At 39.4% G+C, this 236,237-nt stretch overlaps 4 protein-coding genes and 1 long non-coding RNA gene across 10 annotated transcripts; 2 read left to right on the top strand and 3 right to left on the bottom strand.

Moving 5' to 3' along the window:
• Window positions 1-21,533: 21,533 nt before the first annotated feature.
• On the bottom strand, window positions 21,534-25,470 carry LOC137048286 (uncharacterized). Of its 2 annotated transcripts, XR_010899359.1 has the most exons (6): window positions 25,412-25,470; window positions 24,718-24,787; window positions 24,566-24,591; window positions 24,191-24,328; window positions 23,837-23,921; window positions 21,534-22,697 (listed from the first exon to the last, which is right to left on the bottom strand). It is a non-coding gene; the product is annotated as an uncharacterized lncRNA (long non-coding RNA). The 2 variants fall into 2 exon arrangements; XR_010899358.1 differs by lacking the exon at window positions 25,412-25,470 and having other exon boundaries at window positions 24,718-25,225.
• A 36,281-nt stretch (window positions 25,471-61,751) lies between these two features.
• cckb (cholecystokinin b) lies at window positions 61,752-64,771 on the top strand. Its single transcript, XM_067425454.1, has 3 exons — window positions 61,752-61,840; window positions 62,464-62,714; window positions 64,338-64,771. The coding sequence occupies exons 2-3, from the start codon at window positions 62,465-62,467 to the stop codon at window positions 64,466-64,468; spliced, it is 381 nt and encodes a 126-aa protein (XP_067281555.1). The 5' UTR covers window positions 61,752-61,840; window position 62,464; the 3' UTR covers window positions 64,469-64,771.
• An 11,095-nt stretch (window positions 64,772-75,866) lies between these two features.
• Window positions 75,867-106,298, bottom strand: trak1b (trafficking protein, kinesin binding 1b). Of its 2 annotated transcripts, XM_067425197.1 has the most exons (16): window positions 106,134-106,298; window positions 105,855-106,049; window positions 89,903-89,979; window positions 87,852-87,968; window positions 87,483-87,580; window positions 87,136-87,244; window positions 84,125-84,203; window positions 83,910-84,040; window positions 83,724-83,798; window positions 82,930-83,067; window positions 82,042-82,118; window positions 81,700-81,909; window positions 79,574-79,827; window positions 78,384-78,671; window positions 77,092-77,194; window positions 75,867-77,017 (listed from the first exon to the last, which is right to left on the bottom strand). In XM_067425197.1, the coding sequence occupies exons 3-16, from the start codon at window positions 89,951-89,953 to the stop codon at window positions 76,240-76,242; spliced, it is 2,508 nt and encodes an 835-aa protein (XP_067281298.1). In that variant the 5' UTR covers window positions 89,954-89,979; window positions 105,855-106,049; window positions 106,134-106,298; the 3' UTR covers window positions 75,867-76,239. The 2 variants fall into 2 exon arrangements, with proteins under 2 accessions (XP_067281298.1, XP_067281297.1); XM_067425196.1 differs by lacking the exons at window positions 105,855-106,049; window positions 106,134-106,298 and adding an exon at window positions 91,020-91,188.
• Window positions 106,299-109,394: 3,096 nt separating this feature from the next.
• LOC137048506 (cilia- and flagella-associated protein 44) lies at window positions 109,395-154,227 on the bottom strand. Of its 3 annotated transcripts, none has more exons than XM_067426737.1 (33): window positions 154,170-154,227; window positions 153,677-153,836; window positions 152,421-152,583; window positions 151,070-151,172; window positions 150,722-150,938; window positions 149,001-149,115; window positions 148,727-148,891; window positions 148,426-148,581; window positions 148,257-148,304; window positions 147,125-147,224; window positions 146,932-147,026; window positions 143,044-143,253; window positions 142,249-142,359; window positions 141,606-141,758; window positions 141,104-141,346; window positions 138,442-138,584; window positions 138,002-138,281; window positions 137,861-137,916; window positions 135,450-135,612; window positions 135,222-135,352; window positions 126,004-126,209; window positions 125,751-125,913; window positions 125,501-125,678; window positions 121,815-122,279; window positions 121,536-121,739; window positions 121,261-121,456; window positions 114,403-114,525; window positions 114,111-114,241; window positions 113,900-114,016; window positions 113,567-113,768; window positions 113,254-113,414; window positions 112,580-112,714; window positions 109,395-109,771 (listed from the first exon to the last, which is right to left on the bottom strand). In XM_067426737.1, the coding sequence occupies exons 1-33, from the start codon at window positions 154,210-154,212 to the stop codon at window positions 109,517-109,519; spliced, it is 5,391 nt and encodes a 1,796-aa protein (XP_067282838.1). In that variant the 5' UTR covers window positions 154,213-154,227; the 3' UTR covers window positions 109,395-109,516. The 3 variants fall into 3 exon arrangements, with proteins under 3 accessions (XP_067282838.1, XP_067282837.1, XP_067282839.1); XM_067426736.1 differs by having other exon boundaries at window positions 125,751-125,916; XM_067426738.1 differs by lacking the exons at window positions 149,001-149,115; window positions 151,070-151,172; window positions 152,421-152,583; window positions 153,677-153,836; window positions 154,170-154,227 and having other exon boundaries at window positions 125,751-125,916; window positions 150,722-150,736.
• Window positions 154,228-165,394: 11,167 nt separating this feature from the next.
• LOC137048507 (catenin beta-1-like) lies at window positions 165,395-198,162 on the top strand. 2 transcript variants are annotated; one of them, XM_067426740.1, is made up of 16 exons: window positions 165,395-165,558; window positions 192,425-192,474; window positions 192,865-193,089; window positions 193,222-193,475; window positions 193,948-194,186; window positions 194,343-194,544; window positions 194,641-194,785; window positions 194,891-194,994; window positions 195,080-195,418; window positions 195,512-195,670; window positions 195,768-195,887; window positions 196,021-196,171; window positions 197,058-197,179; window positions 197,268-197,328; window positions 197,438-197,670; window positions 197,748-198,162. In XM_067426740.1, exons 2-15 carry the CDS (start codon window positions 192,462-192,464, stop codon window positions 197,641-197,643), a joined length of 2,340 nt encoding a protein of 779 aa, XP_067282841.1. In that variant the 5' UTR covers window positions 165,395-165,558; window positions 192,425-192,461; the 3' UTR covers window positions 197,644-197,670; window positions 197,748-198,162. The 2 variants fall into 2 exon arrangements, with proteins under 2 accessions (XP_067282841.1, XP_067282840.1); XM_067426739.1 differs by lacking the exon at window positions 165,395-165,558 and adding an exon at window positions 182,503-182,681.
• Window positions 198,163-236,237: the final 38,075 nt, after the last annotated feature.

Genomic DNA, 236,237 nt, shown 5'->3' on the forward strand with positions numbered 1-236,237 from the left:
GTGATTAAAAATAAATGTCCTGCCTTTCAAAACTGTTATTGCACTATAAATAGATTATGGAAAATGGATGAATACGTCTGAAAAATTAACATCACTAATGATATAAATTTTACATTACCAGAACTTTTCAGTCACAATAATGTTCAATGTTCAAGACACACAAATCTAATTTTGTTCAGAATCTATTAGAAGAGGTGAACAGGAACATGGTAACAAACCTTGACACACAAACACAATCACACAGACTAGCAGGGCTTTCTGACCCTCAGTGTAGGAATATAAATCATTCAAGTATCAAAGACCGGAAGCATATTGATTCGGCAAGAGCTCCAGATGTATAATTCAGTGAAATACTGAAAGAGTAATTGAGTCTCTCTTCTTCATGGCATTATCTGACTGGGTCAATTTGCACTCCGCCTGATCAGGTCAGTACTCAGGGCAGATGAGACTTCAGCCATGCCTTCCACACTGGAACTAAGATCAGCTCAAGTGTGCGTAATGTATAGACCACAGTCTATAAATTACATCTGACTTAACAAGATGGTAGGAGAGCTGTCTGCATAAACTCTCACAAAGTAACAGCAAAATTGCAGCTATTTAAATGTACAGATTTGGCTCCTAACATGCTCTTTTTTTCTGAACAAGATTTTGCTTTGGATTCAAATAGAAAGTCTGTAATTATAAAAGCATTACTACTTGAACTCTTGAAACAATATGCCTATGCAGCCAAGAGGTATTCAGACCGTAGATATTAACCTTATAAGGTTGGTGGAAAAAAGTATATAAAACTGTCTTTTTTTTCTTTCCTTAAGGAAACAGTTCTCCATCAATTGTCTGTTCCCACTCGGACTGTAAGTTCCAGTGCCTCAGGCTAAATAGGTTGGCTTCCTGCATCTAGCTTCCCTTATTCAGTGTTATTTTGTATTTTGTATTTTTTTTTTAAACCAAGCTATCATTGACATTTTCACTAGGTAACTTCCTGCAAGTCAAGTCACCTTTATTTATATAGAGCTTCTACAATGCAGATTGTTTTAAAGCAGCTTCACAATGGTAACAGGAAAATAATGCAACAGAATTTGATTCATCTGCACAGCTGCTCTGGAGAAAACGGTGATACAGTTATCCAGATCAGTTCAATTATCATATAGTATCAATGTAGGCAGATCAGCGATATAGTTGAATATTTAGTGTCCTCACCTGAGCAAGCCAAAGGCAACAGAGGTGACAGTGACAAGGAACCCAAACTCCATCAGGTGACAAAATGGAGAAAAAAAAACGGCTTAGTCGGGGTGCCAGTTCTCCTCAGGCCAACAAACAAAGTGTATGATTATTCAGGCAAACATTATACATCAGAAGTCAGATTAGATCGGAACATTCAGAATATTTGTCCAGTTCCATCTGGTTGAAGATCAGAGTCATCAGGCCGAAGATGGGTTTGTTGAGGATGTCACGTATTCTCAGGGGAGAGGCAATGCATCCCAAACAATGCTAGGAAGACTGTTCCAGAATTTAGGTGCTAAATAGGAAAACGACTACCTGCAGTTGATTATGATATTCTAGGTATTATCGGCTGGCCAAAATTTTGAGAGTGCAAAAGACATGAGGGAGTAAGAGCTGCTTTTTAGGTAATAAGCAAGATTTTAAAATTGATACAATGTTTAATAGGGAGCAAATGCAGTGCTGACAGACTGTTCAATAGTTAGACAGTATTCTAGGTTACTACTTGCAGAGGTTTTGAGTCCAATGGTTAGAATCTCATTTCCTTTTTTAGAATTTAGTAGAAGGAAATAGTCATCCAATTTTTTTTTTATATCAGCTATGCATTTCATTAATCTTATGAATTGGTAAGTTTCGTCTGGGTGCAAAGAAACATAAAACTGAGAATCATCAGCATAACAGAGAAAATGAATGCCATGCATCCTAATGATATCTCAAAAGGGTAGCATGTACAGGGTGAAACGCAACGGTCCTAGCACTGAGCTTTTTGGTACTCCATACTGAACTTGTCATTGGTATGACTTCTCTTCATTTATTGCTACAAACTGATTGCCATTCCAATGCAATTCCACAAATGCCAACATAATTTTTAAGTCTCTTTAGAAGAATGTTGTGGTTGAAAGTATCAAATGCAGCACTAAGATCCAATAATACTAATAGAGAGATACAACCATGATCAGGGGCGTGGGACTGGGGGGATAAAGGGTACTGAGTAACCAGGGCCCAAGGCAGGGAAGTCCGTTTTCTATACATACACATACATGGTACGGGGGCCCAGCAAGATGGTTTGTACCCAGGGCCCAAAATTTGGTGCTACGCCCCTGACCATGATCGAATGATTAGCAAATCATCTGTAACTCTAACGAGAGCAGTCTCAGTACTGTGATACGGTCTAAATCCTGACTTGAAATCCTCATAGAAACCATTTTTTTCTAAGAAGGAACATAGTTGTGAGGATAATGCCTTTTCTAGTATGTTTGACAGAAAGGGTCGATTTGAGATTAGCCTATTGACTAATTCTCTAGGATCAAGTTGTTTTTTTTTTTAAAAAAAGACCATTTTTTGGGGAAAGGGGGAGGGGGAGTAACCCTCTGGTGCTCGTTGGTCATTTCTGTTTTGAAATTTAAAAGATCACTGCTTCATCGGAATGATATGAAACGTGGTTACTTTTCTAGCATTAGGTATGTTAACACACAAAAAAATTGGGTCATTATTTGAGCATGCTAATTGGTTGTAAAAAAAAAAAAAAAAAAACGTAGCGTTCATTGTCTTTACCATAGGAAATGAATGGGAAATCGGTAAAAACACACAAAAAAATCTCAGAATATGTGTGTGTACAAATCAGCCACAATCTTGAAAAAAGTACACAGCAGTAAAGTAGTGACACTCTAAAACATCAAGAGTGTAAAATTGACACATCCACTCACACATACACATGCACACACGCACACTTATACACAAACACATACCTATGAAAAAAATTACCTATGAACCACATTTTGAATTTTTAAAAATCACAGCTTCATAAGAATTATATTAAACTTGGTGACTTTTCTAGCATTAGGTATGTAAACACACACAAAAAATTGAGGGCATGATTTGAGCATGCTAAGTGACCTTCGGTCAAAAATGACCACCATGAAATGAATGGGAAATCTGCAAAAACACAAAAATGTAATATTTCTAACAACAACAAAAAAGTAAAAGTCTTCGAGATTTTTATATTAAAATCCATTACAAAAAATGATTAAGGCATTTCTGTATGCAATCAGCTCTCTTTCCACAAAACCTTAGTTTTGTTTTCTTCCAGCTGTGCATTGTACAATGGCGATTAACTATTTTCTTTAATCTTCTTTAAGCACAGAGGAGCAAGTTTGTCTAAAGTGCTGAAAAAGAGAGTGTCAATAGTTTCTATTGCAACATCAAGTTCTTCTAAGTTATCTGGGATACTTAGGAGATTAAACTGATCAGGAAGATTATTTATAAAGCAATCTGTAGTGGTAGGCATAATAGTTCTACTGCATTTGCAACAGCCTTGGCTAAATGGAAAATACACAAGATTAGATGATGATCTGAGCTCTGCTGTTGAAGATCTAAAGCCACTTAGATTTAGATTAGATCTACATTAGATATCTAAAGTATAAGTTTAGAATGACTCTAAATGCCAATCCCAATGTCTTTTTCATAGTCTACATGGATATTAAATTCTCCAACAATTAGGACTTTATCTGCAGCCAGTTCTAACTCTGTGTTATGAATACTGCTCCGAGACACAAAGGTTGAGAATCAAAATGCAGCTTTAATGAAGGTTAATGAATTGATGAATTGACTACAATTGTAGTCAACAGTAAAGGCAAGGTCAAAACCCAGGTAGGCAGTCCAAACAAACAAACAAATAAATAAATAAACTAGAGGACAGAGGCAAAAGGGTAATCCAGGAAACTTCGCAGTGAATGACAGTGTTAACATGGTATAAATAGGGAGAGGTAATGAGGTAAAGAGACACAGGTGTAGACAGTGAGTGCTAATGAGTCTGGGCAAAGGATTATGGGTAATGTAATATAACAAAATGACAGTCCGGGTTGGAGTACCCTCTATTGGTGATCACAGGCACTCACACTGGTGAATTGTGACACTCTGATAGAAAATCAGCAAATTATTTGATAAAGTCTGTATGCCAGCACAAAAGTCATATAAGATTTATTATTTACACTAGATAATGTTACATTATGCACTAGCACTTTGAATAAATTATATTTGAAACTAGACTTCTTAGTAATACTGAAGATATGATTATAAATTACTGCAACCCCATAGAATGACAGTTGGTTGGAGTGCACTCTGGTGGTGATCACGGTCTGCCCCAAAAGGTTTTCTAATTGTCTATGAACCCTATGTTATTCTGTGGACAACACTTAGACAACCAGCCATTGAGTGATGATAGTCTGCTAAGTATCTCATCACCCCGCCTAACGGGGAGGGGGCCAGAACAAAAAACTTTAGCTGATATCGTACTTGCAAGTTCACACACCTCTTTAATATTAATTTTAGTGATCTCCGACTAGTGAAGTCAAACATCAGTAGTGCGGATGTGAATAATAATCTTTACGTTTAGCATTAGCCAGCATATATTTGCAATCCGTGTAAGAATCGCCAATAACTAGGGCACTTTCAACAGGATTGGTCACTGAGTGGGGGGAACCTGGTTGATGTTCTAATCATAATGGAAGAGTAGTGTTTTGTCCTGCGACTTTATGCCCCCAGTTGTGCTGCTGCTCGAGCTCTATTGCCAGAACCAAACATTGTACAGAGTTTATCACGTGTATTCCTCCCCGCTGACAGATAGGCTATACATATGACAGGCAGTGCAAGTGACAATAACAGGAGCTATGGCAATATAATGGCCAAACAGGAACCCACTGTGCAACAGTGAATATGACCTGTCCCGAAACAACAGCTGCAGAACCAGAAACAATGGCCAGTTAAGTGCTTGCTTATGTTCTTTATAGCTTCAGCACCCTTGTTCTAGATGAGGGCTGTAAAGAAAAGCAGAGGGATAATTAGAATGCTTTATAAATATAACAGTAATAATTCAATGCACAACACACTCACATTTCACATATGGCATGGTTTTTATAAAACCTTCATATCAGTGGCGTGGACTTAACAAAAAAAGTGGCATACTATTGGAAAACACACTCTTTGGCTGCATCGGAAATCGCATACTTCCCTACTATATAGACAAAAAATAGACGTTTGTCCGATTTCACAGTACTCACAAAAAAGTAGGCAAAAAGAACCTGGATGACTTACTACCGGCAAGATAATTCATATACGCATTCAATCATGCATGCCTATAGAATAAACACATAATATGCATGTGCATGCCATCCCCATTTTCACACATTCACATTTTTTTAAGTTTACATGGGATGATAATATGTTTTTTTTTTGTTTTGTTTTTTAAACATGCACTTTGAAAAACGTGTTTAAAGTTTGCAACACTATTGTCATGTAAATGAATGGCAATACCTTGTCTGTTTTAGTTGAAAATGTTGTTGTGTAAATGCCCCCTTAATTAATAATGATTTTTAGAACTGAAATGAATTAAAGCTTACTTAAACTGCACAATGATTTTCTTATAGACCTGCTGTACAGCCAAAACAATCTTTGTAGCATTAATTTCCTGTTATCACTGTAAAGCTGTTTGAAACAGGTACTATATAAACAAAGATGACTTGACTTGACTTTTACTAATTTTTACCTGGCATTGCCTGGCAGTGTGGCAGTCACTGCATGTCTCTTCGACACATGTTATGCCGTAAATTGTTATGGGTGGGGACAGGGAGAATGACAGAAGTGATATATGCACCAATTAGCCTACAACAAAGAATCACAAGTTCCCTTTCAGTTGGTCACGCTCCATGTCCAACGTACGTCTCCATTCACTCCTTCAGGGAACGAGGGTTACATATGTAATTGAGACGTTTCATAAAACATCATAGGAAACAGTTAATGGTGAAGCTAGCATGACCATAGATTATGGATTTCTGAAGCAGTGAAATGTGTACCAAGGGTATACTTAAATATTGATCCTCAGAGGTTGTTACTCACACCAACATCCCATGGGGGGTGGGGGGGGATGAGCATATGCAAAAAAACAACTACTGATAAAAAAAAAAAAAACTTTTTCTTTAAGTTAAGGAACAGTGTTTGCACTATTTTCTGGTCAGATTTTTTATATACTATACTATACTACATATATTTATAATTAAAAAAAAAAAAACTGTTTTAGAGTAGAGAACATGAGGGGCCAGCATATGAAGAACACACAGAAGTCAAGCATTTGCCATAACTGTTCATAAATGTGGATAAAGGGTAGATTTTAAACTTGCATTTTTATTGATGTTGTTAAAGTGTCTACTTGGGATTTAAAATGTATTCAAAACTGGGTTTTAAAGGTTTTTTACATTTATTTACTGTATCAACACTATGAGTTTCAGGCCAGTTGATGGAGCTATGTGCCAATTTGGTCTAGTGCTTCTTCCATTCCAATGTTTCGTTGGTCATTATGACTCATAGGCTACATGTGTTTTATGCCATGCAAATCTTTGTATTGAATATTGTTGTTGAGCCTTTAATTTAGATGTCCCCAATGTTATCTATCTGGCGAGGTTTTGTTGAAATAGTGAGAATCACTTGTGAAATCGTGGAATTAAATTATAAGCCTAGGTGAAAATGTATGAACATTACATTTGCAATGAATACATGTATAAATGAATACATGTATATATTATGGGAAAATAACTTTTAAAACTATTTTATATATTTTTCTAAATACAATATATACATTTCTCACACACACACACACACACACACACACACACACACGCGCGCGCGCGCACACACACACACACACACACACACACACACACACACACACACACACACACACACACACACACACACACACACACACACACACACACACACACACACACACACACACACACACACACACACACGTTGGTCTATGTGGTTTACAGGGACTCTCCATAGGCGTAATGGTTCTTATACTGTGCAAACCGTATTTTCTATCCCCTTACACTGCCCCTGCCCCTAAACCACAGAAAACATGCTGCATTTTTACTTTCTCAAAAAAAAACATAATTTAGTATGTTTTTAAGGCCATTTGAGTTATGAGGACATTTGATATGTCCTCATAAACCACATTTATAGTGTAATACCAGTGTAATACCCATGTAGTTATACAAATTTGTGTCCTCATAAACCACATAAACAGGCTCACATACACACACACACACACACACACACACACACACACACACACACACACACACACACACACACACACACACACACACACACACACACACACACACACACACACACACACACACACAATGAAACTTTACATTCAAAACAATGTTATTTCTTCTCAAAATGGGATTTTGTTTTCAAATGACACACACAAACCATCATATGTATTGACATTTATAAGAACCAGCTGAACACTGATGTGCTCAACGGAAAACACTATGATGAATGGAAAACACTTCTCCATTCTTCATAATGACTTAGGGCTTTTTTTGGTTCAGTGTTACACTTACTACGACAGTACAAACATAAGTGTGTTGTAAAATAGTTGAGAATATTGTTTTTATACTCAGAACACACCAAATACACGATAAAATGTTATTTTATTTTTCCTGCAAAAACAATGTACACAATGTACATCCCATTCCCAACCAACACAAAGTTGCACATACACTACATACAAAACAACAGAATAATTTACTGTACAGTTACAGTAATTTTTACAAATACCTATGCTGCCCCTGTTGCCCTTTTATGCTAAAGCTCTGATTGCTAATTGTAAAACTGTGTGACGGGTGTTTGCTTTTGTGATGAGTCATTGTGCATATTTGAATGGCAGTGTGTTCCTTGTGAAAACAAGATATTTTCTGCATGAAAATTGTGCCAAAAGCAGAGAATTGTGTGTAGTGTTTTGAAAAAAGTGTGTTTTAGAACTGCAATTTGAGTGTAAAGCAGGAACTGTGCTTGTAGTTTAGCAGAATTGGTTCAGGGGGTCAGTGAATGAGTTACATGTTGTGGTCATTGTGTCTCAAGTACCAGAATTTGTGTGTAAACAATTGAGAAAAACTGTAAAAGGATTTGCCCACGTTAACATGGATTTGTCCACCAAGTTGCTTTAAGTAGCCGAGCAGACAGAATGATGATTTTGAGAGAGGACAAGTCTAGAAGTGCATTTTAAAAGAGTATGAGAGAACAGGTAATACACCTCAGTTTCTCGAAAAAGCTCCGCTTTTTTCAACAACAAGGTCGATATGGAGGAATCTGCTTTGCAAATGTGTCCCAGCAAGTGTTTACTGTGGTGTTGAACCCCACGGCAGTAACAAACCGAAGAAAACAGCCTCAGGGTTGAAAACAATTCCTGTTGAGATCAGCAAGTTCCCAACTCTCTGCCCCATCAGTCACAGAATCCACACAGTGCAGATGGACAGGCACTGGGCTATTTTCTGTTCTCTTACTTTTGGTGTCATTTCAGTAATGTAGGTTTATACCAAGTCCTTCAAATGCTCCTTTTGAGAGCTTAACATTTTACTTCTTTTTTTAAGATGGCAAAAGAATGTTGTAAGAATGGTTGCAGGTACTACTAAGGTAAGCAGTTATTTCTAAGTGGAGATTGTAGCTTGTTATCAAAAAAGAGATTGTTAGACCTCTTCAGCCTAGTAGCTTTGTGCTTTTCACACTACACTGACACCTGGGATGCCATCTTTTGAAGCCATCTTTTGAAACCTGAGCAAAGCTCAGCTTTCTCTGAGATGTGAGACTTAACCCTGCATTTAAAGGTGGGGTAAGTGCTATCTGGTAACCGTTGTTGATATTTCAAATAACCAAAACAAACACGACCCAACCCCCAAAAAGGGTCTCGCCCCTATTTTGATAGTTCCGCCCCACACATACGTAACTCAGGCAACGACTATGGCAGAATTTGTGTGTAACTAATCCAGGTCGAATATTCAAAGAAAAAGTCACCCCTTCCATCACAAAAACACAAACCGTTCTCATGAACAACTCGATAGAACACAAGCCGACAGTCCAGCTAACGACATATTACAATTATGACAAGATTAGAGTTATATAGCGATCACAAAACACAAACAGTTCTCATGAACAACTCGATAACGTTAGTATACTATGCTCGATAGTCCAGCTAACGACATATTACAATTATGACCGGATGGGTTATATAGATGAAAAGAGGAAACAAACATATAGGAGTATAGTATCTTACCTGTTGGACACATTTTGTGAGCTAACACTTGAAACCTTGAAACACTGAGGGGTTTTAGATGTGGAACCATACGGTGTGGAAATGAACGGGTCTTAATCATCGCTGAAGTGAGCGACAATACAATCACAAATGGACAAACAAGCGAACATGACACACGAGCATATTCAAGCAAAAGCAGCATATATTAGTTCTTTCTTGGCTAATGTCCATCCTGTGTGACTCGTGTGTTTTGAATAATGACGTGCAATGAGCCTCACTTCTCACCACACCCCATACCTGCTGATTGGCTACAAGTTTGTTATTCCACTCAGCCGGAGTCCTTTTTCTAAAACGGTTTTGAAATAACACTTACCCCACCTTTAACCATGCAAAACTATTCAGTATGTTTAGCAACATAAACTAAACTCTTGCCTCATTACACAGTAACATAATAAAAATCATGGATAAAAAGCTTTTTAAGTTTAAATTAAAATAAATGTTATTCTTTAAAATGTTACCCTTTAAACTTAAATTCCAGCATTATGGCATTTATTAATTACACTATACGCCATACGTTAATTATGCCAAAAGTAATACCTTGATATTTTTGTATACCCCTAATTTTTTTTGGTTTTAGTTTTTTTGTATTTTTCAGAATTTCATAATCATTTAATATAATAATTATAATATATATAATGCTATGCTTGCTTAACACACTGATTAAAAGGATGTAACTTTATAATGATTCACACAAACAGTTTTAGACAGCATGAAAAAAATAATGTTTTACAAAAGTAAGTTTATTTTTATTATTTTTATTTATTTGTATATATATTTATATATATAATTATTTTATTTATTTATTTATTTTATTTTTTTAAGAAGAAGAAGAAGAAGAAGGTTAAGTGTTAGGATGAGGGTTTGGTTTGATTGCATGTAATTATGCAGGCCTATAATTTATAGATATTACAATAGTAACTACATGTAACGTGTAACAAGGACACTGTGAAATAACATAAGACCTTATTGTAAAATGCTAGGCCCTGATCAGACAGAACACACTTTTCTGGTTTGAAAACACGAAGTGCACTGCACTGCCTTTTTTTGGTTAACGTTTTTTTTTTTTTTTTTCATTTAGAAAGAGCAGCATGCTGTGTTTTTTTTTTTATGTTGCTATACAACCCCTAATTGGCAACCCCTAACCCCAGTCTAATCAAGGGGTGCGTCTCAATCAGCTCCCTAGTTCAGTAGTCAGGGCACTAATCAGGGAGTCAGCCCAATGAATTATGCCCTGATCAGTGGCATGTTTGAGATGGAACCAAGGTAACTGTCACTAAAACAGAAAACCCATCTCTACATTCATTCAAATTGGACAATAATATTTTTTTTCCTTCAGGTACTTCAGGTGCTCAGAACGCTAAAAACACAAGGTGTAGCACATGGCTAAAATGCGAGGTGCCTGGGGTCAAAGATGGGCATAAATACATGGAAATGTATTTACAGTTTTTCTCGATTGCTTAAACACTATAACCAGACTTTTGAACTAAAATTTCAAAACCATAACGCCATTTATCAAAAAGCACACCCATTTCACTAAACTATAAACACTATTCCCTGTTTTGACACATGAGTCAGATTTGTTGAACTGTCACTGCAAAACTCTACACACAAATCCCTTGATTTCTCATTGCCTAGACCATGTGGTCATTTAGAAAGCACTAGCATTCAATATTGTTCACTCAAGTCAGCATAGTTTCAGCTCAATTAACACACAATTACCCAGGTGAAAACACTAAGAGTCAAAATTTAACACACATCAATCAGAACTTTCAAGATACATAAAAGTGCCAGAGTCAGTTCATTTGAGCTTTGGAACAATGGATCCACAAAGAAATGAAGGAAGCGGTCGAGGAGGAAGAGGAAGAGGACGTGGGTGGTGAAGGAGGAGGAAGAGGACATGGTGAAGGAGGAGGGAGAGGAAGAGGACATGGTGAAGGAGGAGGGAGAGGAAGAGGATGTGGTGAAGGAGGAGGAGGAGGAGGAGGAGGAGGAGGAGGAGGAGGAGGAGGAGGAGGAGGAGGAGGAGGAGGAAGACAAGCAGTCTCGGATGAAATTAGAGCCAGTTTAGTTGATCATACGAGAGAAGTGCCAATCATATGCATATTCCACATTTTATCATAAGTGTGGGGACATGCACTGGTCTTGGTCTTGACTCGGTCTCGGCCTGTCTTGGTCTTGGTCTTGGTCTTGGTCTTGACTCGGTCTCGGCCTGTCTTGGTCTTGGTCTTGGTCTTGGTCTTGACTCGGTCTTGGTCTCTGCCCTTCAAAGTCTTGGACTTGTCTTGGTCTCGGCCCTTCAAAGTCTTGGTCTTGTCTTGGTCTCGGTTTAGGTGGTCTTGACTACAACACTAGTGGAAAGTGTATGATCGATAACCTTATATGCTTGTTCACCTCGTCCAGGCCATGTGTCAGTAGATGCGTGCCAGGGGTGGATCAGGCATGCAAGAGGATTTTACCCCCGCTGCCAGGCTAGGGCTAATATAGCCTGTGATGTGGATGAGATTCTCTGGCCTGACCCAGACCAAAGACGGGAGGCTGAGGCGGAATACATTTTTTTGTTTTTGTTTTTTTTGTACTGTATAGTATGAATGAATGAATAAAAATGTGCCAATGTATCCATTGGTTGTGTCTTTTGTTCATCATGTGAAAAGGTTTGTGAGGAGGGGAACCCTAAGTAACATAACTTACCAGTTTTGGAAATGTTGTTTTGAATTTATTTCACCAGTGTGTTAGACTATGTTGTAGTGTGTGTGCTTTTGAGGGCTTGTGTGTCTTGTCTGAGGGCAAAGTTTGGTTTTTCAGCAAGAGTGAATGGTTTTGAGTGTAGAGCTTCATTTTGACCTGAAAATAGGTTGTTTGGGAAACTGGGTGAGACGTTATGGATTTGTGTTTATAGTTTTGAGAATATGAGGCATTGTTTCAAGAAATGTGTTTAAGCAATCGAGAAAAACTGTAAAATACAAATACAAAATACTGTGAGGAAAAATGTATTTAAATACAAATACAAAATACTGTGTGGAAAAATGTATTTAAATACAAATACAGTATTTTGTATTTTGAAAATACACCAAATACATGTGAAATCTATCTGGGCCTATTCTGAATGGCAAAAAAAAAAAAAAAAGCTAAAGAGAAAGCGGCAACTGTGTGCTGATTCCACCGCTTGCCACGTTAAAAAGGCCTTTAAGTCAAAAGTGTAGGCCTATTTGTAAGCGTTCCACTCCCAGAGCGCGCACACAAATGAACTGCCTGCCATTGTGCAAGTGTGAATTTGAATTTCCTTTCACGGCAGGTATAATAACACAAATTACATCAATAACTCATTCGTCCTCACTTCTTTCTCCACTCCAACATTCCAGTTATTCCTGCCCACTAAAAACTGCAGTATGTGCAGTATATACAATATGTGCTTACCACGATAGACCTATCTATGTAAACGATTTAGAAAAAGTTCCATCGATTCACATTTTACATCACTGCTACGAATCTACGATATGTATTGTCATATGATATCACCCATCCCTAACATGTAGTAATGTCAGTACACATTTAACAAGCAACTTTAATCAAATAGTATTTTGTATTTCAAATACGTATTTTAAATACATGTATCTGAAATACTGCCCATCTCTGCCTGGGGTTAATAAACAGCGTGCAAAGCGCTCACCGTCAATAAAAAACTATTTAAAAAATGTGCCTCTGACTGCAAAAAAACACATTGTGTCTGACCAGGTCCTAAGTTATTTAAAGGGTTACTTCAGTAATTAGCATATGGCTTTGTATCAGTATAAACCCTGGAGTATATTCAAATGATTGTGCTTCTCCCCTTATATCCCCGTGAGATAAGAGATTTATGCATTTTATTTCTGGAAAAATTCCTCCCATGACGCAAATTGACCATATTTGTGTCATCTTTGGAATGTTTGGCCAAAGGCTAAAGACTACAGCCAGCAGAGGGAGCTATTTCCTGATGTTTTACACCCGTGCATGGGGGATGGGAGATCGCATTCTCAGCGCAGCTGCAGGCATTCGTGGAAACTGAACTATGCTGAGAGCAATGTAAGTGTTTTAACTTCTCAAATTAATTTTTATGAAAGTTAAGCTTCCAAAGGCATGAACTGAAAATGCGCCAGACTGAACACACATTGTGACTGTATGCCGCGAGTGTGGTCTCAATTACCTCAGCTCTCATCAGGAGACCTCATCAGCTCATTTATGATGTTAAATGTAATCTGACTCCTGCAGCTCACTCGGTGACTCGATCATTATATTGAACAGACATGTTCAGTATTTAATTGTAGTGTCTGTTCTCTCAGTCACTGTAATCCAGTAGGTGGCTTTGGGAATGGCCTCACAGGGCAGCGAAGCATTCTGGGAATTGTAGTATTTCACCCCCATGAGAAAAAACACATTTTCTGTATTTTCTCAGTCTAGAAGGCACTAAATTCAAAAATAATTTCACAAGTACTCCTTTAATGGTAAGTTCCCACTCTGACAACACTTCTGCCAACTAACCAACACTTCTACCACTTACACAACACTTGTGCCAATCAAGATGATCATGATCAAACTTTTGTTAGTCATAGACCTTATTTTCTGCAATAGTTCCAGGTTGGCCTACAAATATTCATATCACTGGAGCGCTCTGTTGGAGCATGTACTCACAATTTCAACACATGTTAAATTAAATATTTTTTCTGCATAATAACAGGAAGCTTTACCAGGACTTTCAAAAGCACTACAGTAAAACTATTTTAAACAACTAGCCCTGATTTCAACCAAATATTCTAAAGAATATTAATAAGCATTTGCTAAAAACTGAAATTTTAACAGTGTACGACTAAGTGTCTCCTCAACACTTATGTACTCATGTACACACATGGGGCCACATAAGAACATCATGAATGTAGCCTGTTTTTTTTTTTTTTAAATACGCTTATACTGCAGGTCACATCGGTTGTCCATCACTTACCCCCCTTAGTGTCTGTGAAAGAATGTCTTGGACAAACCCAGGGACGAAAACATCAAATATTTACAAAGAGCGACATTAAAAATGTATCAGCTTAAACAACCATATGTCTCTCCTCTTGTATTCTTCAGAGTGAAATCCTTGCAAGTCTCATCCCCAATCCCTTCACAGAAATCAGCACCGATTTATGTCAAACACTTTCAAACTGTTAAAATACTTATACTCCCAAAGCGTCAAAATCCGAAGCATGGTCAAATGCCTTCTGCGTCACAATGAAGACGCTAAAGGTGCCCTAGGCGTCATTTTTCGACACGCTGGGTGCTCCATTCATTTCAATACGAAACCTTTGGCGTCATACACATACGCAATGGGTATGGGAATATTATCGTCATGGTGATTTTTTTTATTTTTATTATTTATTTTATTTTATTTTTAACATGTAACCCAACCCCACCCATCCCATCAAGACTTGGAATGCAACATGAGTTAATACTTTTATACTTTTTTGGTCAGTTTTTGCAATAAATACTTGTGACTGTACATTTATTTGCCTGTTATGTGTTTTATATTGTTTAGATGTGGGTAGGAGTTGGGTTAGTTGCTCTAAAATATAAAAGTAGCCTTTAAATATTAATAAAATCATGCTGCTTTTACAAACTACATAGAATTAAATGCGTCTGTGTATGACGTCAAAGGTTTCTTATTGAAATGAATGGAGCACCCAATGCGTCAAAAAATTACACCTAGGGGCACCTTTAGCGTCTTCATTGTGACGCGGAAGGCACTTGACCATTCTTCGGATTTTGACGCCTTGGGAGTGAGAATGGGTTGAATATAAGCCTAATCAATAATCATTTTGCTGTCCACTGCTGGAAAGGGAGGAACATTTCTAGGTTTCAATGCAAAATGAATATTCATTGAATATAAAAGCAATCATAAAAATACTAATCAGCATTATGAACATAATTCCTTACAGGTGCAGCATCCACATCTCCAATATAAATTAGGCAACAATGGAGCTGTATGTGAAGGGGTGACGTTTGTAACATTTGAAATGCAAATATTGGCCTCCCTCAGGCTTCTACAGAAGTTCTGAATGAAGACCCTAATTAAAGCCTGAGGGACACATGGCAACACCAACTCTCTCCTGGTGACACGTCAAACTCGAGAATTATGAATAAATTACCATGAGAAGATGAAAAAAGAGTCGGCACTTGTTTGGGGCCAGATAACAAAAAGAATACAGACTTTTGATGTAGGAGGGACACTTTTTTGAAGATTGGATAAAGTTTATAGCAATGGGTTTTTTATTTCCATTCTTATTTCGAATTTTGGGCAGTTTGTGATGACCTAATGATGTTTAACACTCAGATCTCTGTTATACAATATTAATGGTGAGTTATTATGTACGTTAATGGACAAAACGGAGAGCCACGCCCTCATGCACATCATATGTTCACTCCTCAAACCAAACTCTCATCCATTTCCTCTAGTCCGTGCTTGTTAAGTGATGTTTAAATAGTGAGAAAGAGCATTAAGAGGTCCACAGCATGAGTGCGAGAACTGATGTCTCAGAAGCCAGTATAGTAATTAGCCTTCTTCTACACAGACATCAAGAATCCACTGAGAAGACTGCCATTCAGCCTCCTACACACTAATATTCCAATATTCACCACAGAAATAACCATTATTAATGTTTCAAACTTTTCAAGGCATCACCCTGTGAAGTCTTTGCTCTTGTGGGCTCATTTTATAGCTGCCCTGAGATGAAGTTTCACTAGAGGAACAGTAAAAAGAGGGTCTAAATATGTCAAGTTGATGTGTGTTAAAGTGCAAATAGTAAACTTTTCATCTGTTGCTGTGTCTTTCTTTCTTTCTGCCACTTTTCTTTTTATACACTGCAGCAGTGTCTTAGATGTCTTTGTTTAGGGATAAAAGTCAAATCTTTGAGCAAAGATGAAAGAATGTGGGCGATACTTTCTTTGGAATAATATTAATGGGGGAAAAAACCTCCAGACGTTATGGACCAAACTATGGTACAGAGAAACATTCAATATTTCAGACATCCAGTCATTGTCATCTACCCATGTTTACTTCTTTCTGTCTTCCATTCATCATCCATCATTTATCCATCTATTTAATATATGGAAGTGTCAAGAGCTCAGTGTGATATTTTAGATGATATTACAGTAGAATATATGGCAACCCGATCACATCATGTAAATGCGTATAAATAGTACGAGTGTGCAATGTCGTGGAATGTATATGCCAAAACTCATTTTGGCGTGCATATATGATACGCTGTTTTTCGCGTGCATATGATACGCACTATATGCTGTGTATATGACACGCTCTTGAGGATTAGGGTGGTGGGTTCAATGGAAACCAAGGCTACACTCTTAGAAGAGAAGGTTAAGGTTCTATCAGGCGCTATGTATTTGTAACCCCTAAAAGATTCTATATAGAACCATTTTTAAGGGTTCAATCAAAAGAACCCTTTGCACTGTAAAAATAAAATTGTTGGTTTTTGTTGGTTTAACTTAAAAAAGTAAGTAACCTGGTTGCCTTAAAATTTTGAGTTTATTGAAATAAAAAATTTGAGTTGATACAATGAAGGAAATTTGTTTAATAAATAGAAACTCAAAATATTATTGTATCTGAACCAAATAAAACAATTGATAAATCAGGTTGTCGCGTTCACGTATTTATTGACGGGGTGGGGGGGACATGGAGACATGGGGGAGAAAATTCTCGTTGAGCCCCTCTCAGCACTTTGTGCCCGCGCAGCGCGTGATACGCGTAGTGGGAGTGGCGGCACTAGTGCCAATGAGAAGAAACCAATAATATTGTTGAATATTAAGTGTCCCCAACTATGCAAGCCAAAAGCCAAAGGCGACAGAGGTGATGGTGGCAAGGAACCCAACCTCCATCAGGTGGCAGGATGGAGCGAAACCAGGCTCAGTCGGGGTGCCAGTTCTCCTCTGGCCAACGAACAAGCAGTCTATGATTATGATTCAGGCAACATTACAGGTCAGGAGTCAGTCTAAATCTGAACATTTAGAACATTTTTCCAGTTCCATCTGATTGAAGATCAGAGTCATCACACTGGGGGAGGGCTTGTTGAGGATCAGTGCCACTGACTGTCGTGTCGACTAGGCCTTCACAGGGGAGAGCCTGGTTGACACAATCTCCACTCTGGCACTTCAGGGCTGCGTTGTGGTTTTGTCTATGTGCAGGTCCACCATCTGATCTGGATACAGCCCGGATCCAGCTGACTACAGTAAACCTCAGGATAAACAGAGAGACTAATATTAGTGTAAATGCCATTCTTCTTATGATATAACAAGTACATTGGGTGAGATGTGTTTTTAGTCTTGATTTAAACTGACAGAGTGTGTCTGCTTCCAGAACAATGCTAGGAAGACTTCCAAAGCTCCAAATGATTTTGATATTCTAGGTACTGCTGGCCAGAATTTTGAGATCTCTATAGATGCGAGGGAGTATAATCCATTTAGATGTCACTTAAGTACTGTGGAGCTAAACCATTTAGTGCTTAGTAAGTAATTAGCAATATTTAAAAAGTATACAACATTAGCTTTTGTGTGTGTGTGTGTGTGTGTGTGTGTGTGTGTGTGTGTGTGTGTGTGTGTGTGTGTGTGTGTGTGTGTGTGTGTGTGTGTGTGTGTGTGTGTGTGTGTGAAATAGCAGTGGAAGTTTTTCATAGTTTATTTATTTATGTATTATATTTATTTAACTAGCCCCGGTCATATGTGTCAGTGATTATTATGACCAGCTGCTCACTGCTGTATAACGAAGTACCAAGCAAATCATTGTTATCATTTTTCCAAGTAACTTTAATCTTACGAACAGAACAACGAGGTGTTCTCACATCTGTTACTAATACTGAAATGTCACCATGTACTAATGAATTACGTGTTCATTCATGTCTTCCTGTTTCCTGTGTGTTTAGTGATTATTCGGTTAACCCACCCTCTGTGTATTACAGATGATTAATGACTAATAGCTATTTCACATGTTGACTTTAACTGATAGGCTTGAGTTTTTACACCGGCGTGAAAACATCATCTTCAAACTACGATCAATACTGTTCAATGACAGAAGCTCCTGTGGAACAGTTCGCTTACTGAGCCAATCAGAATCCACTTGTCCTCTGAATCTGATAACCAAATGTGAGTCAATCTGGGACTGCTTATTGATTATTACATTTCTTTGTTTGCCTTTCTGATCATTAATCTAATTTGTTGATAAAGTGTGGAAAGGAAGATGGTGGTGATGGAAAAGAGAACATTCCTCTGAAAATGCTGAAAGATGGAAAGATTAAGGGAATTTCAGATGCTCCAGGCATGGCTTAATTAAATATGTGTGGTGAGGGTACAGGTGCACATTAAGAAGGCAAGAGACAAGCCATCTGCTGCTTCTCAAGACATGCCAGGGATGAAATATTCATAAGCACACAAACAGACACACACACACACACAAACACCCATGCACTTTAATATGGGTAGACAGTCTCACATCCACTTACATGCTTAAACACAGCATAGTGTACGATATTGCACACACTCACAATTGACATTACAAAGCCTCAAACCAATTGGTGTCTTGAGCAAAGTGTTTTGAGTGTGTGTGTGTGTGTGTGTGTGTGTGTGTGTGTGTGTGTGTGTGTGTGTGTGTGAGAGAGACATATGAGGACACAAATGTGTTGACATGGGTATGACATAGGTATTACAAGGAGAGGGTGAAATATGAGGACATTGACCATGTCCTCACCTTTCAAAATGCTTATAAATCACGCATGATGAGTTTTTTTTTTTTTTTTTAAAGAAAAATTGCAGAATGTTTCCTGTAGGTTTAGGGGCGGGGCGGTGTAAGGAGATAGAAAATACAGTTTGTACAGTATAAAAACCATTACGCCTATGAAATGTCCCCATGTCACAAAAACAAACGTGTGTGTGTGTGTGTGTGTGTGTCTGTTTGTGTGTTTATATGCACTTCAACATAAGTCCTTTGTGTGGCCAGAGCTTTATCTCATTTACATTTTAGTCGACAACCAAGAATATCTGCCTCATAGCCTCTTTCAGTTACACTCCAGTTGTGACTTCAATAAGTTGACAGGTGACTGAACCTGAAGCTGCACCTGAAATTAATTCAGAGGGAAAACCTTGTCAGTACTGAAATGGATGCTTCCTTGTTTCCTTGTTGCTATGTCCTCCAGCCTGTGACCCTTGAAGAACATCTCAATTTATCTAATTGCACAGCAAGGAGCCGAGGAACAAGGAGTTAGAAATCTTCCAGAGGAGCTAAGATGCAGTTGCACATATAAATTCTCCTCTCCTTTCACATCTGTCACAATAACTTAAATTTATGGGTTACCTTTTCAGTTTGAACAAACCTTACATCTCAAATATTTAAACAGGGATTTGTTAATATTTATTATGGATTTCTAAAATAACCCAACTTTAACAAGGCAGATCTCTTGAGCGCAGCTGATGACGCTGTAATGTGATGCTTGAATGGATCGAGAATATTACAACAAATAAGCTCCTTCGATTCCTCCATCCTCATTTTCTTTGCTTACATTGTAAGGGGCATGGAGATCGAAAGCAAGAAAAGAAAGCAAGGATGCACAACACAATTTTCTTTTAATTCATAATAAAATGAGACGTACTCCATGACTTACATTATATAAGTTTTAAAAAAAACAAGTATAAACTTATTGGCTATGTCTTGAACATTCCACCTAGAATTCCTAAAGGGATGTGTAGAAGATTCCTTTTGGAATTTACAGTATATCAATTAAGAGCTAATCCTTGTAAGGTTTATGGACTAGGCCACTATAGTCCCTAATTGTGTTTCATTTCTTATTTTCAGCATTGTGTTATTGTTCTCACCTGTGCCTCGATTCGTGTGAGTGTAAAGTTGCTCTGTTCTTTGCACAGTGTTTATGTTGAGACCAAGCTCTCCAGTATGTTTTTTTTTTTTGTGTGTGGATATTTTTGATTTACAATTTTGGGAAACACTCATTTACCTTTTGATGTTTCTCTACTCTCTTTTGGATTTTTGTATTGACTTCTTGGAACAATTTGGATATTTTGTTTGGAATTTATCATTTTTGTATTGACTCTTTGGAAAGTTTAGGAGTTTCAGTTTGGAGTCACTTTCTGAATAGTTTTGGAAATACTTGCTGGACTAATTAAAAGACATGCTCTGATTTCTGCAACTGGGTTCTCCACCATCTCATACACTCTTGGTGCTTAACCCAAATGGGAGGTTTCTCGTGAGATTTCAACATAAGACAAAACTAAAAATACATCTTTTAGAAGTGTAATATGTATTAGGCTAATCTAGAACATGAAAATTAATTTCAAGAAAATTCTGTAGGATTCTCCTACAGCTCCTAAGCTTTATTTCCATTTTACTGTCCACACTCTAAACCCGGATAAGTTGAGTTTACTTAAAAAAATTGAGGAAACTGGTTGCCCTAAAAAATTTAAGTAATGTTTACTTGATAAACTTGAGTTAAATGTACTTAATGATATTAGCTGTTCTAATAATTATTTCAAGTTGAATAGACTAAATACTTTAATTTTAAGTAGCCTAATACCTGTTTAATTACTCTACTCATCTTTTTAATTGCATTACATTATATACAAAAGCAATCAGACAACAAAATATTTCTCTCTTTTTTTTTTATTTCAAACTGCAAAAATACAGTGAAGACTTTAAAATAAGTTTAAAACAATTTTGCCCTCAAGTTTTAGAGGTTCCAACTTTTCACTCTCATAAAGAGAGTGCATCTAACAAGTAGTTTTGTGCAATACCCCTGAGAACATGAAAGCTTGTTTTAACATTTGCACATAAAGAATTAATTCACCCCAAAATTAAAATTTCCTGATAATTTACTCACCCTAATGCCATCCAATATGTTCATGTCTTTCTTTCTTCAGAGGAAAATAAATAAATAAAAAAAATATTATTTTTTTGTGTGGATATTTTCAACCAGTAGTTGAACGTCTATATCACTGCAGTTTCAAAGGGCTCTGAAGTGCTTCGAATGGTATGGTGCGATCCCAGCTGTGGAATAGGGTCTTATCTAGCTAAATTATTGGTAATTTTCTATAATAAAAATCGATATACTTTTTAACCACAATTGATCATCTTGTGCTAGTCTGTGATGAGCCAGGCATGACGTAATCACGTTGAAAGGTCACACCGAAAGTGGTCAGAAGTACCACTCCATTGTTAATGCTCTAAGACTAATAGAAACGCTTTTAACAAAAACGGTAAAACAATAATAAATATGTGAGTCAAAATACAATACAATTTAAATGATCCCTCCACACTTTGTAAACAATGGGGCGGTACTTCCGCTCAAGTTTGGTGTGACCTTTTCAACCTGATTATGTCATGCCTGAAACATCGTAGACCAGCATAAGACGATCAATTGTGGTTCAAAAGTATATAGATTTATTTTATTTTTTAGAAAATGAGAAATCGTTCCGCTAGATAAGACCCTATTCCTCAGCTGGGATCGCACGGTACCATTTTAAGCACTTTAGAGCCCTTTGGAACTGCATTGATGTGGACGTTCAACTATTGGTTGCAATTGAAGTCCACTGTTGGCAGAAAACGCCTAAAATGTTTTCCTCAAAAAAACGTTTGTTTTCCATTTAAGAAAGAAAGACATGAACATCTTGGATGGCATTGGGAGTAAATTATCAGGAAATTTACATTTTGGGGTGAACTAATACTTTAAGCAAATGAGCATACTGTACAAATATAAAATCAACCTGTTTTTCTTTCACACCTCAGTTCAGAAAATTGACATTGTGCAGCTTTGTTTGACATTTGTCCAGTTCTGTAAGTGCTGTGGCATGCAGTATATCAATAATTTTGATTGTCATGTTAAGCTGCTTTAATTCTACAAAAAACAATTCTTATTGTAAAAAAAAAAAAAAAATTGAATTATTTTTTTCACAGAACACAAAAAAAAAATATATATATATATATTGTGTAGGACACCATTTTACACTAACTGCAAGCTGATTTTTCAAGGATTGAATTTTCGGTGCCAGGTCCACCTTTCCAAGGTTAAGAAATACCTGCTGGATGAAATGGAAAGTGTTTTTCATACACTTTGGATAGTCCAAGTGAAGGCCATAAATGAGTCCAAAAAGAAGACAGAAGGACTGAGGCAGGTTGTCTGGTTTCATAACCGAATTCCCTTCCAAGATGATGCACACTTGGGAAGGGTTAACCCTTGGGACTTTCTGCATCAACACATAGGATTCCTACGGTAATTTGGTGGTACGAGTCCTCATCAGTAACATCCTAACAAAGAAAGAAACAAGATAATTGCAGTTATATAATGTGTTGACGACTAAAACCTATTTCCAACTATAAAATCAAGCATGTGTAATCTCCACAGAAATGCAAAAAAGCAATCAATACCAGTCATAAAGTCATGCACTAAACAGGACAAATGTTCTCCTTTGATGTCATGCCACATTATGGCAGTTTTGCAACCTGGCCATGTATAAATTATGATAGCACTGTCCTTTAAAATCAAAATATATTGGGCAAGTTTTTTTATACATACAAGTTGGTTTACCCAAAAATGAATTTAATTTAAAAGGTCATTAATTACTTTAATCATTAAAGTAATTCATGGGACTCCAGTGAAAAAGAAGTTAGTAGCAGACAAATCTTCGTTAAAGGGTTAGTTCACCCAAAAATGAAATTTGTCATTAATTACTCACCCTCATGTCATTCGACACCCGTAACACAAGTGAAGATATTTTTGTTGAAAGCTGATTCTGAGAAAGGCTTCAGATAGGCCTTCATTGGCAGTCAGTACATTTACACTCACAAGACCCATAAAGGCACTAAGGACGCCGATACAAAGTCCATCTCACTACAGTGGCTGTACAATCATTTTACGAAGCAATGAGAATAGTTTTTGTGCACAAAAAAAAAAAAAAAAATTCGAAATAACGACTTTATCCTCCAATTTATTGTCTTCCGTGTAGGTCTCGGACGTGAACTCACAGATAGCGGCGCTCCTCCGCGTTTCTGGTGTCATGTATCCGAACGGCGGATCTGCGTCATATTTTCGCACATGCGTCGAGTTCACGTCAATAACTTGGTGGATAAAGTTTTTGTACGCAAAAAAATATTATAACAGCCACTGTAGTGAGATGGACTTTGTAACAATGTGTTTAGTGCCTTTTATGGTTCTTGTGAGTGTGAATGTACTGAATGCCAACGGAGGCCTATCTGAAGCCTTTCTCAGCCATCAGCTTTTAAAAAAATATCTTCATTTGTGGTCCGAAGATGAACGAAGGTGTTACGGGTGTCGAACGACATGAGGGTGAGTAATTAATGACATCATTTTCATTTTGGGGTGAACTAACCCTTTAATGGATTAAAATGTAACTGCAAAATTTACAAACAAACGTTTTACAACTTACGGAGCAGGTCTTAAAGAAGGTTGAAGGATCATCACCCAAAATGACAGGCAGTCCACGAAGGCAAAGGGACCTAACATCTGTTGGTCTGGAAGATATTGCAGATATTGTACAGCAGTTTGGTTGGAATACACACATGCCACTTTAATTACTTTTTCAAGAGTTTTGGGAAATAAAGAACAGGACAAGAGATGACAAACATAAAAGGAGAGAGGAGAGTAAAGGGAGATCATCAAAAAGTAAGAACAACAAGACAGGGAAAGAAAGTAAAAAAAGAGGACAGACAGTAAAGAATACAAAGAAGGGATGACAAAAATCAGGAGGAAAAGGTAGACTGATGTAGACAAATAAACCCACCCTTGTCTGACGTAAAAGCTCCGCCAAAAGCTGACCAGCAAGGCCTTTCTTCTTCCTGAGATGTCCATTAGATTTGTAGAGTTGGTCAAGAGCATCAAAGAAGCTCTCTCTGAGATTTCGGCTGAACTCGTAATAAACCTAAAATATAAAACATGGCAAACTATATTAAGGCATGGTCAGTGAAACATGATGTTTGTCTCAGTGCTGAAAACCCCCAAATGGCCATAAATACCCATTGTCATTAACTATTTGTGTAGTTAATTCTAGCTTTTAAAAAAAATCCTTCATACTGCTCATTTCTAGCATAACTACCATGTTTCAGTCTATAATGTTTAAATAACTGATCTTTTTTCACATTGTTAAAAGAATACTTACACTTCCAGTGCATGTCTTCCTGCCACCTGAAACACAATAAACACATGCATTGTTAGAGAGCATTTGTGTTTGCATCTAAACATTCATTCAACTTTTATTTAATACAATGACTATCAAAATAAAGCTTGGCTTTTAAAGCTTAATTCACTCACCAGATTTATTAAACTGGTCGTCCTGTTGAACTTCAAGCTCCACTGGAAACACAAGGGATTAAACAGACTGCTGCAAGACAGTGGCAAAAGCAACTAAATGATATTGAAAATCCCATGGTATTTAATAAAGCATGTTTTCTTCGCTTGCAAATAGTCCCTCGGTGAAATAGGAGAAAATGCACAGACGAAAACGGGCTGCGGAATCTCTCATCACGGGAGTTTAGGCATTGCGCGGTGCGTGTTGAACTCGCAAGGGTTAAATGCGTGTCGGAACATGCCCAAGCGCGTAAAAATGATTAGCAAATACTACAACCTGTTTAACGATTTTTTTTCAGTGCTCAAAAATAGCTCCTCGGCAATAAAAGGGAATAATAAACGGACCATAAAATGCCGTGGAAAGCGCCATACAGATAACGTAATTTAAGTGACTAGTGTTCACTGCGCGGGAGTGATAATCTAGTTGGCCAGCGAAATTCCTTAAATTGTTAAAAGAAAGATGTGTTTTTCATTACTCACACAATGAATCAGAAGAATGGGGAAAAGACAGACTCACAGCAAATGCCATGAATACGCCTGTCGTGTGTTCAAACAGAAATGTTACTTAAAACAGTGTCTTAACGTTACTCAAAACAGCCTCTCAGCGAAAAGATAAAACAAAAAACTGGATTAAAACAATTATATTTAAACAACTCACCATCAACTTTACGTAACCACATGCAGCAGCTGCCACATTAAAATGGCGTCGTCTAAAACTTCGCAACAGCTAACCAGGTGGGTGTGGTCAGTCTAAACTTTTTTAATGTAATCCATTACACTTAAAGTTATTCACACATTCAACTACGTGTACTGAAGTAGTAGAATTTACTGACATTTTTACAGTATTGCTCTAAGTCTTGAAAAAATTAAGTGTGTTGCAATTAAACTGTTTAATTAAATATGAAATCTGGGCTAACAGTGCAGTTGCAAACAATTATTTCAATATAATACAAGTAAGCCTACATTCTGAAGAAAATCCCACAATATCAAATAGAACTAAACATAATTTAACATATTAGAGTTTAATATCATAACTTTAATATCAAGAATTCTGATATAATACCATTAAGATCCTTTAGGATTAGTCCCAAATATTTTTGTACAGAGGTTACATAAAGGCAATACAGAAATGTCCAGAGGACATCATCACATATAATGTGCCTTCTGTCGAAAAGTTTATATGACCACCCTCTAAATACAGTAAATACAACTCCCCAAAGGATGACACTTCCCAATCAACTTCTGTCCCAACCACAAACCTCTAAGACATTGCACTCTGAGAGCACCATTAGAGGATCCATACAAGCAGATCCTATATATGCTGCTTGAGAAAAGTACCTTGGGTAATTAGAGACAGAGAAGAATCTGAAAACCATCTGTAAAGGATTTGACTACATTATAGGGTAAATTTAAAATGATATTATATTTCAACTCTAACACAAATTCAATTCTGTTCGTTTTTTTAAATGTCGTTTGCATAGTGTGAAGTTTATCTTGTGTCCATGAGCTTATTTGATTATACACTATAGTACCTTGATCCACTTTATGTTCAGTAAATTGCTGTTCCATTCCATAACAAGACAAAACATGTCTTTTTTGTGCTGCCTCAACTCCATATTTGAACAGAAATATCCTAGGAAGTTATAATGAACAGACATGTGTCTAGGGGGATTTGAAAATGACATTTTGAATGTGCCTCATTCCAACAACAGAAAAATACTGTCTTTTATTACCTTATTCCCAGCAGATATAACATGATTCCTATCATTCCAGGGCATGCTAGGATTTTTCTTATTAGACAGTGTGTATGTTCATTTATCGATTTGAATAATGGTGTTTCAAACACTTAGATTTGTTGATTAGACATTCCCCTGATAGCTTTTTTTTTGGGTAAAGGTTTGTATGCACAAAGATAACTTTGAAGATGCTGCAAGAGTGTATGGCTCTTTACGGTCTGATTATAATTATACGATTGCTGCTGAGAGATTTATGCTTTGGTGTGACAGCAACTGGCAGATTCTCAAAGTCTGACTAATAAAACTTACAAAGAATCTCTGTAAAATAAGTTCAACATTTGGAATGGTCTGCAACAAGCATACTATGGGAGATGGGAAAGGATGCAAAGAAAATCACAGAATAAGCTTTGGTTATGCATAATAACACACTTCCGTATTATTCAAACAGGTTGCATTGATTGTTTCCGGTTCAGGTCTTTTGTATGTGCTTTGTCTCTTTTTCTCAAGACGCTTTCAAAGGAAGTACTAAATATGAGCATAACCAATCGCATACGTGGATTAATATATATGGCCTGGTTTCACAGAGAGGGCATAGATTAAGCCAGGATTAGTGCTTAGTTCAATTGGGACATTTAACTTTATTAACATGCCACAGCGAAAAGCGTTACTTGTGTGCATCTTGAGACAAAACAATGTCTCTGACATATATTAAAATATATACTGTATCAGTGCAAGTTTCAGTTAAAACAGTTCAAACATGCATTTGCTGTGATAGGCTTAAGCCTTGTCAGTTTTTTTTTTTTGGTTACAATTTATTTTAAAGTGTCATTGTTATAGTGTAATTAATATTTTATATATAAGTACAGCATAATCTTGATTGACTTCATGTACTGTAAGTTAAGGGTAGGATTAGGATTCGGTTAAGGGTTAGTTGCATTTAATTACGCTTGATTTTGATGATATGGTAAATACATGTTAACAAAGACACTGTAAAAGTGTTTTTTTATTTTATTTTTTTATTCTTCTCACTAACATTCTGGTATTAAAGCTGAATAAAACACAAACATTAAAAATAATTAGCTAGGTTAGCTGATTACCTTAAGTCCATGGCTATAACTGTCCATTTGCCAACTGCCATTAACACTTTCTCCGTCAAGCAGATAGCGAGACCTGTTTTCCTGTTTGTTTGTTCATGTGGCATTTGACATAAACACATATTTCATCTTAATATGCAATGTTTTGAGCTGTATGCATCTAAGCTACAATGTGAATATGACTGGCTCTATGATTAACGTTTTACAATTTGAATTGCATTGTCAATTTTATTTTATTCAACAGTCATCATAAAAAAATATCACAGCAATAGAAAATAAACAACCCACGAGTTGTGAATTTACATGTACATGTTTATTATTTTTAAAAAAGGCTGTACAGTCAAATAATGACAAGAAAAGTATTTGTTGAGTTTGTGTAATTTCATTTACCAACAAATGACTCCATGAACCAATTATTTTTATTGAATCAAAACCATAGTCTGATTCTCAAATGAATGATAAATCCTTCACAGAATGAGAGTCTGACTCACTTAATGAAATGAACCATCTGTACATTCATCAGAAACACCCTCACACCTTCATCTTTTTGACTGTTTTTTATTTCCTTTATTATTATTATTTATTTATTTATTATTTTTTAGAAGTTGAATTTGAACAAAATTCATTTGGTTTAAAATGACCATATTCCCTGCCACCCCCCTTTTTAAAGGAATATCAGATTCATTATTCAAATTCAGATCCAAGGTTCATTCATAATTCAGCATATGCACGTTGTATCTTCCTCACGTATCTGAATTGCTCTCCCCTAACAGATCCCCTGGATTGCAGCCCTTACCCTGATGACATTTACACCAGGGGTGCATGGGGGTTTCCTTCAAACAGATCAATACACCTTGGAGAATGTAAGTCTTTAAGTGTATTAAGTGTGTATAAAGGTAAATTAAACATTTTGATGAATGCGGAGACATTGATCACTGCATAAATGCCTAAAATGCATCAAAATAATGGAATGCCTTATACCTGAACTTCTTTCTGAACCAACCGTTTATAGACAGCTGAGCTGAGGTAAATGAGTTTTCTCACCTTGTGTTTCGCTCTTGAGATCCCTTTTAGCTGCTTGTGGACAGATATTAGCAAGAGAATTTGTCATGATTTGATCCACTTCACATCCTCCTCTTGAGTTTTCACTCAAGCGTTTCTTTTGTGTATAAAGCAGCATCCCTTTATTATTATATCAAAAGCCTGATTAATTGAAGGCCCTTTGGAAACTCAAACACAATTGACTGTCATTTATTTGAATAAAAACAAGCACCAGCCTTTGATTGTTGCCAAATCCTATGCAGGCCCTTTAGCTGCCTGTCAGGTCAAACTTATTCAAGTTGGGGGGTAATTCATCATAATGACACCGTGATTGTGATTTGGCAATCAACCTATTCACTGTTGGTAATGGGAAGATGAAGTACAGCAGAGGCATTAGCATGTAGTATCCCGAAACTGTACTATTACACAGAACTCCTGTCTGAAACATCTATAGACTTTTAATGCTGTTAAATGTTAGTTGACAGGATTATACACATGAATGATTGACTTCAGAGCCAAAAGCATTTCTATTAAATTGCTCCTGTTCTTTTTGCGCAGTTATCCCCCAAATGTACAGCTATTTCTTGGGCTCTAGGTCTCCGCCCATGCAGATTAAATGAGTTCATCTACTCATCTGAAGTTACAGAAGATAATACAAGATGCAAGTTTAAGTTATCATTTGTAATAAGAAGCCAATGAAATAAGCTTTTGAATTAGTTTCATTTGTAATTAATGTGGATTCTATTGTTGTGTGGAAAGGAGTATCTGAACAAAGACATATATTTACCTCTGTGATGAATTACAAAGACCATATATTCTTATTTGTTTTATATATACATTGGAATATATACATTGGATGGTTATCCTGATGGTGTATCTTTCAATAAATTACCAGTCTTCAGGGAATCTTTCTGTTTATGAAATTACTGGGGGAGCTACACATTACATAAAGAAAAAAAGTAAAAAGCTTAAGAAACCTTACATTTCTTTACCTATTGTGTAGCTCCCCCAGTAATTTCATGTATGAATACACTGCCTTTGCTACATCCCAAAATCCCAAAACTGTTTGATCACAGCTCAGTTATAGCCATTCCTCTCCACTGGTGATACTTGCTCATGATAATATTTTATGAGTAATATTGACATAGGACTACTTCGTGGGTGAATTGCTGGATGTTTCACATTCATTGACCCTTGGATTGAGACCTTTGACTTCCTTGCCACGTCGCAATAGCTTTTACTGCTCTTATCCAAATCAGAAAACTTAAGTTGATCAAGCAATGATCTTTCTTCATTTGTTTGGGTATGAACCTGTGCTTTCCAAAGCATTGGGACTTCGAACTCCCCCAGCTCCCAGGATGTATAATCAGCTGGGTTCTCTTCAGTTTTCACTTATCCGCTTGGTCGTGACGTAAGGAACGCCGTTTCTGGGTCCAAGCCTCAACTCGTTTCACTTGAGAATGCCATCGACGCCCGTTTATGAGCGCTATTTATTCATATTAAACATCAAATGTTTAAAAAAGTTTAACATTTTAAATACTTACAGTCTACACAACAGTCTCTGTGCTCACAGCGTCACATACATTCATATTTTAATGATTTTAAAAAGATGAATCACTGTCTGGCCATCTGGAATTTTGGTATGGAGAGAAAGGTTATGATTATAGATTTTTTTTGTAGTATTACACCACATTGTGTGTGTATATTAGCACCATTTGTAGTTTTTCTTGTGGTATAAGATAGAGCGCTTGGACCCGGAAGCGCTGCCGGGTGACGTCAGTCTTAACAACCGGATAACCAGAGGCGGACAGTAGTGGAGTATTTTTACTTTCTACTCAAGTACATTTTTCAAGTATATATTTTATCAGTGTTTTACATTGGAGAACTTTTACTTCACTACATTTAATGTCACTAACATTTCACTACATACTCCTTACTGCACTATATTTCATAAATAAAAGTAGTTTTTTTCTTTAATTCTTAATTACATTAAACATATAGTACTTTCTTACTTGTACTCAAGTAAAATTTGAATTACTTTTACTTGAGTAAAAGTATACAGTACTACATTTTTATAGCAATTAAGTATTAAATGATATTCAATATAAAAATGCAGTGCAGTAAAAAGTATAATATTATGTTTTGGAATGTTGTGAAGTAAAAGTTTTCCAAAGAAGAACACATAATTTATAACACGATAAAATCAACAGAGATTTTTTTAATTCACTGAATATGATTGGCCACAAAGACATGGAATCTTCTGGGATCATTATTAATGTACACAAAGACAGTCTTTGAGTCTGTCCAGAAGTACTCATCTTGGTGGTCTACCTTTATTTATTTTCTGAGCAAGTTGCTGCTGACAGCTACAGTCTTGGTACAGTAGTAACCACTGTAGGAGCAACTCTGGCTTTGCCCATAACTAAGGAACAGTGAACCTTTCCTGATGTGTCAATGGCTCTGAGATGTGTGCATTCTCCATATCCTGAATGCACTAGCATCAGAGAAATGGTGAACCTCATAACGCTGAACTTCCTTAAAGGTTGACATGAAGTAACATCAATGAATCTCCATTTTGGCCACAAGTCATCTTTAATTGGTTCATCCAAACCAACCTTATCTTGACACATCTGCTATAGTATTTGCCTATGAACAAAGATGAAGGGTGCTGCAAAGCAGAGTATAGGTCATTTATGGAAGGCACTGTGGACAGGAATCCTCTTCTAGTGAGTAGTTGTTCCTTAATAAATACTCTGAAATGAAAAATGTCATATTTGATGCACCATTTCAAGCCGAGTGCCCTCTCCATGAGAAGCTCACCAAAAGCCAAGTCACGATTGTTGGAAATGTTCTTCTTGCAAAAGTCATTTCCCAAAGATCATTTGATTTCAGAAAGGCTTTATTTCAAATCAACAAGGCCGAGTCTCTCCTGGAGGAGACAACTCCCGTTCTTTGCTTTACCTAGCATATATACATAGCTGCTTCCACAAAATGGTAGTTAACCTCACGTCACCACATTCCAAGTTCTTTTTTTGTCGATAATACATCTTTTGTGTGTCATTTTGGAGGACGTTGTCAATGTCCACATACATTTAATACATGGCAAACACAAACTCAGCATACATCTGATATCTAATAGTCTTATATACAGCTATTTTACATTAAATGCAATAATAAATTGTCTCCATGATCTACAGCACTCTTTCTTCACATTCACATTTACATCACATTCTTCCTAAAGAATTGACACTTTTCACAAACTTATTTTCACAAATTTAAGCTTTTCTGTGCTACAGAGTTCTCTTGCTTTCTTTATCAGCTTGATAGGGTCACCCTAACCCTAACATCTGAGGCTGGTTGGGTCTGTCTTCCTTGAAAGGCAATTGCATTTCGGAATGATCATCTTCTTTTTCATCTTTGACATAAAACTTAGGTCTTCTTGAGAAATAGCTATCATCTGCTGTTTTCTCATTAAAGTCAGACTCAAGAGCGTTGATGAGATTTGGTGGAGTGATTACTTTGTTGATCTGTCTGAACTTCATTCATAAGATTGAGAGAAGATGGCAGACTTGGCATCACTTGCTTTCACTATGATGCAAATGCTTACTCCAATAGAATCACCAGAAACAATTTATTTGGTAATTTCATTTTATTTTATAAGGTGAGCTTGAGGACAATGTTGTAACCAATTAGAATGCCATTATCACAAACTTGTTGAGGAGGCCAGGCCACACTTTTGCAATTTTGGGTGTAGGAATGTGAGTTCTGTTTGTAGGGATGACCTCTCTTAAGTAGGTTACTAGCAAATAGATCTTCTTATCTGATTAAAATCCTCTCAACTTCTGGCATGGAACAACTGTACTCTTGGATATCTTTGTTGAGAGTTTCAGCTGCACAGATTCCATTTTTGTGTCGAGAGCTTGAGCCATCTCTTCAAGGGTGAAGGTAAAATCACTCTGGGGGTTAAGAAGTTCGTAAACCTGAACTTCATGATTTGGTTCAAACTGCACAGGCAGTTGAGACCCATACTGGTACCATTGTAGAGGTATGGGTATTATTCACATTTTGCATTACTCCGTTTACCAACATTTCTCATTCTATCTTCACCGTTTCTTTGAGCGATGACCAGGCTTCAAACATCCAAAATATAACTTAATTTGAACAAATTTGATTTGCTCTGTAACATTGATTTCTATAACTTATTGTGAATGACATGCCCTGGTCTGTCAGAAATGCACATTTTGCAGCATCTTTTTTTTCACTGGACTGTACTGTTAACACCTTTTCTCTTGATTTCTTGATACTTTTCCTTTTCCAACCTTATTAGACTTCAGAACATTAAGGAATGTCACTGGGTTGCAATATTAGCTTCTAGTGTTAGAAACTCCACAACCTGACTTTCTCCTTCAAATTCTATTATCTGACAATTCCACCTCTAAGGCTAACCAATCAGGAAGTTTGGAAAGGATCTTCTGTTTTTTGTTACAGTCATTGAGGACTTCAAGGCTTTTAATCTGAGCTGCTTCACAGGCTCTGAGGAAGTCAGTAAATTCCTAGGTTCCTGGAGTCTAGCTTCATTCTCTTCTCTTTCTAGTTGTCACTTTATAAGCTTCAGCTTCTTGTTCTGCTATTATCTTTTTATCTTCAATGACTCCAGTTTGGTGGTGCTCTTTAGTAGATGCCATCAGTGTGGGGGGTCATTGACACCAAAAAATAACATAAGTTAGCCCCATATGTTATATGCCCTGTCTTGTGTGTTTTGATTAAAGGCTGAAACATACTCTGCAAGAACTGAGAAAAAAGTTCTCGCTCCCAGGGCTGCGAGAACAAAATTACGCCATTTTATTCTTGCAGCACAGGTTTGGGAGTTCTCGCAGCTTGTTCTCGACACATCGCCTAAGCAGAACTTTTTTCTTGTGGGTGTCCGAGAACTATTGTGTGATTGGTCAGACATTTAATGTGGGAGTGGTAAATGCAGAAAAACGCAGATGATCGGCACCTGCTTTTCTCGTGAAGTACGGAATGTACTGCCCGAATGAATTTTGTTCTTGCCTCCTCAAGAAAACAAACAAATTTATTTGTTCTTGCAGAGCATGTTCCAAGCTTAAGTGTCTGTTACTCTAGCTGTGTCTCATTTCGTTAAATTTTGAAGGCTGCGTCCTTCGGAGGACACGTCCTGTGTAGGATGCAGTATACGGAGTGTCCTCAATCAGAATTAAACGAGACGTCCTTCGTAGGACACACAGGCAGGAAGTATCACGTTGCTATGCCAACACATTCAGCCTCGTTGCGCTCTCACGCCAGTTTATATGAATGAAAATTATTTATAACTTGAAAATTACTGTAAAATGTTTCTTGTCTTGACAGCAATGTACTGTTCTAAACCTTTAAAAAGCACTTTTGTAATCCTGTTTACCACAACTGTCTGTTTGAGGTAATAGAGCTTAAAAATAAAAACAAGCTTGAACTTACATTTTAAACACCACACCTACGCTTGCATGTATATCTGGCAGTGGTGCAGTTTTTTCATATAATATAAAAAATATATATATGACGGTTGTTAACGGTGACACAAAGAATTATGGGTTATCTCCAGCCGTGAAGGCTACACCTCATGCACACTCCAAAATCCTGTGAAAGAAGGACACATTCGAAGGTCGCGTTTGAAGTGTCCTATACTCACTTTTTTTAAATGAGACGGCCTTCTGACGTATGCACCCTTCGAATGCGACCTCCGGAGGACGCAGCCTTCTGAAATGAGACACAGCTTCTGTATTTCCCAGTTTGGTTAATTAGTCATGTTAGTCACCTGTGCCTCGTCAATCACCTGCAACTTGTTATCCTCATTTGCTTTGTGTATATAAGCCCTTAGTTCTCCCCTAGTGGTTTTTGTTTTTTGTTTCATGTTGTATGTGTTTCCACCGCAGGAACTTTCTCCAACTAGGAACTTTGGGGTGGTACTTGGGTTTCAACCGCAGGAACTTCAGAGGTCTAAATGAAGTTCTGGGTAAATATTTCCCCCTCTAAAGAGCCCTGCTTGCAAGGTAGTACTTTTGAGGGTGAGAATTGGGTGCTGAACATGCTTAATTGGTTTAGCTCATGCAGCATTTTATTTCAACTGGCATTTTCAACTGGTCTTTTGTGAGGTTTGTTTAGCTTTCAGTAAATATTAGTATTGCTCTTTGTGTCTGATGGTGTGCGTTTCTCTCAACCATCTCACGGTCAATGTCTGTGATAGCTGATAATAACAAATCTAGCCTTACAAGCTTTCAGAATGTGCTTTATCTGCCAATAACTTGGTGGATAAAGTCATTATTTAGATTTTTTTTTTCGCACAAACTATTCTCGTCACTTTATTATTATATTTATTATTGGACTTTGTAATGATGTCTTTAGTGCCTTTTATGGGTCTTGTGAGTGGGTCAGAAATGTACTGAATGCCAATGGAGGCCTTTCTCAACCATCAGCTTTCAACAAAAATATCTTCATTTGTGTTCCGAAGATGTCTAGATTTTAACCTGCTTCCCGGACAATGCTAGTAAGTCCCTTTCAGAGTTTAGGGGCTAAATATGAAAAGGATCGACCATCTGAAGTTGTTTTTGATATTCTAGGTATATATTATCAACTGGCCAGAGTTTTCATACTGTGATAGATGTGATGGCGTATAATGTGTTAAGAGCTCACTCAAGTACTGGGGAGCTAAACCATTTAGTGCTTTATAAGTAATAAGTAAGATTTTAAAATGTATGCAATGTTTAATAGGGAGCCAGTGCAGTGTTGAGAGAACTGGGCTAATATGATCATACTTCCTGGTTCTAGTAAGAACTCGAGCTGCTGCGTTTTAGACCAGCTGGAGTTTGTTTATTAAGTGAGCAGGGCAACCACCCAGTAGAGCATTACAATAATCTAGCCTTGAACTCATGAACACATAAACTAACTGTTCAGCATTTTGCATTGAATGCATGTGCCGTAATTTAGATATATTTTTAAGATGGAAGAATGCAGTTTTACATAGGCTAGAAACGTGGCTTTCAAATGAAAGATTGGTATCAAAGAGCACACCCAGGTTCCTCACTGACAACGAGGGCTTGACAGAGCACTCATCAAGTGTTAGACAGTATTCTAGGTTACTACTTGTGGAGTTTTTTTTGGACCAATAATAAAAAAAATCATTTTCTTTTCTAAATTAAGCTGTAGGGAATTACTATTCATCCAATTTTTTATATCAGCTATGCATTTCAATCATCTTTTGAATTGGTAAGTTTCATCCGGGAGTGAAGAAATGTAGAGCTGAATATCATCATCATAACAATGAAAACTAATGCCATGCTTCCTAATGATATCTCCCAGTGGTAGCATATACAGGGTGAAGAGCAACGGTCCTAACACTGAGCCTTGCGGTACCCTATACTGCACTTGTGATCGGTGTGACATCTCTTCATTTACTGCTACAAACTAATAACGGTTAGATAAGTACAACTTAAAGCTACACTGATATTTTCCCCCATCTAGCGGTGAAAAGGTATATGACCATCCAGGGAATAATATTTTCTGTTCCTCTTAATTCTGATTTCGTTTTAACTCCTACGGTGGCCGATTTAGTCCAATATTAACATGGCAATCCCCCTCTTCAACACGGTGCCATCGAGTGTTAAAACGCGAAAGGCGAAGCGTGAATTTATGGTTATGTCCCTCTTTGGCTAATGTACTTTCAAGATGGAGGAGCAACATGGCGACCATCATTCGAACCCCTCACCCGTATGTATTTTCAATGGCATATTATAAACTTACGAGAATACTTTATTACTTGAAAGAAGTAAATGTACATTAATGAGCACATATAGTTTTGAAAGAACTAAGTGTTTTTAGCTAAGCATAAACTAAAAAAGTTACACAGTGTAGCTTTAAACCATGCCAATGTAATTCCGCTAACGCCAGAAACAAAGAATGTTGTGATCGAATGCAGTGCTAAGATCAAGTAACACTAATAGAGAGATACATCCACGATTGTCAGTAGCTCTGCCTCTAATTGGCTGCAGGCATTGATCAACACAAACTGATTAGTCACAGACCAATTGAAGAGACATTTGAATTCCACTAAGACTCAACTCATATTTTCTTGCATTGTATTTTAAGTGTGCTGTTGGTTTAATAAAGATGTGTGTGTACGATTGTAACACGATTCTTCTCTGCCAGTGTAAACTTATTAAACATATTTACACTTAAATCACAAGTAAAGTAGGTCTTATACTGTCACAAGTTCAGTCTTCGTCTCCTGTGTTTTCCTCATGTTCTTCCTGGTTTTGGTTTTGTCACATGTTCCTTTGTTCTAGTTTTCCCGCCACAGTCAGTCCCAGCGTGTATTAAGTATTGTCAGCTGTGTCTCGTCATCTGTGTCACCTGTTCCCCCTCGTTAGTATGTCATCAGTGTTTGTATTTAAGTTCCTAGTTTTCACCATGTCTTCGTCCGGTCTTGATGTTAACACCTTAGATGGCCTTCTGTGTTTACGGTTTTAAGGAAGAATGTTTCTTGTAAAGACAAGTTTTTGGGAATAAAGATCCTTTGAGTTTTTGGAAGTCTTGGAACCTTCTTCAGCTATACTTCTACACGTAACAGAAGACTGGACCATTACTAACAAGACTCCCACGATCAAGATGGCAAGTATTCGGTGCTCGGTGGCAGAGGAATTCCTTCTCTCCCTCCGGCAGGGTGGGCGCCCGCTGGAGAGGTATGTGGAGGACTTTCTGAAACATTTCGCTCGGGTGAGCTGGAAAGGTCTGATGGTGACTGTGTGCTTCCAGATGGACTGGATGATGACCTGTTCGTGCAATTATCGCCTGAGGTTTGCGATACGTCTGTAAAAGACTTCATTATGTTCTTCTTCTAAGCAAGTCTGATTTCTGTGTTGATTCTGTTGGTAAGAGCAGTTCAGGTCGTGATCATCCAGTTCATCCCCGCCAAACAGAGGACTTTCCAGTTCACCTAATTCCGGGGCCCTCCGCATGCCTCTCCACGGTGGCCGCTTCTGCCCGGGGGTCTCTGCCACCGGGAAGCCAGCACAGGAGGGCTGGCTCATAGACTTTTGGCAAGAGCCTGTTCTGCTCCTCCACGGTCCCTCTCCAGGCCTCCCGGCTTCCCCGAGCCCCCGGCTTCCCAGAGCCCCCGCCTCCTGGCTTTCGAGAGACAGAATTTTTTTGACAGAAACGGTAGATTTGAGATTGGCCTGTAATTGACTAATTCTGTAGGATCAAGTTGCATTTTTTTTAATTATAGCCAACTTAAAAGTTTTTGGTACATATCCTAATGTCAAGGATGAATTACAGACATTAAGCAGATGATCTATGACCTCTGGAAGTATCTCTTTTAATAGCCTAGTTGTTATATAGGGTCAAGCATACATGTTGTTGATTTTGATGATTTAACAAGTTTAGCTAATTCTTCTCCTCCTAATGTAGTGAATGAGTGTAATTGTTCCTCAGTGACACTACAATGCTCTTTTTGAAGTGATACTGTTGTAGACGGCTGCATGGTTATAATTTTATTCCTAATAATCTTACTAGTAAAGAAGTTAATAAAGTCATTACTGCTGTGCTGTTTACAAACATCAGAAGTTAAAGCTTTATTTTTGGTTAATATAAAGCTTATTTTTGGTTAATATGACTAAATACCTATGTTGTGTTTGTTTTCTTCCAAGAGAGTCGAGAAATAAGATTATCTAGCAGTTTTCATTGCCTTTCTGCATGCAATCATGTTCTTTCCACAAATTGCGGGAAACTTACGGGTAATTTTTTTTTTTAAGTTACACGTGACGGACCGAGCGGCAATGTGTCTGGAAACTGGACCATTTTTTTTTACCTCTGTCGCTCCTTTTCTCTTTTCTTGTCTGTCCATACCGCTGAGACTGACCCCAGCCTGCGAGGGGAGATGAGGATTTTTGAAAAGCAGGAGTAAGGAAAATAAACACATTATTTATACTGTAAGTACTTTTTAATTAAGGGCTAATAATCTGTGTGGTTACAGGGTAAGTTGAAGTTGTTTTTCTAAGAAACATTTCAGAGTAATTTAAAGTTGTGTATGTGTTTTTATTGTACTTACCTTGTAACTACAATAAAAAAAAACTACGATTGGAACAAGAACCCCTTTAATTTACAGCCCGCATAATCACACTTACCCTGTAACTACACGGATATTACCCTTTAATTAAAAAATACTTATAGAATAAATCATTACATTATCCCGATAGCTAACCCTTTATTCCCCAAATATTACATATTGTTTCCTCACACCTACATGTACTATAGTTACAATTACCGAAAGTCAGGCTGTAAATTTGTTTTAATAATACAGTACTTTCTGGGCCGAAATCTAAAGCATTACCTACATTTGTTATGCTATGTTTATGCTGGCCTCACACCTAGTGCAATCCCTTTTATTAGCTGGAGGCTTCAGTCAATATCATTGACCTCTGCACCTTTAAAGATGACAACACCCTTAACACATTGTAGTAAAAAAAATTAATTAGTGCTACTTTCAGGCAACATCCTATTAATATACAAACTATACAGGCAAAGGGATAAAGAAAAATATTCAAGAAAGAATTGCAGAAAGAGGAAACCCTGTAATGTGTTTTGTTTGGGTTGTGAAGTTCAGCATTATTAAATATTCATAGATTGATAGATAGGGATACTTTATGAATCCCCTAAGGCAAACTCGTGCAGCCTCTCAGCTGGCAAGGGAACAAAAAAAGTAATTTTCATTGCAGAGGTTTTGTCATTGCACTTAACTCATAGAAACTAGAACAAATTGTGAATATGGTGTCCATATGAAAATAAAATAAAACCCTGTAAAAGGCCAGTAAACAGAATTTATTTTAAAGTTTTTTTGAGATGGTCCAAAATAGAGTCATATAAAGTATGTATGCTAGAATGGTGTGGGAAAATGCTTGTAATTTATATAAAAAAATGTGTTTCAAATAAAGGTTATGTAAAATGATATCCCTGCAGAGTGAATACTCTGCTTACCAAAAATACAGCAGATATATTCAAGCAGCCTTGCAGGGACCCGATTTGATAATTGTCAATCTATCCTCTCGTTACCTCGCTCTTTGCAATGCCGATGAGGAGGACAGGTGCCTCTTTTAGCACAACCCAGCTGGTACTTCAGTCCTAATTCATCCTGCTTCAAGTGTTATTGGCCAAGCTATAAATCATACAATCAAACACTGCAAAATAGGATGCCATTTCTTATTCGGCACCCAACACAAAGATAATTACAGTAGCATCATTGTAATACTGGGGCATTCCCATTGGATCAAACTGGTGATTGGAGACAAAAGTGAACTAAATTAGTTTGTTCCCCTAAACAATGCAGATTTCATTGTCAACAGCTTTAAACATTTTAAAAGTCATATCTGTACAAAGCTTAGCTGTCATCCCAGCTAACAAAAATATGTTTTGCTAACATTCCTATTAAGCTTCCTATTAAACTCCCGACCACTAGCGGGCTCTAGGAGTGCAGTAAAGTTAGTTTTCCTTGCCATTGCTCTACAGATTCGCCAGTCTTACAAAGATATAAACACTTAAAGGAAGTGTATGTAAGATTGTGGACAAAACTGCTTCTGCTATCACTATGCCCTCTCCCTCTCCCTCCTGACTCGAGGTTGTCACTATAGTCTGCAGGATCTAGCAGGAACGTTTGTAGCCGCAGATGTGCTTACTGGGCCGAAACACTACTGATTTTGTAATTGGTAGATAGGTGGAGGGTGGAGCTTCAGGCCAAAACACAACATGTCAACATCAGTTGAGGGCTGCAACAACAACTTTTAAATGACAATATCCTGGCCGGACTACTGTTCTCAGTGATATAAGTGTTTGAAATTAACATGATTTCTTAATGTCTAGTGACATATCAGGGCAATTTTATGATTAATTGAAATATATTTCTTACATACAGTTCCTTTAACAATGGTTACGGATATAGCCATTGTATATCGACATGAAATATCAATTAAAAATCACCTATGAATTAGCTGCATATAATAATACTAGTGAACGCTTTTACTCTAACACAGTGCTTGATGCCCAAGGGAACGTCTGCCAATTCTGCCATGTAGTTGCAACATATATTTTGTATTAAATAAAATTACTTTTAACATTTAAAAACACACATGTTAAAGGTCCACAGCTTGGTTGTATTGGTAAAAATGACTCAGTAATGCACAACGTTGGAATTTGAACGTTAAAAGTAATTTTAATTCATACAAATTATACACTTCAACCAATTGGTGGAATTGGCAGATGTTCCCTTAGGCACCATGCGCTATGGGTAAAAGCATTCTCGAGTATAAATATGCAGCTATAATGCATGTAGGTGATTTTTAATTGCTATTTCATGTTGGTATACAATGGTCATACACCTAAAACTGATCGGAGTGTTTATATCTTTGTAAGACTGGCGAATCTATAGAATAATTGCAAGGAAAACTAACTTTACCGCACACCGAGATCCCATACAACTTGCATTCATTGTTTGTTCTGGAAATTCTGTTGCATTATTTTCCTGTTAACACTGTAAAGCTGCTTTGAAACAATCATCCTTGTAAAAAGGCCACATAAATCCAGTTGACTTGACTTTGTTCCCGATGCATGTCTTGTGACTTCATGTTCTCTTCTCTTCAATTCTCTTTAATAATAAAACAAGTAGTAACATTAAGAAAAACAAAAATGTTAGATGAACATCCAACTAAAACATTCTAAAAATATGTTCATATGATAACATTCATTGAGTACAAATTACAGTGAGTACGTAAAGTATTCAGACCCCTTAATTTTTTCACTCTGTTATATTGCAGCCATTTGCTAAAATCATTTAAGTTAATTGTTTCTCATTAATGTACACACAGCAGCCCATATTGACAGAAAAACACAAAATTGTTGACATTTTAGCATCTTTTAAAATCATTTAGTTGATCTTCTGATCATCCCTGAGATGGTTCTACAACTTCTTTTGAGTCCAGCTGTGTTTGATTATACTGATTGGACTGGATTAAGAAAGCCACACACCTGTTTATATAAGACCTTACAGCTCACAGTGCATGTCAGAGCAAATGAGAATTATCAGGTCAAAGGAACTGCCTGAAGAGTTCAGAGACAGAATTTTGGCAAGGCACAGATCTGGCCACGATTACCGAAACAAATCTGCTGCCCTTAAGGTTCCTAAGAGCTCAGTGGCCTCCATGATCCTTAAATGGAAGACGTTTGGGATGACCAGAACCCAGAGCTGGCTGTCTGACCAAACTGAGCTATCTGGGGAGAAGAGCCTTGGTGAGAGAGGTAAAGGAAAAACCCAAATATCACTGTGGATGAGTTCCAGAGATGCAGTCGGGATAGGAGAAAGTTGTAGAAGGTCAACCATCTCTGCAGCCCTCCACCATTTGGGGCTTTATGGCAGAGTGTTCTGACGGAAGCCTCTCCCAAGTGTAAGACACATGAAAGTTTGCTAAAAAAAAAGTCTCTGAAGGACTTCAAGATGGTGAGAAATAAGATGTTCTGGTCTGATGAAACCAAGATAAAACTTTTTGGCCCTAATTCTAAGCGGTATGTGTAGAAAAAAATATCACCTGTCCAATACAGTACCAGCTGTGAAGCACGGTGGTGGCAGCATCATGCTGTGTTTTTTTTTTTTTTCAGCTGCAGGGACAGGGCAACTGGTTGCAATAGAGGGAAAGATGAATACGGCCAAGTACAGGGATATCCTGGATGAAAAACTTCTCCAGAGTGCTCAAAACCTTAGACTGGGCCAAAGGTTCACCTTCCAACAAGAGAATGACGCTGAGCACACAGCTAAATTAACAAAGGAGTGGCTTCAAAACAACTCTGTGACTGTTCTTGAATGGCCCAGCCAGAGCCCTGACTTAAACCCAATTGAGCATCTCTGGAGAGACCTGAAAATGGCTGTCCACCAACGTTTACCATCCAACCTGACAGAACTGGAGAGGATCTGCAAGGAGGAATGGCAGAGGATCCCCAAATCCAGGTGTGAAAAACTTGTTGCATCTTTCCCAAAAAGACTCATGGCTGTATTAGATCAAAAGGGTGCTTCTACTAAACTGAGCAAAGGGTGTGTATTCTCAGGACCATGTAATGTTTCAGTTTTTCTTTTTTAATAAATCTGCAGAAATGTAAACAATTCTGTTTTTTTTATGCTATGTGTACAACCGGCCTTCTAAAGTCGGTCCGTCCCAGCAGCCTGTAGGGCCCTCTGTGCATGAGATTTTTTTTAACTTAAACGATTTAAGCAAATGGCTGAAGTATAACAGAGTGAAACATTTAAGGGGGTCTGAATACTTTCCATACCCACTGTACATCATAAGGACATTCTATAAACATTGTACTCATAACGTTTAATGAAAACATTATAAAAACATTCAGGACATTACTTTTTTTTTTCTATGAATGTTTTCTCTCAACATTATGAGAACATTTACAAATAATGTAATAAGGACCTTCCAACAATGTTGTTCTAAAAACTTTTATGAGAACATTACAAGCTTAAAAACTATTAACGTTAAAGAACATTCCATAAACATTATTTTAAGAACATTTTGTCCTAACATTTACATATCTTTTAAAGAATGTTAGTGAAATGGGAACATTCCCTGTTAGCTGGGATGAAATATCATTACAATTAGAAAATCTGCAGGGTCCGTGAACAAAATGTGATGTGATTTTTTTTTCCTCATGCAAATCACAGTGGTATTGTAAAGGTGACAGAGACTTGCACATAAAAACATGCATTCGTTTAGTTGTGAATTATTTAGTGTTTACCAAAGGACATTGTATATGGTTTATCATTGTGACATCTGGCAGTGTGTGAGTTTTATTGTCACACTGTTCACTTTTTACCTTGCTTCTTCAGCTACTTGAGAGTTGCTGTAGATGAAATACACTATATTGCCAAAAGTTTTGGGACGCTTGCCTTTACATGCACATGAACTTTAATGATCCCATTCTTAATCCATAGGGTTTAATATGGGATATACATTGCACTTAGTGATTTAAAGGCTTGGATGCAGCTGCTCGGCCATATACCCATTCCATGAAGCTTTATATACGCACTGTTCTTGAGCTAATCTGAAGGCCACACCAAGTTTGGAGGTCTGTAGCTACTGACTGCAGAAAGTTGGCGACTCCTGCGCCCCAGCATCACAAATTGACTTATTTCACAGTTGGCAACCTACTATCATGGTACTACGCTTTAATTCACTGAGCTCCTGGGAGCGACCCATTCTTTCACAAATGTTAGTAGAAGCAGCCTACATGCCTAGGTGCTTGATTTTATACACCTATGGAAGTGATGGAAACATCTAAATTCAGTTTGGAGGGGTGTCCCAATAATTTTGGCAATAGTGTAGTTGAATGTGGAACTTGCAATGCCTAGGGTAAGGAATCGATTCCCAGCAATCACACAAACTAATCTATACCAAAATGCAATGTACAGTTTCGGATAAAATCCTCTACTGAGTGAATAACATCTCAGGTTACGACTGTAACCTTGGTTCCCTGAGAACAGGGAACGAGACGCTGCATCAGCTGACGCTACGGGGAACGCCTTCAGCGTGACAGGTGTCTGAAATCGCTATCAAATCACAATCCCACAGACCGGCGGCAGCCAGTGACATCATCACCATGCGACCAGGAAGTATAAAAGGGCGGCGTGCAAACATGACACTATCCACTTCGTCTGAAGGGACTGTCGGCAGGCAAGCCTTGAAGCATGGCATCCTGACGCAGCCTCTCGTTCCCTGTTCTCAAAGGACCAAGGTTACAGTCGTAACCTGATACGTTCCCTTTTGAAAGGGAACTCGCGCTGCGTCAGCTGACGCTACGGGGAACGATATAGCCATGCCGCCATGCTGAGGGGAGTGCCTGCCCCTTACTAGCAGTGATAACATCCCGGACAAGAGTTCGAATGAAAGCCTGAACCACTCCCCCTCTGGTCACACTAGGCTGTCAGTGGCAGCATTCTCTACAGTCATGGCCCAAGCTCTATGCCTAAGAGAGGACCTATTAACTTTTTACCTGAGGTCTCTACCCTCGGCTCGCTCAAAGGCCTGGGACCAACTACTTCACTAGAAGGGGTACCTTTAAGGGAATGTGGCTAGGGGACCCGAGGGCGCTCCAGCCAGCCACTATTCGGGAACTCCTTCAACGAATACCACCAGGGAGGCCTGACGTGGCATCACTTATGTGGGACACTCCAGCTTGGCCAACCCTGTCTGTTTAGAAACAGAGCCTCCGGACTTACGCTTACTATGAGCATCCAGACTGAGGGACTGCAGACTGGCAGTGTCCTCCTCAAACCGGAACTCGGAGATGGAAATCCTGGAGAGCAGTTCTCAGCATAGTGCTTTCTAACCCTTGCCAGCGAGGGCAGGCCCTCAGGGAGGTCCGTCCCTCCACCTAACTGCAGTTAACAGAATGACGGGTACTCCAGTTACCCGAGCGCCCAAGAGCAGGGAATACCTGCGGGGAGGCCTGTTGAGGCTTACCCAGTGGCGCCTATTCAGGGAGGCCTAGTCAGGCCTACTACCTGGACTGCAGTTACTGCCTGCTGCCGGAGCGTGCTGGTCCAGAAGCCCGCCTCCTTCTAAAGTCGGTCCGTCCCAGCGGCCTGTAGGGCCCTCTGTGCGACGGTGCAGTCTCCCAGGCAGCGCATACTAGCTTGGACCTAAAAAACACATTGCCAACAGCGGTGTACTCAGCAAAAACACTTTGAACCCTCTAAAGCGAGAGGAATACAACTTATGTCACCTGCCTCGAGGGTTACCATCTGTTCAGCCAGTGGCCCGCCGTCCGTGCAAGGGCGTCAGTCATGGCAGTGTTCCGGCTCCAGGGGAGCATCCGACCAACCCACGCGAAGCAGCTGGTTGTGAAGTACAGCTGGACCTGAGCCCTAAAAAAGGTCGGGCAGAAAACCAAACGGCCGTCCCTCCAGCACAAGGTCAGGGGCCGCCTACCAAATGGCGGCCACACTAAGCTCCGGGGTTGGCAAAGCTAGTCTAACTGCACACAAGTTGCACAAGACGCCTACCCCGTCCCACGGCCACTGGCAAAGTCACAATCCATTCTGCTACACACCACTCTGCATTAATAACAGCCCTCAAATGCAGAGAAAAAAAAGGGGGGAGGGGATTGGCCGGACAACCCTGAACTTAGGGGAGGCCGGATAGGGATACAAGCTCCTGCAGAAATACAAATAGGAGCCCAGGGCAGCTTGCTACTGCAAAACGCCACCGCCATCCCACCAGCAGCCTAGGCCAGCCTGATGCAGCGCCCTGATGAGGGCCAGCCAACATCAATCTGATAACCCAACAACTAAGGCCCTAAAAAGGGCTGGGACTGACCTTACTGCAGTTCATGCGCTAGCCTGACCTCATACACTCATCTAGATATTTCACTAGCAGAGGTGCTAACGCTACCCAGAGGTGGCTATAGGCCTAACAGTTCGACTAGGAGAACGCACATGAGTCTATATCTACACTACATGCCCGCGGGCATGCACGGTGGCCTCAACTGCTCATATTCACATATCCAGATGAGAAACTGCCTACCACAGACCACAGTGTTGCACTAGCAAAACATACAGCCTAAAATAAACACACAGTGTTTATCACAAACATCGTTCTAGACACCCTACTGGGGAACTACAGGCCCAATCTTCTCTGTAGAAATTGTTTACACATCCACAAAAAAACTCTCAGGGAAGCATAGAGTCCAAACATACGGTAAAGAAAAAATGTTTGCCCTGTAAAGTGGACTCACCCGCTGTCTTCCTGTGCCTCATTGCTTCCATGTAACCTGCATGCTTCGGCACACCAAACCTGAGGGGGGCCTTCTCTTTCGCCCCGATGTCTGTCAGGTTCAACCACAGATGCCTCTCCATGGCCACCATAGCCGCCATCGACCGCCCGATGGCAACTGCTGTCTGTTTTGGCTGCTATCTGTGGTGCGGTGCAATTTGGCCATCGCATCAGGGGGTAGGCCCTCCCCCTGATCGAGGTCCCTCAGCAGGTCGGCCTGATAAGCCTGCAGCACCAACATAGTGTGCAAAGCCGGCGCCGCCTGACCCGCCGATGTGTACGCCCTGCCATTAAGACACAAAGTTGTCTTTAGTGGCTTCGATGGTAGGGCAGGAGCTCTCAGTGTTGATGGCCTCCCTGACGCGAGATAGTTCACAAACATCTCGTCTATGGACGGCATCGACACATACCGAAATAAAATAGCGAAATTAAATCGCTGATGTCGACGAATTCGCGCAGAGTAGGGCTTCTTCCATGCCCCCACGACCTGCTTGTGAAGGTCGAGGAGGAATGGAAGGCTCCCGGGAGCTGGGCGCTATGGTTGGGGAGGAACCGTTCGCCCAACCTATCCGGGCGAGCGGCCCCTCCCCTAGCGCTCTGCCACGGCAACGGAAGTCCCATGACTTCCAGCAGCTCCCCGTACACGGTGCAAGATGGCTGAGAGGATTCGGCCTCAGCCTTATCATCCTCCTCATCCAAAGCCATCCTTTGTTCCACTGGAAGAACAGCGGCTGATGAAAAGGAGGAGTCTCCATCTGACTGCTCCAGCCTAGGATTGTTATTTGATAGCGATTTCAGACACCTGTCAAGCTGAAGGCATGCCTTGTAGCGCCAGCTGACACAGCGCGAGTTCCCTTTCGAAAGGGAACTTTATTTTTGTTTACTGATTTCTCCACAGTCCATTGAATAAAAAAGGAGCTAGTTTTATTTCCTGGGATATCAAAGGGCTTGTCATAAACTAAAGCTAAAAGCTTTTTCATTTAACAGTCAATGACATTATTTGCTAATTGCTAATGCTATTTAGAAGTAGATTGTATTGAGAGAGGGACTTTCCCTCTTTGATTGGAGTATTTGATTGGGCAGATTTATTGAGAGTGGAGTAGTCACCAATATTTTGGTAAATATCTGCTAAAAAAGGCAAGACTGTACATGTTAAAGGGTCATGAAACCCCAAAACACTTTTTTTGAAATGTAAACAGATATGTATAGACTGCACATCATTGAAAACACTAAGGGTACTCATTAATGGTATTCATATGTGAAAATAGTTATTTTTGCATTTTTCAGAGCGATTTCTGTCTTCCGGTTTGAAAAGTTTAGTCGGAGCAACGTCACAAATGCTGACGTCAGCGCGGCCTTTTCGGTCCATGTATGGGCTGGTGGGCACATGCTGACGTCGACCGCTCCGAGCGATTCTCGATATATATTCATGACATAAAGCTCATTCAGTCCAATCCCTGCGCTGTAGTATGCATACAAGATAATTCAGTTATTATGCATGAGACAGTCACTTCTGTCAGGCTCGTCTTACATCATTATTGTAGAGATATGGTGGGGAAGTTTTGGAAGCAGCGTGCGGAAAAGTCAAGGAGGAAAGCTAGGCGTTGTGCTGATACGAAGTAACGTAATGGGCGCCGAGCGAGCTGTAACCGGCGCCGTCTGTGGAAGCCTTTGCTACAAAGGCTCGGTAAAGTAAAATTACCTTGAGCAATCGCATGCCGAACCTGCAAAGAGTTGACTATCTAATTTTTGTCAGGAGTGCAAAATAACCAATCTGTAATCTGTTGGATAATGAACAAAAGCCACGTCCTCTCAGTTTTATTTGTGGTCACAGCCATGCACTAAACCGCATTTGTTCGGGCTCTTAGTGAAACAGTGTGCATATTTGGACAAATATAGATTTAGCTGCCGAGTGATAGACAGCGCGGATCGTCACGGCAACCCAGCGCGCGTCGCTCTGTGCTTCAGATGCGCGGTCGAGACTAGCCTCAAACCCCTTTGCTTTTACCCCGATCTAGAATTACACATCTCTATCACATCGCATGTTGGGTGGTTCACGTTCTCTTATCACGTCGGCGCGTTGTTCATCTTCCCAAACAGCGTGCATATTTGGACAAATATAGTTTTATCACGTTTGCTAAATATTTCGTCATGCACAATAACATTTATTTTTATTTCTCACTGAATTATGCTGGTTTGAAGAGCTGAATGATTTGCGATCTCTGCTGCACGCCACTCATAGCTCTCTCATTCGCTGTACTCATCCCTCATTTAATCTCACTGTGGTAAACTATGCCAACGTGAACCAAGAACATGTCTCAGAACCGCTGTAACTGCTGCTATTGGTATCTCTAATCTTAATGCACCTACTGACACTCCCCTATTTATGCAAACCATTCCTTCTTTCCACACAATACCATCCCACCTTTTCACAGTCGACCACTCCCCTTTTAACAAGCCTTTTCAAATCGAAGGTGTGAAAAAACACCGCTGCAGCAGGGGGGTTTCATGACCCTTTAAATCTGATCAGATAGAAGTTCATTTAAATTTTAGAAGTACACTACACTACACTACATGTTCTTAAAGCTAACAGCTTTTTTATTATTATAATTATTTCATAAAGTCTAGCACAAGACATAAGTCTGCCAGTTATGCTTGGTCTCCTCCCTTTCCACCTAACATCTGGAAGTAACATAGACATTTTACTTGGTCTTTTCTGGACTGAAATGTGGTAATTAAGTGTCATTAATTGACATGTCCCCAGCATGTAATTACAGACAGAGAGAGGGGCAGCAGCAAAAAGAGAAACAGCTTTAAATGACTCATTCATGTGTGCAGTGAAAAGTTTAGCCGTCTTGTAAGAAGCATAGATTTACATAGGTCATTCTCAATTACTCTGGAATGATCTTTGGTAATGGCGCTGGTTTCATTTCTTTCCAGAAGACTGTGAGGTGAGCACAATTACATCTGCCATTTAACCTCCTAGCCCTCGATTTAGAGTTGACCCTGTCATGACAGACACCAATCAGAATAAAAAACGATGAGCATCAGTTAATGTGACAGGCAGAATTTCTGCAAGGACTGCGGGTAATTGTTTGAACCCAGACTATTTGGAGTGAGATTGAAGTAATGATTTGCAAAGCAGTTGGTTTGACATGATTGATCATGGCAAAACTTTTTGGCAAGTTTTTTTGACATTTATTTATTTGTACAAATATACACTAAAAGTTTGACTCTTTTCTATTTTAATATCTTTTGTAATGTGAGTAATTTATTTAGTGACATTTTAATTATTACTCCAGTTTTACATTTTACATTTAAATTTAATAATTTAGCAGATGCTTTTATCCAAAGCGACTTACAAAAAGGGGAGAGCAATAGAAGCAACGAAACAAACAAGGCCAACAACCTGTAAGAGCTGTAAGAAGTCTCAATTAATTAGCACAGTACACCATTTTTTCTTTTTCTTTTTTCTTTTTTTTTTATAGCCATCTACAATAGCCATCTACAATAGCCACCTACAACAAAAACTCACGTACGCAAAATACCGAACACTGGATTTTGATAGCCATGATAACAACCCATTAGGACTACGGCTGTTGCCCCAACTGTTGTCGTTAAGCAGATTCATTGGCCCAATGGGTTGGTTTTGTATGGCATTCTAGCTAAACGTGCAGCAATAGCCATCTACAACAAAAACTCACGTACGCAAAATACAGAACACTATATTTTGATAGCCATAATAACATGATAACAACCCATTAGGACTAAGGCTGTTGCCCCAACTGTTGTCGTTAATGCAGATTCATTGGCCCAATGGGTTGGTTTTGTATGGCATTCTAGCTAAACATGCAGCAATAGCCATCTACAACAAAAACTCACGTACGCAAAATACAGTACACCGGATTATGATAGCTATGATAACTATGTAACACACCCGCCTGAAAGCACAAATCCGGATGAGAGACGCAGATATGATCCAGGAGTGTGCACTTTTTGGTCGTTGCTGTGGTGATCAGTAAGTGCTATTCTGTATTGGTCAGGTGCAATTGGAAAAGATGTGTCTTAAGATGTTTTTTTAAAAATGGCTACAGACTCGGCAGCACGAATTGAGATCGGCAGGTCATTCCACCAGGTGGGAACGGTCCAGGAAAATGTCTGTGAGAGTGATTTCATGCCTCTTTGGGATGGAACCACGAGGCGCCGCTCACTCGCAGAACGCAGGCTTCTGGAGGGTTTCAATGTCTTGGGTCCTCCATTCTAAAATGCTGGTTTACTGCTCAAGAAACAGTCCTTATTATTGTGTTTTTGTGCTGCTTAACATTTTGGGAGGGATTCTTTGATAAAGAGAAAGTTCAAAAGAAAATTATTTATTTTAAACAAAAATATTTTTTTTAGATTGTAAATTCAATCACTCAATCAACTTTATTTATATAGCGCTTTTACAATGACGATTGTTTTCAATTGATTTCAAAGCAGCTTCACGGTGTTGAACAGGACAATATTGCAACAAAATTTGATTTGGTTGTACAGTCGTTCTGGAGATGTTATAGCTTATTTTAATTTGTCATATAGCGACAATGTTGGCAGATCAGTATTATAGTTTATTGAATTAAATAAGACCTAATTAATTACTTTTATTTGTATATTTTTAGATTGTATATATATTATATTTGGGAGAAACCAGACTCAGTCAGGCTACCAGTTCTCCTCTGGCCTTTTATCAAACAGTGTATGATTATTATTCTGGCAACCTTACAGGTCAGAAACCATATTAGATCGGAATATTCAAAATTTATGGGTATCGGGCAAGAGACGGTTTATTTAGGATGGTGCGTCGATTACACAAGAAAATGAATACTTAGATAATAGATCATTATTGCACGATCTGAGTTATTGTTATTGAGTTATTGCACCGGAGACGGGTTTATTGAGGATTACATGCCGGTGAGGCAAATTCAGAGGAGACACCAATTGACACAGACTCAGCAGACACTCCAGGATGTGTTGGTCATGTCCAGACGCATGTCCACCATCCGATCCCGACAGGGCCTGTATCTGGCTGACTGCAGTAAACCTCGGGATAAACAGAGAGACTAACATCAGTGTAGATGCCACTCTTTTTATGATTTAACGAGTACATCTGGTGTTATGGGATATGTTCCCGTCTGGCTGACCTAGTTAAGGCAGAATATTGGAATAATGAAAGTTACTAAATGTTCTATGTGTATGCCATAGTAAAAAGATGCATTTTTAGTCTAGATTTAAACTGACAGAGTGTGTCTGCTTCCCAAACAAGGCTAGGAAGAATTTAGGTGCTAAATAGGAAAAGGATCGACCGCCTGCAGTTGATTTAGATATTCTAGGTATTTTCAACTGGCCAGAGTTTTGAGACCGCAATAGACGTGATGGAGTATAATGTGTTAAAAGCTTGCTTAAGTACTGGGGAGCTAAATCATTTAGTGCTTTGTAAGTAAGCAAATTTTTTAAATGTATGAAATGTTTAATAGGAAGCCAGTGCAGTGTTGACAGAACTGGGCTAATATGATCATACTTCCTGGTTCTAGTAAGAACTCGAGCTGCTGCATTTTGGACCAGCTGGAGTTTGTTGATTAAGCGAGCAGGGCAACCACCCAGTAGAGCATTACATCTAGCCCTGAGCTCATAAATGTATGTGTTAACTGTTCAGCAAAATTTGCATTGAAAGCATGTGCCGTAATTTAGATATATTTTTAAGATGGTAGAATGCAGTTTTACAGATGCTAGAAACGTGGCTTTCAAATGAAAGATTGGTATCAAAGAGCACACCCAGGTTCCTCACTGATGACGAGGGCTTGACAGAGCAGTTATCAAGTATTAGACAGTATTCTCGGTTACTACTTGTGTTGCTTTTCTGTCCAATAATTAAAAATTCAGTTTTATCTGAATTAAGTTGCCGGTAATCTTGTGAATTGGAAAGTTTCGTCAGGGCATGAAGAAATATAGAGCTGAGTATTATCAGCATTACAATGAAAACTTGAACATCTCTTCATGTACTGCTAAAAACTGATAACAGTCAGATAAGTACGATTTAAACCATGCCAATGCAGTTCCACTAATGCCAACAGTCTCTTTATAAAAGTATATTGTGATCGAGAGTGTTGAATGCAGCGCTAAGATCGAGTAACACTAATAGAGAGATACACCCATGATCAGATGATAAGAGTAAATCATTTGTAACTCTAATTAGAGCAGTCTCAGTACTATGATACGGTCTAAATCATGACTGGAAATCCTCACATATACCATTTCTTTCTAAAAAGGAACATAATTGTGAAGATACAGCCTTTTCTGGTAATTTTGATAGAAATGGTAGATTCGCAATTGACTAATTCTTTAGGATCAAGTTTCGTTTTTTTTTTTTTAATAAGTGGTTTAATTATAGCCAACTAAAAAGTTTAAGGTACATATCCTAATGTCAAGGATGAATAAATATTATTAAGCAGAGAATCTATAACCTCTGGAAGAATCTCTTAATAGCCTAGTCCGTATAGGGTCAAGCATACATGTTGTTGATTTTGATGATTTAACAAGTTTAGCCAATTCTTCTCCTCCTATAGCAGTGAATGAGTGGGTTTTTTTCCTCAGTGACACTATACTGCTCTGTCTGAAGTAATACTGACGGCTGCATGGTTATAATTTTATTCCTAATATTATCAATCTTACTAGTAAAGAAGTTAATAAAATCATTACTGCTGTGCTGTTTACAAATGTCAGAAGTTAAAGCTTTATCTTTTGTTAATGTAGCCACTGTATCGAATAAATATCTAGGGTTGTGCTTGTTTTCTTCTAAATGAGTTAAGAAATAAGCAGATCTAGCAGTTTTAATGGCCTATCGGTATGCAATCATGCTCTCTTTCCACAAATTGCGAAAAACCTCCAGTTTAGTTTTCTTCCGGTTGGCCTCCTTTTTTTGGCTGCTGTTTTAAGGACCGGAGTGTGGTCGTTGTACCACAGTGTACCACTTTAATCTTCTTTAAGATACAGGGAGCACTTTTTTGGTCTAAAGTGCCAGTAAAGAGAGAGCCAATAGTTTCTGTTGCAACATCTAGTTCCACTAGGCTATCGGTAACGCTGAGGAGATGGAACTGATGAGGAAGATTATGTACACATCAATCTTTAGTCGCAGTTGTTATCGTCCTGCCATATTTGAAGTGAGGGGATGGCTTTGCAGCCTTAGCTAAATGAAGTATACATGATACTAGGTAAAGATCTGAGATCTGCAAGCTCTGCTGCAGAATTTCAACGGTATCAACATTTATTCCATGTGACATCTTTACCTTTCAGACGTGGCTCGTATTTATAACAATAATCTTGGTGGTGCACTCATTTAAAGTAATGTAGTCGTCAGGTTTTAGCCAGGTTTCTGTCAAACACAGCACTTCTAGGTTATGATCTATAATCATATAATTAACAATAAATGCTTTTGGCGAAAGGGATCGAATATTCATTAACCCAAGCTTTATCATTTGTTCATCTGTATTATAGCTGTTGTTTATTTGTTGGACATCAATTACAGTTTTACTGTTGAATGGTTTTGATGGCTTTTTGTATTTACTAATTTGGGGAACAAACACAGTCTCTATGTGATAATATCTAGGTGAAAGAGTCTCTCTATGTGCTGGGATTTAGCTGACTCTGGTGACGTGAGACAACTAGCAGACGGTTGGTTTAGCCAGTTTGTCTAAGACTACAGGTCCTTCTAAAAAAATTAGCATATGTGATAAAAGTTAATTATTTTCCATAATGTAATGATAAAAATTAAACTTTCATATAATTAAGATTCATTGCACACCAACCGAAATATTACAGGTCTTTTATTGTTTTAATACTGATGATTTTGGCATACAGCTCATGAAAACCCAAAATTCCTATCTCATAAAATTAGCATATCATGAAAAGGTTCTCTAAACGAGCTATCAACCTAATCATCTGAATCAACTAATTAACTCTAAACACCTGCAAAAGATTCCTGAGGCATTTAAAAACTCCCAGCCTGGTTCATTACTCCGCAATCGCAATCATGGGTAAGACTGCCGACCCGACCCTGTCCAGAAGGCCATCATTGACACCCTCAAGCAAGAGGGTAAGACACAGAAAGAAATTTCTAAACGAATAGGCTGTTCCCAGAGTGCTGTATCAAGGCACCTCAGTGGGAAGTCTGTGGGAAGGAAAAAGGGTGGCAAAAAACGCTGAACAACGAGAAGGTGACCGGACCCTGAGGAAGATAAAAAACCTGAAATATTTCAGTTGGTGTGCAATGAATCTAAAATATATGAAAGTTTAATTTTTAATTTTTATGGAAAATAATGAACTTTTATCACATATGCAAAAAAATGTTAAAGGACCTGTATGTGCCCAATTACTAGAGAGAAGAGCAGCAGCAGTCCAGGAGGGATGAATGCCGTCTATCTTCAACAGGTCAGGTCTGCCCCAAAAACTTTTCCGATTGTCTATAAACCCCATGTTATTTTGTGGAAATTAATGGCATATTATTAGTTTCAAAACTTTTGATCATGATCAATTCTGTTGACTAAAGTAATCTCTTTAATATAATTCTTAGCCCAAATCTTTTGAATGGTATGCTTGGAATCGAAATTATTGAACCACCCTGACCCACAAGACATTCTAGTTTTGTGACCATAAACACTTAGAAAGTTTATAAATTTATTGAATTGATTTTGTAATTCTGAGAAAGTCGAGTTCTGAGTTCAAATTTAAAAAAAAATAATAATAAAACAAAACAAAAACAAAAAAATGAAATATTCAGTAACACTTTTGTTTAGGGTCAAATTCTCACTATTAGGTAGTTGCTTATTACAATGCATATCACTAGAATATTGCCTGTTTATTTAAAAAGCACATATTAATGCCTTATTCTTCATGACTATATTCTACATCCAGTTTCTTCCTAATAGCTAAACATAACTACCTTACTAACTATTAATAAGCAGTAATTAGTTTAATGAGGCAAATTCATAGTTTAGTGAGAACTGAAACCTAATCTAAAGTGTGACCAAAAAAATCCTTGTAGATAATCCTTTACTCTTTATAACCTCAAATAAACGTGTCCTGCAAGTGCTTACAAGCTTCTAACACTGTCTACTGGATAAAACCTACAGCTCTCTGATATTCTTTAGTTTCTGTGCTGCCTTACCAGAGTCTTACCAAAGGTCTTACCAAAGATGTTGATATTGGAGGACCATCACAATAAAGTGTTTACAGATATTAAGCAGACAGTCTACTAATACATAATGAGAGTTAGTTGATATTTAGTTGCAAAGTTACTTATCGTCAACTGAATGTTCAAAAGGGACCATCAAAATAAACTTACAGTAAAGGAGACTAAGCAGGCCATTCAAGATTCCAGGACCAATCCCTGAACCAATTTGGATGCATTTTTGGGATCATTGTCCTGCTGGAAAGTCTAATGATCCAGTAAAGCTTCGGTTTTTGGAATGAAAGCATCACTATCTTTGCAAGAATGTCCCGACAATTCAAAAAATGAATGACGATGGTCAAAATGTACCCTTCCAGCTGCAGCAAAGCACCCCTATAACAAAACTGACTCCCCTCCAAGATTGACCCTGTATAGTGTTCTTGCATTTTTAGGCAGTATTCACAAAACATCTTAAAGTAAAAGTAGCTTCTAACTTGCCAATTTAGGAGAAAATCTTAAAGGGTTACTTCAGTGATTAGCATATGGCTTTGTATCAGTAGAAACCCTGGAGTATATTCAAATGATTGTGCTGCCGCGAGCATAGCCGTAAGCATAGCCGTAATACCCGAGGCAACCCGTAACGTAAGCATAGCCGCATACCCGGGCAAGCATAGCCGTAAGCTCCGGGTCAGACTCGGGCAACGCTGTCACACCCAAAGGGGGCAACTCAGCCGAGTCTTCATCCTCGGAGCCCATTAGCTCGTCCCCCGATGCAGCAACCGAAATCTCATCGTCCGCCGGAGCCCCGAAAGTGACGGCTGCCACTCCACGCGAGAGGTCAGCACGCCCTCCGGAAACTCCACTGGCGCAGTGGAGGGGGGAGGGGCCCGAGGAGCCATCTGACCCGTCGAGATTGCCCTGACAGTCACCCTCAGGTCCCCACCAAGGTCATCAGCCAAAGTAGCGGCCCTCTGCGTTGCAGCTGGAGGACCGCTAGATCGGGGGATGCAAAATTTTAATGAAAAAATTGAACAGGTGTTCCTAATAATCCTTTAGGTGAGTTTATATTACAAAAGTAACAAATTTATACTCATGTAGGCTATGTAATGTATTATGCACGTTATCATCTCTAACAGAGAGCCTGTTGAAGCCTCTCAGGCCATTTTTTCCCCCGTTCTCAGAAAGCAATGACACATTCAAAATAATATGGATTTGAAAACAGATGGATTGCAAGGTTAGCCTGCAAGTATTCCGTGTAGTGATTTACTTCCATTAGTGTGGTATCACAATGTTTTTAATTCTGATATTCCAACTGACAGCCAGCCTAGGTTTCTGACAGATGTGATAATGTGCTTGAGGGGTAAACTATGGGCGAATTCAAAATGGCATTTTGTATCCTTGAAGAACACTTCAGTTGTTGAATTGTTGGGCATCCAAACAAAAGATATAAACTGAATCCCTTCATGAACGGCCCTTCCACAAGTCTGTTAGTGAAGGGAACATTTGATGGTCACTTCAAGGAAGTAATTTAATCATTTATGGTCATGTAGTGACCATGGTCATGTAGTCCCCACGAAATATTTAACTATATTACTTTCTATTAAATTATGTTGCATTATTTTCCTGTTAATACTGTAAAGCTGCTCTGAAACAATCTGCATTGTAAAAAGCGCTATATAAATAAAGGTGGCTTGACTTGACTAGTGACCCAGCGTGGCGTATCCATTCATTTTAAATCTAGATATGAGGTTAGAGTTGAAGTAAAATATAAACATAATAATAGTTTCTGTTCCTCTCAATTCTGATTTCGTTTTAACTCCTACGGTGGCCGATTAAGTCCCAGATTAACATGGAAATCCCCCTCTTCACATTCGACACGGTGCCATTGAGTGTTAAAACGTGAAATGCGAAGCTTGAATTTATGGGTATGTCCCTCTTTGGCTAAAGTACTTACAAGATGGAGGGGCAACATGGCGACCAGCATTCGAACCCCTCACCCGTATTTTCAATGGCATATTATAAACTTACGAGAATACTTTATTACTTGAAAGAAGTTAATTTACATTAATAAGCACATATATTTTTGAAAGAACTAAGTGTTTTTAGCTAAGAATAAACAAAAAAAGTTACACAGTGTAGCTTTAACATAAAGGTGAGAGCAGATTAGGTGTAGAATAATAATGTATTCTTGTTGCTGCCTAGCTTTGAAGTGGTAAAAATCGTGCAAAGCTTTTGAGGACATTAGTCTTTCATTGCTCCCTTTGCCAAATGAGTTCCAAACAGCTTCATTATGACAAACAAGTCAAGTGCCCTGTTCCATCCAAAGTCCCCATTCCAAGGGCTCTCCCATTCAGAGTGAGTAGGAATGCTCACTTCAAATTTTGGGGTTATAAATAAATGTTTGAAATGTTTTTGTGCAAAGTTTATTATACTTATTTTATAGAATAAAGTTTATTTTGTGGCTTAAATAAATTATTTTACACAGAGACCAACAGGTTTGGCTTGTCAGCTGTCATAAATTCATTGACATTTGAAAATCAAGTTTAAAAAAATTCCAGGAAAGGAGTGCTTTTGAGTACAATTGTTTTTACTTTCTGATACAACAAAATATTGTATTTAAACCTATGAAAATTAAGATCCTGTTGTAAAAAAATAGTGCAAAATCACTTTTTTAAAACTGTTGTTCCCTTATCACCCCTTTGATACTGTATACAATCAGGCTTAAAGGGTTACTTCAGTGATTAGCATATGGCTTTCTATCAGTAGAAACCCTATTCGAATGATCGTGCTTTTCTCAGTCTAGAAAGCACCAAATTCAAAAATAATTTCACATTTCTACTACATTAATGGCCCAGTTTAAATACAGATTAATCTTCCCAGCGCTGAAGTACCCCTTTAATATTGCGTTGATCCCCCTTTTTCACCTGTCGAGGCATGGAATCCACTAGACCCCTGAAGGTGTGCTGTGGTATCTGGCACCAATATGTTAGCAAAAGATCCTTTAAGTCCTGTAAGTTGTGAGGTGGGACCTCCATTGAGCGGACTTGTTTGTTTAGTACAAAGAGATCTGGGGAATTTGGAGGCAAAGTCAACACCTCAAACTCATTGTTGTGCTCCTCAAACCAATGGTCTGCAGCAATGCTTAGTTAAGTGGTATGTGTCAAAGTAACATCCACATGGATGGCAGGACCCAAGGTTTCCCAGCAGAACATTGCCCAAAGCATCACACTGCATCCGCCAACTTGCCGCCTTCCCATAATGCATCCTGGTGCCATGTGTTCCCCAGGTAAGTGACACACATGCACCAGGCCATCCACATGACGCAAGAGAAAGCGTGATTCATCAGACCAGGTCACCTTCTTCCATTACTCCGTGGTCCATGCTCACATGCCCGTTGGCACTTTCGGCAGTGGACAGGGGTCAGCATGGGCACCCTGACTGGTCTGCGGCTATGCAGCCCCATATGCAACAAACTGCGATGCACTGTGTATTCTGTAAAAAGTAATTAATTACTAGTTACTATGATTACATCTTCAATAGTGTAATTAGATCAATATACAAATTACTCTCTCCAAAGAGTATTTAATTACTTATTACTAATTACTTTCCAAATCCTATATCAACCTCGAGTTAAGCGATTCAAGGATGGATATGAAACGGCTTTTTTAATTCATTCAAATACATAATATAAAACTACATCAATTATTCTTATTAACTGACCAAAGTATTACAAAAGAAGGATACATAAAAATATGCATTTTAAATTTGAATGTTAATTCCACTAATATATATATATATATATATATATATATATATATATATATATATATATATATATATATATATATATATATATATATATGGGACGAGCGCTGTGTGAACAAAAGCCAAATAATGCCGCAACGTGTACGTAGTTATCGTGCGACTCCTAGAGCTTGTTTTTTTCAATAATACAACCCTGCAGTGCCAGAAGAGCTCGTCGGTGTTTTAAACGCAGAGAGTGTTCGTATACAAAAGAAACTAAAATTAAAAAAGCAGAAATGTGCGCAAACTGGACACAAGTCGAGACCACGGAGCTCCTTACTATCCGCGCTGAAGCTGAGATCGCTCGCCATTATACGTCACATCCGGATGTCAGGTGTCAACTCGATCCGGGACCGTTACGGGTTGTGTGTGTGAAAGCGCACATATTCTGAGCCACAGTAGCTCATCTGTTTGATCGGGCCTCATGGGCCAGCGTTTACTCCCCACGTGCATTAATGAGCCTTGGCCTCCCATGATGACCCTGTCGCCGGTTCACCAATGTTCCTTCCTTGAACCACTTTTGATAGATACTGACCACTGCAGACCGGGAACACCCCACAAGAGCTGCAGTTTTGAAGATGACCCAGTCGTCTAGCCATCACAATTTGGCCCTTGTCAAACTCGCTCAAATACTTACGCTTGCCCATTTTTTCTTGTTTAATACATCAACTTTGAGGAAATTTTTTCACTTGCTGCCTAATATATCCCACCCACTAACATGTGCCACGATGAAGAGATAATGAGTGTTATTCACTTCACCTGTCAGTAGTCATAGTGTTATGCCTGATCGGTGCATATTTAAGTGACAGTGGATCTTTAGTGGATCAGTAGTCTTGATGAACTCACACCTGGAGTACAGAAGTCAAGCTAATTAAAGTGCAGGTTGCCTTCACACTAGGACAGACTCCAATCACACAAACACCTCCCACACGCTAGCCAATCAATTTTCATGCCTCACAGCACCTCCCACACAAGTGTTCCCACACCAACCACGCAAATGTTGCACCCTGATAACCGTAAGAGGGAGAGATAAACGGAGAAAGAATGAGAGAGAGGCAGGTGGACAGTCACAGTTTTATTTATTTACAGCTGTTTTCTGTGAAAACAAATGAAAGTACCCTATGGAAACTTAAATTGTCAAGTCTTTAGGATGTCAAATGAAAAAAAAAGATAGAAGAAGTCTTTTTTGCCACACTCTTATATAATGAAAGTACTGGGGCTATCAACCTCCAAAATTACAAATCACCGTAAAGTATAATTTTATGGCGTTAGTAATTTTGGAACTCAACAGCTTGATTCACATAAATCCTAAATCCAGGATATTCTTCAGAAAGGAACAACATGAGGATGAGTAGATAGTTACACTATATCTCTCTCTATATATTATATATATATTAGGTGAACTATCCCTTGAAGGAAATAGAGCTCTACAGACTGTGATAACTCCTGTACCTTGTGTCTTATCTTCCCATTACTGTGCAAATGAAGGGATCAATTGATATTGTTTAAGGTTGATTGACCTGGATATCTCAAAATGAATCTGCTTGACTTTCTTGTCCAACATCACAGTCTCTATTCTAAGGGTTTATAGAAGGCAGTGTGACGGCAGAAGATAAAGAAAGAAGTCATAGAACAATGACAATGAGAGGAGAAAGAGAAACAAACACAGCGAACTAAAAAGAAAATGGCCTTGGGACAGGTATTGGTACATAGTGTTTACAACATAATCCTTTAAAAGTACTGGTGCTGAAAAAAGTCCAGAAAGTTATATGAAGCTGCAAGTTATATAAAGAGTTATATAAAGTCTTGCTAAAGACACCAGCAGCAGTTTTTATCGACGACTCACAAAACTTTCTGCCAACAATTACATCCAGACTCACACGTGTTTGATTCACATCTGGACACCCAAAGAGTACAGGTGCATGGGCTGATGCTATAACGGCGTCCACACACACTCACACAGGAACTACGAGGCCTGAAATGGGCAGCATCTCTCACTGTCTTTGTCTGTGCAATTGACTTTACATGAATGCATCCCCAAATTCGGATTGAATGTCAGTTAAAAAGTTCAAATAGAATAATTGAATAATTAAAATAACATAAAAAAACAACCTATTGCCATCCTTTTTTGTAGAACAATTTCTGTAATTCTAAGAACAAGCATGCTCAAAAATAGTTTGTAGTATATATGTATGGGCTTAAACACTTTCCATGTGCGTGCATGTCTTTGTGTGTGAATGCATTTGTGTGCGTGTGTGTGTGCACGTCACAGCTGGGTATATAAGAGCCTCTCTCCCTCCTTCCTGAGAATACCCACTTTCATTCTCCTCCAAGCTCACAAAACAGAATAAGGTAAGAGATCTATCTATCTATCTATCTATCTATCTATCTATCTATCTATCTATCTATCTATCTATCTATCTATCTATCTAGCTATCTATCTATCTATCTATCTATCCTCTCACAAGGATTTGACATTCTATTAATGTTTTCCGATGAAAATATAAATATTTATAGAAATATAAAATATTAGACTAACAGTTGGCAACAATCGTAAAACAGTGCTTGATAACTATTGTCTTTTTTCCTTTACGTTAAGAATAGCTACAATAGCAATTTGTTACATTCAAAACTACATTTTCTCTGTTATGTTCTGTTACAGACTAATGAATTTGATTATTGATAACTGAATCAAATTTAAGGATACATTTGATTATACTTCTAGAAAAACAAAAGGCATAAAATAAACAACTGAAGTTAAATAAAAATGTAATTTAATAATAATAACTAAAAATATAAAGAAAATAAATAAAGTATAGCAATAAGAATAAGCATATACAGTTAATATTAACAATAATAAATAAATAATACATCAAAATTATGTATGTTCTGTAATATGAACAACATATGAAGTCTTACTAAAGAGATTTCTTTTAACATGATTGCCTCTCTCCTCCTCTCGTTCACATGTGCAGGATGAACAGCGGGGTGTGCATGTGTGTGATCCTGGCTGCGCTTTCTGCCTCCTGTTTGGGTCGGCCCCGCTCCTCGTCCTCTGAGACTGATGACAGCCCTCTCCCCTCGCAGGTGGATGCCAGTTTAAGCGGGCACCACCGGGTCGTCCGCTCCAGCAGCCTCACCCTCAAACAGCAGCCAGCAGGCGACACAGACCCAGACACCCGTGCCAACCTCAGCGAACTGCTGGCCAAACTCATCTCTAAAAAAGGTGAGACACTTCAACTGCCAAATACACACCAAACAATGTTCCTCGATGACAGAATGCAATTATCTTAACGGGCCCCCCCAAAAAAATGCTTCAACAAATGTTTAATGTTCTGCGTAGTCCAGGGCAGAGACATGCAATGAGTAATTCTGCAGAACAAAAAAAAAGCTGTAAGGAGAGAAAGCAGACAAACTTTGTATATTTCCTTCTCTTGTGCTCTCCCTTTCCTATATCTCTTTTGTGCTTTTTATTCATCTCAATATATATGCTTGTGTATGAATCGTTTAAAAAAAAAAGCGCCTTCATTCAGGAGATTTGGAAACTAGCCGTGAATTCAGATTTTTCTTAGTCCTTTTCCAGTATGTAAGTGTTTAACAATGTAAAAATAAAGATTGGAGTCTTCTTCGACACGTAAACAACATTCTTTTAAAAAGTGTGATACACACATAAGGCATGTTCAACAACAAGAAGGAAAAATAACAAACAAGCAGATAAAATCATTACATGAAATTACAGGTTTTCAGGTTATGAAAGCAAAACCTTTGTCACGCACTATACAGTAGCTCGGGGTTAGCGTTGCTTGGCATTGATAAATATAAACACGGCCGAGTGAAGCATATTTATGCCCGAGGTGTACAAGGGGCGGACATTTTTGGGTCAGGTGTGCACCATTAAATTGCATAACCCCTCATTAGGGTGTAACCTCTTCAAAGGGTATAACTATTACCCTTCCTAATCGCAGGAACAGGGAATTGCACCTCTGAACATATAGAGCAGTGTGGTTTTTTTTAATAAACATTTAATTGTTAACAGCTACTGTTGTGTGTTCGTATGTCAATCAGATATTTTGTAAAGTGGCCAAATGTCCCCATAAAAGCCTGAAATTACAATATGGGGTGCATTCAATTAATATAATTTAAAGGTAAGGTAAGGGTTTTAATATCAGATCATATCATATTAGCCAAGTATACAAAAATGGAAAGTCTGACTCACGATGTGCATGTGTGATCAAAACAATGGTATTCAGTGTGATTTGATCCTATTATAACAGCCCTAGTTTCTCAGTTCACTAAGTTTCTCAATAAGGTCATCTCTCTCTCTCTCTCTCTCTCTCTCTCTCTCTCTCTCTCTCTCTCTCTCTCTCTCTCTCTCTCTCTCAATAATTGTGAGTAGGAGGTGCAAGTTTCACACGTCAGCATGTCAAAACAAGTCTACAACTTGTACAAATTTCAACAAAATTATAGTTTGTAGTTTGTTAAAAGACTCCCATCTGTTGCAAACAGAATCACACCCTTAACAACAGATGCCGTATGTAGCTGACACACACAATAGCATGCCACTCTGGAATTTTTTTTTCTAATCACTATTAAAATGAACTGTTGCTCTGCAAGTGTTACAATGCATAGCAGGCCAAGAGGATATTGACTCTATAAATACCACTTTGACACATCTACCAAAAAGGTTCCCATCTTTTTTGATACAGCACTGAACTAGATCCAGACATGGATGACAAAACAGTAACTGTATATATACTTGTTTTCTTTAACTCGTCTTGATGTACCATGTCACTTTACTGGTTATATATTTAAGATGTTAAGAGACATCCTATCTTTCTTTGTATCCTAGGCTCTGTTCGTCGCAACTCCTCCATGAACAACAGAGCAAACAGCATTAACCACCGGATAAAAGATCGAGATTATGTGGGATGGATGGATTTTGGCCGCCGGAGCGCTGAGGAATATGAATACTCATCATAAAATCCATATATACCACCTGGTTCTTCATCTACAAATAAAGAGTATATTTATTACTACTATTGTTATTATTATTCTAATGTACATTTGTTAAGAAACCAGTATACTACAGAATAGACGTATGCCGGATTTTGCTAAAAAAAAAAGACAAAAAAAGTCTCAAAGTATTGTTTTTAAATCTTGTCATTTTATTTGTCACGGTGGTTTTGCATAAATGAGAACCATTGAGCAAATGTGTTTGTCAGATTCATGAAACCACAGTTTTCAATAAATCAGGTCAGCATTCAACTTTGGCCTTAAATCTTACAGACTCTGGCGGTTTGTCCATCAAAACAACTCACAACCACAAGAACTTGCTTGTAATGGAAGGAAGTGCTCGAAAAGGGCTTAACAAGTATTTGCGGCTCACACTGCAGTCTCATGAAGCCGCTTCCCTTGAAAAGAAAGTGAAGAATCAATAAATGAGTAAAAGAATTAATGGACGAAAAGCTTTAAAGGAACATTAAGAGGAGAGAGTGGGACAATTTCTGGTAAGAAAAGACCATCTGAATTATTCAGATGCTCCCAGACAAAGACAAAGAAAGTAGAAAGAGAGAGTTGAAAGTTTCTTCAAGGAAGACTCGGGGGACTTATTGAGCTTGATGCGCTGTCCTAGGGTAAAGATTTTCATTTGACAGGCATACAGAGACAGAAATAGACTGGAAGACAGACAGATGCAATGGACCTCTCTATATAATAACATCCCATGCGGTGGATATGGCATATGTCTTCAGACTGGTCAGCCACCACGCACGTCACTGTCTACAATAATTAGGCAATATTTAAACGCCCGAGAGCAGGACAAAACTGTCATATTGAAAACATCATCCTTTTCCTCCACTGACCCTTAATTAAAGTGAAATCCTACTGAGCTGTAATCAAATACAGGCCAATAAGAACGGAAATTAATCGCATTAAACCCTCAATTATAGATCCAATGCAATATCGAAGACATATTACATCACATTAGACCACCACTGGATTACATTCAGCTTGCAGTCATGTTTAGTCAAATGAGTTATCGGAGTCAGGGCTGTTGCTGGGCAGGAACACTGAACACCTGGGGACCAAATATTTTCCGTGATTGAAAAAAAAAGTTTAGAGCAGTATAGCAGTGATGGAAAAATCTGAAGACCGTCTGTTAGTTTGACAGATTACACTCAGGGTGATCTTAACTTGTAGCACCCGACGCATGTGGTATTGAGCGCACATTAATTAGACATTTGGGATCAGACGTCACAATTACATCCCTTACAGCTGCGTGCGTACTGGGATAACAGTAAACATCTGTAACAAGTGGATGAAAATGGGCAAAATTCATGGATTAGTAGAAAAATGTGTTGTTGTACCTCGGTGCCATATGTCAGAATCAGAATGCAAAAAAGTCTTTATTTTTAGAGGATCCTGTCATTGAAGACGCCCTTTGAAGCTAAATGCTGATGGTTGCTAGCCATAAAACGGACAGACTAGACTGATGAAACCTGCAATGCTAAGTCTACTATTAAAGCATGGATTTGATGTAAACAACAGGCCTACTTACTCCATGAAGTAATATTTAAACCCATAACATCTTAGGTAACATTTAAACATTTGTATCTCCCAATTCGGACATTATAACTTTGCTTATAACAATTGCAATTTATATCATAATTCTGGAATTGCAGGATATAAACTCGCAAGTCTGTATTTTTTTCTCCCTCTGAATTATCCGCACACAAAACGCGTCATCGCTGTTTGCAAACACCCAAATGGTCAATTATCTATATTGTCTCATCTTTGATCTCAAGCCAAGTTACCTTTATTTATATAGCTCTTATTACAAGTCCAATTGTTTTAAAGCAGCTTCAGTGTTAACAGGAAAATAATGCAACCGAATTTGGATCAGCTGTAAAGTCGCTCTGGAGAAAACAGCGATGTTATCAGCTCATTTCAATTATCATATATCTTCAGTTTTCACATATCTCAGATCTCAGTGTAGGACCTGTGGCTTTAGTCACCGCTGCATACAATTGCAAAAATGTCACGGCAGCTGAATGTGAAAAGTTTCTTCAAACAAGCAAATAGTTGTGATGTTGATAAAAGAGGTGAAAAAAAGAGGGACTGAAGCAGATGCGATGAAGGACAAACAAGGAAAACGTTTATCAATCAACGCTCACCCAGGAGGAAGGTTTGAGTTCAGGCAGATATAGAAAGTTGATTGCGCAGAGGTGTATAGAGTACAGTACATTTCAGTAAAAGTACAGATACTTCACAGAAACAACAACAAAACAAAAAAGCCACCAATTCCTAAACTTGTAAGTCTGGTTTCATAGACAAGCCTACTCCCAGACTAAAATGCTGGTTTAAGCGGTTTTAACTGAAAGCAACTTGCACTGATATATCTTAAAATATGTCATTGCCATTGTTTTGTCTTACACCACAATGTTTTTTTTTCTAAGGCATGTTTATAAAAGCTACTTAAATGCCTAATCCTGGCTTAATCTAAGCCCTGTCAATGAAACCGGTAGCCTGACAAGCCAGAAGCACGCAAGAGACATGCACACTGGAAAACAAGAAACGGTTGATTTGTGAGGGGCATTGTTGGGGGTAATGCATTACAAGTAACGAGTTACGTAATCAGATTACTTTTTCAAGTAACTATAAAGTAACGCATTGCTTTTCAAATTTACAACAAAATATTGGAGTTACTTTTTCAAAAAAGTAATGCAAGTCACTTTTTCATATTTATTTGACTGACAGCTCTCCAGTCCCCATGTTTACAAAAATGGTGCAAGGCGTTGTGTGAACAAGTTATTGTAGTTCTAGACTAAATCTGAGCGTTTATTCATCTCACTTGCAAAATTAAAATATAAAATCAGTCAAATGCAAAATCAGAATACTATGCAAACCTCCAATAATTAAATGTTAAATAAAACTAATATTTTTATGCATTCAATCCCAGTTTATTGACCGATATCTTGCTGCTGACCTTTAATGATTCAGTTAAACATGAGCAAAAATTACTAGATTTTTGGTTTTTATTGTTAAAATCTGATTCCATTCTTCCAATATCCAGAATGGCAGCACAGCAGAGCTGCACCCTCTAATGTTCATGCGTCAATTTGCATTTTTGGCTTATTATCTTTACCTTTGCTGCACAAATATAGAACTTTTTGTTATAAAAAACAAGCCCAACCCAGGTAGGAAAAAGTAACGTAACGCATTACTTTTCGTAAAAAGTAACTAAGTAACTCAATTAGTCACTTTTTAAGGGAGTAACGCAATATTGTAATGCATTACTTTTCAAAGTAACTTTCCCCAACACTGGTGAGGAGAGCTAGCCTGGATGCCAGCCGAACTTAGCCCCGTCCACAACATTTTTAGGTTGTGCGGTTCGGTCTGGACTTGATCCATAGAGGAGTAATTATCCCCGAACAGAAACTGTTCGGACCAATGAAATCATCAGGGCGGGCTTTAGACGATGATGGACAGATGATCAACAGTAACGTAATCATGCACGTCATCAAAGGGGCTTGGATTATATTTGTTTGAATCCTAAACGGAGAGCTTGTTTGTATATGCATTCACCTTCACAATTTCTCTCAGAAATTATGATCATGTTGGGTAAGTACTCTGTGTATCATTAAATTCTTTTATTTTTTTACAACACCGGCAAAGATCGTGTATTCCAGCCTGATTTCAGCACGCGTGCAGACAGGGTTGCCAAGTTTTTACAACAAAACGTGCCAACTACTAGACCAAAAAAAAAAGCTTCACGGGGGGTTCTCCGGGGAAAGAAATGGTGTTTGAGGGGTAAAATGTGTTATTTTGGGAAGGTAGCCTGCTAAAATTCACACACATGGGTCTATATATCAATCAATCAATCAATCAACTTTATTTATATAGCGCTTTTACAATCACGATTGTGTCAAAGCAGCTTCACAGTGTCAAACAGGATAATATTGCAACAAAATTAGATTTGTCTGTACAGTCGTTCTGGAGAAAACAGTGATGTTATCAGCTTATTTTAATTTATCATACAGCGACAATGTTGGCATATCAGTATTATAGTTTATAGAAATAAAAAATCTAATACATAAATTTTATTTGTATAATTAGTTGAATAACTTTAATCATAATTTTAGTGTCCCCAACTGAGCAAGCCAAGCCAAAGGCTACAGTGGCAAGGAACCAAAACTCCATCAGGGCATGATGGAGAAAAATAAACCTTGGGAGAAACCAGACTCAGTCGGGGTGCCAGTTCTTCTCTGGCCTATATCACATAATAGTCACAACCCGCGGACATAGAAAACAACCGGAGGAAAAAATGCGGACCTGGCAACACAGTGCAGTTGAGCTCTGTTGACATTAAAGCGTAATGCGTCGCTCCATTGCTCTGATTGGTTGTAGGTTTATCCAACTGAGGTCTTTCCTGGTTCGGTTGAAACACGCCCCATCATCACAGACCAATGGGGCAGTATCAGACTCATATTCTGACTAGAGTTGAGTATGACCACATCAGGCTAGAGGAGAGCAATCACATGTTTATATTCTAAAATTAAAATGAACACCTCAAAATGGAAATAAATCAAGGTCAACAGCCTTTTAAACTCAAGTCTCAGTTAAGCTCAATTGCTCAAAAAGGGCATAAGTAACGATACCTTTCAAAAAGGTCTCTTCAGTATAATGGATGAATAAAACAGTGTAAAGCACTGAAAGCAGTGGTTTCTGCTGCTTCATCTCATATTTTAAGATGAAAAAAAGGCGTAAAGTAGCCCTGTTGATAAATTTGGTTAAGGGCAAAATGCACAAAATAGTACCTTTAATGCTTTGTATACAGCAATAACACTTTCTGTATTGTAGCAGAAATAAACTGCTTCACAAAACGTGCCATGCAAAATGTAATTGCATTACTCATTACAAATGTATTGGAGTAAAGTATACTTATTTAAAAAGGTAGTCAAGTAGAGAGTAAAAGTTGCTAATATCTTTGATACCCAATAAAACAAAGTAACCATAACGATACTTAAGTACAGTAAATAATAACATTTACTCAAAAACTTTACAGCACTGCAATTGTGTTCAGTTAATTTTAGTGACTGAACTGCGGAAAACATTGCGTAGTGCTGAACATGAAAAGTTACGCACATTTCTCTTCAACTGTTCTCTTCATAAATCAATATATGCATTATCTTTAATTAAAATAAATCCTGTAAATTCAGTTAAAATTAGGATAAACTGGAGCCATCGGTTACATTCTTGTTACAGTGTTACAACTTTTTGCCCTCGTTTTAAAAGATGAGCAACTGCTTGTGTTATTTCATGTCTGGCTGGATGACGCAAATGGATGAACCAAAACATGGCTACTTATATGTGACCAGAGATTAACATTCTCAGATGGATATCTCAGTATATAATTGAGGATTTTCAGATTTCTAAAACATCTTAGTGATTTGCCTCCAAGACAACAGAAAAGTAATAGTGATAAATAAAATTTTCAAATAATGTCCCACCTGCTTCAGGGATCATATTAAATGCTGTTTGTGCTGATTCATCTTAAGATGCGGGACATCTTTATGGCATATAAGAAATACTTGAGTGCAGATAGTTTCCATCCTGTTACCATGGCAATTACTATGAATACCTGGGCCTTTTCTTTTTACAATCCTAATAAGGTAGTTTGAGCATATTGACTTACTTTGGAGAGCATGTCTGAAGTAGGCAAGAACTGAAATTCGGTTAGTCACCATCCTGTCTGGGATAACAAATTGCTTCCTATCACTTTCGTTTTGTACTCCTTCATCCAAACAACAGGCTACATAAAAAAGCTGCGCTGAAGGAGGAATGCGACGGGTTTGTGAAACTGTATAATTTGTTTTCTTGTTTTTGTCTTCAAAGCGAGAAAATCACATATTCGACCCTTCTCATGAACATAAAAAAAATATCTTGCGTGGGTTTTTGGCATATATTTATTTTCGTTTTCATCACACTTTGTTCTAATTCACCAAATGGAAATACAATAAAAACTAAATGGATAAACAGCGTGAATATTCAATATCTACATGGGCGGGAATTAAATGGCCCTTTCCACTGCTCAGTCAACCAAACATCAAACCATGCCGTCATCAGTTTTGCACAAAATAATAATAGTCATCCACTGCTATAGTTGTACTGATTCTCAAAATGTTTATTTTAACTTCATTTCATCTCTTTCTCAACAAATAGACTATCTTGGCTTGGCTTGACACAAACCGTACCGGGGCATAGCCTAGACATGGATTATGAAAAATATTTGTTTATCTCATAAATAACTTTGCATCTGCACCCACAACTATCCCTAGCCTATATTTTTAGTACACTGCCTGTTGAATTTAAATGATGACTTTCAAAATCTATGTGCCAAAGCTACACAACTACCAATTATTGTAGTTAAACCATGGTTACCACAAAAAAAAAAACGATTTTGCTACACTAGCCATTGTTTAACAATGGTATGGTATTTTTAGTAAGACTGTGGTTATAATCAATCCACCAAAAAGGCTTGACCACGAGAAGGTTTGACCACGGACCCCATGGACATCCCTGTGCCCCCCTCTGAACCAAGGGAAATGGACTTTATAATAGCGTGTATTTTCTCACTCAAACCACTGCCGCCTGCTGCTTTGGCTACTGAATGCTGCCCATAACTGCTGGTCTAAGATCTGTTTTCTTCGTAATATTATTAGTGAAAAAGAGTTGGCAAAAGATCCAGTGCGTTTTTGTATTTGCGCTCGTCAAATGATTCAATTTCCAACGTTTTTTCGCTTCGGTGTGTAATGTAGCCATTAGCATGTTAGCATGTAGCATGATTGTTGATTTCTAGAATGCAACGGCCAATCACATGTTTTTAAGTTAGAATCCACTAACCGCTCGAGTTTTTGGCCACATGCGCAAATCCTCTCTAACAAACTGTACATTATGCGAATAAGAGATTCATTGTGTCGTCAGCTTCACTGATTAATAAACGGAACTTTGTGAGATTGTGTTCATTGATTGAGTGTCAGCTTTTAGTGATTATAAAGGGAGCTATCTTTGTGCGCTGTCTAGGCGAAATAAAACAATAGTAAATAGGCCTATAATATATTCAGAACTTGAATAAAATTTTCGTTTTCCATTCTTGACAAGCAGCCACATACACGTTTCAGTACAAAGGCTCATCTGAAACACACACACACAAACACACACACACGTTAGCATGACTTACAAGGACAATTTCTTCAAACCAGAAAAAGGTGGTTTAGTGGGACTATGAATAACACAATACATGGCGCCCGGATTTTTTTGCTGACTTACAAGGACGTGTGTCCTAGAAGACAAAAACCAGCATTATGAGGACAAATGGTTTACAAGGACTATGTGATGTTACACACACACACACACACACACACACACACACACACACACACACACTATCTCCCCTCTTCTGCCGCATTAATTGATCCACCACACTAACGGTAGTGCAGTTAGCAAGTTCAGGATAAAATTCAATATACCAACAATCCCCTGCTGTTGCAGTTACGTTTAATGACAACGTACTGTATGCTAGCTTTACTTAACATCACAATAGCATCAGCCTCATTTTCTGGATTTTCTATAATGTCTGTGCCATTTGCTGCAGCTGAAGTGTCACCCGACGCTGCTGTAGTTTTAGGGGCTGGCTTCCGAAAACACTCAAAGAGTGTAGTTTGAGTCTGTTTTTGTTTCAGTGGTCCAAAACCGTTAGTGATTCGCAATCGCAACCACAGTCTGCGTTCGCAACACAGACGGGGTGAATTTATGAATGAAAGTTATGTCACAAAATGATAATGTTACCAACCCGATCACACATAAATGCCTATAAATAGTACGAGTGTGGAATGTCGTGGAATGTATATGATGCATATGATACGCTGTTTTTCGCGTGCATATGATACGCACTTTATGGCGTATATATGACACGCGCTTGGGTAGGTTTAGGGTAGTGGGGCGTATATATGACACGCGCTTGGGTAGGTTTAGGGTGGTGGGGCGTATATATGACACGCGCTTGGGTAGGTTTAGGGTGGTGGTGTGGGAGGGTGCGTATGTATATTACGCCATAAAATGCGTATCATATGCACGCGAAAAACAGCGTGCCATAGACACGCCAAAATGAGTTTTGGCGTATACATTCCACGACATTGCACACTCGTACTATTTATACGCATTTTTGTGAGAATACCCTGATGTTACGTATCCTCACCCTTTTTTAAGTGGGTATACGGAAATTCTTGGCCTTTCCTAGTGGGTATACGGCGTATACCTGCGTATCATGTAGACTACACCAGTGTGTTAGTTTGTCTGAGTTCACAACTATAAGGATGGCAGGGCTTACCATTAGCCAGGTCAATTGGATATTTTTTTACGGTCTATGATTGGAATGTGTGCAGAAGATTGTGGGTGATTGAAGGATGCAAAACAAAAGCTGCCTTCCAAGGACCCATCAAATTGAGACAGCCTTCCGCGGTGCTTGATGATGTGGCAGCCGAGATATGCAGCCTTACTAGGACATAAGCCTTCCGTTTGAGAAGCACCCTATTATTCTGTTGCATGAAACAGAGGAACAACTGACGACGGCACAGATTTATGGATGATTGACCAATCAGTGGAAAGGGGCATTTAATTCCCTTCCATGTAGAGATTGAATATTCAAGTTAAAAAAATGTGCGTTCCAGACGGATCGGATTTTGGATTTTTCCCGGCTCCTTCTAGGAAAATAAATCTGGAATGTTATTCAAAGTCGGACATTCGGCATGTGAACTCCAGATACATCAATTAACCCTGACCTCAGCGAGTATCTCATTTCACGTCCTTTATCTCTTTCCCTGCCAAACACAGAATTTTCTGTTATTTGTGAGGAAACGCTTCCCTGCCAAACACAGAATTTTCTGTTATTTGTGAGGAAACGCTTCCCTGCCAAACACAGAATTTTCTGTTATTTGTGAGAAAACGCTTCCCTGCCCAACACAGATTTTTCACTGTTATATGCTAGTCGCCGCTATTACACATCTTCTGAATGAGTACAGAATCTCTTGATCAAAACACAGGTGAAGAAGATGCAAAAAAGCAAGCGATCGTAAGCAGATGTGTATGTAAAATAATGTGATCATCAACATTAAACGTCATATAAATTAAAACTGCCTAATGTTTCTGAATAAAATGTTGACCTAGAACAAACTAGGACTGTGCAAGCATTAGGGATTTTAATGGACTCGATCTCCATTTGAATCATCATTCTGAATCTGATGCGGATGCAGTTTTTGACAAAAACGTGATTTTCTCAGCTTTTTTTGTGCATTTTTAAATGAAACTCATTCATATTTAAGTGGTGATTAAAAAGAAATAAATGCAGGTAGATTAAAAAGGTTTTTTTAAGCAAAGGGATCTGCTATTCTTTTGATACATTTCATGCTCAGATATCCAAACAACAAAATATTCTATGGGCCATTTCATTTTTGTGAAAATTATAAAGAAAACCTGGTGGTGGTTTAAATGAGCATAAACATAAAAACAAACTATAAAATTGAACATTAAGTTTATGTAATTTATGCATTCGTTTTTGTTTTTCAGTCTGCTTAAAAAAAAAAAAAAAATATGACTTTCTTATTCTGCGTTTGCCATAGTAGACACAAAAACACGATGCTCTCGTTGTGTGATGGCGACATCATGTGGACAACGTGAATGTCACCTCTGATCGATTGGAACTCATGAGGTCTGAAGTAGCCTGCATATCAGTGATTCAGTGGGCATATCCATCCTAAACAGTATGCGACATAAAGATTAAATACTATTTAGGGCGGATAGTAGGCCCTATGCGTATTGGGATGCAGGGTTACGTCCAACATCGTCTGCAACGCAGCATAAACCCAATGTGCATAAGCCCACGGATCCCAAAGGACCCAAAACTATGAAACCGAGTCCAAATCATCCAAAATAATGTTATATAAAATAACACAATGGGGATAAACAAACGTTCGTAGCACATAAAAACAACGTCTTACCTCTTTCAAGTGCGAAACAATTAGTTTACCTCCACTTCTAGTATGTGTTAACTAGAATAACGGTTATCAAAATGTTAAACAAATCGAAACTACCCTAATGTAAGCTTTTCTTGCATTAAGATACAGTACATTCATGTAGTCATAATTAATATACTGAATAACAAATAATTTGAAATATATACATGAGATTTTAGAATGTTTTTGTTGTTGTTGCTACTTCACTTTTTATGTCTATGATCAGTGGGAGGAAAATGAGTGAATACAAAAGAGAGAGGACACAGTGCCCTCTAGTGACAGTTATAGACATCAATGAGCAGAACCGACATTTTTATTTCTCCGCATTTATTTTTATTTGATAATAAAACAATAAAAAAACATTAATGGGTAGTCACTAATCTAGCAGCTTTCACCCTTGTAAGACCATTACCTAAAAGCCAAAAATCTATCAAATAAAATTAAAAAAACTTTGTGAAACAGGTGCATGGTGATAAACACCACATTAGAACATAAAAGTGCACATTTCAATAACATGAAACAAACAAAACACTGTAAATTTCCAATTAAACAAGTGCTCAGTGCTCTAGTTTGCAGTGCTCTCCGGCTGCTCAAATGTTTCCCAATCATTCAGTTCATAGTCTGACATGACAGATGACTTAAATACAGGCCACTCTTCTTTTTTATCATAGAAAACAGAGATTCATATCAGCAGCACTTTCTGAAACCAGTTTATCCGTGTATAGCCAAGCCTCAATTCCTTCATCCTCTTACTGAATCAAAAGCTACAATTTTCTGAAGAATTTATCTTCTAAAAAAGATACAATCCGAGACATAGAACAAGAGAGTTGGTGAGGTGGGTGATTTAACCTTTCCTACACATTCTGTCTGCCATCATCTATACATCAGGCTCAAATGCCACCCTTCAAAACCAGCAGGCATTTAGGGAAATATCTATTTGCCCTAAGCAGCGACAGAACACCATTGATCCCAAATCAATAGATTTTATACCCTGGAAAACCCTCAGCTCAAAAAACTATGTCAAATGTAGAAACTTAGTTCTAATTCATAGTGATCGAAACATACATGTGACTGTAGATTTTCCAGTTCACTCAGGTTTAATGGTTTATTTCTTCCTGCATGTGCACTGCGAAGTGAAATTGAGGTCAAAGGTTATGTACAATCAGCACCATCGGTACAGGAACATATTGATTGTACAGGACAATTCGGGGAGTTAGTGTGGAGAGTAAAATAGACAGATCAGCATGAATAAAAAGTGTATGGCTGAGTAAACGTGTATGATTTTTTTTTTTTTTTTTTGGGGGGGGGGGGGGGGGTGTGTCTTAGTGGCTTTTGTACATATGTGGTTTAGGATCACAATGACTTTCAATGTATGAAAAGCTAAAATATTCTTGTAATATATATCTTGTAAAGTTATACAGGGTTGGAACGAGGGTGATCAAATGAAGACAGAATACATTTGTGGTGAATTATTACTTTAAATTAGTGTGTGTGTGTGTGTGTGTGTGTGTGTGTGTGTGTGTGTGTGTGTGTGTGTGTGTGTGTGTGTGTGTGTGTGTGTGTGTGTGTGTGTGTGTGTGTGTGTGTGTGTGTGTGTGTGTGTGTGTGTGTACAAGTTATGATTTCTAAGTTAGTAAGTTAGTGCCCTATCTATTGATTGTGTGATTCATTATAATGCATAACTTATTTGAGACTTGTTTGCTTAGGTAGTTTAGGACCCAGTAGCATTTCATCCCCTTGAGGTCCAGGCCCCTTCATTGCCATACTGGCCCCAACCATAGCAGGATAGCTCCGATTCCTCCTCATACCTTCGTTTAGTGGACTAAAGGGGGACCCTGCCCTTCGAAGACCACCAAGAGGACCTATAAGCGGGCTTGGCCTTGGAATCCCACCCCCTGTTGCCCCAGAAGCCCCAGGGCTTGCCAGCCCCAACCTTTTCAGCTTATCAACTAAATTGAGATTATACATACTGACATCAGTTTGGCTCTCACAGTCTTTAGCCTGATCCCCGGAAACCCCTGCTACCTCTTTCAAAATGGATCGTGCCGGCTTGGAAGCCAGAAAGTTTTCATACGATGGGCTTTTAAATGAGAAAGGCATGGAGGTGTCGGAATCAGAAACCACAGATCCTGGGCTGGGAGTGTGCCGTGTGGGGGAATTGGGTGGGGTAGTGGGGCGGTGGGGGTCGGGAGGGGGAGGAGGAAGAACTGAGGTGGAAAATAGAACTCCTCCACTTCCTCTGTCCCAGCTCTGAGGCTGGTACACTGCGGCAGAGATGCCCCTCTCCTGCAGGAGGCGCACCAGCCCCAAAGACGTGCTGAAGGTTTTCGTGGAGTCCCGCAGGTTGGTGAAGGATTGCGACTGGGACAGACTCATTCGACGAGGAGTACAGGGCGTGACGGCAGGCGTCGACCGCAGGCTGCTTGACATCACGCAGGACGAGGTTGGGACAGGATTTAAACTGAACAGAGAAGCAGAACATTATGTGCTGACTGACTGGTCACTTATTGTCTCAGTAACAGGACATTACATTACCTGGGGGTCACCCTTGTGAGTTCATCAGAGGGATGGAGGATTTTGCAGGTCGTGAAGGTATATGTTGAACTTGTGTGAGCCATGCATTTGCCTGGGAAATACACTGAAAAAGGCACAGAAGCTGAGTGCATAGTCAAGTCAAGTCAACTTTATTTATATAGTGCTTTTACAATGACGATTGTTTCAAAGCAGCTTCACAGTGTTAAACAGGAAAATATGGCAACAAATCATTTTATTTTGATATTTAGTTGAAAAATCAAAATTTTTGTGTCCCCAAAATAAGCAAGCCAAGCCAAAGGCGACAGTGGCAAGGAACCAAAAAGACATTAAGACATTGGAGGCGTAGCAACATTCTTATTTATTTTTATAAATAAATATAAATAAATATGTAAAATTATATATTATATTATATACTCTTAAAATATATATTTTTTAAGGTTTACATGGCTACTTAAAAATACATGGATTTAAATTATTGATTTGAAAAATGTGTAATATTGTCATCTAATATGTTTAAGCCTAATTTATAGGAAATTATTTGCCTGAGATGCCTCAATCAATCAAATAAATAAATAAATAAATAAATAAATAAATAAATAAATAAATATTTTATATTTAATTACATTAATAAGCCTACTCACTCAGTCCTTATACAAAACTATTGAATATATAGTAATATATACAAATATGTAGTTTTAAATAATTGTATTTAAACAAATAAAACAATTATTTAAAATAAAATGTATATATTTTTGCTTATTTACATTTAACAAATACATGGAAGTTATTTGTAATTTTTACATTTATTAGCTTAATATATGAAATCGCTTGCCTGGGATAATGGGAAAATATACAGTTTTGATTGATCAATCAATCATTCATTCAATCAATTAATCAATCAATATTTTATAATACATTTAATTTATTTAATACATTTAAATTATGTACAAATAATTTTGTACAAGGACTAATTACTGCAAATATATAATAATTTATTTTATTTATTATATATTATTTTTTTAATAATTTAATTTACATTTCTGTTTACCAAATACATAGATTTAAAATATTTAATATGAGTTTATTTATAAAAATCTGGGACAATGGGCAAATGGTCTTGATTTATTCTTAAATAGATACACTTTATGCAGCATATTTCCACATCTGAATTCATACATACAAGAAAAAGTTTTCTTTGAAACAAGTATTTTAAAAAAAAAAGTTTATTATTACATAAATATCTTTGCGTTGCATGCAAGCTGTCTGTAGCACACATAAACATGTTGACTTACTTGAGAACTCTATAGAAGCGTGACCTGTGCTGAGACATGGCGACGGGGAGGCTGAGGAGGCAAGGCTATGGGCAGGAGGGACACTGCAAATAGATGTGGTTGTGGTGGGAAGGTTCTGGAAGTAATGCTCTCCAGGCTCGTCCTCCTCGTAGTCGGCATACTGATACACTTCCTCCAGGTCCAGCTCCAGGGGACGGTAGCCTTTCGGGACCACACCAGGTCGAGCATCCAGGATACCGCCCAGATTAGGCTGTGCTAACTGCTGCCAGTGCTGAAGGGTAGCTGAGCCTAGGAGTAAAACATGAGGGATGTTGAGATGGAGAACCGTGTGATTGCATAACCTAATGTGCACAGTGGCTACACATCAGCTTAGTGTGAAAACAAACACATATTAACAATGTTACAATGCTGCAATGAAGTGATAATGAAAAACAAAAAAATGAAGGAAAGAAAGGAAGAGTATATGATGAGAGAATATGATGTCTTTATTGAAGAAATACTAAATAAAAAGAACACATAATGAGAGAAAATAAAAGATGGAAAAAATACAAGAAAGTACAAGAAATACAGAAATAGAATAAAAAGGGATGAAGATTAACACAAGCAAACGTGCGTGTCTATTTTTTACTTATTGCCCAATAGGTGGCAGTGATAAAATTCCCCAAGAACTTTCACAACAAACTTAACTAAAACAATATTTCGAAATTAATACTATTTCACTACTTTAAGCAGTTTAAGTACTACACTATATTTAGACATACTAGAATATATACAGAAATGACTGACGGGACTCTTTTAAATAGCACATAGATGGTTTAGCATAAATCAAACACAAATAAAGTCCTGTCTCTTTGATTGCCTCATAGTAGAGCTTTTGTAGAATATATGAATATGGATAACAGTAACAGCATATGCAAAAGTAAATTGCATCAACCAAGTGATACAGAGGGTGTTTCCTTCAAAATGAGCTTTTTTTTAATTAAAAAGGCCACATTTATCCATTTTCAAAACTTTGTCATAATCTGATCTTTAGTGTAAATGTACCCAGGAGCGGGACTCTCTGAAGTACGAGTGTTTGCGGGGATGCATTAGTGCCCACAGTGAATTGAAAAGCATCATAGTGGGTGGGCGTGGCCTGGAACGGTAATGCAGGAATGTCTTAGGATAGACATTTTGGGTATTTCGGTCACCTTCCAGAGGTTTGACAATCTGGAGCTTGTCGGGAAGATAAGGCCGACTGGCCCAAGCGCCCAGGGACATGATGCTCTCACTGTGCACAAGCCTGTTTGAATAATCTCCACAGTCCGCCGGGTCCCGATTACGCCTCCCCCGCTCCCCCTCGAAGAAGAGACGCTCGCTCAGACAGTTCTGCCTTCGTAGAGACAGTCGCCGCAGAGCGAGCTTGAGCTCCTCGGAGCCAGATCGCTTCTCAGAGGCGTCGACACTGCAGTCAGAGAACAAGGAAAGTCATTTGATTGAAAACATGGGAAAACATGGGACATTTTTTAGGAAACAGTGGCATTTGTTTGTTTTAATTATACGGATGCTGAACTTAGTCACAGTATTTAATAGCTTTACATCAGAAATATCAGCCTGCTTGCATTTCCCACTTCATCAGTTACATTTCAAATGTTATTTTGATGTTAAAACTTTGTGAATGACCCACAAACTCATTCAAGTGGGCCAGAGCCAGTGGCCTCTCAGACTATTTTAAGAGAATATATTAACCAGGGCTGGACTGGAAATCTGGCATACCGGGCATTTTCCCGGTGGGCCGACGTACTTTGGGGCCGATTTTTTTGCTGTTTTTTTGTGTGCCACTGACCTGTCATACAGGGACAGCGCCCCATTGGTTTGTCTTCTGAATTGAGAGGCCAAAGTGAGAGAGACCTCCCCTCCATATTAGGCGCTTTTTTCTATTTATTTATTTATTTATTATTTGAGCGCATGGAACTGCAAATGGCGAATATCCGCACAGCGCAGCTGCTGATGAACGTATCCGAACGGCACTTTGACTTCGAATTTTGTTTTATACAATCGTATGATATGGGAACATTACAGGTTCTGTGTTGAATCAGCTGAAAACAGCAGCGAGCATGTATTCATGACGTGGTAAAGTGGAATAAAGCAATTCACACAAACGTTTCACTTTAGCACAACCACAATTTACAATCCACAATTGCAGCTATTAACAGCAAATATTGGTGTTTTGGAAGAAAAATATTTATTAAAATTGTTGCTATTATTACTTAAATTAATATTGCAGAATATAAATCACTTTTTATAGAGGCTGTTTTCATATTTTCTACAGGTGTTTAAAAAAATGTTTTAATTACAAATATAATAGTTTATTATGTATGTTTTATATATTTAGAAACCATATAGCCATATAATGAGGAGCATGGTTTTTACAGTCTATGTTTTTACCCTGTGACTACTACGATCTTGCATTTAAATGAAACTGGCCTGTATACAGTAAACTACAGTCTATAAAACAGCTTTAAAGTCTGGATCCCATGAATTAAGGACAAAGCTTTTTTTTCCTCTTTAATAGTTTTATGAACTTTTTAATAGAACTAATGAAATGTAATTAAATTATATTTCAATGATAGCCTCATAAGAGATATATTCAGTGTCTTACTTAAATTATGTGTTAACTCTTGAAAAATATGATTGTTTTTAACATGGTAGTTAAACCCAAATATGTGATAGTTTTTTTTTCACCCTGATGTCATTCCAAACCTAAATGAATTTATTTCTGTGTAGCATAAAATAAAATAATTTAAGTCTGTTTTTTTTATTCATACAATATTCAAATGGTAGCCTAACCAAAATGGCTCGATTGCCAACATTCTTCAAAACATCTTTTGTGTTTCACAGAAGTCATGCAGGTTTGAAATGAAAGGAGAGAGTAAATTATGACAGCATTTAAAAGCAGTAAATTTACTTTACTGCATCTTAGCTCAAAATAATCAGTGCTTTACTGTCAAGTGTATCTCTGTGTGACAAAAAAAAGCAATATTAAGTTTATCTGCATTTGCAGCAAATTCGATAATATCTATCATTATTTGTAATTGTCCTATTTTTATTTATTTACTCCAATTTAAGGCCCCAACCCCAGCAAAAACATTTACAGGGAACTCATGGGCCGGATGTGCTGGGTTTGCCAGGGTCGAATTTTAGCCCCAGTCCAGCCCTGGTTTTAACCTACATTTATTTTTTCCCCAGCACAACAGTAACTGCATTGTAATTCACCTAAAGGTCAAAATGAAGTTATTGGCTTACAGCCTCTGTAAACACAGCCTCATAGACTCACGCAGCATCTGAGGAGCCGGTCTCCTGAAGAATGCTCTGTGTACGGTTGTCAGGAGCTGCAGTGTTGCTATTGCTGTCAGATAGGGGGGAGCTAAGGGAGGACAGCGTCTGATTGGACCCAGGGATGTTAGTAGCAGAATTAGCAGGAGAGCGCTGCCTGACGGACTGATTGATGTTCTTCACAGTCTCAAACACACGCTTATGACGGACCCTTGAGGCAAAAGCATGTTTTGTTACTGATTGCAAAGATGAATCGAGAGTTAGTGTAAAAGAGTAAATTCAATAAAAAAATTCTGATTATGACAAAGAAAGAAAATGTGCTGTGTGAGGGGAAGGTTCAAACCTCTGATCTTCGTTGTCAGGATTCTCAAGACTCAATTCCTTCCTCATGGTTCCCTCAATTTCAGCAGCCAAGGAGTCCTAAAACACACAAACACACCATTTTTTTATAGAATTCTATAGAGTTATATTGTTTTTATATACAGCTAGTTATAAAGACTAACCGAAAACTTTCCGCATTTTTTACTATGACTATAGAAATTTATTTACTTCATTTTTGTACCGTTTTTAAAAATGAAGACATCTGCAAAAGTATGTTTTGTCAGATTTAGCTCACCTTTGTGTACAATTTTACCCCTAAAATATAATTAAATACACACAAAGAAAAAGAAAAACAATTATTTATAATAAACAACATTATAAAAATAATTATTTATAATAAACAATACCATACTTTTTTTTTTTTTTGTTTGGGGCTTGTTCTCCAGTTTTAAAATTCCCCTTTCAATGCCAAAATGTCTTATAATCAGGGAAATTTTATTTTTATACTAATAGATTTTCAATTAATTTGGAATTTTATTTGGTATGTGTCATTACCAAACTAGTTAGAATTTGACAATGTTAATTGTTTTTATTTCTTACTATATTATAACTTACCTAATGTAAATTCCAATACATATTTTAGGATTCTCTAATAAATAGAAAGTTCAAGTCTCAAATAGATTTTTCTGTAACAATGTAAAAGTCTTTACTGTTACTTTTAATCAATTGAATGCATGCTTTCTGATTTCTTTAATAGTAGTGTGAATTGTACTGTTAGCTAACTTGTATCAGCAAGTCTTTTCCAGCTTTTGTCATAACACCAAATCCACTCCAGCAGACAATAAAAAAAGATATATTTGTTTGTGATCTCCTAGTGCACTGGCCTTGCATGAGTTATATGTTTGTGTACCATAGGAAAAAGTCCCAGAGGGTGATAGCGTCGAGGAGTTCCTGCAGACACACTGCGGTTCCGTAGGTTCTTGAGCTCCTCTTGAGCCTCATGGAGCATTTCAATGCACTCTGAGTATTTCTCCTCCAGCTCCTGCAGCTGTGTGTGAGGAACCAACAATAGTCAATAACATTCACACAGAATAAGTGAATATATTATGAAGACATGCTTTTGTAAGATTAAGGATCCTATTTTAAAGATCTAAGCGCATAGTCTAAAGAGCATGGTCTCTTTAGCCACGCGGTCAAAAAAAGTGTTGCCCCTATTCTCTTAATGAGTCATGGGTGTGTTTTGGCCATAACGTGCAATAAAGCAATCAGAGTCTGATCTCCCATTCTCTTTAAAAGCTAGTTGCGCTTGCACCATGGCGGATTCGCTATTTACATTTTTTAAGTGAACACTTCTCCAAGCGGAATCCTTTTATTTTTAACTTTTAAAAATGTGTGCGCTGCTGCATGTCTCTGTGAGACATAAGCAAAGACTGTTAAATAACAAAAATATTGTACATTCTATTTCAGTTGCCTCAAAATTGCAGTGCGGCAACAATGCACCTGTACACACCTTGTTTTCAGACCAGACCTTGGGCACACAAACAGGTCCAAATGCATTTGCTATTTAAACAACGTGAAGCAGGAAGTGAAAATGAATATTGCTTTAGGCTGAAACTAGCAAAACACACTTGCCACATTACGCCGGGCGTATGATAGGGCCCTACATACGTGAAATACTGATTTATTATGTTTGAAATAAAGTACCTCGGTTGTGAGCTGTTTCTGAGCATCTTTAGCTGCCGAAAGGTGCTGAGAAAGTTCTTCGTTCTCAATGGCAAACTTTCAAAGACATACACAAACACATATACACATATAAATCTCAGCACATATTTACCTCATAAATTGTATAATTTGTTCTCCAATAAAATGAATGATGCAAACAACTCTCACAGTTTTGGCTTTTTTCTGCAGGTCCACTATCTGAGAGAGTAAGTGTGTGATTTCCTCCTGTTGGCGAGATGCATCTTCTGTCTTTTTCGCCAGCTCTTCTGCTATACTGGAGATCTGGATGCTAGACTGTCCTGTTTGAAGAGAAAGGTAGACTTATTTTTGTTGTGTTAAAATATAGAGATCTAAACCTCCACTTAAGCCAACATTTCACTCACTTAGCTCTCTGACGCAGTCATTCACCAGCTGCTGTTCTTTCTCCTCATATGACTCTGTCTCAGACTTCAGATGACTCGCCTAAGGACCAGAAAGAGAGCCAATACTGTTTAAAGGTCAAGTGTTAAAATTATGTAAAAGTTTAAGCTATTTTATATTGTTCGCTGTAATTTTTAAGCAACCTTTAAGCAAATATTTTCTAAATACCCCAGATGAAATGAAATATAACCCTATAAGTGAATCATTATTATTGATCATGTGATGTTCACTTTAAGTTCAGAACAACACTGACTAAAGGCCCATTCACACCAAGGATGATAACTATACAGATAACGATAAAGATATTGTTCTAAAAATCGTTCTCACAGATTCCAGATACAGATTCCAGAGTCCACACCATAGGTATAACGATAACGGCACACAGAAACAATATAGTTGGAATAATTTTAAGAGCAGTTTTATCCAGCTGATGAACAATAAAAAGATTGACAAGCCAATCAGAATCCATCCTGCTTTTAAAGAGCATGAGCCTTTAAAGAGACAGTCAAGCATGCACTTAGAACAAACAGAACAATATCTTCTGCTGGTGTGGACACTAAAATACACTGAACAAAATTATAAATGCAACAATTTTCCCCCCATTTTTCATGAGCTGAACTCAAAGATCTTAGACTTTTTCTATGTACACAAAAGGCTTATTTCTCTCAAATATTGTTAACAAATCTGTCTAAATCTGTGTTAGTGAGCACTTCTCCTTTGCCTTATAATCTATCCATCTCACTGGTGTGGCATATCAAGATGCTGATTAGACAGCATGATTATTGCCCAGGTGTGCCTTAGGCAGTGGGCAGGTCTAACGGACCTGTACAGGAAAGTAAGACGACCCCGCCCTACCATGAGTCATAGAGGCTAACCATGAGCAAGTGACAGTACCCCTCTATGCCCCCCAACTATGGATCAAATAGTAGATGTCAACTCGGCAGCAGGAGTTGGCAGCTGTTGTAGAGCAATGGAACATTTTCCTGGTTGGTCTACCTTTCTCGGTGGGCGGATGATCCTTAGCGGAACAATGGTCAGAGAGTATCAGGCCAAGTAAGTAGGCTACTGTGGCAAGTCATATACATATTCAGCGACCCAAGGGCTGTAATTGCTCGGCAGGACACAAGTGCAAGGCAGGTGTAGTCAAGTCACCATTCTGTCACCCTGCAGATGACACATTTGGCTGGCTTTCTCACTCTCCTCTCTGCCTATGCACCCACTCTTGATGCAACTCCTGAGGACAAGGATGCCATTTATGCACGTTAGCGAGGTCATTCATTCTGTCCCGGCCGGGGACGATCTGTCCACTGCTCACAACCTATGCTTACCAGGTTCCTTTTCATCTGGACCTATCAGATCCAAGGTTACCTGGATGCACCCCTGGTCTAAACACTCATATACACTCACACACACACACTCACACTCACACTCACACTCACACTCACACTCACACTCACACTCACACTCACACTCACACTCACACACTCACACACTCACACACTCACACTCACCTAAAGGATTATTAGGAGCACCAGACTAATACTGTTTTTGACCCCCTTTCGCCATCAGAACTGCCTTAATTCTACGTGGCATTGATTTAACAATGTGCTGAAAGCATTCTTTAGAAATGTTAGCCCATATTGATAGGATAGCATCTTGCAGTTGATGGAGATTTGTGGGATGCACATCCAGGGCACGAAGCTCCCATTCTACCACATCCCAAAGATGCTCTATTGGGTTGAGATCTGGTGACTGCGGGGGCCATTTTAGTACAGTGAACTCATTGTCATGTTCAAGAAACCAATTTGAAACGATTCAAGCTTTGTAACATGGTGCATTATCCTGCTGGAAGTAGCCATCAGAGGATGGGTACATGGTGGTCATAAGGGGATGGAGATGGTCAGAAACAATGCCCAATTGGCACTAAGGGACCTAAAGTGTGCCAAGAAACATTCCCCACACCATTACACCACCACCAACAGGCTGCACAGTGGTAACAAGGCATGATGTATTCATGTTCTCATTCTGTTTACACCAAACTCTGACTCTACCATCTGAATGTCTGAACAGAAATTGAGACTCATCAGACCAGGCAAAATTTTTCCAGTCTTCAACCGTCCAATTTTGGTGAGCTCGTGCAAATTGTAGCCTCTTTTTCCTATCTGTAGTGGAGATGAGTGGTACACGGTGGGGTCTTCTGCTGTTGTAGCCCATCCGCCTCAATGTTGTGTGTTTTGGCTTCACAAATACTTTGCTGCATACCTTGGTTGTAACAAGTGGTTATCTCAGTCAAAGTTGCTCTTCTATCAGCTTGAATCAGTCGGCCCATTCTCCTCTGACCTCTATCATCAACAAGGCATTTTTGCCCACAGGACTGCCACATACTGGATGTTTTTCCCTTTTCACACCATTCTTTGTAAACCCTAGAAATGGTTGTGCGTGAAAATCCCAGTAACTGAGCAGATTGTGAAATACCCGTCTGGCACCAACACACTGACTTGGGAGTGCTCTTCAGAAAAGTAACCTGCGTATTTGTTTTAGCCGGTTGTAATGCATTTATTTCAATAAAACACATGTACTGTAAGTGGTGATGGTGTTATTGATTTACCTCGGACATGAGCGAGAGTGAGCTTGCAGTGCATCGCGCTCGGACTGCAGAGAATGTGCTCAGTGAAAAAACGCACTTTTCGACCTGGAGTCTAATAAAAGTTAAGCAGAATATATGGTAGGCTATAACTGCACTTGTTTCAGAGTAATGTTATTGTTAACCCTTTTCTTTCCCTATTAATGTTTCTGCTGCATCCTTTATGTCTATGGCTGATCTCAATGCCTCCAACTACGTGCCATGGATCAAACAGAAAATGTGTGCTGCGTTAATAAAATGAGCCGTAAAAATTAATTTGCGTTAACGCATTTTAATTTTGACAGCTCTAATCCTATTATATACAATTTATTTTTCTGTATGTGCATGTACCTCTGATCTAAGAGAAAGATTTTCCTCCTCAAGGTCTCGAAGTTTTTGCTGCAGAATATCCAGAGATGAACCGCTACGGGCAGAAACTCCTGCTCTTCCCTGTTGACCCCTGAACCCAAAACAAAAGACTATGAATGTAAAATCATATTAAAATATTACAATTCGGCTTTCTTTATTTTTATTGAAGATTGTTGGGCTGTCTAATTCAGCAAAAATTAAACTACAGCTGAACAGCCCTGAAGAAAAACACCTAAACTAAAAATATCCTAACTGAAGCCAACAGAACCGGCTCCACTGGCCTTGAGCGAGAGATAAATGAGAACAGTGTTATAAAACATTTGACTGACGTGGGCGATCCAGATCCATCTTCACTCTCCTCTGCTGCATTAGTGTAAAACTGCAGGAGCTCATCTTTTAGATTCAACTCATGGTGCAGTTGAGCCACCTGTGGTACAATCAAATCAAAAACAATTAATTCAACTACAAAAATTCACTCATTGCTCATGACTTTACTAAAAAGCGTGAACATAGGCCAATTGTCATTACTCATATTATTACTAATAGTTTAACAGACTTTAACTAAGCTGAAACATTAAAAATGTTTCTGAAAACTAAGAAGCAAATACACTAAGAAGTTGTAGCATTTCTGTGCACAGTATATCAGCAGGTGTAACTCTTTTCACCAGAGAGACATTGTTATGAATCTGTTCATGTACCTCTTCCCTGATGGTGCCCACTTGTTCCCCCAGGTATTCATTCTGCTCCGACAGTACACGGTTCTTCTTCAGGAGGGACTGACCGATGCGGGCAGCAAGCTCCAGATCCCGCTCTTTCTGTAGAAACAGTAGAAGAAAAAAATCTCAAATACACTACCGTTGTATGTTTGAGTGTTTTTTAAGTACAATTACAAAGCAATTAATTGGTTTTGTTTAACTCTGAAACAATTTTCGAGTTGCGTTGTGGTAAAAATAGCTACAGGTAACGCCAGCTGATTGAGGAGTGCAACCATTCTACGTCATCAACCTAGAACGCAAACAAGATGGCGCCGCCCATGGTCCAAATATAAAATCGATTTTTTTAAATAATGTAGATCTTTCATGGGTTTTCTTCTACATATTTCAGTAAGAGAGATTGTTTATGTTATATTAAGCCATACAAGTCTCAACACCAGGGGATCCCTTTAATTTTGATGATTATAACTGGCAACTAAGGAAAATCCCAAAAGTACCTCAGAAAATTAGAATATTGTGAAAAGGTTCAATACTAAAGACACCTGGTGCCACACTCTAATCATCTAATTAACCCAAAACACCTGCAAAGGCCTATAAATGGTCTCTTAGTCTAGTTCTGTAGGCTACACAATCATGGTGAAGACTGCTGACTTAACAGTTGTCCAAAAGACGAGCATTGACACCTTGCACAAGAAGGGCAAGACACAAAAGGTCATTGCAAAAGAGGCTGGATGTTCATAGAGCTCTATTTCCAAGCACATTAATAGAGAGGCGAAAGGAAGGAAAAGATGTGGTAGAAAAAGGTGTACAAGCAATAGGGATAACCGCACCCTGGAGAGGATTGTGAAACAAAACCCATTCAAAAATGTGGGGGAGATTCACAGAGTGGACTACAGCTGGAGTCAGTGCTTCAAGAACCACTACGGACAGACGTATGCAAGACATGGGTTTCAGCTGTTGCATTCCTTGTGTCAAGCCACTCTTGAACAACAGACAGCGTCAGAAGCGTGTCGCCTGGGCTAAAGACAAAAAGGACTGGACTGCTGCTGAGTGGTCCAAGTTATGTTCTCTGATGAAAGTAAATTTTGCATTTCCTTTGGAAATCAGGGTCCCAGAGTCTGGAGGAAGAGAGGAGAGGCACACAATCCACGTTGCTTGAGGCCCAGTGTAATGTTTCCACAGTTATTGATGGTTTGGGGTGCCATGTCATATGCTAGTGTTGGTCAACTGTGTTTTCTGAGGTCCGAGGTCAACGCAGCCACATACCAGGAAGTTTTAGAGCACTTCATGCTTCCTGCTGCTGACCAACTTTATGGAGATGCAGATTTCATTTTCCAACAGTGCTTGACACCTGCACACAGTGCCAAAGCAACCAGTACCTGGTTTAAGGACCATGGCATCCCTGTTCTTAATTGTCCATTGTGAGTGCTGTACATGCTCATACTTTTCATATTTATACTTTCAGTTGGCCAAGATTTATAGCAATTCTTTCTTTGTATTGGTCTTACTGAATTTGGGATTTTCCTTAGTTGTCAGTTATAATCATCAACATTTTAAAAATAAACATTTGAAATATAACAGTCTGTGTGTTAATAATGAATATAATGTATACGTTTCACTTTTTGAATGGAATTAGTGAAATAAATCAACTTTTTTGATGATATTCTAATTACATGACCAGCACCTGTATATTCCTGTGATGGCAAAGCTGAATTTCAGCATCATTACATCTTTAGTGTCATATGATCCTTCTGAAATCATTCTAATATGATGATTTGGTGCGCAATAAACATTTCTTATTATCAGTTATGCTGCTTACATTGTGGAAACTGTGATTATAATTTTAAAGTTTAAATAAAACACCATTTATTTGAAATATATTTTTTGTAACATTTTTTATATTTTACTGTAACTTTTTTTAATCTATTTTATGCATCATTGCTGAATAAAAGTATTATTTACAAAAAAAAAATTAAATCTTAATGACCAAACTCTAGCATCATAATAAATACACATAATGTATTTTTAATTTTCACCTCCTCCAGAAGTCTTGTGACAGCATCAATGTCATTGTAGGTCTTAGTCATCTGGCCCACTCGGTCAGCACATAGTACTGAAACAAACCAAGAGAATGTAGAAAAACCTGTTAGCAAAGCACAGTTCAATGCAATGAGGAACTTATATAACTTAACCTAAAAAAAATATCCTGACATAATAACTCTCAAGCTTACAGACATCTAATGTGAGTTTAAGTAGATAAAGAGGAGGGGAAAAAAGCTATGGCTTGCTGACCTCGCACCATCACGCTCTTACAATAACATCAATGACAAATCATGCATGATTGTCCCGACGACTGTTTCCATGGTGCTGTTACCCAGCAACCACAGTCAGCCAGAATCAGATCAGCCACAATTACTGTTATATCACACTCGTATAGTCACACAGACACATTAAAAAAGAATATAATATTAAATTTGAATATAAACTTTTGTTAATGAAATATCTCATTATAAATTCAATGTACAGGATGTGGCCATGCAAAAGGAACTCTTTATCAGAAGAAACACATCTTTAATATAAATATATGTTACATGTAATACATCGCTATTAAAAAAATCAATTTAGCTTGTATATGCAAAACTGAGTATACATTAAGGACTTGAAAGATAAAGAATGAACTTTATGCATGCTTTAATAAATTTTAATGCATATGAGTTCCGAATGGCTTTAATGAGGATTATATGTCTAAATTCAGAGCTCAGCCTCAGGACATTGACTATAAAAAATAGTAAATGCTTCCAGAGATTAGAACGAGAAAGAGATATGTTATGAGGACGTCAGAAAAGAAAATGACAATAAGACAACTATGCCCCCCCCCCCCCCCCTCTCTCTCTGTCTCTGTCTCACACACACACACCAGACATCCAGAGGCCTCAGGTATACTCAAAAAGGAAAGAGAGAATGCGACTAGCTTTAAAGCACTTCCGAACCTCATCCAAAACACAGATAAAAGTAGCCCACAACATGCAATCTAAGCCCCTCAAAATCAACAAATACACCCCTGAGAAATGAAAAGAGAAACTTAGCAAAGAGATGCTAAAAGTGCATAACACACAAAACTCGCGCATACACACACTTTCACAGAGACTTTACCATTGGCATACTGCTCATAGCACCACTCCAGCTCAAAGTCTTCTGCTCCTATGGTCTTGTGCATCCTTCCACTCCCTCTCCACTCAGCAGAGAGGAGTGGACCAGACCAAACTGAATGTGAGCGCTACACTTCCTTGCTCCCGTATTGAGTGATGCTGAGAGTGTGGTCAGTTACAGCAACAAGAGTAGAGTGACTATATTTAACATTACGGTGAGAGGGAGACAGTGGGAGGGAGGGAATGAATGTGAGAGAGAGAGAGAGAGAGAGAGAGAGAGAGAGAGAGAGAGAGAGAGAGAGAGAGAGAGAGAGAGAGAGAGAGAGAGAGAGAGAGAGAGAGAGAGAGAGAGAGAGAGAGAGAGAGAGAGAGAGAGAGATTGTGGTGGTGGGGGATGCAGGAATGAATGTGGGGTTGATATCACAAGGTCAAGTGTAAAGGTTACACACAAGACTATAGTATACACTGTAACTAGTGGGTCATTAATGTGTAGTATTTTTTCATGCCCTAATATTATCCATGATTACCATATCATAATCGTATAGTATCCAATAAAATATTAAACTGATAATTTCTAATTCATACTAGTTTGTCTTCTTCTATCACAATATGATAAATTAATATAGAGGCTTTTTTGGAAGCATTTATTTAGTGATAATAATTTATTGTTTTATCTATATTATGAAAAGAGTGAATACTGGTAATAAAATAAAAAAACATTAAATCAATCAAATATAACAGTAAAGACATTTGCCATCTTTATGGGGTTCGGGTTAGTTGAATAAGTTCACATCTAGTTGCAAAGTTACTTTAAGTCAGTAGAATGTCTGTTGGGGGACCATCAACATAAATGGCCTTATTTTAACGATCTGAAACGCAAGTGTCAAAGCGTGAAGCGCAAGTAACTTTGTGGGCGGGTCTCGGCGCTGTTGCTATTTTCCCGGCGGGATAAATGGCTCTTGCGCCCGGCGCAAATCTATAATGGGTTGGTCTGAAGTAGCTTCATTATTCATAGGTGTGGTTTGGGCGTAACGTGAATAAACCAATCAGAGCGTCATCCAACATTCCCTTTTAAAGCAGGTGCTCAAGTTCCATTACGGATTGCTATTATTATGGCGTATTTACCAGGCGCACGTTCTTGTCAGAGCAGCCCTTACGAGACAAAAATATATTGCGGTATATTGGAAAATTTCATGCAATACATTAGGCAATGTATTCACATATATGGGAATGAATATTTATATTTTTCAATATATTGCAAAAGCGGCAATCATTTTTATATTTTGCAATATATTACATATTACATGAATATATAATATATTTTATAATACCATCAATATATTATTCCATATATTTACAATATATTAAAATATATTTCAAGTAATATATTGGTAAATATATTTTCCTCTCGTAAGGCAGTGAAAGACAGATAAGTTGTGTTGTGTGGGGATGGGAGAACCCACCCAAAATAGCGTCGGTTAAACAGGCGTCAGTTAAACAGTTTTTTCAGTCGATTTTTTTTCCTGGTTCTTGACGGACAAACCAATTTGTCAGATGTCCTTATATACATATATGTCTTGCCACTATTGGGCAAACAGGTCTGATCCTTAATTACTACAATTAGCCTGAATAATTTGTAAGCTAGATTTATGCCTATTTTTTCACATCTTCGTGGCACACCACAATGTGTTAATATTTTTTTTAGTGTAACAATTTATGATTTGCAAAAATAACTGTTGCATCTGTGTAGATTACATGAGCAAAGTGTATGCGCGTTGTGCACGCTATACATATATGGTCAAGGATGCGCCCTTAAAATAGCATTATGAACAACGCGCAACGCGCCACTGACTTTAGACTAGGTTTTTTCTGGTCAGTGGCGCAACTGTTTAATGGAACAGCAAAATAGCACCAGGGATTGTTTGCGCCGGAACACGCCTCCTTTTTTGCGCTGAACCGCCCAGGGAGCGCAAGTTCATTCACTAGTTTAGCGACATGCTTCTGTGGAGGGAAAAGCGCGCTTTGCGCGGGTGCAAAATAGGAGTGACACATGCGTCGGTGTACAAAGTCAATTGCACTGGGTGCAAGATAGGGCCGAAAGTGTTAGCAGCTATTAGGCAGACAGTCTACTAATACTCTAGCCTAGAAATCTAGACGCACCCTAGCGGCAGCAAATCTAATCTGCCGCGAGTATCGTCTAGCAACTCTCAATACAGTTCTGAGCTGTAAAAACCAAACTTTGGTCAGGCCAATCACATCGTGTATAGATTCAGTGGGCGGGGCATTCTTCTAGTAAACACAGAAGCTGGCGAACAGCGGTCTTTCAAATCAGCTTTGGCCACCACTCTGGAAGACTTGGGGCCCTATTTTAACGATCTGAAACGCAAGTGTCAAAGCGCGAAGCACAAGTGACTTTGGAGGAAATAACCACAATTGTTTCATCAGCTGGCATCCCCAGGACGTCGCACCAGTGCTGCAAGCGCTACAATGACATCAGAAGACGGGGAAAGTCCAAGCTTTAACAATTGTAACAATTTATGATTTGCAAAAATAACTGTTGCATCTGTGTAGATTACATGAGCAAAGTGTATGCGCGTTGTGCACGCTATACATTATGGTCAGGCATGCGCCCTTAAAATAGCATAATGAACAACGCGCAACGCGCCACTGACTTTAGACTAGGTTTTTTCTGGTCAGTGGCGCAATTGTTTAATGGAACAGCAAAATAGCACCAGGGATTGTTTGCGCCGGAACACGCCTCCTTTTTTGCGCTGAACCGCCCAGGGAGCGCAAGTTCATTCACTAGTTTAGCGACGTGCTTCTGTGGAGGGAAAAGCGCGCTTTGCAGTCAAATCAGTGATGTTATCCAGCTCATTTCAATTATCATATAGTGTCAAAGCGGGCAGATCAGTAATACAGTTGAAATTTAAGTGTCCCCAAATGAGAAAGCTAAAAGCCAAAGGCACTGGTGACAAGGAACCAAAACTCCTTCAGGGCCAGAATAGAGAAACAACAACACATGACATTACACGCTGTCATAATTTAACAAAAATTAAGTCTAAATGGCGACGCCATATGTGATAAACTAAGTACACCCTCATTTAATTGCTTGTAGAACCATCTTTAGCAGCAATAACTTGAAGTAATCATTTTCTATATGACTTTATAAGTCTCATACATCGTTGTGGAGGAATTTTGGCCCACTATTCTTTACAATGCTGCTTCAGTTCATTGTGGTTTGTGGGCATCTGTTTATGCACAGCTCTCTTGAGGTCCTGCCACAATATTGTTATCGGGTTGAGGTCGGGACTTTGACTGAGCCAATCCAAAATGTTGATTTATTTCTTTTTCAGCCATTCTGTTGTAGATTTGCTGGTGTTCTTATAGGAATGATGTCCTGTGTCATGATGGCCCAATTTTAGCCAAGCTTCAGCTGTTGGACAGATGGCCTCACATTTGACTCTAGAATACTTTAGTATGAAGAGGAGATGATGGTCCACTCAATGACTGCAAGGTGCCCAGTCCATTTGGCTACACAACAAGCCCAAATTATCACCCCTTCACCACTATGCTTAACAGTTGGTATGAGGTGTTTTTTTTTCCGATATGCTGTATTTGGTTTTCAACAAACGTGGTGCTGTACATCTTGGCCAAATATCTGTGCTTTGGTCAAGTGTGTCCAAAGGACATTGTTCCAAGAGTCTTGTGGTTCGTTTAGATGCAACTTTGCAAACCTAAGCTCTGCAGCAATGTTCATTTCAGAGAGAACAGGCGTTTTCTTTTCAACCCTTCCAAACAAGCCATACTTGTAGAGTCTTTTTCTAATTGTACTTTCATGAACTTTAACATTTAACACGCTAACTGAGGTCTGTAGAGTCTGAGATGTATCTGTAATACGGTTTGTAGATGGGAAGGAAGGAGGCGGGAACCGGCGAACGTTCAACAAACATTTATTTAAAGTAAAGAAACAAAATGAAAGTAAAACCGCGGGCAGCCCCTCACGGACGACTGCCCGCAAACACACACAAAATAAAACGTGGGCAGCCCCTCACGGACGACTGCCCACAAACACATAAACAAAACTAAACATAAATTCCAGGCCTGGTCCTCTCTCGTCTTCCGCAGCTCTTGCTCCTCCTTATATGCTCCCGCCACATGGCCGCGAGACGAGACCGGTGTGCCACGCAGCTGGCACTCGTGAACATTAATCACCGGCCCGCTCTCGCGGTCCCTCGCCCCGCTGCCTGTCACACCACAGTATCTCTTGGCTTTTTTTGCAGTTTCTCAGAGCAGTGCACAGCCTGACTCTGGGGTGAATTTGCTGGGACGTCTACTCCTGGGAAGATTGGACTTGAATGTTTTCCACTTGTAAATAATCTTCCTCACTGTAGAATGATGGACTTCAAATTGTGTGGAAATGGCCTTGTAACCCTTTCTGTATTGATGGGCAGCAACAATTGTTTCTCTAAGATCATTGTTGATGTCTTTCCTCTTTGGTATTGTGTTAACACAACTGAATGCTCTAGACCAGCAAACTGCCAAAACGTATAGAGTTGGTCACACTTGCTGATGACGAATTAAACAAAGGTCACACAAACATAATGGGCATAGCATAAGTTGTCTCTACTGATTATTTAGCCTGAGGCAGAGCATCAATAAAGGGTGCATTTACAAAGACTCATATAGACTGTATAGTGGTACCACTTCCTAAGCCACTATTTTCTAATAACAGAAGATATCCATGCTTCTATCCTCTATATAAGGGAAGTCCCAGCCGTTACAACCTTCTTACCTCCCTTGCGGGCCACCAGCCCCAAGAGCAGAGCTCCAGGGAATAAATGTCTTAGCTATGTCAGATTATTTTGCTTGACACAGTCCTTAGACAGTATTCACCAAAGAGATAATATTTTCAACTATGCCCTTGGATATTACCACTACTTCTAGGGGAAGAACAGCAAAAATAATTACCAAAGATTCTCGCCATCAAACTCAACCACTCGGGGAGCTCCAGCTCTGCTCAACTATCCTAGAATAATTGAGGGAGAGCACTCCCTCCCAGCTTGCTCCCTCTAGGATCCAACAAGACTTCCATCACTCATCTAAACAAAGAGTATGGAATGTTTATTAGGCAAACTACCTTTACTTGTTAGGTTCTTAAAAAATAATATTAAACAATGTTACTTCTCAGAGATTTGAATTTCCTTACTGAACCGCTTCCTATTAATTGCCTCTTTTTGCACTTGAACAAAGACATACTACACAAAGACAATAAAAATATGTCAAAATATCCTTGTAAACACAGTCTGTTATGTCTTAAGTAAAAAGCAAACAGTTGACAAAGAAAACGCATGTGTAATATTATATTGGGTACGTGCAGTGCCTAATGGCCGTTTCACACTACAAGAATGAGCGGCGCGTGAGCAGCGCATATTTTTTCCGCCACCCATGTTAATCAATGAGTGCATTCACACCGGGAGCAGGAGCAGTGCGTGAGCGTCAAGGAGCGTCGCGTAAGCAGCAGTGAAGCAGGGGGTTTGCCAGTGAGCCTATTTTTGCTGCGCTGCTGACGCTTTATTAAAGTGTACAAATACACTTTTAATGGACAAAATAAATATGATTTTGCACAAAAAGTGCCCAAAATGCACACAAGAAGCAGATGTAGTGTTTGACTAAGAACTGAAGTATACCAGAAAAGAAAAATGAAGAATAAAAAATATCTGTACAAGATTTATCCATTTAAACTTGTTTTAATTATTCAGTTTGGGCGAAAGTATGGTTATGATTATAAAAAGTAAACTAGCCAGAAAAGAAGATAAACTTTCTTTTAGTTTAGTATGTCACACTCAGACAGGTATATAGACTCTAGCATGGGAGCCGCTGCTATGACGGTGTACAAATGCTTCCAGTGTGAATACTCTCGCGCATCTGCAGCTGCAGTCACAGGGTTGTTACGGTGACGTAACTACACCGTGCTGGGGGCTTGTGGTCTGTATTTCACCTATCCAAGTGCACACACACAGCAGCAAGTATTGAACACACACACCATGAACACACCATGACGTCCAGAGAAGGCAGCACTGTCCTTGGTGGCTACAGCCCTCCCACCCCAGTTGGACTCTTTATGGCGGAAGTTTGCGCCAACGTTTAACAACATTTATTCCCTCAAAATAAATAAACAAAACGAAAGTAAAACCGCGGACAGCCCCTCACGGAAGACTGCCCGCAAACACACAAAATAAAACGTGGGCAGCCCCTCACGGACGACTGCCCACAAACACATAAACAAAACTAAACATAAAATCCAGGCCTGGTCCTCTCTCGTGTTCCGCAGCTCTTGCTCCTCCTTATATGCTCCCGTCACATGGCCGCGAGACGAGACCGGTGTGCCACGCAGCTGGCACTCGTTGACATTAATCACCGTCCCGCTCTCGCGGTCCCTCGCCCCGCTGCTTGCCACACCACATGCAGATACTCTTAAGAACCAGAAAATTGTGAAGATGAGTTCTCTTCTCATGCAGCAGAAGTAGAAGAGGTTCAGTTAAAACGCTGCATCTGTAACTGATACTCAGATACAGACATTATTATTTTTTACGTCACTACAAGAAAATGACCTAATTTATTAATAAAGTCATGTAAACACGGTTTACTTGTATTGTCAGTTTACTGGCTTGCATGTAAACGGGGAAAACTTATTATTTCAATAAGCTGATTTTTTGGGGTTATCAGCTTACTGGTGTGCATGTAAACGCGGCCATTCACACAGTGTGAATGATCAGACGCGATCATAGAGAATGCTGTGTGAAATATGTTCTGACTAAAAAGTACATGGCTTGGCCAAGCCCCCGGACAAACAGAAATAATGCAGCTGATGTGCATCACACACTTCAGGTTTGTTCTGAGGAGCCAAGACGGTGTCTCGACCCCTTCAGAGGAATTTCAAAGTTGCGGCATGAGGGACACAACATCTCTGTTCCCTCCATCATGGAAAAAGGGTTAAACTAGTAAACGAAAAATTATTTTTCTGTTGGTCACTTTCAACGTTGGAAGAATACGTGGCAAGTATGTTCATCCCTTGAAGGCAAACTGTTAGAAATGGCCGCACAGGGAGGTTTCTTGTTGGCACACAAGGAAGGGTTGAAATATAAAAGTACACATCCTTCAGGTCTATTGCTGTGAGCCAATCCTGATGTTGGACATATAAAAGCATGTGTTTCTGTGTGAGCATCTTAAACAGGAGCCTGGACAAGTCTCGATTTAGAGCTCACAGATCTAGGATTGGGCTAGTTGGGTAGTTGGGGGTGTCACGTCAGGAGGGAAATGATTGCATCCACTGAGGTTCTGGTGCGAATACTCAATGTCTGGTCGTAGTGCTGCACAAAGTTTTCGACAGTATCGCTAAAAAGGACACTCAGAGAGAGACCGCTGATGTGTGCTCTGAATCCAGCAGCAATTGTGAGGTGAATAAAAAATTAACTTCTCTTATCATTAAGCGACGCTGTGCTAATGCCCACAGTGTCGAAAGTGACTGACAGATAGGGAACTAAAGATAAATATGACTGCAATAATTCCTTAATCATCGATTAAATTAAATATAACACTTTTGCAGAGTCTGTCAGAAAAAGAAAATTAACTACTTATTACATTTTCATTCTTTATGGCTCAGACACATGCAGCTGATTTCTCTGTAAGTATATTCTGCATGCACAGAAAACTGATATGAGGCATGATTCAGATGGTAAACATGACTCAGAAGGAGCTATTCAGATGGGGGTTGAGTCAAGAACTATACACAAATATCCAACTGAATCTTTTTTTTTTTTAAACATTTAATATTAAATTTAGTTTCCCAAAATGCTGCAACAAGAATTTACTACCAGCTTACACAATGTATTTAGTGTGCCTTTCCTATTGTGTAGATTTTACTTTAATTATAACCATTCTATTGCTAGTCTATTTACTGTAAAGAGTACACTGTAAAAAATATTTGTTCAAAAGTAAATAAAATGAATGAAGAAAAACCCTATCTATGTCTTTCTACATGGAAACGTCATGTTCAATTTAGGGCTGTCATTTTTGAAAAAAATCTAATTCGAACGGATATCAAATATCAAGCAATGTACTCTAATATATTTTAATATCTACGACCCCCCCCCCCCCCCCCCCAAAAAAAAAAAAAAAAACGGAGATTCAATCACAAATGCATTAATAGTCGGACAGTCATAAACAGGACTCAAGCCACAGCCTGTATGGAACAAATAATTGTTAACTTAATGTTTGAAACAGCAGGTTATCAACTTAATCGATATGAAGAGCCACTATGCAATCATCACAGCTTTCAGTTTGTCTACTGCATCAGATGTCGACACCGTCCTGTCCAGCAGCTGGAATTTGCTTACGGATGCCATAACAACTCTCAACGGCCATCAGGACTTATACGTTTTTTTAAAAGCTATTTATTTGTTGTAAAATGTAATAATCATCTCAGAAAAAATCAATTCTAATGTCAGGCACAGTTGAATTAGTTGATTATTTGCTTCCATGAGTAGGTTTAGGGACAGTGTCATTATGCCAAAATTATCTTCATAACTTCTTACGAAATAAAAAGTTCATCCCTTTTTTAGAAAAAAATGTACTTTCCTCTCTTGTCAACATGCTTGGTGCATGTGAGCGCGGCACACGCTCTTCAGTGGTGAAGGCGAGCTCTGTGTACATCATAGAAACCATATATAGAACCATATATATATATATATATATATATATATATATATATATATATATATATATATATATACACTCAACTAAAGGATTATTAGGAAAACCTGATTAATTTCTCATTAATGTAATTATCTAATCAACCAATCACATGGCATTTGGGGTGTGGTCCTGGTCAAGACAATCTCCTGAACTCCAAAATGAATGTCAGAATGGGAAAGAAAGGTGATTTAAGCAATTTTGACAATGGCATGGTTGTTGGTGCCAGACGGGCCGGTCTGAGTACAATCTGCTCTATAATCTGCTCCGTTACTGGGATTTACACGCACAACCATTTCTAGGTATTACAAAGAATGGTGTGAAAAGGGAAAAGCATCCAGAATGCAGCCAGTCCTGTGGGCGAAAATGCCTTGTTGATGCTAGAGGTCAGAGGAGAATGAGCCATATATATATATATATATATATATATATATATATATATATATATATATATATATATATATATATATATATATATATATATATATATATATATATATATATAATCATTTAGGTGATGATGATATATATATATATATATATATACACATACACTCACCTAAAGGATTATTAGGAACACCATACTAATACTGTGTTTGACCCCCTTTCTCCTTCAGAACTGCGTTAATTCTACGTGGCATTGATTCAACAAGGTACTGAAAGCATTCTTTAGAAATGTTGGCCCATATTGATAGGATAGAATCTTGCAGTTGATGGAGATTTGTGGGATGCACATCCAGGGCACGAATCTCCCATTCCACCACATCCCAAAGATGCTCTATTGGGTTGAGATCTGGTGACTTTGGGGGCCATTTTAGTACAGTGAAATCGTTGTCATGTTCAAGAAACCATTTCGAAATGATTCAAGCTTTGTGACATGGTGCATTATCCTGCTGGAAGTATCCATCAGAGTATGGGTACATGGTGGTCATAAAGGGATGGACATGGTCAGAAACAATGCTCAGGTAGGCCGTGGCATTTAAACGATGCCCAATTGGCACTAAGGGGCCTAAAGTGTGCCAAGAAAACATCCCCCACACCATTACACCACCACCACCAGCCTGCACAGCGGTAACAAGGCATAATGGATCCATGTTCTCATTCTGTTTACGCCAAATTCTTGACTCTATCATCTGAATGTCTCAACAGAAATGGAGACTCATCAGACCAGGCAACATTTTTCCAGTCTTCAACTGTCCAATTTTGATAAGCCTGTGCAAATTGTAGCCTCTTTTTCCTATTTTTAGTCGAGATGAGTGATACCTGGTGTTGTCTTCTGCTGTTGTAGTCCATCCGCCTCAAGGTTGTGTGTGTTGTGGCTTCACTAATGCTTTGCTGCATACCTTGGTTGTAATGAGTGGTTATTTCAGTCAAAGTTGCTCTTTTATCAGCTTGAATCAGTTGGCCCATTCTCCTCTGACCTCTATCATCAACAAGGCATTTTCGCCCACAGGACTGCCGCATACTGTATGTTTTTCCCTTTTTACACCATTCTTTGTAAACCCTAAAATGGTTGTGCGTGACAATCCCAGTAACTGAGCAGATTGTGAAATACTCAGATTGGCCCCTCTGGCACCAACAACCATGCCACGCTCAAAATTGCTTTAATCTCCTTTCTTTCCCATTCTGACATTCAGTTTGGAGTTCAGGAGATTGTTTTGACCAGGACCACACCCCATATGCATTGAAGCAGCTGCCATGTGATTGGTTGATTAGATAATTTCATTCATGAGAAATTGAACAGGTGTTCCTAATAATCCTTTAGGTGAGCGTATGTGTGTGTGTGTGTGTGTGTGTGTGTGTGTGTGTGTGTGTGTGTGTGTGTGTGTGTGTGTGTGTGTGTGTGTGTGTGGCTCATTGTTGCTGTGACATACTTGTACAAGCAGCAGCCAATCAGAGAAGTTGTGTGTTAAAATCCTTTTTACACTGATGCATGTGCGTCAAACTCTCTTATCGATATGTCTGATACCCCGGAGGTTAGGTCTATAACAGTTATGTAACAAGAACCACTTTTTCAAGGGTAGACAAAAGGTTAATTAGCCAAATTCTCAGAATGCTAATGAAAATGTGTCATTCTTTACAAGTCAGAGAAGTTCAATGCAAAAAATAAAAGAAGATAAATGTGTTGGTATACAAAAACAATTAGGGGAAAATGGCAAAATTAAAAGTTATTTAAAGTGGAAAAAACTACCGTTCAAAAGTTTAAGGTGAGTGACAAATATTTTTTTAAAGCAGCATTGATAAAAGTAAGAAATGTTTCTAGAGCGCCAAATCAATATATTAAAATTACTATTATAATATATATATATATATATATATATATATATATATATATATATATATATATATATATATATTTCCATTTTCTTTGCCATCACAGGAATAAATTCAATTTAAAAATATATATTTTAATAAATATTCAAAGGTTATTTTAAATTGTAATGGTATTTCACAATATTACTGTTTTGATTTGTATTAATTAATAAAGGCATGGTGAACATACACCGATCAGGCATAACATTATGACGACTTAGCCACTGACAGGTGAAGAGAATAACACTGATTAACCTCTTCATCACGGCACCTGTTAATGGATGAGATATATTAGGCAGCAAGTGAACATTTTGCCCTCAAAGTTGGGCAAGCGTAAGAATTTGAGCAAGTTTAACATGGGCCAAATTGTGATGACTAGACGACTGGGTCATTTTCAAAACTGCAGCTCTAGTGGGCTGTTCCTGACCTGCAGTAGTCAGTATCTATCAAAAGTAAGGTCCAAGGAAGGAACAGTGGTGAACTGGCGACAAGGTCATGGGTGGCAAAGGCTCATTGATGAACGTGGGGAGCGAAGGCTGGCTCATGTGGTCCGATCAAACAGACAAGTTTCTGTAGCTCAAACTGCTCAAGAAGTTAATGTAGGTTATGATAGAAAGGTGTCAGAATACACAGTGCATCGCAGTTTGTTGTGTATGGGGCTGCAAACCACAGACCAGTCAGGGTGCCCATGCTGACCCTGTCCACCACAGAAAGTGCCAACAGCGGGCACTCTGTGAGCAACAGAAGTGGACCACAGAGCAATGGAAGAATGCGGCCTGGTCTGATGAATCATGTAGTCTTTTATCTGTGCCAGATACCACAGTACACCTTCAGGGGTCTAGTGCAGTCCATGCCTCGACAGGTCAGGGGTTTTTTGGCAGCAAAACAGGGACCAACAATATAATAAAAGGTGGTCATAATGTTATGCCTGATCTAATCAAAAACAAGAGACTATTGAACAGTAGTTTACTGTAGTTTACAGTAGATTACTATAAAAGTGTACATGTAATATTATATCCTTTAACTTTCAACAAAATAGTTCTCAAGTAGCAATGGCAAAATACCAGTTCACGCACCTGAGAAGACAATAAGGCCTGTGAAACAGCGCCTTTATTGCAATAGCAGAAAAAAATAGCAAACACCAAAATGCTGAAGTATATAGCTTACATAATATATGGGCTGCAATCAGCTGTAACTTTACATTAGTTGACTTTATTTTAAGCTGTATCTCACTTACAAAACCAGTGTGGGGAAGCAGAAGATAGAAACGCCTGAGCCATCTACTGGCTGAGCCACGTCAGTGAAAACACAGTTCATTTTTCACAATGACCTTGAACTATCTACATTGCATATTCTATTACATAGGCTATATAAAAACTGTAAAAAAAACATTAAAAAAACAAGGAAAAAGATTGTATGACTTAGAATATCAAAGCAACTCACTCAACCCCAAAAAATAATAATCAGCAGACAAGCAGTAACTCTAACAATTATTTAGGTAGCAGCTAAAAAAGCACAAGGTTCAAAAAAGTAATATTTGTCTTTCCGCTGGTTTCCCCACACAGTTGTTTTTTTTTTTAGATAAATAACATGGAATAAATAAATAAAAAAATTCATTAAATGTTACATTTTCTTAACAAAAGAATAAGAAAGAAAGGACATTTTCAATTCTAATTCTGACTTGTAAAAAAACAAAAAACAGCACAAGTAATTCTTACAATTTCATCAAAAGGGATAGGTCACCCATGAATGAAAATTACCCCATGATTTACTCACCCCTAAGTCATCCTATGTGTATATGACATTCTTCTTTCAAACATATCAGAGTTTTATTTAAAAAAATGTCCTGACATTTTAATGGCTATGATTGGCTGTTTTTGTTTTTGAAGTCTATAAAAGTGCATCTTTCCATCATAAAAGTAATCCATATGGGATTGTTCTTTTGAAAATAGGCTCATTTTCCAACTCCCCTAGAGTTAAACTTTTGATTTTTACAGTTTTCTAATCCATTTAGCCGGTCTCTGGATCTGGTGGTAGAACTTTAAGCATAGCTTAGCATAGATCATTGAATCTGATTAGACCGTTAGAATCTCGCTCAAAAATAATTTTCCTATTTAAAACTTGACTCTGTAGTTCCTAATAATCAAGGAACATTGCTGCCGTACCATGAATGTAGCGGTGGAATGATATTACGCAGTGCCTGAAAAAATGCTAACTTCAGTCAATATAAACAGTGTGACAACCTGCTTGCAAAGGGAGCATGCTGGAGACTATTCTCAGGCACTTCGTAATATCATTGCATCGCTGCATCCATGGTATGGCAGCATAGCTCCTTGATTATTACGCAGGAATGAGAGTATAGTTCCGAGCCCTATCAGTCTACAAAAAAATGCAACTTTTAATTTTCTGTCAGTCTTAGTATACTATGTAACTACAGGAAGAGTCAAGTTTTAAATAGGAAAAATATCGTAAGTTTGGTTTTTTTTTTTGCGAAATGCAAACGGCCTAATCAGATTCAATGATCTACATAGCTATGCTAAAAGTGCTAGATCCGCCAGATCCGGAGATCGGATGGATTCGAAAACAGTAAAACTGGAAATAAAAAAAGTTGGCAAATGAGACTATTTTCAAAAAATGTGGAGTGTTCCTTTAAAGCTACACTGTGTGATATTTTCCCCCATCTAGCAGTGAAAAGGTATATGACCATCCAGTGATTATTAGTTTCTGTTCCTCTCAATTCCAATTTCGTTTTAACTCCTACGGTGGCCGATTTAGTCCAAGATTAACATGGCTTCCAGTTCCACCTCGTCCATGAGTGCCATCGAGTGTTAAAACTCGAAAGGCGAAGCTTGAATTTAAGGGTATGTCCCTCTTCGGCTAATGTACATTCAAGATGGAGGGGCAACATGGCGACCGGCATTCGAACCCCTCACCCATATGTATTTTCAATGGCATATTATAAACTTACGAGAATACTTTATTACTTGAAAAAAAGTTTTTTTAGCTAAGAATAAACTAAAAAAGTTACACAGTGTAGCTTTAATAAAGGTCTTCTGAAGCAATGCTATGTGTTTGTATAAGAAAAATATCCAAATATAAAACTTTACAAACTGTAATCTCTAACTTCCCTTAACTGTACAATCATTCACGAGGGACTGGCTTTCCAGCGTATAACGTAGGACGCAGGAGTAGCGTAAGTTCTGGTGACGAATGCGGAAGCGTAGAGGATAGAGCAAAACAAAACTTGGTTCTCGCAAGAACTAGCATATTCTCGACAGAGTGCGCATACAACAGTTAGCACAGTTTTCATCAACAACACCCAATTCACTGCAAAAAAGGCATAAAAACACATGCACAAGACCAATGAATGTAAGATCAACTGTCTAAAACTCTCTTAAACTTGCCCTAGGCCAGTAAACATTGCTTACTGATGAGCTTACTGTTATTAATCCTATATATATATATATATATATATATATATATATATATATATATATATATATATATTATTTATTTATTTATTTTATTTTTTTATATAAAATTATAAACTCTTTCGTGTAATGAACTGTACAATATTGTTGCCATTTTTTGGTTCTACCCTCACCAATATTTTCCACATATAACTGTTAATATAAGTAACAGTAGTAATTAAGACCAAACACTGTAATGATTGTATAAAAATGATGGAATTTCAAACCTTTATCATCATAAACATAATATTAGAGAAGATAACTTTTTCATAACTTTATAATGAAAGCAGGCCTCTTTGACTCACAAAAATAGTTGAGGGTCTCCTCAATCTGCTCAGAGGTGAGGTCTATGCGTGTGTCAGGCGAGATGAGAGGCGTGTGGATCCAGTCGTCGTGTTCATAGCCATACACACTGTCTGCCCTCAGCCTGTAGACCGGCAACTGCTCCTCCAACAGACTGATAATCTCCACCTCAGGGAGCTCTGTGCTGTTACAAACATCTACAACAGAGACCCAGAAAAAGATGTCAAAATCAACGCTTGTACATCTTAAGCATACTGTAATGAAATGACGCACTTTCTGACCTGTGATTGTTTCTGCGTCCCTGTAGCGGGCATGTAGTGCTAGAGGAACTGGTTCCTCCGTTCCTTCACCTACATACTGCTCTTCTGGGATGGGTCCGAGGTGCACGGGATCTGTATGGTCGGTTCTCGAGCACTCAGAACTGGACTCGTCCAGCTTGGCAACCTCTTAATGGAATACTAGAACATTTCCAGGTTTGGCTTTCTATAAACAACAAAGACCAGTGCGACTGAAGATTATAAACACAGCATGATTCGGTATTAGTGATCTAAGGATCTTGTGTTTCATCAGCAACTGCATAGAAGTAAGAATGTTTGTAATTTGTTACAGATTTCAAGGCTTAGTGTTAATTTTTGCATATTTTTTTATCCTTCTTGATAGTTTTGCAGGTAATTAATAATAAATTAGACTTCAGCCTAAAGTAGGACCACCAGGTGTAGCAAGGGGATTCCTTTTACGTTTGTTTTTCATTAATCTAATGGGTGGGGAGAAAAAATATATGCTGTTCATAATGTAAATATAAATATACAAGGTAAAATAATTTAGTTTAAAAAAAAATCCTTTCCATTCAGTTATTTCATTTTGCATACAACAAAATCATGCAAAAAATTATATTTCTCACAGAGTATTATGTATAAACACACACACACACACACACACAGTTAGTGATGGGACATCTGAAGCGAGGCCCCGGAGCTTGTGTCGAGCAAAAAGGGGCGTTCCAGATGAAGCCCCGATTCGAGGCTTGTATCGTTTCCGTGAAAATCACGTGACGATGACAAACGAGGCCTCGTTTTCTGTTGATTACGTCATTGCTTCATTCTGAGTATCGCTTTCGGACAAAAGTGGTTCGAAACGCGGCTCTTGTGGGGTTTGCAGTAGGCATTTGCATTGGTGTTGAGGTGTTGGTTGTATGTAGTAGCGATATCATTATATATCATAGCTGTATTATATATTATTTTACATTATACTTAGTTTAGTAGATTATTAGAGTAAATTATACATAGTTCAGTAGAGTAAATTAGCCTAGTTGTAATACCTATACTACGTAATTATAATATATAAATATATATATATATATATATATATATATATATATATATATATATATATATATATATATATATATATATATATATATATATATATATATAGCCTATTGTATGTGTGTGAGAGCAGACTATATGCTATTCTAATCAACAATGGATTGTAAAAAAAACCACAGATGGAGCGTCAGCGAGTTTCAGGCTCATACAGAGGATAAAATACAGCAAGAACTGGATTTTTTTTTTATATGTGTGTGTGTATGTATGTATGTATGTATGTGAAATGAGAATGTATGTGTGTGAGAGTACCAGAATGAATTATGGCTTGTACAGCCCCTCATATTTTAGTAGTAGGCCTAGTGTTATTATTATATATATTATTGCTATTATTATTATTATTATTATTATTAATAATAATATTATGATAAGACTAGACTGTATTAGGGAAAGCTTTTCCCATCTCTGTTGCAGTTTGCTGTTCCACAATTCCAGTCCCATAAGCACTGTACTCACAATAATTTATTTACAATCATTCTGGGCATTCACTCATCACTAACCCAAAGAACTACTGAATAGTTGAACACAAAGTTGTGTGAGTTGTGTGCATGGTTAATACAGGCAGAGTAAAATACTTTATTAATACACAGGCAATAGAAAAAGGGTGTTCCTATACTATGACAATTTGGTTGCTCAGGATGAATAGATTTGTGTGCGATGCATTGCTTTGCACAGCAGGTGTCACTAGGGAGCACACTGTTTCATGAGGCTTCAGGTAAATGAACCTTTTGGTGAAGCAATGGGCTGGAAAGCCTCAGTGGTTCAGGAAGCCTCATTTGGCCATCACTACACACAGTGTAAAAGAGAAAATGCCAATTCAGGTCAACAACCCACATGTAAAAATGCAGAAAGTTTTCTGTGATAGTTTTTAGGGGTATGGAGTAAGGTGTGATATAAAACTAATCTTACATAACGAATTACATAAATAGGGATTAGATCTGTGTGCATATAAAGAGATTACAAAACACATAGAAAAGCCCTCACACACATACTGGTGGACTCGTAAAATGGGATCACGTGGGTTGTTTTTGTACTGGGCGTGTCTACGTATGTGTCGTCATGACGTTCCTCCGCATCTTCTGCGGTACATACACCTTGCGTAAACAAACTGATATTAAATCATTAAAAAGAGCATCTATATTTAATTACAGCCCATATTGTAGCTAATACTCTATATTGTCAAACAAGATCATTTCATGAATTCGATGCCGTTTGGATAAATGACTCTGGATACTTACAAGTGAGGAATCCCCTGTAAATGTGGAAATCATTTACAACATTTATCGTCGTCCGGATGATACGCGCGACACAGATTATCTGTCCTCTTCAAGTGGACGGCGTTAGTCACGGAAACAATAAAGCAAATACTAGAAATATGCTTTTGTCTCTAAAGAACCAAGAACCTAGATTGTCGTGTTGTTTTACTACCGGAATTGTGATAAATGTCTTCAACAGCAGTCGTCGAATCTCCGAGACCAATCAGATTTTGTTAGTTCCTCTGAGTGTACATATTTTGCCCATCCTGTACATCCTCTCCTGTATCTCCTCCTTTCATTCTCAATCTGAGGGCGCCGCAAAACTCATGACGTCACGCGTCAAACGTTCCTGCAGGAACAATGTCACAAAGGACGTGACACAATTTTTCTGTATTTGTTTTATAGGTCTAAATATTATAGGTATCCTTGTTTATTTTAATATATTAGTTTGTTTATTGACAGTAGAATCGGGAAGAGGTAGTATAGGCTACTTGATAATTTTTAAAGACAGACATTTTTATGCCAAACATTCTATGAGTAAACTAGATTTCTTAAATATAAAAACAGTTTGTATTTTTAGCTGCTGTAACTGTTTACAATTTATTTTAATATTATTCTTAATATTGACAAAAAATAAAAATAGTTCTGTGGTCTTCTAAGGGCACATATTAGCCTCGAATTTAACATGATTTCATAAAAAGTGCATAGAGAATTAATGTAAATATTTAATTACGGTTTCATTTTTTATTTGATATGGTTGAGTGCTACTTTGACATTGTGATTTGGATTTATATCTTGCCTAAATATTATGATAAATAATTTTAGAGACTATACATAATTTTCTAAGAAGGTAAATCTTTAGGAAGAAGACACATAAACACATTAAAATCACCAAGGTAAGAATTTATTGCATTTAGACAACTGCATATTTAGCCTGTTGTATATGTCTACAGGAACAGATTGATAGTTTGAGGTCTGTGTGCTAACATGCTGATTTGTACTTAGGGTAAAAGTGTGTATGTGGGTCTATTTCACAGCTTTGCTGCTGAGGTTGAGTTTCCTGTGCACACCAGAATTGCTTGCGTGAATCGTGTGTCTGTGGGGCGGGGAGGGAATGGGAGGCGGGACAGGTTCGAGCGGAGGAAGAATGTGTCCGTCTTTGCGTGAGAGAGCATGGATCTCATCATTGAGAGCCTCAATGTCTTGTGCTTGAGCCGCTACCAGCTGACGCAGCCTCTGCAACTCCTGTTTTTCTACCAGACAGCCTTGGAACTGACCCACCTTAAACAAACACACATGTTTTGTCTGAAAAGTGTCCTGCATGTGAGTACACAGCTGCAGGTGCTACTGCTGGTAAAAGGTGCAGTGTGTAGTTTATGAGGATCTATTGACAGAAGTGCAATATTATAACTGTTTTCAGTGGTGTATAAAGACCTTACATCAGGGCTATTCAAATCTTACCCTGGAGGGCCAATGCGGTGCAGAGTTTAGCTCCAACCCTGATCAAACACACCTGAACATGCTAATCAATGTCTTTAGGATCATTAGAAAATCCCAGGTTGGTGTGTTCGATCAGGGTTGGAGCTAAAGTCTGCAGTGCATTGGCCCTCCAGGGTAAGATTTGAATAGCCCTGCCTTACATAATGAATCGTTATGTTTTTATTACCTTAAAATGAGCCATTTCTTTCTACATACACCGCTGCAGTGGCGTAACAGACAGTACAGCCACACTGGGGCCTGTGCGGTACAAGGGCCCGCAGTGCACGCAGGCCCTGCTCACAACGCAAGCGACGAAGTGACTCAGCAAGATATTGTGACAGTAACATGTTAAATAAAATGGTTTGAGATTTAAAAATCACGTCATTTGCACTCTACCGGCACGCTTACTGACGACTATTTCGTAGCATATATCAGGGCATGTGAGCGAAGCATCAGAACCCATCGGTGGGTTGGTCAGCCAGAGGGTTAAAGAAAACGTATAGCCAATTTAGTTTCATAAATAGTAGCCTATACATTTTTTTTTTATTTCATCTATGTTGATTATGAAAAGTGAACAGCATGAGTACAATAGGCTATATCATAAGATGCACATTGCGCAATATGTGACCACTTACTTAAAGGGTTAGTTTACCCAAAAATGAAAATTATGTCATTAATAACTTCTTTTCCGGGTCTGTTTTCAATCCCCGTTCACGTCTCCGCAGTGACGCTGCTGCATAAGAAGCTGCTGACGTGTTATCTGGTGCGCCCAAGCTTCGTTTATAGTCTGAGCATTTAATTTTTAGGTGAACTAACCCTTAAAGTTTTGTTGAAAGCCTTTTTTTAAAGTTAATTTTATTTTGTACAAATTGTATTTGAATTTGAATCAATGTTTCATCAGTCAATTGCCTGGATTTAATTTAAAAAAAAAAAAGAAGTAAACCAAGAATGTTGGGAATGGATTGAAGTGCGTAACGAACCTTCCGTGGCCTTCGAGTAAGGCTGAAACAATAGGCTACGTCTTTCTGTTTTTAATACATTTCTTGAATACAAGTCTTAATTACAGTATTCCTATAGATAGTTATTATATTTGTGACTTTAAAGCAAAAGGCTATGCTATATTGTATACATTGGTATAAATCGAAGAGCTGGTGCAAACGTATCCATATTGATATGATCCGATCAGACACCTTCTCCTTAAAATGCCATATCTGTTGTGTGTTTTTTTAATATGTGCGCAGCACATATTTACATAGGCTATTCATCTAAACGCCTTCGGGATATTCATTAACCATATAATGCTGCAAAGGTATTTCAAGTTTTTTTTTTTTACCCCAAAGCAAAGTACGATCAAAAAACCAGAACACGTGTGTGTTGGAGAGTGACACACGCAAAGAGAACTATAAGAAACTGATAAGATACTGATTTTAGTAGGCACACAAATTTGCTTATATATGATTCCCTAGATCCGCAGCTCTATAGCACGAATTGTATTTATCGCTCAATTCATAGAAATAGGAAACAAATATAAACGTAGTGTCCGTGACGTCACCCGAAGTATTCTGAAGAGCAGTTTTGAAGTGTAAAGTAGGGTTGAGCTGGCCGTTGCCATCTTGGCAGCCAGAAAATGGGCAAAGAGGCGGGACGTGGGCAGAGCTGAGGTGACGCGATGACTAACAGAGAGCAGATAAATGGCTAGCCCCCTGTCACTCAGAGTTAACCCTTAATTATGCAGAACTTTAAGGCTTTATATAAAGTAAACGAATGAGTTATGGTTTTAGCTGCTGACTAGTGTCCTGCCCTTCCCAACCCGTTTATACCGTTTATTTTTTAAGGTCTATGGTTTACACACACATAGATGAGTCGACTATCGGTCGACCATAGAGAGATTCGAAAATTCTGATTCGAATGTGTAAATCCTTAGTTGGGGACACCCCTAGTAAATATGTTTGTTTGTTTTTTCTGTAAAGTTGGGCATTTTAACATAGGCCTCAATGAGATTCTGCTCTCTTTTGGAGTCTGTCTCTAGTGGCCAGTCAGGAATTGCAGTTTAAGTCACTTCCTTATTGGCTTCAACAGAAACTGGGGGAGGTTGCCGCTTGGTAAAAAGTAATTTCTGCATATAAATGGAACGATAAATGCAATACTATAGATCATGGGCGTCGGAAGCAAATAAAAAGTGGGTGGGTCAGTAGCAGCTTTGGCAAAATATGATGGTTCCACACACAATGGTTCCGACGCCCATGCTATAGATACATATTTCATGATATCGTGCACGAGTGCAGTGTGTCTGTTTGTAAGTGCTTCCATAATAGTGCAGCCCAGGGGGCTCCTCATTGCTAAAAGATCCGCCACTGCACCACGGGTGTAGGCCACTGTAGCTTCTCTATGCACTTCGAAAGGAGGGGTGAGCATTTTCAGTTCTTAACCTCACCACTAGATACCGCAAAAACTTACACAATGCACCTTTAACTTGTGAATAAACTGCAGTCAGTTTGTAGAAATTGAAATGGAAATGTATTAAAGCAAATCATGCCAGATATCTGGCTTTATCAATGTGAAGAACTAAATAAAGAGTGATGAAATGCGAAAAAGAAAAGAAAAGAATACCGTCTTCCTCTGTTTGGAGTTAAGTTGGTCGTCCAATGTTTTTTTCTGGCTAAGCAGACTGTTCATTTTACGTAGTTTCTCTGTGTTCTGTTTCGTGATTTCGGTTAGTGCCTCTCTTGCTTCAGTAATTTTTGCCTGGTACACACACACAAATAATAATGAACATTTGCTCTAGACTGGCAAATGTGACCATAATTATTATCAACTGTGTAAGTTTGGGGTCAGAATGTTTTTGTTTGTTTTTTTAAGAATACTTTTAGTCAGCAAGGATGCATTAAATTGATCAAAATTGACCATACATACATTTATAGAAGTTTTATATTTCAAATAAATACTTAAATACTTTAAATTCATCAAAAAATATTAAAGAAAGTTTAACATTGACAATAAAAATGTTTCTTGAGCACCAAATCAACTTTAGAATGATTTGACACTGAAGACTGGAGTAATGGCTGATGGAAACTCAGCTTTGCCATAACAAAAATAGATTACATTTTAAAATGTTTAATATTTCACAATCACAATACTACTGCTTTTACTGTATAATTGTTCAGAGACTTCTTTCAAAAAGTATTTTTTAAAAATCTTACAGACCCCAAACTTTTGAAAGCAAAAGAAAGGCATTCCCTAAACACGGTCACAGGTGTCCACACCAGTTCTAAATGTCAGTGTACCTCCCAGTGTTTGAGCTCCTGTGCGTTTTTGCCGTCTCGTTCTCTGACCTCTTGTCTCATCTCCTCTACCTTCCTGTTGCCTGAGAGAGTCTGCAGAACTTCAAGTTCAACCAGCTTTCCGAACTTCATGAGCATCAGCTGCTCGCAACGGTCTTCTGACTCTGCAAATAATTTTATGTAATGTATTACTTTATACACTGAAACTCACACCTAAAGTTTAAAGAAATAAAACGTTGTTATATTGCCTAGATAATGACTAGCAGGCAAGTAAGTCTGTGATTTGAAATAGCCATCATGTATGCACATCTCTGACCCTTTATTCTGGCCTCCATATCTTTAAGGTCATGTCTGAGCTGTACGTGTTGGTGTTTGGCATGTTTATAGTGCTCTCGCTGTTCGGTCTTCTCCTCCTGTAACTCTTCAATGCGCTTCTGCAAATGCTGTAGATCAGCCGTGTTCAGGACCAGTGCTGAGTCGAGCTTACCCAGCGAGAGACCATCATTCACATACTCAATCTGCTCATACAACGAGAAAGCGAGAGACTTGATATTGGTTGTAAGTTACACTTTAGTGGCTGAGATGGTAAATATATGTACAATATAACATAAGACAATCAGCAAGTACAGTTATGTAATTATGTTCACACCTGATGCAGTCTGAGTGGCACCACCACATCTATTTCATTCAGCCTTTGCTGCTTTTCTCGATTAATGAGCTCCAGATCGCCCTCTACTGCCTTGCGATTGTTCTGCACAATCTTCTCCTACACACATTAACATACTGTCTCTTTAGGGTGTTCTTGTAAAAACAAATAACAGAAAGAAAAGGCGGGAGGCGTGGAAAGAAGTATCTCTCACTTTCTTGGCCAGTGTGTCGCACTCCTTCTTTAAACTGTCAACAATTTTTATATCCTCTTGCAGCTGCTCCTCCACGTCTAGACGATGTTCACGCAGCCTCAGTGTGTTATCAAAGAGCTCAGGATCACAGTCTGAAACACAGAGACAGGACCTATCATGGCCGTAACCGCCATAGGCTTTGGCCCCCATACCCACCCCCCATTGTGGCTAGTGGTTTCCCAAAGTTACTAGCCGCTCAGCATTTTACTTGTCACAATTTTGACATTGATTTTTTTATTTATTTTGGTCTTACTTGGTGGGCAAACACTGTCGTCCAGGGGAGCCTCAGAGTCATCATAATCCTCATCATTATCCCTGTCTGATTCTTCATCAGAGTCTTCATCACTGTCATCTTCATCATCTGTCACATCACCACCTAATGGAAGAATGGAACACAACTAATTTTACATTTGAATCACGTTCTATATTTCAACACAACTCTGATGATGGCAATCTCTGGCAATTGTATGTGTATCCTAACTGTTGCAGCCATTACATTACAATTTACCCCAAAAATCAGAAGAAAAATTACATATTGCAAACTAAAAAAAATAAAGACCATTGAGCTAACTATACAAGTTTCCATTACTGAGACAATTAAAATGATTAATATATAAAGTACAGGCCAAAAGTTTGGACACATTACTATTTGTAATATTATTTAAAGCTACACTGTGTGATATTTTCCCCCATCTAGCGATGAAAAGGTATATGGCCATCCAGTGAATAATAGTATCTGTTCCTCTCAATTCTGATTTCGTTTTAACTCCTACGGTGGCCAATTTAGTCCAAGATTAACATGGCAAGCCCCCTCTTCACATTTGACACGGTGTCATCGAGTGTTAAAATGCGAAAGGCGAAGCTTGAATTTATGTGTATGTCCCTCTTTGGCTAAAGTACTTACAAGATGGAGGGGCAACATGGCGACCGGCATTCGAACCCCTCATCCGTATGTATTTTCAATGGCATATTATAAACTTACGAGAATACTTTATTACTTGAAAGAAGTAAATATACATTAAGGAGCACATATATTTTTGCACATATATTATAAGTGTTTTTAGCTAAGAATAAACTAAAAAAGTTACACAGTGTAGCTTTAAAAGAAGTTTCTTCTGCTCATTATAAATGCAGTCCATTCATCAAGCCTACATTTATTTGATCAAAAATACTTGTGTATATATATATTATTATCGTGATACATTTTTACAATTTTAAATATTTGGTTTTCAATTTATTTTTTTAAAACATCCAGTCTATCACATGATCCTTTAGAAATCATTCTAATATTCTGATTTATTATGAGTGTTGGAGACAGTTGTGCTGCCTAATATATTTGATTTATTATTTATTAAAAATAAAAACATATTTTCAAATAATATAAATCCTTTACTATACATTTTTATCAATTTAACACATCCTTGCTGAATAAAATTAATATTTTTTTCAAAAAAAGAAAGAAAAAAAAAATGACACCCAAAATTACTGACCAGCAGTGTATATTGTTGTTACAAAAGATTTCTATTTTTAAAACATTTGCTTCTTTTTTATTTGTATTTTTTTAATTACTTTTTTTCATCAAAGTATTATTAAAAAATTATCACGTTATGAAAAAATATTAAGCAGCAGAACTGTTTCCAACTTTGAAAATGAATCATCATATCAGAATGATTTCTGAAGGATCATGCGACACTGAAGACTGGAGGAATGATCTTGAAAATTCAGTTTTGCATCACAGAAATAAATCATAATTTAAAGTATAATAGATCAAATAAAAAATGAAAAATTTAAATTGTAATAATATATCACAATATTAAAACGTTTTCCTGTATTTTTGATAAATGCAGGCTTGATGAACAGAAGAAACTTCTTTTAAAAAAATTGGCCTGTACTGTATATATATATATATATATATATATATATATATATATATATATATATATATATATATATATATATATATATATATATATATATATATATATATATATATATATATATATATATATATTGTGACGAGTGTCCTCGGAAGAATCAGCGTCGACCTGGCAACCCACACAAAACACCTGCACCTCCTCATCGCCGGCTGATCGGTCACAGCTGCTCCCAATCAGCCCACAGCCACATAAGCAGCACAGACTGAGCAGACAAGACAGACTTGCCGACAAAACGCTGGTCTAAACTTTATTTCTCTGTTCTCCCAAGAAAGCAGCGAGTGACCGACAGCCCACCCCTTGGAGCACGTCTGGGTCACCCACTTTTGGTTGGATTGACCACTGAAGAGCACTTAAAGCACCAGCCATCACGCACCGGCTTCCCTTCCTTCACCAGCTTGATTTCACTGTAAATAAATCTACCCTCCGGGGCCACTTTCACAAAGCCTGCCTTGTCGAGTGGTTCTTCACCCCGTGACAGTGGTGGAGAATGCAGGCAAGTTCGTGAGGAATCACCGACAAGTTCATCGCTCCACCCCTTAATCTTTTTTTTTGTCCCCTCTCTTCCTGTGTAGACACCGGGCTGGGGGAACGCGGCGCGCTCGTCCCCACGATGGAGGAGGTATTACAGCGCCTCGCAGAAGTGAGCATCCGCCAGCAACAGATAGTGGAACATCTCGCCACTCGCCAGGGCAGGACAGAGGACGAGCTCTTCGCCGTCCGTGCCGCCGCCGCCCAACGCGTTCCGCTACCCGATCCTCGCGCCCAAGCAACCAGCCTGCTGCCAAAGATGGCTGCTGATGACGATGTGGAAGGCTTCCTACAGGTCTTTGAAAACACCGCCAAACGTGAGGCATGGGCTGAGGATGATTGGGCGCGTGTGCTGGCACCCCTCCTCACTGGAGAAGCCCAACGGGCTTATTTCTCGCTCCCCCTTGAGACTGCCGAAGACTACAACGAAGTCAAGAGGGAAATTTTAGCGAGGCTCGGCCTCCCACCAGTCTGCGCCGCCCAGCAGTTCCACGAATGGGTATTCAAGCCCCGGGTACCAGCCCGTGCCCAGGCAGCCGAGCTCAGCCGCATCACGCATCACTGGCTATTGGAGGGGAACCCCACCGCAGTACAGGTAGTGGAACGGGTAGTGGTCGATCGACTCCTCAGCGCTCTACCCCGCGCTCATCGGCAAGCGGTTGGGATGAGGAATCCTACCAACACCCTGGAACTCGTGGAGGCTGGAACCAGGATCGAGCTGGCGGATGCCGTCCATCATCACGGGGCCGGGGACCGACCGCCGCCCGCCGCCGTTCCCCCGGAGAGTCGGCCAGGAGCGACGCCCGCTTGAAGGGACCCCGCGACCAGTCAGCAGGCTGACGGTTCCCCCACCGCGAGATGAGCCCATGCCCAGCGCTGAACCTCCATCAATTCCGAGCATGGCTGACAGGTTGCATCGTCCACCAACATGTACCCTCGAGAGCCCCTGAAGCAGAAGTGATGGTGGAAGGGAAACGGTTCCGGGCCTTGCTGGACTCAGGCAGTGCGGTCACCCTAATCCAGTCACGGTTGTGCGCCCCTCGAAGCGGCCAGAAGACCTTCTTACCGATTACATGTGTGCACGGAGACACTCGCCAAGTACCGGCCCGCAGAGTCATCATCTCGTCACCCCAAGGCACCTGGCCGGTAGAAGCGGGCCTGGTGAAGGACCTGCCGGTGGCCGTACTGCTTGGGAGGGATTGGCCTGGCTTCGACAGACTGCTCAACGCGGCTACTCAGCCTGCCAGCCCGGAGGGAAACCATCGAAGACGGAGACGGCCTCGGGGACCCCGCCGCCGACTGGCCCAGCTCGCCTCTGACAGTGGGAGAGATGGTGTTCTATGTCTAGAGATATCTGAGATATCTGCACTATGATATTTACCAACAGGCTGCTGGAGGGGGCTCATTCGCCAAGGAACATCGGGAGGACGATCGGCTCAAGCACTGTTGGGCTCAAGTGCGAGTCGTCGATGGAAAAGACGTTCTCCCACAGCCCCATCCTCTCCCGCATTTTGTCATTGAGAATTGCCTGCTGTACTGTGTCGCTCAGCGGAGGGGGGAGGAGAATAAATTGCTGGTGGTACCTCGAGCTAAGACCGAAACCGTCCTGGAGCTGGCACATTCCCATCCCATGGCAGGTCACCTCGGGACAGCCAACACCACTCAGCGCATCCGTGACCGTTTCCTTTGGCCGGGCCTGGAGGCCGAAGTGAAGCGGTTTTGCCAAGCCTGCCCGACCTGCCTATCATCGAGGTGCCCTTCGAGCGGATAGGAATGGACATAGTGGGGCCGTTGCCAAAGTCTGCCCGCGTACACGAACACATCCTGGTAATCGTCGACTACGCCACCCGGTACCCCGAAGCAGTTCCCCTTTGTAAGGCCACCGCGAAGTCCATCGCCCAGGAGCTGTTTCTGCTGGCCAGCCGAGTCGGCTTCCCCTCGGAGATCCTGACTGACCAGGGGACCCCGTTCATGTCCCGGCTAATGGCGGATCTTTGCAGGCTGCTGCAAGTGAAGCAGTTGAGGACCACGGTCTACCACCCTCAGACGGACGGACTCGTAGAGAGATTCAATCAGACCCTGAAGCAGATGCTTAGACGCGTGGCGGCGGAGGATAAGCGGGATTGGGACCTCATGATTCCCTACGTGCTCTTTGGGATCCGCAAAGTTCCCCAGGCCTCCACTGGCTTCACCCCCTTTGAGCTCCTGTTCGGCCGTCAACCACGTGGGCTCCTGGACGTCGCCAGGGAAGCGTGGGAGCAGCAGCCTGCCCCTCATCGCACCATCATCGAACACGTTCGACAGATGAGAGAACGGATCGATCGAGTGATGCCATTGGTCCGGGAACACCTCAGCAAGCCCCAACAAGCGCAGCAACGCCACTACGACCGGGCAGCCCAACCACGGGAATTCCAGCCCGGAGACCGCGTCATGGTACTGGTCCCCAGCTCTGCCTGCAAGTTCCTGGCCTCATGGAAAGGACCATATACAGTACTGGAAAGAATGGGACCTGTAACATACCGGCTGAGACAACCTGGACGACGGCAGACAGAGCAACTCTATCATATCAACCTCCTGAAGAAGTGGGTGGGGACCCGGGACCAGCTGGCGGCTTTGAGTCTCACCGATCCCGTGGTTGAGACATCAACCCTCACCTTTCGGCTGCCCAGAAGACGGAGCTGCAGCACCTGGTCAGTCAGTTCCAGGATGTGTTCTCTTCCCAACCCGGGTAGACCAATGTGATCCAGATATCCCGGAGTCCGTGGTCCAGCCCCATTGTGATGGTCCCAAAGCCGGACGGCACCCTCCGCTTTTGTAATGACTTCCGCCGCCTGGACGAAGTCTCCGAATTCGACGGGTACCCCATGCCTCGGGTCGACGAGCTGCTGGACCGCCTCGGAAGGGCCCGGTACATCAGCACCCTAGACCTCACCGAGGGCTATTGGCAGGTACCACTCTCTGAAACGGCTAAGCCGAAGACTGCTTTCTCAACCCCCAGTGGCCACTGGCAGTACCGGACCCTTCCCTTTGGCCTGCACGGGGCCCCCGCGACATTCCAGAGGATGTTGGACATCATCCTGCGGCCCCACCAGGCGTACGCAGCCGCCTACCTAGACGACGTGGTGATCCACTCCGAGGCATGGGAGGAACATCTGGATCGTCTGCGGAGGGTGGTCTCGGAGCTCCAGCGGGCTGGACTCACCGCCAACCCCCGCAAATGCCACCTAGCCCTCTCCGAGGCCAAGTACCTGGGCTTCAAAGTCGGCCGAGGCCTCATACGGCCGCAGGAAAAGAAAGTAGAGGCCATCCACTCTGCCCCGAGACCCCGGACGAAGACCCAGGTACGAGCCTTCTTGAGGTTGGCGGGGTATTACCGATGTTTTATCCCCAACTTCTCCTCTTTAGCCGCCCCCCTGACAGACCTGACCAGGAAGAGGCAGCCGGAGAAAGTATGCTGGACCCCATCGGTCGAGGAGGCCTTTGCCCAAGTCAAAGCAGCGCTGACGTCCTTTACCGTACTCCGTGCTCCAGACTTCAGCTGCCCCTTCCTACTGCAGACGGATGCCTCCGACACAGGACTGGGAGCCGTCCTGTCCCAAATCCAGGAAGGTGAGGAGCATCCGATCATTTACATCAGCAGGAAGCTGTCCCCGGCCGAGAGGAAGTACACGCCACCGTGGAGAAGGAAGCCCTGGCCATCAAGTGGGCAGTCCTGGAGCTCCGGTACTACCTCCTAGGCCGCAAGTTTACCCTTGTCACAGACCCCGCGCCCCTACAATGGATGGCCCGCGCCAAAGACACCAACGCCAGGGTGACCCGCTGGTTCCTAGCGCTCCAGGACTTCCACTTTGAGGAACAACATCGGGCCGGGGCTGCCAACGCGAACGCCGATGGCCTCTCACGGATCTGGACAGCGTATGCAGGTCTGTCAGGGGTCATTCCCCACCCTCCCCTTACATCACCCCTGCTGTCTCCATTTGTTCACAGGACCAGAGCGACGCTTGGGGGGGGAATGTGACGAGTGTCCTCGGAAGAATCAGCGTCGCCCTGGCAACCCACACAAAACACCTGCACCTCCTCATCGCCGGCTGATCGGTCACAGCTGCTCCCAATCAGCCCACAGCCACATAAGCAGCACGGACTGAGCAGACAAGACAGACTGAGGTCTTGAGCCGACAAAACGCTGGTCTAACCTTTGTTTCTCTGTTCTCCCCAGAAAGCAGCGAGTGACCGAAAGCCCACCCCTTGGAGCACATCTGGGTCACCCACTTTTGGTTGGATTGAGCACTGAAGAGCACTTAAAGCACCAGCCATCACGCACCGGCTTCCCTTCCTTCACCAGCTTGATTTCACTGTAAACAAATCTACCCTCCGGGGCCACTTTCACGAAGCCTGCCTTGTCGAGTGCACCCTGTGACAATATATTATATATATATATATATATATATATATATATATATATATAAACAGATGTATCACAGTAATGAAAATGCTTAATCACCTTGAAAAGAATGTCACAATGCAAAAAGGGTCATTTATACAAAATATGATTTCTTTTTATTAGTTTTCAGGGTCAAATGTGACTTTTTGACAGGCTTTGTGAGATTCACTAGGTGAAATACACAGAACACACACTTGCAGCTCACCTTCACCTCCATGTGTTTCTTTCTTCTTTGTACGCTTAATCTTTTTCTTAAACACTCTGGTGAGGAACTCCACAAACTTGTTGTTCTCTCCCAATGAAGCCTGAAAGGTGGCGGCAAGAGTTTTCTCCTTCCCTTCGAGTCTCAATATGTCTCTCTTCTTCAGCTCCATCTGCTTCTTACATTCATGCATCTTGGCCTGATACACAAAATAATGAATATAAAAACTGGACACACACACATCATAAAACCACACGCACAAATGAAAACACACCGACCCTGATCTCTTGCTCTTCCTGTATATAGGTGGTCAGTCGCTCCTGTAGTATGTTCTCTCTCTTCTCAAACTCCTTCAAAAGCAGCAGCTCCTCAAACAGGGTCACATGTCTCAGATCAGCCAGTTTCATGTACACATCCAACTCTTGCTTCTCGTGACGCAACACACGTAACTCTGCGTCAAAACGACACACTGCCTCCTCCATCTGCAGAAAGAGAGAAAGACATTTGAAGGATTGTGAAATAAAATTCCCTCTATTTTCACAACACACCAAACCCACCTGTTTAAGAAGTTTGTCCTGCTGGTACAGGTGTCTGGTCTCCTCAACTTCTCTCATCTCTTTCTCTAGCTCTGTGAGCTCCTCTTCCTGCTTCTGAGAGTGTGTTTTTACCACGTCTTCAATTTGCGTGTTCTGAGCCTTTGTGTGTGTGTCATGCATCTCTTGTTCAAGCAGCTCCAGGATGTTCCCCCCATTCTGTTGTTCATCTATGCCAGCGGAATCCATCTTGACCCTAAGAGTGGCGTAACGCTCCAAGGTTGCCCGGGTGTATCTGTGTTTCCTCTCTGGTATCTCCTCTGGCATTAAGACAGGCACAGCTGGCAGTGGACGACGCTTCTCGGGTGGAAGGTGCTGCTGGATCACCTGTAGCTGCTCCAACTTGGCATGGAGCTGAGACACGATCTCCACCTTACTGTCTCTAAGAGCCATCACGTGGGAGTTCATCTCAGACTTCTTCTCAAAGATCTGTAGCATACATAAAAATATGTAGACTGTGGTGGTATGCATACATACACACATCTCATAAACTTATATTTTATTCACAATAGAATATAGATACCATTAAATGTTGAAAGTGAAATGGCATGCCAAATATTGGCTAATTTTGGATTTCGTGAGAGCTACACATTCCAAAAAAGTTGGGACAGGTAGCAATAAGAGGCCAGAAAATTTAAATGTACATATAAGAAACATCTGGAGGACCAATTTGCAACTTATTAGGTCAATTGGCAACATGATTGGGCATAAAAAGATCCTCTCAGAGTGGCAGTGTCTCTCAGAAGTCAAGATGGCCAGAGGACAGAGTGGCGAAAAATATGGAGCAATATCAGAAAGGAGTTTCTCTGAAGTTTTTACAGTGAATCATCTTCTATCATTAGTGATGGCCAAATGAGGCTTCCTAAACCACTGAGGCTTTCCAGCCCATTGCTTCACCAAAAGGTTCATTTACCTGAAGCCTCATGAAACAGTGTGCTCCCTAGTAACACCTGCTGTGCAAAGCAATGCATCGCACACAAATCTATTCATCCTGAGCAACCAAATTGTCATAGTGTGGGCACACCCTTTTTCTATTGCCTGTGTATTAATAAAGTATTTTACTCTGCCTGTATTAACCTATGCGCACACAACTCACACAAACACACAACTTTGTGTTCAACTATTCAGTAGTTCTTTGGGTTAGTGATGAGTGAATGCCCAGAATGATTGTAAATAAATTATTGTGAGTGCAGTGCTTATGGGACTGGAATTGAGGAACCGCAAACTGCAACAGGGATGGGAAAAGCTTTCCCTAATACAGTCTAGTCTTATAATAATATTATTAATAATAATAATAGCAATAATATATATATATAATAATAACACTAGGCCTACTACTAAAATATGAGGGGCCGTACAAGCCATAATTCATTCTGGTACTCTCACACACATACATTCTCATTTCACACACACACACACACACACACACACACATATATATATATATATATATATATATATATATATATATATATATATATATATATATATATATATAATTATGTAGTATAGGTATTACAACTAGGCTAATTTACTCTAATAATCTACTAAACTAAGTATAATGTAATATAATATATAATACAGCTATGATATATAATGATATCGCTACTACATACAACCAACACCTTAACACCAATGCAAATGCCTACTGCAAACAGTCCAAGAGCCGCGAGGTTTCGAACCACTTTTATCCGAAAGCGATACTCAGAATGAAGCAATGACGTATTCAACAGAAAACGAGGCCTCGTTTGTCATCATCACGTAATTTTCACGGAAACGATACAAGCCTCGAATCGGGGCTTCATCTGGAACACCCTTTTTGCTCGACACAAGCTCCGGAGCCTCGCTTCAGATGTCCCATCGCTATCTATCATCATCTACAGTGCATAATATCATCTAAAGATTCAGAGAATCTGGAACATGTGTGGAAGGGTCAAGGCTGGAAAACCATACTGAATGACTGTGATCTTCGGGCCCTTGGACGGCACTGCATCATATACAGGAATGCTACTGTAATGGAAATCACAACATGGGCTCAGGAATAATTCCAGAAAGCATTCTCGGTGAACACAATCCACCGTGCCATTTGCCATTGCCGGCTAAAACTCTATAGGTCAAAAAAGAAGCCATATCTAAATGATCCAGAAGTGCAGGCATTTTCTCTGGGCTAAGGCTCCTTTAAAATGCACTGTGGCAAAGTGGAAAACTGTTCTGTGGTCAGACAAATCAAAATTTGAAGTTCTTTTTGGAAAACTGGGAAACATGTCATCCACACTAAAGAGAAAAAGGACAACCCAAGTTGTTGTCTGCGCTCAGTTCAGAAGCCTGCATCTCTGATGGTATGGGGTTGCATGAGTGCGTGTGGCATGGACATCTTATACATCTGGAAAGGCACCATCAATGCTGAAAGGTATATCCAAGTTCTAGAACAACATATGCTCCATCCACACGTCGTCTCTTTCAGGGAAGACCTTGCGTTTTACAATATGACAATGCCAGACCACATACTGCATTAATTACAACATCATGGCTGTGTAGAAGAAGGATCTGTGTACTGAAAAGGCCAGCCTGCAGTCCAGATCTTTCACCCATAGAAAACATTTGGCGCATCATAAAGAGAAAGATGTGATAAAAAAGAACTAAGACAGTTGAGCAACTAGAAGCCTGTATTAGACAAGAATGGGACAACATTCCTATTCCTAAACTTGAGCAACCTGTCTGCTCAGTCCCCAGACGTTTGCAGACTGTTATAAAAAGAAGAGGGGATGCAGCACAGCCTTGTCCCAACTTTTTTGAGATGTTTTGATGCCATGAAATTTAAAATCAGTTCATTTTTCCCTTAAAATTATAAATGTTCACAGTTTAAACCCCTTTATGTGTCATATATGTTCTGTATTTTGAATAAAATATTGAAATTCTAAACTTCCACATCATTGCATTCTGTTTTTATTCACAATTTGTACAGTGTCCTTTTTTTGGAATCGGGTTATTTAAGTTTATCAATAATATATATTACTAGTTAGGGGCTAGTAAGCATTCAGCAAGGACATTAAATTGTGACAGTAAAGATGTTTATAATGCTAAAAAGATTTTTATTTCAAATAAATGTTGTTCTTATGAACTTTTTATTCATCAAAGATTCCTAAAAAAAATATATCACATTTCCCCAAAAACTGTTTTCAACTTTAATAATAAGAAATGTTTCTTGAGCAGAAAATCAGCATATGATTTCTGAAGGAACATGTGACACAGATTAGAGTAATGAATGCTGAAAATTCAGTTTTGCCATTAAATGGATAAATAAACCAAAGCGATTCGCTATATATGTTATTATTAAATAAGTTATTTAAAATTTTAATAATATTACATAATATTATTCATATTTAAACTGTACTTTTAATCAAATAAATATAGCCTTGGGGAGCATTAAAGACTTTCAAAAACATAAAAAAAAACAGTAGTGTATGTATAAACTGATCAAAACATAATTTTGAAAAATGTATAAATATTTTCATATTCCAATAATGCATTCAGAGTATTACACAGTTAAAGTTTGCTGTCTATATTATGTTTACAATATTACTTTTACTTTGTGGAAAGATTACATTTTTGTAAAAGAAAGTGTGATTTTTGCTTTTTGTGTCCTTCACCTTCTTCTCTAGTTCAACTAACTGCACTCTCTTCTTCTCCACATTCATCCTCAGGTGTTCAGGTACAGTAAAGTCTTTGGCTGATTTCAGTTTAAAGTCACCCATTTTTTCTTTAGCCAATCGAATCGCTTCCACATCCTTAGGGTCCTCGTAGTCCTCACTGGGCTTTGAGGCATAGCTGGGAAGCATTAAAAATGTTACACACAAAAAACTCAAAGACAAAGAGACACACACATTGGCATTCACTTACAGTTCTGCCCACTCTTTTTTCCTCTTCTCTATCATGGCCCGAGCTTTCTCTGCCTTCTCTGCAGCTTTGCGGAGTTTCTCTGCCTCTCTGCTGGCCAGTTTACAAGACCCTGACTGCATCTTTCCTGACAGCATCACCGAATCTGTTACCAGCTCATCCTGAACTGCTTAGAAATAGAGAAGTAGAACAATGACTGTACATATACACTCCAAGAAGTTTCAAGTTTCAAGTTAAATCTCTCATCCTTTCTCACGTGAAATGTTGCTGGCTTCTTTGCCGGGCTTTGCTTTGTTCCGCCAATGCTCTTGTTCGACAGGTGCGCCCTGAGAGGCCGCTGTGCCATGCTGGTGCAGATGCATTTGTATGGCAGGCAGAGACAACAGTCTGTAGTTAGAGATCTTATGTCCACTCTTAAATGCATACAGGGTGACCGTATCCTGCACCACTGACTCCCAAAACCTACAGAGACAACAGCAAAATGAAAAAATAAAAGCAGTGGTTCTCAATTGTTTCTTCCTACAATTGAATAAGAATAAATTACATTTACAAATTAAAGAGTTATTTCACTCAAAAAAGAAAATTATGTCATTAATTACTCTTCCTTATGTTGTTCCAAAACCGTAAGACCTTACTCTTTCTGACTTAGACTGTAATGTTATTACCAGTTTCAAGGCCCAGAAAGGTAGCAAAGACAGTTAATGACAGTTCAACCTTATTCTCACTGCTTCATAACATTAAAGGGATAGTTCACTTTAAAATAATAATTGTGATCCTTTACCCACCCTCAAGTTGTTTCAAACCTGTATGAATTTCTTTCTTCAGCAGAACACAAGGGAAGATATTTTGAAGAATGTCAGTAACCAATCAGTTAACTGGAGCCATTGACTTCCATAGTAGGAAAAATAAAATACTATGGTAGTCAATCAACAGTTAACTGTTTGGTTACTGACATTCTTAAAAATATCTTCCCTTGTGTTCAGCTGGAGAAAGAAATTCATACAGGTTTGAAACAACTTGAGGATGAGTAAAGGATGACAGAATTTTCATTTTAAAGTGAACTATCCCTTTAAGCTTGAACCACTGGGGGCAGTATGGAAGCCTGTTTCTGCCACTAAATAAAAAAATAAAAAGAGTAATTGCAACTTTTACCTTAGAATTCGGACTGTTTTTCCCAATTGTGTGATATAATGTCACAATTCTGAATGAGAAAAAAATTAGAATTGTGACTTTATATCATGCAACTGTGAGAAAAAGTCCGAATTGTGACTTTATAACTTGCAATTGTGAGGGGGAAAAAGTCAGAATTGTGACTTTATAACTTGCAATTGTGAGGGGGAAAAAGTCAGAATTGTGACTTTATAACTTGCAATTGTGAGGAAAAAAAAGTCAGAATTGTGACTTTATAACTTGCAATTGTGAGAAAAAAAAGTCAGAATTGTGACTTTATAACTTGCAATTGTGAGAAAAAAAAGTCAGAATTGTGCAATTGTGTAGCCTGGATGCCAGCCGAACTCAGCCCCGCCCACAAAATTTTTAGGTCTGGCAGTTCGGTCTGGCCTTGCTCCATAGAGGAGTAATTATCCCCGAACATAAACTGTTAGGACCAATGAAATCATCAGGGCGGGCTTCAGACGATGATGGACAGATGATCAACAGTAACGTAATAATGCACGTCATCAAAGGGGCTTGGATTATATTTTTTTGAATCCTAAACGGAGAGATTGTTTCTATATGCATTAGGGTTGGACATCGTTTTGATTTGAATGATTCTGATTCCGATTCCGATTCTTACTTTCGATCCCGGTTCTTTTCGATTCTCGATTCCGATTCTTTGAGGGGTGGAGTCAAAACATGTCACATCGATATTCAATGCTATTTTCAATACAACGGGGGAAAAACGCTACATATGCTGTCAATTAGACATATTTTATATAATTTTTTTTTCTGTCTTTTGAAAGTCTAGGCAATCAAACATTTCTTCTGAAGAGATCACTTTATATGATAAAGCTTTTAAGCTTTTTCTCATATATAAACATTGATCAATAACTATTAAAATTATCTCACAAATATTTTTTAACTCAATGTATTTTTTACAACGGGGTAATTGTGTTGCAATAGTTTACACACAGCACAAGTAAGCTTGATTTCGAATGGTAAATTGAATAAACAAAGATACAAATTACAAAAAATAGCACAAATAAATACAATAGAAGAAAAGATATAAATGAAATAGATATCTTTATTTTTTCAGGTAGGTCTAACATTCAGGTAAGAAACTGAATAAAAAAACGCAAAGTGGCTAAATAAATTTAAAATAACATTGGATAATGTTTTTGCAAAAAAATAAATAGTTTCAGATAAAACCATTAAAGTTAGACAAGTTGATCAGTTAAGAGCAGTGTGATCGTTTGTCTTTTTGTAGTTTGACTTTGAATAACAAATGACTGCTGTCCCTTTAAGAACTGCCGCACTCATTGATCCTGAACACTGTTCCTGTTACTCATTCTTCATTTCTTCCTGAATTGTTTAAGACTGTGTTTACATACTGTTCAAAATGTGCACTGAGAATTTGTTTGAGTGTATTTGACCAATAATAAGCTGGAAAAAGAAGCAAATATTTGCACTTGTATGTCAGGGGCGGCTTTATTACGGTAGGCTATATGTGTGTGTGCACTTCAGATGTGAGCTTGAAATCTGCGGGGATTCGTAGAATTATGTGCAATCCCGCGCGAAATTCAGACCGATCACACACTCTAACACGAACACGCTGTCGTAAGGAAAAGTCCAGAAGAACGCGCGTCCATCGTGTTCAGAGGTTAACCGGCTGAATGAGAATATGCGGCTGCGTGTCAACTCGCTGTCGGTCAGAGAGGAGAGCAGCTGGGATCGATTGTGTAGGCTGAGCAGGCTATCGTATCTTTTCAGATATTTCAGTATCGATATTTTTGACAACACTAGTTGCACTGTGCCGACCCAGGCTTTTAAAAGTGAAATAAATCCACACTTCAGAGCCGCTTACCGGGCTTCCATGACTAAAAGAACAAGCGGGCGCGCAAGCACCGGAAATCAGGTGGCCATGGAAACCAAAACTTGCACGCTTTGAACCAAAGATCGGAACCGAAAATACATTTTCTAAACGATTCCAATGGAATCGTTATTTTTTAAACGGTTCCAAGTTAGAACCGGTTCTCGATGCCCAACCCTAATATGCATTCACCTTCACAATTTCTCTCAGAAATGATGTTCATGTTGGGTAAGTACTCTGTGTATCATTCAATTGTGTTATTTTTTTACAACACCGGCAAAGATCGTGTTCCCTTTCGGGGAACTCGAGCTGCGTCGAAACGCTGTGAGAACGCCTCTGCGTTAATGCGTCGTGAAGCACGTGTAGGACCATTCCATCAGAAGATCGATCGATCGTCGGCGTGATGATGTCATCGACCGGAAGCTATAAAGCGTCCGTAAAAACAAACAGGAACTAGCTTCTGTGCCTTCAGTAAGTGATCTGTGTGAACCTGTCTGTCTATTTGGTGTTTTTGTCTGTCTATATAGAAGATTTTTCCACCCTTTTGTTAAATATTTCAGTATATTAACAAAAAAAGAGAAAATAGATCGATATGGCGAGTGAAAGCAAGCAGTTTAAGAGGTGTGTTCATCCCTGCCCACGTTACATCACGGGTGGGGATACACATGCTCTTTGTGTTGCCTGCTTGGGAGCGCAGCATGCCCAGGCAGCCCTCGAGGGGGCTGCTTGTGAGCATTGTGAAAGGCTTCCTCTGAGAACGCTGCGCTCCCGCTGGGCACTCTTCGAGGCAGAGCAGAGGCTTCAGTCGTGGGGTTCACAATTGGACCTTGCAGAGGGGTTTGAGACGGGCGCTGCCTTATCTCTGCCCTCACCTGCACCGTCCAGCGGCTCTTCAGGGGCTTGGAAGCACGCATTGCGGTTTCTTCCCCCCCCCCGAGAGAGTCGCCGGTGCTCTAACTATCCAGCTCTGAGGAGGTGGACGTTGAGAGCATCGCGACTGAAGATTCGCCACTTCAGTCCCCTGCGAGCGAGGAGCTCGTTGAGGTTCTGACGCGAGCAGTGGCCAGATTAAACATCGACTGGCCCACTGAAAGATCTGAGGCAGGAAAGAAAAGAACTAGCAAGCTAGATGAAAGATTCCTGCCTTCTCGCGCTTCAGAGCCTCAACGCCGGGGCCTGCCGTTCTTCCATGACTTGCACACCGAGGTGGCGAGATCATGGAAGAGACCGGCATCATATAGAGTTTTCAGCCCTCAGAATTTGGTCTACAGTAACATCTCAGGGCTGAAACAATACGGTTATGGGGCGATGCCAAAGGTTGAAGAGACGCTCGCGAGCCATCTCTCGCCTTCCTCGGCATCGTCCCTGAAGGCCCCGACTTTGCCCACCAAACCCCTTAAAACAACGTCGCATTGGTGGGCAAAGCGTACTCGGCAGCAGGTCAGGCTGCTGCATGCCTGCACACTATGGCAATTATGCATGCATATCAGGCTGACCTGCTCAGGGACCTAGATGGACGAGATGAAGTGGGGGGAGATATTAAAAATGAGCTTCGCCAATCAGCAGATCTCGCTCTCCGGCCACCAAGGAGACGGCCAGATGTATTGGCCGCTCTATGGCAGCCTGGTGGCCACGGAGAGGCATTTGTGGCTCAACCCCACAGAAATCAAGGAGAGGGAGAAAAGCTACTTGCTAGATGCGCCGCTGTCTCCTGGGGGCCTCTTTGGTGATGCAGTACACACTGTCACCGAGAGGTTCCAGGAGTCGAAGAAACAAGCAGCGGCGCTGAAGCAGTTTCTCCGTCTCCGGGTCCAGGTCCCTGGGGCTGCTGCAGAGAAGCAGCCCAAGCCGAGTATGAGCTCCACGCACAGGGCTCAGCAAAAGCAGAGCGTCCCGACCCGAACTCCCCCTCAGCACGGGGACGAGGGGCGGCGCTCTCAGGCGAGGTCTTCGAGGGGCAGGGCTGATCTGAGGACAGTCCTGATCGCCAAGAAGGCCTCGTCTAAGCGTTCCTGACGCCAGAAGTTTCAGGACGCTGAGGGTGGTTCCCCCGGTAGGGAAACAGTGTTTACCCCTGCCAACGGTACCAGTTTCCCTGCGGCGCCCTCTGGGGGCCGCGCTGCCAACCCTGCCGCAATGCCGGGGCGCAGGGGGGCTCCGGAGCAGTCAAGTCAGTTGTTCCCTGCCGGTTCGCCGCTTCAGGGCTCTATGCTTGCTGTTCAAAGTACACCAGAGGCAAGCCTCGAGAGGCTGGTTCCCTTAGTAGATTTTCTAGACGAGTGGAAACGTCTGTCAAATATATCTGCGTATTTTCATGTCTCCATCCTTCCACATCACAGGAAGTTTCTGAGGTTTGCCTTCGGGGGAGAGGCATACCAATATCGAGTACTTCCCTTCGGTCTAGCACTGTCACCCCGCACATTCACCAAGTGTGTGGATGCAGCTCTGGCGCCGTTGCATCTGCAGGGCATCCGCATACTGAATTACATCGACGACTGGTTGATCCTAGCTCATACCGAACAGATGGCATCTCATACTGAACAGATTCAGCATCGAGATGCTGTTCTCACACACATGTTGAAATTGGGGTTGAGGCTGAACGCCAAGAAGAGTGTGCTTTCTCCGGCTCAGAGAACCACTTTTTTAGGCGGGAACTGGGATTCTGTAATTATGCGGGCGCAATTATCGCCAACACGCATAGCATCGATCCTGGCAGCAGTCAAAGAACCGAAGCTAGACCGAGCCGTCACTGTGAAGCAATTCCAGAAACTGTTAGGTCTCATGGCAGCAGCGTCCAACGTGATACCTTTTGGCCTGCTGAACATGAGGTGGCTCAGAACAAAAGGGTTCTCCCCAAGGGGAAACCCGCTCCGCACGATCAAAGTCACGCGGCGATGCCTACGTGCTCTGGTCATGTGGAAAAACCCTGGGTTTCTGTCCCAGGGGCCTGTGTTGGGGGCTCATGTTCGTCGCGTAACGCTAACGACAGACGCCTCCCTCACGGGTTGGGGTGCGACCATGAGTGGCCGTTCATCCCAGGGTCTATGGCAGGAACACCAGTGGCATTGGCACATAAATCGGCTAGAGATGCTTGCTGTGTTTCTTGCATTGAAACAGTTTCTGCCCGACCTCAGGGGCCATCATATATTAGTCAGGACAGACAACACATCGGTGGTCGCCTATATAAATCATCAGGGGGTCTGAGGTCCCGTCCTTTATACAAATTGGCACGCCAGATCCTCCTGTGGGCCCAAGGGATGCTGATGGATGCTGTCCATCAGAGCAGTTTATATCACAGGGGTCCTAAATCAGGAAGCGGACATCCTGTCGAGGCAGGGGCCGAGGCCCGGGGAATGGAGACTCCACCCCGAGGTGGTGGAGCTCCTATGGCAAAAATAAGGGAAAGCAGAGATAGACCTGTTTGCTTCGGCAGAGAATTCTCACTGTCCTCAGTGGTTCCCGCTGGGGCTGGATGCCATGTTACAGGAGTGGCCGAGGCTGCCCCTGTACACATTTCCCCCGATTGTCTTGCTTCCAGGAGTTCTGGAGAGGGTACGCCGGGACGGGGCCCAGGTACTTCTAGTGGCTCCGTTCTGGCCGACCAGAGTAAGGTTTTCGGGCCTGATATCTCTCCTAGAAGGCTCTCCGATGGAGATTCTGACCAGGAGGGATCTGCTCTCTCAGGCGGGCGGGAGATTCCTGCACCCACGCCCAGAGTTGTGGAAACTGTGGGCCTGGCCTCTGAGGGGTCTCTCGGCCGAGGTCGTGGAGACCATCCTTCACTCCAGAGCTCCGTCCGCGAGGAAGCTGTACGCTCTGAAATGGAAACTTTTCTCAGCATGGGGCAGAGAACGCCAGTGGGACCCAGTTAACTGCCCGGTTGGTACAGTGCTGGAGTTCCTGCAGGCAAGGTTCTCGGCAGGGTTGACCCCCTCCACAATAAAGGTGTTTGTGGCGGCCCTGGGTGCCTTCCACGTCCCTTTGGGTGGAGTGTCTTTGGGAAGACACCCTTTAATTAGACGTTTCCTCCGTGGTACCTTAAGGTTGACGCCGGCTGTGCACTCGAGGGTCCCGGCATGGGACTTGGCCATTGTGTTACGGGGCTTATCTGAGCCTCCTTTGAACCTTTAGAGGAGGTTTCAGAGAAGTTCCTCACCCTAAAAACCATCTTTCTTTTGGCCATTTCATCTCTCAAAAGAATAGGAGATATTCAGTCCCTGTCAGTAGGGCCCTCATGCCTAGAGTTTGCGCCTGGTATGGTAAAGGCTTTTCTGCATCCCAGACCAGGTTACATCCCCAAGGTTCCTACGACCCCACAGGGCCCCATCACTCTACAAGCCTTTTGTCCTCCTCCATTTTTGACGTCAGAGCAGGAAAGATTAAATCTGCTGTGCCCGGTCAGGGCGTTAGACGCATACGTCCACAGAGCTGCCCTGTGGAGAAAGACTGATCAACTTTTTGTGTGTTTTGGAGCCCAGAAAAAGGGGGCTCCAGTGTCCAGTGTCTGGCTTTCCGGGCGCACTCTACCAGGGGTATGGCTGCTTCTAAAGCACTTTTGTCGGGGCTTCCCTCCAAGATATCTGTAATGCGGCAGGCTGGTCTTCGCCGCTAACTTTCGTCAGATTTTACGAGTTAGATTTGGCATCTACTGTTGGGGTGCAGGTGCTTTCGTAGTCGTGTGCGCTACGGCTTCACACATACGAGGCACTTGGTCCCATGGCGATGTGGGTATAAGCGTTCTCACAGCGTTTCGACGCAGCTCGAGTTCCCCAACAGGGAACGTCTCGGTTACGTATGTAACCCTAGTTCCCTGAGGGAACGAGACGCTGCGTCGCCCGGCCTTACTCCCGGCGTGCCCGTGATCACTTAATTCAGGCTTTATCAGAAGCTAGTTCCTGTTTGTTTTCACGGACGCTTTATAGCTTCCGGTCGATGACGTCATCACGCCGACGATCGATCGATCTTCCGATGGAATGGTTCTACACGCGCTTCACGACACATTAACGCAGAGGCGTTCTCACAGCGTTACGACGCAGCGTCTCGTTCCCTCAGGGAACTAGGGTTACATACGTAACCGAGACGTATTCCAGCGTGATACCAGCGCGTATGCATACAGGGTTGCCAAGTTTTTACAACAAAACCCGCCAACTACTAGCCCTAAACAATATCTTCTCGGTGGGTTCTCTGGGGGAAAAATGGTGTTTGGGGGGTAAAATGTGTGTTATTTTGGCAAGGTTGCCTGCTAAAATTCGCACTCTTGGGTCTATATATCACATAATAGTCGCTTCAACCCCCGGACATAGAAAACAACCCGCGAAAAAAAAAAACGGGGACTTGGCAACACCATGGGCAACACAGTGCAGTTGAGCTCTGTTGACATTTGACAATGCGTCGCTTCGTTGCTCTGTGGTTGTAGGTCTATCGAATTTAGGTCTTTCCTGGTTCGGTTGAAACACGCCCCATAATCACAGCCCAGAGTTGAGTATGACTATGTCAGGCTAGCAATTGTGAGAAAAAAGTCAGAATTCTAAGATAAAAAGTTGCAATTACTCTTTTTATTTTTTTATTTAGTGGTGGAAACTAGCTTCCATAGGGCAGAAAGCTCTCGGATTTCCTCAAAAATATCTTAATTTGTGTTCCGGAGATGAACGATGGTCTTGCAGGTTTGGAATGACATGAGGGTGTGTAATTAATGACAGAATTTTCATTTTTGGATGAACTAACCCTTTAAGATTTTTACGTAAACAACTAGTTTCTCAGATTTATATTTTTGTCATATTTGACAACAATTGTCTGATTTGTTTTTAATTTTAAAAGCTTTATTAGAAACATCTAACACTTTGTCTATACCGGACGAGACCGTTGACGCGTCTACATGTCTACAAGCTGTCTACACCGGACGCAACAAAGCAACCCTTGCAAAGCATTTGTTCTTCATGTCAGTAAGTCATAAAAAAAATGAAGCTTTGTGCCGCATCCAGTGTAGACTACATCACTGATTATAATGGGTTAAATTGTCTTTTGTCGCGCCACATCGCACCACGCTGCTCGTGTCCAGTGTAGACATAGTTTAAAACTTATAGGAGAGTATAAAAATTATATGTAATCATCCTGTCATTGACTTTCTATCATCTGTAGAACACAAAATATGATTTTTGTTTTAAGATTTTAAAAATGTTTTTGTCCATTCAATGAAAGTCATAAGAGTACAGTGTTGTTTTGGACCCCACTCACTGTCATTGCATGGACGGAAAAGATCAAAATATCTTCTTTTGTGTTTCACAAAAGAAAGTCAGTCATACAGATTTAGAACGAGGATGAGGATGAGTAAATAATAAGATCATTTATTTGGTTACATTAGGAGATTTACAGAAAATTTAAGGTAAAGTGGTATTTAGAAGAAAGAAAAACATGTAAAGTAATGGATCTGTGTGGAGGTATAGTACATTGTCTGTAGTTTGTTGAGGCCAATCCGGTGTTTCTCCTCCTCCCAGGCCAGTTCTTTCCTGACCTCCATCACTCTCTCTTCAGTCTGTCTTTCAGTCTCCGTGTGGAAGCGCAGGTCCAGTTCAAACTCCTACAAACACCAATGAAATATTCTGTTAGATCATTGTGTCAGTGTAATCATTACACTGCAATAGGTGAGTGAGCAGGTAGGCGTGAGAGCTGTGCACCGAGCGATGGAGGCGAATGTGTTCAGGAAGGCTTTGGTTCTGCTCCAGTAAAGCTTGAAATCGACTCTGCAGTTCAGCCAGCTTCTTGCGCCGCTCCTGTTTCCTCTCTTCAGCTTCCTTATGCATGCGGTCCAGCTCCAGCTTCTGTTTAGATGTTTCAATGCTGCACACACACACACTTATGCTAACTAAACAAGCACCATGCATAATAATACAAAATGGAAATTCAGTCATTATATACCCATTATTTATTTACTGGTGTTTTTAAAGCCCCAAGATGCGATGGATAAAGAAAAATAGTATTTCTTTTTTTTGTGATTTAAACAAAATCCCTTTTTTCTTGTTTTCTCAAGATGACAATTTATTTATTTTGAGAAAATAGCAGCCTCAGCCCCGTTCTTAATTTTAAAATCCTTAAAGGGGGGGGGGGGGGGGGGGTGAAATGCAGTTTCATGCATACTGAGCTTTTTACACTGTTAAAGACTTGAATTCCCTTCCTAAACACAGACAAAGTTTCAAAAACGCTCCACTTCATTCCTCCACTTTGACATTAAGCGACTTCAATGCTTCAGCACAGCATTCCGGGAAGGGAGTGCTGCATTTGAACCGATTTGAACGCAGAAATGACGGGAAGCTTCACAACATCGCTTCAGTCGCATCGCAAAGTGGATCTCCACACTCCAAGAAGTGTGTTTTTGACGGAGCGGTCCCAGCGATAAAGGTTCGGTCCTGCTTTGGAAGCAGCCGGTGAGTAAAACTGCTTCAAATGTCTGTGCTCTTGGCTATCGTCGCGTGAGTAAACATCAGTAAATGACACGATCGCGTGCTTCGTCATTCAAATGCGCTAACGGACTTCATTGCTGTTCTATGTATAACGTTACACTACTCTGACGTGCAAAACCATTTTGCTTGCTACTGCTAAGGTTTAGTCGCATACAATAGTCCATAAACCAAATCATGTCCTCATAAACTGCGAGTAAAGACACACAAATGTTGACAGGCCACTAAATACAGTACATATCACAGAGACGGACGTCCTGCTGTTGCTGTTTCTATTTCAGCCTCCGAATTAGATTCTGGATCATATATCTATTAGCTGAGCTCGATAGCCATGAGTTTCTCCACGCTTGAGGACGTCACCGCTTTGCGCATTCGTCATTCTTTAGCTCCGCCCACTCGATACGCCTCCAGGCGCTCGATTTTTTCCGGAAAGACTCGGTACAGCATAATAAAACTAAAGACTTTTCGGAGATATGAAGGATGCAATACTACTCTATAGGCACTCAAGATTGACATGAGATTGACTGAAAATGAGTGTTTCACCCCCCCTTTAACCAAATAAATTCAGTACAAAATAAATACAATACTATAAATATGGAATAATTAATAAATAACAGGAAAGCTTTACATTTTATTTGGCTTTATAAAATCAAGAACAGTGAACAGTGTCTTATTGTAACATATCTTGACTTTATGTGTGATCCATGTTATTTTCTCATGATAAATAAGTTACGATTTTGACCATTTTTATTAATCCTAAAAACTGCATCAAGGTTTCTTGAGCACCAAAGTAGCATATTAGAATCATTTCTGAAAGATCATGTGACACTGAAGACTGAAGAATTGGCTGGTGAAAATTCCTCTTTTCATCACAGGAATAAATTACATTTCAAAATATATTAAAATAAAAATGTGGTGTCTTATTTTTATTTATATTATTTTTAGTTTTTTTTAATTGCAATACTATTTTTTTCAATATTGCTGCTTTTACTGAATTTTCGATCAAATAAACGCATCCTTGGTGAGCATAAAAGGGTTAAATAGTAGTTTATTACCTCTGTGGCCCACTGGGAGACTATGGCACACATGTCTCCCATGTCTCCACACGTCTTTGTAAGTATATAAAGGCAAAATCCATCACCTTATTACACTCATTAAACCCATCTACGGCATGATGACTCGATTCTTTCGAATAATCTTACGAATATCTATTGATCTAATATGACTTCTGACCTGTAATTTTGCCAGAATCTACTTGTCAGCCCGAAGAGAACTGGCACCCCGACTTAGCCTGGTTTCTTCCAAGTTTTTATTCTCAATTCTGGCCCTGAAGGAGTTTGGGTTCCTTGTCACTGTCGCCTTTGGCTTTTGGCTTGCTCAGTTGGGGACACTTCAATTTGAACTGTATTACCGATCTGCCCGCATTGACACTATATGATAATTGAAAATAGCTAGATGACCTCACCGTTTTCACCAGAGCAGCTATACAGCCGAATCAAATTTTGTTTCATTATTTTCCTGTTAACACTGTGAAGCTGCTTTGAAACATCATTGTAAAAAGTGAAAAAAAGTTTATAAATAAAGGTGACGTGACTTGACTTGACTTGCTTTATTTAAATACACATTGTCACCTGTAAGCAGAGGGATCCTCTATGTCCTGTGCTGCTTTTTCCATCTCCAGCCCAGCCTGTTTTCATGACAGAGTATGGTGTTAAAGTTTAAATGCAGACATACACATACTTACCCACCCTCAAACATACATATACACTAACCCGTGGAGAGGGCACTTTGGCATGTTTGCGCTGCATGGCTTTCTGGAGCTCTTCCTCTGGCAAACAGCTGAAGGAAAAGATGTTGCCATCCCCTCCTGCAGTCAGGACAAACATGTCATCAAAGCTGAAGTGGATGTGGCTTACATGGCCGTAATGGTTGTCATGGACACTGAGGGCCCAGTACGCCTGCATGGAGCTGAGCTGATGGTCCGAGGCCTGTATGGGGTACACCCGAATACTGCCATTCTCCATGCCACACAACAATAACTGCCTGCTGGAACTAAGACAGGAAGAGTAAGAAGTAAGGTATGGAAAATATCGACTTTTTGATTAAAAGATAAATAAAAATATAGTGATTAAATGAAATACATATCAAATAAGGAAACAGGCTATTAGAGAAAAACATGCACACATAGATACACCAAGTGGAAAAACCTTACTTAAAAGTGATGGTGAGAATGGGGTTATGGTCTGTGTCATGCACAGGTAAGAAGAAGAAGGGCTCATCTTTTCTCTCTAATGGATCTTCGCTCTGCTGTTCAGAGAATTTGCAGTGGTACAGATACCCTGAGTCATAGCCACCCTGAAAGAGAGTAAGACAGGGAAGGGGGGGTTAAGGAGGTAATTTTAGTGTCACACAAAGCACATTTATTAGTAACATTAGATGTTATATATATATATATTTCTTATTCTCACCAAGGCTGCATTAATTTGACTGAAAATACTTGAAAAACAGTAATATTTTGCAATATTATAACAATTTAAAATAACTCTTTTCCGAAACTGAATATACACTATATTGCCAAATGTTTTGGGACGTCTGCCTTTATATGCACTTTAACTTTACTGACATCCCATTCTTAATCTGTAGGGTTAAACACGGAGTTGGCCCACCCTTTGCAGCTTTATCAGCTTTAACTCTTCTGGGAAGGCTTTCCACAAGGTTTAGGAGTGTGTATATGGGAATTTTTGACCATTCTTCTAGAAGTGCATTTGTGAGGTCAGGCCCTGATGTTGGACGACAAGGCCTGGCTCGCAGTCTCCGCTTTAATTCATCCCAAAGGTGTTCTATCGGGTTGAGGTCAGGACTGCACAGGCCAGAAAAGTACCTTCACCAAACTCGCTCATCCGTAGCCAGACGCTTTTCCACCATCTGGCCAAACGGTTCTCATTGCGTAATCATTCTATTCCATGCCGGTCCAGGCCAGTTGGTACAGTTCTGGTTTAATTTCCCACTGTGGGGCTGATAACAGCCGCTCTTTGGAATGCAATTCAAAAGCATCAGCCCCTTCCTTGGCAACACAACAGTTTACTGATGATATGAGATGTAAAAATCAACCGCATTATGGAGGATGATCAGATATTTATTTTATTACTAATTTGTATTTACATCACTCAAATAGATCTTAGATAGCTACAAAAAAACTGCCTTGGTAGCCCAGCTACGGACCAAGTGACCAAAGTAACCAATCCTGATAGCCAACATCCCTTCACAGATTCTACCAGCACATTTAGCTAACTGGCAGATAATTCGGGGCCGAAAACGGTTTGTAATTGTGCATACCAAGACGTAACCAGTGTTTTTGAACATTTTCTATAACCACATTTTTTTACCAAATTTAATAGTCCATAGAATATTTTGCTTTATGAATATCTATGCAATACATCAAAAGAAAGAGCTGAGCCTCTTATTTTAAACAAAAAAATGTTTTATTCTAGCTTCATGCATTCTTTTTTTTTTTTATCAACACGAACATGGGTAGGTTTCATAAAAAAAGCAACATTTTAAACAAAAAGATCAAATTCCGGATCAGATTCAGAACGATGATCAAACACAAAGGGAGGAGATCGAGGCCATCAACACCCCTAATGCTTCACAGTCCTCTAGCTTGTCCTGGGTCCGTATCTCATTCAGTAACATTAGATAGTTTTTATTTCTATGATGTTTAATGTTGATGATCACGCTATTTTTCATATGCATATGATTACATACGATCGCTTGTTTTACTCCGTCTTCCTCGTCTGTGTTTTGATCAGTTTTGGCCAAGCCCAACCCCTGAAAAACAACCCCCACACCATACACTTGGCATAACTTTACACTTTACACTTGGCATAAGTCAGGCAAGTACAGTTCTCCTGGCAACCGCCAAACTCAGAATCGTCCATCGGATTGCCAGACCAGAGAAGAGTGATTTGTCATTCGAGAGAACACGTCTCCACTGCTCTAGAGTCCAGTGGCGGTGTGCTTTACACCATTGCATCCAATACTTTGCATTGCACTTGGTGATGTAATGCTTGGATGCAGCTGCTCGGCCATGGAAAGCTATTCCATGAAGCTCTCTATGCACTCTTCTTGAGGTAATCTGAAGGCCACATGAAGTTTGGAGGTCTGTAGCTATTGACTCTGCAGAAAGTTGGCGACTTCTGCGCACTGTGCACCTCAGTGTGCACTGACCCCACTCTGGGATTTCTGGGATTTTACGTGGCCTACCACTTCGTGGCTGAGTTGCTGTTGTTCCCAATTGCTTCCACTTTGTTATAATACCACAGTTGAAAGTGGAATATTTAGTAGTGAGAAAATGTTGTGAATGGACTTATTGCACAGGTGGCAACCTATCATGGTACCACGCTTGAATTCACTGAACTCCTGAGAGCGACCCATTTTTTCACAAATGTTTGTAGAAACAGTCTCCATGCCTAGGTGCTTGGTTTTATACACCTTTGGCCATGGCAGTGATTGGAAAACCTGAATTCATTGATTGATTTGGAGGGGTTTCTCAATACTTTTGGCAAAATAGTGCATTTTAAAATGTAATCTTTTCTTGTGACAGCAAATCAACATTTTCACAATTCACATTTTCACAAGTCACATTACGCTTCAGAAATCATTCTAATATGATGATTAGCTCAAGAAATAATTCTTATTACTGTCATCGTTCTGCTTAATGTTTTTGTGGAAACAGTGAATCTTTGATTAATAGAAAGTTTAAAAAAACTTTTTAGCATTCATTTGAAATATAAATATTTTGTAACATTAAAGATGTCTTTACTGTCATGTTTGATCAATTTGTCAAATGTATGTATGTAAGTGTATGTTTTTACCATAGAAAGCCAGAATGACCCTGGTGTTGAGTAAAAGCCACATTTTAGAGGACTGGGTTGATGTGGAATGTAAAGAGGAGGCAGTTCCGCTTCTTCCTCTTCCTCTTCTTCTTCTTCCGCTTTCTCCTGTAGTTCCTCCTCTGTGGCCTCCGGCTTCTGCTCCAACATTTTCTTCAATCCTTCCTTCCTCTCTTTCTCCTTCTCCTCTTTTCTAGCCTGCCTGAGTGCTATCTCGGCATTTCTCTACAAACACACATGCATCCAAAATTATAGAAGTAGAACATTAAACATTATAGACAATATTACAGGCCATTGCTGTGATTTTAATCATTTTGTTTGTATAATCACTGTGCATATTAATAATTAATTTTAATAATGTGAATCCCAATCAATATTATTAAAATTACATTTAGAAAAAAATAGTTTAATAATTAAAATTAAAATAAGACAACAATACAAACTTCAAGAGAAATAGAGAGAGAAGAGAAAGTCAGTGGGTAACCTTAATTCGGGACTTAATGCTTCTGAAGCAGAAATGCATTGTGGGTAGTCCTGAGAGCTGGAATGTGTTTCCACCAGTCTGAGCTCCAGGGTCAGGACACTGAACTTCCACCACGTGACCATTTTGACAGAAGATCAGCAGAGTGTTTTTTCCCTTTAAAAACATACACATACACAAACATTCAGTGTGCTTCGATATATGATACAATTTCTGTAAAAAAAAATTGTCATTTTTTGTTGGTTTAACTTAAAAAAGTAAGTAACCTGGTTGCCTTAAAATGTTGAGTTTATTGAAATTAAAATTTTGAGTTGGTACAATGAAGGAAATTTGTTTAATAAATAGAAACTCAAACTATTATTTTATCTGAACCACATAAAAAACGTGATAAATCATGAAAATAGCACTATTTGGGATGTTTCACTGCGTCATCAGAAATAAAACACACACACAATTACCCAATATGCTTACAAAATCTTTTAATAATATTTTAATAAAGGTTGTCGAATTTGTTGTATTAACTCAAAATTTTAATTTCAATGAACTCAAAATTTTAAGGCAACCAGGTAACTTTTTTTCTAAATAATTTTTTACAGTGTAATTTTAACAAGAGCCTCAGTGAGTTGCACAGCAAACTATCACTCACATGTGACTGAGGTGACCACTCCAGGCCTTGCACAGGCCCTGGGACAGTAACAAACCCAATCGGCTCATATCTTTCTCCCACCGTAAAGAAGAAAACAGTGCTGTCTGTGCTCTAAAGAGAAAGAAGACAAAATAATATCATATTAACACAGCAGAATATTCTGACACAATCATACTCACTCACTCACTCACTCACACACTCACATACTCACTCACTCACTCACTCACATACTCACTCACTCACTCACTCACTCACTCACATACTCACTCACTCACTCACACACTCACATACTCACTCACTCACATACTCACTCACTCACTCACACACTCACATACTCACTCACTCACTCACTCACATACTCACTCACTCACTCACTCACTCACTCACACACTCACTCACTCACTCACATACTCACTCACTCACTCACTCACTCACTCACTCACTCACACACTCACACACTCTCTCACTCACTCACTCACACACTCACATACTCACTCACTCACTCACTCACTCACTCACTCACATACTCACTCACTCACTCACTCACTCACTCACTCACTCACACACTCACTCACTCACTCACTCACACACTCACATACTCACTCACTCACTCACTCACTCACTCACTCACTCACACACTCACTCACACACTCACTCACTCACACACTCACTCACTCACTCACTCACTCACTCACACACTCACTCACTCACTCACTCACTCACTCACTCACTCACTCACTCACTCACTCACTCACTCACTCACTCACTCACTCACTCACACACTCACTCACTCACCCCAGTAGCCATGATCATTCTATTTCTCTCATAAGCAATGGCTGTGACAGGTGCATTGTGGGGCTTGAGAGCTTGTCTAAGGCGGAGTTCAGCATCTCCAGAGCGTGTGCGCCCTGCAACCGTGTGCAGACTCTGAGGGTTATACAGCTCCAAGAGACGTACCACACCATCATCAAAACCAACAACCAGCAAACCCCCGCCACTGTTTAGCTGTGAAGACAAACCACGCCCTCCATCAACATCCAATATACACACATATTTGTACTATACTGGTTACTGGCCAGTATTAGAGACTTTTAAATGTATATGTATTGATTAATATTGTATATTTATTTGTGAAAGCCTTTTATTACAATTAAAGGGATAGTTCACCCAAAAAATTTAATTAGGGGAGCACAAGGCACAATCTAATGCGGCTGTCACAAATCAGGCCTCTGGGGCTCCTTCTGATCGCCACCAGAGGGCTCCCTTACCTCAATATTTATCCCCACTCTGGACTTCATTACCCATAATCCTTTGCCCTGACTCATCAGCCATTATTGTTTACACCTGTGTGCCATTAGCCTCAGTCTATATAAACCATGTTCACTCTGCCATTCAGGGTGAAGTCTTGTAAAGTGTAACACTGCAATTCTGAGCGGTCGCCCATGTTTATTGTCTCTTAGTTTTGGATCACCTGACTGTCTCTGGACTACTCTCTTGCCTGCGTTCCCTGCTTTGTTGTGTTGTGTTTGTTTGGACTGCCTGCATGTATTTTGACCTTGCCTGAACTCTGGACTTCGATTGTGAACTGCTGTCTTAATAAAGTTGCATTTGGATCCCCAATCTGTTGACTCATCGTTACAGAGGCATTTGTTGTAACATGCATGGTTTAACACTTTCCACACATGCCAGGATGACAAAACTCTGTGTATTTACTAGATGCCATAACAACATTATTTAGAGAAAGAATTGCACCAAAAATCAACAAACATTTATTTAACCATAGCAAACGTACATTTCTAACTTAAGTTTATTTTTCATCAATGTTTTTGTTTTGTTTATTAAAAATAAGACAAATCTGATATTTTAATCTTATATCTGTTATTGAACAGTTGAGATTGTTCTTTAATGCTGATCTAACCACAGAAATCTGTATATTTTTGATAAATAAAAAATGGCATTATTTTATTTTAAAAAAGTTAATAATTGTATTTTATTGACAAAATATTTTAGTTTGTCTTGGATTTTTTATATCAGGTGACATTTTAAGCTGTCATTTGGTCATGTTATATCATGCCCCACATGTGTTACAATGTACCCCACATATGGGGCATGGTGTCACATTCTGAACCTCGAATGGATTTATGCAAACTGAGACAGTCAAAAAGCGCTAGGTTGTGCCCCACTCTCCTCTACACCATGATTTGCTCACCCTCAAACCATCCTAGGTGTATAAGACATTCTTCTTTCAGATAAATACAATTAGAGTTATATTCAAAAATATCCTGGCCAATTCAAGATTTATAATGGCCGTGAATGGCAGCCCAAAATATTTAGCCCAAAAAAGTGTATCCATCCATTGTAAAAGTAATTCACAAGGCTCCAGGCAGGTTAATAAAGGCCTTATGAAGTGAATCGATGTTTACCGTATTTGTAATAAAAATACAGAAATACAGTGGGTACGAAAAGTATTCAGACCTCCTTAAATTTTTCGCTCTTTGTTATAATGCAGCCATGTGCTAAAATCATTCAAAGTTCTTTTTTTTCTCATTAAAGTACACACAGCACCCCATATTGACAGAAAAACACAACATTTTTGAAATATTTGCAGATTTATTAAAAAAGAAAAACTGAAATATCACACGATTCTAAGTATTCAGACCTTTGCTCAGTACTGAGTAGAAGCACCCTTTTGATCTAATACAGCCATGAGTATTCTTGGGAAAGATGCAACAAGTTTTTCACACCTGGATTTGGGGATCCTCTTCCATTCCTTCTTGCAGATCCTCTCAGTTCTGTCAGGTTAGATGGTAAATGTTGGTGGACAGCCATTTTCAGGTCTCTCCAGAGATGCTCATTTGGGTTTAAGTCAGGCCTCTGGTTGGGCCATTCAAGAACAGTCACAGAGTTGTTGGGAAGCCAGTTATTTTAGCTGTGTGTTTAGGGTCATTGTCTTGTTGGAAGGTGAACCTTGAGTACTCTGGAGAAGGTTTTCGTCCAGGATATCCCTGTACTTGGTCGCATTCATCTTTCCCTTGATTGCAACCAGTAGTCCTGTCCCTGTAGCTAAAAAACACCCCCACAGCATGATGCTGCCACCACCATGCTTCACATTAAGTCTGTTTTGGACAGGTGATATTTTTCTCCACAATTGCCGCTTAAAATTAAGGCCAAAAAGTTCTAACTTTGGTCTCATCAGACCAGAGAATCTTATTTCTCACGAGCTTGAAGTTCTTCAAGTGTTTATTAGCAAAGTTGAATGTGTCTTGCACTGAGGAGAGGCTTTCGTCGGGCCACTCTGCCATAAAGCCCCAAATGGTGGAGGGCTGCATTGATGGTTAACCTTCTAGAACTTTCTCCCATCTCCCTACTGCAACTCTGGAGCTCATCCACAGTGATCTTTGGGTTCTTCTTTACCTCTCTTACCAAGGCTCTTCTCCCCAGATAGCTTAGTTTGCCTGGATGGCCAGCTCTAGGAAGGGTTCTGGTCGTCCCAAATGTCTTCTATGGAAAGATTATGGAGGCCACTGTGCTCTTAGGAACCTTAAGTGCAGCAGAAATGTTTTTGTAACCTTGGGCAGATCTGTGTCTTGCCACAATTCTGTCTCTGAACTCTTCAGACAGTTCCTTTGACCTCATGATTCTCATTTGCTCTGACCTGCACTGTGAGCTGTAAGGTCTTATATAGACAGGTGTGTGGCTTTCCTAATTAAGTCTAATTAGTATAATCAAACCCAGCTGGACTCAAATGAAGGTGTAGAACCATCTCAAGGATGATCAGAAAAAAATGGATAGCACCTGAGTATATGAGTGAATACTTAGGACCATGTGATATTTCAGTTTTTCTTTTATAATAAATCTGCAAAAATGTCAACAATTCTTAGTTTTTGTGTCAGTATGGGGTGCTGTGTGTAAATTAATGAGAACATTTATTCATTTGATTTAAGCAAATGGCTGCAATATAACAAAGAGTAAAAAAATTTAGGGGTCTAAAAACTTTCCATACCCACTGTATCTATATCTAACAAAATATAAAGTAAAATATCTGGCTAACACTAACACTCTCAAACAATCTCTACTGACTTTGTATTGCATGAAGCCTCCTTGTAATTTCTGATAGATAGGGTGTACAACAACTAGCTAAAAAAAAACAGAATTACATATAAGCTACTGAACCATAAAAGCCAGCTTTTAAGGAGACTAAAGTGGATACAGGCGATAAGATGTGAAGCATCAGCAGGAAATATGCCATCATGTGCCTATCAGGTTCATATCCCGTCACCGATTACGCTCTCCTCCAGTAGTTCTCAGAGTAAAATATGTTGTGCTCTGTCTCAATTCCCTGTATCCACTTTTGTGTATTAAAACACTTCTTTATTTTGGGTCAACAGCTTATAAAAACTTAGTTCTGGGTTTTTTAGCTTTTTCGCTGTACACCCTGTCACTTAGAAGCTTTTAGGTATTGTTCTGTTATTTTGTAAGTCATAAATGACAAGGAGGTAGCTTCACGCAATACAAAGTCAATTGAGAGGGTTGGATTGTTTTCCCCTCTGATGGGCCTGGTTTACAGATTATAGTCTCTATAGTATCTCCCAGAATTTTAATATTGGACATCCCTATTCACTTCCACCCCCCCACTGCACAGAGAGTATATAAACATGTTTCTAAGAGGTTCATTTTCATTACCATGTCTGAGGCCCATTTGAGCGTTGTCCCTCCTTGTTTGAAGCGACTTATCGTGAGCTCTTTCTTTGAGAGAAAGTCAAACACCCTGACAGAGGCTGTGTAATATAAAGAGGTATTTGTCAATGTTTACAGAAGCACATTACAGGTATGTGTATGTGGGTATATGTTTTGTCAATGCTACATTTTTTCTTACAGTCCAAGGCTGTAGTAGCCATAAGGTGGCTACTTTCAGAAACATCCATGCCCTGAATGGCACCAGCATGAAATGAGAAGAGACACTTTGGATCTTGGGTCTGCAAAATAAAAGACCAGAAAAATGCTTATTTGACCAGCCATGAAAACAAAATTAATGTTAGTAAACATTATTCTTAGGGTGAACAATTAATCCATATAAAAGTTAATACACGGAAAAAAATGTTTGGCGTCTATGATGGCAGTTTGACGGCTTGGGTTTGAACAGTGGTGGGTCAGCAAGGCCTTCTCCGCTGCCCTAATCACTATCAGAATCATGACTTCAATTTTAACATATATTTTCAATTAATGTGTGTTAAATAATTCCCAATTGTCTACCGGTATCTTAATTTCATACATTTTCTCTTGGGGTGCTTCCAGTAGTGTTCCAGATTTCCTGATTTCGAGTTGGCGACAGCAGGGCCATCTAGCAGGCGTACAATAACGTCAATAACATCTTTTGATTGGATGGTCAGAGAGCGTACTATAACTAGGAGCTTTTTCAGAATAACCAGCAAACCGCACAAGATAAAACATCTGAAGATTTAATAGCGTTTTTATTTTATTTTTTTATCCACAATGGCAAGCAATTTTCAAAATTCCCATATACAGCCGTCACAGTGACTAAACACTATTCGAACTGATAATGATGTTTTGTGTACAAATAATCAGTAGCCTATTTTGTTAAGTAGGCTATAATGAATTTTATTTATATATTTTTTATAGCCTACAGTCAACCCTGGCTAATCCGGCCCCCGTTTTTTCCGAGATGAATGTGATTAATTTTTTTTCTTGTAAAATATATGATTTCATTTTTTATATCGTTTTTATTATATTATTTTCAACATTTTCATACTGTAAAATCTCCAGTTCTGTGGGTTTATTTAATTTTTAATGATAAAAACTTTCTATTATCTTTGAACCTCACCTGAAATAAATTTGTCATACTTTTGATTGTTCAAAACAGTTGGTAAGATTTTTCAAGAACCATTAATGCTGTTGCTTGTTAGTATGGAAATATGTCAGCACTGAAATAAAATCAGATGTAACTTCCGGTTCACTGGGGCTTTAAGCTTCTGTTTAAAATGACTCACAATGTTGGAGAATGAGAGATCCAGTTTCCAAATACTTCCTTTAGAGTCCTGTTAAAAATCAAACACACATACACAAAAAAACATAGTAGGTCTTAGATGGTTAAAACATTTTAATAAATAAATAAAGCAAGCAAGTTCCACATCTAAAAAAAAAAAAAAGATGTAATACCTGAGCAAACCAAATGGAGGTTTCCGGGATGGAGCTCTTGACCATAGAGTACAAGCTGACATTACGGCCTACTGTTATCTCATTCATGGGTTCTGTCTCAAACAGGCCACTGTCATCAACTGCATCTGCCGTGTCTATGGTCTCCAAGTTCCAGCTCTGAGGAAAAAGATGGACAAATTTCTTTAAAAGCTTTTAGAAAACAAATCATCCTCTCTGTGTAATATTGTGTAATTTGTTTCACTTTTTAGCAACAGCAAAAATCAGTGAAGTAGCATAATCTCACTTAGCAACCTGTACTTACTCTGACTACACCATCAGATCCTATAGTCATTAGTTCTCCCTCATCCAGATTAAACTGGTAAATGGTTCCGCTATGACATGTGCGTCTACCTTTACGGCATATTTCCACCTTTATCAGACCCCCCTCCCAGAGGAGCATATTGCCCCACTCTGATCCTGACACAACCTGAGCGAGAGAGAGAAAGAATTAATTTCTTCAAGAACATATTTCATTTAAAAAGTGTGTAGGTTTGTATGTGTGAATATGCAAAATGTAAGAAGGTGCTGAAGAAAACCTTTCCATCGGGAAGCTCCACATATCCTTCTATATCTGTTACAGTTGTTTTTCCGAAACTTCCTAGCAACCCTTGCAATTTTAAACCAGTGAAGGTACTGGCCATTTTCCAGAATCTAAAAAACATTAAACTCAAACTCTCTTATCACATATATACTGTTCAAAAGTTGAAGGCCAGTAAGATTTTGTACAGTTTTTGCTCACCAAGGCAGCATTTATTTGATCAGAAATACTGTAATATTGTGAAATACTATTACATTTTACAAAAACTTTTTTTTATCCTGTATTGGCAAAAATGCAATTTTCAGCATCATCAATCTAGTGTCACATGACCCTTCAGAAATCCTTCTAATACAAGGCCGTAACAATGTCTAGAACATTGGGGGGATCAGAGTTGTTGTTTTTTTGGAGTTTTTTGGTGGTGTATTTAAAGCTGCTGTCCGTAACTTTTTTTGTTTTCAAGATTTACAAAAATTATGTTGCATTACCATTACAATGAGAATGTACAACATGAATCCACTTTCCAAACCGTTTTTTTGTCTTACCCTGAATCATTATAGTACACTTATAATAAGTGTTTATATTGGCACTATATTTTAGGCCAGACTGGTACCGCTGTGGAGGAGCACGGTCTCTGTGTGACTCGCCATAGACATAAACAGAGAGAAGTAGCTCCAGCTGTTCTTCCGCAAAATGCATGTAGTTCTGTATATTAACCACTAGAGCGCAAAAAGTTACGGACTGCAGCTTAAAAAAAGGAATAATTAAAGGATTAAAAGAGATTTAATGTAAGAAGATGTAAGAACGGTAAAATAAGTTCTAGGTCTAGTGAAGTAATTTATTTATTAACTCTTTGCAAAAAATAGTTTATTTTAAACTATATCACACATTTACATTCGTTTATATGTTTAATATGTCAAAAATGAAAGGAAAAAAAATCTTGTCTTGTCACATTCAGGTATTATTTACATCATTTAAATTCAAAATGGCAGAATTACATTTAAACAGTTCACTTAATGCATCGCTGTATGTTACTATGGGTCGTTACACTTATCCATCATAACACAGTTGTCAAATATTAAATATTTAGATTATATATTACCATGCACTCTTTCACTGTAAAAGCATTCTCATCTTCAGCAAACATTATGCCCCGCCATCTTTGATTTGATTGGCCATAATTTTGACATTGACGACCGCTATTAGACCGCTGAGGCAGACCAGCATAAGCATGTACATTTTTAAACTGACTGTCATCCTAACAACAAACAGAGCCATGCGTAATGGAGAACAGAATTAAGAAATTTAAAATATTGGTGGCAACAATTTGGCCATTTCCAATTATTGGAAGGACTTGTCTCCTTTTAAAGCCAAGGTGGTGTTGGCCCTGATCTAATATGCTGATTTGCTGATCAAGAAAAATGTATTTTTATTCTCACTGTTGAAAACGGTTGTGCTGCTTACTATTATTGCGGAAAACATGATTCATTTTAGGATTCTTTGCTGAACAGAAAGAATAGAAATATTATTTTTGTAACAATTATTTAATTTAAAAAGTAAGCACCCTTGCTGAATAAAAGTAAATAACAAAAACAAATCTTACTGACCCCAAATCTTTGAAAGGTGTAAATATTTTCTTAACATACAAAAAACATCTTTGAAAGATTAAAAAAATGCTTTCAAATGTAAATACATAAGTGAATAAATTATAGTAATACAGACCTAATGTGACCAGAGCCAGATGTGGTGAGCTGTCCGACACAGTCAGGCGAAAAGGTGACCCTATAGACATCCTGAGCAAAAGCTTTATTGCACAGTGTCACTTGTTCTTGCCTCCAGTCCCACAGTGTAAGCATGTAGTCTGGAGCACCACCCACACTGACCAGTAAAGAGCCATCACGATTAAAATCCACATAGCTATACATGGTGCCTGTGCCCCCTTCACATTAAACACAAACAGAATAAAATGATGTATGTATGATTCTGTCTCACATCACATCACATCTCATTCAAATTTAAGTATTTGAATTTGACTATTTTAAGACATTTGATCTGTCACTAATGTCCTACCTCTGAGGATCCTGTAAGGCCGCAGGGATGGGTACTCATATATGATGATATTAGGATGATGGCCTTTCTCTGCCATTGCAAAATATTGCTTACTTGGATGAACCTTTGAAGAGATAAAAGGAGATATTAGGTCTTAAGATTCACAAAAAATTGTATAATAATCCAATAGAGACAGAGTGACACGTGTCGTAATCTGACCACGCCCTCCACCCATCAAACCCTCTCCATTGACTTATGTATTGCGTCGAGCGGCCTCCTTTGTCATTTTGTAATTATAACAAAAAAACAGAACAATGTCTAAAAAGCTGCTATGTGACAGGGTGTACAGCAAACAAGCTCAAAAACCCAGAAACAAAGACCCAAAAAAACAAGCATTTAAGGACAAAAAAGTGGATACAGGCAATTGAAACAGAGCGCGACATGTTATTACACTGTTATTACAATGTTATTAGGCATACTGAATGTCAGGATCCCAAAATGTACCCATTCTTCCTGCTGAAGCTTCACGTCTTATTGCCTGTATCCACTTTTATCTCCTTAAATGCTCATTTTTTGGGGTTGACAGCTTATAAAAACTTAGTTCTGTGTTTATTAATGTGTTTGCTGTACACCCTGTCATCATAGCAGCTTTTAGACCTCGGTTTATTTTTTGTTATAAGTCAGAAATGACAAGGAGGCAGCTTCATGCAATACATTGCGGGTCTGACGTGCAGTGTGAAAGGGACTATATAGTCACATAAATCAGGGGTTTTCAAACTTTATGATGCCAAGGACTCCCACATGTGATGAACCTTTTATGAGGGACCGCTTCCAAAAATCCATCTATATATTTTTAGACAGAATTTTAGACAGAAAGCCCTCGGACTAAATCTAAAAATATCTTAAACTGTGTTCTGAAGATGAACGGAGGTCTTACGGGTGTGGAACGACATTGGGGTGAGTCTTTAGTTAAAGAAATTTCATTTTTAGGTGAACTAACCCTTTAATGTTGGATATACACACCTGAAGAAGATATTTTTAATTTAAAAAAGATTGTATAAGCAAACTTTCACAATAAATGTATGTACTGTGTTCATGTGTACATACTGTGTTAAGAGCCTTACAACCCCAGTGAGCGAGATAAAGTGAGGAAAACTCACTAGAAAGATGCAAAGCAAACATGCAATTCAGGAAAGTATATGTATACGGCAATAAAGGAAGGAAATATTTAGAAATTAAAACAGTTTGAATGTTCAGTAGAAACTAACACTTTTGCCTTTTCTGGGGACCCCTTAGAACCTATAAGAGGACCCCTGGGGGTCCCCTGACCCCAGTTTGGAAACCGCTGACCTAAATAACAGTATTAATGTACCATGATGGCTCCAATGCCGCCCCCGCTGCTAGAGCGGATATAACGCTGCTCTTTAGTGTGCACATCCAATAGGATGAGCAGATTTCCAGCAATGAAGGCCAAAATATGCTCATCCAATAGCTGTAGGTTTCCTCTCCGCCCACAGTCATAGCCAAACGAATGTCTGGGCTCAGTTTAAGAAGCAAATCAAATGGAATGAAATCTTCCCAAGACAACAAACCTATTATATACACTGTAAAAAAAGTTACCTGGTTGCCTTAAAATTTTGAGTTAATTGAAATTAAAATTTTGATTTAATACAATGAAAATTTTTTGAGATTCGACAACCTTTATTAAAATATTTTTTAAGCATATTGGGTAATTGTGTGTTTTATGACGCAGTGAAATATGCCAAATGATTTAACAATTTTTTTATGTGGTTCAGATAAAATGAGTTTCTACTTATTAAACAAATTTCCTTCATTGTATCAAATTTTTAATTTCAATACACTCAAAATTTTACAGCAACCAGGTGACTTACTTTTTTAAGTTAAACCAACAAAAACCAACAAAAAATGTTTACAGTGTCAAAAAGGTCAAAAGTTGGGAATAATAATACGATTTTTATTGTTTTATAAAGAAGTCTCATACACTCAGCAAGGCTGCATTTATTTAATCATTTATTCCTGTAATGGCAAAAATTAATTTTCAACAGCCATTACTCCAGTCTTAAGTGACACTCAATCCTTCAGAAAATTCTATTCATTATTATTGGTGCTCAATTACTATTAATGGTTCTAATAATATCAATGTTGAATTTTTTGCGGAAACCATATAAATAGAAAAATAGAAAGTTAAATCAACAGCCTTTATTTGAAATAAGGAATATACTAAATTGTATGTAACAATATATATATATATATATATATATATATATATATATATATATATATATATATATATATATATATATATATATGTAATATTTTGCAATATTACTGTTTTTACTGTATTTTTTAACAAATAAATGCAGCCTTAGTAAGCAAAAACATTTTAAAAATCATACTTATTTCAAACGTTTGACCAGCACCATGGATGGATGGATGGATGGATGGATGGATGGATGGATGGATGGATGGATGGATGGATAGATGGATAGATAGATAGATAGATAGATAGATAGATAGATAGATAGATAGATAGATAGATAGATAGATAGATAGATAGATAGATAGATAGATAGATAGTATTCATTTAGTGTTAGCAGCTGTGGATACGAGAGGTGCAGTAGGTTCTGTGGGATGTTGGAGTCTGCAGTGATGAAGGGTCTGGAGCACAGGTCTTCATAGCTGTAATACATGTCATGTGGGATAAACTTCTTGTGCTCTTCTTCAGGGTTTCCATCACACTCTTCAACCCCCTCAACATTTGCCTGCTCTGAAATTAAAATGCCATTAAAACGAATCCTGTAAATTATGTTTTTCTGTCACACAAATGAGAAAATATATGTAAATATGCAAAGTGTATGTGCTATGTTTGCATACAATTTTGTTAAACAATTTTAATATTTATTTACATGAAAATAATTGTTTGTTAGACGAACAGATGTCAAGTTTGTATAGGCTAACGTTACTGCTTGAGGACCATGAGTTAGAGAGTTCTGTTTATGTTTTTTTTTGTTTTTATCAAATTTGCCTAAATACTATGTATAAACGAGAAAACGAGCACACTGTTTTGTGCCAAAATGACGAATCAAAAGTGTTATTTCACCTTGTAAAGTAACTTCACGGTTTAGCGTCTCGGAATCGTCCATCTTCGTCTGACGGCGTTGCTTAGCAACCGTACACTTCGCGCAATGTTCACTGGGAATTGTAGGTCTCTCTCTCTCTCTCTCTCTCTCTCTCTCTCTCTCTCTCTCTCTCTCTCTCTCTCTCTCTCTCTCTCTCTCTCTCTCCATACATTGGACTGCCAGTAAAATTAATATGTGGGACCAACATTATTCAGACACTTTTACACCACAGACTGAACGAAATTAAGCATTGAACCATTTCATCTTTCCATCAAATGTACGTATTTGTAGGCTACAGCTAAAATAACCGGAAGCAGATGAGAACTGTATCGACACAATCAAGTTACAACTTGAGCATGCGCTCTTTCGTAGAACATTGCGCAAAAATGCCACTAGATGGCAGTACAGCGCAGTGGTCAGCTTTACTAGACTGTCCATAATAATAGTTGCTACGGCAGACAGATAATAGAAGGATCATGTTTGTTGACAAAAGATTGTTTGAAAGATTGAAAGCATAAACAATATGTGAAATACAATGACATTTCTTTTACAGAAAGCCAAAAAAGATGACATGCAAGCACACTCTTTTCAAATGCGAGCAAACTCACCTGCTCATACAAAACCTGCATCACTCAGCAATGACTTAGAAGCCTGAACACACACACACACACACACACTTCTGCTCACACGCACATAAACACACTGTCCCCATTTCCCACACAGCCATAAACAATCCACCCACACACATCTCTCACAGACAAAACCTCTACTGGCCTCACATGCACATTGGATTTTATTTGTTTATTTATTAGTTAGTTTGTTTGTTTATTTGTTTTTTTTTAACTCTCATTGCTTTTAAAGTAGAATGGCAGGAAGTCAGCATCACAGGCCCCTTTTCATGTTTTTATTACTCTAAAACAAGAAACAGCATATTGTAAAAAATGCAAACACACAAAGAACAAGAAACAAAAGAAAGAACTACATGATGATGGGATAGTTTCATCTTAAAGTCACCATGAAATCAAGTACGGCCCTAAATTTTATCTTGTTCGAGAAGCTATTTGAAAATATATGAAGAAAAGACTGTATAGCAACTTCTCTTTCATGGTTGCTTCAAAGCGATATTTGAAACAAAATGAAAATTCTATCATCATTTGCTCACCCTTACGCTTCCCAAACGTTTATGGCTTTCTCGTTCATAAAACGAGAAGTTATGAAGAATGTTCTAGCTGTTCTGAATCTGTTACATATCATTAAAGTGGATGGAGGGTTGTCAAACTGCAAAAAGGTTAAAAAGCCCAAATACAGTATCCTAAAAGTGGTCTACATACAACTTTGCATAGCCTACTTTAAGTACAAAAATAGAGTATTTAAAATTAAGTAGCCTATTTTTGTCAAGTCACCTTTATTTATAAAGCGCTTTACAATACAGATTTTTTTCAAAGCATACATTTACAGTGATAAACAAATAATGATACAATGATGCAGAATTAAATTTAGCTTTAACGCATCTATAGGCCTATATATATATATATATATATATATATATATATATATATATATATATATATATATATATATATATATATATACATATATATAGTTTTATCTTAATGTTTTAAATTAATGAAGAACAAAGATTTGCAATTTGAAAATATGAACAAACATTTAACAAAATTGTAGGCCTACCGTGATTCGTTATTGATTTAGCTGTTTTCACCTAGGCTAGATTCCACCATAACACGCCCCAAATTTAAAATCTCGTGGCTCGATGGAATCCCTGATTATTATTTTTTTGTCGGGTTCCCGTAGCGAAGCAGCAGAACCCGGGTTCACATTGAACCCGTGGCGGAGCAGCAGTTTGAGGAAAATATTGTTGAGCAAGGTAAGTAGGTAAAGTGAGTAGGCTATTTGTATTTTTATGAGTAGTTAAGGCCTGAACAACGGAAGTCTTCAGACGGTTGGTAGTGTTAGCCAAGCGCTAGCCAAGTGTGTTCGCGTATTTGCATAAAAGGGCCTATTTCTTGGACTAAATAATGGCAGGATTTTCATTGCTGGGTGAAATAACCCTTTTACCTGATACGTGGGAATGTATGCGTGGGTGTTAGTGACAGCATGCGTGGGCTTATTCATAATGACTCATTCTTTAATCCAAAGAGGTCATTCTCTCCCCTCACCTCCTGCATGACCTCACTGTTATCTGCAGGTGAGTCACCTGCCAGGTGTGTGTATGTATCTAACAATACACATATAAAAACACATGAAATCACAAATATCATGTTTTTCCCTATCATAATCATAAAATTATGACACTAAATCATATTAATAAGATAAAAAGTCAATATTAAAGACATACTAAGTCAAATAGGAAATTATAGTAGAAATTATTACTTAAAAAGTCATAATTACGAAATTCATATTTTCTACTTTTTAACTCAAAATATCTTTTTAATTAATTATGATTTACTCATTATTAGGATTTAGTAGGCTATGTCATAGTTTAGCCTTTTTTATCTCATAATTATGAATAAGTATGTAATACTTTTACTTTCTATGTTATAGTTATTAAATAAAGTAATAATTGACATAAACAGCCAAAATTATCATAGTATGTTATAATATTTGTCATAATTTCACCTTTAGAATCTCATAATTACTATAGTATCTATATCTATAGTATATTTTTTAACTTTACGTCATAATTATGACATCAAAAGTTGAAAACTATGACACTAGTCATGATTTTTTGACATTATAATCCCACAATTATGACTTAGTATTTCATAATTTTTAACTTTTTGTCATAAATAGAATTACCAAAGCATGATTTTTTTCTTACTTGACATGTATTTACTTATTAGCATATTTTTCGATAGCAAGTGTAAAAACATTCATTCCACTTGCTGAGATCCCAAACAGCATTCATGAGGTTGTCAAGAAAAGGAATAATTTTAATAGGAAAAGCACGTCTGAGAACATCTATACTCAAGTGAAAATCCAAGTTACCCACTGAGCGATTTAAATTACTGGTTTTATAGCAAAGTTTGCGATATCTTTCAGGAAATGACTAGTTGTTTTGCAGACAGAATGCTCTTGCTTAACAGTCCAGTCCAAATCATCTATAGCATATCTCTGTGAATAAATATGCAAATGATGTTATTGTGCAGTGAGTTTAATTTCCTCTTTGTCAAAAGTAATCGTTCTTACAGCTCCGCCCCCTGCTGTGAAACTTAATTAGTATTTGTACTGGCTGTGCCCACACTGTCACTCAAATTGCACACACAATTATTTATGAAAAAGACTTAAAGTGTGTGTGTGTGTGTGTGTGTGTGTGTGTTTGTGTGTGTGTGTGTGTGTGTGTGTGTGTGTGTGTGTGTGTGTGTGTGTGTGTGTGTGTGTGTGTTGGGAAAGAGAGGCTAGCCTGTAAAAAATTATTATTTCCCTTGTCGGCTCGCTCTAAGTAGCCTGCACAGCAGGAATCACGCTTTGATATGTCTCTTATTTGGAAAAAAAACGAACAATTGTACGTGCAAACATGCAATTGTCACAATGCGACAATCTGTTGACAGTGCGCACTGTGACTATTTTAAGCTTTAATTCAGCACTCCCTATACAGTGCTGTCTGTCTGTCAGTGTGCATATGTCATGAAGCATCTGTGTATGTGCTCATATGACGGTTTGGGCATAGATGAGGGCAAAGCAAGATTCTAAGTGTATATGTGCGTGTTTTGTGAGGTAGTCTGGTTAGCGCAGTGCATTGATGATGCGCGCTACGGGGGGTAAGCCGCCTCATAAATCTCTGGATTTTTGCTCTTTCATGGAGGGTCTGCAACAGGAATGATAATGAAACATAAGAGACGGTGTCCCTGTCTATCATACGCACACATGCGCACACACATACTCACATATCTAGTTTAGACATCGCTTCGAGCAGCCAGTAGAAATTGTGTTGTGGAAGTGCAGGCCAAGGTTGCAAATGCGAAAGATTTTTCAATAAAGTTGCAATGTGCAAATTTTGCAGTGTGCAATAAGCATTTCACTTTAGATATCACGTTGTCTTCATGGCTCAATAATATTCTGTTTGGGATCTCGCAGAGTTTATTTTAACAGCACAATATATATATAAACACGTACTTATCATTGAAATATCAGGTTGCTGGATAGTTAAATGTTGTTGTCAGTTTACTGATATGTTTCTGTCGAACACAAAAGAAATTTTGAAGACAAAATATCTTCATTTGTGTTCCACAAAATATAGAAATGCTTATAGGTTTGGAACTTGAACATGTTTGGAACATGAGGGCTATTAACATTTAATTATCCCTATAATTACTTTTGAAAACTGATTATAAGCAAAATATCAAAATTGATTTGCTTTTGCAATTCAACGCTCTCCGTGTGGGATCTCAGACCCCATATTTTTGCTAGGGTTAAAAAAGAAACAACCAGATAATACCATTCTCATTTCTAAAATGTGTACACTCGCTTACTCGTGTATCACTTTTGATTTTTACAGATGGTTAAAAGGTTAGTTCACCTAAAAATGAAAATTAGCCCATGATTTACTCACCCTCAAGCCATTCTACATGACATTCTTCTTTCAGATGAATGCAATCTGTGTTGCATTAAAAAATGTCCAGACTCTTATAAGTACTATAATGGCAGTGAATGGCAACCCAGTTTTTAAGCTCAAAAAAGTGCATCCATCCATTATAAAAGGCCTTCTAAAGTGAATTGATGGGTTTGTGCAAGAAAAATAACCATATTTAACACATTATACAGTAAATGTCCAGCTTCCGGCGGACGGCCTTCCGTAGGGAAAAGCGTATCTGGCACAATGAAAATAGATATTTTGCTTTACAATGGTGTAAATATGGATATTTTTCTTAGACAAACGCATGGATTCGCTTCAGAAGGCCTTTATTAACCCCCGGAGCCTTGTGGATTACTTTTATAATGGATGGATGAACTTTTTTTAGCTTAATTTTGGGATGCCATTATAAAGCTTGGATTAGCCAGGACTTTTTTTATTAATATAACTCAGATTGTCTGAAAGAAGAATGTTATACACACCTAGGATGGGTTGATGTCACGTCACAGACAAGGGAAAATGGTGCGAGGGCTCAAGTGCAGAAAATAATATATTTATTTATAACAAATAAAACAAACTCAAAACAAAACCCACGAGGGGGAAAAACACATAATAGAATAATAACATAAACTTAAACAAACCAACAGAGTCACGGGGAGGACGGAGGACGGAAGACGCAGACATTACACAAGGATCCAACACAGACTGACAAACACAAGGAGATTATAAAGGGAACAAACAAGGCAGATAATGAGGGAGAACAGGTGGGGCAAATTAACCAATAATCAGATAACAAGGGGGAGGGAACTGACAGGGACACGAGCACATGCTCAACATAACAAAACCCACAAGTGCACACAAGACAGGACAGGCATGTGACATTACCCCCTCCTTAAGGAGCGGCTACCAGACGCTCCACTAGGGACGGGAGGGACAGACCCGGGCGGGACGGGAGGGACAGACCAGGGAGGGACGGGAGGGACGGGAGGGACAGACCAGGGAGGGACGGGAGGGACAGACCAGGGAGGGACGGGAGGGACAGACCAGGGAGGCACGGGAGGGACAGACCAGGGAGGCACGGGAGGGACAGACCAGGGAGGCACGGGAGGGACAGACCAGGGGGGTACGGGAGGGACAGACCAGGGGGGCACGGGAGGGACAGACCAGGGGGGCACGGGAGGGACAGACCAGGGGGGCACGGGAGGGACAGACAAAGAAGGTACAGACAAGGGAGGGGTAAACAAGGGAGGAACGAGGAAAACAAAAAGTTCAGGAGGCCATGGTGGCCCACAAAGTTCGAATGGCCAGGGAGGCCCACCAAGTTCAAGCGGCCGGGGCGGCCCATAGAGTTCAGGCAGCCAGGGCAGTGCGGGTAGAGCAGGGCGCCAGGGAGGCGCGGTGAGAGCAGGGCGCCAGAGAGGCGCGGTGAGAGCAGGGGGCGCCAGGGAGGCGCGGTGAGAGCAGCACGCTTTAGCGGCGCACGGAGAGCAGGACGCCTCAGCGGCGCACGGAGAGCAGGACGCCTCAGCGGCGCACGGAGAGCAGGACGCCTCAGCGGCGCACGGAGAGCAGGACGCCTCAGCGGCGCACGGAGAGCAGGACGCCTCAGCGGCGCACGGAGAGCAGGACGCCTCAGCGGCGCACGGAGAGCAGGACGCCTCAGCGGCGCACGGAGAGCAGGACTGCTCAGGGGCGCAGGGAGAGCTGGGCGCCTCAGGGGCGCAGGGAGAGCTGGGCGCCTCAGGGGCGCAGGGAGAGCTGGGCGCCTCAGCGGCGCAGGCAGGGCGTTGGGGAAACTTCTCCAGTCCAGCAGTATCCACCGGCACTGGGACCACCGGAATACGATCTGCTGGCATTGGGACCACCGGAACATGATCTGCCGGAACTGGGACCACCGGAACACGATCCACCGGCACAGGGACCACCGGAACACGATCCACCGGAACTGAGACCACCGGCACACGATCCACCGGAACTGGGACCACCGGACCTGCCTCCGGGGCTTCGGATAAAGCCCTGTGCTCCTTCCACGCATGCAGGACTGCCACCACAAAGCATCCCATCACAGCCCTCCAGGCCGTTTCCGGACTCGGGACCACCGGAACACGATCCACCGGCACAGGGACCACCGGAACACGATCCACCGGCACAGGGACCACCGGAGCACGATCCACCGGCACAGGGACCACCGGAGCACGATCCACCGGCACAGGGACCACCGGAGCACGATCCACCGGCACAGGGACCACCGGAACATGATCCACCGGCACAGGGACCACCGGCGCACGATCCGCCGGTACTGGGACCACCGGAATACGATCCGCCAGCATAGGGACCACCGGAATACGATCCGCCGGCAAAGAGACCACCGGAGCACGATCCGCCGGAACACGCACCATGGAAGGACTGGGGCCCAGGCAGTAGACAAATTCCCAGAACCCCAGACTCCCCATCCTGTCCATCACCCCTGGAGAGAGGGGCATGTCGAGGCAGAGGTTAAAAGTCTCCTTCCACTCTGCCTCGTTGAGCCCAAAATGTTCGACCTCCTTGAGGAACAGTCCTGCAAACTCTTGTACATCCGACCCCTGTTGCCGGATGTACTTCGAGTTTAGGTGTCGCATCACTCGTAGTCTCTTCCCAAACTCCATGAGGGAAAAAAAAGGGAAAAACAAACAACAAAAAAAACAAGTCCTGCTGAGTCCTCAGATGGTTGGATCCTTCTGTCACGTCACAGACAAGGGAAAATGGTGCGAGGGCTCAAGTGCAGAAAATAATATATTTATTTATAACAAATAAAACAAACTCAAAACAAAACCCACGAGGGGGAAAAACACATAATAGAATAATAACATAAACTTAAACAAACCAACAGAGTCACGGGGAGGACGGAGGACGGAAGACGCAGACATTACACAAGGATCCAACACAGACTGACAAACACAAGGAGATTATAAAGGGAACAAACAAGGCAGATAATGAGGGAGAACAGGTGGGGCAAATTAACCAATAATCAGATAACAAGGGGGAGGGAACTGACAGGGACACGAGCACATGCTCAACATAACAAAACCCACAAGTGCACACAAGACAGGACAGGCATGTGACAGTTGAGGGTGAGTAAATCATGGGGTAATTTTCATCTTTGGGTGAAAATAATATAATCCCTTTAAAGCGTCTAATGTCTTTTAATGATTATAAGAATTCTTATCTAAAGGAAAAATAAGTAAATTGCTATTGGATTATTACCATAAAATTATCAATTGAACTGCCTTACAAGTAAACATCTGTCTGTTGAGCCTAATTTCCATAATGATGCTTATGCATTGTGTTTGGTCTATTTTGAATGAATATTCCCATGGCAGCATGTGTTAGATTCTATTCTTCTGTGTTTTAGTGTTCTGTGTTGTCACGGTAACATTAAAAATAATTATCCACACTTATGTGGAGAGTGATTACCTGTAGTTCAATATCACTACCCATTTAACTTAACTCCATGTTGATATTTAAGACACAATCCATATTTAAAAAAGAAATCAACAGTAGGCCTTGAACCAATATACGCTTTGAAGCTAAAAACCAATGGCAAGCCTGCTGCACTATGTGCATTTAAAGGCCTTAGTAAGCAATATGTATATTACTTTGTACCTCATTTCAAGCTGTATTGCTCATTTAGGCCTTCTGTACCGTTTTGCAAATGACCAACAAATGAGAGAGACCTCTATGTTTCTAGCCATGCTATTTTTGGAAAACAGCCTGTTATGTCAAACCATATGGCAAAACAGCAAGCCACAGAACTGTGTACTGCAGTCCCTGTGCCTCCTATTGATTTCCATCAGTAAATATGTATCTGTGTTCCAAGATAATAAATGCATAAATGTGTGTGGACCACAACACCAGTCATAAGTCGCACGGGTATATTTGTGGCAGTCATAAGTAGCACGGGTATATTTGTGGCAATTGTTGGCTATTGCCACAAATATACCCATGCGACATGACTGGTTTTGTGGTCCAAGGTCACATTTATGCATTTATTAGCCTAGAATACAGATGAGGGAGGTAAAGGTCACATTTATGCATTTATTAGCCTAAATACATTGTATGTGTCAAATTATCGAATTTTCTTTTATGCCAAAAATCATTAGGATATTAAGTAAAGATCATGTTCCATTAATATATCTTATAAATGTATCAACAATGTATTATTAGGAGTAATATGCATTGCTTAGGACTTCATTTGGACAACTTTAAAAGCGATTCTCTCAATATTTAGATTTGTTTGCACCCTTAGATTCCAGATTTTCAAATAGTCGTATCTCGGCTATCCTAACAAACCATACATCAATAGAAAGCGTATTTATTCACCTTTCAGATTATGTATAAATCTCAATAAATAAATAAAAAATTACCCGTATGACTGGTTTTGTGGTCCAGGGTCACACAAATAAGAATCCTTTTCCATTGTATATACATTAAAAAAAGATTTTTTTGTGTGTAATTGTGTAAGAAGTTTAATTGGATGTTGTATATTTTTATTGTACTTTTATTTGTTATTTTATGAATCTAGCATTTGATTCTGAAATGAAGTTGCATAATTATATAACCTTTAAACAATCTTGCTTTAACAATTTGAACAAAGGTTTTAGTAACTTTGCAATGAATTTTGTTACAGGCTACAATAAAGGACAAAACATCGAAAAATACAAAGCAAACAAGAAAGACAAAAAAATAAAGATTCAATGACAGAAAAAAAAGAAACTGGAAGCGGACAAAGGCAGGAGCGTCTGGCTGCGGAGAGAAAGAAAACAAGAGAGACTCTTTTGTGAGGAGAGGGTGCGGAGCTTCGCAGAGGTGAGTCAAAGTGACAGCCGAATGAGAGAGTGTCAGTCTGGGTCTGTGTGTGCAGGGTAAACCCTTTAGTCCTGTGACCCCGCTCTGCACAGGGCCACAGCATTTCCCTAATCCACCCGCACTAAAGCGACCGACCGGCTACTCGCAAACCCCATAATGCAAGGCAGCCTTTAGGCGCAGGGTCATTAACATCATATTAGGTTCCAGACATAGACTAGAGAGTGTGTGTTTGTGTTCATGTTGGTTTAGTCAGTGTGTAAGCTGCACTGGTACTTTCATTGCCCTCTCAGTCTGAAGAGAGCGAATGTGACAGTCTTGACTGCATGTAGCGGGGAGGTACTTTTCCTAATATACTGTGTCTGTGTTTAAAAACTGATGAAACGGTGTATGTAGATCAAAAAACATGTTAGTAACAACACTTATTGTTCAATAATAATTATCCTCAGTTAACCTGTCTCTTGCGTGATACCTCAAACTTTTAAATATTCCATTCTAATATGATTTCTGACCTGTAAGTTTGTCAGAATAATATTAAACACTGTTTTTTAATAGGCGGAGAAAAACTGGCACCCCGACCGAGCCTGGTTTCTCCCAAGGTTTATTTTTCTCCATCATGCCCGATGGAGTTTTGGTTCCTTGCCACTGTCGCCCTTTGGCTTGGCTTGCTCAGTTGGGGACACTAAAATGTATATCTAAGTTTTCAACTAAATATCCAAATAAAATTGATTGATTAGGTCTTATTTAATTATATAAACTATATTACTGATCTGCCAAAATTTTTGCTGTATGATAAATTGAAATTGAGCTGATAACATCACCATTTTCTCCAGAATGACTGTACAGCCCAATCAAATTTTGTTGCAATATTGTCCTGTTCAACACTGTGAAGCTGCTTTGAAACAATCCTCATTGTAAAAGCGTTATTTAATTAAAGTTGACTTGACTTGATTGCAATGATCCAAATTAATATGCAGTATACCTGTAAATACCAATTAAACTTAAAAGGGCTTATTCACCCAAAAATAAAAATTCTCATTAATTACTGACCCTCATGTCGTTCCAAACCCATAAGACCTTCGCTCATCTTTGGAACACAAATTAAGATATTTTTGATTAAATTTGAGAGCTCTTTGACCCCTCCAGCTATGTAATTAACACTTTCAAGGTCCAGAAAGGTAGTAAAAACCTTAATTGTCCATGTGACTCCAGTGGTTCAACCTTAATTTTATGAAGCAACGAGAATTTTGTGCACAAAAACTAAATTATTCAACAATTTCGTGCTAGCCTGTGCCAGTCAAACACAGTTTATGAAAAAGCATAAACTACATCAAATGTTTAGGTTGATAAAAGTCATATTGTTTTTTTGCTTGTTTTTTTTTTAACTTTACACACTTAAATATACATTACACTGTTTCATTTATAATGTGCATTATTGCAGGTGTTTGTGTTCACATGGTTTGGGGTAATTTCCTTTAAATGATAAAGTAATGCAAATTTAAATAACCTAGCTTTCTCCCATAGAATTCCTAAATATTTCTAAGGTATTCTGATATTAATTTTCTTTTTACACAATATAGCATTCTCTGTGCTCAGTGAGTCTGTTTCTGGCTTTCCCAGCTCCAGGCCCATGCTGTGCACAGTCGGGGGGCCTGAAGCTCCAACAGCCACTTATTTAGGGAAAGAAAAGAGAAATCTTCAGTGTTCCAGCCTCACTTTCTTCTTACAAAGCCACAGAGGACTGAACATGGACTTGGTCTCCTTATTCATTTTCTTTCATTTTCTTTTTTACATCACGTTATGTCTTTCTGGACCCAGACGTCGACCCTGGATCACGACATTCCAGTTTGAGTTGATCAACCTGTGAAAATTCCAGCCATTTGACAACTAGCTGGGAATAATATATATTTCTGAGCAGAAGGAAAAGATCTGAGGTATGTAAAAGTTAGGATTCGGTCAATTGTGTGTAATAAAATGCTATTCTTTCTAATGCTTAAGTATTCCTATTCACTTAAATACTTATGGCTTGAGAAAGGGGTTATGATTTAATGAGAGGTTTGAGGAGATTTGTGTCGGAATTCGTTCGAGACGTTACCTGAGGTAGAATCATACAGCTTTTAGGAGCTGATCAATATTTGGCTCACCTCTCGTGGTGTGCAGTAAAAGAGCAGCTTTTGGTGAAATGTCATTTAAAGTCAGCATATGCTCATATTTTCAGATTGTGCTCTGTGCTAATATTGGCTTGACTTCAAATTCTTGCCATAGTGGAGAGTCTTGGATGTTTGGTTTGGTGGGAAGCCAGTGCTGAAAATGCCATAATATTTACTGCGGGCCTAGCAGCAACTACATTCACAACCTGTTCAGAACATGTGAATATGGGTTAGAATGCAGGCTAATTGTTTGACATTTCTCTAGTCTAAATCGCGATTAAAAACAGCTATGAAAAATAGCACACTTTCCTCAGGTGGATGACCTGTAAAAGAGAGACATGAAAAAGAACTGCATGTCCAGTTCATACTCTGTGCAATATACTCAAAGTTTACATATACAAAATGTCAGTATCTCTGTACTGTTAGATTTAACATGAGCAAGGGCATGAAATGGGCTGTTTCGTTGCACATTGTAGTATATCAGCTTAGGCTGATCATTACAAGGCTTTAGTAGATGAGGTGAGAAGTGCAAACTGTTATTAGATGAAAGACAATTTATAATCCCTTGTATCCATCCAGAAGGAACGTAAGCACACTGGTATTAGACAGATCCACATGAAACACAGACCTAAAACGGAGCTCTACGGGTATTAAACTGTAAATTCTCCTTTTCAGAACAATATGGCTTATTCCGTGTGCTAACTGATTACCATCTTGATGTAATCTGCTTATTAACTGACCAAAATGCATTTGTCTGTGGAATTTTATAATAATCTTTTTGTATTAATTTTCTACTATGTTCATGCTAAAAAGAAAATTAATTGCTAAATAGCTAAATAGAACATTAATAACATTACAGTAATCAATATAAATATTAGTCTTCATTTTTTTTTTTTATGTATGTCACACCCAGCACTTGAGATTACTGTGGTCTGTCCTTATAAATGTAAAAAGCTGTTTATAAGCACAATCAATTATGCATTCAGGATAACTCACCATTATACACTCACCTAAAATATTATTAGGAACACCATACTAATACTGTGTTTGACCCCCTTTCGCCTTCAGAACTGCCTTAATTCTACATGGCATTGATTCAACAAGGTGCTGAAAGCATTCTTTAGAAATATTGGCCCATATTGATAGGATAGCATCTTGCAGTTGATGGAGATTTGTGGGATGCACATCCAGGGCACAAAGCTCATGTTCCACCACATCCCAGAGATGCTCTATTGGGTTGAGATCTGGTGACTGTGGGGGCCATTTTAGTACAGTGAACTTTGAAATTATTCAAGCTTTGTGACATGGTGCATTATCCTGCTGGACGTGGCCATCAGAGGGTGGTTATAAAGGGATGGACATGGTCAGAAACAATGCTCAGGTAGGCCGGGTATTTAAACGATGCCCAATCGGCACTAAGGGGCCCAAAGTGTGCCAAGAAAACATCCCCCACACCATTACATGTACACCACCACCACCAGCCTCCTCTGTGGTAACAAGGCATGATGGATCCATGTTCTTATTCTGTTTACACCAAATTCTGACTCTACCATCTGAATGTCTCAACAGAAGTCGAGACTCATCAGACCAGGCAACATTTTTCCAGTCTTCAACTGTCCAATTTTGGTGAGCTTGTGCAAATTGTAGCCTCTTTTTCCTATCTGTAGTGGAGATGAGTGGTACCTGGTGGGGTCTTCTGCTGTTGTAGTCCATCCGCCTCAAGGTTGTGCGTGTTGTGGCCTCGCAAATGCTTTGCTGCATACCTCGGTTGTAACGATTCGTTATTTCAGTCAAAGTTGCTCTTCTATCAGCTTGAATCAGTTGGCCCATTCTCCTCTGATCTCTAGCATTAACAAGGCATTTTCACCCACAGGACTGCCGCATACTGGATGTTTTTCCCTTTTCACACAATTCTTTGTAAACCCTAGAAATGGTTGTGCGTGAGAATCCAAGTAAAGCCCCTTTCACACTGCACGTCGGACCCGCAATATTCCCAGAACATTGCAGGGTCGCCTTCTGTGTAAAGCAACCACGTCCCGGAATTGATTACCGAATTGAACCCGGGTCGGGGACCTAGTAACATTGCGGGGTTCGGTCCGGAACGAGCGCTGTGTGAACAAAAGCCAAAACTAATGCCGCAGAGTGTACGTAGTTATCGTGCGACTCCTGGAGCTTGTTTTTTCAATAATACAACCCTGCAGTGCCAGAAGAGCTCGTCCGTGTTTTAAACGCAGAGAGTGTTCGTATACAAAAGAAACTAAAATTAAACGAGCAGAAATGTGCGCAAACTGGACACAAGTCGAGACCACGGAGCTCCTTACTATCCGCGCTGAAGCGCTGAGATCGCTTACCATTATCCGTCACATTCGGATGTTACGGGTCGACTCGATCCGGGACCGTTACGGGTTGTGTGTGAAAGCGCACATATTACGGTATTTCGCTGGCAGTGTGAATGGACCAAATCTAGCGGCCCGGGAACAAATGCCGGGTCGCATTATCCGTGTATTTGCCGGAATCGCAGTGTGAAAGGGGCTTAACTGAGCAGATTGTGAAATACTCAGACCGGCCCATCTGGCACCAACAACCATGCCACACTCAAAATTGCTTAAATCACCTTTCTTTCCCATTCTGACATTTAGTTTGGAGTTCAGGAGATTGTCTTGACCAGGACCACACTGCTAAATGCATTGAAGCAACTGACATGTGATTGGTTGATTAGATAAATGCAGTAATGAAAAATTTAACAGGTGTTCCTAATAATCCTTTAGGTGAGTGTATATTTGGTGTTTGAAATATACAACAATTTTTGTGACTTATTTGCCTGTTAAAAACTGCATTGTTCATTGTACTCAGTTGCTGAGCATTGTTATGGCATGTATGTGTGTAATAATATTTAAAAAAATATATATTTCAAGGGAATAAATCTCTTTATGATGTTTCTCTTCAAATATATGGCTTTATCTCACACTTGAATCCTCAATTTCTATGTGACAAAGAACACTTTTGAATGTTCATGAACACTAAAATTGACTTTATAATTTCTTGAGGGTTTTTCCTCCCTAATGGAAAACTCAAACACAGCCAAAAAATTTACTGAATAACTACTTATTAAAAATAAATTCAGTAAATTCAATTGCTGCATATGAAAATAGGGAGAATTATACCGGGTGTCTACTGTGATTTTACATATCTAAATATCACAACTTTGATCTCTGCAATTTTCTCATTTTAAAGCACAAAGTGTAGGCTACTCCACATACAGCTCTGAATCATGCATTTGTTTCTCAAACAAATGTTGTAACGAATCAGAAGCAGTTATTTTGTATTCAGGTAATTCACTACCCAATCACAGATGAGGAAGCATCACTGAAACTGTGCTGGTCTGTAAGAGGTGCCATTTGAAATATAATTACCAGTAGAGCAATTAAAATCAGTTAGTATTTAAACACAAGTCATGCAACCCTTTTGAATTTAAGATTAAGAAACAAATAAACGGCTCTATTTGAATAATACCAGTCCAAAAAAACATACTTATTATAAAAATAGAGTACTGCTGGACAGGGGAAACTATCCATCTGAATTCATTGTCTGTGTACATTGCTATTGTCCTGTACATTTTCTCTCAGAATAATCTATCCATAAAGTCTGGCAGCAAAATGGAATTTATGTCTCCTTTGATATAAAATGAGGCCTCCATCTCAGAGGCTGTTGTGTCCAAGGGCATCTTGAAATGATGGGCTGTATGTGATATTCTTGTGGGGTATAATACAATCTGAAAAGGTATACACATAAATTTTCACATATTTTCCACCCATTTTTTTCGTACCATTTTGACGCTAGATGAAGGTCATCATTCCAGCAGCGGCTAAGAATTCCCATGTGTACGTTGAAGATACATGTATATTGGGTTTTATGGGCATGTCTTGATGTCAAGGTTGTGCTGACAGCACATATAAGTGTGAGTGAGGAGTGCATTTTTATAAATATGTGTTTTTAGCTTCACCCTGTGTGTCTTTAATCAATACTCACATTAAACAGAGAATGTTAATTCCCAATATCATCTGTTTAGTATTCCATGGAAGCTTACGATGAGTGTCTAATCTTTAAAACAAGCCTTCAGATACTCATATTGATTGTAAATGTGTATTCATATATCTATATACACGCACTAACTCAGGATTATTAGAAACACCATACTAATACTGTGTTTGACCCCCTTTCGCCTTCAGAACTGCCTTAATTCTACATGGCATTGATTCAACAAGGTGCTGAAAGCATTCTTTAGAAATGTTGGCCCATATTGATAGGATAGAATCTTGCAGTTGATGGAGATTTGTGGGATGTACATCCAGGGCACGAAGCTCCCATTCCACCACATCCCAAATAAACTCTATTGGCTTGAGATCTGGTGACTGCGGGGGCCATTTTAGTACAGTGAACTCATTGTCATGTTCAAGAAACCAATTTGAAATGATTCGAGCTTTGTGATATTAATGGTGCATTATCCTGCTGGAAGTAGCCATCAGAGGATGGGTACATGGTGGTCATAAAGGGATGGATATGGTCAGAAAAAATGCTCAGGTAGGCCGTGGCATTTAAACGATGCCCAATTGGCACTAAGGCCATGTGTCCACCAAAGCGTTTTTAGCCAGCTGAAAACGCCTCGTTGTGAGTGCTTGAGAGCGTTTTGGAAGCGCAGCATTTTTTTTTTCTTCAGTTGAGAGTGAGACTCTTCACTGAAAAAAATTACTTTGTGGTATTGTAAAATCTATTACATTAATTCATGTAATTTATACATTGTAAAATCAAGATTAAGTTGGAAATATATATCTTATGTAAAATGTACACAATTTATTAATGTAATAAATTAACTGAGAAGAAAGAGTACATTTTACTATATATTTACAAATAGTATTTAATGTTTTATAGTCACAGCACATTCACCTAAAAATACTAAGTAAATTTTAATCTGAAAAGCAAAGTGTGTTTGAATCTGCCCGCCCGTTTTTGTTGTTGCTCAAAAAGATCCCGTTCAGTGGCAGAGACGGTCGGTTTGGGATGTTGCTTTTACATGGCTGACTTATTCTCGGTAAGTTCTGACTTTTCTATTTTAGATTTGTGATAACGATGTACTTCGTTTTGATGGTTTGATTATTGCATAGACGTTACGGTTTAAAATTGACTAAAAGTGAGTTTTAATCACAATAACGGTAGCTAAAGCTAAAGCATTATCCACTTCTATAAAGTTGAGACTGGTGTTTAGTCAAAGATAGAGGGGATTAAATGTAGTTAGCCACGTTCTTGTCGAAAAAGTCACCCTGTCTGGTTAACTTCAAAATAATTTAATGTTAGCTGGCCGTGATTAAGTGCTGGCTGCCTGTGTGTGTGTCCTCTAGCTAATGTTAGCATTTTTTAAAAGTGTCTAAGTTAGTTGTTTTTATATCCACTGAAAATTTCACAGCAATTATTATATCAAAGCATAAGTTAGTCTGCACTCTGCACTAAAGAAGGAAAGTTTGGATGGCAGGTGAACTCTGATACCAAATAAGCATTGATGTATAACGTTAGCAACAAGTGCATGAATGTCAGCAATTCTATTTTAGTGAGCTAACGGCATGAAGGTCCGGTCACCTTTTTAATGAAAATAAAATGTAATGTAATAAATGTAATTCTATTTCTTAAATGGAATTGTGTTCTTTCTTTCTTTCTTACAAACTGTATGCAGGAGGACAGTCGCAGTGTTGCCGCTGAACATATCCTTAAGATGGTCGTCCATGGAGCTGATCGAGAGGATCCAGTCGATGAATGAGCATTAAGGAAAAGTGACCATTCTGTTTCAGCTGGACTATGCATGTGCTCGTCATTAAAGGGTGAAGTTAGTTCAGTTCAGTCAAAAATGAAATGTCTGTCATTAACTCCTCTCCCTAATGTCGCTCCACACCCGTAAGACCTCCATTCATCTTCACACACAGTTTAAGATATTTAATATTTAGTCCGAGAGCGTATGCAAGTGTATGCACACTATACTGTCCATGTCCAGAAAGGGAATAAAAACATCATCAAAGTAGTCCATATGAGACATCAGTGGGTTAATTAGAGTCTCTTGAAGCATCCAAAATACATTTGGGTCCAAAAATAACCAAAACTACGACTTTATTCAGCATTGGCTTCTCTTCACTGTTTGAATCTTTATTTGAGGATTGAACACAAATACGGAAGAGAAGACAATGCTGAATAAAGTCGTAGTTTTTGTTATTTTTGGACTCAAATGTGATACATTTCATATTTGGCTGAACTAACCCTTTAATGTTAGTTATGCCACTGTTGGCTGCTGATGTTTAGTTGAACCATACATGGTTAATTCTACAGTTATTGTAAATTATAATGAATGTACCTTAACTACTTAATCAGTTGATGTGAACATTACTGATTTAATGGTTAATTGTAAATTTTGACATAATAAACTGTTCAACTTTATTGTATTTATGTGTGATTTGTGATACATATATTTGATGCAGAGAAAATTATTACATTTATTTGGTTTAAAATAGCAACATTAACATAATATAACATAACATAATAGTGAGTAATATAAATTAATTCAACTAAGTAATTTAAAATGTCAAATGGACAAACATTATAAAATCTACTTAATTACTTCATAAGAGTAAATAATACAGATTTATAAAATTTTCACAATAGTTATGCTCCTTTTAAAATTAAATTTACTTGATTACTTTTAAAAAATACAACATGCTAAGTTAAATATAATTAAGTAACATTTACTTAATGTCTTTGCAAATGTTACATTTATAGTTAAGTACATTTTACTTAATATTGGCAAGTAAGTTGTACTTGATATCGCAGCAGTAAATTTTACTTAGAAAAACTGAGTGCAAATTTTTACAAAGATTTTATCAAGTAAATCTTGCAAGTTGTTTTTATATGGAAAATCCGCAGAATTGCTTCTGATTTCACAGGTAGTTTGTTTCTGTATCGATTCTATATAAAATTGCAGATACAATGTAAAGTATTTGCTCTGGCTCTTGTTTTAAATAATTTTGTTCCATTATTATTGCTTGTTGTTAACTGATGACGACACTCAGAATGTGCCGGTTGGTCTGTGTTGTGTTGTGTTTGTACCGCCCCTCCTCCACTGTGATTGGACGGCTGAGTGGACAGTGATGAGCGCTGTGTTTTACTTTTAAAAAAACGTGGCGCTCTCTTTGAAAACAATTGAAAACACCAGCCAGCAGCGTGAAAAAAACGCTTTGGTGAACACACGGCCTAAGGGTGCTAAAGTGTGCCAAGAAAACATCCCACCACACCATTACACCACCAGCCTGCACAGTGGTAACAATGCATGATGGATCCATGTTCTCATTCTGTTAAGCCAAATTCTGACTCCATCTGAATGTCTCAACAGAAATCGAGACTCATGCAAATTGTAGCCTCTTTTTCCTATTTGTAGTGGAGATGAGTGGTACTGAAATAACCACTCAGTGGTACTTCTGCTGTTGTAGCCCATCCGCCTCAAGGTTGTGCGTGTTGTGGCTTCACAAATGCTTTGCTGCATACCTCAGTTGTATTGAGTGGTTATTTCAGTCAAAGTTGCTCTTCTATCAGTTTGTATCAGTCGGCCCATTCTCCTCTGACCTCTAGCATCAACAAGGCATTTTCGCTCACAGGACTGCCGCATACTGGATGTTTCCCTTTTCACACCATTCTTTGTAAACCCTAGAAATGGTTGTGCGTGTAAATCCCAGTAACTGAGCAGATTGTGAAATACTCAGATCGGCCCATCTGGCACCAACAACCATGCCACGCTCAAAATTGCTTAAATCATCTTTCTTTCCCATTCTGACATTTAGTTTGGAGTTCAGGAGATTGTCTTGACCAGGACCACAGCCCTAAATGCATTGAAGCAGCTGCCATGTGATTGGTTGATTAGAAAATTGCATTAATGAGAAATTAAACAGGTGTTCCTAATAATCCTTTATATACTGATATACCGTATGCAATGCAATGCGCGCACACACACACACAAACACACACACACACATTGAGCACAATATGCAATTTTTTGAACACAAATAGTATATGTGTGTGTGTGTGTGCATGTGCGTGTGTGTGTGCGCGCGTGTGCTTGTGCATGTGTGTGTGTGCAATAAACTATGCAGCTGGCAATATACTGCGTTTGTATTTTATTTTCCTTAACTATAAAAAAGGTTGAAAAAATGCATCTGTCCTTTATTAGAGTCTATAAATAATGCAAAGTGCAGCATCTGTCACAGGATGATGTCCTATTTCTTGACGCACATGCAGTCACACATATAAGTGTTCAGAAAGCTGACAGTGACGGTGCGAACGATTCTGATCAGAGGGAGAAAATCTAGTTATGCTAGTGAAGCAAACTGGAAATCTAACATTAGCTTCACTTGTCTTGTATCACTCTCTCAGACATATGCACACTTTAGATCTAAATATGATTATAGGTGGGGATGACGAGGGAGATGGAGAGAGTTAGACTTCAAAAATGTATTGCTATGGTTTCAGTGATATGTGTTATTGAAAACACGTAGCTTTCACAATGCACATTCGCCATCTCTCATTCACACACACAGTCTATTCCAGGAAATTAATTTACTTTTAGTGCCACTAGTATGCTTTTAATTACCAAAATAACAGTTTATGGCTTATTGCAGGGAAATGAAAACATGCAAATGTGTCAAATTCATAACAACACTGACACTGGTAAAAAGATACTTCATAAAACCACAGTGCGTGCTGATACAGTTTACTGCAAATTGCATAAAGCAAACACACCTAATTATGCGTCATTTCTAAAATATTTGCTACAGTAGGCCTATGTCAGATATATTGACCCATATGTGGTATCTCTGAAAATCTGTGCTTTCTATTGTTCAAACCTGTATTTATTTCTATTCTTCTTAACACTTTACTAATTCTACCATTGTGTTTTAGTGACCTGTTAAAAAAGAGAAAGGGTGCCAAATTTAATACTTTTCCGTTTGTTTTGATTAATAACAGCAATAGAGACAGAGTAGTTTTTGTGACATTGATATTTTGAGGTTGGATATTTGTATTATTATAAAGGCAACATCTAGCACATGTTTAAATTGGAATACACACAGAGCACATTGCTGCTATTTTCTTTGTAAACATGACTCTGATGTATGTCTATGTGTTTTTTTTATGGACCACAAAATGCATTTTTTAAATATATGACCCGCTCGCACTCGTCCATATAAGGGCAGTAAATAGCGACCAGCATCAAGTTTTTTTAAGAAGACACAAAAGTATTACAGATTGAACCCATGCCACACATGCCTTTTAAGTGTTCTTGGGATATACGATAGGGTGTAGTAAAAAACAAAAAAATGTAATGTTATTTAACACAATTCTTGACCTTTTCTGCCCGGCTGCACAATGTGCTCATTTGTGAGATTCGATTAGCGAATCAGTCCAGAAAAACACAGAAATCAAGATGAAAAAAAACATGAAATACATTGTCTAGGAATCCCTAAAAAAGTATTTGTCTGATGATGGTCAAAATGGCATTTGACAGACGTGAACGCGATAACTTCTTGTTACAACAAGCACAGCGGATATTCACCTTAAAGATGAAGGTATTTGGTTTTATCAATCTTTATTTTTATTTTTTTACATCTTGTGTGCCTTTTTTGGGTTAGAAGGGGCAAACTGCGGCACTTTAGACTCTCACGAACGCGCGGGCTAAGGCCAAGATTTTCAGTTTCAAGGTTAACATTCAATTTCGGTTTGTTTTTCACCAAACCTTATTGTATTCCCCCAGGACACTCAGAAATATACGGCATGTGCCGCATAGGATCATTCTGTGATATGTTTGTGTGTTTGTTTAAAAAGCTTGAAGCTGGTCGATAAATAAAGGTGACTTGACTTTGCTATTCACTGCCATTATATGGAAGAGCGTTAGCGGAACATTATTTTAAAAATTCTACTTTTGTGGACCATAAAAGAAAGAAGGGAAATACATTAGAACACCGGGGTAAAATGATGACTTAATTTTCATTTTAGGGTGAGGTATCCCTTTTTTTAAAAGTTCAAATTTTATACAACGTGCCCTTAATCAATGCTGCGACTCTGCAGTTGAATACTATTGTGTGGCACACTGTCAGAAAAAAAGGTACATTTCTGTCACTAGGACAGTACCCTAAGGTACAAAACCAAAAAGGTAGGCTACTAATATGTACTTTAAGGTACTAATTTGCACTCTTAAAGTACTGATATGTACCCTTTAAGATACTTATATGTACCATAGGGGTGAGTAAGGTACAAAGATGTACCTTTACACTTTTGTACCTTAGGGTACCGCCCTAGTGACAGAACTGTACCTTTTTTCCTGAGACTGCATGGTGTGTTTTTACAACAACAAAAAATGGCACCAAACATTTTATTAGCTGTTTCTTAATGTTGTTTTAGACATCCACTAGACGGACATTTTAACTGTTGCTCCGCTTTCTCACTGTCTCACATGTTGATTGTGAACATGTTTTAAAATGATTACGTCTTACGTTTTTAAATGCATGAGCGTTCTATGTGTGAAGAAGCCCCTAAGATGCCTATAATATCATGAATCCAGTATAGGGAAGAGTGCACATTTGTTTGTAGGCAAAATATGGATAGAGAATGAAAGATAAACACAATGGAAAGAGACTGCTGAATAGAAATAATAGATATAGGCTCCTTATGCAAGCATAATCCTGCATCCTTTTTCTGGCCAAACGTCCCGCTGTTCATTTGAAGAGCTGCGATGCCAACTGAGCCCCACACTTCGCATCTCGCACATTACCAAAGCTCCAAGGTTGCGTCATATGCCGAAAAGCACTATATAAAGAAATGTATATGTATATATATATATATATATATATATATATATATATATATATATATATATATATATATATATATATATATATATAAAAGAAAGAAACCGTTTTTTTTTTCTTTTGTGCCAAATCCTCGTGCTCTTTTCATGCTGGCCACCAAACCATGCCTAATGGCTCCTGGGGAGAAGAGGCCCAGATTTGCAGCGTCTTTTCCCCACAAAAAGAGATTAGAAATCTAGGCTTAAAAATTCAGGGTGCCACCCCCGCCAACCCACCCCTCCTGGAGCGCGCTTATGCCCCTGAAGAAACGAGAGATACTCAGAAATGGATGCGAACGGTGAAAGCCAGCAATCTCAGTCACTCTCAGATTCTCTCTTTTTTTGCTCATATATTGTAGAAGCAATTCAAATAGAGACTTGTTTTTTTTAATATACTGCAGAATGTCCGAGTTAATGTGTAAATCTGACCCATCAGGAGTGGAGGAAGTTGCATGTTACTGTGGGTAAGATTTTGCTTGAATACAATTGCCTGTGCTAATGTTTTGCTATTGTAGATTTGGATCAATGATAGTGATATATTATGCAGGCTCAACGCAGTGTTCAAAAGATGACAGTGAATGGAATGCAATATTTAGCCTATACTGTTGAAACCAAGATGGCAAAATTGTTGCACTTGGATGATGATAACGGATCCGGACAGTGTGCATGTGATGTATTATAACAATGGATTTCATAAGACTGGGTATATAAACGGAGCAATTCGTTTGATTGTTTTGAGTGTCTATGCATTTTTATTATCACTGGTTTTGAATCAGTATTTTAAATGGGTCAGATTTTGCCTGCCTTGTGACTCAAATGGAATAAGTGGTAGTAAAACCTGAAATTACTTACATTGTGGTCATTTTACCAGCTAGTGTTTCCCACGAGAAAAACTTGTTTTAATTAGTTGCGGCTGGCCCTCCCTCAACCCGATCACATTAACATTTATTAAATTGATAGGATATGATATGACATGATATGATAGCAAATCATCCCTGGGATAGGAAATCATCTCTGCAAAATGTAGGCCTTAGTTGTTGTTTTTTTGCCTGTCCACAGGGCTCAAGTTCAGCTCTAATAAATTGTCAACAGGAGGCGGGTCTATGTACCAGTTTAGCCAATTGCTGTGAACATATTCAAGATATGACATAAAATGGTGCCAAGCAGCATCACTGGTCTGTGGAGGGTTTTTGCACAAGCACATGTGGTGAGTGTTTTATATAGGAGTTTTCACGATCAGTGCAGTGTTTATGCACATATGGGTTTTTATTTATTTTCATTTGCGTTTTGCTTTATATATATATATATATATATATATATATATATATATATATATATATATATATATATATATATATATATATATATATATATATATATATATATATATATATATATATATATATATATATATATATATATAATGTTGTAAGGTTAAGGCCTGTTGGGATTGTGGTCTATTGGCCTTTCCATGAGGTCGTGTTTGGCACTGCAGAAACTGAATTATAAAAATTTAAAAGTATTTTCAATTTACCTTGAACAAATCTTGCAGAAAATACAGTTTTGTGCGAATCATCCTCAAACTTAATTCTGAACTTGGTCAAACAAATTATATTTATTTAAAATATGTTTCAAGCCTTTAAAATGTGTCTTATTTTTTCTTCTGTTCACTTTTTTCTTTAACTGTTTAGCATAAAATCATGCTGGGGTGTTTGCAAAAACTGTTGCATGTGGCACAGCCCCCTAGAAAATGGTCCACCAGCTGCCACTGGTTTTAATAAAAAATGTTTTTAAAAAATGCAATAAAGTTAATGTGAGGCTTTCATTAAGTTAAAGAGGACAGAAAAAATGATTTAGAATGTCAAACTGAGCATGAGCGGAAGGAGAGGATTAGATCATTGAAAAGGTTGAGAGGAGAAATGAACAATATAAAGCCGTGTTTATAAATGAAATCAGTTTGAACGCATTAAATATAGTGCACTTCCATCAGGAATCTCTGCTAAGTGGGAGAATATATGAGAGATTTTGGTAACACTTTATTTGGTAGTTTTATTACTAATAACATTATGCATAATTACATGCAACTAACTCTACAACAAACCCTAATCATACCCTAACCCTTATTATTACAAAGTACTTAAATGCATATTACACTACGGACGCCTTAAAGTGTGACCGAGATTTTTAATCCAAGCTGCATTTATTTGTTCTTTAAAATACCCTATGTTATGTTAATAAGTGTGCAGATGACATAATATGGCATGAAAGTTTGAACCAACTACACATGAGAGTTTATGAAGCAGAGGATTGTCAAAGCTGTATTTTATGAGGCAGCCGATTCCTTACATCTGTTTGTCTGTTCACAAACAGACACACACACACACACACACACACACACACACACTTTCAAGGCGAGGAGATGAGGGTTGATTGATTTTCTGCTAGGTTTAAGGTGTGCTCTGGTTTTTAAGAAGATCCCTCCAAAAAATGGTGAAAGACAAACGTGGTTCTGTGAAAGCAGAATAAGATATGGAGTCTATATTAAGATGACTCAAAAAGCCTTCCTTCGAGTTTGTGGAATGTAAATGCGATATAAGGAGAAACTAACATGGCCTTTTAATGTATGCCATCCGCAATCGATCTGTGCATGCTAATCTGATTTCCTCAGTGTTGATGTGGGACTGTGTCATTTCTGTTATATAAAAAAGAATGTGATGAGAATAAAGATTACAAAAATATCAGCCTTTGATAACGATAATTCAATTTTGTTCACTATTTCTCTTACAAACAACATCATAGAGACCATTTTAAATAGAGATGCATTTTTTAATTCTTTAATTTAAGACAAACAAATAATTATTATTTTTATTGTTTTAATGGTCACCTTATTAATTAGAAAATAAATATGTTTGTAGCAATTACATTTTTTTTTAACCTAAAAACATAAAGGAATTGTATTATTTGCCATGGAATTTATTATTCGGTTTAGATTTACATTTTAATTTTAAATGTATATGTTTGGTTAGGGTTTTAAAATCCTTTTCAACTTAAATAATAATTTATAATCCATGAATAATTGTAGTTTAATGTTTAAATGGTTGATACTAGAAAAATGTTTGTTTAATGCTAAAGAAGGCAATAGATCCACTCCAATATAAAACCAAGAAAAAATATTATTCCTCTAAAACGCTCCAAGCAAAACTGAAAGATGTAATATAAATAAATATTGTTAAAGTATTTTTAAGATTTTAAATCTACCTGTGAAAGGAGGATAAAGACAGACATGACAGACTGATTCTGCAGGCCGTGGTAAATGTGGCGAATCTGTACAGGGGAACGGTGTGTTGGGAAAATAAGGAACAGGAGGAGGTTATTAAAATATGACTGTTTGAGTTTTGGTTGACTACCTCACTCCTGATACTCTCAGCATGAACTCAAAGTGAGGTGTACCTCTTGTCTAAAGACAAAGCAACTAAATAAAAGACAAAATAATGTGTTTTATTATAAAACTGCATGTATTTTCTTTATAATGTGCATTCCATTACATAACAGAATCATAACAAAAAATAAAACTGGTGGTAATGATTTCATTGTCAAAGTGAAATGATTTTCTTGACTCTTTTTTTCCCCCAGTCATAACATAGGTTTTTTTTTTTTTTTTTTTTAAGGTGAACGGGCCAAAAATATAAGAGATCCTATCTGTTTTGGTGTGGGTCATGGGGGTTGGCCTGATGAAAGGCATAAAGCACTTAAATTTGTTAAGGACACTCCCACCATTCAGAAGCACTTAGTGTGGCCATGGGCACTACCCAAAATGTGCTCACACAATTACCATTGGAGGGTGATACGGAAACACATACAAGCACTTAGAAACACCAAAAGAATTCAAAAATTCAATTCAAATTATACAAAATTTCAATAAATTAAAAAACTGATGACTTTTCTAGATGTTTGGTTACAACATTTCAGTGTTTTTTTTTTTTTACACTTATTTCAAGACTAACACAAATTAAGTGTATGCATCGAAAAAAGTATGATCTGGTAAATTGCATCATTTCTGTATCATATAAATGATGTAAACAGTGATTGGTGTTTTTTTGTTTTTGTTTTGTTTGTTAAGTTTGTATCATCTTGTTAAAATGATGAATATAAGGTTATTAATCATTTTAAAATCTAATCAAAAATTATGAATAAGTGTGTGTGTGGTGTGTTTGTGTGTGTGTGTGGGGGGGGTAATCCCTACGTTATGGGGTAATCCCTACGTTATCCCCACAAAGATGGCAATATCCGAAATCCTTGTCCTTGTGGGGACATTTTTAGGTCCCCATGAGAAAAACATCTTATAAATCACACAGAAGGAGTTTTTTTGAGAAAGTAAAAATGCAGAATGTTTCCTGTGATGGGTAGGTTTACGGGCAGGGGCAGTGTAGGGGGATAGGATGTACAGTTTGTACAGTATGAAACGCATTACGCCTATGGAAAGTCCCCATAAAACATGGAAACACGACGTGTGTGTGTGTGTGTGTGTGTGTGTGTGTGTGTGTGTGTGTGTGTGTGTGTGTGTGTGTGTGTGTGTGTGTGTGTGTGTGTGTGTGTGTGTGTGTGTGTGTGTGTGTGTGTGTGTTGTGTGTGTGTGTGTGTGTGCGTACATGCGTGTGTTTATGTAGCTCATATTAAAAGAAATTGATGCTCACTTGTCTGAAGTGCTTAACAAATTATTGGTTATTTTTCCCTTTTTTCACTACATACTGTCTATTGACGACATGACTGATGATCACAGACACAGATACACACGACCTTAAATTCCACAGAATACATCCTGGCTTCCCTCATCTGCAAGCATGCCTTCTTTTTTGAAGCAATTGTATTCAGATCATCTGACATTTTTTAATTTGTCGATTTTTAAACATGATACATGAATTTCATATATACTTCTTTATATTTGATCATTACAATAAAAATGTATATATATATTTACAACATGTTCTTGCTTTCTTTCTGTCTTCATTTGTGTAAGTTGTGCTGTTTTTCAAGTTGGATATGGAGTTAAATGTGTTTGTGAACAGTAAATCACTTTATTTTGATTAGTAGTAGTAGTAGTAGTAGTAGTAGTAGTAGCTAGTATGTAAAATCACAAAAATGAAAACAATAAGTGTCAAAACAAATAGCAGATTGTGTAGAAGTAATTATTGGTATTTATTTTTTCAGGACTCACTTCCAGTTAAATTACATTTTTATTAACCACAAAAAAATAGGCTACAGTGAAAACCTGAAGGGCTAGAAGATGATGGTCCATTGCATGAGCAAAACTATTAGCCTACAGGATTCATTGCTCGTTATGTCCTCACATTATAAAAGATTAAAACATAAGAAAGGTAGAAGGCATTATTTATACTAGCCTACAAAAAAGAAACAAAAAAATTGTAACTCAAGTTAACCGTCCTGCAGCAGGAGCAGCGTTTCCTGCATCCCTAATACAAATGTTACCTTTGTATAGCTGCTCCCAACATCCCATTCAAAACACCCACATTCCAACCTAATGGACGCACCTCGCCCTTCCTGTAGCTGCTATATTACTCCGCGCATACCACATTCCCTCTGTGGACTTAAAAACATCCAGACCTTAGACTAAGTACTCTACATATGATACAATAATCATTGATTATCACCTGTCAACATATAAATATAACACTAACGCTAAGCTTCATTCTGGACTCGCCGCTGCTACGCCCTAGTTTTTCATGTGCGGTAGGATACATAAACTGCATTCCTCGTATAAGAACTGCGTCTGAGCGACGCCATTTTAAGGTCTAGATCTACATCGGCGCGGAAGGTTTGCAGCACCGCTAACGCAGGAGAACAGCTACCCGTCCGGGAATTTCACCGGCTGGCTTGGCTTGGCTGTTTCATTCCTATTAGAATACCGACGCGTTGGTCAGCCTTCGCCGGCCAAAAAATATATTCTTCGTTTTAATTTCAGGTAAGCTTTTTAAATAAGGATTGATTAAACTCCAAATAGTTTGATTGGAGAAACGGGAGGATCTTCCCGTGGTTTTCCATGCGAGACTGGTATGCGAGGTTGGGTATACCTTCGGATACCTGAGTGTTTTAAAACGCTTGGTTGAGATGTCTTTCCTTTTTGTTTTATACTTGTTTTATCAGGAAGTTGCAGGTTTATGCACGACACGCATTGACTCTTGTGTTTGTTTACGGTAGCTTCGCAAACACTGGCTAACGTTAGCTAAGTTAATGTTAGCCTTCATTCAGTTACGTTATGTGGTCGAGCTAACAGCAAACCAGCAGATCTCAATAGATAAACTAAAATGATTAAAAACATAAATACACGTATGATTTTGGGGACTTCACGTGTTGGTTTTCCAGACACGCAAGTTGTAACTTACCCATTGTTTTTGTAACCACATCGTATTTTTTTGTTTCCTCTCCTTCAGTGGTTTATGTCGTCAGGTAACTGTTATACCGGGGAGTTTTTACTTGTTTTTGTGTTTTGCGAACATTTTCAAATTTATAGTAAAAACTAGGCCAATTATTTAGGTTGTGGTCTGTAAGATTGGTGCGGTACAAGTGTGTCAGCTAGAAATGCACTAGGTTTATCAGTTGAGAATGAAGGAAATCAAATTTCTCATTTTTTTTTTTTTTTTGCTCTATCGCACAACTTTATTTTCTTAAGTGCAACGTGAACCTTTAACTGTGAAAATTAAATGAGTTTTATTCAAACAAACTTAGTTATGTTCATTAACTGCAGTCTTGACAACCCATCTAACTAGACGTAAGTTACGGTGTTCGTGGATATCCATGATGGGCTTGTCAGGAGAAAGTAAGTTTTGGCTACAATAACTATCGTGGTGTTTTCTCATCCAGTGTGATGTTATAATTGGATACATTTCGGTGTCATCTGATAGGCAAGTTTTTAAGCTTGAGAAGGCGAAATATTTCAGGGTTCATTGCTTTTTCCTGAAACAAAGGAGCCGGTGGCAGAATTCCTGCGTGCTTTAGGAGGGGCTCGGGTTTCTCGGCTCCCAGAGCCTAGAACAGCTGTTTCACACACTTTAGTTAGACGTACCCACCTTGAGAGTCACGGCAAAACTGACCTTAGATCAGCCACCGCGCGCATCCGCTGTAGAAAGAGTGGGCGGGGCTAAAGTCAGTCGGCACCGTGCGCTGTGTGGAAAGGAAACTGAAGAGGTCGAAACTTTTCCACGATTGCGCGTGTGTGGTCGTGTTGTCTAGAGGCGAACGTATGTTCGGGAAATACCCGCAGTAGTCTTTTTAAAAAACCGCATTGATTTCCCATAATACGCAGAAATGGTGGTTTTGTGGAAGAACCTGTGGTCTAAAAATAATTTACTAATTGACCGGATGTTGCCTATTGTTGTGTTGCAAAAAAAAAAAAGCATAGTTGCTCGAATAGTTTTTTACTTGACTCGTTTGCTTTTGTAAATGATTTAATTTTCCACATCAAAAGATCGTACAGATAGTTTAACCAAAAAGGAAAATTGTCAATTTTGGCCTTCATGCTTCATCGTGTATAATACTGACAAAAGATCACTCTTATTTTATGGAACCGATTCAGTGACGCAGACTTGTGGCTATAAGCCTAGTGGTATTGATTTAACTATTTGCAAAATTAGAATGAATATTAACTTTATAGTTGTAGTCCTCCTTGGTGTGAATGGACCTGGCAGTTTTGCCTGAAATCATTGCATTTGCCTTGTCATCAAACAATACATGAGTTTGGAAAAACTTGAAAGGCCATTTCATTTTATTCATAGTATAGTTTTTTGACCAGTTAACTTAAACTTGCGTTGTATGCACTGGCCCTCTGCAGAAAAGTATCTGCTTGTTAACGGGATACAGTGAATACACTTTTAAAAAAGCCCATTAAGAGTGCTAATCGGGCAGCCTTCCTTTACTTTGAAGGTTTGGTTTCCAAATCCGTCCCATAATGACACTGATTCGTCTGCACGTCCGCCTCCCGTGCGCCTGTGTGGAATGCTGACTGGTGCCGCAAAGAAAACCCTGTGAGTTTGTCTGACTTCCTCCGGTGTTTATTGTCTGGTAAATTAGTTCCAGGTCATTCTCACCACTGTGGAGGATGATGCATTTTGCATAAACTACTACAGCTGCCTCTGTTTGCTCTCAAATCAAACCATCTCCCTTCACATGCACCCTTAAGAAGCCTAATTTATTAACCTTGGCATGGCTTCACAGCGCTGTATTTCCCGCTAGCGGGGTCTTTCAGTGCAGGCCTGTATTTGAAGTGCTGTTTCTTGTGTTATGCAGACATACACTTTGGAAAGGAATGTCCAGTGCTAACTCCAGGATGTTATCATAAGGTTTTCTTTAAATGCCTGTATGTGAAAGTGGCTTTTGATGTTATATTTTGAAGGTTGTGTTGAAGTTCTGCTACAGTAGTGCTATAAATGGGTGTATGTACCAAAATGTTTTTTTTTTCTTGACTGTGAAGGGATGACATTGTGATTCTAAAGTTTCCACATGACTAAGAGCTGTTCACTTCTCACTCAACCATATGTTCTCAGACAGCCTGGATGCTCCTCCAGCTGAGAACCAGCACTTAACCTAGTTGCAGAAGGTTGCAATTTAGCTGAAGAGCTCTGGAGTGCATGTGACTTGAGCAGTGTTCTGATTCACAGTCTCTCTGCACCCATGATTACCATGGGATATCTTTAGAAGTTCAGCTCTCCTGACAAATGCATTAATTTGGAATTCCCTGCAATGTGCTTATGTCGTATATTTACATTTCATATAGTCAAGTCACTATGCAGACCTTGTGAGAAACCAGGCTCAGTCAGGGGGCCAGTTCTCCTCTGGCCAACGAACAAATTGTATACGAGTATGATTCTGGCAACATTACAGGTCAATAGTCATAATGGTTAAATAAATATTCAAAAGATTGGAGTTGTCACGCCAGAGACTGGTTTAATGAGGATGTCGTGTCTGCAGCGTTTAATTGACACTAGACATGTGTCGGTATGCGATTATATCACGGTAATGAATATGCATGGCATTATCATGGGCACTTCAAAATGCCATTAATAATTAATTTAAAAAAAATTATAATGCACTTAAGAATATTTTGCTCATCAACTGTATAAAATGCTCAACACTCCTGTATTGTAAACAAGCCAAATGTGCTTGAGAAGCAAATGGCTAAACGAATGAAGGAGGCACTCGCTGAATGAATTGCAAGTTCAATGACAGCAGAGGGTGCTGATCGAACTGCAGAATGCCGCGGTTACCCGGGCAACCCCGCAAACAAAAGCAACCGCGCTAGTGACGTTTTTTAAATGCTCCAAACCGTTCATTTTTGTAATCTCAATGTTGTTCATCACAGCACTTAATACTTAAAGAATAAATAGGCCTTTTATTTTCAAACTTAAACATTTTTATATTTTAATCTGGACTACAACATGCCCTAACGATTTCTGATTATTTGTTATTGTTCAGTAAAACTGAGACGTATGGTTTAATTACATGTTAATTCATTATTACCAAACTGACAATGAAAAATACTTATAAAGAATTCATTAATGTTAATTTCTTAGTTACTGTTTAATAACATTAAAATCAAAACTTTTTTTAATGGAGCTAAGCTAAAACATTTTGTTAATGCATTAAATGAGATCTTACTGTAATGTTACATGTTCTTTATATCCTAATTCTTTTGCACTTTAATGTGTTTTAAAATTTTACATTTATATATTTTGTGCATTGTATTGTATTTAAGCAGTCAGTTATTTTTATTACAAAATTCTTAAAGCTGTTATACTATGACAACTTTTTTTTTGCTTGCAACTTATTTCAATATCGTGATATCGTAAACAGTGATAAAAGCTTCAGCAATTAATCGCAACATTAAAAAAATTGATATCGGCACATGCCTAATTGACACATTCTCTGCAGACATTTCAGGGATGCGTTGGTCATGTCCAGACACAGGTCCACTATCTGGTCTAGATATGGCCTGGATCCGGCTGACTGCAGAGTACAAGATGTTAGGATTTAGGGGTTTAACAATGCAACAGAAACAAAACAAAAATGCAACAATATGTATTGTGGCTTGTGACCATCTGTATTGTGTATACTTCACAAAAGAGAAATTGTGCGGGAGGAAAATTTGTTTGTCAGTACTACATTAAAATATTACCGATATCTAGTCTGTGACAGTGCAAGTATTTGTCTAAAATTATTTTAGACTATTTTTAATGTAAAGCTAAAATAAGTTCAGCTTCAGAATCATGGATATTTTAATTCTGGTTTCATCATTAGGACAATGGATTAGGTTTCCAGCACCCAGTCTAAGCCTATTAAGTTCCTCCCCCAATCTAATACCAAATTTGGCATTTTAATCAACAGTACCTGCACACTTTCCACTTCCACAGTAACTTTCCACTTGCTTAGACACTCGACTTATTCCTTAAACCTAATCTCTGTCCTGTCAAATTCATATTTTCAGTATGGGAATACTTTGGATATAAAAAAGTCATGGGTGGTGGTCCTCAAGGATGGATATCCAATCTGCAAAAAAAGTGGCTGCAAAAGAAATGCTTTGAACACTTATCTATATTTGAGAACATCATCCCTCTTGTGTAGTGTCCTGTTTATAACTTAAAGGTCCTGTTCTTCGCGATTCTTCATAGAACAAGGAAATCATCAGGCCGTTTTTAGGACAGAAAACAGCGGTGTACAGATAAGTAAATTGTGTGAAAAATACTGTTTTTACACATGAAACATGAACTCCTGTTATATTGCACACTGTAAACATAATGAAAGCTTCGAAAACACGCAAAGAACGGGACCTTTAAAGCCAAATGATTCTGGAATCCAAACATAAAATGGAATTTACAGCGTAATAAGGATTGAGTACATACTTGAGTAGATGTGATGCTTGAACCCTCTATGCGCTCTTTTGCAATAGAATCATTTTTTTCACTCCAGACTGATATAGCTACTATTTTATATATAATTATTAGTGCTGTCAAACAATTAATTGCAATTAAATCACCTTCCAAATAAGTGTTTACTATATGCATACACACTAATGCATAATATAGGGGTGTACTGTGTAAACATGAACTTTTATTTTGCACTTGATTTAGTCACAATTGATCGTTTGACAGGACGAATACACATGATTCCACCCAATCAAGCATTATATTGGAATTATCAAGCACCGTTTAATGATAGAACATTAGAAATTAGAACTAACTTAATTTTCTATGAAAGCGTATGTCACTTCAACTTAGGACAGGTGGTGGTGCTCAATTTTTTTTTTTTTTTTTTTTTTTTACAAAAACACTGATTGTGAAAATAATTCTACTGTTAAACTTGTACAACACACAACTGAGCTGGTGGGTTCATGAAATCCCATTGTAATCACATTGTCAGCATTCCCTCAAACTGATTTCCTGAAATCAAAACGGGGACTGTTTTGATAGAAAATAGAAGATTGCTTTTTGCGCCTCAGTCCCGCTCACTGCCGGACAACCTGCATATCTTCTGCTTGTTCTTCAAAAGCAGAATATTTATCATTTACACATCGCACATCGATTCTGTTGTTATTTAAGAATCTTTCTCTTTTCTGAGAGTGCAGTGTTTCTCTCACACCTGCAAAGCAATGGTGAGTTGTGCGCCTTCACTAGAGTAAGCTGAAATGAAAGACAGAGCAAAACTGTTTCTCTGAGTAAAAATCTAAGCATTTTTAGTTGCTCAGAAAATATGCTCGCTGAGGCTTGTCATGGTATTTTCAGCGTCTGCTGTCTCGCTATGAGGACATGAAAACATGAGAACTCAAATTTCCCCCTTGTTGTCTTGTTTTATTGATGATGCTCTTCCTTTCCACGGCACTAAATCAGTGCTTGGATGACGTTTTTTTGTGGTCCGATTAACCACATTGATTGTTGCTGAATGTCTGGTTTAGTTGGAAATGGAGCTGTCGGTTTCTTGCTTACCCCAATATCATGACTCTCATCAGCTCTTTTGAGACCTGCATGCGAGAGCTGTTGTTTTTCACTGCAGCAGGAAGCCAGATTATGTCACCATTTCCGTTTCCGAGGCTTGTCCGATTCCTAGATACTTCTGTGAAAGTGTCCCCCATTAATCCTTAAGGCTATTAATTAACCTGTTTATTCTGAAGAATTTATAAATAATATTATAAATAAGGATGTTGTTTTAGACCGATTTAAGTTTCTGAGTCAAGAAGGCATCTTGGACTCATTTCATTGATTTTAATTGCTGCTCTGTGCACTGAAGTCTCGTGCAGGAAAAAAGATCATCCCTGATGTAGATGTGAGCAGTTTCCTATGGAAATTAAACGTATCCTTTCTGGTTTAAGGCCAGCGTGAGGAAACCTTTCGCATTCTGAGTGCCTGACAGCTTTCATTTTTTTGTGGCATCTCTTCACGCTAAATATGTCCTACCCCATGAACTGGTGGCCTTCGCCTAAGGCTTTGCGTGAAACTTAGGTTTACAGAGGTCATTACAGCACTGTGATTTAATTTCAAACGCTTGCATTATCTGTAGCAACGTTTGTGAATTTTTACTATTTGTTTATACACCACTATTTAAGTACTTCATATTCAGCTGAAATAGGGCTGAAGCAATTAGTCGACAATAAAAAATTGTACACAAATATCTTTGTCGAGTATTCGTTTGATCTCACGTGACCTAATGTAAGGGCCTGCGATATCACGATTTGACCGCTGTGGTGCTAGAGTGTAATGCAGCCCTTACAAATGCCATTGCGGTAAAATGAACCGTGCATATTATGACAGTGCAAATGAATCCGATCTGGCAAAGTGTGCGAAACTTTCACAAAACTACGAACAATGTTGTCGTGTGCAATACATGCAAGGGGCAACTTGCTTTTAATGGAGCACGACTATTGGAGAAGGCAATATTATTAATAATAATAATGATTAAAGTATAAATTACAATTACAGTAATTTATTTTGGATAGAAAAAAGATTGATCGAGGTCAGGGGTTCTTATTGTAAAACTATTAGATATATCACTTGCCTGTGTTTTGTTCCATATGCATGAAGACTTGCATAAGGAGATCATTATTGTCAGTTACGGTTTCATACTGTTAATTAAAAGGTGAATGCGAATCTGTCAGCTCAATTGTCATGTAAGAAAGATTGTAACTTGTATTCTTGTAGTATTTGTTTACAGATTAATATTTTACCATTCTTTGTGTCCTGAAGTAAATGTCCCATTTAAGCAGCACCTATTATTGATCCCTTTTCTCGTCAGAGGAATTGCAGCTGATTTTATTTTTCAACTGGAAGAGAACAGAATATTTAAACAGTGCCTAGAAAGCATTTGTGTGTTATTTGAGTTGGACAGAAATCTGAGAACTTAAAGAGAATGAACTGTTTAGTTGGTTCAAAGTTCATTAAAACAAACTATTTCAAAAAGCTAAAGTGATTTTTCTTTTTTATATTATAGTTAAATATGTATACCTCAATGTTTTAACTAATTGAAGAATTGTTCAAAACTTACTGATTAGATGGCATTGGCAATAACCCATGATTAGCCGATTAATTGTTCTAATAATCGGTAGATTAGTCAATTATTAAAATAATCGTTTGTTGCAGCCCTATTCAGCAAGGATGTAAAGTTGAAGTAACTGTGAATGCATTTTATAAAGTTACAAAAGATACTCACTTCAAATGTACATATCAATACAATTTACATTTTAATACTTTTTTTAAAACAGTTTTGTTTGTTGTGATTGACCATTATTGCTGTTTACTAAATAAGAAACCTTTACGGAATTATTATATTTTGATTTTCAAATTAAGACATGCTTTTGAAGGTGGCACATTGACTTTGAAATCTGATTTCGAAATGTATTTAATTTATTTTACAAATATTAGACGACTGGGAGTGCTGTGTGCTCAGGTGCTGGCGTTCTCAGTTCTGTCAAAGTCCTGTTTTCAACACATATAGCAAATCTGTTTCTGTTTGGCCTATGTTGGTCGATCCACTTGTTTTTAATCAAATAATTGCACCCATAAGCATTTCATATAGGGTTTTTTAATGTTTTTTTTTTTTTTGTTGCCGCTTGAACTGACGCATCTATACAGTGCTCGGTCACATCACATTAAAGCGCTGCCAAGATTCTGGCAATTATTGTAAGAGAAAAGAAGAAATTACATAATCCATTCCATTACTGAATGACTGTATTTTATTTAATACTGTAAAGCTGTTTTCTTTAAAGCAGTTTATTGTAAAAAGTGCTATTTCAAATGCTGAACTGCAGAGATAGTGCATCCATATCCACATCGCTATGATCGGATTCCTTTGTTCTGCTTCCACCGCAGTCAGTTTTGTTAATGAGTGGAAAGCATGCTGTACATACTCCATCAAAATGCTTGTTTTTGAATTTCATTTGGATTAAAGTGTGTTCCGTGCTTTAAACAAGCCTACTCTGCAAGATTGTGTTTCAAACCGTTCAGAACACGTGCACCGTACCGAGAGCCCTGTACTGAAATGGTTTGGTACGACCGTGTGCCATTACACCCCTAGTCTTAGGTAAACGCAAATGGTCAAGAAGACAATGCGTGTTTTGTATCAGTGCCGGTATACTGTGTTTAATGGTAATCAAACAACAAATTCTTGACTGAAACTCTTTAAGAATCAGTAATATAAGAATGAGAGGAGTAGAATTGGTAATAGTAACTTAAAAAATTATCTTTAATTTATACATTGAATATTAAAGTGATTATTTTAAAAGTCCACCTCTTCTTTTAAAACTTGTCTTCCCTTCATTGTTACATTCTTTTGCACTCCATCTAGCTGCTTTTAACATTTGAAAAAGACTGTCTTCTGTGCATACCCATTAGAAATGTACTGTCACTGTTTGCATCTTAAATACTTAATGCTTGATTTAAAAATGGTCTAGTTGGTTTAGTTTCTTTCTTTCTTTTTTGGGGCCTTATTTTCTGTGTACACATAGGGAGCAATCATTCTTTTTAAGTCACTTAGTAGTTAGTGTCCTGTTTCTTTAGTAAGCTACACCCCCTGAATCTATTATTGGTGACTTAAGTTAAACTTCCTACTTAGAGTTCCTAAATTAACAAATGTATAATTTATAATCAGAAACTGACAATTTTGGGCCACCATTTTATTGTTGAAATGCTTCTAAGAAAACATACTTAATGCTTGTTTTCTTGATGTTATTTGGGTCTATTCCGGAAGAAACCTGTAACCTCTAGTCAAATTAGCCGCCCTAAGGAGAACAAGTAAATCTGATTTCATGATGTTAAGATCCTAATAAGCAACAGTGTTTGTTTCATGGCTTTGGGCTGTTTATAATCACATAATTTGTGATGCTTTATGCTGTATTGTTCTCGTGAGCTTTGGATGAATGAAGCTGACTGACTAACCCCTTCATCATGTTTTTACTGGCATTGCCAAGATGACTCACCGTCCTGTCTCCAGCTCTCGCGTGACACCCTACAGTCTAAATGAGGGGAGTTTCCCCACCATTTACACTACCTTTAGGGTCTGTAATGAAGATTAGTGTCTTTCTCGCTAGTTAAAACCAGCTGCTGTCTGAGGGGGGAAAGCCGAATGTTACTGCTAGTTTGTCAAATGTAGCATCTTGACCTTTTATATGGTTGACTTATTCTGTTATGTAGTTTTATTTTTATCCTGATTGACGACTTGTGTCTACAGGTTTGGAAGTCACTCAGGCTGAGGGATTGACACAACGATGGCTACCCAGGGTGAGTGTTTTTCCAAAATTAACCTGTCATTTTTATCAACATGCTTGCCTTGTGACTGTGCTTTGTGACGCAGACACACAAACACAGATAAGCTGATAAAGAACCGGTTTATTTACTGAATGATTTCGGTTAACCCTCAAAGAGCCAATATATCAAACACTATATAAATGCCCCTTTATGTACTAATTGTAGAAAATTTGGTGAATATAAAAATAACACTACTACATAAACCTAAAGGTTTTTTGTGGGGGGTTTTCTGAATGTAGGCTTTGCTAATATGGCAATCAGTTGTCAGGCCTTGAAAAAATGCAAATCACTGAGGAAAGGCCATCTAAAAATTTGTCTGGCGCAACATTAAATTGAAATGTCGTATTTATTGGTCTCTTGTAGCTGACCTTATGGAGCTTGATATGGCCATGGAGCAGGATCGTAAAGCTGCTGTGAGTCACTGGCAGCAGCAGTCCTACCTGGATTCGGGTATTCACTCTGGGGCCACCACCACAGCGCCATCTCTCTCAGGCAAAGGCAACCCTGAAGAGGAGGATCTGGACAACCAGGTGCTCTATGAGTGGGAGCAGGGCTTCAACCAGCCCTTCACACCCGAGCAGGTGACAGGTATGTGGCTGTATTTGCTACCAACACACTTTTGCCTCTATTAGACTAAAAGAAAAAAAAATGGAATCCCTTCTGCATGGATATATTCCTCCCTGCTTCCTGTCTGGCTAAATCACAAACTTCCTCTCTTAGACCTGGATGGCCAATATGCCATGACCCGTGCACAGCGTGTCCGTGCTGCCATGTTTCCAGAGACTCTTGATGAGGGCATGCAGATCGCCTCTACCCAGTTTGACACTGCGCACCCTACCAATGTGCAGCGGCTGGCTGAGCCTTCCCAAATGCTCAAACATGCTGTTGTCAATCTCATTAACTACCAGGATGATGCTGAGCTGGCCACCAGAGCCATTCCTGAGCTCACCAAACTTCTCAATGACGAGGACCAGGTTAGGAGTGTTCCAATACTTGATGTTTGTTTCCTGAGGTGTTCTTAAGCCATCAAAATAGCAATTTCCTTTGACAAGACATTTCTGCTCCTGGGAATGTTTATTTGCAGCTCAAGCTAAAAATGGAAGATCTTTTAGCAAGCACCTTCATTAAGATTATTTTTAGCCATATAGTGAAAACTTGAAGCAGTGACTGCTCTGACAACATCCAAAAGCTAAACTTCAGTTCAGGTGATTCATTGTCAATTTCACATGGTAATCGTTGCATGTTTGTGGATGTGAGGCTGGTAGTGAGTCACTTTGAAAGATTTCATCATTTAAAAATAAAATTATTCCCTTGACTGTTGATGTCTCTGGTTGATCTCTCTGCAGTCTTTCTAGTAAACCCCAATAATGAATGACAAGTTGCCAAATTCCAGCAGTTTCAAATTCTCGCATCTCGATTACCCTAAAACTCAATCTTGCTGTCCAGGTGGTGGTGAACAAAGCCGCAGTGATGGTGCACCAGCTCTCCAAGAAAGAGGCCTCTCGCCACGCCATTATGCGCTCCCCCCAGATGGTGTCGGCAATCGTGAGGACCATGCAGAACACCAATGATGTGGAGACTGCCCGTTGCACTGCTGGCACCTTGCACAACCTGTCCCACCACAGAGAGGGCCTTCTTGCCATCTTTAAGTCAGGAGGAATCCCTGCACTCGTCAAAATGCTGGGGTAAGGGCACCAAAGCAAAAAAGGCAGCGTTTTGTAAGCCTTGACTAGAGCTGCATAAAAACAGAGATGAAGACACTGAACAAAGGCACTAGTCTTTAGATTTGTGTCCTACTTATACCAGTTCTCCACTAAATGATTACATGATTGTGTTTCCAGGTCCCCTGTGGACAGTGTGCTGTTCTATGCCATCACAACCCTTCACAACCTCCTACTCCATCAGGAAGGTGCTAAAATGGCTGTCCGTCTTGCTGGAGGACTTCAGAAGATGGTGGCCCTGCTCAACAAAACCAATGTCAAATTCCTCGCCATCACCACAGACTGCTTGCAGATCCTGGCATATGGCAACCAGGAGAGCAAGGCAAGTTCTGTATATTTTTATTGCTCATTTAGCAAGACCAATGCAGATGTGTTAGTGATTTTATTCATCTTCTTATCTCAACTCTTGCCACCACAGTTGATCATCCTGGCCAGTGGAGGTCCTCAAGCTCTGGTCAACATCATGAGAACATACACGTATGAGAAACTACTCTGGACCACAAGTCGTGTGCTCAAAGTGTTGTCTGTCTGTTCTAGCAACAAACCTGCGATTGTCGAGGCTGGTAGGTATTTGTTCGAGCCTGGTCGAAGCCAACCGAGCCTGGTTGTTCCCTTTAAAGTGTCCATTCATGCATGTTTTTTTTATTTTTATGTAACTTCTGTTTCAGGGGGTATGCAGGCTCTAGGCCTTCACTTGACAGATCCTAGCCAGCGTCTGGTTCAAAATTGTCTCTGGACCCTCAGAAACTTGTCAGATGCTGCCACCAAGCAGGTGAATGATTGGATTTAATGGAAACTCTAGTTTTTGATGAACTGCTGGGACTTATTTTAATTTCCCATTTTCTCATGTGTTGTAGGAAGGGATGGAGGGACTTCTTGGCACTTTAGTTCAGCTTCTTGCTTCTGATGACATCAATGTAGTCACGTGTGCTGCCGGCATACTGTCCAACCTCACATGTAACAACTACAAAAACAAGATGATGGTTTGCCAAGTTGGAGGAATTGAGGCCCTGGTCCGCACTGTTCTCAGGGCTGGTGACCGAGAGGACATCACTGAGCCTGCCGTATGTGCTCTACGGCATCTCACCTCCAGACACCAAGATGCTGAGATGGCCCAAAATGCAGTGCGTCTTCACTATGGTCTGCCTGTAGTGGTCAAACTGCTGCACCCACCCTCACACTGGCCGTTAATTAAAGTGAGTGCTAGATAGTGTCTAGTTTTTCAGTTTTGTGTGATTTTTAAAAATATATAATTGCACATTCTGACAAGTCTTTTCAAATCCTTGTAGGCCACAGTCGGTCTGATCCGAAACCTAGCACTATGCCCAGCCAATCATGCACCACTCCGAGAGCAGGGTGCAATTCCTCGATTGGTCCAACTGCTGGTGAGGGCACACCAGGACACCCAGAGACGCACTTCAATGGGCGGCACACAGCAACAGTTTGTGGTGCGTTAAATATTTGTTGTTTTTTGTAACTGTTGAAAGGCATTTGAAAAAAAACAAACAAATGTTTTGTACTAAATGTCTGACTTGTAATATTTAGGAGGGAGTTCGAATGGAGGAGATTGTGGAGGGCTGCACTGGTGCGCTTCACATTCTGGCCAGAGATGTGCACAACAGAATCGTCATCAGGGGGCTCAACACCATCCCCTTATTTGTACAAGTATGACTTTGCTTTATAATTGCCTACATACACACACATTCGCCTCCAAATTTAGCATAAAAGATGGCTGCGATACTTAAATCTTGTAAACCCTGTTATTTATTAGTTTCTAACCGTTTCTCTTGTTCTGTAGCTGCTTTATTCCCCCATTGAGAACATCCAGCGGGTAGCAGCAGGAGTGTTGTGTGAGCTGGCTCAGGATAAGGAGGCGGCAGAGGCCATAGAAGCAGAAGGAGCCACTGCTCCTCTCACAGAGCTGTTACACTCCAGAAACGAGGGAGTGGGTGAGTGACTGCCACCTATTGACTGTTAAATACCATATAGCATTAAAGGGTTAGTTCACCAAAAAATTAAATTGATGTAATTAATGACTCACCCTAATGTCGTTCTACACGCGTAAGACCTCAGTTCATCTTCAGAACAGAGTTTAAGATATTTTATATTTAGTCAGAGCGTATGGAAGTGTATGCACACTATACTGTCCATGTCCAGAAAGGGAATAAAAACATCATCAAAGTAGTCCATATGTGACATCAGTTAGTTAATTCGAATCTCTTGAACCATTAAATACATTGTAGTACAAAAAAACTACAACTTTATTCAGCATTGTCTTCTCTTCCCTGTTTGTTTTCAATCCTCAAAGATTCAAATGGTTGTGAATCAGCAGATTGCTTCATGATTTGTATCGCCAATGTCGCATGATTTCCGCAGTTTGACACTCAATCCGAATCATAGGAGTGCAGTTGTAGTTTCTTTTTGGACCAAAATATTTGATGGTTCAAGAGATTCTAATTAACTAACTGATGTCCTATATGGACTATTTTGATGATTTATTTATTTATTTTTTTACCTTTTTTGACATGGACAGTATAGTGTGCATACACTTCCATACACTCTCGGACTAAATATAAAATATCTTAAACTGTGTTACGAAGATGAACAGAGGTCTTACGGGTGTGGAGCGACATTAGGGTGAGTCATTAATGACATCAATTCAATTTTTGGGTGAACTAACCCTTTAAAGCAAATGCTTTTTATATCTGTATGCACATCCTTTTAAATATTTTTTTTTTGGTTCTTTGTTGTGCATTGTGCTACAAGCTAAAGGATCTGAGACCCAAAAGCTTTCCTTTTTTTTATGTTAAATCTGTCATGTACTTTTCTCTATAGCAACATACGCTGCTGCAGTGCTGTTCCGCATGTCAGAGGATAAGCCTCAGGACTACAAAAAACGTCTTTCGGTGGAACTTACCAGCTCTCTTTTCAGAACAGAGCCCATGTCCTGGAATGAGGTACAAACTTTTATCCACACACTGATGGAGAAGTGGTCTCAATCACGATATGAATCACTAGTTTATGGACTTTTCTTTTTTGTCTTAGACTGGTGACCTAGGTCTTGATATTGGTGCTCAGGGAGAGCCACTTGGATACAGACCAGATGGTAAGACATTATTTTTTTTTCACTTATTTAAACATGTAATTGTCTTATTTAAATATTTATTTGAACACTTGTTTACACACAATTTATGGTTTTCTTGTTTCCCTTTTAGACCCCAGCTATCGTTCTTTCCACTCTGGCTATGGTCAGGATGGTCTTGGTATGGATGGCATGCTGGAGCATGAGATGGGAGGCCACCATCCTGGAGCAGAGTACCCAGTAGAGGGACTACCTGACTTGGGCCATGCTCAGGACCTGATGGATGGCCTGCCCCCTACAGACTCCAATCAGCTGGCATGGTTTGACACAGACCTCTAAAACACTTGAGGTCTAAAAGTATTGAAGGTAAGATGACTTTCAAAACTCACTGCATTCTGTTTAAGTTTTAATATAAATGTTAATGTACTTCTGTCTCTCCACAGCTGTATGTTGAATGAATCTGCATTGTGATTTTGAAGAGTCGTGGAAGGTTTGCCAGAGGGTGGGCTAGTGTTTCAGAAAGTGCCTGACACACAATACACTTGTCGCAGATAAAGGGGAGATATCTATCGGGAAGTGGTGGATGTCGGTCTCCTTAATTGCTATGACCCTTTTTTTATTTTTGCCCTGGATGGAAAAATGCAAGTACAGAGGGATTGTGATGTGGATACTGACGAGTGCACATGAAAAGGATCTTTTGATGGAACTCTTATCTTTTTTCTTTTTTTCCCTTTTTTTTTAAATCAACCTTTTCATGGTACTGACCCTAGCTTGGTTTTTAAACCTGGCCCTTTTTTTCTGCCATAAATGTGTATTTTCTTTCCTTTTTCTTTTTATAAATGTCTTCTATAGTGTTAAGTTGTAGTGGACTTGCCTCATTGGTTTCTGGATCTTTATCACGTGCTAGTGAACAACACTAATCTCAGTTCCTATGTAATCTGACTGAAAGTGTAACGATGTGTAGCTTTTTATATGATCAGTTTAAAATGGTGGTTGTTGGGAGTTCAAAAAATTATATGCATTCTTACAAAATGCTTAATGTTAAGCAAGAAGAAGCTGTTTTCAATGTCACTATTGTTCCAAAAAGGGTGTGGGTGCAGCGTGGGGGGGGGGGGGTTGTAGATGGGGGTTTATGAGGTATACACAGAGACAGAAATCTTTTCTATGCTATCTGGAGGTAGTCTCTATTGAAGCAATGTCATTGTTTGTTAGCCCGTGTGGCTTTTTTTTTTGGGATCATGGATAATGACATGGCTTATCAATAAAAGACTTTTATTCCATTTGTGTTTGTGATTTTAAAATGTATAAGGCACTTATTTAATTTTACTAAACTGCTCAGTTCACGGTTCACAGGATAATTCTAGTTAATTCTAATGCTCCTTCCTTGCCTTCAAAAGGCTACAATATTTTTGCATTATTTAGCACTTTCCACGCTAGTTTTCTTAATGTTCAGCCTGTATATTTATTTATTTTTTTGTATTTTTTTTCATAATGCAAGAACTTTCTAAAGATAAATGTGTAGGCTATGGGGTGTAATGGTACTCGCAACTGATTGTTCTGTGCTTACCTCAGTTTTGAAGTCAAGTTCTGGTACAGTGAACTAAATAGTTTAGTTTTTTTAACTGTAGCTTACTGAATAAATTGTCCTTAAATTATAACAAGTTTAAATGTGTCTAAAATGTATCTGAATGCTGTATAGTGTGTAAACTTTTGAGGGAGCCCTTACGTGTGTGTGTTACTGTAATATAGCAACAGAGCCCAAATTAGCCTAAATTCAGGTGCTAATGTTATCTATTTTTAGATACGAACCCTCAAATAACATCGTGAAAACATAGTAGGCAGTTACAATCATTTTCTGTGCAGTGGCTTTCATTTTCATGACAGATTTTATTTAAAACATGCATTAAATCAAGACCTCACTAACAGGTTAAGTAGAATATAATGAATTTATAGGCAAATACAGAGCATGTTTGGTGACAGTTCATCTCTCTAGTGAACAGCTGTGGACACCAATGACTTCTGAGTTAAATGTAATGCCTTACGAGCGATTACAAGATACGTTACGTTATTACAAGATACGTTATCATCAATGCATACCTTTTAGATGTTAATTCTTTATTCTTTTAACTAGAAAGAATGCTCGCTTTCACTCATGCGCCTTTCTGACACCACATTAAACAGCAAAATGGCATCGTTTGAATTTTGTGATGCCTGTATGTTTGTGTGGGAACTCTTTAGTATTTTCCGCATGCACGGGAAACAAGCCTGCTGTTATAAAGATTGCATTCGGTACCGTTCGATACACACGTGCATTGTACCGGAAGTCCTGTGCCAAAAAAAACGGTTCGGTACAAAACGTACATTACACCCCTAGTGTCTAACTCAAATTAAGGGAAAACTTAATCATCCCTGTATAACACCAAGTCAAATAAACTTCAGGGATATCAATCTGTCCAGTTAGAAAGCATGTGATTTGTGAATCAATTTCACCTGTTTTAGTGAATAATTTCAAATAATAGTGACAGCAGGCAGAAGGACAGACATCCCCCAAAAGGATTGATTTTGCAGGTGAAGGCCATAGACAATTGTTCTCTCCATATTCTTCCTGACTGATTTGTCTTTAGTTTTGTTATGGTCCTTGTCACAGTCTCTAGCATGAGGCAGCACCATGGCTGCAACCCAATCAGGTTGCACAGGCAGTCCTACTCCTCTAGGATGAAACATTGTCCATATTGTCTCAAGGAGGTTTGGTGTGTCTCCTGGGGGAGATTCCTGGAGACAGGCTGTTACACAAGGAGAGCTGGGCCAGGACGTAGAAGGGCAACCCAGCAGCAGGGCTGGTAACTGCTCCCTTGTGCTAGGAAGAGCACTGCCAGAGCCCTACAAAATGCCTTCAAGCAGGCTACTGGTGTGCATGTTTCTGACCAAACTGTCAGAAACAGACTTCATGAGGGTGGCATGAACGTCCGATGTCCTCTAGTGGGAACTGGGCTCAGCACTGTGCAGCTCAATTGGCATTTGCCAGGGAACACCAGAACTGGTAGGTCATCTCTTCACAGATAAGAGCAGGTTCACACTGAGCAAGTGGCAGATGTAAAAGAGTCTATAGATGCCGTGGGGAACATTATGCTGTACAACATCCAGCATGACCGGTTTGGCAGTAATTAATGGTCTGGGGAGCCATTGGCACCCTGTTCTCTTCACAGATAAGAGCAGGTTCACACTGAGCAAGTGACAGACGTAAAAGAGTCTGTAGATGCCGTGGGGAACATTATGCTGTACAACATCCAGCATAACCGGTTTGGCAGTAAGTAATGGTCTGGGGAGAAATATTCTTGGAGAGTTGCACGTGCAAGTCAATGGTCTTCTTACTGCTGTTAGGTGCCAGCAGTGTCTCAGAGCCATTGTCAGACCGTATGCTGGTGCAGTGGGCCCTGGGTTCCTCCTGGTGCTTGATAATGCCCACCCTGTGGCTAGAGTGTGAAGAGTTAAGAGTGCCATTCTCTGTGCCTTGATTCACCAGCCATCCCATTTTAAGGGACTTTTGTTATATTCTGTGGTATACATTTTTCTGATTAACTTTTGATTCTTGGTTATTTTAATATGCATATGTGTTGTCCCTACTATCCTTGGGCTAATGACTTTCTGCAAATTACTGACTTTGTCTGTCAAAAAGTCTACTTATAAACTCTTGATTTGGTCATTTCATTAGGTCTCTGTCAGTAATAAAGAGATTTTTTAAATCTGTTTTACAGTATTTTATTATATATTGTGCTTAATTCTTCAATGGTAAATGTCAAGTCATGTTGTATGCATTCTGTAAATTCTGCTACATCTGAAAAGTTTGAAGATGCTTTTATTAGGAGTGTTTTCCCTGTTGTGTCTTCTTTCTCTAGTCTGTTGAAGAGCAACTTTCTTATTTACTATACTTTGTGTGCCAATGTTTTGGACTCTACTACTCCATTTAAAATGAGGAAACCCAAGCTGCAAACACAAACTTGGATTAACAAGAATACAATCTTGGTGCCTCCAGACAGGAATGGAGAAAGGTGGAAGAAAGATAACTATCTCCAAGTATCTTATAAATCATGAGAGGCTGCATAGTGAGGTACCAGCACTCTAAGGCTGCTATGGGAAAATATGTTTAACTTGATAGCAAAGCATGCACATAGCAAAATCCAACTATGCTTTATTTTCCTGATGCTATACCTACAATCTGTGATAACGTTTTCAAGTTTTTTTCATTGTTAAAATTAATACTATTTGATCTTGTATCCCCAAATCTAAGTTTGTCTTGTATTGACCCCATGTATGGCCTGTTTAACTGAGTTTAAGCCTATTTCTTCCTTTCTTGTGGATGTATTTCATGAAATTAAGCTTTCCCTTGTGCTCCTTGCATTGTCATTTTAGGGAAGTGCTGGGTGTCGATGAACCTTTTGTTCTAACAAAAAAAAAAAAATGCCTCAAGGCACTTTTCCATCAATCCTAAAACGTACAGTGGTGAATCCACTTCAAAAATCAGTTTAGATCCTTCTATTTTAGATAACCAATGTCCTATGTTAAAGTTAGGGTATAATTTTTATCCAGAGTACTGGAAAAGGTTGTCTTCCATATCCCAATTCCATCAATCCATATATTTAAGTAAAAATAGTTTCAGTCTGGTTTTAGATAACATCACAGTACAGAGTATGCTTTGCTGAAGGTGTTGAAGGATCTTTTGTTAGCTGTGGATTCAGGTAACTGTGCAGTTCTGGTCCTCCTCTTAGTGCAGCCTGCTATATTGCTTGAACGGTTGAGTTAGTGTGTAGGAATTCAAGGTGTCGCATGGAATTGGTTTAAATCTTATCTTTCTGATCATTTTCATTGGAGGTTGGGAATTTTTCTTCCTCTGTTACCATTGACTTGTGGTGTACCTCAGGGGTTTTTCATTTTATTTTCCACCTTTAGTTTAGATTTTTCGGAAGCATAATTTTATGATAAAACATTATGGTAAAAAGCATAAAGATAAAAAAATTATCCGTATAATTTTTATGCGGATGATACCCAGGTTTACCTCCTTTTTATATGCGGGGGAAAATTATGACATGGCAGCAAAATTTCTGTCATTGAATCAATCTAAAACTGATATTGTAGTTTTTAGACCAACAGCTTCTATTAAAGGGGTACGTCAGTGCTGGGAAGATGAAGCTGTATTTAAACTGGGTCATTTAAAGGTGCCCTAGAATGAAAAATTGAATTAACCTTGCCATAGTGAAATAATAAGAGGTCACATGGATATCACATACTGTACACATACTCTCAAACACCATTGCCTCCTACTTCTTATGTAAATCTCGTGCATGAAAAACACCACCGAAAAATAAGTGATTCTCAGCATAACGCCAACCGTGACGCAAGCCTTGGGGATCATTTATATGCACGCCCCCAACATTTGCATCTGTCCAAACATGTTCATTGTCAGGTGGAACTGACGGTAAACAAGACACTCGAGGATAGCAAAAACGCCAGCTCTCATGACACACATGTCATGTTCAGGCTGTGCAGGAGGAGATGTGAGGACTTTTTATATGTCAACAGTCATGGTTGGTTGAGGTTTATAATCGGATACCACAACAGTTTATTTCAAAATCGTTCATTTGTTCGGCCCATTTCAAGCAAGCTTCGCTTCGCGTCTTAAACGGAAGAAAGGGGACACTGTATTCCTGCATGCTGTAAGTAGGGATTTTATCCACTTATTGACTAGCTGTTTACTCAATTTCTGATTAAATTGAACCGCATTGTCTAGATGATGCAGGATGCTAGTACAGTAACAATAGAAAACTCCAAAAAATGTGCAGAATCTTGCAGAAATTGCTGCAAATATAGTCAAAATTCTGTCTATCCTGCTTAATCCTGTTTAAACAGATTGACAGTGTGGAGTTGTTTGGAACTAATGAGAGCTCTATGGCTCTGGTCAGCACGATATGGCCGTTATCTGATTATATAGATCAGTGGTCGTAACTCTGTTTTTCAGCGGCACTGGTCAAAACGTGATTGGTTGGAGCGAGAATGTGCTAAGAATGGTCAGCACCATATGGCCGTTATCTGATTGGCTTAAGTAGACGGTGGGTGGAGTCTATTTGTGGATTTATGTGAGTCTAGACGCTAGAAATGTTTCAAAATCCACGCGATTTTGATTTTGAACAAGAAATCCACAAATGTAGAGGAAGCCATCAACAAATGCACAGGAAGCGATTCAAAAATGAATGCAACTTACGCAAGGCAGAGTTGTGTGTTTGTGACATAAAAATTGTATGTCTGGAATTTTTTGTTATTCACAATTGTCATTGTATTTATTTGTGAATCTAATTCGTTTTTGTGAAAAACTGCAGCATTTATTTGTGGATCTCATTCTATTGATTTGTGAAATTATTTATTCTTGTGAATAGCTTTACATTTATTTGTGGATAACAATATGTTTGGAATAAAGCAACAATAATACCCCCATATAAATGGCTCCCTCTGCTGTCTGTAGTCTTTTTAGACTTTGGCCAAAAATTCCTCCGATGACGCAAATATCATCAATTTGCGTAATCTGAGGAATTTTTCCAGAAATAAAATGCATAAATCTCTTGTCTCAGGGTGATACGAGTGGGTGAAGCACAATCATTTGAATATACTCCAGGGTTTGATACAAAGCTATATGCTAATTGCTGAAGTAACCCTTTAAACAGATAAATAACCATCTGGGTCCTTATCTGTGAATGCCCACATTCATGCGAAAATTTAGGAGTGATTTTTGATAACGGCCTTAAATTCGATTAACGAATCAATTCAGTGGGGAACAACGAATTTTATCATCTCAGATCCATTGCGAAATTAAAATGATTTTTATCAGTAAAGGATTTGATTTGGAGACCGTGATTCATTCTCTAGGCTGAATTACGGTAACTCACTGTACCATGGTGTGGCTCAGTCCTCTTTATCCCCCCTTCAATTGGTACAAACCGCTGATGCTAGGTGTCTTACTGGAGCTAGAAAGAGCTTCACTTCACTGGTTGCCCGTTGAATACCGTGTTACATTTAAAGGGGGGGTGAAATGCTGTTTCATGCACACTGAGCTTTTTACTCGGTTAAAGACTTGGATTCCCATCCTAAACATAGACAAAGTTTCAAAAACTAAGTTGGACGTTTGATGGAGTATTTCTGTGTCAAAAATTCTCCTTCCGGTTTCTCACAAGTTTCGGAGAGTTTTTTCCGAGTATGGGTCCACTTGACGTCGATAGAGCGGAATGTCCTTGTAGGGCCGTATGGGCTCTTCTCCCGGAAGGGTGCGCGGGCACGTGACTAGCACGAGAGAGAAAATGCACGCCCCATAAACACTGCTCTCAAGGTGCAGATCCACTCGTCCGCGCAACACTTCTGTCGCGCCGCGCTCCACTTTATTCCTTTATTCCTTTCATCAAGCGACTTCAATGCTTCAGCACTGCATTCCGGGAAGCAGCGCTGCATTTGAACCGATTTGAACGCACAAATGACGGGAAGCGGCACAACATCATGCTTCAGTCGCGTAGCAAAGTGGATCTCCACGGTCACTGCTGTCAGGACGAAATCAACAGTTACCAAAGAAGTGTGTTTTTGACGGAGCGGTCCCAACGATAAAGGTTCACGGTCGTGCTTTGAAAACAGGCAGTGAGTAAAACTGCTTCAAATGTCTATGTTGTTGGCTATCGTCGCGTAAGTAAACATCAGTAAACGACACGATCGTGTATAAGTTAATTTATCAATGGAGCATGCAATCTATGGTGTGTGTTTAAATACATTTGTTTAGCTGACCACTATAGGTGTCAGTTTGTTTATTGTAAAACCACCCAAACATAAACCTAGGGGTTCTCACAAAGCGTGCTTCGTCATTCAAATGCGCTAACGGTTACTCCATTGCTGTTCTATGTATAACGTTACACTAGTCTGACGTGCAAAACCGTTTTGCTTGTTACTGCTAAGGTTTAGTCGCATACAATAGTCCATAAACCGAATCATGTCATCATAAACTACGAGTAAAGACACACAAATGTTGACAGGTCACTAAATACAGTACGTATCACAGAGACGGACGTCCTGCTGTTGTTGCTTCTCCTGTTCAATTTATTTCAGCCTCCGGATCTGATTCTGGATCATCTCTGTATTAGTTGAATATCATTGATAGCCATGGTTTATTTAGGGTAGCGTTTTCTTCTTCACGCTGGAGGACGTCACCACTTTGTGTGCATTCGTCATTCTTTAGCTCCGCCCACACGATACCCCCCCCCTTTTAACGTTCTGTTGTGTGTTTATAAGAGGTTAAATGGCTAGGCTCCCCAATACATTACAGATCTTTTTCTCCACCGGAGGCCCTTAAGGTCTTCAAACAGGTTAATGTTGACTGTGCCATGGTCTCGTTTGAAGTGAAAAGGTGATTATGCCTTTTCAGTTGCTGCTCCACGTCTGTGGAATGATTTGTTGGTACACATTAAAGGCTATTCCTATGTTAATAGTTCTTTTTAAGTTCTAAACCTAAAACCTGAAGACATACAGTATCTTTTTTCTCTTTGTTATTACAAGACGGCAACGTTCTGATTCAGATTTGTGTTTCTCTGGCAGCATTTTTAATGCCGAAATTAATCTGCAGTTACAAGTCCGAACACTGTACATCTTTAACGTTTATTATTATTGTTACGCGCTTTGAGACATGAGGTAATAAAATAATAATGTTAGAAATTTGCACAATTTAGAAAAACAATACATACTGATTGTCCTGATTATGGTGGCCACAGAGAATCTGGACCGATAAGGTTGTTATCTGTCCTGCTTCCCTCATTGTCAAGAACATGGTCTATCACAGTTGCCCGAATTTGATCTGAAATTACAATTCTTGGTCTTCGTTGTCCTTGTACTCTTCCTCCTCATCCACCGCTGCTTACACAAACTCTTCCTCCTCTGCCTCTCGCATTGTTTTCATCCATTGTGGTATCAACACTCAACGTACGTGGGCCGCCTGTGTACTCTGAACTGGCTTCTATATATTCTAGACAACTGATTTGATCACATCATTAGAAAGAAGTGTGAACAATTTTGAGTTGTTGTGTGTAAATAATGACAGCTGTGTTGAAGTTGTGGTTAACTTTTGCCACATGTTTGTACCATTTTGCAACACAGTGTGTTTGAGTGATTAAGAATGTGTTTAGAGTTTTGCAAAAAAGAGTGGATGATATTTGCAAACAGTGTCTTAACTTTCTGAACTTGTTTAAGGTTTTGCCTACAAAGTGACTGATTTGACAATTGGGTTTAGGCCACTGAGCATTGGATTCAGATAAGTGAAGTTAATAAACGTAATTTCGGGAGGAGTACGCCCATCTAATCTTTCAATTAATACCAAGGTATAAAACCAGCAGCTTACCTCTTCCCCTTTTTGGTTCCTGAAGCATCCCTCCTCCTCCCCTGCTCCTCCTTTTGTACACCACATTGGTGGTGGTTGAGGAGAGATCCCTGACACGAGTGTAAAGCGCTTTGGGTGTACAGTAGTACATATGAAAGCGCTATATAAATGACTCATTCATTATTTTATTCATTCAATTTGCCTGTTATAGGGGGGCAATCGGAGCTCGGGTAGAATATCCTCTCCGAGCCCCTCTATAGCAGACAGCAAGCCAAATCTGTTTACCACTTTCACTAAGATTATATGGGCACAAAAACTCGTGAATGGGGTTTAGTGTTTTAGCAATTGTGAAATACTGTAACATCACAACTGACGTAAAATTTGAAAAACTCAGATACAATTATTATTTTTGACGTCACTACAAGGAAATAACCCGGTTTATTAATAAAGTCATTTAAACGTGGTGTAGGCCACTTGCATTGTCAGTTTACTGGTTTGCATGTTAACGGGGAAAATTGATTATTTCAATAAACTGATTTTTTTTAGTTATCAGCTTACTAGTGTGCATGTAAACGCACCCATTGTCTCTTCGCCTAGCTGGATCTGGCCAGAGATTTTCATTAACATCCCAGGCAATGTTGTCATTAGCAAGACACCTTGGAAAGAAACGTCTTGAATGACGAATCCATCCTTTTATTGCTGCTATCTCCATCCGGTCACAGGCATCCTCGTTCTCCTCCTCGTCTTACTCTTTCTCTGACTCTTTCCATTGTGCTTGAAGACCGAACTCACCTGCTGCTTTTTATAGTGCTTATGCACCTGATTGGTGTGTCTACAGTTAAGCAAATAAGTTGAATAATTTGACAGTCGGTGCTGTGGGTATTGCAAGGAAGTGACTTCATGATAGATTTTTGTGTTTAATGTATGTTGAGTGTGTTTAGTGTTTTGTAAACCACTGTGTGTAGAGTTTTGCAATGTGCTTATAGTCCCTTAAGAAAGGAAAATATATTTACCAATATATTACTTAAATATATGAAATAATATATTGATGGTATTATAAAATATATTATATATTCATGTAATATATTGCAAAATATACAAATGATTGCCACTTTCATATTGCAATATATTGGAAAATATAAATATTAAATCCCATATATGTGGATATATTATTGTAACAAAGTTCGTTTGTGAGGAAGGAAGAGGACACGGGGGTCGGCTGGACTGTTGACGTATTCACTTTTATTTTCAACTCTAAACACAGCAACACACTCAATGGTGTGACTTTTCATAAACTCAAGGATCACTTCCGGGTCGGCACTTCCGGCTTCCGGGATTTCTCAGTCTCTGGGTGTCTCACGTCAACAGTCCCTCTCTCTCTCCCTGGTCTCCGGTTCCGCTGGCGTTTTATCCCCTCTCCGCGCTCATTACTGGAACAAGATACAGGTGTTATTAATCTGCGTCCAACCCACTCACTTACCGCTCGTCCCGCGGCTCTCTCTCCCGCTGCAGACCTCGCTGAACCACACCCCCCTTGCCACATACCCCCACCGCCCGACTCAGGCCGGGGAGCCGTCCGGCCTGCAGCCCCCCCCCTTTCTGGAGAGGAAATCGGCCACAGCCATCTGAGCACCCGGCCTGTGGACCACCTTGAACTTAAACGGCTGAAGAGGTAGATACCAACGGGTGATCCGCGCGTTGGTATCCTTCATGCGGTGGAGCCATTGGAGAGGAGCGTGGTCCGAACAGAGGGTGAACTCCCGCCCCAGAAGGTAGTAGCGGAGGGTGAGAACGGCCCACCTGATGGCAAGGCACTCTTTTTTGATGGTGCTGTACTTAGCTTCTCTCTTGGAGAGCTTACGGCTAATGTACAGCACCGGCCGCTCTCCCCCCTCCACCTCCTGGGCCAGGACCCTCTGTCCGACGCGTCAGTCTGCAACAAAAAGGGGAGAGAAAAGTCAGGTGGAGTGTTAGAGCGGCCCGCCACATAGAGCAGCCTTAACTCGGGTAAAAGCCTGCTGACACGGCTCCGTCCACTGGACCGTATCTGGTAGCCCCTTTCTAGTAAGATCAGTCAAAGGGCTGGTGAGGTCCGAATAATTTGGTATAAACCGTCTATAATATCCCGCCCGCCCCAAGAACTGTCTTACCTCCTTTTTGGTCTTGGGTCTCGGACAGGTTGCAATCGCGGCAGTCTTATCAATTTGGGGACGCACCTGTCCATGACCCAAGTGGAAGCCCAGATACCTTACTTCCACCCGCCCAATCGCACACTTCTTCGGATTGGCCGTGAGCCCCGCTCCTCTCAGCGACCTCAGGACCGCCCTAACATGCCGCATATGCTGCTGCCAATCGTGACTGTAAATCACGATATCATCCAGATACGCAGCAGCATATGCGGCATGGGGACGCAAAATCCTATCCATGAGTCGCTGGAAGGTAGCGGGTGCCCCGAACAAACCGAAAGGAAGCGTGACAAATTGGTGCAATCCAAACGGCGTGGTGAAAGCTGTCTTTTCTTTGGACAATGGAGACAAGGGGATCTGCCAATAGCCCTTTGTTAAGTCCAGTGTCGAATAAAATCGAGCCGTGCCCAGCCGATCAAGCAACTCGTCAACCCGCGGCATTGGATAAGCGTCGAATTTCGACACTGCGTTCACCTTGCGATAGTCCACACAGAACCTGACCGAGCCGTCGGTTTTAGGAACCAAAACTATCGGGCTCGCCCAGTCACTGTTGGACTCCTCGATTACTCCCATGTCGAGCATTGCCCCTAATTCCTCCTGAACCACCTTTTTCTTGTGTTCAGGCAATCGATACGGCCGGCTGCGAACTACCACGCCCGGCTCGGTCTCGATATGGTGCTGAATCAAGTCAGTACGTCCCGGTAGGGGCGAGAACACGTCGCTCCGCCTGTAGTTTTGATAAATCAGTGAGTTGGAACGGTGAGAGGTGATCTCCACCAGGGGCCAGCCGGACCGATTGTGCTTTGATGCTCGCTTCTGGCCCGAGATCATCCTCTCCCCCGATCACCGTTGCCAACAACACTGATTCCACCTCATTCCATTTTTTAAGCAGGTTGAGTTGATATATTTGACGCGCCCCGTTCCTATCACCCCCCGTGGCTGGCGCCCGTAGAGAAGCTCGAAGGGGGAAAACCCCGTGGAGGCTTGGGGAACCTCCCGCACGGCAAATAAAAGGGGTTCTAACCACCGATCCCAATTTTTGGCGTCTTCCTGTACGAACTTACGGATCATGGATTTAAGGGTGCGATTAAATCGTTCGACCAAGCCGTCCGTTTGTGGGTGATAAAACACTTGTTCGAATGGATTTAATGCCCAATAATCCATAGAGTTCGCTTAACGTGCGTGACATAAACGCCGTGCCTTGATCAGTGAGGATTTCTTTCGGAATCCCCACCCGGGAGATTAGTCGAAACAGTGCGTCCGCAACACTCTTCGCGGAGATGTTGCGGAGAGCCACTGCTTCCCGATATCGTGTTGCGTAGTCCACAATGACTAATGCAAAACGATGTCCGCGTGCGGATCGCTCTAATGGCCCGATGAGGTCCATCGCAATTCTCTCGAAGGGGACCTGCATTAATGGAAGGGGGCGCAAAGGCGCTTTTGGGGCGGCCAGTGGGTTCACCAACTGACATTCCGGACAAGATGCGCACCACCTGCGCACATTGTCATGAATGCCTGGCCAAAAAAATCGGGTCATGAGGCGATTCAGCGTGGCCGCCTGTCCCAGGTGGCCCGCCATCGGTTTAGAGTGAGCCGCCTGGAAAAGCATTTCCCGGCGGCTCTTTGGTACTAACAATTGGGTTGTATCTACCTTTGTCTGAGTGTCTTGGGTCACTCGATACAACCGATCCTTTATTATGGCAAAATACGGATAAGAGACAGGCAAGGCAGGTTGGACAGACTGGTTGTCAATAGATCGGACCTGTTGGAAGGCATTTTTAAGGGTCTCATCTTGTGACTGCTCCAGAGGAAAGTCATCGCGGTCCGAGAGAATCAGTCTCTCGATCCCGCTCGGTTCCTCTGAGAATTAGTGCATGCCGGAGGTGTGGACTAACCGCAACCTCTACATTATGCTTTTTCCCCCGAAACTGTATCGTGACTGGGACAACCGGATATTCCACCACATCCCCGTGCACACACCGCACCTTAACCATGCGGCTTGTATCTAATGCCCCAGGCTGCATCAGGCTTTGATGGATCGAGGTTTGGTTACATCCTGAATCCACCAAGGCCTGATATGTACCCCCCTTGATACTCACAGGAATTTGGTACTCTCCTGCTTGATCGGGGGTGGTCCGCTGGACGTCCGGGACCCGGATCATTGTTCCGATGTCCATCATCGGACATCGGTCCGGAAAATGATCCGGATCGCCGCACCGCCAGCAGGCCAGCCCAGGCCTACCCGCCGCCCCTGCGGCGGGGAGTGGGTTGGAGAATGAGCGCGGGGAGGGGGCGGAACCAGAACCATGGTCACCACCCGCCCCCAGCGACCCCGCCCCCCTGGGCGGAGCCCGCGAACTCCCGTACGGTCCGAGGCCCATCCCACCCCGGCCTCTGGGGGGAATGCGAGGAGGGCCCGGAGGGCGGGACCTAGGGAGAGGGACAGGGCGAGAGGGAGAGACAGAGGGGGGAGAGAGAGAGTGAGAAGTTAGTAGGGGCTCGCCGACCCCCGGGCACGCCACCAGGTGGTCCTCCGCCAGGTTGATGGCCATCTCCAGCGACGTGGGCCGGTGGCTCTGGACCCACTAGGCAGTCTTCTTTGGAAGCCGAGCGACAAACTGCTCCAGCACCACCAGATCGCCGATATGGTCCACGTCGCTTCCGCCGGCCAGGAGCCATCTGCGGCACGAGTCCCGGAGCTGCTGAGCCATCGCAAAGGGTCGGCCGGCCTCGCCCCATTCCATGGAGCGGAATCGCTGTCTGTGCTGCTCCGGGGTCCGACCGACCCGCTGGATGATGGCCCTCTTCAGGTCGTCGTACTTTAGGAGGTTCGCCACCGGTAGCTGTTGTGCGTCCGCCTGGGCTTCTCCTGACAGCAGTGGAATTAGGCGCACCGGCCACTGTACCCGGGGCCACCCGCAGGCCTCCGCGGCCTTTTGAAACAAGTCAATGAAGGCCTCCGGGTCGTCTTCTGGCCCCATCTTGTGGAGGGGCACGTGTACCGGTGCGCTGGCCAGCCCGGCGGCCTCGGTGCGAACTTCCCGATAAATCCAGCTCCGGAACCTCTCGCGGTCCTCTTGCTGGCCTTGGACGATCGCCGCAAAGCGGCGCTCCTGATCTGCCCGAAGGTCCAGCATCGCCTGGTGTTGCTCTTGGTGGAGGGCCGCGAGGGAGGTGATAATGTCCGCAAATGGCGTGGCGGAGGCCGTCTGCATGGCGGCGGCGCGGTCCTACTTCCTTCCCGGGTTTCGGCACCAGTGTAACAAAGTTCGTTTGTGAGGAAGGAAGAGGACACGGGGGTCGGCTGGACTGTTGACGTATTCACTTTTATTTTCAACTCTAAACACAGCAACACACTCAAAGGTGTGACTTTTCATAAACTCAAGGATCACTTCCGGGTCGGCACTTCCGGCTTCCGGGATTTCTCAGTCTCTGGGTGTCTCACGTCAACAGTCCCTCTCTCTCTCTCCCGGTTCCGCTGGCGTTTTATCCCCTCTCCGCGCTCATTACTGGAACAAGATACAGGTGTTATTAATCTGCGTCCAACCCACTCACTTACCGCTCGTCCCGCGGCTCTCTCTCCCGCTGCAGACCTCGCTGAACCACGCCCCCCTTGCCACAATTATGTATTGCATGATATTTTCCAATAAACTGCAATATATTTTTGTTTCGTAAGGGGTTGTGCAAATATGGGCTTGAGTGTAAGGTTTTGCTAATAGTGTACTACTTTTAATTTTAGTATGTATCCCCCAAAAAAACAAAACCGTCACATCTTTATGTCTGTGTGAAATCAAAGTTGAAGATTCCTTATCAACAAATCAGCCTCAGAAGGGTGGAAAAGATTTCCGTTCTCTTATCTGAATGTAGGGACGAGGGGAGACGATGAAATCTACACTTGTGCACACATATGGGTGCCTTAGCTACCCCCTTTTCTAAATCCGATCCATATGAGCCTCTGATCAGAGAGCGTGTTTATCTTAACGGATGTCTTGAGACATCTCAAACTCAAACACGCCGCAGTTCTGATATGACGCGTTAATGGTTGACATACTTTTCAGTGGATTTGGTGTAGTCGCATATCTGTTGTCCCCAATAGAGTCACTGTTCATTTTAATATTTGTGGTTGAATTGAAGGCTCTGCATAATTTTTGTTTTCACAAAACTATAGTCATACAAATATTGATTGTTTTACCATTTAAATGAGCTGTTTAGCACCAGCATTTTAGCTTGCACTCTGGAAGTTTTATGAACATGTCCATTTTCTGCCTCCACCTCTTTTTGTCTTTTTTTTCGGGATTGGAATTTCACTGAGGCCTTGCCAAACGGCGGCTTCAGTTTAAAGTGTTGCCAGAGTGCTTTGTGCTGCAGCAGCCCTCACCGCCTCCACAAAACACACTCATCCCCCTCTTCACATAGAAAAAGAGAGGGGGATGGATTTGCCCAGTTTGGACAGGGGGCAGGGCAACATGTCTATACAATTGAGCCTGGAAAGTACACATCCCAAAAACTTTTCTTCAACTTTAAGCACTTGTCCCAGGGGTTGATTTTTATGATTTTTTTTCTTTTTGTTATACTATTAATGTTTTCACAATGCAATTTCTTTGAAACTTTACTTTTTATATGCATTTCATGATTGTGTTGTTTTAGCTGTCCCAGGCTCGAAATGTACACATTAACATCAGAATCCATCATAGAAATATTGATGATTGATTTACACCACATTGTTATATTACAACATCTTTGCCTTTCATAAAGTAGAAAATGTATTAACAGAGTTTGAGATTAAATATGAGTTAAGTGATGTGTGAAGAAAATAAAAGTAGCCTACACTAGCATTCCAAAGTTTGGGTCAGATTTTATGTTTTAGAAAAAAAAGTAAGAAAAAAAAGAATCAAAAATACAGTAAAACAGAAATATTGTGAAATATTTTTACAATCTAAAATTACTTTTTCCTATTTTAATATAATTTATTCCTGTGATAGTAAAGCTGAATTTTCAGCAGCCAGTGTTAAGAGTCACATGATCCTTCAAAAATTGAATATGCCTAAAAAACATTTCTAATAATTATCAATGTTGAAAATAGGGCTGTCGCGATATAGTCTACCAGTGTTGACAATAACTGTGATATTGAAAACATAAAACATATCGAGTTAAGGGTTGTGAGTGACAATATTTTGCGATTACCGTAATATTTTTAATTATTAGGACACATTCGATAATATGACCCCATAAATAACCCAGTGGCAATAGGTACAATAGGTGGTGGTATTTCACCTTAAATGGTTAGTTTATCCAAAAATGAAAATTATGTCATTATTTTGCTTACCCCCATGTCGTTCGACACCCATAAGACCTTTGTTCGTCTTCAGAACACGAATTAAAGTGGTGATGAATTGAGAAATCAACTTTACATTTAGGTTTTGATATATAAAAGATCATGGTAATATAAGAATATCCTGTAAGTTTCAGAGCTGAAAACTTCATTGTTATTCAAAGAAAAGCTTTTATATATTTATACATATGTGTACGTGTCTAACAGAACATACCTTATCTTTAGCACGCTGGACTCAGACATCAATGGGCCAGGGCTCGCAAAGCTCTATGTCATGATTCAAAGGCCAATGGATCTTATAATATTCCTTTCTTGTTCTGCTATTCTCTCCCTCTTGACTTGACATTTGAAGGACGCGCTTGGGCACGTGTATGTGTGTGCCCGTGGTTCGTGCTTATATCGAACAATCGTGCGGGCTGTGTAATACAAAAATAATAGTCCAATCAATCGCGGGCGTTTACTTTCAAGTCTCCAGTATGGCAAACCCATCAAAACCCAGCGTTCAGGAGACAGCCTCAAAACCAGTGTTGAAAATAGCTTATTACTTATTAGTTATGATGTTTTTGAATGTAAAGACTACACAAACATCATTAGTTGTCCTCATACCACAGTATACATTTTTTTAAAAAGCCAGTTCATGACACCTTTAAGATATTTTTGTTAAAATCCGATGGCTCAGAAAGGCCGTCATTGGCCGCAATGACATTTCCTCTCTCAAGACCCATAAAAGGTACCCTGACAAGCCAGACCCACATCAAGATGTTTGGTCTGGAAACTCACCATTGACAGGGCTCAATCCGAGGGGCGGGATAAACGGTTGTCTTTCAAACTCCCTCTGCACACAAATAGATAGAACTACAACCAACCAGAGCAACGAAGGCGAAGCGGAGCTAGTTGACAGATCCAGTATCCAGTCGGCAAAACACTTTCCCTTTTTAAGAATGATTTCCGTGCCATTCTTTGTTCTTTTCTCAAAGAAAAGCTTAACTCCAAGTCTTCCAGAGACCAAAGCCCGAAAGACCGCCGTTTGCCAGCTTCTTTATTTTCAAGTAGCACACAACTCTGCCGTCATTATGTTAAGCCCGCCCACCGACTATATACATGATGTGATTGGCCTGACGAGAGTTTGTTTTTTACACCTCAGAAGTATATTGAGAGTTGCTGAATGATTAGATTTGCTGCCACTAGGGTGCATCTAGATTTCTAGGCTACATAAAAGGCACTAAAGACGTTGTTACAAATTCCATTTCACTACAATGGTTGTACAATAATTTTATGAAGCTACGAGAATAGTTTTTGTGTGGAAAATTGTCATTTTTGGGTGAACTAACCCTTTAACGCTGCTATCTGTCATAAAGCAGAAGACTTGAAATTCACTTGTCGCAAAAGGGGGCAAAACCACCAACCTGTTAAGCCATGTTGGTTATTTTTGTAAGAATAATGTATATTTATAATGCTAATCATTTTCTGCCTAATTCTGTGATAAGACATTTTATTTGTATTTTAATTAGGGTATGCCATTTTTTTAGGGCATGCCATTTCTTTGATTTGGGTCCCATAAGGCATCCCACCAGTTAACAGGGTATTAGTGTTGTTAAAGTTTATTTATTATACTGTTGAACTTTACATTCTTTTTTCTCTCCTGGTTATGCAGTCAAATAAGCCAGAGAAAGCCAGAGTCTCAATTGTTGTATGCAATGTGATTCATTGGCTAAAAAAACAAAGCAAAACACATAATAAACAAAGTAGAGTTGAATTTGACTGATAACATTGTCCATTGTTTGGTGAATAGGCCTACAAATGGCAAAATAGCATTTATATGAAATAGAAGGTTTTGAAATATTATAAATATTACTGTCACTTTTTGATTAAAAAAAAAAAAGTGATTTCTAATCTGTGTATTTAACGCACATAGCCTAAAATGCTATAGCTAAAATTAGCCTAGAGCAAGAGGCCATTTTAATTCATAAATGTTTAAATGCTATTTTGGTAACACTAAATGACATCATTCATCCTGATGCATTTCTACTGTTTGACATTGTACATGTGTTTTGAGTGAGATTAAGTACAAAGGAAAAATACTGCCATAGTTAAAGACAAAACCATTGACGCTCAAACAGAAATTTATATATACAACTGTAACGCTTTCTTTGAGGTCACATCATCAGATCCAAGAAAGAGGTGTTGAGACAGAATAGGGGAGATTTTGGCTGCCCTGGAGAGAGAGACACAAAACCCAAGAACTCTCTGACCTTCCCTCCCACATATTCTCTTACCTCGAGGCAACACACCTGTGAGGACGTCTGTGTGTTTGAGAGAGACAGTCCATGAGATCAAAGCTCATAGACGGATCATGATCTAGTGTCTGTCAGTCCCTGCGCTGTGAAGACGGGAAGTGTCAAAGTAGACAATTTACTGCTGTTCATATTTCTTTCTCTGGAGCTATACGAGGTGTGGGAGGAACATTCGATAGATTATTATTACTGAATTCACTTTAGATTGAAATAATCATTAAAACAGAAATGTGAACTAAATGTCTGTTCACACAAAAGACAATAACTAAAACGTTAAAGAACAAAACGTCCAAAAAAATGTCCACACCACAACTATAACCATAATGGCACAGAGGATTGATATAACTGGAATTTCTTTCAGAACAGTTTTCCAGCTGTTTCAGTATCCACTCGACTTTAAAGAGCTTGAGCATTTAAATCGGAAGATGATCTGCAAATGATTGTGTGTTGGTGTGGACGCTAATATAGTTATTATATCTTTATATTTTTGGTATTGGTGTGAGGAGCAGAGGGCCAGCATCACGGTTATTGCTCATACTAAAGTGTTAAGCTTTACATTTACATTTAATTATTCCAAAGTGACTTACAAATGAAAGCAATAAAGCAATCAGACCAACAATTAAGGGGCAACAGCATGCAAGGGCTGTGACAAATCTCAGTTATAGTCCAGCACAGCACACACACAGTTTTTTTAATATAAAAAAGAAAACACGAATAGATTATTTAAGTTCTAGTATTAATACGGCATGTGCTGCTGGAAAATGTGTCTTTAGACGTTTTGTTTTTTTAAACGGCTGCTCAAATTGAGATAGGCAGGTCGTTCCACCAAGTGGGAACAGTCCAGGAAAAGGTCAGTGAGAGTAAAGGCTGATTTATACTTTTGCGCCACACCTTCGCCGTAGCTTCTACGCTGTGGGCTACGTGTCGATTTTTATTTATACTTCTGCATCTCTGTCAGTGTTGATGTGCAGTTACACATGCAGAGGGTATCCCTGAGGGAGGGGTTCTGGCAGACTAATCACAGCGCTTGTGGTCCGTGTAGAATTGACGCGTTGTTAAATGTTTGGAGAGGTGCAGGGTATACGTCGTAGGCTATGTGTGGAACACACAGCCTACAACGTAGCTACGGTGTACACTCGATGCAGAAGTATAAACTGGGCTTAAGTCTGAATAAACAAGTTTAGGTATATTGGTGCAGAGCCTGTGGTTGATTTGTAGGCAAGCACTTGTGCCTTGAATATGATGCGAGCGGCTATTGGCAGCCAGTGCAAGTTGATGAAGAGAGGCGTGACGTGCGCTTTCTTTGGCTCATTGAAGACCACTCTTGCTGCTGCATTCTGCATCAGTTGCAGGGGTTTGATAGTGCATGCCGAAAGGCCCGTTAGAAGAGCATTCCAATCTGGAGAGAACAAGAGCTTGGACCAGGAGTTGTGTGGCCTGCTCTGATAGGAAGGGTCTAATCTTCCTATAACACATCTGCAGGACCGGGCTTTTGCAGTAATGTGGTCATTGAAGTATAACTGATCATCAATCACAACTCCGAGGACCCTGGCTGTCCTGGAATGAGTTATGGTTGATTTGTCTAGCTGAATGGAGAAATCATAGTGAAGTGCTGGGTTGGTTGAGACCACAAGCAGTTTGGTTTTTGCAAGGTTGAGTTGAAGGTGATAGTCCTTCATCCAGCCAGAAATGTCTGTCAGGCAAACTGCAATACAAACAGCAACTGTAATCAGGTTGAAATTGGAAGTATCATCAACATAGCAGTGATAGGAAAAGCCATGTTTCTGGATGACAGATCCTAAGGATGGCATGTACTAGATGGAGAAGAGAAGTGGTCCAAGCACTGAGCCCTGGGGAACCCCAGTAGCTAGTTTTTGTGACTTAGACACCTCACCCCTCCACGACACCCTGAAGGACCTACCTAAGAGATAATACTTGAACCTGGAGTGCAGTTCCTAAGATGCTCATCTTCATGAGTGTCGAAAGAAGGATCTGATGGTTGACTGCATCAAAAGCAGCAGACAGATCTAGAAAGATGAGTACTGTGGATTTGTATTTGCGACATTAGCTTATGTCACAAGTCAGAAAACATTTGCGTGCATCAATGTGGGTTTCATAAGATATCATCAGGATGCCGTTGGACATTTTAACAAACACGGCACAAGCCGTATACTGCCCCCTTTGTGGCTGATATGCAACCCTTCAGTCAAAGTGGGATTATGTCACAAAGGTGTGGACTTGGAGGAGGAACGCGAGGGCTCATAGTTCCATTTGGGAAAACCTCCCTTAGAGGTTTGAATAATTACTGAGTTCACATGGGATAAGCAAAGCCTGTGATTTTACTTGAATTTACTGACTTCTCCCGGATATGATGTCAAGACTTCGTTATAGATATAGCTGTATGAAATCATAAACAGGCATCGATATTGTTTTGATTATTTTATAGTAATAAATAAACATAATTTTGTTCAGTTAGATAACAGACACCATGAACTGAGCACAAATCAGCGGCAGGATGTAGATTTCATTTATCACGAGTAAGAAGCTGACACACGGCGCAGGATTCAGTTTCAATGCTAAATGTAAAAGCACCCATTTAAACGATCTTGTCATTGTACTGTTCTGTTCTGTTTTCATTAAGAATAGTATTGATGTTAATATTAAACACATCATTCAATCAGTTTACTCCCAAATTGATACTCATTCTAAAGTGAAAGCATAATCCATGCGGTTGCACGGGAATTCATAATGGTGCGCATTATGAATGCAGACTTCATTCTTTGTGAAAGATAAAGATAGAAATAAAGATAGAAAGATAAAAAGATAGGAAAAAAAAAACTTGCAAAAATTATATATGATCCACCAAATCCTGGCCAAATCACAGAGATGTCGATTCGCATGGGACTACTATTATCACAGGACCTCGTTTGCCGAAATATAGTAGGTAATTTGCGGGGGAATTTTTAGTTTACAAATTACAGACATGGCCGATTCGCACGGGATTAAGATCACAGACATTCTCTGGAATTATTACAAATCACCAGAGGTCCCTAGATAATACTAGTCCCGTGCGAATAGGGCTAAAGTTGATGTGTTAGAAGCTGGAAAAATTATGAATTTGAGTGAGTTTGACAAGGGCCAAATTGTGATCGCAAGATGACTGGGTCAAAGCATCTCCAAAACTGCAGCTCTTGTGGGGTGTTGCCAGTCTTCAGTGGTCAGTATGTTTTAAAAGTGGTCCAAGGAAGGAACAATGGTGAACCTGCGACATGGTCATGGGCGGCCACATCTCATTGATGGGTGGCTCACACTCTTGGACTCACTTGCAGGTCCAAGAGTGTGAGCTGCCCACCTCCTCCCTCGTCTAATCTCCCAAGCTCCAGTGTCTCCATGTTCAGTCTCCAGCGTCTCCTGTGTTCCTCGTCTCCTTAGACTGTCTTCACCTGTTCTCCTGGAACGACAAAGACAAGTATCACTCTGTGCACATCCAGTCATCCAGCTTCCCCTGCCATTACTCACCTGCCACACTCATTCTGGTTTATCAATAAACTCTGTCATATTCCATCCAGAACTTGGTTCCTGTGGCTGTCTGTTTGTAACAGGAATATACTCATTTGCTTTTGTTTAATAAAGTTCACGATGCATTTTAAAATTGTCTGTCTCTCACCTTCATCACCAACCATCCGTGACAATCCGATTCTGTCATTTGCCAACTAAATGTTTCATTCATCAAATGGCTTTATGGTCATTTTTGTCTAAAGCCTGTTTGGACTAGCCTGACAAGCCAGACCCACATCAAGATGTTTGGTCTGGAAACTCACCATAGACAGGGCTCAGTCCGAGGGGCGGGATAAACGGTTGTATTTCAAACTCCCTCTGCACGGCGTGCACACAATTGGATAGCGCTTCAACCAACCAGTGCAACCAAGGTGAAGCAGAGCTAGTTGAAAGATTAAACTTTCGCCATATCCGGTCGGCAAAACTCAGAACACATCTTCCCTTCATATGAATGACTTCAGTGCCGTTCTTTGTTCTTTTTTCAGAGAAAAGCTCAACTCCAAGTCTTCCAGAGTTGTGGTCAAAGCTGATTCGAAAGACCACCATTCGACAGTTTCTGTGTTTACTAGAAGCACGCAAGCGCAACTCGGCCGTCATTATGTTAAGCCCCACCCACCGAATCTATACACAATGTGATTGGCCCGACCAGAGTTTGGCATTTACAGTTCAGAAGTGTATTGAGAGTTGCTAGATGACACTCGTGGCAGATTAGATTTGCTGCCGCTAGGGTGCGTCTACATTTCTAGGCTATGTTTGGGCTACAGAGATGATACTAAATTGTACAGCTTGTTATGTACAGATGTGCTGTTCCCTATAAATAATAATAATACATAAAAAAATATATATATATTTGACAATAAAAAGGTCAAAACAGCCTGACAGCCGAGTAATGACTATTGTGATCAGATTTTAACTCAGACAAAATTCTGGCAGTGTCAGGAGTTTTTGTGGCACAATCCTGCAGTGTGGCTTTTCCAACCATCAAATCAAAAACCAGTAAGAGCTCAGAAACTGATGACAGTTGAGTGGTGCAAGTGACGACAGAACCCGGAAGACCAATTTGCCACTGGTTCTTTAGAGATTTTACTATGGGGTTTTATAACTGGTTTTTCGATTTATGTGTAACATAAAGCCTGTGGTAAACATAATAACTTGACTATACTTTGACGTTTTGTTCTACAACGTTAAATACGCACACCCACTGTAAAACCTAACAGTCAAATGTATTCAAATAAATGAGTTTATTTCACTGAATAGAACATTTTTATGTAAACGCAATTAAGCAGAACTCAAACTGAAGCACAGAAACAAAACACATATTTGCCTTCATGTTGTGCATTAGAATTGTTTAATGCACAGCTAGTCATGGATTATCTTGCTTATACCATGGTAATTCGCTTGAATTGACCTCTCTACATCAACAATGAAGCTATATATGGGTTTAATTTCCACACAAAAAAGCAATGTAACCCCTTCGTTGCTGAGAAATATAAGGGAGCGATTTAGTAGCAAAGCTATTTTTATTACTAAAAGTCATGGGACAGCATTGATACAGTTCTGTGCTTATTGTTTCTGTGTGTGACATTTTAATTACCTGTGCATTAAATATAAATATACATAAAACATTAAATAGGTTTTATTGCGCTCCTTCCAGCCAAACAGAATCGAGTATTCAGAAAGACCATGGTATAAAGACAATTATAAAATGATACAGTGTGTACCCGGCTTACGCCATATTTAGGGATCATGATGATAGAGTTGTTGTTTTTTTACTTGGGCCAGTAAGTAAAAACCTAGCAACCTCCCAGAACACCCTAACAACCACACAGTAATACCCTGGAACCCATCTTGTGCCAGCCAGTTTTGCACTGGCAATATTACACATTATCACCACAAAATACAGTTTAAGAAAGAGCTACTCTTTTAGTAAAACTTTAATACACCCATCAAAAATAATTTTCTTACAATCATCAAAATACAGCTAGGCTGTCAGTGATTATCTGACGCAACAATCCCAGCACTGGCTGATTCACTATTTGTTTGCAGTTTAAGTAAAAGGTCGGGAAGCCCCATAAACACACACACGCACACACCGATAGACATGCTTATTCAGCCTCTCTTACAAGAGCAAGGGGCCTGTTGCCTGGCAACCAGGGGGTTTATGGCAGGAGAGGCACTTATAACCACTCTCACACTCACGCACATCCGTGCACACGTGTGCAGGTGTCTGTTGGTTGAGCGGAGAGGCTGGGTGGGGACAGACACACACTTGAAACAGGAAGATGAAAGCCTGCTTTTTACTTAGATAAAAGAGATGAACTGAGAGATAAACCCAGATACCCAGAGTTTTCTGCTAATGTACAAGCGGTTTAGTTAAGAGAGAAGCTTCATCTTATGTGCAAAGAGAGCTAGAGATATCATATGAGGCAGAACTGTATATGATGTTGATAATTAATGATGTCAGCACTCCAGTACCAACCAACAGGAAAGAAATATCTCTGTAATATATCAGATGTTTCTCTCAGAGAGCAATGAGAATAAATATAAAGTTAAAGAAAAAAGACTCCATCTAAAAAAAAAACTTTCATAATCATTTTTATATTTTTAGTGTAAATGCTTTTACCCAGCCGATTGCAAAAAAGTTGGGACACTACAAATTGTGAATAAAACAGAATGCAATGATGTGGAAGTTTTAAATTGCAATCTGTGTTATTCAGAATACAGCATACAGGTCCTTCTCAAAAAATTAGCATTTTGTGATTAAAGTTCATTATTTTCCATAATGTAATGATAAAAATTAAACTTTCATATATTTTAGATTCATTGCACACCAACTGAAATATTTTAGGTCTTTTATTGTTTTAATACTGATGATTTTGGCATACAGCTCATGAAAACCCAAAATTCAAAATCTCAAAAAATTAGCATATTTCATCCGACCAATAAAAGAAAATTGTTTTTAATACAAAAAAATTCAACCTTCAAATAATTATGTTCAGTTATGCACTCAATACTTGGTCGGGAATACTTTTGCAGAAATGACTGCTTCAGTGCGGCGTGGCATGGAGGCGATCAGCCTGTGGCACTGCTGAGGTGTTATGGAAGCCCAGGATGCTTCGATAGCGGCCTTAAGCTCATCCAGAGTGTGGGGTCTTGCGTCTCTCATATTCTCTTCATCTCTTCACAATATCCCACAGATTCTCTATGGGGTTCAGGTCAGGAGAGTTGGCAGGCCTCAGTAAACCATTTACCAGTGGTTTTGGCACTGTGTGCAGGTGCCAGGTCGTGCTGAAAAACAAAATCTTCATCTCCATAAAGCTTTTCAGCAGATGGAAGCATGAAGTGCTCCAAAATCTCCTGATAGCTAGCTGCATTGACCCTGCCCTTGATAAAACACAGTGGACCAACACCAGCAGCTGACATGGCACCCCAGACCATCACTGACTGTGGGTACTTGACACTGGACTTCAGGCATTTTGGCATTTCCTTCTCCCCAGTCTTCCTCCAGACTCTGGCACCTTGATTTCCGAATGACATGCAAAATTTGCTTTCATCTGAAAAAAGTACTTTGGACCACTGAGCAACAGTCCAGTGCTGCTTCTCTGTAGCCCAAAAGTGGCTTGACCTGGGGAATGCGGCACCTGTAGCCCATTTCCTGCACACGCCTGTGCACGGTGGCTCTGGATGTTTCTACTCCAGACTCAGTCCACTGCTTCCGCAGGTCCCCCAAGGTCTGGAATCGGTCCTTCTCCACAATCTTCCTCAGGGTCCGGTCACCTCTTCTCGTTGTGCAGCGTTTTTTGCCACACTTTTTCCTTCCCACAGACTTCCCATTGAGGTGCCTTGATACAGCACTCTGGGAACAGCCTATTCGTTCAGAAATTTCTTTCTGTGTCTTACCCTCTTGCTTGAGGATGTCAATGATGGCCTTCTGGACAGCAGTCAGGTCGGCAGTCTTACCCATGATTGCGGTTTGGAGTAATGAACTAGGCTGGGAGTTTTAAAAAGCCTCAGGAATCTTTTGCAGGTGTTTAGAGTTAATTAGTTGATTCAGATGATTAGGGTAATAGCTCGTTTAGAGAAACTTTTCATGATATGCTAATTTTTTGAGATTTTGGGTTTTCATGAGCTGTATGCCAAAATCATCAGTATTAAAACAATAAAAGACCTGACATATTTCAGTTGGAGTGCAATGAATCTAAAATATATGAAAGTTTGATTTTTATCATTACATTATGGAAAATAATGAACTTTATCACATATGCTAATTTTTTTAGAAGGACCTGTAGATGACATATCAAATGTTTAAACTAAAAAGTATCATTTTTAGGGGAAAATAAGTTGAGTTTAAATTTCATGGCATCAGCACATCTCAAAAATTTTGGGATAAGGCCATGTTTACCACTGTGTGGCATCCCCTCTTCTTTTCATAACAGTCTGCAAACGTCTGGGGACTAAGGACACAAGTTGCTCAAGTTTAGGAATAGGAATGTTGTCCCATTCTTGTCTAATACAGGCTTCTAGATGTTCAACTGTCTTAGGTTTTCTTTGTCGCATCTTTCTCTTTATGATGTGCCAAATGTTTTCTAGGGGTGAAAGATCTGGACTGCAGGCTGGCCATTTCAGTACACAGTCCATTTTAAATGAGCCCTGACCCAGAGAAAATGGCTGTGCTTCTGGATCATGTTTAGATATGGCTTCCTTTTTTAACCTAGAGTTTTAGCCGGCAATGGGGAATGGCACGGTGGATTGTGTTCACTGACATTGCTTTCTGGAAGTATTCCTGAGCCCATGCTGTGATTTCCATTACAGTAGCATTCCTGTATGGGATGCAGTGCCGTCTAAGGGCCCGAAGATCACAGGCATTCAGTATGGTTTTCCAGTCTTGACCCTTCCACACAGAGATTGTTCCAGATTCTCTGAATCTTTGGTTGATATTATGCACTGTAGATGATGATAACATTAAACTATTTGCAATTTTTCTCTGAGAAACTCCTTTCTGATATTTTTGGAATGTATAGCTCTCATGAAATCCAAAACGAGCCAATATTTGGCATGGCATTTCAAAATGTCTCACTTTCAAAATTTGTCTATCTATATTCTATTGTGAATAAAATATAAGTTTATGGGAATTTTACTTTTTTGGATTCTTTTTACTGAACTTAATGAATCCCATAAAGAAAATAACTGCAATAGTTTGCAATTGTGTTGTCGATTTGTTTTTGTGTTTTATGTCTGTCCATTTAATAATTCTATAAGGAATTTTAGGATACGTGAGACAAACATGAGGCATGCTGGAGCAGTCAATTAAGTCTGAGCTATGAAGAAATAACTTGTGAGCAGTACAATTTTCATTTTGAATCAAGTAAGCATATATTTAATAATAATAATAATAATAATCTGATAAAGAAATATATAAAGTCTTGATCAAAAATAGATTGAAGTCACTGGAAAAATCTGAACTCAATTTCAGTTGATATTCTCTCTTTCTTTCTCCCAGTGTCTCTTAATCTCTCTGAGCTTTGGGCTGTAATTATCTGTTAAGTAGACTCTTTGTTGCACTGAAATGAAGGAAAAGAAAATGGGGGCAAGTAGCAGTTAGACAGCTGAAGAGGTCCTCTGAGAAGTGATACTAGAATTTCACCTGTCTTTGGTGCACAGTAGCACAAAGAGGATTTTACCCAGACAAAGAACGGACCTGTTTATTGCATCTTAGATCACATATTTCACAGCTATCGCATAAAACTAAGAATCAAGTATGCAAATATGCAGATTCCTTATTATGTAATTGATATTCAGATTCCTGATGCATTTTTGCTTTCAGTGTCGTGTGTGTGCGTCTGTGTGTGTGTGTGTGTGTGTGTGTGCGTGTGTGTGTGTGCACTGATTCTCTGAAACATACTGTATATATGACCTTCACAACCCTCACACACGGCTGGAGGCAGTGGCGGTGTCAATCATGCGTCTAGTGCCAGAGGCAGGTTTAACGTAGGCCACACCCCCCGATCCATGACAGTGCACAGGGAAATCAAACACGGTGACCTATGATCTCTTGACCTGATGACCTCCCAGACTCCCCTATCTGCTCTAATAAGCAGCTCCGTTATGGGTGTGTGTCTGTGTGAGAGAGCAAAGACAATGTATGTTTCTCACAGCAGAGATTATTGTGATTGACAATCCCTCAGTCTCCTGTGAAATCTCTATTGCTAACGAAAGCTCAATTTACAATCCTACATGAAGTAATCTGCATGAGTAACACACGTGGAGTATTTCAAGTCTGCTTTCAGCTTGTGTGACATGCATAAATTAAACAAAAATCCTGCTGCATAAATTCATATAAAGTCACTTTTCCTATTTAAGCACATTGCCATGTAGTTGCTATGGGGTGTATGGCATAAGTTAAAGGTGCAGTATGTATTATTTTTGCAGTAAAATATTCAAAAACCACCAGGCCAGTGTTATACATTTTATTCAGTTGTGTTCTTACAATATCCCAAATGTTTCGAACTATAACGAACTCATATCTGCGTTACCCTCGGATTGCGGTTTTATTTGGCCCACTGTAAAAAAAGGCAAATTTTGAACTTTTACAGTACAATCGACTTGGATGTTTGTTTTAAAAAATGAGTTACATCTTGTATAATTAATAAAAAAAGGTTTAACATTTCTTAACTTATTATTATGAGTTAAAACAATGTAAAACATATGTTGTCATAACTTGAGGAATCTGAATCGCTCCAGCGCCCTAGCTCAGCTCTCTTAACACTCGGTCCTGCTCTGCTGTATACAGTAACGTTAATAATCACATCCATGAACATGATTTCTGCTAGAGTCCTATCCCATTCTTCTTGATTGAAGACCACATGTCCCAAGATTCTGCACTCAAACTAGGCGTCATCAAGCTATGTTTTTGTTTCGAATAGGCGCCCTCTAGTGGACGGAAAAGTTACATAGTGTAGCTTTAAAGAGCCAATTCCAAATCAGATTGTGAGTGCGATATTGCTTTAATAGCAATTAAGCATGTTCAATTAAGCATAGTTCACTTAAAAATGAAAACTATCCCATGATTTACACACCCTCAAGTCATCCTAGGTTTATATATGACATTCTTCTTTCAGACAAATACAATGTTATATTAAAAAATGTCATGGTTAAATGCCTAAAAAATTGCATTCATCCATTATAAAGGTAATCCACATGACTTCAGGGGGTTAATAAAGGCTTTGGTTTTTGATGGGGTTTTGTAAGAAAAATATCCATATTTTAAACTGTATAAAGTAAAATATCTAGCCTTCGTCAGACCACCTTCAGCATTCAGTATACACATTTTTCAACTTAACTTCAACTGTATTCGTCTGAAAGAAGAATATCATAGCTGGCTTGAGGGTGAGTAAATCATGGGCTAATTTTATTTTTGGGTGAACTATCCCTTCAATTAATAATAAGTTAGTATTGAGTCATTTGCATGATCAATTATTGATTTACTCATAATACACAAAACATCTTTCTCTACTTAACAATGTAACCTGCAAAGTCACTGACTTATCCCAAGGCAACTTTGCATTTGTCAGTCTGAGACTTCATCCTATGAAGCAGGTATTAAAATTAATGAATATAATAGTTTCAGACCTTCCATCTAGATAGATTTAGTTCTTCTCTTCTTTCAGTTTTTCTCTCCTGATGTAATGCATCATCAATGGATAAAAAAATGTAAAAATCTAAAATTCGATTACCTCATTGAATATGGCCCCTGGCTATGAAGTTCGACAACTCTAAAATCCCAGAGGACAGGAAAAGTAGACTAATGAATTACCCTTTTGTGGACCAGCTGCATTTATGTATATGTTGTACTTGAAGAAAGAGTCCATCATTTAATTGGGAACAGAAATGCTGCTCTTCAGTGTTTGAAAGTGAGGGGATTCATTTGACTGACAGCTCCTCGAATGAATTGGACAGGGGGCCTCGGCCCAGGGGATTGGAGATCTTTTTGATGGTTGGATGCAGCCACGCCCCTTTTTGATGACCAGACACTCCCTCCAGCTCCCAGAAGACTTTACATGGGGCCCCAAGAAAGACACAGTTCACTGCCGCTTCTCCGTTTTCTGCTCCTTTTTTTCTTTCTGCCTTCTCCATCTCTCCCAAGGGAAATACGGTTGGTTAGGCTCTCAATTGAGCAAGTTATTTTAAAAAACCAAGATGCGCCCATTTACAGATTGAAAGAAAGATGCAGCTAATGCTGAAATTAACAGAAGGCTTTAATAAATATGTTATTTTTTTAAAGTGTGCTCCCATATGAAAGTCATTTCTTTGATCCTGAACGAAAACATATGCACCATAATATGATTTGTGCACTAAGCAAGTCAAATTGATGTTCATCGTGAAGGAATAACATAATTTGTGTGGGTCTGTGGTTCTTGTTTGTGGCTTGAAAGAGTGTTTAGACTGTAATGGGTTTTTGTAAATGAATATGACACTAATAGATATAATTTTTGCTGTGAACAAGGGTTTCTTTGAAGTAAACAGAGTCTGGCCTGTATCTCGATGAGCATAAAGGCCCAGCAGTGATGTTGGGACTGAGCAAACACACCCCTACACCCACACACTCACAAACATTGATCTTTCAATACATATTTATGCTTGACCACTAGTGACACCAAACAGGCAGATAATGAGGGCCACTGGGATATCTGGCACCCCAAGAGACTCTCTCTCCCACACACACTAGACAGTGGTAAAGTTTGCCACTGGACTCAATGTCGTTGACTTCTAGAGGCCATAAAACACACACACACACACACACACACACACACACACACACACACACACACACACACACACACACACACACACACACACACACACACACACACACACACACACACACACACACACACACACACACACACACACACACACACACACACGTCTGGTTCATATCTTTCTGGGGACTCACCATAGGCGTAATGGTTTTTATACTGTACAAACCATATTTTCTATCCCCCTACACTGCCCCTGCCCCTAAACCTGCCCATCACAGGAAACTTTCTGCATTTTTCCCCCCAAAAGAACTCATTCTGTATCATTTATAAGGTTTTGTACCCATGAGGACCTCAATTTAGGTCCCCACAGTGACACGAGTCCCCATGAGTCTGTGTGCATTCAGGTTGAAATCCCCACCAGATAAAACATGTATACACACGCACACACACACACACACATATACACACACGTCTGGTTCACTATCTTTGTGGGGAGTCTCCATAAATTTAATGGTTTTTATACTGTACATTCTATACCCCTACACTGCCCCTGCCCCTAAACCTACCCATCACAGGAAACATTCTGCATTTATACATAAAAAAATAAAAAAAATTGTATGCTGCTGGCTGGTCCCCACAATGTAGGTGATCTCAGGTTTTACTATCCTTATGGCGACATTTGGTCCCCACAATGTAATATAAACAAGGACACACACTACAGAAATATTTATTTAAAAGGCAGGACAGTTTATGAACATGTGTCTCCGATTATCATAGTATTGATTTTAGGAATAAAATGTTTATTTATCTAATTATTTAACTTACACTTCGTACAAATTTAAATAATGTATTAATTATTCACAACTATTTTAAAAGGTGACTTTAGAGTCTAGATATTTTTGGGACACCGTAAATACTAACGTCGTCATATTCTAGTCAGAAAAAGATTTTAAGGACACACTGAGTACTTACCAACACAATCTTCATTTTTGTGAGAAATAGTAAAGGTGAAGGCAAATACAAACAAGTTCTCTGTTTAGGATTAGAACGAATTCAACCCAAGCGCTCTTTGGTGACTTGGATGCTTATGTTACTGTTGATCATCTGTCCATCATCGTATAACGTCCGCCCTGACAATTTCATTGGTCTGAACAGCTCTGGTTCCAACCTCAAATGTTGTGGGTGTTGCTGGCATCCAGGCTACGTAAATACATCCATTATGAATAAAATATTATGCAAACTTCATTATTTAAGTAGGGGTGATTTTTTAAAAAGACTAGTACACTTTAAAATGTAAATGACCCCATGATTTACTCACCCTAAAGCCATCCTTGGTGTATGTGACTTTCTTCTTTCTGATGAACACAATTGAGATATATTAATAAATATCCTGACGCTTCCAAGTTTTATAATGGCAGTGATGGGGTCTATTGAGTTTGAAGCTCAACAAAGTGCATCCATCCATTATACACATTACACAACTCTGTGGGATTAATAAAGGCCTTCTGAAACAAATCGATGGGGTTTTGTTAGAGAAATATCCATATTTAAAAGTTTATGAAGTAAAATATCTAGCTTCCTCCTGACCGCATTCCACATTCCAAACGCTTACACTATGTTCTAGTGATACGTCATGCCAGTTACACTTTTTCCGTAAGTTGAATATGGAAGGTGGTCTGGCGGGAGCTAGATTTTTGGATAGTTTTTGGCGGACATATGCTATGCACTTTATGGCGAGTAAGGCTATATGACACACTCTTGGGTAGGATGGGGGTGGTGGGGTGGGTGTTTCGTGCGTATAATACGGCATAAAGTGCGTATAATATGCACGCCAAAAAATGCGTAGGATATGCACACCAAAACTCATTTTGGCATATACATTCTACGAAATTGCACAGTGCACATGCACATACTATTTATACTAATTTCTGACTTGAATCTTTATTACCTTGCATGAGTAGGCTATTAACCAATATGCCACAAATCCAACACAGATAATTTGGCTTTATAACTCAATACTATATATATGATATTTTTTTAAAGAGATATTTTGCCATGGATCTAGTTATATGAAATCTCTAGTTGTATCCTACCCTTCATGAAAGGCTGCATTGTACACATATACAGTGTTTTTGTATTTGCATAAATGTGTATGTGTACGTGTCTGCATCATCTCTTTTGCCTCCTCCTTTGAATTTGTCAATGATAAACAGAAATGGCAGCACAGCTGTACATTGATATGACTGATGAAGAGCATCCCCAGTCGCACATTCTACCACAAACACACAATTTCCACACCATACAATCAATTTTGACACAAATTAAATATGGATTAAGCTTATTTACATGATCAAATATTTCTTCCAGGGATTAATGAGACAGAGTTTTGGTGCAGTAGTGTGAATATATATTTCATTTATTTGACACACTGTAAAACAATCCCTCACTACCTATTCACTTGTCAAATGAAGAGAATAGGAAAATGTGTTTTATTTAATTTTTTCCAGGTTCTTTGTCTTTTTTTTCTCTGCCTCGTCTGCTTACATATCCTTTAACTCTTACTTATGGATTTATTTATTTATTTTTAACTGTATTTTACATATATATTATACTCTTACTATATTAAAAGGTTTTGAGCCTATCAAAGCTTAACATATGTTGATTAAGTTCTTTACCATTTCATGTTACAATAATTATATTTCCCATACATTTTTTAAAATATATATTCTCATTGGAGCAGAAAAATCTGTAGCACCATGCACGGTGGTAAAAATACTGTTTTGGGCTGTGTTTGAGTTTTTTTATGCCCTTCCCTCGCTAACTTCCCTCCATCTCGCTCACTCAGATATATTATACGTCATTGCTTATGTCAAGTGCCCTGATGAAACCCTTGCAATGTGTTTATATGGAACGCCCTATAAGCCCTTGATCACTTGGAATCTGCAACGGAGCTGATTTATTATTTATACATTTCTTTTCACACCATGCTTGGGCTGTCGCAGAAAATATTCAAATAGTACACAAACAGAAACAACTATAACAGTCAGCTAAGTACAGTCAGGTACACAATTTATAAGCATAAATGTCAAAATAACTCCAATATCATAGATTTGTGTGGGGTGGGGATAAATTAAGCACAATCTGCTGTCACATCACTATCATGTTGCATTGTAGTCCATGGATAAATATAATTAAATATAAATAATATAATTAAATATTTAGTGTCCCCCAACTCAGCAAGTCAAAGCCTAAGGCAGCAAGGGTGATGGTGGCAAGGAACCCAAACTCCATCAGGTGACATACTGGAGAAAAAAACCTTGGGAGAAACCAGGCTCAGTCGGAGTGCCAGTTCTCCTCTGGCCAAATAAACAAACTGTAATTATGAGTCAAGCAACATTACAGGTCAGAACTCATATTAGATCCGAACAGTCAGAATATTTGTCCACTTCCAAGTCATCACTTAATTATGTTTATGTTGATGAGGCCATCACAAGGAGAGTCTAGTTGACATGGTCTCTGCTGACACTTTAGGGCAGCATTTGTTGCGTCTAGGTGCAGGTCCACCATCTAATCTGGACATGCCCCGGATCGAGCTGACAACAGTAAACTGGGATAAACAGAGAGACTAATAAAAGCCTATATGCCATTCTTCATATTATGGGGAGTGTTCCTGGTTCCGGCTGACCCAGTTAATGCAGCCTTGCAATCATTTAACTGATTTGAAAAATATAAATGAAAAATGTTCTATGTGTATGCCATAGTAAAGAGAGTGTGTCTGCTTCCCAAACAATGTTAGGGAGACAAAAGTATTGAACGCCTGCAGTCGATTTTGATATTCTAGTTATTATCAGCTGGCCAGAATTTTGAGACTGCAATAGACGTGATGGAGTATAATGTGTTAAGTGCTCGCTTAAGTACTGGGGAGCTAAACCATTTAGTGCTTTGTAAGTAATAAGTAAGATTTTAAAGTGTATGTGATGTTTAATAGGGAGCCAGTGCAGTGTTGAGAGAACCGGGCTAATATAATCATACTTCCTGGTTTTAGTAAGAACTCGAACTGCTGCGTTTTGGGCCAGCTGCAGTTTATTTATTAAGTGAGCAGGGCAACCACCCAGTAGAGCATTACATCTAGCCTTGAGCTCATGAACGCATTAACTAACTGTTCAGCATTTCGCACTGAAAGATTGTGCCTTAATTTAGATTTCATTTTTTTTAAATAAATGTGAATATGTTCCGAATTCACAGTACTCATAAAAGACCTACTAATTCTGGCGGGATTCTGAAGTGTGCATATGTTGGACATTTTACTATACCATGAGGCTGAAGATTTGTGAATGGCTGTGATATGATGCAACTGATGCTGTAGGTCACATGATAAGCGCAACAGAGTGAATGTAGTACATCTTGGGCTGTGTGTTTTGAATGCCCTTTCCTTCGCTAACTTCCCTCCATCACGTTCACTTGGATGTACACCATTGCTTGCACGAGTGCCCTGGCGGAACCCTTGAGTTGTGTGGAGTGGGGATAAATTAAACATAATCTACTGTGATGTCACAATCCCTTTGCCTGAAAAGCTGCCTTAAAGGGCTCAGAGACAGAATTGTGGCAAGACACAGATATGGCCAAGGTTACAAAAAAAATTCTGCAGCACTTAAGGTTCCTAAGAGCACAGTGGCCTCCATGATCCTTAAATGGAAGATGTTTGGGATGACTAGAACCCTTCCTAGAGCGGGCCTTCCGGGCAAACTGAGCTATCTGGGAGAAGAGCCTTGGTGAGTTAAGAACCCAAAGATAACTGTGGCTGAGCTCCAGAGATGCAGTCGGGAGATGGGAGAAAGTCCTGGCCTGGAGGCGGTTATAAAAGGCCTGGAGAGGGCTCTGGGAAGCCTGGAGAGGGCTATGGGAAGCCTGGAGAGGGCTCGTGGAAGCCTGGAGAGGGCTCGTGGAAGCCTGGAGCGAGCTCGTGGAGCTACAGCTCCGCCCAAGGCTCCCGCTCCGTCCAGGGCTACAGCTCCGCCCAGGGCTCCAGTCCTGCTTATTATGATCAGTGTGCACCTGATGCTCCCAAGGCCGCAAAGATGAACTAATGCTCAACAGAGGTGTTGTTCATGGTTCATGTTAACTAATGCATTAACTAATTTAAAGTGTTACCCCTGTGAGGTTGGCAGAAGACCATTATTTTACACATTATGATATATTAGTAAATATATACTCACATATTTTGCAATATATGAAAAGTGGCAATTTCTTATGTATTATTCAATATATTTTAATATATTAACACAATATTTTGTTTTGTATATTGTCAAACATACTGTTATAATTTAATATATTGATCATATGTATCTCTCTCTCTCTCTCTCTCTCTCTCTCTCTCTCTCTCTCTCTCTCTCTCTCTCTCTCTCTCTCTCTATATATATATATATATATATATATATATATATATATATATATATATATTCGTAAGGGTATTAATACAACAATAATCAGTCCAGCGCTTATTCTTTCTTCAGCTTTGAATGCAACACTCAGTCTAGACCAGTTTTGATTTATTCTTTCATTAAGGGCCTTCTATGCAATGTTTCACATATAGGGAGAGTGTGTTTAGACATGTTTGTGTTTAGACTCTCTTTATGTATATCACAGAGAAAGAGCTTTTCTTACTCTCAGATTCACTCAAAGACGCTAAATCTTTTTCTTTAAATCCTTTTTTTCTTTGTTGTCTGAGCACAGGTGGGAGAGGGGCCTGTAAGGACATGACTCTCTGTTTTATGTGGGTAACCTCACACAGACATAGACATACTGCACACAGCACATAACGTTTAGTTGTTTTAACTATTCCTTTGGTGTTCTTTAGTTGTATAGAGCTCTTCGTGCTCTTTGGAGTGAAAAATATCAATGGAGTCCTTGCTAGCGTCATCCATGCGCCCACTTGCTTTGTATAAATTGGTTTCATCTGTGAATGTTTTGGTACAGAAGCCTATAAACCAGAAAGACGTCTTAAAAAAACATTAATCTCCTAACTTTTTCTCTTTACTCTGTACTCTTTCTCTCATGTCTTCCACATGCATTCCCTTTCCAGCGTCTATCTGCTGAGCTGCCCACACCCCCTCATTAAATGAGCATCCAGCAGCTCCATCACACACATCCACTTAAAGAAAAGAAAAAAAAAGAAGATTAAAATTCATAACTTTCTCTATGCAAATTTGCAGCAGCCACTTATCAATCCAATTTCAGCCAATTAGACTTCTTCTCATTAATCTGCCTTCAAGGCAGCGAAGAGTGCACAAAAAGGAATATTAAATTTGATACAACAAATGTCACATGCAAAAAGTATTTGACTGATTAATGAATGTGTGGCAGAAAAATATGGGTTATGAATCTGAACATTAATGGATTAATCATGTATGTGACAGACAGCAGAGAAGAGAGAGGAGAGATATTTTCTGAAAATTATGTCAATCATTAAAACTGCATATATGCATGAAGAAACTCATGTTTGAGCAGAGCTGTTAAGATAGAAGTGTGCGCTATTTCTGGGTCCACATTTTACAGTAAAATAAGAATTGTAGTTTAGTTGAGGGAGTTTACAACAGGGGCGAGGCTACATAAGGGCCAGTGTGGAACTGGCCCACTCAGATTGACGGCTGGCCCACCCAATCAGAACAGACAAAAAAAAAAAAAAAAAAATTGGGATAGCAGAAACAAATATGCCTATGTGACAACACTAATCACTTAAACACGTACAAAAAGTTTCATTAAAAAATAATTACTGTAGAGCGAAAACATTTTCATATAACTGTTCCACCAAGGTCCACTCAGTTAAAAATTTCTGGCCTCGCCACTGGTTTACAAGCGACTAAACACAAAAGGACTCATTTAGCTAGATTTGCATTTTTTTCCTCATTGTTTAGAGACCAACCCTAGAGCAACCCTAAAACAGATTTAAACATTAAAATTTTGACTTACATAAAAAAAAAAAAACATCAACGCCAGGCAATAGTATACTATTAACATTATACTGATCTATTATAATACATCATTCAAAGGTTTGGGGTCAGTACGATTTTTTTTAAATACTTTTTTTTAAATAAGTCTCACCAAAGGCTGGATTTACTTGATCAAAATACGGTAAACACATTCATATTGTGAGGAATAACTGTTTCTATTTAATATATTTTCAAATGTATAATAATTTATCGCTGTAATAAAAAGGCTGCATTTCCAGCATCATTACTCCAGTCTTCAGTGTCACATGATCCTTCAGATAGCCTATCATTCTAAAATGCTGATTTGGTGCTCAAGAAAGATTTTTTTTTATTATCAATGTTGAAAACTGTTGAGCTGTTTTATATTGTGTGTATATATATATATATATATATATATATATATATATATATATTGTACAAT

The sequence above is a fragment of the Pseudorasbora parva genome, chromosome 19 (assembly GCF_024679245.1).
Source record: "Pseudorasbora parva isolate DD20220531a chromosome 19, ASM2467924v1, whole genome shotgun sequence".
In the NCBI taxonomy this organism is placed as follows: domain Eukaryota; kingdom Metazoa; phylum Chordata; class Actinopteri; order Cypriniformes; family Gobionidae; genus Pseudorasbora; species Pseudorasbora parva.

Coding starts and splice junctions, on each gene's coding strand:
- trak1b (XM_067425196.1), bottom strand. CDS start 91,083: ATGCACAAGACCATAGGAGCAGAAGACTTTGAGCTGGAGTGGTGCTAT. Junction 87,581..87,851: donor TGGGCACCATCAGGGAAGAG/GTACATGAACAG, acceptor ATTGTACCACAG/GTGGCTCAACTGCACCATGA. Junction 83,799..83,909: donor TGCAGAAAAAAGCCAAAACT/GTGAGAGTTGTT, acceptor TGTCTTTGAAAG/TTTGCCATTGAGAACGAAGA.
- LOC137048506 (XM_067426736.1), bottom strand. CDS start 154,212: ATGGACGATTCCGAGACGCTAAACCGTGAAGTTACTTTACAAG. Junction 153,837..154,169: donor CCGTGAAGTTACTTTACAAG/GTGAAATAACAC, acceptor TTTTAATTTCAG/AGCAGGCAAATGTTGAGGGG. Junction 113,415..113,566: donor TATGGAGGCCAGAATAAAGG/GTCAGAGATGTG, acceptor AATTATTTGCAG/AGTCAGAAGACCGTTGCGAG.
- cckb (XM_067425454.1), top strand. CDS start 62,465: ATGAACAGCGGGGTGTGCATGTGTGTGATCCTGGCTGCGCTTTCTGCC. Junction 62,715..64,337: donor CAAACTCATCTCTAAAAAAG/GTGAGACACTTC, acceptor TTTGTATCCTAG/GCTCTGTTCGTCGCAACTCC.
- LOC137048507 (XM_067426740.1), top strand. Junction 195,888..196,020: donor CCATCCCCTTATTTGTACAA/GTATGACTTTGC, acceptor CTTGTTCTGTAG/CTGCTTTATTCCCCCATTGA. Junction 197,180..197,267: donor AGCCCATGTCCTGGAATGAG/GTACAAACTTTT, acceptor TTTTTGTCTTAG/ACTGGTGACCTAGGTCTTGA.